Source organism: Sorex araneus, chromosome 2 (genome assembly GCF_027595985.1).
Source record: "Sorex araneus isolate mSorAra2 chromosome 2, mSorAra2.pri, whole genome shotgun sequence".
Lineage (NCBI taxonomy): Eukaryota > Metazoa > Chordata > Mammalia > Eulipotyphla > Soricidae > Sorex > Sorex araneus.
In genome coordinates, this window is record NC_073303.1 from 358419349 (window position 1) to 358665683 (window position 246335).

General features: G+C 56.7%; 2 protein-coding genes, 1 long non-coding RNA gene and 2 other non-coding genes across 6 annotated transcripts; 3 read left to right on the forward strand and 2 right to left on the reverse strand.

Moving 5' to 3' along the window:
- Positions 1–920: 920 nt before the first annotated feature.
- ACAA2 (acetyl-CoA acyltransferase 2) lies at positions 921–31613 on the reverse strand. The gene is made up of 10 exons (XM_004616129.2): positions 31457–31613; positions 22983–23149; positions 15953–16081; positions 14085–14201; positions 11610–11757; positions 9704–9879; positions 8548–8677; positions 5723–5793; positions 2040–2194; positions 921–1311 (listed from the first exon to the last, which is right to left on the reverse strand). The coding sequence occupies exons 1-10, from the start codon at positions 31470–31472 to the stop codon at positions 1227–1229; spliced, it is 1194 nt and encodes a 397-aa protein (XP_004616186.1). The 5' UTR covers positions 31473–31613; the 3' UTR covers positions 921–1226.
- A 132-nt stretch (positions 31614–31745) lies between these two features.
- LOC129402013 (uncharacterized) lies at positions 31746–41039 on the forward strand. Its single transcript, XR_008628496.1, has 3 exons — positions 31746–31875; positions 34768–34913; positions 40929–41039. It is a non-coding gene; the product is annotated as an uncharacterized LOC129402013 (long non-coding RNA).
- On the forward strand, positions 32056–32188 carry LOC129403067 (small Cajal body-specific RNA 17). The gene has a single exon (XR_008629053.1). It is a non-coding gene; the product is annotated as a small Cajal body-specific RNA 17 (non-coding RNA).
- LOC129403008 (small Cajal body-specific RNA 18) lies at positions 32270–32353 on the forward strand. The gene has a single exon (XR_008629000.1). It is a non-coding gene; the product is annotated as a small Cajal body-specific RNA 18 (non-coding RNA).
- On the reverse strand, positions 40861–228298 carry MYO5B (myosin VB). 2 transcript variants are annotated; one of them, XM_055126081.1, is made up of 40 exons: positions 227927–228298; positions 144217–144327; positions 137224–137395; positions 134670–134814; positions 119953–120109; positions 113850–113993; positions 112905–112986; positions 110625–110732; positions 107060–107169; positions 102043–102308; positions 96774–96855; positions 95654–95794; positions 91472–91594; positions 90827–90910; positions 87524–87679; positions 86875–86972; positions 85202–85288; positions 79463–79574; positions 78019–78230; positions 76419–76575; positions 74670–74909; positions 71482–71715; positions 68389–68473; positions 67387–67535; positions 66095–66214; positions 65034–65174; positions 62351–62416; positions 61063–61299; positions 59850–59944; positions 55434–55511; positions 53282–53480; positions 52359–52452; positions 52118–52261; positions 50256–50407; positions 49681–49770; positions 48048–48198; positions 46838–47123; positions 45745–45919; positions 44358–44438; positions 40861–41176 (listed from the first exon to the last, which is right to left on the reverse strand). In XM_055126081.1, the coding sequence occupies exons 1-40, from the start codon at positions 227951–227953 to the stop codon at positions 41024–41026; spliced, it is 5544 nt and encodes a 1847-aa protein (XP_054982056.1). In that variant the 5' UTR covers positions 227954–228298; the 3' UTR covers positions 40861–41023. The 2 variants fall into 2 exon arrangements, with proteins under 2 accessions (XP_054982056.1, XP_054982057.1); XM_055126082.1 differs by lacking the exon at positions 55434–55511.
- Positions 228299–246335: the final 18037 nt, after the last annotated feature.

The following is a 246335-nucleotide window of genomic DNA, read 5'->3' on the forward strand; positions in this document are numbered from 1 at the left end:
CCCCTCGCCCCCCAGCCTTCAGGCAGTGATACACTACCCTTATCACGTGCCCATCGCAGCGTGACACGCTTGCTGAGGTGGACACCAGCCAGTGTCCACAGGCTGCAGGGACACGCAGAGTCAAGCTCAGGCCAGAGTAACGTCTAAGGCAGCCTAACAGAATCAGGGACTGCAGAGCCCAGTGAGGACATGGTGAGGGGCTGGGGGAGCCGGTCACAACAGGGCAAGTACCACGTGATCCCACTGGGGCGAGGGTCTGAGAGGGGTCAAATCTATAGAGATGGGAAGATGGAGTGTGTGTGTATGTGTTTGTGTGTGTTCCTGTGTGTGTGTGTGTGTGTGTGTGTGTGAGAGAGAGAGAGAGAGAGAGAGAGAGAAAGAGAGAGCGCTAGGGGGTATGGAGAACACGTGAAGGAGTTTCTGTTTTACGGGAAAAGTGTTTGGAGGTACACAGTGGAGGCAACACACTAAAGGAACTGTCAACTGTTTCTTTAAAAAGAGTTACGATGGGGGGTCAGGGTGGGGAGGCAGGAGGGAAACTTCGGACATTGGCAGTGGGAAATGTACACTGGTGTTGGAACATTGTATGACTGAAACCCAGTCATGAACAACCTTGTTACTGTGTATCTCACTGTGACTCAATTGAAAAAAAAAAAAGATGGTTATGACGCAGGCAATAAAGTAGGTCAGGGGCTCAACACGCTCGCCCCACACGCAGCCGGGCCTGGTTTCATCCCAGACACCACCTGTGATGCCTGAGCACTGCTGGGAGTGATCCCTGAGCACTGAACCAGGAGTCAGGCCTGAGTACCACTGGGCGTGGCCCTCCCTCCACCCCCCCCCCAAGAAAGGTTATGATGGCGATTTTATCCTGCATCTCTTCGGGACGGATGTGCAATCAAGCGACAGGACAGGGTCAGTCGAGTTAAGGCCTGTTTATTCCATTCCCTAAGGCATCAGCGGTGGCTGGAAGGCAGGAAACGCGCCCTCAGGCTTCCTCCCCTCGGGCACGCGCACGGTCCTCCCCTCGGGCGCCGACGGTGGAGCCCACACTGGCCAGGGCTGGTACCCGGGGATGCTGCTTCTCTGCCCCTCCCCCACTCCCCCCAAGCTCGGTGCCTGGAGGGGGCGGGGCGGGGTGGGGAGGGCTGGCCGGGCCGAGCTGCGCTGAAGGTGCCCAGTCTCCTGCGGGGACTCTGCGGCCACCCCGCCGCTGCTCGTGCCCCTCAGGCCGTGCGCTCGATGATGACCGCGATGCCCTGGCCGCCTCCGATGCAGGCTGACCCCACTGCGTACTTGCCGCCTCGGCGCCTGTGGGAGCAAGCAAGGGGACGTAGTGGGCGAGCCCGCCGCGGGGGAGGGGCCGCGTGGGGGAGGGGAGCCGGCGGTGGCTCATCCACTCCTCATCCACCTTTCTCCTCCAGCTCCTCTTCTCCGTCCACCCCCGACCCTCAACACTGCTCTCGAGGCACAGCAAAAGGGAAGATGGGGGGAAAGCTGGACCCTCTAACGGGAAACAAGCTGAGACCCAGGGCGGGGCAGCTTAGGGGGGAGCCAGGAGGGCGGGACACACGGGACCCTCCCATGCACGGTTCCACCAGCCCGAGACGGGTCCTGAGCACCTGGCCCGGAGGGTGTGTGGTCCAGGGCCCTGCGCGCTTGGTTCCACCTGCAGTTCCGGGGCAGGGCCAGGAGGAGGCGCTCTGCCGCCCACACGGGCGGTCAGCACCTGTGGAGACTCCCAGACCTGGGGCCCAGGCTGCAGGTCCGCACAGGGGCCTTCAGTGACAGCAGCTGGACCAGAAGCCTCTGGATATGTTTTCCTGAGAAAGGGACCCTCTCGGGCCCTTGGCAAAGGCGCAGCTGGGTGGCTGCCCTGGGCACTGTGAGTGCCGAGCCGAGTGCGGGCAGCGGTCAGAACCCGGCCACCAGCGAGGGCGGCTAGAAGGGGCGTCCTGGGAACCTGCCCACAGCCGGCTGCAGTGCGGGGCTGGCGCAAGGGCACCCTGGGAAACGCCATCCCGCGTGAGGGCGCGTACCTTAACTCGTGGACCAGGTGTGCCATGATTCTGGATCCGGAGCCTCCCAGGGGGTGGCCCAAGGCGATGGCGCCACCATTCACGTTGGTTTTACTGGGGTCAAGGCCCAGCGTCTTCTGAACCGCCAAGTACTGGGGAGCAAACGCTTCATTCACCTTAAAAACAGAAACAGGGACGGAGACCCTTTGTCACAAAGAACTGGGAGGCGTCCACCAGGGTTTACTGACAGCAAACTTTGCTGGGTTTGGGGGAGGGGTGTGTGTGTGTGTGTGTGTGTGTGTGTGTGTGTGTGTGTGTGTGTGTGTGTGTGTGTGCATGCGCGCGCGCGTGCCTAGGCACCTATTTAAATTACGTTGCAAGGTTGTTTTGTGTGCAATCCTTGTAAAAATTCAGCTTGGAAACAGGTATGCTTATTTATAGCTACTTTAGGCTGAATGCATCCCTTTGAGGGGAAGAAAAGCCCCAGTGTCACCGTGAGTGGACACCACGGAAGCTGAGGGGGAACGCAGAAAGGCCAGGGCCTTGCAGCTGGATGGCTAGCCCAAGTCCTGGCTAACTCTGCTCCCTCTGTGTTCTCAGGGATACAGATTTTGTTTGTTGGGGGGGCCACTCCCAGCAGTGCTGAGGGCTTACTCTTGGCTCTGTGCTCAGGGCTCTCTCCTGGCAAGGCTAAGGGGACCGTACAGAGTCCAGGGGACTGAATCCAGGTTGGCTACGTGCAAGGCTAGTGCCCAACATGCTGGACCATCACTTTTGCCCCTTGATGCGAGAATGTGACTGTGACATCCTTGTAAGGGCTGTCAAGGTGAGATGAACATCACGGGGATCGACACTCGGCACACAGTAGGTATAAAGAGTTGCTGTGACTGCCACCTCCGTCTCTGCTATTATTGTGGGCCACAGTCCTAAAAGGAATCCTAATGACAGAAAACCAAGCAGCTGTCCTGAGACCGGGGATACTGTCCGGAAACAGATGCTGAAATGCAGCCTCGCTAAAGCTCCACTGCTGCGTTGAGGGGCCGAGGCTGGCTCCTGAGCCTTTCACATCCTCTCAGCCAGGGCATTTTACAGAGAAAGCCTGTGGGAAGAGCGTGAACCTTTTCAGAGCCGGGTCAACACCCTGCCTGCTGCCCTTCCCGGCTGCAGTTTGGGATCTCCCGAGAGGGTCCTTCTTTGTCCTCAGAATCTCTCCTGTTACGTCTGCTCCAGAAGGTACTAAAACATCTAGGATATGGTAGGAATTGGGTTTTTGAACCCTGGGGGAAAAAAACAAACAAAAAAAAAATCTACCTTGTGATGGTCAAAATATCCCAAAGCAGTGGAGAGCTTTGCCCTTAAGTATGTAAGGGATTACGAAGAGCTTTGCAGAGCTGACGTATTGCAGCTGTGTGAAAGGTGCAAGCTCGAGCCGGACGCTTAGTGGAGCCTGCTGGGTAATGCATTGATGGACTTGCAGTCCGGGGTGCTTCCTTCGAAGGAGGGACGGAGAGGCCAAGGGGAAGCACCAGGTGCTCACCTGGTTGGGAAGGTACCTGCCGGGCTCCCGCCCGTGCAGTGAAAAGACGCCTTTCCAGTCACTGCGTCTATGGCCCAGTTGCAGCCGTGATTCCCACTGTCACGCAGCATGTGCAGAATTACCGAAAATGTTCCAATCCTCCCCAAACTGAGGATGGTATATGGCACATCTTTATGTGACTTCACCTCCACCCCCCTCCTTTTTTTTTTTTCTTTTTGCTTTTGGGTCACACCTGGCAATGCACAGAATTTACTCCTGGCTCTGCACTCAGGAATTACTCCTGGCAGTGCTCGGGCAACCATATGGGATGCTGGGAATCAAACCCGGGTCGGCCGTGTGCACGGCAAACGCCCTCCCCGCTGTGCCATCGCTCCAGCCCCAACCACCCCTTCTTTTAATTGTGCAAAATACTTAAGATGGCTCTGGGTTTTTTGTTTACTTGTTTTTGTTTGCCTTTTTGATTTCTGGGTCATACCCAGTGATGCTCAGGGGTTACTCCTGGCTCTGCACTCAGGAACGACTCCTGGCGGTCCTCGGGGCACCTCATGGAAAGCCGGGGACTGAACCGGGCCAGCTATGTGCAAGGCAAACGCCCTCCCCGCTGCACGATTGCTCTGGCCACCCAAGACCATTTTGTTTTAAACATAAAAAAAAAAATTGCTCAGACCAGAGGAGGAATTAAGGTGCTTACCTGGTCCAAAGCTGACCCAGATTCAAACCCCAGCACCACCCAGAGTTCCCTGTGCCAGGGGAGATCCCTGAGCACTGCTGGAAGCTCCCCCCCCAAACAAAGCCCCCCAAACCCTCTACCAACATATTTAAGAATCCAATGCCAAAAATCATGGGTGCACCCCAAATCAAACTGTGCCAACAGAATAAAAGCCAAAAGTAAAACATTTGGAGGTGGCTTTGCAGAGGGGTGTCTCAACTTGGTTTGTTTGGTTCTTTTTTTTTTTTCTTTTTTTTGCTTTTTGGGTCACACCCGGGAATGCACAGGGGTTACTCCTGGCTCTGCACTCAGGAATTATTCTTGGCAGTGCTCAGGGGACCATATGGGATGCTAGGAATCGAACCCAGGTCGGCTGCGTGCGAGGCAAACGCCCTACCCGCTGTGCTATTGCTCCAGCCCCTAGGGGTGTCTCAATTTGGGACAAAGGCAAGAAACTCTTAGATTTGGTGCCAGACATTGTTTTCTATTACTCAAATTATTTTTGTTTTGGTGGGGGGGCATGCCCATCGATGCTCAGGGCTTACTGCACTCAGGAATTACTGCTGGCGGTGCAGCGGGAACCGTATGGGATACCGGGGATCAAATCCAGGTTGGCTGCTTACAAGGCAAGTGCTTTGCCTGCTGTACTATCTCTCCAGCTCCCATTATGAAAATGTTCAAGTCTGCTTTTACTTCATTAAAAAAAAAGTTACTTTCCCCATTTTATATAGTGTTCAACAAGCACAATTAGTAGTTAGAAATATAATAAGTCCTAAGATGCTCTTAAGGATTTTTTTTTTTTTTTTTTGCTTTTTGGGTCACCCGGCAACGCATAGGGGTTATTCCTGGCTCTGCACTCAGGAATTACCCCTGGCGGTGCTCAGGGGACCATATGGGATGCTGGGAATCGAACCTGGGTTGGCCGCGTGCAAGGCAAATGCCCTACCCGCTGTGCTATTGTCTCAACCCCTCTTAAGGATTTCTAAACCCATACTTTAGTAGAAGTGAGGATGCTTTAGCTATTTAAACCTAAAGCATTTTAATCAGGTAAGAGCAAGCAACAACACAAGAGATGAGAGTAATGGTGACGACGGTGCCACTGCTTAGAAAGGTCACTGTCACTGTCATCCCATTGCTTATCGATTTGCTCGAGCGGGCACCAGTAACGTCTCCATTGTGAGACTTGTTGTTACTGTTTTTGGCATATCCAATACGCCACGGGTAGCTTTTCAGGCTCTGCCGTGTGGGCGGGATATTCTCGGTAGCTTGCCGGGCTCTCCGAGAGGGAGGGAGGAATCGAACCAGGGTCAGCCGAGTGCAAGGCAAACGCCCTACCCCGCTGCGCTATCGCTCCAGCCCGCTCAGAAAGGCGAGTCGTGCAAGCACAGGGCAGCAGAGCCGAGCTGCGTGTGCGTCGGCACCGGCAGTCTTCCGCACCGGGCAGCCGGGCGCTCTTACCTCCACCAAGTCCATGTCCTTGAGGCTCAGCCCTGCCTTCTTCAAGGCGCCAGTGATAGCGGAGACAGGCCCTAAACAGGAACACACACACACAAAATCGTCTTTTATGTTTAAGTTTCTCTTCCGGGGTGGGTGGCCTCCCAAACGCCGCTGAGGGGGCCCAGTGGCCTTACCCAGCAGGACTCGGCCCGCTGGGCACCGGGGCCGGGCACTGCGGGGCGAGCAAAGGGGCTAGCACATGCTGCTGCTTCCTGGACGCGGAGCTAGCTCTCGGGCCCCAGCTCCTCCTCCTCGGGGGCCACACCCCGTGGTCCTGAGGGGCCCGTGCGGGGCAGGGGCTCAGTCCCGGGGGCTCTGATGTGGGAAGCGTGTTCTCTCTAAGCCGTGTCTCCACGCTCCAAATTTCTCCTCCTTCACGAGGCAGCCTAAGGATTGCTCTCCACAATCACTGCACGACCGAGGGGCGGCTTCTGGGAGCCTGGACCCACGTACGCACGAGCCTGTGCTGCCTCTTTGCTGGAGGGTAACCTCCTACTGTAAGGACCAGCCGCCAGGGCCAAGGAGACGCCTGCCCCTGGGGACACTCGGTGCCTGCAAGGTAGTTCGGCCGACACCAGCGGAGACACATTGCACAGCGCCAGTGTCCGAGCCCTGGGCACTTTACAAGCCCTGCGTGTGCGGGGAGATGTCAGTCGCTCACTGCACTGTTGCGCTTTTTGTCCGCGTGAGCCCCCCTCACCCTGCCCGTGTCTCGGAAGCTACTCAGAGAGGAGAAACGGAAGAAACACCGAAACGTGATTCCCTCCGACAAACCAGACTGCTCGTCAGAACTCAGCGAGAACACGGAAAGATGCCACACTCCCAGGCCCTGCGCGGAAGCCACGGACACGAAGTCTTGTAAGGGAACTGTTGGCCCACAGGCGAGGTCAGCTGCTCGTGTGGGGCTTGGAGCCTCTCTGCGGACGGCAGAATGAGCAGGGCCCTAACAGTGCACAGCCGCGTCACCTCCTCCACGACATGCCCACCTCCGGCACTGCAGGCACGTGTTGCTGCAAGAACAGCTGCCTGAGAGCAGACAGGAAGGAATCTGCGTAAAATGGCATAATCTGCAGCAGAGAGGGGAAAGGCTCCCTCAGCACCCCTACGGATGGGGCATCTGTCGGTGGGCCACACCCCTGGCTGCACCTGTGCCAGGGCATTCGGCGAGGGGTCCTGTGAGCAGCACCCAGACATTGAAGCCCTCCTAGCAAAAAGAAAAACAAACAAACAAACAAAAAAACGGGGCCGGAGCGATAGCACAGCGGGTAGGGCGTTTGCCTTGCACGCAGCCGACCCGGGTTCAATCCCCGGCATCCCATATGGTCCCCCAAGCACCGCCAGGAGTAATTCCTGAGTGCAAAGCCAGGAGTAACCCCTGAGCATCGCTGGGTGTGACCCAAAAAGCAAAAAGAAAAACAAACAAACAGACATTGAAGCCCTCCAGAGGCGGCCACTCAGCGGCGGCTCACCCACCCCTTGCTCTCTCGCCACTGTCTGCACAAAGGGCCTCTCGAAGCTCACAGGAAATCCCCAGCCCCCTCCCGTCTGGATCTATATCCAGGACAGGTTTTTCCCTTGGCTGCTGTGGGGGTACAGGCGGCATCAATCAGAGCCTCTGGGTACGAGTTTCGTGTCGGTAAGGTATCGAATTGGCTCCCCTGCAAAGAGGGAGAGGAACCATGAAGATTCAGCGGCTCCCGTGGTTCCCGGGAGCACCTCCAGCTAAAAAGCATCTGTGGTTTCCTCCACGTCCACGTATCCCGAGTCAAGGCGACCCCCGTCTGCAGGAAGTGCTGGGGGCGGTCGGTCAGCCCTGTGTCCGCTGAGACGCGCTATTTGCTTGGTTTTCCCGATAGGCTCCCCTCCCCCCGCCCCTTCCCACAGGGGAGCCCGAGAGCATGCGCCGCCGGACAAGAGCGGCGGCCGGGAATCAGGCTCCCACTCGGAAGTCTCGGCCACGGCCTCCCTCCACCAGTTTTCTCATTCACAAGCGAGGCCCCTTCCCTCACTTCGGGGGGAGGGGGCGTGAAATGAGACATGTGGCAGACCGGTAGGAATATTCACCTTCCACCCCCACTCCCACACCCTCCCATTTCCATTGAGGAAAAAAAAAAAATCTTGGGTCTCCGCAATTATTTTCTGCCAGCTAATTGGAGCTGTCTCAAATGGGCCCTCGGGAATTTACAGCGTGGCTTTCCTGCGGTGCTTAGCATGGTCTGGCTGTTTATCACGCTGACACTGTCTGCAGTTTGTGTCCATTTAGCTACGTGCAAGTGTGAGCCATGGGTGGTCTGTGCCAGACTGAGGTGCAGCTGGTTATAGTCACAGTAGTCAGTGGCTATTGCAGCCACAGTTACCAGTGGCTGACTGCAGTCACAGGAATTAGTGGCTATTGCAGTCACAGGAACCAGTGGCTATTGCAGTCACAGTTATCAGTGGCTATTGCAGTTACAGTTACTAGTGGCTGATTGCAGTCACAGGAACCACTGACTATTGTAGACACAGGACTCAGTGGTTGATTGCAGTCACAGTTATCAGTGGCTGATTGCAGTCACAGGAACCACTGACTATTGTAGACACAGGACTCAGCGGTTGGCTGCAGTCACAGTTATCAGTGGCTATTGCAGTCACAGTTATCAGTGGCCGATTGCAGTCAGTTATCAGTAGCTGACTGCATCTCCCTTTCTCCAAGAGCGGCCTCGAGGGGCCTGACGTTTCAGAGACCCGAGTGCCCAGACTTTCCTCCAGAACCGGGCCATAAGTAGCTTATGTCACTGCGAACTCACCGATACCCATGATGGAGGGGTCGCAGCCGGACACGAAGTGGCCCACCACGCGGGCCAGCGGGGTGAAGTTGTGCTTCTTCACAGCGTCTTCGCTGGCGATGATGACGGCTCCGGCACCATCTGACACCCCCTGGAACAAAACCGGACAATTCCCCGGGGCTGAGGGGCTCTGCTTGCCTGAACCAACCCAGCGGGTCTCATGGGGTACCGCGACACGGGGTGGCCTGCTTCTGGGAGAGCGGGCGGCCGCGCTGGCACCACACGCGCCACCAGTGGTGCTCTGGTAACTTACGGGGAGTTTGGGGGTTTGTTGTTTTGGGGGCCACACTCCGTGGTGCTCAGGGCTCACTCCTGCAGGGCTCAGGGGGACCATGTGGGATGTCAGGAATTCAATCTGGGTCTACCCAGGCTCTACCCAGTGCTCTACCCTCGGTATTGTCTCTCCGCCCCGAAGGAGATTTTGTCTGTTTGTTCTGATTTGGGGGGGAGGCACATCGAGCTGTGCTCAGGGCTTAACTGAGCTCTGTTCTTAAGGTTCACTCCTGGTGGGCTTGGGGAATCATACAGGATGCTGGGGATTGAACCTGGGTTGGCCACATGCAATGCAAGTCCCCTGCCCTCTGTCCTGTCTCTCTGGCCATGAAGGAGATTTTTTTTGTTTGTTTGGGGGCCACCCCCAGCCGTGCTCAGGGGCTACTCCATCTCTGCACTCAGAAGTATGGGATGCTGGGGATTGAGCCTAAGTCAGCTGCATGCACGGCAAAGTCCTATCTGCTGTATTATTGCTCCTAATGTTTGTAATATCACTGTCACTGTCACTGTCATCCCGTTGCTCATCGATTTGTTCGAGCGGGCACCAGTAACGTCTCTCATTGAGAAACTTATTGTTACTGTTTTTGGCATATCCAATACGCACGGGTAGCTTGCCAGGCTCTGCCGGTTTGTAATATATCTTTTTCAAAATGCATTGAGCCATAAAATAAGGAAGGCAGAATCTGAGGCGTGAGGAAGAAACGGAAGATGAAGGAAGGAAGCGGAGAGTTTGCCCTCTGAAGTCCGGGAAAGACTAAGCAACGGGCAGCGTGTCCTCGAAGGGCTAAAACGTTTTGTTGCGAGTTGAGGGGCGGGGAATTAGCACCTGCGTGGTGCCACCTACCGAGGCGTTGCCCGCCGTGACCGTCCCGTCCTTCTTGAAAACAGGAGGGAGTTTGTTGAGCTGCTCCAGGGTGGTCTGGGGCCTCGCGTGCTCGTCCACTTGCATGGTCTGTTTTCCCTTCCTCGTCTTCACCTCGATGGGCGCCATCTCCTCGTTAAAGTAGCCGGCATCGTTAGCTGAGGAGGAAGAGCAGTGTAAGACCAGGCAGGGGAGAAACTAGGAACAAAATCCAACATGCCCCCTTTGGCTGAATTTCTTTTTTCTTTTAAATGTAGGAGTACTGCTATTTATTCAGCCATTGATTAAGCTGATTGAATGGGGCATGAACTCCACATTACTTTTATTTTTTTTAAAATTGAATCACCGTGAGATACAGTTACAAAGCTTTCATGTTCGAGATTCAGCCATATAATGATCGAACACCCATCCCTCCACCAGTGCACATTCTCCACCACCAGTGTCCCCAGTATGACACCCCCCCACCCTGCCTCCATGGCAGCCCATTTCCCTAATACTCTCTCTCTCTCTCTCTCTCACTTGGGGCATTATGTTTTGCTCGAATTTTCCCACCAAGCCTGCTAGAGCCTGCTAGAGCATTTATTGTCTATTGCTCATTTTGAATGGGTGCTTCAGCTGAGCTTCTGTTCGGACCTTTCCTTGGGATCAACTTCCGTACGAGCCGCTGGTACCGACAGCATCCACTTTGCCTGGTGGAGGCGTTCAAGTAGGCACCCATCTGTGCAGATGCGTGCAGCACCCTTACAGACACATTTCTTTAACCATGATTTTTTTCTCTCTCTTTTTTGGTTTTTGGACCCTGCCTGGTGTTGCTCAGGGCTTACTCCTGACTCTGGACCCGGGGTTTACTATTGACGGGCTTGGGGGACCACCTGGGGTGCCAGGGATGGAGCCTGGGTCAGCTAGGTGCCAGGCAAAATGTCCTACCAGCTGTACCGCTGTCCAGCCTCTCCCTCTGGGTCTTTCCCGAAGTCCACCTCTTTCCCGGGACTATGCCCAGTCTCAGGGGCAGCCCCCAGAGAGCCAGCTGTCCTGGAGGGAGTGTTCCAAAGCCTCAGTGGGTTCCACTGACCACAGGCCCCATTTGGGATACATTCCAAGTGTCCAGATGGGGTCCATTAAAAAAAAAACACCCTGGGGCCGGAGAGATAGTACACCGGGTAGGGCATTTGCCTTACACATAGCTGACCCAGGTCCAACTCCCAGCATCCCATATGGTCCCCAAAGTACCGTCAGGAGTAATTCCTGAGTGCAGAGCCAGGAGTAACCCCTGAGCATCGATGGGTGTGGCCTCCCCCCAAAAAAACCCCACCCTTTAGAAGTGGCACTGATTAATATAATTTCAAAAGAGAATTCCCAAATAACTTTTCAATCTGATCATCTAAAAACAAAAGAATAAAAAAGATGCAGTTTTCAAAATGTAGAATTAAAAAATATGTAATTTTGGGGCTGGAGTGATAGCACAGTGGGTAGGGCATTTGCCTTGCACGCGGCCGACCCAGATTCAACTCCCAGCATCCCATATGGTCCCCCGAGCACCGCCAGGAGTAATTCCTGAGTGCAGAGCCAGGAGTAACCCCTGTGCATTGCTGGGTATGACCCAAAAAGCAAAAAAAAAAAAAAGTAATTTTATGCATTATAAAAATATGTCAGGGACCCGAGAAGGGCCCCTGCCTTGCACACGGCTGACCTGGGTTCAACCCCCGGCATCCCCTCTGGTCCCCTGAGCACTGCCAGCAGTGATCCCTGAGCACTGCTGGTTGTGGCTCCCCTCCAAAAGCCTAAACGAAACCCCCCAAACCCAGAGGCCTGTTCCGATGGCTGCGCGGTCACCGCCATCTGAGGTGGTGAGGCTTCCCGTGGCCCCGGTGCGCCTGGTGTCACCGACCTGCTTTCCAGCGCTGCTGCGACTGCAGGGCGTACTTGTCGCAGTCCTCCCGGCTGATCTTGTGCTGCGCGGCCAGGTTCTCGGCGGTGATGCCCATGGGCAGCTTGACGTGCCGGTCCGTGAGGCCGGCCCACAGGGTGTCCTCCAGCTGCAGGGGACAGCCAAGAGTGACTGGGAGAGTCGGGCGCGATCACTTCCTCCCGTGGCCCAACCCCAGCTTCAGTGGAGCAAAGTAAGACGGGGTTTTCTCAGTGGCACTGACAGGCTGGCGACGGTGCCTAGGTGGCCTGTTTCGTTTTATTTTTTTACTTTTTTTTTTTTTTAATTGTATAACCGTGTGAGATAGAGTTCCAAAGCTTTCATGTCTGGGATTCAGCCACACAACGATGGAACCCCCATCCCTCCACCACTGCACATTCTCCACCCCACATCCCAGTCCTCACCCTGCCTCTCTGGCAGACAGTTTCCCCAGTACTCTCGCTCTAATTTTGGGCATTATGTTTTGCTCGAAACTTCTCACCACCATTCAAGCCTACCTGCCAGGGGCAGACGCTGGATAATTTATTTTCCATTGCTCATTTTGAGTATCATGCGAGCTTGCACGGCCGCGATTGTAAATATGAATGTCTAGACTGTAAGTGGTTGGTTCCAGGGGCATCTCTGTAGGGCACTAATCCATTTTGGGGTTCAACTGGGAGTCTCTGGGTCAGGGAAGTTGGTGTGCTAGGATGGAGCCCAGAGGCAAATTGTGGACGTGACAGCCGGTCTGCTGGGCGGGCGGGGACCCGGGGAGGGGCAGCCTAGGTCCTCTGCCACCCTGCGGCCTGGAGATTTAGTTGTGGCCTATTATTATTTTTTTTGTGTGTGTGTGGGGGTCACACCTGGCGATGCACAGGGGTTACTCCTGGCTCACACACTCAGGAATTACTCCTGGCGGTGCTCAGGGGACCATATGGAATGCTGGGAATCGAACCTGGGTCGGCCACGTGCAAGACAAATGCCCTACCCGCTGTGCTATCGCTCCAGCCCCAAGTTGTGGCCTACTTTTATTTATTTATTTTATTTTATTTTATTTTATTTTTGCTTTTTGGGTCACACCTGGCGATGCACAGGGGTTACTCCTGGTTCTACACTCAGGAATTACTCCTGGTGGTGCTCAGGGGACCATATGGGATGCTGGGATTCGAACCCAGGTCGGCCGCGTGCAAGGCAAACGCCCTACCCGCTGTGCTATCGCTCCAGCCCCTGTGGCCTACTTTTAAAAGCATCCGACACAGCAATCCAAGGTGAACTCGCTTCCCTCTCAGTGGGCGTGGGGGGGTTCTTAGGAGACCCAGTGGGGTTCAGTGCACAGGTGACAACGCAGATGTGAACCCTCGATAACTAATGGAGACCCCCCACCGCAGGTGACATCCTGTGCAGAGCCCTCAGGCGGCGTCTGTCGGGGCTGCTCTGTGGATAAGGCTGCAGCTCTGCGGCTCTCACGCCTGGGCGCTGGGGACGTGGGGGCAGCTGGTCCTGTCGGCTACAGTGAGGCTGCAAGAACCCGGCCAGGCTCTCTGAGCAGCAGAAGCTCTGTACTGTCCAGCTCACCTGTGCAGACCACTCGGTCAGCCTCTGGGTCAGTGCCCCGTTTCTCCAAAGGCGCGCACAAAATACACGGGCGCCTAAAGTTCCTTCCCGTGTTTCCTAGATCTCATCCTTCTCGGTATTGAACATGGCGGTCAGGTGAGCTCCTGGGGGAGCGTGTAAAACTAGGCCCTGCGCGTGGGAAACGCCGTGCTCACAACACGCCTCGCGCCCTTTGCTCTGAGAAGCTTGTGGGCGTTCTCAGAGGGGTGCGGGCGGTTTTCCGGCTGACGGGCAGGTAGCCTATCCTCTACGTGCAGAGAGAATGTTTCCTGCGACAGACCTAGTCAATGGTAATAGGAATAAAACTCAGCTATGGAGCCAGAGCCAGAGTACAGCGGGTAAAGTGCTTGCCTTGCCTGCGGCCAGTGTGGGTTCACTCCCCGGCATCCCTGAAGGATGCTGGAGCACCCTCAGGACTAATTCCTGAGTGCAGAGTCAGGAGTAAACCACGAGCATGACTGGGTGTGCCAAACAACAACAACAAAAACAACCTCATTTAAATCACTGTACTGATCAAATCATCCAGCTTACCAGCAATTCCACAGAAACTAACTTAACCCTTGCCTAACTTCCTGACCCACTGCTTCCCTTACACCATCCCCCGAAGTCTTCACTACACACACCAGGCATGTGCTGAGATAGTCTGATTTTATGTGGATTAAAATGCCTGAAGTAGCGAGCACAGAAAGAGTTCTGGAATAGTGTATACGCTTCTCAAATCTTGCCACTCTCGCATGAACAAAACTGGTTTCAAAAGCAGTGGCCCCTCTCCGAAGTGGGATTACGACCGGGAGTATAGAGTAGCACGAGAAGTGATTTTTTCCAAGCTTGAGGGGTTCCAACCTGGAGATCCGATCCGAACTTGGTTCCGAAACGCACGTTTCTGACGCAGTAGGGGGCCTGGCTCATGCTTTCCGTCCCGCCACACAGCACGACCTCTGCGTCTTTGACACAGATTTCCTATGCGAAAGAAAACAACAGCAAAAACAAGATCCTTTCGAGGTGTCTGGAAGCATCTGATTAAAAGGGTGTAGGAAGCAGTAAACTGACATGAACCCACGGCAGCTCACAGCGCCTGGAAAGCAACGATAGCTAAAGTAGATCGAGTGCTGATATAAAAGTCATCCCCAGGGGAAAAACTAACAAACCTCAAACGCTGCCAATCCTACCTTCCTTTTGGCCAGGGGTTGTTAATTCCCGATTCGGTACAAATCTTGAAAAACAGGAAATATGTAAATATCTGGCAGTAATGTACAGATTGAGCTGGAGATACGGTACAGCAACTAGAATGATTGCCTTGCACGCAACAGACCTAGGTTTGACCTTCGGGACCGCAAAGGGTTCCCTGAGCACAGAGGCGGGGGCAAGCCTTGAGCACTGCCGGGCATGACCACAAAGTAACGCACCCAAAGGAGAGACTGCAAGGGCTGGGGAGGTGACTCGGCAGGAGAGCAAAGGCCTTAAGGGCACAAGCCCCGAGATTGATCCCCAGCACTGCCTGGCTTCCCCCACTTGGCTGGATGCTGGGTCCAACCCAGGACCAACAGGTTGGCCCTGTCTCAGGTCCCCGTATCACTGAGCACTGCTGGGGGCTCTCCACTCTGAAAACAGGCAAAAACTGTCATCTGGATGGACCCATCTGATGGAGGTCCCATTGGCAAGAACTGGGTTAACCCAGAGGGTCCATCAAAACAATCCATTCCATTTTTTCCAGGTTTTTCAACTGTTGACACTCCTCAGAAAATGACCGCTAAGAAAATCAGGGTCAGGACCAGAGGGGACGACGTTTGCCTTGTATGCAGTCGACTTGGGTTCGATCCCCAGCATCCCATATGGTCCCCCGAGCACCGCCAGGAGTAATTCCTGAGTGCAGAGCCAGGAGTAACCCCTGAGCATCGTCAGGTATGGCCCAAAAAGCAAAACTAACTAAATAAAACTGTGTACATAAAAAGAAAAAGAAAAGAAAAAATCAGGGCCAGTATTTAAGACACGCCACGACCCAAAATGACGTGAAGGCAGCGCAGGATGCATTCTAGTGTGTCTTTGTCTTTCACACGGTGAGTAAAGGAAGATGCTGACAAAAATGAATTTCATAGTCTTCCTGTGAGTTCTTGGGAGTTACCGCAAGCACAGAACTCAAGCATCTGATTGTGGCCCCAAAATGAAAAATAAATTGTGACAAAATGTGACCTAGAATGAGCCACTTTAACCAAGTTCTCTTATATCACTGTATAAGGTACCATCACTCAGATCCAGAAGTCTTTATCTTCCTGAACCGAACCTTAAGCCCCCTGAAAAGTGATCCCCTCCCCCAATTCTCTCCCATCCCACCCGGCAACCCTCATTCTGCTTTCTATGTAATTGATGACTTAAACCAGCTGCATCTGTCTTACTGTAAGAGGATGAATCATTAACTAAAATTTCTTTAAGGCCCACTAATGACTTCAAGAAGTTTTTCTGGGCTGTTGCAACAATCCAAGGGTCAACCTTTGTTTTTCACATGGTCAACCCAGTTTTGATCTCCAGTGCCACCTATGGTTCCTCGAGTACTGTTGGCTGTGGCCCATACAAAACCAAATCTTCTTGTTAATGTTTTTCCAAGAAAAACCTCTCCGAATAAATATTACCTATTTTTAGAAGCCACAGTATTGTTTAAGAGGCTGTTTATGTCGTATTTTCAGAGGTGAAGAGACGAGAGGGAAGGTCCTTACCTGGCACCCGCTCACGATGGACTGGAAGCCCGAGCCACAGAGCCGATTGAGGGTGAGAGCGGGGGTCTCTGTGGGGACCCCCACGCGCAGCCCGACATGCCTGGCCAGGTAGGCAGCATCTGAAGAGCTCTGGAACAGAAGGAAAAGGAAAGACGTTCCCCTATAAACCCAGGAATTAAGAAAGGACGGGAATGTTGGCATTCTGGACAAACCAATCAACTGGATGGGTCCCGGGCAAAACTCTCCACATGTGCTTAGGCTCTGCCCAGGGCTGGAGGACAGCAGGTAGGGAGTGTGTCTTGCACGTGGCTGGCTGAGGTTCAGTCCCTGGGACCACTTATGGTCTCCCAGCACTGCCAGGAGTGATCCCCGAGCACAGAGGCAGGAGTAAGCCTTGAGCACTGCCGGGTACTGGCCCCCAAACAAAAACAAACAAACAAACAAACAAAAAATTAGGTCAAACTACAACAATGTCAATCAATTTTTAAATTACATGTGAGGAATTCTTATGATTCAACTTTTTAAATAATCAGAGTCAATTTTTAAATGGAACAGGTTAGAGAAGCCAGAGAGATAGTAGAGTGGTCAAGGCACTTGCCTTGCATGCAGACAAACCCAGCTGGGTCTAAAGCACCACCTGAGACCCCCAAGCACTGCCTGAAGTGACCCCTGAGCACAGCTGGTGTCCCCTTCCCCCTCCCCGCCCATGGGAATGGGTCATCTCAGAGAGTCCTCAACAGAGGAACTAGCCGAGGCTGTGACTGGGGGAGCAGGACACTTTCCAGCCCAGTTCCCAACCCAACCACCCAGACCAGGAAGGCTGGGGGTGGGGGGCCTGGGGACACGGCACCCAGAGCGTCTTCTACAAGCACCGTGGTCATACAACAGAGCTGAGACCAAGACCCACTAACAGGGGAGGGGAGAAATAAACATCGGGGCAGGATGAGATCAAACCCAACACATCCTGTGAAAATACAGACTCTCAACGGCGGGTCTAGGACTGGCTCAGATTCTGCATCTCAGCCCATTTCCCTGGTGAGACAAATGCTGGTCCAGGAGAGATGAAAGCTGGTTTTGTTTCTTTGTTTGTTTTAAAGAGTCATAACAGCTCTTATTAGACAGCTAACCCAAATTTTGTAAAATGCAAAAAACTGGTTGCTCAAGGTAAAACCTTTTGAGAGTTTTCACTGTACTACTTTGAACTCTTGTATAGATTCAGCAATTTTCAAATTAAATTCCAACAAATTCAGCACCTCCCTAGGTCAGGAGTTTGGAGATAGAGGGGAGGAACTCAGCATTACAGCAATCCTTTGGGTGTTCTATTTATTGACTGGGATAAAAATTATTAATGCATCACAAAGGTCTTTGGTCTTTGGTAATTCTTTTGGCACGATTTTCTGTTTTGGAGTCACTTTCTTTAATAGTGTCTAGTTAGGTAAAAGACGTATTTTCTTAAATGAAACAATGATTTGAGGCGATCTAAGACTATGAAGCTTAGAGTTAGGAGGTTTGTGTGTGTGTGTGTGTGTGTGTGTGTGTGTTTCAGGTATTCAGTGTTCCAACACCAGTCCCACCACTGGTGAGATCTTTTCTCCACCAATGTTCCCAGTTCCCACCCCCCCCCCCAAGCCTACTCCCTTAGCAGGCACAAGATCATTTACTTTATATTTATTTTATATTGCTTGTTATAACACATATCTCTCACCAGTGTTACTAAAGTTATTATCTGAGGATTTACGGAGCTGCTTTGTGCTGGTTGAGCCTTCTGTGCTATTGTTTTTGCTCATTGGGTTTAGTGGGCTTCTATGCTTCTTTCCCCATCTAATTTGCTGTGCTCCTACTGGGCTGTCCGAACTGTGAAAGTTGGAGGTGTTGTGTGGCTACATATGCGGCCATGTGCTACAGGAACCGGGAAACTGGGACAATTCTGCAGCCTGGTGTCTCTTAGAGATCAGTCGTGGAGTTGGGAGGCTGGACTGTTTACATGCTGGGTGGGGGATGTCAGTGTGGGTGTGGCAGGGCGGGACTCTGCCGGCCCATCCCCAGAAGGCTCCAGAGATCTCAGGCCGGAGACTGGCCTTCCAGGACCACTCAGCGGCAGTGAGGTTAGTGGTGGCCTGAGTTTTTTGGTTTGGTGTTTTTTTTTTTTTTTTTGGTTTTTTGGGTCACACCCGGCGATGCATAGGGGTTACTCCTGGCACTGTACTCAGGAATTACTCCTGGTGGTGCTTGGGGGACCATATGATATGGGATGCTGGGGATCAAACCTGGGTCGGCCGCGTGCAAGGCAAATGCCCTACCCACTGTGCTATTGCTCTGGCCCGGTGTGGCTGAGTTTATTGGAGTTAGGAGATATGGATTGCAACCTCGCCGGCAACCATGTGTGGAGCCTTCAAAGTCTCAGGTTCCTCACTTGGATTTGCAAGTGCCTCATTTCTAAGTAAGGGCTTATAACTAAATGGCACAATTTTGAGTGAGTTGGCAAATCCTCGTCTTCTTTATTCGATCATTTCTGGAAATCACTTTTATGTACATTCTGAATGTGGTCTTACCTGATATAATAAAACTTCTTTCTGTTTTCTACAAAGTAACTGCTTTCTTCCTTCTTTTTGGTTAAAATTTCTCTAAGTACTTCTGTTACAAAGGGACAGAGTGCAGTTAAATATGAAAAATCTGTGGGGAGAATGTAGCGGAGGAAGACGGTTTGCTGGGCAGTCAGCTCACAGGGCTGGCTCAGGCTTTGCCGGCAGGGGGCCTGGGCTTGAGCCCTGGCATAGCACAGTTCCCAGAGCACTGCTGGAAGTGGCTCTTGACCACAAAGCCAGGTCATAGTCCCTGGGCATTTCTAGGTATTTCAACCCCTGCCCGCTCCGCTCCACAACCAGGAAATCTGTACTGAGCCCAACAGTTCCAGATCATTGGGTCTAACTGGGTAATTCCTTCACGCTTCTGGGGAGCGGCTGGAATGATGGTACAGCAGGCAGGGGGTTTGCCTTAAGGCGTCTGACCTGGACCTGGGTTCCATCCTCAGCACCCACATATTCCATGCCTCTGCCTAGGAGAGGTCCTTGAGTGCAGAGCCAGGAGGAAGCCCTGAACACAGCCGGGTGTGACCCCCAAACAAGAGCAAATAAGACCATCAAACAAATGAAAACAAAAACCTGGAAGCGTTCTCATGTGTTGAAAGAGGCTTAAAGCTCATAAACCCTCTAAGGTTTCTCTTTGGGGTCTCTTTGGGGACCCGCACGTGTGCCCCGGTGTGCCTGGCCAAGTTGGCAGCGTCTGAAATGTTCTGGGACAGAAGGGAAAGGAAAGACGCTCCCTTCTGCCGCTCTAACATTCATAAATTCTACCCAGAATTTTCCTCTGCAAAGTTCCTAATTATATTACTCCCTATTATAAAGCTATCTTCCGATATTAGGATTTTCTATAAAGGAAAACATGAAGCATCTTTAAAAGCAAGAACTTTGTGGGCAGCAGGACATGAACTTAGGTGGGAATTTGTGTTTCTCTAACTGAAAATCCCAAGGACGGGATATGCCCCCGGGTAAGATAATTTAGGTATTAGAGTGCAAAGGTTTGGCAAATATACACCCAGGAAGGAATAATCTAACAGGAAAGAATAGACTGAGATGGAGGGACAATATAGGCAAAAACAAAACGGGAAACTGTCCCACTTGTAAGGGTGCCCGCTGATTAACTTAGAAACACCCAGCCTTGGCTCTTCCGTGCCTGCTGTATGCTAGTGTCTCTGCCAACTTAAACAGTGGGCAATGTGGTGCTGAACAAATTGTCTGCCTGTGCTGTAGGGAGCCATTTTACCTTACTGATCTTATCCTGTCACTATTTGTTTAATCACTAGCTAACCCCATGCCACACCTAGCAAAGGTTGCCACTCCTAATCTTACTGATTTTATCCTATCAGTATTTGTTTATTACTAGCTAAATCCCGTGCCACACCCTGCATTTCTGTTGGGGGTCCTGGCACCACCTCCTCCCAACAGGGAGGTATAAATACTGTAACTGCCATAGAATAAATGCCTTTTCTCCCTCCTCCGGGCTCTGCGTCTGTTCTTTCGGCTGCGCCCTATGAAGAGTTCTCCCTGCTGAACAGAACGAGACCTCCACATCGACTTCCACACTGTGCATCACCAAAGCCTGGACAGTCCCCGGGTATTTGTCTGTCGCCTGTGTTTATCTGTCTTGTTCTCTGTGACCGACGCCTGTTGGCTGGCGGTGAAGGTACCAATCCCGCTGGCTTCAGACAAACCTGGAAGTTCAAAATACAGGTGACCTTGGGTGCTGGAGTGATATGACAGCGGGTAGGGCATTTGCCTTGCACGTGGCCAACCCAGGTTCGATTCCCAGCATCCCATATGGTCCCCTCAGCACCGCCAGGAGTAATTCCTGAGTGCATGAGCCAGGAGTAACCCCTGTGTATCACCAGGTGTGACCCAAAAAGCAGAAAAAAAAAAGTACAGGTGATCCTGGTTACTTGCAGATTCCACATCTACACGTTTACTTCCTTGGGGAAATGTATTTGCGATCCCAAAGCCAGTACATGCTGAGCCGCTGTGCTTACTCGCAGACATTCGGAGTACAGGAAATTCTAGTTGCCCTTGGACTTTCAACAAGCATCCTTGTAGTCTATTTAGGGTTGCATGAATATATATATATTTTTTACATTTTTGTGCTTTTCCTGTTTAAAACGTTCCCAAGCATGATGCTAAATATTTTTTTATTGTCCCCGAATAGGAAGAGAGCTGTCCTGTGGCTCATGGAGAAGATGTGTGAGATACATTTCACCAGGCATTAGAGTGAGGTGCTGTGAGTTTAATGTTAATAATATAAAATGTCCTTAGATAAACAGATATACTGGGGCCGGAGCAACAGTACAGTGGCGAGGGCATTTGCCTAGCATGCGGCTGACCCGGGTTCAATCCCCAGCATCCCCTAAGGTCCCCCAAGCACTGCCAGGAGTAATTCCTGAGTGCAGAGCCAGGAGTAACCCCTGAGTATCACTGGGTGTGACCAAAACAGAGGGAAAAAATAAAAGATATCAAATAAACAGATATACTAAAAAGGTGATACACTGACCAGTTTAACCAAAATTTGTTCCAAGAGCCTTATAGGAACCTTACCTGTACTTCCCCACAGAACAAAGGCTCGAGAGTCGCTAATTCAGGGTTCACGGTGACTCTCTGAAACAAAACCGCCTCAAAAAGAAGCTGTCCTGGGAATAGTTGTGTGCCAACACAGTAACCTAGATGACAGGGACACCTAAAACTGACTCAAGAAGAAGTAAAAAAGACTCGAATCTACCTATAACAAGGAAGGAGACAGAATCAGTAATTTAAGAAGCAACCCATTACCAAAAAACCTCCACAAACCAAGCTACCGTGTGTAGAGAAATAGCACAAGGGTGCTTGCCTTGCATGTGGCTGACCCTGGTTCAATCCCTGGTACTGCGTATGATTCCCTGAGCACCACCACGAGTGATCCCTGGGCACAGAACCAGGAGTCTGAGTAGCCCTGGACCACGGCACCAAATCCAAAATCTAAAACTAAAACCCCAAAACAGCTCAGACTGGCAGCACCATGGAATTTATATTCACTATTTACAAATTTCCCTTAAAAACAGAAGAGGAAGTTCAATTCTCAACTCATTTTATCCAGTCATTATATCAAAACATCATAAGAAAACTACAGACCACTATATCTTGTGACTATGGTTGCAAAATCTTCAACAATATCCTGATAGTCCGAATCCAGCAAGGCTTAAAGAGAGTTATACACAAAAAACCAAGTGGGATTTATTTATCCTACAAATGTGAGGTTGTTTCACCATCTGGAAATCAATCTATTACATCATATCAATAGAACAAAGACTAACATCCTGGCTGATCTGGGTTCAATCCCCGGCATCACATACGGTCCCCGCCAAGCTCCACCAAAAGTGATACCCGAGCACGAAGTCAGGAGTAATCCCTGAGCACCTCTGATAGGGCCCAAAAGATAAACAAATAGCAACAAACAACACAAAAAAACAATAAGAAACATACAAAATTGGAAGACAATTTTTAAATCTTTTATAAAAACATCAACAGATTTGGAAAGGACGCCCCCCACTCCCGAGAACTCAACATGATAAAGGGGCATTTTACAAACCCCCAATTGACAATTTCACATATGGCGAAAGTCTGGGCACTTACCGTATAGTTTCAGGAACGTGACAAGAATATCTACTTTTTGCCACTTTTATTAAATATCAGGGGGTTGGCCCTGGGCAATTAGGAAAGAAAAAGAAATAATAGAGTCTAGATGGGAGAGGATGCTAAGCCCTCCCAGATGACATGACGTTACTACAAACACCGTCAGGAAACCAGTAAGACTATCAGGATGACGGACCCTAACAAGGTTTCAGACACAACATGACATATAAAAATCATGTTCCTGTTCACTTGCAATTAACATTTAATAAGTGAAAGAAGCAAGCTATTCCATTCCCAATAACTTCAGAAAAGATGAGAACTGTAATAAGTTTAGCAAAAAGAATTAAAAAAAAAAACTCACATTCTGAAAGCTATAAAAGACTGCTAGGGAAAAAAATGTAAGAATCAGGGTCTGAGCTAGAGCTCGAAGGGCAGAGTTCATGCTTCGCGCGCATGCGCACTGGCCCCACAGGGTTTCCTGGGAGTGACCCCTCACCCCAATCAAACAAAACAAAGAGTCAGACAAATGGAGAAGCATTCCACAGTTCAGACGAAATGCCCCTCCTAGAGCAGCACAGTAGGAGCTCAAACACGGCAAGGACCCTGAAAGTCTGTCAGCCGGAAAAGGGAAAACACGGTACATCCACACTACGGATTATTCTGTCCCCGACACGAGCCACTCATCCATATTGCAAACACAGTGAGCCCCTGTCCCCCCGTGTAAATGCCTTTGGCAGCCCCTCACCACCAGACTCGCTGGGGCAAGTCCTGTTAGGGATGAAATGCAAGGGCCCCCGCCTCCCCTCTGCCCCACTGACCTGCATGACATTGCCAACGATGACGCTGTCGATGGTTTCTGGCGAGACTTTGCCAGCGGACAGGGCAGCCTTGGCAGCGAATTCAGTCAAGTCCGTCGCCGTGAAGTCCTTCAGGAGACCTCCATAAGCTCCAAAGGGCGTCCGCTTGGCGGCCACGATGAACACACCTATTGCAGGGAGGGTTGAGAGCCGTTACCGACGAGGCTGCACCCCCAAGCAGCTCTCAGCAATTCCAGGGTGAACCCTCAGCGTCAGGGACAATTTTCACTTAGGGAAACTTAAATTTTTTTTTCTGTGGCATATACCTGGAATAGGGTACATGCACAAAGGAGTCTCAGGAATTCTCCGTTTGCTCAATGACTGCATGTATGTACACCACCAGGTATGTTCCTTTAGCGAGACAGATTCTTGGACTGGAGTGATAGCACAGTGGGTATGGCGTCTGCCTTGCATGTGGCTGACCTGGGTTCGATTCCTCCATCCCTTTCGGAGAACCCGGCAAGCTACTGAGAGTATCCCACCCGGATGGCAGAGCCTGACAAGCTACCTGTGGCATATTTGATATGCCAAAAGCAGTAACAAGTCTCACAATGGAGACACTACTGGTGCCTCCTTGAGCAAATCGATGAACAACAGGACGACAGTGCTACAGTGCAGAAAGATTCTTGCCTGGAGACTTCAATGCGAGCAGCATTGATGTGCAGTGGAAACACAGTGTATGAGTGTGTCAGGCACATACACCGTGCCTAGTTGTAGATTTCTTCCTCTTGTCTGAGACCAGGCACTCACTCTAGAACAACTCCCTAATCTCCACGGGGAAATGTGCAGTTTTCCACAGGAACCAAAAGCAGGCTCAAACAACAAACTGCAAACAACTTGAGCTCTAGTGAAATGCACAGGATGGGCCACTGGGAGTCCCTCTAGTATCTGGAGCCAGTTAACTTGTAAAATCACTCACATTTAGTGGCTTTTCCCCCAGCCAAATACAAAGCATCTTTTCAATAGTTTTTGACCTGATAGTAATTCGGCTCGTGTTCTCTATATCTGCTAATATGCTATTATAAGGTGTCACTGAGGATATACTGATTTTCTGCATTTGACCTATTACTAAGGATCCAGGGGATTAGCTGTTAGCTTCCTAATACAAAGTCAGATAGTTGAACTAACATTATTAGTTCAACTGGTGATCTTGCACAAGTCAAAAAAAAAAATGATTCCTTTCAAAGGCATTCTCCTGCCACCAGGTCCTCAACTGTTACTATTCAAACATTCAACCTCCACGGGCAAGTGGCACCCACTGATTTTGCCAGGCAAAACGAGCACAGGTGTGAGCTGCATGCAGTGGCAAAGTCTGATCACACTAACGTTAGGCACTACTACGTGCTTGGCATTTGATCACTTCCCAGGAATCTACTCTCCCCGGTGACTCTTCCAGGTGAATACTGCCATCACATACAGGGACACTGAGTCAAGACTTCACAGGCCGCACTGTGGATATACCTGAACAATCTCAGCACCTATTTCCACATCTTCTCAAGAAACCATGAGAACTGGGGCCGGAGAGATAGTAAAGCCAGTAAGGTACTTGCCTTGCATGCAGCCAACCTGGGTTCGACACAGGGCACCTTATAGTCCCTTGAGCATTTCTAGGAGTGATCTGTAGGAGCCAGGAGTAAGCCCCAAGCACAGATGGATGTAGCCAACATCCTTCCCCCTCCTCAAAAAAGGAAAACCAAACCCAAACCAAAAACAATGGGACTTAATTTTAACAGTGGGTTTGTACCAAGGCACTGAACTGAAATGGAGACGAACCAATCACCGCACTTTGTCCTTCCCTTCGTGCTTACCCATCTCTTCACTGGGGCACAAACTAAACCCATCGAAGGAACATCTCAGCCTCTCTTTTTGTTCCCACTTAAATAGTGTCTCGGCACATGGCTTTCATCTGACAAGACGGGTTATCTGTGCCAAGATGCCCCCCCCTTGCGAATGCCCTCTAGATGTTCTTGTTGAACAGTCTCTGCCCGTTTTTACAGAGCTGACTTCTTTCATTTCTCTTCCTCTCGGCCATGCTCTTTTCCTAAGCAGAAGCCCAGCTAGCCTAGCATGTTCCCATCTACCTCTCCAGCCCAGAGCGATGGCATTATAAAGAATGACGGCCGGAGTGCCTCGGAGAACGAAGCCAGGCAGATACGAGCGAAGAGAAGAACATGTGCGTGCGTGCCCGACTTATTTATAGCCCCTAGCTCGAAGGCCAGCTGCCCACACTGCACGGGAGAGGCCAGGACTCGGGAGTTCAGCCCCACTGGCTTGGAGACTCCAAGGATAGAGTTCTAGGCAACCAGCGAATGGAAGGAGAAGCAGAAAGTAGGAGAGCAGAGCGCCACAGGGCGGGAGGCTGCATCCCACACATCAACTCTCAGTATCCACCCGGCGCCCTACCTGGGCACACGCAGAGCTGGCAACAAGATCTCAGTGAAGGCTCAGGTAAGGCTGAGATTGAATTCAGAGTCGGGGGGCCGGAGAGGCAGCCCGGGAGTGAAGGCGTCTGCCTTCCAGCTGGCTGGCTCTAGTTTGATATCTGGCACCACATGAGCAGCTCCGGGCACAGCCTTCAAGCACTGCCGGAATATTCTGCAATCCTTGGTGCCTCAGGGCCTCAGAGGCACAATGTCCTCAAGCAATCACAGTGAGCCTCTGGCCCGGCTGGTGGAGAGTCAGCAGGGCACCCCTCACCCCTCCTTCCAGGCCTCCTTGGGAGGCCCTCCCAATCACTTCCCACCCCACCTCTCACCCCCGCTCACGGGGTGGGGGTGGGGAATAAAAGAAAAAAATTAAGGCTTGAGGGATATAAGATTTAAGCTCCTAATACCCAATGACAGCAGAAACAAGGGCCAGGAGGGAAGGTTCACGGTTGGAAGGTTGGAAGGTTGCCACAAGTGGCGGTGGAGAGACGGCAGCGAGGATAGAGAAGGGACCACTGTGATGATGATAGTTGGCAATGGTCACTCTGGACAAGAACTGCGTTCTCTGGACAAGAACAAACAGGACCACATTTCAGCACCGGCATTGCGAACTCTAATGCCCAATAGGAAAGAGGGAGAGCTCGAGAAAGACAAGTGCCTGCCACAGAAGCAGGCTAGGGGTAGGTGGGTGGGAGGGAAACTGGGGACATTGGTGGTGGGAAATTTACACTGATGATGGGATGGATCATGAGAGCCTGTATGACTGAAACCCAATCTGGAAAACTTTTTAACTGTGTATTTCATGTTGGTTCAGTTAAAAAAAAATCATTAGGGGCTGGAGCGATAGCACAGCGGGTAGGGCGTTTGCCTTGCACGCGGCCAACCCGAGTTCAAATCCCAGCATCCCATATGGTACTCTGAGAACTGCCAGGAGTAATTCCTGAGTGCAGAGCCAGGAATAACCCCTGTGCATCACCAGGTGTGACCCAAAAACTTAAAAAAAAAAATCATTACACGTCACTGTATCACTGTCATCCCGTAGCTCATCGATTTGTTCGAGCGGGCACCAGTAACATCTCCATTGTGAGATTTGTTGTTACTGTTTTTGGCATATCGAATATGCCATGGGGAGCTTGCCAGGCTCTGCCATGCATGCGAGATACTCAGTAGCTTGCCGGGCTCTCCGAGAGGGGCGGAGGAATCGAACCTGGGTTAGCCTCGTGCAAGGCAAACGTCCTACCTGCTGTGCTATTGCTCCAGCCCATCATTACAGATAGTAAAAACTAAAATAAATTAATTACATTTAAAAAATAAATTAAAAAAAAGATTTGAGCTCTGACTCTTTGTTACAGAGACAGTCTTAAGTTCAAAGTCAAATTAACTGCAAAGATAAAATAGGCTCCAATTTTTTTGATCCATAACATAATCTGGTATCTACAATGTGTCACCTGAAATATCTCTGACCTAATCCTTAATGAATCCAGGATGATATCCAGGAATATATGACTTATTCTCAAGAGAAAAGATACCAGCGCCAACCCCAAGATGATGGTGAAGTTAAAGTCAGCAGACAAGTGTTTTAAAGCCACTAGCTACTCCAATGATGTGCAGACATAAAAGGGAAAATATGCTCAGAGTTAGAGACGAGGCAGGTGAGCAAAGAAATAGAACCAGTTTTTTAAAAAGAAAATATTGACGCTGAAAATTATAGAAAATAAAAAATTTAATGAGTGGAAATGAAAGGAAAGAAAATCTAGTGCCTCTGAAGACAAAATTAGCCAATAACAAAATTATTCAATCTGAAGAGCAATGAATAAAGAGAGAAAAAATAAACAGGGCAAGACCTCATGTCTGGCAATGATACAAAGGTGATTCTCTTCCACATAAGGTTCTGGAACAACTAGGAAAGACTCGAGACACAGATCTTGACACCCTTTCATACAAGCTAACTCAAACTAGACCATAAGTGTTAATGTACAGTGCAGAATTATCAAACTTCTAGAAAAACCCGTAGGATAAAATCTAGGTGAACTTAGGCCTTGTGATAAGTTTTCATATATAATATTAAAGCACGATCTACAAAATAAAAAACTGACAAGGGGAACTTCTTTAAAATTAAGAATTCTGGCTTTGCAAAAGACATTATGAAAATAATGAAAAGCCACTCACTGGTTGGGAGAAAGTATTTTTAAAATAATAACCTATCCTAAATATACAACAAATTTTAAAACTCAAATTTAAAACAAGGTTTAAAAAATGGGCAAAAGGAAATCTGAACAAATGGAGAGGTAGGATTGGGTTAAGTTGCTGGCCTGGCACAAAGCAATCATTGGTTGATCCCCTGCATCACATTTGGTCCCCTGAGTCCTTCCTGCCAGGAGTGACCCCTTAAGCACAGAGCCAGGAATAAGCCCTAAGCACCACTACATATGGCCAAAGTCTGAACAGATACGTCCTAAGAGATGACACACAGATGTCAAATAGTTATATGAAAGGATGTTCGGGGGCCTGAGAGAAAGCTCAGTGGCTAGAGTACATGCTTTGCACCAACGAGACCTCGATTCAGTTCTCAGCACCATATGCTTCTCCCACCACGCCCCCAGGACCACTTCTAAGACCTACCCCTCAGGACCTGGAGAGACAGCACCGAGTGTGGGCATTTGTCTAGAATCCAGCTGATGCCCGTTCAATCCCTAGCAACCTATCTGGTCACCCAAGCCACCAGGAATGATCCCTGAGTGCAGGGACAAGAGTAATCCCTGAGCACTGCTGGGTGTGGTCCCCAAAACCAAATAACCAGAACCAGATCTACCCTTCAGCAAGGGCTGGAAATAGTCCATGAGCACTGCTAGGTGTGGTCCCCAAACTAAAAGCAGACCTCCCCCAGTGCTCTCAGATAGCATTAGGAACTGCAAATTCAGATATCAATCAGATGATGCTACCCAACTATTAGGATGGTTAAATCACAGAACTCAGGGGCTGGCCATACAGTGGGTAAGGCATTTGCCTTGCATGTGGTGGTAGACCTGGGTTTGATCCCCGCTATCCTATATGGTCCCCTGAGCACTGGTCTCAGGAGTGATTCCTGAGTGCAGAGTCAGGAGCAACCCCTGAGCACTGGCCAGGTATGTCCCAAACACCAAAACTAACCCCCAAGCCCCAAAACTCAGATACCACCAAGTATTGGTGAGGTTATAACGCAACAAAAATAGGGGCAGGAATAAAAAAATGCCACAGTCACACTGAAAACCATTTTTTTTTAGTGTCTTACAAAATGAAAATGCAACATATGATTCAGCAACCCCCTCCCTTTACATTCAGCCATAGCTGAAAACTTATGTCCACACAAAAACCTGTATGTGCTGGGGCTGGACCAATAGCACAGCGGGTAGGGCATTTTCCTCGCACGCAGCCGACCCGGGTTCGATTCCCAGCATCCCATATGGTCCCCTGAGCACCGCCAGGGGTGATTCCTGAGTGCAGAGCCAGAAGTGACCCCTGTGCATCACCGGGTGTGACCCAAAAAGCAAAGAAAAAAAAAACAAAAACAAACAAAAAACCTATACGTGCATGTTTACTACTTCCAAGGATGCTGGGATGGGAGGTAAACACCACTTTACATTTCAAAACCTGACGACAGTAGGATAATATCAGTTAGTAACTGTCACCGTGTCCCACAGCAATTGTGACAGATGTATCATGCTAGTGCACATTACTAACAGTGGTGGTCTTTTGGGGGGATGAGATGAGGGGTACATATGGGAACGCTTTCTGCTTTCTCCCCATCCCACTCCACACTTCTTCTGGCTTGGGAATGCTGTCTGCTGAGTCTTTCTATAAACCTAAAGCTACTTAAAAATTTATCATTATCATTATTATTATTATTATAATTTTGCTTTTTGGGTCACACCCAGCGATGCTCAGGGGTTACTCCTGGTTTTGCACTCAGGAATTACTCCTGGCAGTGCTTGGGGGACCATATGGGATGCCGGGGATCGAACCCGGGTCAGCCGCATGCAAGGCAAACGCCCTACCCGCTGTGCTATCACTTCGGCCCCTCATTATTATTTTTAAAATTATTTTTGTGAAGCAAGATAGTCTTTATGAAAGCTTATTTCGAAAGATGTGAGGGGAGAGAAAGAGAGACGTAAATGTTCAAGAGAGAACGCAGGCTTCTACCAGAGTGGAAATAAGTAAATAAAGAAACATAGAAAAAAGCAAGTGAGAGCAGAGCTTGAAGAGCAAGCCAACCTGAAACTTAAAAAAAAAAAAAAAGAAAATGAGGGGGCCGGAGAGATAGTACAGTGGGTAGGACCACCCAGGGGAGCCCCCGTGAGCACTGCCAGGAGTGATCCTTGAGTACAGAGCTAAGAATAAGCCCTGAGCACCACTGGGTGTGGCTCAAGAGCCAAAATACATAAACAAATAAATAGGGACAAAACTTCAAGGACTGAAACATAATTGAGAAGATTGTGTAGAGGAAAATTTGAATGGCCGAAACATTTTCCAGATCTGATCGAGAGATTTAATCAGAACAAGCACACCATTTAGCAAATTAAACATAAAGCAAATATCTTCAAGGGAAAAAATACAAACTGCATACTTGACTGGAAATGATTCAGATGGCCAATGGCTTATCAAAAGCTGGCTAACTTCATGTCTCTCCAGAAATTTTCTTTTATGAGTTTCTCTTCTGTTATTTCAACAGTATAAAAGGGTGTATTTTCTATTTAACTGAGCAATACCAGTGGTGAGCCATGAGAATTTGGTGACAGTGTATTAGTGTGAGAACAAAAGCAAGAATTCTTCCATTCCTTCACCTTTGGCCTACTTGGAGCTCCCACACCAAACGGCCGGAGCAAAGCTAACAAAACCATGATTCTGAATAGGAGAAATGCCACCACACAGAAGTTTTTTAAAAGGATCTGGATGTACAGATAAAAATACTTAAAAATACTATAGACAAGGCTCCCCACCGCACTACTACACACCATGCCATGTCAATAATTATTTGATCCGATGTTATTAGTTGAAGGCTTAGAAACCAAGCACGTTCTTAAAGACCAACCAAAAGCGTGCGTATTTCAAAAGGCCACAAATTCAGAAACTAAAGATGTCCCAAGACCGAAAGTAGCGAAAAGGCAAGAGAGAACTCGATGGCCCAAACATGCCAAAAGGCTGATAAGGCTTTTAACTAGAAAAGCAAATAGCAGAAAGGAAACAGCAATCGCGCTGTCTCTTCCGCACTGTCGTTTTCGATGAACTAAATACTCATTTAATTAGCAGCTGCCACTGCAGAAGAACTCCAGGCAGGCGAGAAAAGAAAATCTGCAGCTACTCCACCGCAGTTCCAGGAGCCAAGTCACTCGCAACCCGGCAGCGCCGAGCAGTGCGCGCTGGGCGCAGCCCTCCCAGCTCCTTTATCAGCGTGGGGGGTGGCTGGTGGGTCTTGGCCCTTAAAAATGAAAATCCCACCGGCCTGGGGGCCTGGATGAGCGACTCGGAGCTAACCCTCGTCAAACTCATGGACGTGGAGACTGCGCCTTCCGGGAGCCACTGCGGCCACGCAGGAACGGGAGGGCCAGAAGGCGCGAGGCTGGGCTTCCGAGCGCCCGCCACGGGGCACCCTGCAGGAGCGGGCCGTGCGGGCAGCAATGCCCAGGCGACCCCAGGACAGACCAGCAGTCCGCTCCCTGCAAGCCGGAACCCGCCGGGAGGCCAGTCCGGGGCAGCGGGGCGCGCGGCGGGGCTGCACCCCCCACCCCCGTCCGGCCGCTGTCCAGCTGCACTAGTGTGGGGAGAGGGTCAGTCCTGCGCGCGGGGCAATGCCCTTCAAGGTCAACAGCGGGTGGATCGCGGTCCCGAGCGCAGCCAAAGCACGGCGACCCGAGGCTGCCGGCTGGGGCTCCGCTCGGGCCCCTCTCGCGGCCGCGGGCCCCCGGGCGCGGCCTGGCCAGCCGCAGGAGGGCCGAGGGGGCCGGGGGTAAGCAGAGAGGCTGCGGCGCTCACCTCGGAGCAGGGCCATGGCGGGGCAGCTCGACGCGCAAGCTCGGCCTTCCTCCCGCGTCCGTCAAGGGGCCGCCGGCCCACACGGGACCTTAAAAGTGGGGTGGGCGGCGCCCCGGACGCCACACCCCTGCACTTTCACCCAGATCCGCGCAGGCCGGCGCGGCCCGTTCTGCAGGATGCTGCGCCCTCCGTGCCCTATCCGTGCCCTATCGGCGGGGGGCACCCGGGGGGCCGGAGCTTCCCGGGCACACGGACCCTGCGCCCGAGAGAGCCATTTCCCCAGACTCTCCTGGGTCTCCCCAGATCTAACACCCCCACCCCGTGCCCCGATCAGCGCGTAGCTGGCCCCGCAGAAGGATCTGTCGGAGACTTTGCCCGGGAGCCAAGAGGCGAACAAGAGGGGGCGCGGCTCTTCGCAGGTGGGCGGGGCCTGAAGGAGGGGCGGGGTCTGTTTGTGGGCGGGACAGGAAGTTGGGTGCGCGGGCGGGGCGCAGGCGGATTGGCTAAAGCGCCCGCTCAGGACGGCGCGCCTGCGCAGACCAACGGTCGGGCCTGGCGGCGGGCGGTAGTGATGGGCTAGGGGTGGCAGCGTAGGGACCCACCCGGGCCCCCTCTGCAGCCCCCTACGTGAGCCCGCAGTATTTTCCTTATATGATCAGGTCCCCTTGTAGGTCAGGGGCCTGAGAGGATTATGAAAATGAGTCTGGCCAAGTGGGGCGCGGGGTCCGGGGGGGGGGCGGGAGGGTAGTCTGGGGGGCGGAGGGCAGGGGGCAGGGGTCAAGGGTCGGGTCCTGCCGCCGTGTCTGCGAGCCCTGGTCGATGATGACGAGACCACTGCGCAATCTGAGTTCCTGGGAACCAGGTGATGGAGCGTGTTCTGAGAACCGACTGAGACCGGGCGAGCTGGCGACGGCCCCGGGGCGGGGGTCGCAGCGAGGGGACCCCCCCTCCTGGGACAGGAGCAGGAACTGTCAGAATCCTGCTTTCCGAAGGGGTAGGATGAGTGTTTCACTCCTCAGGCTGGGCTGGGGTGCTCCTCCCACCCTGAGTGTTATTTTTTAATCGAATCACCGCCAGATACAGTTACAAACCTTTCCTGATTGAGTTCCAATCATTGAGTTTCCGTTTCAGTGATTGAACACAATGGCATACTGTGAGGCCGTTAGAAAAGAAGCACTGCACTGTAGCACTGTCGTCGGATTCATCAATTTGCCCGAGTGGGCACCAGTAACGTCTCTATTGTGACACTTGCTGTTACTGTTTTTGGCATATCGAATACACCACGGGCAGCTTGCCAGGCTCTGCCATTGTTTGCCGGGTTCTCCGAAAGGGATGGAGGAATCGAACCCGGGCCAGCCGGTGCCAGGCAAATGCCCTACCCGCTGTGCTATTGCTCCAGTCCATAGAAAAGATGAAGTCATGAAATTTGCTTATAAATGGATGGATGTGGAGAGTATCATGCTATGTGAAATGAATCAGGAAGAGAGGGACAGATATAGAATGCCTGCACCTATTTGTGGAACATAAAATAACCTGGTACTAACACCCAAGGACAATAGAGACAAGGGCCAGGAGGATCGTTCAGTGGTTTGGAAACCTGCCTCATGTCCAAAAGGCAGTTGGGATGGAGAAGGGACCACCCTGTTTTTAAAAAGGCGAAAGATTTATGCAATCTGAAGAGAAACCAGAGTATAAGGGACCACTCTATTTTTAGAACTCTCTTTTTCTCTCTGGCTCTGCCCCTGCTTTATAAACAATGCCTGTACTGATAAAGCCGGCTGTCTTGTGGACCCTGTGCCTAGCCCTTGTACTAGGAATGACACACACACACACACACACACACACACACACACACACACACACCGGAATTTGTTTTGAACTCTGTAAATAATGTCAGTGTGTGGGAAACAAAGCAAAACAAAGCATTAGCTGCAGGCACTAGAGGCCATAGGGGTAATGTAGGCGTCATTGGGTCATTGGAATATGGATGAGACCTGGCTGGAGTGACAGTACAGCAGGAAGGGCGCTTGCCTTACATGTGACCTTCCTGGGTTGTATCCCAGCACCCTACATGGTCCCCTGGAGCCCAACCAGGAGTGATCCCAGAGTGTCGAGTCAGGATTAATCAGCCCTGAGCACTGTAGGGTGTGTCCCCTCCACCCCCAAATAAAAAGAAGAAAAAAATACTATGCACAGAAAAATAATTTGGCACTTAGGTTGTATGTTTATAGTAGATTATAATTTTATGAAATTTTGTACTGTTAATCTTATTGTACCTAATTTACAATAAAACTTTATCATAGGAATGCAACATGGATAGGTTTGGTACTATCTGTGGTTGTAAGCATCCACTAAGGGTTTTGAAATATATCCACTGCAGATCCGGGTGAGAATTGTATGTACTCAACTGTTAATGGAGCCCTTTCAGTGATAACCTCAATTTTTGTTCATCGAAAAGGCAGTTTACTCTCCTGGGTATGCTTTGGTCCTTACAACACCTTTTCCCAAAGCTCAAGTTATCAAGCAGATCAGAGAGGAAACCTAAACAGAAAAATCCGGACTGATTTGCTGACCTTCTTGCTTGAAATTGACCCTAAATCTTGCCTTGTTTCCAACAGCCTTAAGGCACTTGGCAAACCACAGTGAAGGATATTGTAGTCTTTCTTCTCTCCCTTCTTGAAGGTTACGTGCATGAGTTCATCGTACCCCATGTGGGAATTTCATTCGTAGTTTAACCATTGGCCTCTTTCCCTTTACTCTGAAATGCTACCATTGGTGGTGGAAGCTTCCGCCAGCTAGCCCTGGACCACACCTGTGTTTGAACAAATTGCTTTTGAAGCTTACTGCACAGAGTTCACACACCAGGACCCCCACCTTGACGAGCTTGGGGTACTCCCTTGTAAGCACGTTAGGAGTTGAGTGTGTTTTTGTCAGGTCAGGGAGGGTTCGGTGATTGATTCACTCTTGGGCGGTGTCCGGAAGGAGGGGCCAGTGCATGCGTGAGTGGGTATTTTACTGTAATCCTACCTAGGAGGGCTGACTATCGAATTTCACTGAATAATCACTGCACGTTATTTTTAAGTAGTATAGGCACAGGTTTAAAGATTGACACAATGAGCGCACCCCACTTTTATTTTTTATTTTTTGCAAGAAAAGAAGGCATAGAATCCGAAGTGATCATGCAGTGGAACGCAGGAAGGCCAGACTGAAGCTGACTGAGGCTGGGTGAAAGAGCGTCCGGACCTGTGGCTCGCACAGGCTCTCTGTGCGTCCACAAAGCTGTGGTCTCATGTTGTCTCACTTCCTCACAGAGTGACCTTGTCTGGCATTCGAGTCTTCAGACTGCATGCCAGCGACGGCCATGGCCAAGCTGGGGCCACCATGTCCCCTGGCGCCAAGTGTTGGACCAGATCCCAGATACACGGCACCTGCTTCCTTCTCAGCTGGCGCTGTACAGGTGAGCCCTTGATGGATGACACGTGGCTCTTTGCAGACCTGGTCTCCACAGAGGCCCTGGAGGAAGCCCATGTCACTGAATAGAAGGTCACTCTTCTGAAGAGCGAGGTTCTTTTTCCACCAGCCATGCAGAAAAGGGATCGGTTCATCCATAGATTCAGAGTTGGGTCCAAGTGGTAACTTCCCTCTGGCCAGTGAATAACGAATGTTGTTCTGTCTTTTGAAAGTTTCCATAGTAACGGTGTCTAGGACATCATCTTAGGAGATGTCTTATTGTCTGTATTTGGGTGGGGCTAGTTATTCGATAGTACAGTGGGTAGGGCACTTGCAAGGCAAACGCCCTACCCGCTGTGCTATCGCTCCAGCCCTGAGAGTTACTTTTTTTAAACCTTTGGGCCTTTGCCCTGTTATATGAATTTTGGAAATAACTTGTCAGTCTTCACAAAAAACTGTGTTGAAAATTCTATATATAGATATCAACTTGGAGACCACTTTCTGGGGGTGGGGGTGGGGGTGGGGATATGGGATCATTTCTCTTCTATGTCTTCATTCATTTTTTCACTTGTTATGTAAATTTCTTCTTCGAGATACTGTAACTATGTTCTCCCTGATTTTTCATTTCATCTTTACCATTTATAAAATTATAAATGTGATTGAGACTGCTTTTTATTCTATTATCGTTGATCTACTAGTCTTTTCCTACACTGACTTGTTTTTTTTGACATTTTTAGCTTTAAATTCAGGAGATAGGGAGATGGCTCAGGCCCAGTGTAGGGTGACTGGACTCAGTTCTTGGCATTACAGGGTCCCAAGCACTGCCCAGGTGACCCCTGAGCACTGGAAAAGGAGTAACCTCTGAACTCCATTGATTATGTGTGACCCAAAACCAAAAAGAAACTAATTGGGTGGGAGATGGGGGAGGATGAGATTGGAGTGGTGGGAGGGATACTGGGTTCATTGGTGGTGGAGAATGGACACTGGTGGAGGGATGGGCTCTCAAACATTGCATGAGGGAAAAACAAGCACGAAAATGTGTGAATCTGTAACTGTACCCTCACTGTGACTCACTAAAAAAAATAAATTTTAGGGGCTGGAGCAATAGCATAGCGGGTAGGGCGTTTGCCTTGCAAAGCGGCCCAACCCGGGTTCGATTCCCAGCATCGAATATGGTCCCCTGAGCACCGCCAGGGGTAATTCCTGAGTGCAGAGCCAGGAGTGACCCCTGTGCATCGCCAGGTGTGACCAAAAAAGCAAAAATAAATAAATAAATAAATAAATAAATAAATAAATAAATAAATAAAATAAAAATAAATAAATTTAAAAAAAAAACTAATTGTTCTTGGGCTGGAGAGATGGCTCAGCAGGCGAGCAGGCAGGAGGCCCAGGTTTGATCCCTGGCTCCGCCTGTTCCCTTGAGCACTGCCAGGAGCAACCCCAGAGCCTCAGGCTGGAAATAGCTCCCTGAGCACTGCAGGGTGTGGCCCAAGGCAAAAATAAATATTTGCTCAGTGAGTGCTATTACCCCATACAGACTCTTTCCAGTTTCCCAGCCCCTGGCTTTCGTGATCATTTTGTGTATTTGAATCTAGATCCCAGAATGAAGTTTTTTAAGAAAATATTACACTTTTTTACTGTGTAGCTGCAGTTTTAAATTTCATTTAGATTTGGCACATTAGTTTATTCCAAAGTATTTATTTCCACAAATTTTTATCCATAGCTGAATATTATTATAGTGGCTATTACAAGCATTTCTCTATAAACAAAGCTAGTTTACAGATTTGTTCAAAATGGAAAAATATTTTTATCAGTCATATTTCTTGTACAATGTTGGATTTACCCTTGAATAATGACATGAACCCACTCAGGTAATCAGCTAAACATCAGTTGGTGGCATACTGTTACATCCGAATTTGGATGGTTTGGGATACAATATCAATTTTTAGAAAGTAGCTAAAACTTATTTCTGATTGACCTTTACTACAATGAGAACTTTTAGGAAAAAACAGTATCTAGTGACCTTTAATGAGAAAAAAAATATATCCTTTATCAGCATTGGCATCAACCTTTAATTATGGCACCAGTGTGTACAAAAAAAAAACCCTCAAATTATGACTGACTCATGCAACAAGTGAATTTGGGAAACTGCCTGTAGAGAAATAGTCCATGAGAAAGAACTACTGGGTCCTCCCCTCACACCCTCGTTAGCAGGGGCTTGGACACAGCCCTGGGAGGTGCCGCCACTAATGACACTCGCGGTGGCAGGAGCAGGTCGGAAGGCTGAGAACACCAACTCTGTGCCAGACAAATGGATTCTAAACTATTCCACCTGGACTCTCAGTGCCAAATACTCCACCTGGAGGCTCCAAGTAAGTATTTGATGAAACACTGGTGTTCATCTTTTACCCCCTAAATTTTTCCAACACCTGATTTTGTCTTTTGTCTTTATGGAAGTCTTAAAATTCAGAATAGAACTGGAAGGGAAGAAGTGCCTAGCCACATGCTTTATGACTCGAAGGAAAACAGGGTTCCCCCCCGGGTCTCATCTGCGGGCCGGGTGCAGCCCCGGGCTCTGGGGTTGATGGGCTCTGAGGGTCCCGGGCGGCCAGTGGGCATCCCACACTCACTGCAGTGCAGGCGGCCCTGGGCAAGCGCCAGTAAATGGAAGAATTCTCAAGTCTTCAAAATGCCTAACCCCGCTCGGTGTTGGGTCAAACATTACAATTCTTCCCACAGCAACACTTATTTCCATGAATGAGTCAGTTAACCTTAGCAACTGCTAGAGGCACAGCCCGTTTCAAATATGAAGAAAGAAAGACCCAGTTTAGAGCTCAGACCTTTGTTATTTAAGTCATGACTGACTCCATGAAGCTGGAAATAATTGAGTTGAAATGATGTTTTTAAAATGCTCACAAGACTATTTGTTTCCCGAAAGATGCTTCTTCAGTCTCCAGGTGTTATTAGAGATCTAAACATGAAGCAGTGATTACCATGTTTATTATTCGTGGTCTATAAAAGCCTGTTCTTTTTTTCTTTTAAAAAATATATATAAATTAAGTAGTCTTACTCATAGACCTTTATCTTTGGGAAGCAAACGAAACTTTGCATTTCTTAAGAAAAGTGAAGACTAGGGGCCGGAGCGATAGCACAGCGGGTAGGGCGTTTGCCTTGCATGCGGCCGACCCGGGTTCGATCCTCGGCATCCCATATGGTCCCCCAAGCACTGCCAGGAGTAATTCCTGAGTGCAAAGCCAGGAGTAACCCCTGAGAATTGCTGGGTGTGACCCAAAAAGCAAAAAAAAAAAAATAAAAAAAAAAAAAAGAAAAGTGAAGACTATTCTTAAGGTCCCTCCCCATTCTTTGTTCTTTTTTGGGTGGGGAGGTTGGGTTTTGGGGCCACACCTAGTGGTGCTCAAGGCTTACTCCTGGCTCTGTGCTCGGGGGTCACTCCTGGCGGGGTTCGGGGGACCATGTGGGATGACAGCTTGGAGGACCATATTGAACCCGTGTCGGCTGCATGCAAGGTAAGTGCCCTTCCTGCATTACCGTTGTTCTGCCCTCCACTTTGTTCTAATCAAGTTTTTATTGAGTGAGTCCTTGGCACTGAGTGACTAACCCAGGACGGTGAGGAGTTGGTGAACCAAAGAGATGGAGGGATAAAGTGTCAGTCAGGCGTGAGGAAGGAGGGCCGGCCATCTCCGGAATCCCTGCTTCTCCACGAACACTCCAGCGAGGATTCCCTGGACTCCCGAGGATCCAAGACAACCCTTCCACCAGAGATTCAGTTTTAAAGTGCAGCAAGAAGTGATTCAGACTTGATAAACGCCTTTGAGAAGAGGTGGCCGCAGACCCAGCGGGCTCCAGGCTGGCCTTTCCGGGCAGGCCGGGCAGGGCAGACACCTGTGGGCCCGGGCATGTCACGGGAGCTTGAGGGCGCGATGCAGGAAAGGCGATTTGGACACAGTAGTCTACAGCCTCCGCCCAGCGGCCGTGTTTAGTGCTGCCCGGGGGAGCACGGAGCCCTCGGGACTGGCCTGGGCAGTGCTCCCAGGAGCCCTTGCAGCAGCGCTGGCCGAGTATTGGGAGGTGGGTGGATGTTCCAATCCACAGAGAAGCCCGTCAGACAGAGGCTGCGTTATAATGGTTTGCAAACATCTGCCCTCCTGGGAACTGTTTTCTTCCAGCAATGAGGAAAATAAGGTGAAAGAATATACAGGGCTTTCTCATGAAACGCTTAGTTGGGAAGAGGCTTACGTTTTTTCTTTTTAATTAATTAAAAGCAAATATAAAATTTGTAGGGGCTGGAGTGATAGCATAGCGGGTAGGGCGTTTGCCTTGCACGAGGCCGACCCGGGTTCAAATCCCAGCATCCTATATGGTCCCCTGAGCACCGCCAGGAGTAATTCCTGAGTGCAGAGCCAGGAGTAACCCCTGTGCATCGCCAGGTGTGACCCAAAAACCAAAAAAAAAAAAAAAAAGCAAATATAAAATTTGTGATGATCGGGCTGGATCGATAGTACAGCAGGTAGGGTGTTTGCCTTGCATGCGGCCAACCCGGGTTCGATTCCCAACATCCCATATGGCTCCTCAAGCACTGCCAGGAGTAATCCCTGTGTATCACCGGGTGTGACCCAAAAAGTAAATAACAACAACAAAAAGAAAACAACTTGTAATGATCACCGAAGTCTCCCTTTAATTCTTATTCCACAGTAGCACTGTAGCGCTGTCTTCCCACTGTTCATTGATTGGTTTGAGCGGGCACCAGTAGCGTCTCCATTGTGAGACTTGTTGTTACTGTTTTTGGCACATCGAATACGCCACAGGTAGCTTGCCAGGCTCTGCCATGCGGGTGGGATACTCTCGGTAGCTTGCCGGGCACTCCGAGAGGGACGGAAGAATTGAACCCGGGTTGGCTGCATGATACTCGCTGTGCTATCGCTCCAGCCCTTTATTGCACAGTAGATATACTTAGGATTTTTACGTGGTAAAATAAGAAAGTATTGAAAATCCAAAAAGGGAAAGTTAGTATAAGCTACCTTGTTTCTAAAAAATCACACACTTGTAAAACAAACACAAAAAAAGTCCCACAAATTTTAATAATAACTTAGTATTCCCTGATTATTTAAAAAAATTTCAAATCATCTTTTGCTCAAGATGACGCCCGTTTCCCTCTATTCTTCTGGCTTTAATGTACTCACAGCTCCTGGTGCATGACTTATTCTTATCAATGGCATTAAGGGCATAAGGACTTTTCCAAGTACCCTTGGTTTTTTTTTTTTTTTATTGTAAGTAAAACTAGTATTTTTGCTTTCTGATGTTGAGCTTAGACAAATTTTGCCGGAAGTCTTGCTGGCTCCATAAGGGCCAGCAAGAACGAAGCTGGAATGAAGCAAAGGGCATCTCGCTACCTTGCTCGCCTTTGAAATTTGGAACAATGGTGTGTTTTCAGCAGAAGCCCAACAGTACGAAAGGGTCGGAGTACATGAGGGATGGGGTCTTCCCATTTTGCCTCAGAGGCCAATCTTCAGAACCTGAAGATAGCTCAGGGTGCTGGCACTGACCATGGGAAAGGCCCACATTTAATCCCTGATGTCCAAGCATGCTGGTGTAACGCTCCCCCACCCCCACCCCGAAGTTGTCTCTGCGTCAGCAGGGCATGTGTTTTTGTTGTTAAAACACCTTCTCACAAACTCATCCACACCATGGTTTGTCGGCGGGAGATGCTCCTTCTTAAGTGACAGTGTTATGGTTATTAGTACCATTATTTGTTAGAAGCCCTCTGAAAGCAATCTCTGTGATTGACATTTTTAGTATTTTACCCAGGACATTCTCAAGTTCTCTGCAGAAATCAGACCTCGGCAGTTTCCATTTTGTAGCCTGGTGCCTCCGACTGCCGGGCTGGGGCGGGTGGTGGTGTGTGTGGACTGGAGTCACCCTTTAAGAAAATCTCCCATAGTTCAAGTGCTTTTATTCTGAGTTTTAGGTACAAAAAATATCACAGAGGTGTCTTATCTTGTAGCATTCCGCCCTCTGTCTGACGGGGCCGTCGTCACTGTCTCTAGTTCCTTCTTCGCCCTCCCGGGGAACCGAAACCCACGTGGACGCGTGGCGTGCTCAGACCTCGCTGAGGAACTCCAGGTTGAGACTCGCTGGGATGTGGATGGAGTCCATGGTCAGAGAAGAAGGGTTGAATGGGAACACAACCGGGAACATGTGCTTGAAGTCGAGCAGCAGCTGTGGAGGGTCATTCCGCTCTTGGAGCTGAGCCTGTGGGGAGGAGACGAGCCTGTGAAATACCGTGCCAGGGGCAGGCGGGCAGTGCTGAGGGGCCAGGGAAGGGCCCTCGGGCAGGCTGGCAGCGCTGAGGTGAGGTGCCAGGGCAGGCTGGCGGTGGTGAGGTGGTGTGTAGCAGCAAGCGTTTCCTGTTTTGGAGGTGGGAGTCTGGACCACCCCTGGCAGTGGTCAGGCCTATTCTTGGTTCTGTGTTCTCGAGTGGCCCTTGGGGATACTTGAGGGGTCAGATACGGTGGGTCTGAAGCACGAGGAGATGAAAGGGACTTGAGCCCTGTACCAAGCCTCTGGCCCCATGAGCTTTTCCATTGTCCTTTCTGATTTTGGGGCCACAGCCAGTGGTGCTCAGGGGATCAGACCTGAGTGGGCTATGAGCAAGGCCGGCTGCTCTCCCATCTCTGCTAGCCTATCTGGTTCAGAGGCTGAACTCTGGTGCGATGTAGCCTCCTTTCTCCCAGGGGCTGACAGCAGCGAGACCCTCGGCTGCTGGAGATTTACCCATCCTGACTTTTCTCTTTTCACACAGGTGCTTGGAATCTCCAGGCTCTCACGAAGTGGGGAATGGGTGACCCCTCCCCCATCTCCCTGTTCTTCTGGGAGCCTGGCAATCACACCCATGAACTGCCTCTGGCTCCGTGAATATATCATGGTCTTTCACGGCCATGACCCAGATGGCTGTGACCCAGACCCCCAATAACTCTTAGAAGAGCCACAAGCTGCAGAGATGCCTCCAGACCCCAAAGCCACCATCCAGTTAAAATTTTAACTCCAGCTCTGTCACCCTATTTAAAATTTTAGAATTCTCTTAGCCACTGATGTACCAGGAGTAGCACACCACATCTGACAGGCTGTAAAGTAGAAGGCAACCCATCTCAATAAAAAAAAAAAAAAAGCACACAAGGCTCAACCCTTAAACAGCAAGTTAGTAATCTCTTATACAAGAGCATAGTGTCTCCCCGGTGAGACACAACAGTGCTCACACTTTTCTCTAAGGAAACTTGGAATCATTTTTAGTGGATTATTCATAACAAGCAATACAAAATAAATTATTTAGGATCTGCCTTTGGGGCAGGCTTGGGTTGTGGTGGGGAAATTCGAAACAATGGTGGTGGGCTTGGTGTTGGAATATTGAATGTAATCAATTATTGTGATCAACTGTAAAAATAAAAATTAAAAAACAAGGGGGCTGGAGTGATAGCACAGCAGGTAGGGCATTTGCCTTGCAAGTGGCTGACCCAGGTTCAATTCCCAGCATCCCATAGGGTCCCCCGAGCACCTCCAGGAGTAATTCCTGAGTGCAGAGCCAGGAGTAACCCCTGTGCATCGCCGGGTGTGACCCAAAAAGAAAAAAAAAATTAAAAAACAAATATAAAAAGCACGTGCTGCAGTTTGTACGAACAGCCCCTTCCCGCGTGAGCCACTGGTGATGCGTGCTGGCATCAGTGTCTTAAGAACATACTCCGGGCTCAGATCAGGCGGGGAGAGGCAGCGGGGAAGTGGTCAGGGCGCCGGAGGTCAGCCCCAGCGGGACCACCCTGGGAAAGTTCCTGAAATGCCGCCGTCTCCTCATCTGTAAGGGCTGCCACGCTGCCCGGGCACGGTGGGATCCCTGTGCCTGCCCTGCCGTGGTCTTTCATGGCCATGTGCCGGGAGCCCCTGGTGTGGAGCGGAGGCGGTGTGTATGCACTCCAGGCCGGCCGACTGCTCTGCTAGCGAAAGGATCCAGGGAATGAGAAATGGGACTGGAGAGGGGTGGGGGGTGGGGTGGCACGGGTTCAAGTCCCCGGCAGTGCTTGGGACTTTCTCCTGGCGGGGCTCGGGGGTGCTGGGGACAGCAGCCAGGCCGGCCGTGTGCAGGGTAAGCGCTGCCTGCTCTGTCCGACTCTCCCGCTCTGAGCCTCCAGTGGCACAGACACGGGAAGTTCACACAGGGGCACGGTGCCCCTGAGCCCCCTCAAATGCCCGCTTTTCACGTCTTTTGTTCGTGGTCATTCTCAGGGGCGTGTGCAGTGCCCGACCCCCAACTCCCCCGCTCGGGGCGAGCATTTCACACGCAGATGGTCTGAACCACGACCTGCGTTTCTCTCATGCCAGGGAAGTCCGGGGCCAGGAGCTCGGCGGGGCCTTCTCTGCCGTCCCTGAGTTCTGTCCAGAGAGAGACTGACCCGCAGAGCCTGAGCTGGCCAGCAGAGGTCGTAGGGCGGGACAGGCGTTTGCCTTGCAAGGGGGCTGAGGTCCGCACCCCAGAGAGTCCCTGAGCCCCGCGAGGTGTGGAACCCCCACCCCAATTTTAAAACAAAACCAAACAGAAGCCAGAGCTGGCCAGGGAACAGCTGGTGTGTGTGGGGGGCGGAGCCACCAGGCTTGGGACCAAGTGCTGGCCGGACGGGGCCTGCCTGGCGCAGCCCGGACATCTGACTTGGCAGGTGCCCTCTGTGACCTTTGGTCTTGGTTCCCCGTCACTGCGGGGGAGCGAGGCGGGATTCCTGAGCTTGCACTCTGCCCCAGACAGCGTTGGTCACGGAGCTCGTGGGTGCTGCTCTGCCTTAGGTGAGGCCCGGCCCTGCCCTCCTGGCAGCAGCTCTGCCCGCTGGGCTCCCCAGGGGCGAGGGTGCCAGCCTGCTCCCAGCCCACTTTGCCGCAGCCCTTCTGGAGGGTAACTTGTGCCCGACCTGGCAGCCCTCCTGTGACCTTCGGCCTCCATTCTCTACTCCTCAGCCTGAGCCCCAGGAGTCTGGCAAAGGCCCCCTGCTTCTCAAACAGACCTGCTGAGGCTGCTTTCGGCTGCCCCTCACCCTGAAAACTCCCCCTCCAATTGGTTTGGGTGCCACACCTGGTGGAGCTCAGGGGACCGTCGGGGATGCTGGGGACCGAGCCCCGGTCAGCTATGGACTAGGCAGGCGCCCGGCCTGGCTGACTCTCTCCAGCCCCCAGGTGCTTTGTAAGAGACCTCATTTCTCTTAGCAAGCAGGGCTGGCGCTGCCTCCTTGTACTGAGCTGTTGAGGGTGGCAACATGCCAGAGTCAAGTGAAATAGTTTGTCTACAATCTGAGAGGCGGGGTGACGTTCCAGGATGTAGCCGGTGTTTTATGAATAAAATACAAGGTTAAAGTCCAAACCTTCAATTTTCCTTTTCTCACACTGCTTAAAAACTCACCTGGATCGTTCGTATAAAGCCCACTGTCACCCTTTCTTCAAACTCATTCAGGGGCGTATAAAGGTTCAAAATTTTGACAATCTGTTGGAGGAAAGACGAAGATGCAATAAGTCAACAATTTCACTTATGGGATTATGCAACATCCGGGCAGTGCCTAACTGCCTCTGCTCATACCCTGCGGCTTAAAAATGGGTGTTTAGAAAATGAGACCCAGTGAAATTTATCAGTTACAAGGCGGGGGGCGGGGGGGCGGGGGTGGGCCGGATGGGCGGTGTACTGTGTTTTTTTTTTTTTGTCTTCGGTGGTGGGATATGGGCACTGGTGAAGGGATGGTTGTTTCACCATTGTATGACTAAGACTTAAGCCTGAAAGCATTGTAACTTTCCACATGGTGATTCAATAAAGTAAAATTTAAAAAAAAAGAAAGAAAATGAGCACCCAGAGTCTCGGCCTCTGCTCCGAGGGAAGGAGAGACCTGGGGACTCTCACCTCCGACAGCAGATGACTTGCGTGAGAGCCCCTTCCTGGGTCCCCCCACGCCCCAAAGAGAGACAGATTCTGTCTCCCCTGTTGAGCCAGAGGGAACCTCCGGGTGGCTGCCCTACGGTTCGGTGGACAGACCCTGCCCAAAGGCAGAGTGGTGCAACTGCACTCTAAAAGAACACGCATGAAAGCAAAACCAGCAGGCAGGGGCAACTTCCACACCCCCCCAGGAGTGGGCACACCGTCCTGAGTCTGGGGCGCAGGGTGCTGGCCTCCGTCGGGGAACCGTTTCTGAACAGCCCCCTGCAGACGGAGGGCAGGGCTGCAGGAGACAGGGGCGTGAGAACGCTCCAGTGAGTCCGGTTAGGAAATATGATTTGCGGAGGAGAAAGGAGGAACTTTTTTTTTTTTTTTTTTTTGGTTTTTGGGTCACACCTCGCAATGCACAGGGGTTACTCCTGGCTTTGCACTCAGGAATTACCCCTGGTCATGCTCAGGGGACCATATGGGACACTGGGATTTGAACCCGGGTCGGCCGCGTGCAAGGCAAACGCCCTACCCACTGTGCTATCTCTCCAGCCCCCAAGAAAGGAGGAACGTTTAAAGGCCTCTGGCCTCCTGCCTTTGAGAACAATGCACGCGGTTCTAAGGGAAGACACATCACACCACAAGGGCAGAGACATCCACGCCACGCCCAGTGCTGCCAGTTTCTGAAAAGATTCACATTTCCCGGCCAGAACACTCCAGAATTCCTTCTGCATGTTTCGGAGCTGGGCCTGGTCGGGGGTGCGGGCGTGTGGCTTCCCTCGGTGAGCGGGGCGGGGGGGGGGACTCAGAGGCCTGCAGGGAGCCAGTGATGGGGGCGGCCGTGCCCCAGATGCAGGGTTCCCAGGTGCCGGCCTACCTGCTGGGTGCTGAGGGCCGTGCACAGGGAGCAGATGGCCTCAGCGTCCTCGGGGGTCTTCTTCTTCAGCTGCAGGAGCTGTGCGGCCTGGATGAGGGGCTCCAGGGTCTGGGCCGCCCCGCTCTGCTGCAGGTTCCTGCCCCGCAGCCACTCCTCCAGCTGGCTGATGTTGTACCTGGGAGGCCAGCACAGCGCGTTGGTGAGGCCCAGGCAAGTTCTGCAGCACCCGGGCACCCAGGCTTCTTCCCCTTCTCCTCCCCCTCCTCTTCCTCCTCCCTCGCCTTCACAGGCTCACGTGGGCCCGAGCGGGGAAAGGGCCCGGCCAGCACTCATGAGTGGAGGAACCAGGGTGGGAGTCGGGGGGCTTGGACCAAGCAAGGGGGAGTCCCTCTGCTGTCCTGGAGTCAAGCGGTGGGAGAGAGGCGTCCAGGAGGGACAGCTGAGGCTCGGGTCCACACACGCCCACACGTGCACACCCCCGCCCGCCTCCTTGGACACAGCCACACAGCACGGGCAGTGGAAAGAGCAGGGAGAGCACAGCCGGGAGCATGCACCTGACCCGGGGCCACCAAGGTCCCGAGAACCACGGGGCTGGCACCGTTGGGCCCCTGCACGGAACCAGGGGCCCAATTGGTTGGGAATCAGCAGGTGGGCCCCCTCAGACCTCCTGAGCAGAAAAAAAAAAGTCCAAATCTTCAGTGTGTGCAAAAAACTCTGTAAGGGCTGGACCTGAAGACTCTTCCTGACAAAGCACAAGGCTCCTAACCGAGTCGAGTACCGAGAGAAGGCAGGCTCTGGGCTTGGGTTCCAGTCTCAGGGAAGATGCTGTGTGCGGGGACACCCCAGCGGGGGCCAGAGTGAGGTGCCCCTGCCTGACCCCTGAGGCAGAGATATGGGTGGAAGGGGCCCCAGCAGACTCCCGAGGCAGAGACGCGGGTGGAAGGGGCCCCAGCAGACTCCCGAGGCAGAGATATGGGTGGAAGGGGCCCCAGCAGACCCCCGAGGCAGAGACGCGGGTGGAAGGGGCCCCAGCAGACCCCGAGGCAGAGACGCGGGGCGGGCCCGCCTGGCCCCTTGCAGCGACGCGGCCCACCTGAGCTGCATGCCCGTGCTCCACGAGCAGACGTCCTTCCTCAGCAGGAGGTTGTTGAGGGTGACCGCGTTGATCATGTAGAAGAGCTGCCTGAACACCTGCAGGATGATCTCGGGGTCCAGGCCCTGGTCGCCCATGACCGTGTGGAAGGTGGTCATCTGGCGCGTAACGGCCTCCAGGCAGTAGGAGTTCTCGCCGTCCACCATGCTGGACGAGCGCTTCCGGTAGCCCATGGGCTTCATGCCCGACAGGCCCTGGATGCTCTCGTTCTCCAGCATCGCCGACACTGCAGGAGACGCGCGTGAGGGGACGCCGTGCCCCCGGGACCTGCCTCGGGCCACGCCGCCCAGGGCAGAGCCGCACCACACCGTGTCCCACGACGGCGTGCTCGGGGACTCACAGCGTGCGGTGTGGAACTTTACTTTTTCTTTCCTTTTTTTTTTTCTGGGTCACACCCAGCGATGCTCAGGGGTTACTCCTGGCTCTGCACTCAGGAATTACCCCTGGTGGTGCTCGGGGGACCATATGGGATTCTGGGAATCGAACCTGGGTCGGCTACACGCAAGGCAAATGCCCTACCCACTGTGCTATTGCTCTAGCCCCAGAACTTTATTTTTTCTTGTTTTCTGTTTTTTATTTTGCCACACCTGGAGGTGGTGAGGGCTGACTCCTGACTGCTCAGGACTCAGTGCTCAGGGAGCCATATGGGATGACTCAGAGTCAACTGCACAGGGCAAGTGCCCAGTCTGCTATATCCGTGGAATTTTTTTTTTCATTTCTGATTTTTGGGTCACATGCGGGAATACTGTGCCTCACACATGGCCTGCCTGGGCTGGACCCCCGAGCACTGCTAGGACTACGCACCACTGGGTGTGCCCCTCCCCCACGCACACAGGGATGGGCGTGGCCTCCCAGAGCTCACAGCGGGCCCACAGGGACGCACACGTGCCTCCTCTCATGAACGCAGTGAGGCTGCAGTACCCCCACTGACACAGAGGTGCACCCTCTGAGCTGCACTGATCACCCACGAAAAGCCGTGCACGCGGGTGGGGGAAGCTGGGCTGCCCCAGAGGACAGGGAAAGCCTCTTCCGCAGTGCCCTGGCACGCACGCTGCCTCCGGGTGAGGGGCACCCAGCTCCCTGCCCCTCGCCTGCCTCCCCAGCACTGCCCGGCTCCCCGGAGGCTCTGGCTGTGTGCGGGGGGCCTCACCAATCATGGGCTGCAGGACGCCCTCCGCCACCCTGATGAGCTGCTGGTAGATGTGGATGGACAAGTCACTCAGCACCTGGCGGTACTCGGTGAGGTCGAAGTTCTTCAGACAGTGCTCGTTCTGCTTGGCCGTGTTCTGTGTCATGAAGCCCTGTGGGAAGGGGGAGTCCCCACACTGTGGGCTGCATCGGGGGTCCGGGCTGGGTGGGCGCGGGGGAGGCCTCACCAGGGTCACCGCTGCAGGCAGAGATTGTTCTCCCTGGGTCCACCTGGTGGTGGGGGGAAGTCTGGGCCCCACCTGGCTGTGCTCGAGGTTTCTGGGGGACCCTCTGGGGTGCCGGGATCAAAGCCAGGTCATCTGCATGCAAGACCAGCCCCCCCCGCCCCCCCGGCTGCACTGTCTCCCGGAAGCTTCACTGTCCACAGCTCTGGGCTTGCAGGCGGGGCGGGGGTCTCCTCTGGGGAGCCCGGCAGGCCCCAGGCAAGACGGAGCCGCACGCTGTGGTCTCTTCCCGGCACGCAGGGGCACAAGGACGCTTTCCCGGGACGGCCGGGATGGAGCAGGGCTGGGGCCAGGATGCCCGGGCTCAGAGTGAGAGTTCCACAGGGGGCCGAGCTCCGGGCTCGGAGTTCAAGGGTGCGCCAAAGTGAGGCCACAAGTCCCCACGCTCACGGGGGGAATAACATGGAATCACAGACCCTGCCGCCGGTGGCGGGATTCCTGTGGCCAGCGTCCTCTGGCCCAGAAGGAACCTGGCAGAGCCGGAGAGCCCGGCGCTCCCCCGGGAGGGGAGGGCGCAGGTGAGTGCCCGCGCACCAGGGCCGACCGAGGCCTGCTCCTGCTCCTGAGCCCATCAGCGCCCGGCGCAGGTTCCCCTGCAGCTTTTCCACTCTCTGACTTTGCTTTGTGCGGGAGCCACGCCCGGCAGGGCCCCAGCTTACTCCCTGCTCTCCACTCAGGAGTCAGGGCACATCACACCCAGACTGGCCGTGTGCCAGGGAAACGCCCTCCCGGCTGCCCGTCGCCCCGGCCCCTCTCTGCACTCTCAGCCTTGCGCTCCTCCTTCCTGCCACGCTTCAGGGAAACCCCACGCACGGCAGCTCGCAGCTCCGGGTTCCCCGTTCCCCGGGACGGAGGGAGGGCCGTGCCCGGAGGGGGCCCGGGGAAAAACCCCCTTTCTAAAGGTGCAGTAACCCTGGCCTTCAGGGAGCTCTGGGTGCAGCCCTGGAGCTGAGGCTTGGGTCGGAGGCAGAGGGAGGAAGAGGATCTGCCGACCCGCAGGACAGAGCCCCGTGAGCTGCTCCCTGGGGGGAGGGGACAGGGAAGGGGCAGCGGAGACCCTCGGGCGACGGGGCTTCTCCCCACCACACGGGAACCTGGACCTGCTGGCACGGGGCCCTGGAGGGGGCTGCAGGGCAGCCTTGGCTCTGGGTCCTGCGGGAGTCCGTCCTGCTGCTGCTGCTCCCCTGCCTAGTCCCGGTGAGGCGGAGCCTGCCCAGGGGACCCCAGAGGACGACCCCACGGCCCCCCACCCCGAGGGAGGGAAGCAGAGCCTTGGCCACGGACCAGCGTTCCAACACGCAGCCACGCCCGAGGGCCCCGTCTGGCCCGTGGCCCCCCGGCGGCACCCACCTCGTCCCCGCTGTACTGCTTCAGGCAGTGCAGGAGCCGGCAGCTGTTGGCCAGCCAGAAGGACGTCACCTCAAAGTCCTCGCTGTGCTTCTGCGGGGAGACGTGCGGCTCAGGGGGGACCAGAGGCGGCCCTGCCTGGTGGCCGGGGCAGGGGGCCCCAGGCGGACCCTCGCAGGCCCGGAGCGGCGAGTCCCCGGCAGCCCTGGCCCGGCCCCTTCCCAGCCAGACCTGACCTGAGCCCGGCCGCTGCCCCCCAGCCCCCCCCCCCCTGCTCCCTGAGCAGACCCTGCGGGGATCACAGGGCCGGGACGGCCGGCCTGGCGGGCAGCCCGAGTCTCCGGGACAAAGCGAAGTCGGTCCCCGCTGTGCTCAGGAGAGGGGCCACGTGGGCGGGGCCAGCGCTGTCCTCACTCGGGCACTGAGCGAGCGGGAGCACGGCCCACGGGGAAGGGTGCCCCCGGCCGGCTGCCGCCCTGACCCGGAGGAGGGGGGCAAGCCCACCCCCACTCAGCCCCTCCGCCCGGCGGGAGGCACCGCCCCCTCCCCCCCTCTGCCGGGCAGCACGCCCCGCCCACCTTGATGACCCGCTTGATGCCGTTGATGGTGGCCGTGAGCAGGGAGTGCAGCTTGGCGTCGTCGTTGGTATAGTCGGCGTGCCGCACGCACATGTACAGGATGTAGGCGGGCAGGCAGGGCACCGCGCCCACCAGCGCCTGCGGCCTCAGCTCTGCGGCACAGGGGCAGGGGGCTCAGGGGGCTCAGGGGGGCTCAGGGAGGCTCAGGGGGGCTTGGGAGCGCTGAGCCACCCACTCCCCCCCCCGCCACGGCAGGGGCCCGCAGGAGCCCGGCTGCTCTAAAGAGGCCCGAGACGGGCCCGCCCCACACAGCCCCACACAGAACGTGAGCGCCAACTGGGCGCCTCCGCGGAGAGGAGACTTTCACCTCAGGCGAACCAGCTGGGAAGCGGGCAGCGTGTGTGTGTGTGTGTGTGTGTGTGTGTGTGTAGCACACGTGGGCGCCTGTCTTGTACATGTGTGTATGAGTGACATGTGTATGTGTGTACACACATGTGTATGTTAGTGTGTGAGTGTATATTAGTGTATGTATTTGTGTGCGATATGTGTGTGATGTGTGTATGTGTGTGTTGTGTGTATATATGTATATGTATGTATGTGTGTGATATGTGTAAATGTGTGTGTGCATTTATATGTGTAGGTGTATATGTTAATGTGTATGTGCATGTGAGTGTGAATGTGTGTGTATGTGTATGTGTGTCTGAATGTTAGTGTGTATGTGTATGTATGTGTGCGTGTGTGTATGTATGTGTATGTGTGAGTGTATATGTGCGTATTTTAGTGTATGTGTGTATGTGTGTGGGGTGTATATGTTACTGTGTGTATATATATATGTGTGTGTATATAAATGTGTGTGGGTGTATATGTGTATGTATGTGAAAATGTGAATGTGTATGTGTGCACATGTGTTTGTTAGTGTGTATGTCTGTATATGTGTGTGTGTATGTGTGTATATGTGTGGGTGTGTATGTTAGTGCATGTATGTATGTGTATGTGTGTGTGTGTGTGTGGCGGGGTGCGGTCAGCGGGGAGAAACTGGCCCAGGCGAGTCCCTGCAGCCTGGACACCACAGCAGCCTGAGAACCCGCTGACCCTGAGCCCGGCTGCCCCGACTCCAGCAGGCCCCGCTCGCTCACAGCTGCTCCTTGGTCCCGGCGCTCCAGCAGCAAGAGCAGGAGGCTGCCCGGAGGAGGTGGCAGCGGGCGGGGCTGAGGGCGGGCAACCACCTCTCACCCATTTGGCTGCCGGCCGTGCATGCCTGCCAGCCTGAGCCACTGGCCACGCGCTCCTCCCTGGGGCCGCCAACCTCTCTCGGCCCCGCCTCTCTCCCGTTCACACCGCCCAGCGGCACCTCGCACCCACGCCCGGCCTCTCTCTGGGCTCCTCCCTCGAGGCCGGGGCGGGCAGCGCTTGGCGTCTCTCCCTCCCGCTCCCCGGCACCGGGGCTCACACGGCAGCCGGCGCCCGCAGGGGCGGCGAGGATGCAGGGGCACAGGAGCGTCCTCCCGTGCATGGGGGGCCGCCAGGCTGCCATGGCATCCAGCGGGCGGCCGAGTGCCGTCCCCTCCTCCGAGCCTAGGGCGTGACGACGGCCAGGCCCCTCTGGGGACACGCACAGCCTCTCCAGGCCAGCGGGGACACACTCAGCCTCGGCACCTGAACGTTCTGGAAGGTTCCGTGCCAAGTGCTGCTCGGTGCCAGCCCCTCGAGGGCGGGGCCAGCCCGCCCCAGGCTCAGGCCTCTGTGCCGGGCGCGTCCGTGCTGGGGGGCGGCGACCAGGCCGCCTGCCGCCCTGGCCTGGTGGTGGTGGCGGGACCCTGTGCGTCACCCCGGACAGGGCAGGGGGCGGGGCGGGGGCCCACCTGTGACCAGGCTGCGCACCAGCAGGGCCTCGTCATCGCGGTGGTACTCCAGCATGCCCTGGAAGTCCTTCTCCTTCCGCTGCACCGTCACCTGCCGGTGCAGCTCCTGCCGGCCCCGGCCGCTCTGGGCCAGCGCCTGGGTCGCTGCGGGCCAGGGGACAGGGCCTGGGTGAGCGGGGGTGGGGGGCCCCGGCTGGCCGCCCCGCCCGGCCGTCCCGCTGGGCCCGCCCGCGGCCCCTACCCTCCAGGTCCTGCACGCGCTTCATGGAGGCCTTCAGCTGCTTCCTGAGCTTGCGCTCGCTCTTCTCCAGCTTCTCCACTGCCTCCTTGAGGTCCTGGATGCGGGCGGGGGAGGAGCCTGAGCAGGGCGGCCCTGCCCTGTGGCAGGGCGAAGGGCGGTGACCCTGGGCGCGGGGGAGATCTCTGCCCCCTGGGTCAGAGTCCGGTGAGCCGGGGCAGCGAGCACTGAGCCCCGAGGTTGGCCTCCAGGCAGCCCCCCGTGGAGACACTCAGCCTGGGCACCCAAGGCAGGGCCCACCCGGGGAAGGGAAGGGAGCAGGGGTGAAGGGGGCAGAGCCACGCCCCTGCCGTGGGGCCCGCTGATGGTCCTGTGGGGGGGCCGGAAGTGGACGGGCTGGGGGCAGAGCTCGAAGCCCGGAGTCCAGGCAGGTGCTCAGAGCGGCCCTGACGGGGTGCCAGGCCAGGGGCTTGGGTGGCCGGAGGTCAGCTCTCAGGGGGCTCCAGCAGGGCCCGAGCCGGGGTTCCTGGGAGTGCACCCTCTCTCTGGCGCCCCTGCTCCACGCTCGGCCCCTCTCGGGCTCCCTCCTGCCGCTGGACTCGGCCGGTGAAGCCCGGGCCACACGGAGTGAGGAGACGCAGGCCGGTGTGTGTGTGGGGGGGGTAGCGGGACCCCCACCCCGGCCCAGCCAGACTTGGAGTTCTGTTGTTTGTTTTGGGGGCCACCCGGTGGTGCTCAGGGATCGCTCCTAGGGCGCCCGGGGCCCGGCTGGTGCCTGCTGGGAGCGAGCTCGGGAGGGTCAGCTGCTTGGGGACCTGTCCCACGGGCCCTCGCGGCCCCCCACGCTCCTGGGTGCTGCCCCTGCTGCGGGGCCCAGTCCCCCCGGCCCCACTGTCTCCGGAGCAGGACCCCGGGTGGCCCCTCACCAGGTTCTCGCTGGTCAGCCGCGAGATCTCCTGCTGGACGCCAAACTCCACCTGGGCCTCGGGCGCGAGCAGCAGCGTCTGGCAGAAGGTCTGCTGCTGCCCGTCCAGCTCCTCCCGCAGCGCCTCCGCCTGCGCCCGCAGCGCCTCCACCTCCCGCGCGTGCTCGCGGCTCTGCTCCTGCAGCTGCGCCTCCAGCAGCCTGCCGGGAGGGGGCGTCAGCGGGGGGCCGGGCGGCCGGACAGACGGGCAGTGCGCGTGCGGGGCAGCCAAGCAGAGGGACAGGGGGCAGCTGCACGGGCCCTCGGCGGGTGGGGGGACAGGGGGCAGCTGCACGGGCCCTCGGCGGGTGGGGGGGCAGGGGCCAGCTGCACGGGCCCTCGGCGGGTGGGGGGACAGGGGGCAGCTGCACGGGGCCCTTGGCGGGTGGGGGGCAGGGGGCAGCTGCACGGGGCTCTTGGCGGGTGGGGGGGGCAGGGGGCAGCTGCACGGGGCCCTCAGCGGGTGCAGGTGGCACTGCTGGGCGGACCCCCGAGCACCCCCCCCTCCGCCCCCACTCCTTCGCTCCTCGGTTCCTGCTGATCTCCAGGCCGGACGCTAGTGTCGAAGGGTCAGATGCCAACAGCAGGAGGAGACTCCTTCCGGCACCGTGGGAGTAAAAGCACCCCCAGTCCCGGCAAGCTCGGGAAAATCTGGGGCCACACGTGTGTTTCCCTGCAGGGGGTTCTCTGCACGGTTTAGGAGGGCGAAGCGTGAGGCCCCTTCTCTGCCACGGACTGTAAGTCGCTCTCTCTGTATGTCACAGAGACCTCAAACACATGTATGCATGCATACATATACATACATGATACCTGTATGCGCATCACATAGACACACACGCATGTACATGGTCGAGACAGACATAAGGACACACACAGAGACTTTCCTCCCCGACAGCACATCTCTCCCGGTGCCCACAGGGCCTTGCCCTGTGCCCGGGGCACTGAGCTGCAGCTGGGCAGCGCCCGGGTCCCAGAAAGCCCCGTTGGCCCCCCGGAAGTGGCACAGTGCCCGAGGCCTGCAGAGCTCGCGGGGCCACAGCTCAGGCCGGCTGCTCCTGGTGGCACCACGCGACTGTTTTCCGGGGTCCAGTCCCCGTCAGGTGTGCGCGGAGCAGGAGGGAGGGCGCGCTCAGCTCCCGACCCTGGCAGCGCGGGAAGGGTGGGGAGTCGCTGCACCCCAGCTGGCCGGGGCTCTCACCCGTCTGTGCAAAGCAATGGGCACGTGGACGCTGCCCCGGGGCTGCCAGCGTGGGCCGAGTGAGCTGTGGCTGGCTGGCCTGCGCCCACCACTGAACCCCAGTTCCACTCCTGGCCTCAACGTGGCCCCAACGTGGCCCCTGGGAGCCACAGCCCTGGGCACGGCAGTGGGAGCTCGAGTGCATGCGCTGTCCCTGCACGCCCGCCCCGCTGGCCCCCGGGGTCCAGTTCAGACTGTGGCGTCAGACGGAACCAGGTTCCAGCCTAAGATCTCCAGGCTGCAAACCCGCACAGCCCGTGTCCCCACCGGAGAGGCGCCATCAAACCGCCCCCCCCCCCAACCCTGCACAGCCCAGAGAGACAGACAGGGGCCAGAGGAGCCGCGAGCAGGCGGGGCAAAGTGGACACCCGGGAGGCGAGGCAGGACGGCAGACATGGGAGAAGCAAGGCAGGGCAGAGTGGACAGGGAGAGCAAGGCAGGGCAGAGTGGACATGGAGAGCAAGGCAGGGCAGAGTGGACAGGGAGAGGTGAGCAGGGCAGAGTGGACAGGGAGAGATGAGCAGGGCAGAGTGGACACGGAGAGGTGAGGCAGGGCAGAGTGGACAGGGAGAGATGAGCAGGGCAGAGTGGACACGGAGAGGCGAGGCAGGGCAGGGTGGACACGGAGAGCAAGGCAGGGCAGAGTGGACACGGAGAGGCGAGGCAGGGCAGACTGGACACAGAGAGCAAGGCAGGGCAGAGTGGACAGGGAGAGAAAGGCAGGGCAGAGTGGACATGAAGAGGTGAGGCAGGGCAGAGTGGACAGGGAGAGGTGAGCAGGGCAGAGTGGACACAGAGAGAGGCGAGGCAGGGCAGAGTGGACAGGGAGAGGTAAGCAGGGCAGAGTGGACACGGAGAAGAAAAGCAGCAGCTGGACCTGGCGACTTGCTTTAGGCCTTGGTAGGCCAGGCCGAGTTCTCCATCTTCATTCAGATAGCCCCAGTCCTCTGTCTTTCTAGAAATAAAGGACAGGAGAAGAAAGAGTGGGAGGCGGGGAAGGAAGGAAGGAAGGAAGGAAGGAAGGAAGGAAGGAAGGAAGGAAGGAAGGAAGGAAGGAAGGAAGGAAGGAAGGAAAAAAGGAGAGGGAGGGAGGGAGGAAGGAAGGATGGACGGAAGGAGGGAAGGAAGGAAGGAAGGAAGGAAGGAAGGAAGGAAGGAAGGAAGGAAGGAAGGAAGGAAGGAAGGAAGGAAGGAAGGAAGGAAGGAGGGAGAGAGGGGGAGGGAAGGGCGTGCAGGCGAGGGGGCAGAGGGCCCACGGGAAGAGGAGGGGAGGCCGGAGCCCCAGTTTGGCGCCTACGGACCTCTCCCACCCAGACTCCGGGTTCCAGCTCGCTGGGAAGTGGGTCCCTGTGGCCCCAAGTGGGCAGGGGGCTGATCTCCCCTTCCTGGGGAGCCCCGGGAGGCGGAAACGGAGAGGAGGGCGGGGCGGGCACTGTGGACCTGGGCCTCAGCGAGGCTGAGGGGAGGACACGGTCTCTCTGACACCGCTGGTGCTTCCTGGGGCAGCGCAGTGACGGGGAGCCCCACAGGCTGGGGGTGCCCGGCCCCACGCGCACCCCCCTCCCCCGACCCTCGGCCCAAGACTCGGCTGTTCCAGGCTTCGCTCCCCCTTGCCTCTATGGGCCCAGGGCGCCCTGCTGAGGACCCCACCAGAGAAGCTTGGGGCCACGTGGGCAGGGCTGAGCCTGTCCCTCGGCCTGCACGGAGGATGGCCACAGGGACTCCGAGGCGCCGCAGTCAGCCTCCAGCAGGGGGCGCGCGTGAGCTGCTGTGCCACACAGGGAGGAAGGGAGCCCCGGGGGAGATGCACAGAATTGTGAAAACTCCGCCAGGCATTGAGGGTGAGGACAAAAGCAGCCCAGTGTCCCCGGGCTCAGGAGTCCAGGCACACGGGGAATTAAAAATAGAAATGCTTGGGGCTGGAGTGACACACAGCGGGTAGGGCGTTTGCCTTGCACACGGCCAACCCGGGTTTGATTCCCAGCATCCCATATGGCCCCCTGAGCACTGCCAGGGGTAGTTCCTGAGTGCAGAGCCAGGAGTGACCCCTGTGCATCGCCGGGTGTGACCGCCCCCCTAATAAAAAGCAAAAAAAAGAAATAGAAATGCTTCCAGGTGAAAGGACCAAATCACACCTGGATCCCTGGAAGGCAGGGCCGGGAGGCAGTGACACCTGGTGGTGAGAGAGGGAACAGCCCCACTGACTCGGCTGTGCCACCTGGTGGTAAGAGAGAACAGACCTGACGACTCGGCAGTGCCCCCTGATGGTGAGAGAGGGAACAGCCCTGCCGACTCGGCAGTGCACCCTAGTGGTGAGACAGGGAACAGTCCAGCCAACTCCAGGGGTCCTTTGCTCCTCAATAAACCCACCTATTCCCTCCTGCGGGACATCCCTGGGCTGGGACTGAGAGAGGCCACTATGGTGGAGGGTGCTACAGGATTTCACGTGTGAAGCCTGACCAGTGACAGCATTGTAAACTGCGGTGCCTAGAATCAAAGTTTTCAGGGAGTAAGAGAAAGGGCCGGGACCTGAGCCGAGGGAGGCAGCTCCAGGGCTGCCTGTGTTCAGCGGGAGGGACTACCTGGGTGGTCTCTCCTGGACCTTCCACGGAACAGCCCAGAATGTAAAGTCATGTTCCTGAGAAGACGGAGGGTGGTGCAGGTGTCCCCTGCCCCACTGTCAGGAAACCATGGCTCGGGGCATTTCTGTGATTGAAAAGGAGTGCGGTGAAGGACCCCTGCTTTTATACGGGGAAGCCTGAGCCCCGCACCTCATAACCTAGACCCCACCGAGGAGCACCTCTAATGTGGCGGGCATCACTCGTCAAGCCAGTGCCACGGGAAGGGGGCACTCTGCCAGGCTGTCGCGGCCCCTGGTCTCACTGAACGCGAAGGGCCTGCCCACATTTCTCTGGGTCAGCCAGAACAGGGTCTCCTGTGGGCCTTGCGAAGGGAAGCGGGGCACCTTGAGCCTTCCCAGGGTGGGGGCGCCCGGAGGTGTGTGCTGCCCCTGGTGCTTATGACCCCGGGGTCCGCCTCCTCTGGGCACCGACAGGGTCCAGCATCAGGGGTCCCCACTCCTGGGTCGGCCTGCCTCGTGCTCTGCGGGTGGCCTGGCCCTCGAGCCTGCACCTGGACCTTCCCTGGGAAGTGAGAGCTGGGGGTGCAGAGGGCGATGAGTATCTACAGGCATGCCATGAACCAGGGTGCGAGGGGGCTGTCAGACGGCGGGGCTGCAGGTGGGCACACACATCCGTTTCCTCTTCCTCTGGCCCTTCCCACTCCCACCATGCTGGGATGCCCGGGTCCGGGGGATGGTCGCGGGGCCCAGTGCATGCCAGGCCTCCTGCTGCAGGCCGAGTGCTTCCAGACGGTCAGCACTGAGGGCTGGTGAGTGGGGCGTGTTCTGGGCGCCCTAACCTGGGGGCTGTGATTTCCGGCACCAAGTGCTGCCCCAGGCATGCCGGATGTGGCTTGGGTGAGTCGTGTGGGGACAGGGAGACCCTCCAGAGTCCCACCGAGGAGGTCCCCCGTACCCCATGGATGAGCAGAGCAGAGCAGAGCCCGCCCCTTGACCCCTGTCCCCTCACAGACACCCCACAGCAGCTGAGGATGCTTCTTCCCCCACCCCTGCCCTGGGCGGCCATCAGGGTGCTAGGGCACGGTCATCCCCGTTTCCTTCCCGCCCAGCAGCCACTCTCTGTGCCCAGGGGGTCCTGATCCGGGACCTGATGGGAGGGGAGGGGCTGTAAGGGTTTGCTGGGGTGGTCTCCAGACTCAGTAAAATTGGGGCAGGGGATGGGGGGCAAAGGTGCATGTCCCCGGTCACCCCTGGGACTTGGATCTCCCTCCTGAGTGCCCAGTGGGAGACTCTCTTCTCTCACCCCCTCTCCCCTCCCCACAGCTCCAAACCGGCTCCCCGGGCTAGGCCCGCCCCGGGCAGGGCTGGCACGGCTGGAGGAGATTCGAGTGGGTTCTGGAATGGGGGAGAAGGGGCCGGCACCCTACACACGCCCCCCTCTTTCCTTTCTCTCCTCTTCCTTTCTATTCTTTTAACGCCAACCGGGCTCTTTTTCTTGCCAGTCTCATGCCTTATCTTCCCTCTAGATAACGGAAACCGACAGAATCGTAACTCCACTCCCAGTGCTGAAAGATCGCCCTTCACTTCCTTCTCTCCCTCCTTTTGGGAGAGAAACTTTATGTCTCTTGAAATAAACGGTGTTTCCTCTTGGGGACCCACTAACACACAGTATCCATTGAGTCACCCAGGCAGGAGGCCAGAGGCAGCCCGGTGCAGGAGTGGGGCCTCCTGGACTCTCCCCTGACAGGTGCAGACCAGCTGCACGCCCACCTGCTCTGCCCAACCCCACCAGGGGCAAGTGCTGGAAGGCTGGAGACCAGAGCGCCCTCTGCAGGCAACGGCGCGGCTGCCCCAGCGCCACCTGCTGGCATGTCCTGGAACTGCACACTCTTTTCAGCCACTGAAGGCTGCAGGGAAGAGGTGGGTCCTGATGCTGCATGGTGTCAGTGTCCAGCCCTGACTCTCCCCCAATGTCCAGCCCTAGCTCTCCCCCAGAGTCCAGTGTCCAGCCCTGACTCTCCCCCAGAGTCCAGTGTCCAGCCCTGACTCTCCCCCAGAGCCCAGTGTCCAGCCCTGACTCTACCCCAGAGTCCAGTGTCCAGCCCTGACTCTACCCCAGAGTCCAGTGTCCAGCCCTGACTCTCCCCCAGAGTCCAGTGTCCAGCCCTGACTCTCCCCCAGAGTCCAGTGTCCAGCCCTAACTCTCCCCCAGAGTCCAATGTCCAGCTCTGACTTTCCCCTGTGCCCAGAGTCCGGCCCTGACTCCCCCGTTTCCAGCGTCCAGTCCTGACTCTCCCCATGTCCAGCCCTGACTCTCCCCTGTGCCCAGCGTCCAGCCCTGGCTCTCTGGGTGTGGCCCCCTGCCCCTGCGGGAGTCCCTGCCTCGCACCTGCACATCCCCTAGCCCAGCCCTGGTGCCGTTTCCTCTCAACACTGGGGAACAGAGCCGTCGGCTGTGAGGGTCTCTGGAGGGCGGGAGGGAGGGATCACAGCCAATGTGAGGCCCACCTCCCTCGGTCGGCCAGGCCCCTGAGGGTCGGCTTCCCAGCAGCCCGTGCCCGTCTCGGCTCCCCCTGCTGGGTGCAGGGCTGCCGGCTCCCCACGCCGAGGGGCTGCTGCCCTGGCCCTGGGCAGTGGGGCCTGGTGGCCTTCCTGAGAGGACCGCTCGGCTGGCGGCCCCTCCAAGGCGGGGTCCTGCAGCGTCGGGGTTACCTGTTGGTCTGGCAGACCCCGTGATAGGCCTCGATGGCGTCCTCCTGGTCCACGTGCTTCTCGCTGTTGGGCCAGCTCGTCCTGGCATTGATGTCCTGGGAGGGTGGGCGGGAAGAACAGCCCATGTCACGCATGAGGCCGCCGCAGTGGCCGCGTGGACGCCAGGGTGGGGATGCCCTGGACGCGAGTGTTCAAATCCGAGCAGGAAGGGGACTGCGGCGGCCACAGTGAGGCCAGAGAGACAGTGCATCAGGGAGGGTGCCTGCCCCGCATGTGGCTGACCCAGATTGGATCCCCAATATCCCAGATGGTCTCCCAAGCACCCCCAGGAGTGGCCCCCGAGCACAGGGCCAGGAGTAAGCCCTGAGCACGGCCAGGTGTGGCCCCCAAACCCCCACTCCCAAAAAACAGATGGGAAGGATCCAGAATGATGAGGCGTCGAGCCTGGAGTGTCTGGGGGACAGGGCAGGGACAGAGCCCAGGGACCAGGGGACATCCCACTTGCTGAGGACATGGTGAAAACTGGATAAATATATATATATATATATATATATATATATATATGTATATATAGCTTTTGGAGGTCACACCTGGTGATGCTCAGAGGTTACTCCTGGCTCATGCACTCAGGAATTACTCCCGGCAGTGCTCAGGGGACTGTATAGTTGCTGGGGATCAAACTCGGGTCATCCGCGTGCAAGGCAAATGCCCTCCCCGCTGTGCTATTGCTGCAGCCCCCCAAACTGGCCATCTCTGGACTCCTCCACCCTCATCCCTGTCCCCCACCCCTCATGCCACCTGCGGGCAGTGCCCTGGGCGAGGCCAGAGTGAGCCTCTGCTTCACAACCTCGGAAGGGAAAACATCAGGACAGGCGTCAGGCCGGACCTGCCCCCGGGACGCGGGGAGAGGCTTCTCCGCCTCGGGGACAGTGAATAACAGGGCAAGCATGAGGTTAAGAGGGAAGTTAAGGGAGGCCCAGCGGGCCGTGACCCTGTTTGGTCCTGTCCCTTTTGGACGAGAACCATTGGAGTAACCTTGGAAGGTTCTAGAAATTTCTGGCAAAGTCTTTCGTGGTCATGCTGAGTTGGGGGGGGGGGGGGGCGGCAGCCACTGCTCTGCTCTAGTTCCGAGGAGGCGAGAGGCAAAGATTCCCCTGTGGTGTGAGACCCGCGTGAGGAGGCCCTCGGGCCCCGCGCTGGCCCCGGCCCTCACCGTGCCCTTGCCGGCCAGCCGGCGCTGGTCGGCGCTGACGATCTGGGTCCTCAGGATGAGCACCTCCTCCTTGCGCACCTCCAGCTCCTCGTGCGCCAGCCTGAGCTGGCTGAGCAGCAGGCTGTAGCCGTCGGGGGAGCCGGGCGGGGGGCTGCCCTGCGCGTGGTCGGCCAGCGCCTTCCTCAGCTCGTTCAGGTCGTTCTTCAGCTTCTTGTTCTCCGACTCCAGCTCCTGCCTCTGGAGGGGGGAGCCCAAGCGTTGCGCCCGTTACCCCCGGCCCTCGGGAGGAGCCCCGGCGCCTCCCCTGATGGCAGCAGGGGACAAGGCCCCGCAGCCTGACCCGGGCGCTGGACAGGAGTCCTCAGGGTGGGGCGGGAAACGGTGCCCGGTGTCCCTCCCTGCAGACGCAGAAGCACGTGAGGAGACGACCGTCCTGCAGAAACAGACGGCCTGGCGGGGGTCAGGAGGGTGCCCAGGCCGCAGGGAGTGTCCGAGGGAGCGGAGGGCCTGTATGCTGCCTCGTGAGTGACCTGGCCAGTGTCCCCTGTCGGGGAGCGTGCCACACTCCGGAGGGCAGCACTGGGCAGGGGCTGGCCCCCTCCCCCCTGAGCCTGAGGTATTTCAGGGGCGGCTCCCGTCTGCTGAGGGCCGAGAGCTGCAGCCCAGGGCGGGAGCCAGTTCTAAGGAGCCCGCGGGGGGCAGCCCTGGGGCTGGTGCATGCGGGCGGCTCCTCCGGGCACCACGTGCTGCTGGACACAAGCAGGACCGAGCCCCTTGCAGAGGCGAGAAGGACCAGCTGGGGGACCAGTGCTCAGGGAGTCATTCCTCGGCGAGGCCTGGGCTGGAGCTTCCGCCCACCCTGCGCTCTGGGGCGCCCGGGCCCGGCCTCTCCCCGGCTGGGGCCCGTCTGCGTCCTTCCTGATGGGCCGGCAGCGAGCCAAGGGCGGGACCTGCGCTCACGACTGAGCGGGCCCCGAAAGGGAACTCCCTCGTGTGCGACTGAGGGTGACCCCCAAGAGGGTGACCCCGAGACTCCCGGAGCACCAGGCTCCGGGTCTGGCCTGTGAGGTGGGGGTGAGCCCCAGCTGGGGTGGACAAGGGGCTCAACCGTGGGGCTCTGGCCCCGTCTGCAGAGACGGGCAGGGCTGGGTGTGGGGGACCCCTGGGCCTCATGTCCAGCGCTGGGGGCTCAGCTCTCATCAGCGCGCGCCCGGCTGTGCGCCCACACCCGCCTCTCCCCCGAGGGCGCAGGGCCCCCGCCTCCCGAGAGCAGGCAGCACGCCCTCACCTTCAGACTGTTGTAGGCCAGATCCTCGTCCTGGGCCAAGTCCGCCTCGTTCTTGGCTGGTTCCACCTGCGCGGAGACGCGGGGGAAGGTGAGCGGGCTACGGGGACCTGCCCCACAGACGGTGCTCCGAGACACCGCCAGAAGCCTGTACCCGCACTGCCTCCACACACATACACCCCCGCACACCTGGCCAGAGACACACCCCCCACACTCCTTACCAGAGGTACATCCCACACACACCTGACCAGAAACACACACACCACACACACACACACCCCCCCCCGACACCTGACCAGAGACACACACCCTCACACTCCCTACCAGAGGTACATCCCACACACACCTGACCAGAAACACACACACCACATACACACATACACCCCCCGCACACCTGGCCAGAGACACACACACCCACACTCCTTACCAGAGAGGTACACCCCACACACACCTGACCAGAAACACACATACCACATACACACATACACCCCCGCACACCTGGCCAGAGACACACACCCCCACACTCCTTACCAAAGGTACATCCCACATACACACATACACCCCCGCACACCTGGCCAGAAACACACACACCACATACACACATACACCCCCCGCACACCTGGCCAGAGACACACACACCCACACTCCTTACCAGAGAGGTACACCCCACACACACCTGACCAGAAACACACATACCACATACACACATACACCCCCGCACACCTGGCCAGAGACACACACCCCCACACTCCTTACCAAAGGTACATCCCACATACACACATACACCCCCGCACACCTGGCCAGAAACACACACACCACATACACACATACACCCCCCGCACACCTGGCCAGAGACACACACACCCACACTCCTTACCAGAGGTACACCCCACACACACCTGACCAGAAACACACACACCACATACACCCCACATACACACACCTGACCAGAGACACAGACCCCCACACTCCTTACCAGAGAGGTATACCCCACATACACACATACACCCCCTGACACACACACCTGACCAGAGACACACACCCCACATGCACACATACACCCCCCGCACACCTGACCAGACACCCCCCCACTCCTTACCAGAGGTACACCCACATACACACATACACCCCCCCCACACACCTGACCAGAGACACACACCCCACATACACCCCACATACACACACCTGACCAGAAACACACCCCACATACACCCATACACCCCACACACACCTGACCGTAAACACACATCCCACATACACACATACACCCCACATACACATACCTGACCATAAACACACATCCCACATACACACATACACCCCACATACACATACCTGACCATAAACACACATCCCACATACACATATACACCCCCTTCCACACACAAGCACCTGACCAGAGACATACGCCCCACATATACACATGCATACACACACACACACACACACACACACACCCTGACCAGAGATACCACATACACATATACCTCACATACCCACTCCTGACCAGTGACACACACACGCACACATACACACATGCAGACACACACACGTACACATGCAGACACACACATATGTACACACCCCTGACGAGACACACAAGCACACACATACACCTGACCAGAAACATACAAATATGCACACATACACGTACACACATACATACATCCCTGACTAAACACATACATACCCCCCGAGCAGAGACACACATGGGTACATCCACCCCGTCCGAAGGCCAGAGCCACCTTCTATTGCAGCCTGCAGCTCTGGTCCCACACAGCAATCATCACTGACCCTGCCCGCCTCAGCCCTGCATACTGCCAGTCACACGGGTCCCACCAACATCCACATGTGTGTGGGTGTTAGAGTGACACCCCAAAGAGATACATGCCGGCCCCAAACGCCAGTCCCTGCAAATGGCACTTCTCAGTGGAAATGGTTAGTCTGGTCAGTGCGACCCAGGGGTGAGGCGGGCAGAGAGAGGGGCCGGGGAGGGCCGGGGACAGGGAGGGGACACACCCCGCATGGGGCAGCTCAGGCCCCAGACAGGATCCACGCTCTGGCCCGTGTCCTGAGCAGCCTGGACTCTGCTGGAGGGGCCGTGCGCCCCCTGCAGCCACGGGGGCACACGCCCGGCTGCATCCCGGGGGCTTGTCCCTGCAGGCACTCTCTGCCCCCAGCAGTGCTCTCGGGACGGACACTGCATCCCTGCAACGCCCGGCACCAGCGGGGGGTGGGGGGTGGAGCAGAGTGCCCACCGGGTCCCTGAGATGAGGCGATGTGTGCGGGACACCTGCGGGGTCCTTTCCAGACCTGGGGGCAGACACACACGGGGCGGGGGGGGCGGATTGTATCACACTGGGGGGAAACAGACTCAACTGAGGCCAGATGCAGGTTCTGGAAGTGCGGCCATGGGAGCCTGCCTTGCACTAGCTGGCCTGTGGCTCCCCACACGGCCCCCTGAGGAGACCCTCAGCGCTGCCGGTGTGGCCCCCAGACCAAACCAAACTCAGGGGCGGCCCAGCTCCCTCTTGCTGCCCGCTGCCGTTTCACTCAACCCCAGTGGAGACCCTCCGCCCAATCAGGGGGGGGCCCTGCTCTGCACAGCGCGGGGAGGGGCCCTGTGGCGTGAGCCCCGGTGGGGGGGGGGGCTGTCCCTGAAGCCCACCCCGATCCCAGCCCGCACCTGGGCCTTCTGGCTGTCCTGCTGCTCTCGCTTCTCCAGCTGCGCCTGCAGCTTCTTCCGCTCCTGCTCCAGCTCCCGCACCCTCTTCTGCAGCTTCAGGAAGACGGTCAGGTCCATGGCCGCCTTCTCCAGGCCGGCCTCCTGCAGAGCAGGGCAGCGGGTCAGGCACCAGTCGCCCGGGGGACACCCAGGTGGCCCTGTCCCAAGGAACCCGCTTCTCTCCCGTCTACAGCACAGCTCACTTTGCATTTTTTCTGCTTCCTTTCTCTTTGCCTTTCCACCAACAACCATTTCTCATCTCAAAGGTCGTGGGTCAGGCTTACTTTACCTCACACCATGTAAACATAAAGCCCAAATGAACACACATCTCATGCGGTACTGTGGTCCAAGTGAACACATGATCCACATGATCTTGTGGTCCAAATGAACATGCAGCCCATGCAAACACAGTGCATGTGATCCTTTGGTCCACATGAACACAGTTCACATGATCCCATGTTCCATGTGAATACACAGTCCATATAGACACAGTCCACATGACCCTGTGGTGTACGTAAACAGAGTCCACGTGATCCTGTGGGGCCATGTGAATACACAGTCCATGGGATCCTGTGGTCCAAGTAAACACACAGTACAGGTAGTCCTGTCGCCAATGAGACAATGCGGTTCATGTGAATACTGTGCATGTGTGGCTGTAGCCCATGTAAACGTGCAGTTCATGTGAACACACGGTCCACGAGATCCTCTGGTCCAAGTGAACACACAGTCCACGTGATCTTGTGGCTCAGGTGAACATACAGTCCACGTGATCCTGCAGTCCATATGAACATGCAGTCCCTGTGAATGAATACACAGCCCACATGATCCCGTGGTCCAGGTGCTCACACAGTCCATGAGAAGCAGCTCACATGAGCAAACAGTCCGTGTGATCCGGGGCCCTGGGGAAAATTCGCTCCATACAAACATGCAGTTCACGGGCTCAGCATGCTCCGCTCCCCACCCCCAGCGGCGGGTCGGCCTTGGCAGGGAGCAGCCCCCGGCCACGCGCCTGCCGTCCTCACCTCCACCTGCTGGAGGGCGTCCTCCGTGTCTCCGACCTCGGACGTGGAGATGGACGGGTTGTTGGAGTCGGATTCCAAGCTGCTTTGGTTGGACGGGTTCCGCCGATGGCCTGGGGTTTGCTGTCGAGGGGGAAGCGGAAAACGTCACGAATATCTGAGTGCCAGAACAACCCCTCTCCGGGCCAGCAGCCGGCTTCGGTGTCATCTCCCACACAGGAGTCACTTGCCGAGTGGCCGAGCCCCTGCGTGGGCAAGCTCACCGGCAGCGAGCTCTGACCTCAGCCTTCTCCTCGGGGAGACGGGGAGGGTCTTCCCGCGGAGGGAGGGTCCTGGCCCCGCCCCGCAGAGCATCCTGCCGGAACGTTCCTGTCTCCCTGTGCCCCGAGGCCAGTGTGCACGCCACAGACGTTTACAGAAACAACACATGGGAAATGGGCCCCGCGCACACCTCTGTCCCCAGGAGTGTGAAACCACCCCCGAGTGGGGACACACTGTCTGGTCACTGAGAGCAGAGGCCGGGGGCACTGAGGGGCGCCTCTCCTGGAAGGGGCCTTAGCCCAAGCCCGTTTGGGAGCCTATGCTTATACTGTTCATTTAAAAACACCTCCCCCTTCTGGAGGGACAGTCCAGCGGGGAGGGCGTCTACCAGGCACGCGGCTGACCCGGGTTTGATCCCCGGCATCCCTCGTGGCTCCCAGAGCCCGCCAGGAGTAATTCCTGAGTGCAGAGCCAGGAGGAACCCCTGAGCACTGCTGTGGTGTGACCCCTCCCAAGCCACCTCCCTGCCTCCTTGCATCTGATTTGGATTTGAGATTGGAAACTGAATCTTGGGAGAAATTTTTCAAGTTCCGCCTCTGCTCTAATCCGGCCCTCTCTTCCTGGTTTCTCTGCACAGAGGCCTGTCTGCGTGTGCATTTCTGGAGGCACCTGCTGAGACGGGGTACGAAAAGCACTTCCTATGCGTACCGCCTTTGATCTAAGAGCAGGAGAACGGGCCAGGCCCCCCGCACCCACACTGCCCGCCCCCTCTCGCCCCCACCCTCCAGAGGCCCCTTCTCCCGCAAGCACTAACATCAAAGCCGGGATTCGAACTCCCATACCTCTGTATCATCTCCACCCGGGTCTTTCCCAGGAGGGGAAACCAGAGACAAGGCTTAGGCTCGGGCTGTACCTCCCACTAACTCCTCAGCCGCCTTAGAAGACCCCGGGAGGGAGACGCGCTGCTGAGAACGAATCAGCACCCAACAACTCCCCACCAGGGCGATGGAGGGACAGGCGGGTCCGCTCCTTGCCTTGATGATGGTCATCTCGTCCCGCAGGCTGTCGTATCTTTGCTCCAGCCGCGAGTACTCCTTCACGAGGTTCTGGTAGCGGGCTCGCTCCTCCTCCAGCTCCTTGGCCGCCAGGGCCTCTCCCCGGGCGGAGTCACGGGCAGCCTGGTCTGGAGGGCGGGCGAGAGCAGGGCGCTGGGCCAGGCGTGGCGGGCTCGGGCTCCCGCGGGGCGTGGGTGGGGGAGACGGAGCCGAACTGCTCTCTAGGGCCCACAGGGCGACAGGCCGCCCAGAGCCCGGGCCCACCTGGCCACAGGGGCATCCCGGGCTGCGCCCGGCCTGTGCCACTGTCTCTCCCGTCCCAGCCACATCTCTTGGGGCGTGCGGGGAGGGCAGATGGAAGGAGACCACCCGAGCGGGGACAGTCAGGCTGGTCGGGGTGAGGGTCCGGGGCACCAAGCGCCTCTCCCACCTCCACCGGGCGCAGAGCAATGGGAAAGGGCCCTGCAAGGGGCCAGTTTTGGGCCCCCCAAAGCCCAGACCTCGAGCTGGTGGGCTCGGGGTGGGGAAGTGGGGAGGGGGCAGGCAGCCAGGTGAGGAGAAGGGGTGAGGGTGCCTGGGAGACGGGGGCGGGGAGCTGACTCCAGAGCAAAGCTTCACGGGGACGGGGTGGCCCTCAGGGGCCTGGGCGGCCGCACCCAGCCAGGGCCACCACCCTGAAGTGCCCCGCCAGGCGCTCCCGGGGGTGCCGGAGCCCTCACTGCTGCCCGGAGGAGGGGGCCGGCCTGCCCGTTGGCAGGACGGATGAAGAACGGGAGGGGGGAGGCTGATGGTGGGGTGGGGAGCTCCCGAGTCCAAGCCCCCCACGGCCCTCTGACCCCAAGTCCAGCACCCGGCACTGCCCCTCCGGCGGGGACGGTGAGTCTGGGCAGGGCCCCTCATGGCCCGGGGCCCAGCAGCTCGGCCCGGTGGGGGTCACCCCACTCTCGGCGCGGGCGGGCGGGACGTTTAGGTCGGGCTCACCTGTGGACTGGTGACGGATCTGGAGGTTGAGCTGCTCCTTCTCGTCCTTCAGGAGCGCGTTCTCCTGCTCCAGCTCGGCCACGCGCTAGGGGGGGAGGGCAGCAGACACGGGTCTCTTCCGAGGGCCCGAGGCTCCCCCCAAGGCCCGGCCCCCCTCCCCGTGACGCACACACGGTCTTTGCGTTCAAGATGGAATGGGCGCAAGCTGCTGTCACGTCCAGGGGGACGGGGTGGGTGGAAGGGAAACGCCCCACGAGTGAGACCGAGGGGTCCGGGTGCCCCGGGCATCTTCCCCCCCAATCCCCAGGCTCTCGCTCCTCACGCCCAGCCCCGCCGACTGAGAGCTTCACGGCTGGGGCCACCCACGGGAAACCCTGGGTTGTCAGGGGTCTGACATGACTTCCACAAAAGAAGCGGAGTGGGGGTAGGGGAGAGGTGGGGCGGGCCGAAGAGGCAAGGTAATTAAAAAAAACAAAAGAGGAGGGGGCTGGAGCAGTAGCACAGCTGGTAAGGTGTTTGCCTTGCAAGCAGCCAACCCGGGTTCGATTCCCAGCATCCCATATGGTCCCCTGAGCACCGCCAGGGGTAATTCCTGAGTGCATGAGCCAGGAATGAGACCCCTGTGCATCGCCAGGTATGACCCAAAAAGCAAAAAAAAAAAAAAAAAAAAAAAAAAAAAGAGGAGAAAGGAAACAGAAATTTGGGAAGAAGGCCTGGTCAAAGGAGAATTATAACAGAGCGAGGGGGTGTCTATTTTCAAAATCGTGATTTTCCGGGGCTGGAGCAGGGAGGCATGTCTGCTCTGCACGGCACCCCAGAGGGTCCCCCAGCCCTGCCGGGAGTGACCCCTGAGCACTGCTGAACACAGCTGCACAGAGTTTAGAAAGAAATGACCCAGACGTGGTTGAGAGGTTGCAGAGGACTGGCCACCCTGCAGGGGGACGGGAACCGGGTCTACTCTCCGACAGAGGCAACCGCAATGGCCCCGCTGTGCTTCCTGGCAGCCCCCGAGCCCCCCCCCCGCCCCCCGCCCTGTGCTGCCCAGAGCCAGGGTGAGCTGCGCCGTGCCCCCACCCCGCACTGGATGGCAAGGTGAAGGCTCGAGTGGCCCCCACTCAGCGCCGGCCCGAACACGGGTCTGTTACTCTCCCCCGAGCCCCTGCAGCTCCCCGAAGAGGAGGGACGCCCGGTGCTCCCCTCTCTGAGGCGGCCCCAGTGGGGCACAGAGGAGACGCAGGTGCTGAGGGTGGGAATTGGGGGTTCGATGCAAAGGAGGCTCAGGGCGGGGTGCGGGAGCACGGGACAGCACCAAGCCGGGGTCTCCGCCTTGCCACTGTCGCAGCCTCCTGGGCGGTGGTCTGGGAGGTGCGGCGGGCGGGTGCTGGGGCCCTCACAGGGAAGGGCGCGCTCTATGGCCCCGCCCCTCCCGCTCCCTGGAGGAAGCCCCCCCACCATACAGGTCAGCTGATGTGACACGGGCACCAGGGAAGGACGGGAGAGTGACCCAAGGCCCGTCGCTCCCGGGACGTCTGCAGGTGGACCCGGATCTGCAGACAGCGGCAGAGAAAGCAAGGAGGGGTCCCTTGCAGACCCCCTCCACCTCCCCGCCGTGTACCATGGATCCCGAAGCCGCCGAGAGCACATCCCCGAGTCTCTGCCCCTCACCCTTGCCCCGGGAGGAGACACCCCACACCTCTGCACAGCGGCACGGTACCAGGCTTACACATGCCCCGGTCCAACCAGCCCGCCTGGGGCTGCCCGCCACCCTCCCGGGCTGATTCTGCACGCAGAACTGCCGCCTCTGGGCCCCGGGGGGCCTCCACGCCCTGTCGCCGGGAGCCCTAACGGGCCGGCCTGCACTGGGACAGCTGACAGCTTCCCCGGGGAACCCAGCGCCCGCAGGCCCCGTGCCAGGGCAGGGGGCGGGAGGGGGCGTGTGGGCGGCTGGGGCCGGGCTGCCCGCCGCAGAAGGCCATCGGCTCCATGCCATGCTGGGGACACTGGCCCCTGGGCCCAGACGGGACTTGCTGGCCCCCAGGGAAGCTGCCCCTTGCAGCCCTTGAGGCAGGGGTGCCCCTGGGCCCCCCCGAACACTCTCTTCCTGAGTGGGGGCCCTCTGGGTGTTCCCGGACGCCAGTGCCAGGATGGGCAAACCCGTTCCTGCCGCACCAGCCCGGGAGGAGGCGCCCGTCTGGCGCTCAGCGTGGGGGAGGCCAGAGGCTGCCGCGGCTCTGAGGAGCGCCCAGCCCTGCCCGCACCCGAGAGGCAGCAGGAGGGCTGGGCAGAGGGGTGGCAGGTCAAGGCCGGGGGAAAGCCAGCGGCCCTGTGCGTCCCCTCACCCACAGTGCCGGGCGGCGGACACAGGCTGGACACGAGGCCTGCGAGCTCAGCCAAGGCAAGTCCTGGTGAGATGCACAGGGTGACCGGCAAAGCGTGCGGGGTGGCCCGAGCAGGGCTCTGCAGACGGTTCCCCTGCTGGCCCCATTTGCAGCACGGCCTGGCGCTGCCAGAAACGCCTCCGGTTTGTGACTCTGAATTGTGAAATCTATTTTAAAATTTCTGGCCATTGCGTGTTCGCCAACCTCCCCCAGGTTCAGTCACCAGTAACTCAGGTGAGACGGTGCCAAGTCCTCCCCGGTTCCCGACCCCCAAGTTTAAGAAGCCAGACCCTAAGGTGGGGCCACCGTAATGTGCATCTGCCAATGCGGGACCCTGGGGGACAAGCAAGTCCCAGTGAAGCCCACGGCAGCGGCACTGCTGGGGGAACACGCGCATAGGGGCTGCGCTGCTGGCCCGGCCCCCACCGTGGGCCCGCCCTCCGGCCTCTCCTACCTTTCTCAGCCCCCGGCCCTCCTCCCCAGCCCCCTGTCCCAGCTCCCCGCCCTCCTACCCAACCTCCTGTCCAAGCCCCCAACCCCTCCTACCCGCCCCCTGTCCAAGCCCCCCGCCCCTCCTACCCGCCCCCCTGTCCAATCCCCCAGCCCCTCCTACCAGCCCCCCCTGTCCAAGCCCCCAGCCCCTCCTACCCGCCCCCCTGTCCAATCCCCCAGCCCCTCCTACCCACCCCCTCTCCAAGCCCCCCGCCCCTCCTACCTTTCTCAGCTCACTGTTCTCCCTGGCGTGTGCGTCCTCCAGGACCTTGCGCTCCGAGTGGGCCCTCTGCAGCTCCTCCCGCAGGCTCTCCAGCTCGCTCTGCAGCCGGGGGCTGCTGTCCTGCTCGCGGCTCCGCTGGTACTGGGCCAGCTCCTTCTTCAGCCTGGCCACCTCCATGGAGTGCGTGGACGTGGCCGCCGACAGCTGCTCCGACAGCGTCTTGTACTCCTTGTTCTTGGAGGGCATCGGCCGGCCGGGAAGGGGAGAGATGCGGAGAGCGGGGTCAGGTGGGTGGCGGGGACGCCGGGTCAAGGAGGCCCGTGGTCAGTGCGAGCCTGCATGCGTGCTTTCCCCGCAGCTCCCGGCCATAGCAGATGCGGAGAGAGACGGGGGTGCGGGGCAGCTGTTCCTGGTCTTTCCAGGGACCCCCCTGCCCCTGGACTCGCAGGCACGGAGAGCTGAGACCTAACTGGGCTCCAGGTCAGAGGCCCCATGAGCACCCACACTTTTTCCGAGGGGGCCTGCCATGGGCCCGGGGACCCCCAACACCTGCCGGCTTACCCGGCAGAACTGACTCTGTCCACTGTGCCCCTCAATCCACAGAGGCCCGCACAGGTGGCAGGGAAGGGAGAGCCCGGCCCCCACATGCCGGGCAAAGGTACAGCAGGGACAGGCCAAGGCCAGCAGCTGACTTCATAGGTGTGTGCATGCACACGTGTGTGCAAGTGTGCATGCATGCGTGTTTGCGCGTATCGGGACTCCAGAGAGTATCAACAAAACAGCCAGCATGGGGTGTGGGGGGAGGAGCAGGTGCAGGTCCTGAATAGTCAAGCCTGCAGCAAACGGTGACCGGTGATTGGCCATCGCTGCCTCTGCAGGAGCCCCGGATTAAATATAGTCATTGGCAGGACCACGAGGCAGCCCGGCATCAGCCTCACAGCGGAGAGGAGTCAGGCGCAGGAGGCCATGGACAGTGCTCTCCCCACGTCTGCACACGCTCCTGCGAGTCACAAAACATCCGTGCACGGGTAGAGCACCCACAGTGTGGTGGGACCCAGGGGCCTTCAACAGGCTGCTGACCGGGTCCGACGCTGGTGCCGTACTTTCCCAGATGAGACAGACTTAGTGACCTCGTCCTTGGAGAGGTCTAAGCGCCTTTCCCCTTACAGAGTTCGGCCGGCCTCAGCTCTGTACGTGATGACCTTGAGTCCAGCTGGCCGGGTCAAACGCACGCACAGGTTTTGGCTGAAACCGGTGACATCTGGGTGACATTTCACCTCTCAGGCCTGCTCTGGGGGTCCCAGGAGGAGTGGCCCTGGGCACGGCCACTGTGTTCATGGCTGAGGGACACTGGACGATGAGGCCCACTAGAGCCAGGAGCGGATCAGAACCAGGGCCAGCGCCACCCGAGGCACAGGACCAGCCCAGCACCAGGGACAGCACCTTCCGGCCCCCACTGCCCTTCTCCCCCACTTGAGACCCCCAGGCCTTCCGCTTGGAAATGACTTTGCTTCTCATGCCCCGGCTGGGTGAGCTCTGCCCACCACCCTTGGCTGGTTCCACCCCCAATCTCCCCCTCTGCTGACTTCTCGATCCAGGTTTCTGATGTCTGTTTTTGCGGCCACATCTGTCTGCCTGTGCCCAGGGATCACTCCAGGTGGTGCTTAGGTCACCTCAGTGATGACGGGGTTGGATGTGGGTTGGGCGCGTGCAAGGTGCCACGACTATGAGTGTAGCCGAGCGGAGCAGTGCCCGTGACGGCGAGTTCACCGAGACGAGCAGTGTCCAGTGGCCCCTGGCAGCGGCCCTGGGACATGCATCTCCCTCGCCTCTGGCCGCAGAACCCCGTGGGTTAGTGGAGCCGCCTCCGAGGAAAAGCAGCCAGAGCTGTGGGGACGGGGATTACTCTGGCTTAGCTGCTTATGCACTGCAGAGGCCATTCAGTGACTCGGGGCCCCGCACCCCTGCAAAAGGCCAGAAGTGTACCCCCAAACAGGTAAGGCTTCTCATGCTCCCCCACGCCCTCGTGGGCAGGAAGACTCCGGAGCCAGGCTCGAGATTCAGCCGGTCTCCTTGCTGTGTGACCTTGGGCAGGCCAGGACCCCCCCTCTGTGTCCCCGTGCAAAATGGGAATAATGTTATCTCATGAGTTTGCAGCAAGGATTCCCCGAGGGAGTGCACGTGTCGAGCGCCTGGCACACAGCACCAGGCAACCTGGGGAGCGATGCCAGGAAGACAGCCCTAAACCTAGGCCCCCACTCCCACCCCCCTTCTGGTCGTCCCCAGCAGGCAGGGCACCGGCCAGGGGGGCTGCCACCTGCCACCTCTCACAGACACTTGCCAGGCAGGAAGCTTCAAGCAAAAGAAAGTGTTTTTAAAAATAGGCCATTCAAGCCCGCTTCTCTTTGGATGTTCAAGCACATGGATTATAAAACGGCCATTTATTTTTAACCTCCCGGATCAGCTCTGGGAATGAGCAATGCTCCCGGGAGGGAACAGCTTCCCCATGAGGGCGTGGGGGAGCATGAGAAGGCCTCCATCCAAAGGAAGCCTTACCTACGTGGGGGTACACTGCTGGCCTTTTGCAGGGTCTGGGGCCCCGAGTCACTGAATGGCCTCCGAAGTGCATAAGCAGCTAAGTCAGAGTCTTCTGGCCCCTGAGCTCCTCCTCCACCCAGGAGCCCAGGGGGCAGTGGCAACGCCCCCCTCACACACTCTCCATCGGGCGCCTCGAGGCCCAGCTCCAGGGAGCAGCCCTCCTCCCCACCTCCTGGAACCCGCGTCTCTGCAGGCTGGCTGAGGCCAGGCCCCCAGGGCCGGCCATGGCAAACACCCGCCACTCCCACCCGGTCAGCTGCTTCATGTCCCAATCAGAGTCCAGATGAGTCTCAGAGGGGCCCACAGGCCCCCGCTCCCTCTGGACACCCGGCGAGCAGACTCCCTCTGGATCCCTTCCCCCATCTCTGCTGGCCGTGCTCTTCCCCGCAACCTCCCAGTGCCTGCACCTGGGGCTGCTCCTCGGAACCTCCTGCTCCGGGTGGAAGATGCTCCAGTTGCTCAGTTACCCCAGCTCAGCTCCTTCCGCCTCACCTCTGCAGAGTGCCCGTGCCGCCAGGTACACGCAGTCCCCAAAGGCAGCAGGGCTGTCTCTCCCTGATACACCCAGGGCGGCCGCACCCAGCACCCACCTGGTCATCGATCTTGCGCTGCAGCTGGACCACCTTGTTCTCCATGCCCACATTGAGGCGTTTCAGGTGCTCGGCCGAGCGGGCCTCGATCTTGAGGGACTTCAGAGTGCGCCTGGCCTTGAGCATCCGGTAAGCGCCCTGGATCACCACGGCGGCACCCCGGAGCCGCTGGAAGCGCCTGCGCGCCATCCAGCCACGCACGTGCTTCTGGATGACGGTGGCCTTGTGCTCCGTGAGGACCTGTGGGGACAAGTGCCGGCGGGTGGGCGTGCGGGCAGCTCCGGAGCCGGCCCGGGGCTGGCAGGGGTCAGGAGGGTGGGCAGAGCAGCGGGCGTGGGCGCTGGTGCTGTGGCCCGGCTCTCGCTGGGCTCTGCAGGTGGCCCCTGCGTGGGAGGTCCGCTGCCCCCAAGTTTTTTTTTTTAACTTTTGCTTCACCAGTTAGGAAGCCGCAGTGTGAACATCTCCATGTTGGAGGTGCCTCCAGATGGGTCCAGGGACATTCCGGCCGAGGTACTCAGGAGGAGGTCTGGGGCGTCCCAGGGAGAGGGAGCAGAGAAGGGGGTGCGAGTCTGCCCCGGGCACCCACGGCAGCTCAGGGCTGGGAGCGCCACACCTGAACCACAACTGAGTGTCTCGGTTTCTGGCGGTTGCGTGAATACATCCTACTATTTTTTTTGGGGGGGGGTCACACCCGGCGGTGCACAGGGGTTACTCCTGGCTTTGCACTCAGGAATTACTCCTGGCGGTGCTCAGGGGACCATATGGGATGCTGGGATTCAAACCTGGGTCGGCCGCGTGCAAGGCAAACGCCCTACCCGCTGTGCTATCACTCCAGCCCACCATCCTACTATTTTTTAAATTAAATCTTTAAATCAAATTTCTGATTTAATAAGTCTCAATAAGTTAACATTATTTTTTTCAACTATATGGCACTGTTTTTTTTGTTTACCAAACCATATTATTTTATTAGTTTTGGCTTTTGGGGTCACACCTGGTGATGCTCATGGGTCGCTCCTGGCTCTGCATTGAGGAATTACTCCTGGAGGTGCTCGGGGGACCATATGGGATGCCGGGGATTGAATCTGGGTTGGCTGCGTGCAAAGCAAATGCCCTGCCTGCTGTACTTATCACTCTGGCCCCAAACCATAAAAAAAAAAAAAGCATCTTATTTTTGTTTTGCTTGTTTTCATTTTTTAATTTTGAAGCCATACCTGGCAAAGCTCAGAGGTGACTTCTAGCTCTGAGCTCAGGAATTACTCCTAGTGGTGGTCAGAGGACCCTATGGAATGCCGGGGATGGACCAGGTCGGCTGTGTACAAGGCAAGTGCCCCACCTGCTGTACTATTTCACTATCTCCTGTATCAAAACAACTTAATGCACTAGGGTACACCTTTGATGATACAGTATGAGCTACTGGTGGTACACGCCAGTGTCAGAGTTTTACCACCACTCACCTGCATGCACGACAAACACACTAGCTGCTGTACTATGACTCGGCCCTTAAATGAGAAGACTCTACATGGTCACACCTACACACACACTGTACATGCGTGTCCCCCGCTGTTTCTGCTGCTCCCAAGAGCCCTGCCAGGACAAGCCCCGTGGGGCTATGGGAAGGAGTCAGCAAGAGTGGAAGTGAGATTTCTCAGAGGTCGGGTACCCGACCCAGCGTGTGTGGGTGACAGTCATCTGCAGCCGTGCCAGCTCCGAGGCTGCAGCCTTGCGCCCCTTTGGTGGGAGACCACGCACCTGGAGGTAGGTCCTCCGCACGAACATGCCCCGAGCAAAGGCCTGGATGACCACGATGGCGTCACGCACACGTCGGTAGGACTTGCGGGCCCTGTGCATACGGTACTGCTTCTGGAGCACCACGGCTGCCCGGGTCCTGCGCAGATGCTCGGCCAGCCTACAAGGGGACAGCAGGGTTACAGGGCACTCTGAGACCCTCAGGAACACAAGCTCCGTTCTGCGGGCCACACCCGCCCCGCCCACTTGTCACAGACCCCGCCCACTTGCAAAGCCCCAGCCACCTCAAGGCCCCACCCACTAATCCACAAAGCCCCGCCCACTCTCCATCCAGACCCCCATCTCTTCATGCCCCTCCCATTCTCCATAACCCCTTCCCCACAAAGCCCCGCCCACTCACAGCCAGGCCCCGCCTCTCCACATCCACACTCCGCCCACTTACCCACAAAGCCCCGCCCACTCTCAGCCAGGCCCCGCTTCTCCACACCCACACCCCGCCCACTTACCCACAAAGCCCCGCCCACTCTCAACCAGGCCCCGCCTCTCCACACCCACACCCCGCCCACTTACCCACAAAGCCACGCCCATTCTCAGCCAGGCCCCACCTCTCTCTGCACCTGGCCCTGCCAACTCTCCACACCCAGAGAGAGCAAGGCCCCTGGGACACAGGTAGCTCAGGTGCAGGACCAACCTTCTCCCCCACCAGAGCCTTCTCCAAGCTTATTTAAAAGTGTGTTTTCTCCCCTTTCTTTTTCTCCTGTGCCACACCTACTGGTGTTGCGGACCACCCCCCGCGCCTGTGCTGGGGCCACTCTGGGCAGTGCTCAGGGGCCCTTGTGTTGCTTGGAGAACTGAACCTGGGCCACCCACATGTAAAGCACATGTGCCGCCATGGAGTGCTCGCTATGGAGTGCTCGCTCGCTGTGGCCCGCTGAGAGTGCGTCTGGAGTGTGCTCACTGGCCTGAGCTTACACAGCCACCCGCCCCCTGTTGCTGCCCGCGAGGCGTGGCACAGCAGGCACGGAACAGTCGGACCATCCCAGGACCTGTGCCCCGGCGTCTCCTTTGTCCTCTTCCAGCCCTCGTGGACCCGGGGTGACCTCACGACAGTGGGGAGGTAACTGGGGGCATCTGTCGTGTTGGGTCCTGTCCCTGGGGCCATGAGAGTGAGTGGACCCGACTGCTCTCCCGGGCCCAGCCTGAGGACTGCGGGACGGTCCCCACAACAGCGCTGGCCTCACGTGACCCCGTGCACCCGCTGTGAAGAGGGGACCCTGCCAGCACGCGTGGGCAAAGGTTTGCCCTGGGTGCTGGTGGGCACAGCCCTTATCCAGGGGGCTGCCAGGAGACGCTGGGCCCGCGGGACCTGGAAAGGTCTAACTGTGCCACACTGGTCTCTCCAGATGATTTGACTTCGGCAGGTAAGAGAAGGGATCGTGGTGGTCCCAGGCCGGGGTGGCGAAATACAGGCAACCACCCCCCCGGAAGACGGGGTCAAAGAGGCCCAGGTGTGAGGGGACATGGGCGCAGCCAGAGCCCAGCAGGAGCCCCTCAGGACAGGGCCCGGGGCCCGGCCTGCCCCCCGTGTCTCGGCTCGGCTTACCTGCGGGCCAGGTGTCCCCGGCAGTAGCGCTGCAGCGTCAGGGTGGCCCCCCGCAGCCGGCGGTACCGCACCCTCTGCAGCCAGCCCCGCACGGTCTTCTGGATCATGATGGTGGCCGTCCGGAACCTGTTGGCCCGCAGCTTCTCCAGGTGGGCCACCTGGCCCGCCCGGAAGAAGATCTTGGTTCGGCCGAACTGGAACTTGTCAGGGTCCTTCGCAAGGGGAGAGGGTGGAGGATGTCCCGTGAGCATCGGGCCGACGGCCACCGAGCCGGACAGCAGAGAGGCCTGCACTCCCGGGGCAGCCGCGTCCATGACCAGCCCCGGGCCCTCGCAGGTCCTCCTCCTCCCGTGACCCTCCAGAGGAGTGACTTCCCGGCAGGTGGCAGCTTTGGAGCCAATGCCATGACCTCCTGGGGAAGGCTTCCCACACAGTGGACTCTGGGGACACGGCCCCCCACCCCACCATGACCCCTGTGGGCCCAGAGCTGCCCCCACCCTGCCAGGGCCTGTCTTTGGGGCTCCCCGGTCTGGGGCGCTGGTGTGAGCTCAAGCTGCTCGGAGGAAGACCACAGCATCAGGGGGAGGCCTGTGGCCGCAGGCACTGGCCCCCTCCCCTGCATCCCTGTCAGAGGCAGGGCAGGGGGCGGTCAGCAACCAGCCGCCTCACCAGGGGCTGTGCAAAGGATCTCGCCTTCCACATGTGCCGACGTGTGGAAAAGCCGCTGCTCTCCACATGGAAGGGAGATTGACTCATGGGCGCCGATGCGGCCCAACGGATGGGGATTTCTCAGAGGGTTCCCAGGAGAAGCAGGAGGGCCCCCAAAGGGAGGCTCAGAGTCCCTCCCCAATTCCCAGGGTGTGTGTGTGGGAGTGGAGTGAGTGTGTGGGTGCGCACGAGTATGAGTGCGTGAGGGTGAGTGCATGTGTGTATGGGTGTGAGAGCATGTATGTGTGAATGTTGGGTGAGTGTGTGTGATTGTGTGACTGTGAGTGCATGTGTGTATGTGAGTGTGACTGCATATGTGTGTGGGGGTGAGGGTGTGTGTGAGTACATGTGTATGATTGTGTGACTGTGAGCGCATATGTGTTTGGGAATGAGTGCATGTGTGTGCATGAGAGCATGTGTGTGTGTGTGTGTGTATGACTGCATGTATGTGTGACTGTGGAGTGAGGGTGTGTGTGAGTGCATGTGTGTGTGACTGTGTGACTGTGAGTGCATATGTGTTGGGAATGAGTGCATGTGTGTGCATGAGAGCATGTGTGTGTGGATGAGTCTGTGTGTATGAGTGCATGTATGTGTGACTGTGGAGTGAGGGTGTGTGTGAGTGCATGTGTGTGTGTGTGATTGTGTGACTGAGAGCATATGTGAGTGTGACTGTGAGTCCATGTGTAGGCGTGACTGTGAGTGCACATGTGTGCGTGAGTGTGCGTGTCTGGCTCACCTTGAGGAGGCTCTCCAGGACCGACCTGCAGACGGCCTTCTTGTCCGTGTTGGCCAGCTCTCTCTTCCTCACCAGCACCCGGTAGCGGTTGAAGAAGTCGTGGTAGGTCCACCTGCAGGGAGCCGGCCGGTCACAGAGGGCCCCGTGCTCTCCTGCCCTAGTGCCCAGCCTTCCCCGCCTCATCCCAGGGCGGCCCGTGCCCCCCGATGCCCTCTGAGAACCACAGCACGTGGCTGAGAGGAGAGGCGGGTTGGGGGTGCTGACTCGCGGACACCCTCACAGACGCTGGTGCTCTGTGGGATGTCCGGTGCCTGCATGCCGGCCCCCTCCCTGCCACCCCGCACGGCTCGCCCCGGCCTGTTTGTCTAGCGCAGAAACCAGGCCCTGCGTCCTCGCCCTCCCACAATACCGCTCACGACGCCCGGTGGGGCCGGGGGACCTTCCCCCCTACCCCCTGCCCCATATCGTCAGCTTCACAGCGTGTCCCTGACCACGCGGGCAGTACAGGCCCGAGTCAAACCCAAGTACACGGGATAGACGCGCGCAGGAAGCTGCAGCCTGTTCCCGGCGCTGAGGTGGCCTCCGCCATCTGACTCCCCCGAGCTGACGCGGTCTCCACACAGAGGCGCACGAGCTCTGAGCGGGCGCCCCCTTTCTCAAGCCCCTCATCAGCGGGCACCATGGGGGAACAGGAGCACACGGCCCCACACAACCCGAGATGGACAACACGAGGGAACGAAAACACACGTCCCCTCACGGCCTCCACGGTGACACCCCCAGTGCCGGGCCCTGGGGAGGAAAGAGGACAGCCCGGAGGAGGCGGTGGGGGGTGAGGGGAAACGGGGTGCGTCCAGCACGGATGAACTCTGCCTGAGGGCATCTCCCTGCCCGCTCTGCGCCACACGCAGGGCAGGGGGGGGTCTCTGGAACTCCAGAGCAGGTGAGGGCTGGCCTGGCGCTGGGCGGAGGCGAGGGAGCCGGGCACGAGCACATCTGGAATCAGCGCCTCTCAAACGGTCTCATCTGCACGTGCTTTCGCCCAAGAAGCGGCTTACACAGCCCGGGCAAGGGGCTCTGGGAGCACGGGCCGGCCACACCCGGGCTCTGTCGCCTGTTTTCTAGCCTCGAACCCGTCCCAGTCTGGCCTCTAGGAGTCTTCTCCGTAGGGAGTGGGGGACAGGGAAAGGAGGTTCTTCTCAGGAAGCACCACCAAGGTTTGGGGGGGGCGCAGATGAGACGGAAGCCACGCAGGAGAGTGGGCGGCCAGGGAAGATGCGCCCCCTTCAGACTCACTGCGGCGGCCAGGGCCCCCCGGGACCCTCCCTGCCCCCCCCCCCCCCCCCGTCGCTGGTGAAGTGGCACGTTCATGGCTTAATTCCCGAGGGACACAGAGCTGCTCTGAAGCAGCGACAGGAGGCAGAGGACTCTGAGTGGGGGGGAGCGGGTGACGGGCGGCGGTGCCTCTGTCCCGGACACAGCATCCATCACGGTGCTTCACAGCGGGCGAAGGCGCCCATTCCTCAGCCCCGGCAGCGCACTTCATGCCGAATGATGCATTGTCGTCTTAAATCAGATGACTCACGGAGAGCCACAGTTCTTAGGAGGCTATAAATAGACAGGTGTCCTGAAGCCGGGGCGGGTGCCAGGGAATTGGGGGGAGGGTGCACTCAGCATCCGCCCCCTGGCAAGGCAGGGTGTGTGCTGGTGAGGAGGGGTCAGGCGGGTACAGGACCGTGCCCTGCGGGACAGGCTGACCACCGCTGGGACTCGTGGGCTGTGGTCTTCAGCCATCCCTGTGGACTGGGGCTGGTGTGGGGGCGCAGAAAGGCTGGAAGCCACTGGCCTAACCAGCACCCTGGTCACCACTGCCCGGTCCCTGGGTGGCATGTGGGCAGGTGCTGGTCTGCAGCTGTGAGAGGTTGAAGCCCACCGGCTGGCGGGCAGGGACGGGCCACAGGCGTGGATGGCCGGAGAACGCTGCTCCCTGGAACGAGCCTCCGGACCCAGCTCCACAGGCACCCTCCCTGGGGCTGGGGCGACAGCACAGAGGGCAGGGCGTTTGCCTTGCACGTGGCAGACCCGGGTTCAATTCCCAGCACCCCCGAGCACTGCCAGGAGTAATTCCTGAGTGCAAAGCCAGGAGTAACCACCGTGCCTCGCTGGGTGTGACCCAAAAAGAAAAAAAAAACAACAACACAGGCGCCCTCCCTTCTCACATTCCTCTCGGGAACGTCCTAGGCGCTTCCTGGCCACATGCAGGAGAGACGGCATGGACGGCAGCTCCCTGCCCGGGGGGCCCCTGTGAAAGTTGTGAGCAGTGCGGCCTTCCGACAGCCAAGAATGTGGTGACCCCCAGTCTCCTCACCTCTCTCTGTCCCTGCTCCCCGCCCCGAGTCTCTTGGTCAGACCATCAGAATGACCAAACGGTCCTCAGAGGGCACACACATGACACACGTGTGTTCCCTCCCACGGTGGCCGGCTGTACCAGCGCAGGAGGACCACGCCGGCCCAGGGCGTGCAGGCCAGAGGTGCCCCTTCACCAGGGGCCGGTGCAGGGCGCGGGGAGCATGTGGAGTGAGGAGGTTCTGGTGTGCTGGCCACAGCTTCTCCTCCATGGAACCGCCCCCGGGGGTGTGGTTGGGCCTCCCGGGACCCCCCTCGGAGCCGAATAACGAAAGGGGAGGGAAACCTGGTCTCCATGCGGATGGCGGGGTCTCCCTCCGAGCTTCTGCAGTCTGGGCGGCTGGGGGGTGGGAACGCTCCCTCCCGCCCTTCCTCAACCCCTGCTCGGAGAGGACCTGTGGAAGGTGGTGCTCTGGAGCCACGCCGAGCTCGAGCTGCCGTGGCAGCAGCGGTGGCCTGTCCCCCCCCCCCAGGGAGCAGCTTTCCTGCCCCCCTTGTCCTGCCCACCCCAGCTGCATTCACGAAAGTGAAAGGTTCGGGGGTCCCACCGTAACTCACAGCAAGGCCGCCCGAGGCTTTCGGGGGGCATGGACAGTCACTCAGGGGGTCCAGGAGCACCCGTGAAAGGGCCGGGGAGCACGGAGGGTGGGCAAAGTTATTTCTACATGGCTGAGATGGGGCGGGGGTGAGGGGGGCCCACAGCCAGGACACCGAGCAGGAGGTGGGGGGCAGAGAAGCCGAGTCCTCGTCCAGCTGGCCGGGTCCCAGGACCCCACGTGGCTGCTCGCACTCCCCCAGACCGACCCCTCAACCACCCCCCTCACTCCTCCCTGGCCCACCCACCCTGGGTTCCTTGGGTTTTGGGGTGCACGACCTGCCCCAGAGGGGGCGCCCCTGGCCAGCAGAGCCCACGGCTGGTGCCTTTCTGTCCTCTGAGAGCTCTCGGCGCATGGCCAGCTGCTCCTCACAGCACGAGGCCCAGAGGAGGGGGACCGAGCAGGGGACACGGCCACCGTGGGGGCCGGAAGCCCGCCACCCCCAGGCTCCTGCTGGCAGGCGCCCTCTCCCCTCCCGCCCTGCGCACAACCAGCTCCACGCGGACCCAGAGCAAGAGTGGGGCCAGGGCCCGCGGCCACTGACTGCACGTGGGGACGCGGGCTGGCGAGGGGCCTTCTCCACCTTGAGCGACTGCGTCGGGCCGGGCACCCCAGGAGCCCACACCCTCTGCCGTGTCTGACGGCCGAACGATTCTCTCTGGCAGGGAGCTCCGGCCACGCAGCGGCCTCCTCCCTCAGACACGGCTCCCCGGGGACGTGCTGCTCATTTGCACACGGCCCCTTGCTGGCAGGCACAGCCCCGTGCCGGGCCTCCCAGCGCCCCTCCCCCCACGTTCATACCAACGGCGCATCAGCCACAGAGACCAGCTCGGCGGTGTGGCACGCTGCTCCCCGGGGGGCCTCTGCACCCCGCAGGCGGGGCCATGGGGCTCGGCGCACCCCACAGCTCTCGGTCTGGCCCGTGGGGCCTGGGGCAGCTCAGCGCGGCTGCTCCGATGGACTCCAGGTAACCCGGAGCGTGACCGCTCCAAGCGCGTGGGCGTCCCGGGAGCTGCAGGACGCTCGCTGGGAGCGGGCAGACACATCGGGGTTCCGCAGAAACAAGACTGGGGGTTTCTCTACCCGGGACGCGGCGACACGGCTCACAGGCAGCGATGGGAAGGGCCGGGAGCGCCAAGGCTATTTTGGAAAAGTGTCTGCACCCGTCCCCATGGCAGCGCCCACAGGCAGTCACCACGGATGACCAAGTTAGCTGAGGTGTGTCCCCCCCCAGGGACCCGTGTGCTGCACTCACAACACCGAAATTGGACCCTCTGGGACTCGGGAAGGCTCCGGAGGTCAGGTGCGGATAGGCACGGGGATGAAGGACAACTGGGATGGCTTTGTTCCCATGGGGAGTAATTACGGCAAATGAAGTGACGGGAAACCACAGGACCGACTCCGAGACACTGTGAAAACTCTGGTGGTGACCAGGGGCGGGGGGCGGGGCAGGAGGAAAGAGCCAAGGGGTGTTTCTGGTGACAGACTGACTGGAGACAGTCACGCACACAGAGACGTGTGAGTGGAACCCCAGCGATGTCATCACACTGCACGCCAGTGAGCAGCCGAGAGGTGACAGTCCCGCCGGGGAATCTCTGGCACGCAGACGTAACCCAGCTGACAGCACCCGCGGGCTGCCGCGGCCCGCTCAGGTCAGGATCAGAGTGAGCGTCCTGCACAGTGCCCGTGTCCGCCCCACGGCATGGAGGACTTTGGACCCCTCGGGTCATTCATCACACCCATCCAAGACGTGAGTGCGACTATTCTGCCAAGCGAAAGGGGTTCTGGCCCGGGAGACCCGTCTACTTGCTCCTTGGGCCGAGGGACAGGCTGGGGGCCACTCCCCGGCCCTGCGGGGCTCCAGCTGGCCAGAGTGTGCCCTGTGCTACACCGGCCCCGCGACCACCTCACAGATCCACCCGGCTTCCAGGTAAGGCCCACGGGGGACCCATCGTCCGGGCATGACTGCATGGGGCGGCCCCATGAAAATTGATCACCACTGGGGTGTTTCTGTTTTGTTTTTAACTCAGATTATATCCGATTATATCCCCCATCTCAGACTTGCTATTAAAGGGCTCCGCTGACAGACGAGAGGGACGCTGTGTTGTGGGTGAGCCCTGAGGACAGGGTGCCTCAGGAGCTGGTGACGAGGCTCATGGGGGGTCACCCCACTGCCATGCAGGGCTGTGACCTCAGGGAGAAGAGCAGGAGGTGGGGACTGCAGCGGGGGCACCCGCAGAGCTCACGTGTGTCAGCAGTGCCAGATGCAGGGGCTATTCAAGCCGCCGAGTCGTCCCGGTGGTGGGTACGAGGCTGGCCCTCCCCACCGTGAAAGGGGATGAAGGGGACGAGTAAAGGGATATTCTCGTGTGACTCTCCTGAACCTCGCCCTCATCAGCCCTGACTGGGGCCTGGAAACACCGTTTACAGGGGTCTCTGCCAACTCCCGTGTCCAAAATAAATTTTTTTTGTGGAATTGGCGGGGAGCGTGGAGTAAGGGTTTGGGTCACACCTAGCAGTACTCCGGGTTCACTCCTGGGGACCATCTGGGGTGCCAGGAACCAAGCCCGGGACAGCCATGTGCAAGGCGAGTGTCCTACCACCCCAGCCCTTTCCAACAAATCCCGCCTGCATCCGCGCTGGGCCTGCAGCACAGGGACAGTTCGGGGGAGCAGGTTCTGGCTGGCGGGGTGAGGGGGCGCCCGTGGCAGCCCCAGGAGGGTGGCGCGGCGCTCGTTACCTGGACGGGTAGCCGGCCGCGCTGATCCGGATGGTCTCGAGCACGCCGCACGCTCGGAGCTGCTGCACTGCCCTCCTGGGGTCGAAGCTGCGCACAGACAAACGGGCAGTGAGAGGCCGAGTCGGGCGGGGGGCAGGGGCGGGGGCAGCCGGGACCCTGGGACGGGAAGGCGCAGCCCGGCCAGTCCCGCACACAATGCCCTGCGCTCCGAAGGGCGTCTGGCCACATCTGAGACGAGTTCAGCTGTCACGACTGTGCCAGGCTCAGATCTCCGGCCGTGAGAGGCTGCTCTGCTCCCTACAGTGCCCGGAGAGCAAGGCCAGGGGGCACGGGCCAAGGGCACTGGGCTCGGGAGGTGCAGGAGGGGGAGACGGGTGTGTTCTGTCATTCATACAGGCGCGTCATTTCCTCAGAGTTGACCCAATATATATATACATATATGTATGTATATGTGTGTGTGTATATATATATATATATGCGCTATATATACATATAGTTTATCTCTCTATAGAGAAACATACATATAGTTTCTCCCAGAATTTTCATCAGAATAATCCCCTCCCCCTCTCCTGGGTCTCCCCAAAGAGCTCAGGAGTCCAGGGCTGTGGCCAGTGGCTCTCTGCTAGACCCTGCCCTGCAGTGGGGCTGGGAGGAGCCGGGAGTGAACCTGGGCCTCCACGTACCCGGCATGTGCTCCAGCCCCCTGAGCTGCGCCCCCAATTCAGTCTCATCATTTTACTGACTGGGGGCAGGGGCTGTGAAGCTGCTCTCAGGAGGCCCAGGGCCAGGCCAGTGGGTCTCGGTCACCCGGGGCCCAAGGACGCAAAGTCGCTCAGGCGCACAGGTCCGTCTGAGATCACCTGGGCTGCCGGGTGGGTACTGGAGTCCATCCAGGGGTGCGTCTGGCAATGATCAGGGAGCCTCCTGGTGCCAAGGACAGAACCGGGCAGGCGACCCTGACCACTGCCCTACTGCCCCGCCCCAGAGAATGATCTTTCTACCACCAGGGAAGAAACCAAAGACGGACTGGTCTGTAATCAAGCCACTGGGAGCGGACTTGGTTGGGCTTTTTCTAAAAGTGCTGTTGGCGGTGCCGGATGAGCCCGGGCCCCACCCACTCACGGCCAGGGTTGTACCACTGAGCCACGTCCCGCCGATGCCCTGTTTACAGAAGCCCTGGCTCTGAGTGAATGGGTCCCGGGACAGGACAGTCGCTCTCAAAGTCCCCGGCTGGTTCCCCTGCAGGAGCCGTCCAGGGTCACGGCTGACAGCAGCAGAGCTGGAACCCAGCCTGGCCCGCCCTTCCCTGGCCCGCCCTTCCTGGGCCCACGGCGGCTCTGCCCTTCACACCTCACCCGTCTTCCTCGCAGCGGCTCTGCCGACAAGCCCCTTTCTGCTGGAAGCAGCTGATGTACAGATGCCGCCCCGTGAGGGACCCGCCAAGCATGGCCAGGGGAATTTGGGGCAGGGGAGGCCTGGCCTCCACCCGGCAGCCTGGCCTCTGCAGGAAGTGAACGCTCGAGGCCCAGAGGGGCCTGGGGCGCTGCCCCTTCTCTCCCCCCAGGAACCCAGCCGGCAGAGCCTGGGCAGCGCCTGGCGCCTCATCGCTGAGTGCGGCTGCTGGCTCAGGCCCCGGGGGGGTGCGCAGGGCAGGGGCTGGGGGCGGCACGTACTGGAACGGGAGCTTCTCGTCATTGGGCTTGATGCAGCGGACATAGTGCGGCGTCGTGGCGTTCAGCGTCTCCATGAGCAGGTGCAGGGAGGTGCGGAACTGGGGGTGAGAGGGAGGCGGGTGACCCCCAGGCCCGCGGGTGGGGGATGGGGGGCAGACACCGCCCGCCCACGCTGCTGGCGTCCTTGCTGGCCCCCGTCAAGGCCCTCTAGTCCTCTGGTGCTGGGGGGCTCCTTGCACCAGCGGGGAGAAGCCCTGCGTGTCCAGCCCAGGTCACATGTGCAGGCCCGAGGGGGCTGTCCGTTACTCCTACAGTGGAGTAACAGCAGAGGGCCTGGAACTGGGACGGGCACGGCATGAGCAGCCCAGAGCAAGCCTGGCACCAGTCAAGGACAGGCCAGGCACCCAGGGGCTGCCACGGGGTGGATCAAACCACACCCGCAAACACCCGCACAGGGTCTGCGGGCCGTCCCCCCCCCCGGCCCTCTGTGGGGATGCACGGTGGGTTCTGGGGCTCCCGGCCCCCTTTTCCTTCGCTCCTATCGGTCCCCCCGCCCCTTCCCAGAAGAGATGGGAGGACACAGAGCTGGACACTGTCCATCCCGGCCACCCCCTCCTCCGTCCTCCGCCCGCCGTAGCCCTCGGCTGACCTGGTGGCCCACGGTTTTCTTGTGCTCCTTGTTGGAGGCCTTCAGCGGGGGTCTGGCCGAGCGGATGTTGATCTTCGAGGACGAGCCCTTGCTGGCAGGGATGGCGGCAGGGGCGGGGTCTTTGTCATCGTGGAACAGGTTGGCCACGAGCGGGAACTAGAGAGGAACACGGAGAACAGACAGTGCAGCAAGACCTCCCGAGCTCTGGGCCGTGGGAGTCCCTCCGGGAGCTGCCCAGCAGACGGCCCCAAGAGGCAGCCCCGTGCCGCAGAGACAAGGGCACTCAGAGATTCCCAGGGAGGCCCCACGCCAGCATCCATGAACAGAGCGGGGTCCGGCCAGGCCAGGGGGATTCTCCCACACGGCACAGACGCACGGGCCCCAACCTGCTACACAGGTGAGCCCCAAAGGCACTCGAAGGAAAGATACCCCTGGGGTGTGATTCCATGCATGTGGAATATCCAGGGAGCAGGAAGTAGTGTCATGTTGAACAGGAAGTAGGTTTGTGGTGAACAGCAAAGTAGTTCAGTGGTGAATAGGAAGTAGGTTTGTGATGAATAGAACACAGCTTAGGGGTGACTAGGAAGTAGGTTTGTGGTGAAGACGATATAGTTTAATGGTAAATAGGAAGTAGGTTTGTAGTGAACAGGAAGTAGTTTAGTGGCAACTAGGAAGTAGGGTTGTGGTGAACAGGAAGTAATTTAGTGGTGAATAGGAAGTAGAGTTGTAGTGAACTGAAGTAATTCAGTGGTGAATGGGAAGTAGAGTTGTAGTGAACAGGAAGTAATTTAGTGGTGAATGGGAAGTAGGGCTGTGGTGAACAGGAAGCAGCTTGGTGGATGAGACTGGGGTGGGGATGGTCTGTTTAATGAGTAACGTGGAGACAGTTCCTTCTTGAAAGCAATGAAGACATTCTTGGAATACAGAGTGCCAATACTTGCACAGCTGACAAATATCCTGCTGAATTTTATAGCATACAAAGGATGAGTCTGGGGCTGGAGAGACAGTACGGCAGGCAGGGCGCTTGCCTTGCGCGTGACTGACATCAGTTCAAGCCCTGGCACCATGTCTGATCCCCTGAGCACTGAGCCAGGAGTAATCTCTGGCAACCACTAGGTGTGGCCCCCAAAACAAGTAAAATAAAAAACGGGATTTAATTCAAAAGGGAAGGAAAGGGACTTTCCAGGACCACCTGAGGCTTTACCTCCTGAGACGGGCAGTGCCTCCGCGTGGATGGGGAGGAGGGGGCTCTGCTGGAGCAGAACTTGGACAGAATTTCTCCCGACCTTCACTGGGTCTTGTGAGTTAGGGAGCTTCCCCGGGCCCCCTCCAAGCCGGGGGGCTGCGGCGTGAGGAGACGCCCTGGGAGGGGCCCTGTGTTCAGTTCCTGAAGGTTCCGCCTCTGCAGCAGCCCCTGTCCTTCCAGAGAGCAGCCTGGGACCAGACCCAGATGGGCGAGTGGGCGGCCCACCCCCACACAGGGGACACACGGTGCCCTATGCAGAACCTGAGCAGGGGTGCTGGAGCGCCAGCGCCTGGGGGGGTGCTCTGAGCCTTTTCCTGTCCCCGATCCTAACGCCCCCTACAGGGGAGTGCTCCCACCCCCACCCCCTGCCGCCACGCCTGAGGCCCCTTCCCGGGGCTTTACATTCTGACCAAACTCCCCCTGCTCAGACCTTTCCTGTCCCTGACGAACCACGATCCCACCCCCGGCCTGGCTCCAGGTCACCTTCTCCTCACCTCAGCCCTCCCTCAGCCCGAGCAGCCCGTGACCCTGCGCCACAGGGAAGGAAAGCTGCAACTGTGGGGGGACGAGTGGGTGGGAGAGAGATGGGAGTCGTCACCTTCGAGGAGTACATTGGAGAGAATGACACTCCGACTTACAAGTGTCTGTAAATGCTCGATTTCTGGTTTTTTTTTTGGGGGGGGGGTCACACCTGGCGATGCACAGGGGTTACTCCTGGCTCTGCACTCAGGAATTACTCCTGGCGGTGCTCAGGGGACCATATGGGATGCTGGCATTTGAACCCGGGTCGGCCGCGTGCAAGGCAAACGCCCTCTCCGCTGTGCTATCACTCCAGCCCCAATGCTCGATTTCTGAACTCTCTTTCCGAACCAACAGCTTTCCCGGACAGGCACGGGGACCCTCTCCCCGCCCCAGAGTCTGTGTGTAAAGGGAAGGCCCTCGACTCCCTTCAGGGCTCCTCATTCGTGCCCGAAAGGAGGAACAGGGACGGGACAACAGTATCTCTCACTTTCAAGCAAACAGAGTGTTCCCGACCTCTCAGCTCCCGTGGGATGGACGCGGGTGGGAGGGCAGGGGGAGGGCACATCCCGGAGTTTGGAAGGCGGAGCCATGGACCTCTATTCCCTCTCCCTGCCCCTTCCTGGCAGAGAACGGGGACAGTCACCCGTCAACACGCACCCGAGGGCCAGAAGCCAGGCAGGCCGAGAGGCGGATGTGGCGCTGAGCTCCGACTCGTGTTCACACTGACCCAAGGCAAATCCGTCTCGGAGAAGACTGATTCCCTGCTCCTCCCGGCAGCCACAGACCCCGCACCCCCGCCTGGGCTCAAATCCTCTGGGAACAGCTTGCCTGGGGCTGGGGGGTCTGAAGGCGGTTTAGGCCTCTAGGTCCTTGGGCCCCTGGGGCCACTCGCCCCTTAATTACAGCGTCACCCGCCTATGTGGTGTGCGGAGGGGGGGGGGCTCCTCAGCCCTGCAAAGCCCGTCCCCTAGCAGCGTCTGCCTCTGCACAGGACTTCTCCAGGCCGTGGGGCCCTCTCCTCATGCCTGCCCTCCTTCCAGGCTCTGCAGGGGGGGGGGCACTGCAGGGGAGAGCCTGTCCTGCCCGTCTCTGCCGGGACTGTCAGGCGACGGGTCCTCCAGGGAGGACGGGCAGATGCTCTGGTGCCCCTGAGAAGGAGAAGGACCCTGGTCCCAGGGCTCCGAGAAAGCTGCCTTCCTCGCGCCCGGACAGACTGGTCCTTGGCTCTAACGGCCACTCCAGTACCATAAGCTCTGGCCTCCAGGGAGGGTCCGGAGTGGCACCAATACTCGGCTGTGAAGAGGACCGTCACCTGCACAGACGGGGGAGGCCGGGCCCCGTGGCCCCCGCAAACAGGCTGCCGGCCCGCCCCTGCTGGCCTCTTTCCCAGCCCCCTCCGTGCCACTGTGCCGGGAGCATCTCAGGCAGGAACAGCTGCCCAGTCCCTCCCCTCGCCCCGCCTGCCACCCGGCAGCCAGGGGTGGGGCAGGGGGCAGCGGCTACCGCGCTCTGCCGCCCGGCTGCTCACGCCTCACCTTGCTGGCCTTCAGGATGTTGATCTGCTCCTCGTACACCGTGTCCCGGTTCTTCTCCAGGAAGCCGTCGGCGAGGTACTCCACCTGCGCGCAGGGCGGGAAGCGGGCAGCCTCGTGAGAACGCACGGGTCTCCGCCCCCCACCCAGGCAGGGGCTGGTGGATGCGCCTGTCTAAGGGGCAGCCTGGGACTGGCCCCGAGGACGGGCCTCCTGCTGGCGGAACCCCGTCTTGCGGCAGGGAGCTCTGTGCGGTGCACCCCAAGAGGCTTCCTCGTGCCAAAGGCCCATCCCTGCGGTGGCAGGAGGAACCCAGGAAAGGTCCCAGGCACGCCCCAGTGCCGGGAAAGGCCCCCCTCCCCCTCCCCTGCTCCCCGAGTTCCTTCTCTCCGGCTCCCTGTCCCGCTGCTGTGTTCCCAGGACAGAAACCCTCCCCGTGGGATGTGTGAAGAGTTTGGCTGGGAAGTGGTGACTCTACGGGGTCCTGCCAGGTGGGGAGCGTGCAGGGGTGCCCCGGTGACAGCAGGAAGAGAGGGTGAGGGGGGAGGGGGACTCCGCTGAGCTGACGTCAGGCCAGTTGCAAGTGACACGGATGGACGACGGCACCCTGAGCCCCGCGCCCCGCCCGCACCCCCGACGGCGGCCCACCTTGTCGGCGAAGTGGATGACGATGAAGGAGGTGTTGGACATGCGAGGCTTCTGGAAGTGCTGGCTGGCCGAGTGCCGGTCGTACAGCTTCTGAGCCCAGTTCTGGTCGGTCCCTTTGGGCACCTGTGGGAGCACGGAAATGGATGTCATGGCCGAGGACACCAACCCACCAGGCAGGCGGACTCCAGAGGCTGGAGTCTGCCCTCTGGCATGACCCTGACTGGCAGCAGGAGGCCACACGAAAGCGTGGGTACAGGAGCCAGCGAGGCAGCCGGGGTGGGCGGGGGCTGGAAGGGTGGCGGGGAGCAGGGGCGCACGGCTGGAACACAAGGTCACACCAGCAGAGCAGAAAGAGCGGGGAGAGGTTCGCTGCTCTGGGCCGGCCCGGGCCCAGTGGTGCATGCATGTCATGTCCACCTCCTCTGCCAGCTCCTGGCACGCACTCATTCCAGTCCCCGCCCGGGTCATTTACACCCCACGAGCGACCACCCCACGCCAGCTGCCCCGTCCTTCAGCCCTGCCCTGCCCACCAGAGCTCGCTGGGGAATTCCGTGCCAGGGAACCTTCACCCCGGGTCTCCAGCTCCACCCGATAACGCCGCTGTTGGCTTCAAGGAGTTGGTCTTGATGTTTCTGGGCCACCCGTCCCCCCACAAGCTGGGAATTCGGTTCTGGCCACTCACTGGCTACTAAGCCATAGATGCACCAGCTACAACTGGGGCCCAAGGCACGACCCCGGGTCTCCCTGCCCCAGCCCAGAGTAGTCTTTGACGGAGGTCACACTTCTTAAAGAGTTCTGCAGGGGGCCCTGCCAGTGTCCCTGCTGACAGCTTCAAATGTCTCAAAACAAGGAATAAGAGAGCTTCTGTAGGACCCAGGGATTCTACTCCTTGCATCTCTCCCAAGAACACAAAACACAACAGTTAAAAAAGATGCATCTCCACCTGTGATCACTGCAGGGCTCAGTACAATAGCCAGGATACACAAGCAACCGAAATGCCCAATGACAGGCGCATTGACAATGAAGTAGAGATACACATTGCAATGGAATACTACACAGCTGTGAGAAAAGATGAAGCCATGCACCTGGCTGCAACTTGGGCGGGACAGGAAGGCATCGTGTTTCACGAAATATGTCAAAGGGAGGGCAAACGTGGATGATCTCAGTTGTCTGCGGCATAGAGAGAAACAAAACGAGGGACTGGAAGGGATTGAAGGATGGTGGGTCCTTGGTCTGGGACCACAGCACTGAGACGAGCAGCCAGTGGGAGCGGAGGGCCGGGGGAGGAAGCTGGGACTCAAGGGACATATGAGCAATTTCTGACAAGGGCTGTGGGAATGTTGATGATGCATTAACTATACATCAAAACCATAAATTGTGTTTTTTTTCTTGCCTTTTCAAGTTATTATTTCTATACTTTTTTTTTGGTATTAAAACAAAAAGGGTGATAGCACAGTGTGTAGAGTGTTTGCCTTGCAAACATGGGTTCAATCCCCGGCATCCCATATAGTCCACGAGTACACTGCCAGGAGTAATTCCTGATGCTACTCCTGTCAGCCAGGAGTAACCCCTGTGCATCACTAGGTGTCACCCAAAAAGTCAAAAAAGAAAAAGCATAATTACCACAGGGCTAAAGCAGAACTAAGATAACAGATGAATTACTTCAGCCTGGAAAGCAGATCATCAATTACATAAATTTTATAATGTTATAATACGTGCTCATTTAGATATTTCGCTTTTTTTTTGTCCCTTTGAGCAGGATATCCCAGCACGAAAAGGTAAATGTTCTTCTATGAGGGACACTCCCTAAAAGTCCATAATCATTAACACTATAGTAAAGGTGTCACCTAAATGACAGTAAAGACAGAAATTAAAAGAGAAAAGTGGAGAGTGGCTCCCTAAGCTCGCTGCAGACAGAACAGAGCAATGAGTCACTGCGAGGGCCGCTCCAGAGGTCATGGACACGAGGCCCCCCTCCGGGGGAAGACGCTACCCCCACCATCCTGGGGCCACACCTGTCAGTGTTCAGAGGCCACTCCTGGCTGGCACTCAGTAATCACTCCTGGCAGTGCTCAGGGAACCACAATGGGTGCTAAGGATCGAACCCAGGTCGGCTGTGTGCAAGGCAAGCGCCCTCCTCACTGTACTATCGCTCTCGCCTTCCCCCCTCGCCCCTCCATCACCCTGAACCCTCCTCAGTCACGGCGAAGACCGCAGGGCCTTAACTGTCCCCTCTGCAGCCGGCACCAGCCCTGCCTGAAGGTGACCCCTGCACCAGGCCTCACTTTTCCGCTGGCCTCATTGGTAAAGGAATAGAATCAGCGGCACGAGGAAACCGCTAACTCCCTCGGAAGGAACTTCTCAGGGGCCCCGAAGGCGCGCGGCTTTCTCGAGATCCCTTTGGTGTGACCGCCACCAAGCATCCGGTGCTAAATGCCAGAGGAAAGCCAAGAAAATAAAAAATTTTCTCTAAGGGCAGCAATTAATTGTGTTGGGCAGACGAAATAAAAAAAATATTAAATTCAGCATCTTTGAAAGAGATTCTACCTCAAATTCGTCTCCAAGCCTCCTATGTTTAGAAACAGCAGGGGTGGGGAGGAATGGGGAGAGGGGTGGGGGAGAAGGGGTGGGGAATGAGCCAAGAGGCAGAGCGAGGGTTTGGGGCACACGGGATCAGGCACGGCAGAACCAGGGCAGAGCAAGACGAGGGGCCAAGGCGAGAAGGTGCACGCAAGCTGACACGTGTGTTTGTCACCTTAACGTGGCAGAGCCCGATACCCTCATCTGTGGCATAAGAAGGGATCAGAGAGCTAGCACAGGAGTCATGGTGCATGCGTGCACACAAGAGACACAGGTTAGATTCTGGACACCACATGTGGTTCCCTGAGCCCCACCGGGAGTGATCCCTGAGCACAGAGCCAGGAGTTAAGACCTGAGCACTGCTGGCTATGGGCAGCCCCACAATAAAATATAAATATAGTAAGGGGCTAAGAAAGGGCCAAAAGCAACAGCACCTGAGATCTGGTCTAGGAACCCAGCCTACGAGGGTGGCAGGCAGAGGGCGGACGGGAGGGGTGGACACTGAAGGGACGTGGACCCCACCTGGTGGAGGGTGTGGTTCTGGAATAGAGCATGAGTGAGACCCCATCGTGAACAGCCCTGTACATCACAGTGTCTCAAACTAATGGAAAAAAAACAACAAAAAAACTGGGGGGCCAGTGTAACAATACAGCAGCTGAGGCACCTCCTTGCATGCAGCCAAAGCCAGGTTCCAATCCTCACACCCCAGATGGGCCCCCCAGCCCGCCAGGAGTGACCCCTGAGTGCAGAGCCAGGAGTAAGTCCAGAGCACGACTGGGCACGGCCCACTCCACCCCACCCCGACTCCTAAAAAGAAAAGAAAAATACTGAATGAAAAAAAAAAACTGCTCAGAATTGAACAGATTGAAAATATAGTAGAAGAGAAAGAAACTTCCCAGCCAGGGAGGAACTTAACATAGGACTAGGTTAAGTATAGCTTGTTTCTGTAGGGTTTTTATAAGAAAATTGGGCCTTTGTGTTTCTTGCCAAATGGACTCTCCGAGGACTCCCCTCTGCTTCCCAGAGATGCCTTGTGAATTTAGGGCCCGACTGTGCTGCTGAGGTAAGACTAGCATCTCTCATTCCCGCTTAGGCTGGTGAGGGCTGTCCATTTACTTAAGACCTTTTAGGTCCTAGATCTGACTAGGAGCCCACATCCTGCCCTGTTTTCTCTCAGTCTTCTGTCAGCCCAAGGTGCTCAGGGCTTAATTCCGGCTCTGAGCTCAGGGATCACTCCTGGCCAGCTCAGGGGACCATACGTGGTGCTGGGGATGGAACCTGGGTCGGCCGCAAGCAAGGCAAGTGCCCTACCTGCTGTCCTGTGCCCTGTGCCCTGGCCCCTACTGGGCACTTTCACTCTTGAACACAGCGAGGAACCCGGGAACCGTGGACGAACAGAGACCCACGGCCTCTCTCCTGCATCACCTTCACCCGTATCGGGAAGGCGAACACCAGCAGAGCCACGGCGTCTGAGCGGCGGGACCCTTCCCCGCGCAGGCCAGCGGCAAAGCTTCTCCCGTGCACTAGAGGCAGGAGGTGGCGGGTGACACTCGTGCCCCCCGAGCAGCTGTGTGTCTCCGGCCCTGGCGCCCAGCAGCTCACCTTGCACTCTTCATCCAGCAGGTCCAAGATGCCCAGCTTGGCCTCGATGAGGTCGATGCAGGGCTGGTTGTCGTAGAAGTCGATCAGGGTCCAAGGGATCTGCTCCTTCATGTACTCTTCCTGCTCCAGTTTGAAGACGTGCTGGGGGAAGACGCCAGAGGCTGGGGCTCGTGCCCTGCAGTCACGCCCCCACCTCCACCTCCCCGGCCCGTTGGCCCCAGGAGGTCCACGTCCTGGAGGGTGAGAAGTGCCCCCACCAGAAAAGGTTCGGACACCAACGCCACAGTCAGGACAGCACATTGGCGTGTTGGCGCGGATTGCGGGTACCACACTCACATGTGGCTTAGCTGACGCAAGCTGGGCAGAAGACAACTGAGCTGACTCCTGCAGGGAGTGAGTGCGTGCCCCCCCCCCACTGACCTAGGCAGCCTCCGCCTACCCAGGGCCCCAGCTGGCCAGACCCACACCACCAGCCCCGACCCGCCCAGACGCTGACCCCCAGGCCCCCGACCCGCCCAGATGCAGACCCCCAGGCCCCGACCCACCCAGATGCAGACCCCTAGGCCCCAACCCACCCAGATACAGACCCTCCCAGGCCCCAACCTGCCCAGATGCAGACCCCCAGGCCCCGACCCACCCAGATGCAGACCCCCAGGCCCCGACCCACCCAGATGCAGACCCCCAGGCCCCGACCCACCCAGATGCAAACCCCCAGGCCCTGACGCGCCCAGATGTAGACCACCCAGGTCCCACCGGCCCAAACACAGACCCCCCAGGCCCCCCCACCCGCCCAGACGCAGACCCCCAGGCCCAACCCACCCAGATGCAGACCCCCAGGCCCCAACCTGCCCAGATGCAGACCCTCCCAGGCCCAAATCTGCCCAGACACAGAACCCCAGGCCCCCACCCACCCAGATGCAGACCCTCCCAGGCCCCAACCTGCCCAGACAGAGAACCCCAGGCCCCCACCCGCCCAGATGCAGACCCCCAGGCCCCGACCCGCCCAGATGTAAACCACCCAGGCCCCCACCCGCCCAGATGCAGACCACCAGGCCCTGACCCACCCAGATGCAGACCCCCAGGCACCCCCCCCCCGCCCAGATGCAGACCCCCAGCTTACCGAGTTGAACTGCTGCTGGAGCTTCTCGTTGGCATAGTTGATGCAGAACTGCTCAAAGCTGTTGACCTCAAAGGTCTCGAACCTGCAGAATGGAAGAGAAGACCCAGTAAGAGCCAGCTTGGTAGAAGACCCAAGGGGCTGCTGAGACTCGGCCAGGGACTGCCCCCCAGATTCTGTGTGTGGGACCCCAGGACTACCACAGCCGGCATCCGCCAGGCGACCCAGCTGAATGGGAGGAGCGAGACGGTCACTCTAGCCTCCAACGTAGAAGACATCTCAGGAAGAGTGGGTATAGACATGAGTGCCCGCAATTCTCTCCTCTCCCGCCTCTTGCCACCCTGTCTCACTACAGGGGGAGGGGGCTTCTTTCAGCGGTCTACACCGCAGAAGCCCTCGGGACAAGCTGGGGAACATGCCTCAGGTTGGCACTTCCAGTCTGGCAGCCCTCACTTTTAAGGGTCCGTGGGCTGCTCTGACCCGCCCCGCAGCATCTCTCCCTGGGCTCGTTCTTGTGTGTCTGTCGTGTCACGCCCAGAGATGCTCGGGGCTGACCTCTAGTTCCGAGCTCACGGATCACTCCCGGCAGGGCTTGCAGCGGGATGCCAGGGATGGCACCTGGGCAAGCACCCTACCCTCTGTACCATCTCTCTGGCCCCTGAGATCACACTCTCGACCACAGAGTATAAATGAGACTCGCAACCGTGAGAAACAACTCTGAAAGGCTGCGGGCCAGCGGGCAGCCTTCCTGGGAGAGATGGTGTCTGAGCACGAGGAGAAAGGAAGGTGGGAGAATTGTGGGGGGCTTAGAAGGAAGCCTCCCTTCCCCCCAACAACTACCTCCCCCCCTACACCCCCAGCCACTGAGCACCCCCAGCCTTGCCTCGAGAAACACAACATCCCTCCTTTCACACAGACCACACCCCCACCACCACCGCCACTGGCCTCAGCGGAAATACCGGAGCATGGCCCGGTGGGGCTGGGCTGAGGGTCAGGCACACATCAGCAGAGCCCGGGCCAGGCTGGCTCAGCAGTGCTCGAAAGGAAGCGCCTGCCTCCTGCACAAGGAGACGGGAAGCAGGGAAGCCCAGGGAAGCCAGGAGCCAGCCACCTCCCCACCTGGCGGTGAGGGAACGGCCTTGAACACGCTGTTCCTACAACACCCCACTGGAGGACGAGCTCTGGGTACATAAACCAAGATCCAAGAGGCCCAGTCGGAGTTGCAGCCCAGTCCCGCAGGACAAGGCCTGTACCCGCTGGTCACTCTGCCCCATGGGTGCCCTCCAGGCCGGGGCACGGGGGCATCCAGTGTACCCAGTCCTGCCCTGCAGCACCCCCTTCCTCTCCCTCCCCCACTGCACCCAGGGTGGGTTGCCGACAGAGGAAATGTCATCCACCAGACTTAGAAGGCGGATGAAAGAGGCAGCCTCGCCCTTGGCCGCGGCCTGGGAAGTGGACGTGTTCGCAGAGCTCGTGCTGAGTCCCACAGAGGAAGGATTTCAGGATCTCCCACTCGTCATTTTTTGAAGGTTTACAATGCCAGCACTCTACAAAGAACATTCTCATTAATTTGAGATGGTCTGAAATTAGCTCATAATTTCCTTATTCCTAAGATATTATCTGGGAACAATTCCTCTGCCGGCCAAGGGTAATTACCGCCATGCCGGAGGGCCAGAGATGAATGAGGGGCTGGGGAGGCATGGGGGATGTCGAGGGGGCGCAGAGCCAGGAAGAGAGGGCGCCCTCTCCGCTCCAGGCCCCCTGCGTGCATGGTGATTCTTCCCATCCGCTGAGATAACTTTTAAAAATAAACACAATGGATCTGTTTAGCGTTCGTGGCATTAAAATGTCATCAAAGGAATTTATATACACAAGGAATTGGATTCCTCCGGTAAAATCAATGCTGAGTGTTATAGACCTTGGGCGGGAGGAAGGTCAAACCGCAGAAGCAGCCTTGGGTCAGGGATATAACTCACACAAGTAGGATGCAGGCTTGGTGTCTCTGAGGCTCCGGGCTCCATCCCCCGCAGCCCCCCAGCCCCCCCCAACCCTGTGTGCTGCCCCTCCCCACCAGAAATCAACAACAGAGTCGATTTCATGCTGAAACCTGAGATGTGTATTTGCAGGGAGGACAATTTTCACCCCTACTTTGATTTCCTTTGATCTTCACAATGAAACGGCACATTATTTCCTCCCACCTTAATCTCTGGGTATGGTCACGGCCAGAACGGGCCTTGAAAAACAACGGGTGCTGTTGGCAAGTGATGCTGCAACCCCAAGCAGCCCCTAGTCACTGCACGCTAATCGCTAAGGCCCGGCACTCTGTCCCGAGCAGGGCTGCTAGGGGCGGGGATGCTCGCAAGGCGAGAAAGCTAGAAAGTTCCTCCCCCGGGGCCCGGAGGGACGGACGGGGCTCTTGGAGCTCAGTGCTGTCTGCGCACGGAGCTGGGGGGCCCCTCCGCCTCTGCACAGAGGGTGGAGTGGACAGACACAGGGCAGGGCGCAGCTGGAGAGCAGGGCTTCCGCGGGACACAGGGTGGCCACCAGGCTAGTCCTGTCTGAGTCTCCGTCCCCAGGCTCCTGCAACCTCACACAGGCACCCATGAACTGTCAGAGACGTCACCCCCTTGGCCCTGGACTCAGCCACGTGGGATGTGGCTGCGTCCGACAGGCCAGACTCTGGTTCCGCCCCGATGCTTCTCTGGATGCAGCCTGTGCCCCGGCCAGGAAGGGTCATCTCTGCGGCTCTCGCTCCTGTCCCAGGGAGCCTGGGGGAACCCCGCCTCTTGGAAATGGGTGGAGGTGGGGGGCTGCTCGTGGCAGTGCCCCCTAGTCCACCAGCTGCTGCCCTGAAGTGCGGGAGGGTGGCAGGGGAGCCTGGCATAGTTGGACCCCAGCATGGTGCCCTGAGCACTGCCCAGTGTGGCATGGGCGGTCTCCAGCTCTGCCAGGTCTGAGCACTGGACAGCTGGGCCCACACAGCTGGGCTGAGTCGAGCTGGGAGTGACCCTCGGGCTCCTGGAAGCACCATCCCCTGCTCCTGCCAGCTCCAACCAGTGAAGGTTTGTGCGGGAAGGTCCGGGCAGACGCCAGAACCACCCGGGGGAGGTGGCATGAGAGCCCCGGACTGGCCCGATCCTGTGCCTGACCCGTCGCCTTGAACATTGCCTACAGGACAGTGTGGGCGTCCCCCTGAATGCAGGGCGAGGAACGTCGCACCCGGTCTCCTCTCTGCGGGTGGAGACAGAGACACTTTCTCAGTGGGGACAGGCTGGGTCGTGGCTGGAGATGGTGAGTGCACGCCTGACCGGGGACAGCACACATAAAGGACATGTGGCCTGGAGCAAGGCAGATGGGAGTACAACACCCCCCCCCCCACACACACACACACACATGCTCCTTCGTGGCCCCGAGAGGGGCTCAGGGTTCTTTGAGGACTCAGGCCTCGGCAGGTGGAGGGCGACATCAGGTCAGCCCCGGGAGGAGGGGGTCCTGCGGATCTGTGGACAAGGGCGCCGCTCATACGTGGACAGGCCAACTCGGACATCATCATGGGGTGGCAGAGGCCTCGGGAAAATCCACTCAACTGATGCCGGGACAGAGAAGATGCAACATGCCAGCAGGCCCAAGGATGGCTTCGACTCGGCTGCCTTGGCCCTGCCTGAGGCCCCCTCCCGTGAGCCAAGCGTGCCCGTGTACCTGAGCAGTGCGCAGCGCCTTGGTGACAGGGGCAGGCCACGTGCACGCCTGAAATAGTCGTCCTATTTCAACATGCTGAGTAAGAGCGACCCCGAGCCCGCAGGCCCCCTCCCCGCCCCCCTGGGGACGCTCGGAAGCTGACTGCCCCTTCTCGGGGTGGCTGAAGGGAGCTGGGCCAGGGGTGGCAGAAAGCTGGCGTTTATCCAGGTCTTCTCTAAGAAGGTGATGGGGAGGGCAGTACTCCGGGAAACTCGATTCCCTGGAGATATTCACGGCCCGGGGAAGACTGGGCGCCAGGTAACTGCCGTGAGCTGGGCTGTTCACCCCAGGACAGACTGCTCCAGGCTCAGAGCCCAGCGGGAGCCCAGTGTAGAGCACGTGCGGCCAGGACGAAGGGGCACCCCCCCCCCCCAGCAACACTCACCTCCCAGGAGTCCTTACACCCTAGGGTGCTTCCCCTGTGTCTCAGACGCCCTTTTCCTGGCTGTGCCTCCGGGCCCCCGCCTGCCCCCAGCCCAGCCAGCACCGAGTCCACCCCCCGAGCTCCCGAGCGCTCTCTGCGGGCCCTTCGGTGCCAGGTCTGATGACCCCCTCCGGTCCGGTCACCTCCCCCTCCCAGTCAGTCCAGTGGAGGCCCAGGGGCGCCAGGCAGTGGGGCTGGGACCAGCAGTCGCCACTGTTTGTGTTGTCACCCCTGGCCCGTCGCCGGCTGCCCCCCATCTACCTCCCTGTTCCTCCCCAACCCCGTGCAGACAGAAGCTGTGGCACTGAAAACACAACCCGGGCATCACAGAGCGGGGGGAGGTGGTGAGTGAGGTGGCACACACATAGGGACCGGAGACGGCTCCACAGTTGGAGGCCCTGAGGTTGCACCCTGGTGCCACACAGGCCCCAGGACCGTGGGACCCGACCACTGAACTCTCCTGCCTGACTCGCCCAGGACGGCAAGGGTGCTTGGGAGCAGCCCTTAAAATAATGAACATAAGGGGCTGGAGCAATAGCACAGTGGGAAGGGTCTTTGCCTTGCACGCTGCCGACCCGGGTTCGATTCCCAGCATCCCATATGGTCCCCTGAGCACCACCAGGGGTAATTCCTGAGTGCAGAGCCAGGAGTAATCCCCGAGCATTGCCCGGTGTGACCCAAAAAGCAAAAAAAAAAAAAAAAATGACCATAAAATGGATTAATGAAATACTGAAATAAAATGCCACTGAAGTACAAAACCCGAGTCTGTTCTAGTCTGATAAGACTTTCTAGGTCTTTTTTTTTTTTATGTGTTTTGCTTTTTGGGTCACACCCGGCGATGCTCAAGGGTTATTCCTGGCTCTGCACTCAGGAATTACTCCTGGTGGTGCCTGGGGGACCATATGGGATGCTGGGAATCGAACCCGGGTCGGCAGCGTGCAAGGCAAACGCCCTCCCCGCCATACTATATATACACTCCGGCCCAAGGCTTTCTTGTGGAGGGAGACATTTTCCTCTCTGAGCCTCAGTTTCCCAGCTAGGAGCGGGAGGAAGACTCAGCGGGGGGCCACCGGTGTTCTGGCGGGGCGCGCGTGCCCCTCCCGCGCCTACCCGTAGATGTCCAGGACCCCGATGAAGGCGTGCTGCTTGAGGGAGCTGCGCAGGGCCTCGTTCACCTGCTCCACGATCCAGCCGAACAGCTGCGCGTACAGGTGCTTGGCCAGGGCGTCGCGCGCGTTGACCACCTGCTGCAGGGACATGGTCTTCACGTAGGTCTCCGCAGCGGTGACCAGCTTGCGGTGGCACAGCCAGTGCTGCATCTGATCCTGCTCCACGCCCAGCAGGCGGCAGAAGGTGTCCAGGTGCTCATCCTGGGGCTGCAGGAGACACGGGGGTCAGGAGAGGGCGGGAGGGCCCCACCCCTGCTCCGGCCCCTCCCCTGCGGCCATCGGGGACGACGGGTCCTCCGGCCCCCCCATCTCCGAAGCAACAACCCCTCCTGCCCCGCACGCACACGCTCACCCTGCTGAGTGGACAGGGCAGTGGCGGGGCCAGAGAGAGAGCACAGTGGGCAGGGCGCTTGCCTCACACGGAGCAACTGAGCCCTGCCAGGCCCCTGAGCACAGAGCCCAGAGAAAGCCCGGAGCACCTCTGGGTGTGCCCTCCAAACCAATAAAATAAAGCGCTTCTCAAACGGACCCTGTCACCTGCCAATGTGGTGAATTCTCGGGGCTTCCTAGAAACACTCTCCAGTCCTCCGCCCGCCTGCTCCAAGGCGGGTGAGCTGCAGAGCACTGGCAGGGGAGGACCCGGAGAGGGATCTGGTGCTCGGGAGACACCATGAAGAGAAAGGAGCCAGAGGCGGGAGCACCTTCCTGAAGCCCCCTACTCTGAGTGACCTCTGACCTGCGGCCCTCCAGCTAGCTGCCTGCTCAGAAGCACCCTGGGGTTCCCCTGGCCAGAATGGACCGCAACAGACAGGCGGGCCAGGTAAGTGGAGTGGGGGACGGTGCTGTCTGGAAGCTTCCAGGCTTCGAGATGCAGGGCCCGCCCAAGGAGCCCATCCCCCCGACACTCCGGGGCCACTTGCATCCTCCTACAGACATTTAAAACCCACCTGCTCCCCCAGCCAGTGTTGGGGACTGTTTAGGACCCTGAACAAAAGGGAGCCCCTCAACCTTTTACTCTGTACAAACCGGAAAATTCCATTACCAGCGTTTGCATAACCTGAGGCACAGGTGCCCTTGTGACAAAGGAAATAGCTAAACTCAAGAAGTAAAAGTAGCCCAGGACAATTAACCACGAGACCCTCAGGGCCCGTAGAGTAGAATACCTTACTTAAAAGCCATACCCTAGCTTACAAAACCTCCTGACAGATGTTCCTGCCAGATAAACCCTTGTCTACGTGACCACTCGTGCCCCTCCCCACTATTTCTCAACCGACTCTTAGAGAATATTGTAGCCCACCAAAGAACACCCCTAACTTTTCCTTATTTGGTCTGAGAAGACACTTCCCTGATGATTGACAACTCATGTACCAACCCCCTGCTAAGAAAGGTATAAAACCAGCATGACTGATAATAAAGATGCTCTTGATCAGCAAATGTTGTCTTGAGCCTCCTTCTTTCTAACCTCACCAGTTTTATTCTCAGGTTGGGACCGCTCACGAAACCCACTCAATTAGGAGCGCTTTCCACTGTTGTCTCTCCGCGGGCCGGAGAGATTTCGGGGAAACGTGCAAGCCAGAGCAAGTACAGGACCATCAGGCCCCGGAGCAGGAAGACAGCCCCGCCCCGCCCCGCCCTCTCTGTCCCGAGGCCAGAGTTCCTCCAGAGCTTGGCGTGTGGAGAGGAGGCGCTGGACAGAGCGAAGGGCAGGGACAGCTGCGGCCCCACTGACCCCGGCGAGTATTGAGGGAGAGAAATCTGAGGGGGCCTTTGGGGGATTTAGCTGACCAAAGAGCCAGGATCTGAAGACACGTCACTGGTCACGATTCCCAGAAGAGCTGCCCCGGAACTCGCCTTGGCATCGTGTCCTCTCACCAGTGGACGTGGTGAGCCAGGCTCCCTGACCCGGGCCTGGACCTCCAGCCAGGGCACCTGGGACCCAGCTGGCTTTGCTCCACGGAGAAGGAGCCGCAGCCGCCCCGCCAGACCAGGCGGCCGCGGCGGCCTCAGGGCAGAGCAGCAAAGGTCCCCCCGATCATCTGGCCCGTCCTCCCAGTCTGTGACAGCTGGCACTGGGGTTCCCGTGTGCAGTGGCCTGTGGGCAGTGCCCCGTCCTTCTACACAGCGTCCCGTTCCTCCCGGGTCCCAGCCCTCCTGGGCACTGCCACATCACCACAGGGAGACAGTCCAGGAGCTGCGGGTCCGCTGGTGACCGCCGGCACGGGTGTCCCTCTGCATGCCGTGTGGCCGGCTCCTGCCTGCTGATTCTAAACTGGCTACACACCCCGCCGTCACACTCACGTTCAAATCCACCCAAATCGGGCAGCGCCGGGGAACAGTTTGTGGGTCCGAGCCGCCTGGAGAGGGAACAACCTGCCTCTGGTGTCCCAACCGTTCCTGGCCACCGTGTCCCCGTGGGCACCCGGGCAGGTAGGCCAAGGACACGCTTCCTGCTTGAATCGAGGCTGAGGTGCTACAGAACATAGACGTGCTATGGGGGGAGGCGGCCGGCCAGCAGGAGGCCGCCTGTGGACCAGAACCTGAAGCCAACCCAGGAGAGGTGGGCGGGGGACAGTTCCCCGGCGTCTGTGTGTCCTGCAGTCTGGGCCCCCGCTGGCGGGGAGTGTGGGTCTGTGGGTTTGCCATCTCGACTGTGACCCGGTGGGGTTTCGAGCTGTGCCCAGCGGGCAGGAGTGGACGCTGCTGCCCAGAGGCCCACTAGTGGATGGACTTCCCTCAGGCCTCAGTCTTCCAGCCCCACATTTCCTGCCACCTCTCAGAGGGGCGGGGCCAGGGCTGGGGCTCCGGTGGGAGGCGGGAGGGAGGCCCATATTCTAGGTGCACCCAGGACCAGTGGGTGCAATCCCTAAAGCCTCAGAACATGAAACGGAGGGGCCATGGTGCTACGGGGTACCTGAGCCCTGGACCAGCAGGGGCTGCCCTGTCCCTCTCCCCAGTGTCCCCCGTCACGCCCTGTCCCAACTGCCCACAGCCACAAGCCAACCCCCAGGGAGCTGGGCGAGGGACACACCTGTGCAGAGAATCACATCTCTGACCTCCTGCGTCTCTCCTCTGCCCTACTTCCTTCTCACCTTGACCTCCTACTTCCTTCTCACCTTGACCTCCTACTTCCTCCTCACCTCTGACCTCCTACTTCCTTCTCACCTTGACCTCCTACTTCCTTCTCACCTTGACCTCCTATTTCCTTCTCTCCTCTGACCTCCTACTTCCTCCTCACCTCTGACCTCCTACTTCCTTCTCACCTTGACCTCCTATTTCCTTCTCTCCTCTGACCCCCTACTTCCTCCTCACCTCAATGTCCCGAGAAGCTGGTACGGAGGAGCAGCCCAGCTCAGGGGAGCACTGTCGGCCTCCTCCACAGAACAGGCACCCGGGACCCCACTGGGCCCAGGCCTGCCCCTCTCCCAGGTCTCACATCTGCACTGGGCCCAGAGAGCTCAGTCCTTCTCCGGCCACCGACAGCCAGGGTGCTGGCCGGTCAGCAGAGTCCCTGGAGACCTGGGTGGCCAAGGCGACAGAGGACCAGTCGGCGTAGGACCAGCCGTAAGTTTGACCCTGCGGCACCACAGCTGCTCCTCGCCTCAGGGCCGACCCCGGCAGGAGCGCTGCCCTCACAGACAGGCGGTGTGGGGGGTGGCCGCGCAGACGGGAGGCCCCGGCCCTTAGGACCCGTCTCAGATGAGACTCGGGTGAAGCGAGTCAAGTATGGCCCTGCCTGCCCCCTCGGCACCCCACTCTCCGAGCCCCCTCATGTCAAACCCATCGCCCGACCCCGCAACACCCCCCTGCAACACACCCCAACATCAGTGTCCAGGGCCACCCAACATCCCAGGCCCACCATGCTCTTCTCCTACACAGGATCCAGGTGGGGAAACCCCATGAGGCTACAGGGGCTCCCTAAATCCCAGGCCGCTTCTCTCCCAGGGAAAGAAGCATGCTGTGCTGGTGTCCACCCTGCCCTCATCTTCCTCTGCCCAAAGGCCGGTCCAGTCTGGGCTCAGTCTGGGCCAATAGTGAGAGGGTGATTCCTGCTTGCTCCAGCGGTGCAAAGGCCCTGTGGCTGGGAGGGCGCCTACCTCGCAGGGACAAGGCCCGTCCTCATGGGCTGTGCCCCTGGCAGCCAACACAGCATCGCCTCACTGTGTCAGGGGGTGAGGACACACATTCTCAGGGTTCAGCGTCTGTGCCATGCAGCCTTCCCCACCCCCCTCCCCACCCCCCAGCTTCTGGTCAGTTCGATGCAAAGTTGGTGGAGCGAAACTCAACCTTTGTACCTTCCCAAGCCTCTGCCACCAGGGTGACTAAGGGGGGGTGTAATAAAGCAGATTCCCCTATTCGAGGCTGGAATAACATGTCCAGCCCAGCTGGACCCTACCACATTGCAGGTGATGGTCTATACAGCCGCCCCAGTGCTGACCCCGGCATCTGCCCACTGGACGCTGCTGTCCGGCGCGTGTCTCAGTCAGGGAGCAGAATCCAGCACTGACCATGTGTAAATCACGAGCACAGAGGCTTAGTCAAGCCCTGCCGGGTCCTGCGCTAGCATGATTGCCGCCACGTCCTGTCCACCCAACGGGGCTGCAGCTGACCCTGTCTGCAACTGGCCACCTGCAGCTGGGACCTCATCACGGAGCTCAGCGAGGGCTCGGCCACTGGTCATCCTCTGCAGAAGTCCATGGACCTCACTGGTTTTCTCAATCCATCGAAAAGAATGTCTTGAACAGCCACTAAATTCCCTGCCTCGCAAGACAGAAATTGGATGGCAGCAGATTTGAAAAAGAGGATGAACGCATTCTTAAAAAAAAAAAATTATCAGCAAGGAAACAGGAGCCATAACTGTGAAGAATAAATAACCCACGAGTGTCCTCCAAGGGCACAGGCCCATTTGTCGCACGGAACCGGACGGGCGGTGTAAGCGGCCCTTTCATCTGGGGCCTTACCGAGATGCTGCAGGACTCGCCATCTCGCTCCGCCTGGATCCCCACGTTTCCGAGGTGCAGGATAGAAGCAATTATCTTAAAAATGCTTATCTGATGGGACTCTCGCACTCCTGCGGGGAGAAAGGGATGAACGACACTCAGTATCCATGACCAGAGAGAAAGGACATTTCACCCTCCTTTAAAGGACTTTAAAAAAAAAAAAAGGTTTGATTATTTTTTTTTTTCCTTTTCTGGATCAGTAACTCCTAAAATGATCCAGGCTCCTCACCAAGTAATTGCCACTCACAGCGACAGCTCTGAGGGCAAAGGGGCTTCCTGCACCAGACAGGGAATCTCCTGGCTGGAATTGTCTTGATCAAACCAGATGGGTCACACTGCTGTCCCTCCTAACTCTTCCCACGGCAGAGAGGCCGTAATCACAGTCTCGAGCTGGACTTGCAGCTCCATGCTCTGACCGCGTTCTCGCCTCTCCCGTTTATAGAGACCGGTCATTTATCTGCTGTCACGCCCTGCCCCACCCATCCGTACCTACAAACATCTGCGCCACCAATGCAAAGTGCCCGCAGGGGATCGGAAGCAGACACACCCCCTCGGGGCACTCTCAGGGGCAGGAGAGCCAAATGATGCCTGGCTGTTCCCGTCCTGCTTCACGACCCTTCAGTAAGGGACGGATGCGCCCACCTGGAACCATGGGGCACCCACTGTGCTGGGAGCAAAGTCCTGAAGATCCAAGACTTGGGTGCCCTCCTAGAGTCAAATTTTGCTTTAAGGGGGTATTAGTTTTCTTTTTTTATTTTTTTTCATTATAAAACAATTCATTTAGGGTTATATTTGAATTTTTTTATTTTCTTTTTGGGTCACACCCGGCAATGCTCAGAGGTTACTACTAGTGGTGCTCAGGGGACCATATGGGATGCTGGGAATTGAACCCAAGTCAACCGCGTGCAAGGCAAATGTCCTACCCGCTGTGCTATACGCTGGACGACAGCACGGTAGTAGGGCGTTTGCCTTGCACGCGGCCGACCCGGGTTCGATTCCTCTGCCCCTCTCAGAAAGCCCGGCAAGCTACCGAGAGTATCTTGCCTGCATGGCAGAGCCTGGCAAGCTACCCGTGGTGTATTCGATATGCCAAAAACAGTAACAACAAGTCTCACAATGGAGATGTTACTGGTGCCCGCTCGAGCACATTGATGAGCAATGGGATGACAGTGACAGTAAAAACATTTCATGCTTAAAAACAGGTCACAGAATAGAGAGTTACCATTGGCCTCAGGGAATTACAACTGTCCTTCTTATTCCCCAAGGGTACTTCTGGGTTGGGGCACACACCTGGTGATGCTCAGGGATCATGTGGCGTGCCAGGGATCTAACCTGGGTCAGTGTGTGCAAGCCCAGGGCTTGACCCCTGTACTGTCACTTATTTGTAAGTAATTCTTTACGCACTGAACACAAAGGTAGTGACACCGCATACAGGGGTTACCAGTGTTGTTCAGATCAATCCATCAGATGAGTCACCCAAGTGTCCTGGACAAGATGAAGGCAGACTTTATAAGCGCTGGGTAAGTCTGATCATCTAAGGCCCTGGGGCTGGGGATTTGCTTTTTAAATTATGTAAAAAATTTCAAAAAAAAATACAAAATTTTACAAAGCAATTCATGCTCTTGCTTCCTCGCTGCTTGGTACACAAACTCAAATATTCCTATAGAAATGCACAATTATTCTACAGAAACATATTACTTTTATTTTTTAAAAAAAGCCAATAGCAGTCAGAGTTTGAGTCCTATAGGCCTATGTTCTGTTTTGGGGTAACGGAATTGTTACATGAAAGAAAGCAGGCTAGAGCCGCAGACTTATAAGACAGGAGGTTGAAGGATCATCCCCTGACAGGGAGTAAAGCACGGAGCTTGTGATCATCATCAGGTGTATGATAATCATTATCGTTATCAGACCACAGCCTGCAGCTCTCAGGGGCTACTCCTGGCTCTGTGCTCAGGGAGCCACGCAATGCCAGAGGTGGAACTGGGGTCAGCCATATGCAGGGCCAGTCCGCACCCCAGCACGATCTCCCTGGGCCTTTTCTGAAGTCGGCAAAGTCCCTTTAGCAGGACGAGCCGGGCAGTGGGTACTGGGACCTTGATAAGATGACAAGGAGTTCAATCCCTGCACACACACACACACACACACACACACACACACACACACACACACACACACACACACACACACACACACACAGTCTTTAACAAAGTAAAAGAAAAAGGAAATGAATCAGCCCTGTGGTGCTGGGATGGGGTGGGGAGCGGTCAGCTGAGATCTGCCCTCTCCCTCCAGCCTTGCTCCGGGGCTGGACAGCACGCCTGGTCAGCAGAGGGCACTGTGGCAACCACGCTGGCAGCAGGAAGCAGCTTCGCCGCTGCTGCTCGGACAGACGATGTCCACACCCGCAGCCAGGGCGTCCCCACCACGGGAACAGCTTCCGGATCCTATGGCAGGCCCGGTCTGAGGTGGGGCGCGGGGTAGGGGAGAGACAGGCAGGACTGCCCTGCAGGGCCTGGGGACGCAGCTGTCCCTCGTGCCTGTCCTCTCACGGACCAGGACACCCCAGAAGACGCCGTTCTTGTGAACACTGATTTCATTTTTCTCTGCTGGGCTGGTGGGCTCTGGGACTTGGTCTCCCCCGTCTGGGAGAGGGGGCTGTCCCGCGGGGGGTGGCGGGAGAGGTCTGAGTCAGGGCCCTGGACACAACTCTTCAGCAGAGCATCCCAGAATGGCCCCTCGGATGCGGACGATGCCCAGTGTGGGTCCCTGATCGGGGAGGATGGACACTCGGGTCCCTTCCCAGAGAGCAAGCAGACTCCCCGCCCTGGACTCCCCGCCCTGGCTTCTGCTGTAGGTCCCAGAACTTTGCACTGCTGGGGACAGCCCAAAGGGCTGAGAGCAGGCTTGGCATGTGGGAGCCCGGGGCGTGGTCCCTGGCACCACGTGCTCCCGAGTCATGGGGGTGTGCCCCCCTAAAAACCAAAACACCTGCCTCCTATCTTTCCACTAGATGCTTCTCCCTGCCCCAAACAGCAAGGCGGGGTGCGTCTCCCTGCTCCAGGACCCCCTGTGCCCGGATGGACAGGGCTCTTGGTTTTGGATCTTTTGGGGGCTCAGTTAGGGAGCTGGGAGGGTCGGGCTGTACCAGGACACATCAGCTGCAGTTCCATCCTGCCCGAACCTGAGTTTGGGGTGCGCAGGGCCACAGGCCTGGGACTTTCCTGTAGAATACGCTGTGCTAAACCTGGACCTGGGTCCCCAAAAGACTCGCCCTCCCCTTGGTCCCGAGGGTGACATCTGCAGGGACAGCTGCAGAGAAACGGTCAGACCAGATCTTCGAGAAAGGTCACCCAGGTTCCAGCTGCGATGTTCCGGGGCCCGAGGGTGAGCAGATGAGGGCAGGGGGCACTGCTCTGTGCATATGGGGGCCAGGTCCCCACCGCCCTGGCCCGGGCTGGCATGTCCCCCCACTGCAGGGAGGCGGCCCTCAGGGCCTGCGCCCCCCCCACACAAGCCCCGTACATACCAAGGAGGGTGAAGGCCTGGCATGTTTTCTCAAAGTCCTTCGCATCGTCCACACCCTCGATAGACGTGTCCCCTCCCTGCGACGTGTAGAAGAAGTCCTCTGCACAGGCTGTGGGGGGAGAAGGGGGAGGCGTCAGCACCCAGGGAAGCTCCGCCCTGTGAGGCGGGATGAGAGCGAGACCCCCGGGGGTTCCTCCTCGAGAGCAGACTCGACTCCCAGCGAGCAGAGGAGGCCTTCCTCGGATGGGCCTCAGGGCTGGGTCGAGCGAGGGCGCATGAAAGGGCTGGCGCAGAGGCTTGACCCGCAGGAGGCCCGCGTTCCTTCACGGGCACCGCGTGGGACCCAGGGAGGGCGCCCACAAAGCAAGACTCTCCTTATCGACTGTGGTCACCGGGAGAGAGAACAGAAATCAGGCAGAGACGGAACCCGCACACAGGCATTGCTAAAGCGCTCAGACTGGAATAAAAGTCAGGAGAGGTTCAGCGGATGGAAGGCTTTGCCCATTAATATTTCTGTTTATTTATTTTTTGCTTTGGGAGGGCCACACCAGTGATGCTCGATCTCACTCCTGGCTCTGCACGCAGGAATCACTCCTGGCGGTGCTCGGGCGGCCCTGAGGGACACTGGGGATCGAACCCGGCTTGGCCGCGCCCAGGGCAAACACTCCACCCGCTCTGCCTCCACTCTGGCCCCTGTTGATTTATTTCTGTCCCCTCCTCCCTTTCATCATTTATGCTTTTGTGGGCGCAGGTCCCGCAGAAACAGCCCCGCTCATGGGCTCAGGGCAGGGCTCGGGGGGAGGGGAGCGAGGGAGGAAGGCGGGTTTTCCTCGGAGCTGCCGCCAGGCCCTTGGTCAGGCTCCTCGTGATCAGCAGGTCCGGAACCAAGCAGGGCCCACGGCCAACCCATCCACGAGGCCGGACACAGCCGCGCCCAGAGCACAAGAGGGTGCCAAGGGCTCTCGAGGGAGCGCGTGCTCCTCCCGAGGGCGCAGGCCGCTGAGGGAGGGCCGGAGAAGTGAGGTCTCACTCGCATGCAGGGGTGCCCACACACACCCACCGGGCGGCAGGGAGCAGAGAGGCGGACAGCAGCCACACCAGGCGGCCTGCCCCGCGGACGAGGTGACCCCATCAGTGCCCAAGCGCCTGCTCAGGGCTGCGCTCCGTCAAGGCTGGGGCAGCTGCCTGGCGTGTTGCATGGGCTCCGGGAGCCCAGAGGTGGACCGTGCGGGGGTCCTGGCTGGATTCTGGGGTAGCAGAGTCAGCGGGGGGGTCGATTCTTCTCCCACAGCTGCCCAAAGACCCCCGCCCCAGCCTGTCTGGCCATGCCCCTCGCAGACCCTGTGCAGGTACCTGACGTCCCCCGGGCCCCCAGTACAGGCGGCAGATGGGGTCAGCTCGGCACCCAGGGTGCCCACTGTGGCATCCGGCACAGAGTGGGAAGGGCCACCTGGCAGGGGCCCAGCGGAGTCCAGAAAGGCTGCACGGGGCAGAGGCGGCCCAGGCGGGCACCCTGGGCACTGCCTCCCGGTCTCCGGGGCTTGGGCAGGAGTGCCGGGCACCGGGCTGAGAGAGCTGCCATGTCTCTGTCCTTAGGAGCGCCCGGGCCTCCTCTTACCTGTGGTGCGACGCCCCTGCACCCCTCCGACCCCTTTGACCCCTGCTCTCCTCGCTCTTTCCTTCCGTTTGTCTCACCCAACGGGCTGACCCGGGACCCGGGCTGTGGCTCAGCCATAGAGGACAGGCCTTCGGTGTGGGAGGTCTGCCTGGCCCCAGCTCGGGCCCCCTCCCCGGGCCCCACCCGGGCTCCATCCCCGACCCCTCCCTGGGCTCCTGGGCTCCATCCTGGGCTCCAACCCTGGCCCCCAACCACCACCCCCACCACACTGTCTGGCCGTGACTGGGCGATGGGCATAAGCCCATGTCCAGCCCCTGCCCTGGGGGACGCGTTCCCGGTTTCCTGGAGGTCAGGCGGAGTGGCGGGGGTGGCACTCAGTACTGGGCCTGGCTCCACCCCTGCTGGCCCTCCAGTGGAAACCGTTTTCGGAGGAACAGTGCGTGAGAACTTGCCTCTCGCCACTGCAAACTACCTTCCCCACCGCCTGCCCTCGCCCGTCCAACAACTCCTGATGGGCAGCCCGGCTCAGCGCACACCAGCTACCAGGCGGGGGCGCTCCAGAGGGAGAGTTAGGGGGAGGCTTTGACTCACATTAGAGATAAGGCTGAGCCCCGTGGCAGCCACCCGTGCCCCTGCCCTGAGCACCAGCCCCCGAGTACTCACTGAGCGCCAGTTCTTTGAACTCGGGGAGGCTGGCCACCGCGCACAGCTGGTAGAAGATGTGGTAGTTCCTCTCGTCGGCGGCCTGCAGCGGAGGAAGGAGGCCGGCAGCTTCAGGCCAGTGGGCCCCAACACGGGGCCCTGCCCTGAGCATCCCGGGTGTGGCCCTCACCACCCCCTCCCCCAAAAGAGATGAAGAGAAAACTGAAAGAACACGTTTGTGTAACCCTGGCTCAAAGGATGATCAGGCTAGAGCCATAGTACAGCAGGGAGGGGGCTTGTCTTACATGCAGCCAACCCGCATTCGAGCCCCAGCACCCCACAGGGTCCCCCAAGTCCCACTAGGAGTGACCCCTGTGTGCAGCGCTAGGAGTAAACCCTGAGCACTGCTAGGTGCGGCCCCAAACTATAAACAAAAAGATGAGCCTCTCAGGCACAAGGAGTCAGCGGGAAACAGTGAGAAGCCCAGGGACAGACAGGAAGTCCCTCGCCTGGCGGGAACACTGACAGGAAGTCCCTCACCTGGAGGGGACACTGACAGGAAGTCCCTCACCTGGCAGGGACACTGACAGGAAGTCCCTCACCTGGCAGGGACACTGACAGGAAGTCCTTTAACTGGCAGTATACAGACAGGAAGTCCCTCACCTGGCGGGGACACTGACGGGAAGTCCCTCACCTGGCGGGGACACTGACAGGAAGTCCCTCGCCTGGCAGTATACAGACAGGAAGTCCCTCACCTGGCAGTATACAGACAGGAAGTCCCTCACCTGGCAGTATACAGACAGGAAGTCCCTCACCTGGCAGGGACACAGGAAGTCCCTCACCTGGCAGTATACAGACAGGAAGTCCCTCACCTGGCGGGGACACAGACGGGAAGTCCCTCACCTGGTGGGGACACTGACAGGAAGTCCCTCGCCTGGCGGGGCCACTGACAGGAATCCCCCTCACCTGGAAGACCACTCTGGACTTCTCCAGCAAGTAGGTCCTCATGTTGGCCCCGATGATGTGGTACCTCTTGTCGAAGCCGATCTGAATGTACTTCCCAAAGCGGCTGCTGTTGTCATTGCGTGTGGTTTTGGCATTGCCGATGGCCTGCATGGAACAAACGCAGAATGTGCTTTCTGGGCTCGGGGACCGAGAGTGACAGCACCTCTGTCAGCTGCCCTCCACCCTCACAGAACCCTGTTCTCACGGGGGCAACGGGCCAGGCAGAAATAAGGCCACCCCTCACTGCCCTCCAAAGGATGACTGAGGAAAGGGATGAGCGTGGCTGCTGGGCATTTCAGAGGGGACTGACTGGCCACGAGTGTCCCCAGGCCCTTCCTTTCTCTCGCCTCATGCGATGGCAGCAGCAGCCACCTTGGGGTCATGAGGAAACCACAAGAGCAGATGTTTCCAGCCAGTGTCGGAGACTCGTGTCAGAGACCACTGCTCCGACAGCCAGGAGCCACCACCCCAACGCCAGTGCCCACCCAACCGCCCTAGGAGGTTTCTGAGACATCACACCCTCCCGGGCTTCGTCTACATGGGTCAGGCTCACGACGAAGCAGCCAGTGGCACGCTCAACCGGAATGCAGCACTTAGGAGAAGGAGGGCAAAGATGCGCCCCCACCTGCACTGTCCCCCTCCCCATCACACGCAGTGTCACCCTCACTCTCACCCGCACCTCACCCTTACGGTCACTAGCACCATCACCCTCACCACCAGGACAGTGCGGGAAGCCCGGCCTGGCATGTGGGGTCTGCGGAACAGGTCCCAGTTTGGACATGACCACGGGACACACTTCAAAACCCCGGACGATCACCTCTACGGTAAGAGGCCAAGTGACAGGTACAGCTGCCTGAACCATCACCTGCTATAAAGCATCCCCTCGCCAGTGAGCTGCTAGTGAGTCCTCCATGCGTGCATGGAGTCCTCACTTAGCCCAACTTCTGGGGACACCAAGGGACCCAACAAATGAAAGAAGTCCGTTGGCGAAGAAAGCATTTTTTTCAGTGGTGCTGATCCCTTTTTATAGGTTTACACTGGGTGGCGGACACAACCTGGCCATGCTCAGGGCTTACTCCTGGGTCAGTGCTCAGGGATCACTCCCAGCACTGCTCGGGGTTGGGGGGGGGACCCTATGTGGTACTGGGGATTAAGTACCCCATAGCTGCAGGCAGGACAAGCGCCTTACCTGCTGCACTGTCTCTCTGACTCTGAGAGGTTCACATTTTCAGCTAGCTAAAGACACTGTTTTAAAAGCCGTCACCATTTTTCAATGGTTTCGGAAATCTTAGGGACGAAGAGAGAACGTCCCGAATCCCAGTTCCAGACTTGGTTTGCACGTGCATGACAGTGTGTGTCCTGGAGCCCAGGGCCGTGGCTCGGTGGCAGAGCACACGCCTAGCATCTTCGAGGCTCAGAGTCCCAACCCCGGCCCCCAACCTGAGCCCCGGAACTCCAGCATCTAACCGCACCCCTGCCGGCCGACTAGGAGGCCCAAATTCCACCCTCGGACACCCAACCCTTCCGACCCTCACAGGCGCCCACTGAGGGCAAGGCCGACAGGACGGAGGCCGAGACGCTGCCCTAAGGCTGCCACTCCAGGAAACATGGGGCCCTGACAAGGAGCACAGTCCCCAGGCCCCTTCTGGGCCGAGTCAGTGAGGCCCCGAGTCTCATAACGGCTCCTTCCTGCACAGAGAAGCCATGAGCTCAGGAGGGAAGACCAGGCGGGCCCCTCCCCGTCTAGCTGCTGCGTTGGCCGGCGCTGTGGTGGGCAACCGAGTATTTCAAAGCATGGAGCAGTAGTCACAAAGGCAAGAGGCTGGTTTGCACCATGCTCGAACCCAAGAATCATCAACCTGAGTATGTATGTGTGTGCGTGCACACGCACTCGCACGTGTGTGTGTGTGTGTGTGTGTGTGTGTGTGTGTGTGTGTGTGTGTATCTAAGAGCTGAAAGCAGTTCTTGATCTTTAAAACCCTTACTAGACTTTCCTGATTTAGGACACTTTTTTTGTTTTGCTTTGGGGCCACACCCAGTGATGCTCAGAGGTTCCTGGTTCTGTGCTCAGGGGTCACTGCTGGTGGTGCTTGGAGGACCATATGAGATGCCGAGGATTGAACCTGGGTTGGCCGCATGCAAGGCAAGCGCCCCACCCACTGCAATATGACTCTGGTCCTTTTTTTTTTCTTCACATATAGGGGTGACTCTTGCCGTGTCTCTCCTGGCAGTGCTGGGGGACACCGGGGACAAACGTAGCAGTAGTAGGGGAGGTAGGGGTGAAGTCTCGAGGATCCCGGGATGAACTCAGAGCCTGGAAGATGCTGGGCATGTGCTCTAGTACTGAGCCACACCCCTGGCCTTCAGGACACACATTTTAACGCACGAGGAAACCAAGTCCAGTTGTGACAGAGGAAGACATCCTGTCGTGTCCACAGCCCAGGAAAAGGCCGGTCTCAGGAGTCCCAGTCTGGTGACGGGGCGGGAAGCTCGCAAAGCCAAGGCTGAGCACCAGCAAGCCTCAGTGGCCAGCCTCACGTAATCGGAAACGCAGACCCCAGCGACAGTCGGGGACAGCAACTGCTAAGCGGCTCGGAAAGGGGACAAGGGAGAGGAGAAAGGAGTCTCCACACTCTGCCCGAGGCTCCAGATACGAACAGAACAATTGGGCACACTTAGCACACTGAGCGTCTGAACAGCCCGTAACTCGGCCTCGAGCACTTCCGCTGAGAACGTTCTGGCCGGTGCAGGGGTGGGCAGGCTGCTCAGGGCTCACTGCACAGTCGGTGACGTTCCTGTCACAGAACAGCTGTCCCGCCTTTCTGTGACCGCTCCAGAGCAGAAGCCATCGGCCCTCCACCTGGCAGAGAGCTGCTTATGGCCTAGTGCGAGGCTGAGAGCCCACACGCAGCTCCAGGCAATTTCTGAAACAGACACATCTGCCTTTCTGGGGTTCCAGACAAAGGCCTGGAATAGGTTTTCCAAATTGTCTATTTTTGGGGGGAAAGCGTTACAAAATTATACACTGAGTTTACAGTTGTCATCATCAATTCTACTACTAAACCTCAGTTCACTGTCTCATCTCACTTGCTACTTCTTTATTTTATTTTATTTTTTTTCTTTTTGGGTCACACCCGGCACTGCACAGGGGTTACCTCCTGGCTTTGCACTCAGGAATTACTCCTGGTGGTGCTCAGGGGACCATATGGGATGCTGGGAATAGAACGGGGGTCGGCCGCGTGCAAGGCAAACGCCCTACCCGTTGTGCTATCGCTCCAGCCCCTCACTTGCTACTTCTTTAGACACTTGTGCAATGCTGAGACTTCATGTTTCTCTAAAATGAATCTTCCATGGTGCCTGAGACAGCTGAAGGAGTTCCTGGGGATTTTCCTTTCCTGTGTCATCACACTATACCCCCATTTATCTTCACCTGAGATGGCAGAAGAGATTTAAAAATTACTCTGGGGGGGCCAGAGAGATAGTACAGTGGGTGAGGTGCAGAGCCAGAAGATAGCCCCGAGCATCACTGGGTGCGGACCAAAAATAAAATTAAAATGAAAATTACTCTGACTTTAAAACAACTTCCAGCTTACTATGCAAAATGAATTCACCCTTTGTTAATCTTTATGATGAATAAACATTTGTGATACCTTTGAACAATCTTTTTCACTTTATTTCTCTGAGGTTGTTCATTAATCATTTTATGCTGACCATTGCTTTGTTCAGTCTACCTGCACTGTTAGAAGCTAGAGGAATTTGTAAGAGGAAATCATCATGGTCATTACTCGGGGTGAAATATATTCCATTATCCATTAGGAGACTCATTGCTTTCATTTCTAAACTATTATAAGAATGTTTTGTTTTCATTTTCTTTACATGTTGGGTAGCAGTATGAAGTATTAACGTTATCTTGGGGTAGGTTTGTGTGTAATTTTATAATGTATAAAATTACATAATATAATCTTATAGCACATTTAAAAAAATAACGTAGGAGTACTGATACTTCTTCAGCCATCAATTAAACATTTTAACATATTTAAGATACTTACAAAGTACTCTTATAGTCAGAAAAAAGATTGCTTTGATTTTAATAAAAAAATTATACTTCAAAGCTAAAACAAAACAAAAACACTTAGCTTCATTTACCAGAGACACGCAAGGTGAGAGACACATAAGCGGTGCTTTCTCTACACCGCGGGCTGCCAAGCACCGCTGAAGAAAACCAGAGCACAATTTCACGGACCAGTTTCAAATGAAAATGTTCCACGACAGGAGTGAGCCCCGAGCACAGAGCTGGGAGCAGGCCTGAGCATCCAGGTGCGGCTCCAAAAGGAAACAGTTTGCAAACCCCGCGAGACGCAGGTGGCGGAGCTGCTGAGCTGTGCTGGGCCCTAGCGTGAGCACAGGTGCGTGCCCAGAGTGGGCGGGAAGACGCACGCCAGCACGCCCACCTCCGGGGACTGCGGGGTGGCCCGGAGGGAGCCCCTGTGAGCCTCAGTCGGGTGGCGGGGTGGGGGGCCTGGCCAGTGGGAAGGAGGAGGGGCGCCAGTTGCGAAGTCAGGTGGGGACGGGACAGGCCTGTGGGGTGTTGAAGCAGGAGAGTGAACACGGGCTGACGAGGGGTGAGTGGGGGTGGGGGCTCACCCTAGAGGGGGGTGAGTGTGGGGGGCCCACCCTAGAGGGGGGTGTGTATGTGGGGCTCATCCTGGTGGGGGTAGGGGTGAGTGGGGGGTGAGGGAGGGGGTGAGTGTGTGGGGCTTACCCTAGGGAGCGGTGAGTGGGTGGGGTGCACAGCCTAGCGAGGTACGCCGTGGGTGTATATCCTTATCTGGGGGGGCTGTGGGGTCACCCCCTAATCTGGTGTGGGGCTCACCTAGTGTGGGGTGAGTGTGTGGGGCGCACGTCCTGATGTGGGGCGAGCTTGGGGCGCACGTCCTGATGTGGGGCGAGCTTGGGGCGCACGTCCCGGCATGGGCAGGGCCTTCGGTGCAGCACAGGGCCCAGGGAGCCCCGGGTCAAGCCCACGGCCACCTCCTGTCAGGAATCACGCCGGACCCCACCCGGGGCTTGAACCCAAACTGAGCAAACAGGCTGCAGACTAAGTGGCCGAGGGGGTCACGCGTGTGACATGTTTGTGTCCGGCCGGTAAGGCAGGTGTGGAGAGCGCGGCGGGACGAGACAGGGGTTGCCCTCAGCTGCAGCGAGGCGCGGGGGCCGTGTGCCAGAGAGCTGCTGCTGGGAAGCGGGGCTGTCTCCTCCCCCCACGTGGCCCACACAGCCCTTCCCGTCACGGGAGGACGATGGTCCCACAGTGCGGCCCCCAGGGGAGGCGGTGCGAGCCGCCCTGCTGGGCCCTGGCCCTGCTGCCCCGGAAGCCCTGGCCGGCCCGTGTCAGGCTGCGCTGTGCCCCGCAGGCGGCTCTGGGCTGGTCTGGAGCCGCTGGAAGGACAGAGCTTCCCTGCCCGCCAGGGGGTCATGGGGCTGGGCCGGCAGGGGGGCCAGGCGGCTGCTCTGCCTCGGGAAAGACCGAGAGCCTCCGCAGCACCCCCAGACCAACAGGTGATGTCGGGGTGCATCCCGCCCGACTGTGACCCGGACCACACTGAGACACTCCGGCTTCCTGGGCAGGAGCTTAGCGCTGGCCAGTCACTTGGTTCCAACCCATCAGAGGGACAGAGGGGAGGAGACAGCCCTGGCCGGACAGGGACTCAGCAGGAGCAGGCCAGGGTTAAGGGGCAGGCTAGAGCCATGCCAGCCCTCACAGCTGTGGGGTCCCCACCCCGGCTTCCCGAGGACTCACAGATGCTCGGTCAGCGCAAAATCTTTGGGTTAATCCTACCTCCGGGGGAGGGGCAGGAGTGGAGGAGGGGACAGGCTGGAGGAGGGGCAGGGCAGGGCAGGGCAGGGGCCGGGCAGGGGCACTGGAGGCCTTCTGCAGGGTCCCGAGACCCGGATACCGCCAGGTTGGGTTACTCCCGCCTCCGGGTCAGCAGGCACCGTCGTGACCTCCCTCCACAGAGGACAGGGGGGTCCTGGGCAGGGCTGAGGCCCCCGGCCGGCTCACCTCCATGATGGGGCTGGACGCCAGCACCTTCTCTTCGATGTTGGTGTCGCTGGCCGAGCCTCCCACCGTGGCGAAGTAGCGCATGGCGTACTTGGCCGACACGGTCTTGCCGGCCCCCGACTCGCCGCTGACGATGATGGACTGGTTCTTCTCGTCTCTGCAAGGCAACAGCGCCCGTCAGCGAGGGCGGGAGCCGCTGGCCGCCCTCCCCACCAACCCAGCTGAGTGGGCCAGATCCTCCACCAGGAACATGTCCCCCTCAGAGAGGGACACGTGAGGGACACCAGGAAGACAGCCTGCCCCCCCCCCCCCACAGGTCTCCACGGCGTCTCACAGGGGCCGGCGGTAAGACCCACACTCCTGACCCAAGGGTGGGGGGTGAAGCCCAACCATCACTCCCCAAAGTTCTCTGTTTGAGGGGGATGTGGGCAATGATCAGGGCTTACTCCTGGCTGAGTGCCCAAGAATACTCCTGGTGGATGGGCTGGAGCGACAATACAGCGGGGAGGGCGTTTGCTTTGCACGCGGCTGACCCAGGTTCAATCCCCGGCATCCCATATGGTCCCCCATGCACTGCCAGGAGTAACTCCTGAGTGCAGAGCCAGGAGTAAGCCCTGAGCATCGCTGGTGTTACACAAAAAGAAAAAAAAAAGAATACTCCTGATGGTGCTGGAGGGGGGGGCATATGGGATGCCTGGGATAGAACTTGGGTCAGTGCGTGCAAGGCAAATGCCCTACCCACTGTGCTATCTCTCTGGCCCCTCTCCAAAGCTCTCTGTAGACATAGCACCCTGACTTGTTCCTATTTACACACACATACACACACAGACCCACGCATGTAAACACACACATGTAGACACACAACCAAATATGTATCATACATGCCACACATGCATCGAGAGTCACGCAGGTACATGTGCATGCATATGAATGCACATTCACGTACATGTATGAGAGGACACACACGTACATGTATGAGAGGAGGTATGTCTCCTCTGAGATCTTTCAAACACTGGCAAGGCGACAGTCTCACCGTTGCTTCTTTTCTACGTTGGTCTCGTGCCACTTGGCTCCTAAACAAGCATTTACCCCAGGGACGGGGGTTTCAGGTGAACGGACACTGGCCTGTTTCTGCCTTTCCTGCAGAGCCTGGAGCGGGAGGGCAGTCAAGGGGTGGCGGGGCAGCGTCTCAGGTCTTGGGAGCAAGGGCATCTCGGCACAGAGGGTGGGGGTTGGAGGCGCGGACTGGGGAACTGAGGTCGGGGCCCACCATGACTGTCTGCAGCCCTGGTTCCCCCGTTCTAGCAGCTGTTCTGCCCTCGTGCTCGGTTCAGACCTACCACCTGACCAGCACAAGTATCTGCATCCGCCGGGCCTGCCCAGACTCAGCCTCCCTCCCCACGCCCCTGCAGGCCGGGGTACCAGCCCTCTCTCACAGATGCCAGCCAGACACCAGGCACTGCTCGTCTCTCCCCAGCCCTCTGGCCCCAGAGCAACTGTCCCCTGCCCCCGTGCCCCCACACCAGCAGCTCTGCACCTCCACTCTCGGCCACCCGTGGTCTGACCTGATGCCCACGTGCACGCATGGTGGCCCCGTCTCTCCCGTGTCCCCAGGGAGACCCTCACCTCCTCTGCGGCCCGGCCCACCAGGAGCAGCACCTCTCTTCCCCGCTTCAGGGAATGAGCAAACTCGGGGGGGCTGACGCTGCCCCAGCCACACGCTGCTTCCGTCCAACACTCCAGGTGCCCGCGGCTGCCCCCACTCCAGCCCTCTCCCCTCCTCTCCTCTCACAGTGCTCCCAGACTGGCACTGCCTCTGGCGCCTGTGCCTCAGCCCTTGGCAGTGCAATGGACCAACCAGCTCTTGGCTGCATGCTTGAATGGCCGATGGAACACTGACCATGTCCCCTGGGCTCAGGGGTCACGGGGGTCAGTCCTTCACTGTGTAAATACCAGACTCGGGCTATCACCGGGTCCCACGGGGCCAGACTCAACACGGGCATCTGCCTCTCCACACCGCTTTCTGCTGGTCGGGGCTGTGCCCTGCTATGACCCCTCCCCCTCTCGGGTGAGGGTCTCACGGGGAGAGTCTGCACATGCCCAGGCAGCCTCCGCAGCTAGAACACCACCTTCGCCAGGCCCTCCCTGACACGCCCGCCTCAGAGCACTCACTTCTACCCTCCCCAAGCCCTGCCCTGCTCGGACTGACTAGGTCCCCTAACAGACAACCTCCGGAGTTAGCACCCACACCCTGCCCAGCCGTCATGTGTAATGGACCGTCCAGGTGAGCCCGGGCCTGCTGCCTCCTCCAGGAGGGCTGGGCTGGGGGGATTTCCTGCACATGCTCTCATCCTGTGCTTATACACTGGGAGGGACTTGAGCCTCAGACAGGTTCAGCTCTACTTTCCTGATGGTGGAGAGACAGCAGGTGTGCCCTCCTCCCCCCCGCACACAGCTGGAGCAAGGGAGGGTGGGGCAGCAGGGAGAGGGGAAGGCAGTCTCGGGACACCTCATTAAGCCCCCCTCCGCCTCTCCACAGTGACAAGCCATCTGAGGTGCTCGGTGCGTCAGGAGAGTATATTCTGTTCTCTAATGGGCTCATCAATCTCCTCTCTCCGGCCTGTCTGCGTCGGTCTAGTCTCTAATTGTATTTGCAATGCCATCGTCCCCACAGAAATCACTGGGTGGAACACAACAAGCCTGTGTCGGAGCAAGCGGGGACCGAGAGTTTGTAGATGAAGAACTCCCGGGATACGGGGATGGAGGGCTGCTCGGCTCAGCACCACGGACAGAGCCGGGGGTCCAGGTGAGGAGGCGGCGGCTGGATGAGTTGAGGAAAGGTGGGAGTGGGCATCACAGGACACACAGTGGACTGGACACACACACAGCATCCCTGCAGAAGGCACTGGGACCTGCAGAGCGAGCAGCCGGGCCACAGGTGGGGGTGTGACAGGGGGAGGGGAGGACCGAGGGGCTGGGAAGCCGGGGTGCATCCCTTTGTCCACCTGAACCATCAGGCACAGCCCAAGGCACTGCTCAGATTCCTCCTCCAGCCCTTACCCGCCCCTGCCCTATCCCACCTCCTTCCTTGGGTCCTGCTCCAGTACTGGTCCGTCTGCACCCGTCTGCCCCCCATCTCCTCACTGCTGCTGCTTCCCAAACCCTCACCTGCTCCACCTAGGCCCTGCCCAGACCCCTGCCCACAGCAATGTGGCCCTGAGGGACCCGTGTGGCCTCCAAGGGCCTGTTCCCAGCAGAAGTGGGGACAAGGACGGGCAGCCTCCAGGGAGCGGGAGTTCCAGGACACTCAGAAGTGGGTGCTACGCCTTCTCCAGATGGAGCCACGGCGACACTGAGCTTCTACTAACACGGCTCCGGTATGTGGGACTGGGACATTTCCAAACCGTGTGGCCATGTAGGAATGGCTCCACCACCCCTGAGCGTCCATTATCCCAGAGGCACAGAAACCAATCTCAAAAGAAACGCAGCGGCTGCTGGCAGATATACTCCTGGACTCTGAATTAAGCTATAGCCCCGTGCAGCCCCAGGAGGGGAAGGGTTTCTGTCCCTTGGCCTTTCCCCCCTGGACAGCATGGTGACCGCCACCATTCAGAACCAATTGGACAGAGAGGTAGGAGTTTGCAGTAATGGGACGCGATGCATGGGGAATCTCGCAATGGGGGAGCAGAACCGGCCCTGCCTCCTGCCCAAATGAGACCCCGAGTGGTCACCCATGAACAGCTCCTCCGCTCCCGAACAGCCATGATCCCAGCGCCACAGAAACCAATCTCGGAATGCAGCGGCTGCTGGCAGAAATACCTCTGGACCTGATGCCAGAATTCCAAATCAGGGCAGCCGCTTTCACGACCGTGCAACATCCTATGCTCTTTGTTACCAACAACAGAAAACATACAATCTAATGATGCCATTCTGACAGGTCTGACTGTTGGGGGGAAAACTCCAAATAATGATAGTGAGTTTCCTGTCAAAAACTGAATGTAATCAAAGTAAGGAAAGAGTAAAGTGAAAATCATCTGCCACACAGGCAGAGGGGGAGCGGGAGGGGGGGTATGCTGGGGTTATTGGTGGTGGAACATGTGCACTGGTGAAGGGATGGGTGTTTGAGCATAGTATGACTGAGACTCGATCCTAAAAGCCCTGCAACTGTTCTCACGGTGACTCAATTAAAAAATAAAAATAAATAAATAAAAAAGAAGTGGGTGCTAGCCACAGTGGCCACTGAGGGCCCTGGCGGAGACTGTGCTGCCAACACCTCACTAGGCCTGAGAATCCCAGCAGGGCCTCAGAGAGGTGGAGCCCAGAGCATCGGGTTTTATTTTTACTCCTAATTCCACAGAATCTGATCCTTAGCTCTCCATCCCTCTGTGAGCACCACTGGGCCACCAACACAGCTGGGGAGGACTCCCACCCAGACGACGAAGAGATTCCCAGCTGTAGACTTACCAGTCTAATGAAACGTTTAGGCCCCGGTACAAAATAGGTCCAGGTACGCACGGACACTCACACACCTGCAACCTATTCCTGGTCAGTAGCTGCCAAAGACAATGCGACACTGGGCTGGGAACAACGGCGAGCTCTCAGCAGCTCCACGGAGCACCCCCATCGTGGGGTAATTAACCCCTCTTCCGGGCTGCAGACAACTGGAACCTTTAAACTCAGTTCCGGCTAGTTCCAGCTGGCGGAAATTTAAGCCATGCAGCCTGGTGAGCCAAGCTCACGTGGGCGCCACCCAGGCAGCAGAAGGGAAAGCGGCTGGCAGCAGGCGTCAGGGCACTCATGCCCGGAAGAGACCCCTGCCAGCCCCCACAGCTGGGAAACCAGGCTGCCCCAGCTCGGACTGCAGGGGCCTCAGCCTGGGGCCCCCAAACCCCCAGCAGTCCGCAGAATTCAGGGACTTGAGAATTAGCAGAATGGACAGTCCACCCGTGAAGTCAGGTGGGCTGAGAAGCACATCTTTAGCTTTCCTAAAATTCTAGCAACTAAATATTTCCTTCTGTCAAAAATGTCTGCACGAGCTGAGGAGAGAGTTCAAAGGGATGGGGCACAAGCCTGGCAGTCTCAGGGCCTGGAGTTTGATCCCCAGCCCCCCACAGCTCGGGAGGGAGGTGACCCAAACTTCAAGCAGGCCTGTACCAATGCGGGCCCCTGAGCACTGCTGGGGAAAGCACCCACCATGCTATGCATACGTGTACTCACACACATGTGACTGAAGCACAGAATTAGTAAAAGCTGTGCTTTTTACCACCTATTAGTTGCTGTACATACATTAAATATATGTGCTCAGACCTGATCTAAAACACTGGCTATTACAGGGCCAGAGAGATGGTATTAGAGGCAAGGAGTGTACCTTGCACACCACGGAGCCTGGTTTGATCTCTGGCACCACATGGCACCCCAAGCACCACCAGCAATCACTCCTGAGCACAGAGCCAGGAGTAGCCCCTGAGCAACAATGCGGTTATTAGATCTGCCACTGAGGCATTAATAAACAATGCCTTATATGGAGTAAACGTACAAATGCCTAAATGATCTTGATAACTTTCAATAGCATCTATCTTTGCAACTGCATAGATTATATTGGATGCACCTGAGTGTGTTAAGTAGTGGGGGGGAGGGGAGTGAAGAAACCCCAAATGTCTTCTGAGAAAATCTCTTTGGCCATGGGACCACCTCCTCCAGGGTCGGGGCGAGGTCTCTGGATGAGACTGTGCTCACATTCCCTCAGTGCTTCTGCGTTTCCCAAGGACCTACTGGAACAGCCATGAGCTGTGTTGGTGGAGGTGGGGCAGCTGCAGAAACCCCTGAGGTATGGGGGGGAGGGTTCTCCACAATGGACTATGTGGCAGCTCAGAGCATAAAACGAGTAAAGGGACATTCTAGCTGGGGATTTGTGGCAGACCAGCGGGCTACATTTCAGTGCCAGCCAAGATGGTCCCTGGGGAATGCTAAGACTTTCCCAGCAAGAGCCTGGGCCAGGCTGCTGCTGGCCTAGGTGCCTTGAGAGCTAGCAGAGTGGACAGTCCACCCGCCCATTCTAGCGGGAAGCATCACAATTTTCTCCCGTGGCTGTGAAATCACGTTATATGATTTGAGACCCGGGTCTGGGGCTGAATGTGCCCTGGTTATCTTGGGGGACTTGCTCAGGAGGCCAGGGGCGGCTGTGAGAGAGTTGCAGACACACCCCTCCTGTCTCCACGAGGCTCCCACTCTTCTGCACCCTGGGACGCATGCCAGGTAAGCTTGCCCCACGCCTTTCCACCCTCGGAGCCCTCCACCTCCTGGCCCTGCTATCCAGCTTCCCTGCCTTCAAGCCACTGAGCCTGAGACTCGGGACAGGGCAAGGCTGAGAGAGATGACCTGAGCTGAGTCAGCGGGTACCAAGGTCAAGCAGGCACGTGGGGCCTGAGGTCCTGGACAGGCACTGCCTGAACGAGCGGCTGCCAGCAGGACACGAGGACTCAGGTTCTGACGGTGGCTCAGGAAAAGGTGCTGCTCCTGGCACTCACGTGTGCCGCTGGTTAATAAGTTGCCCGCGTGATCGTGTAGCACAATGATTACGAATCTCATTAGCCATGTGAGACCAATTCTGCTGCAGGCTTTATTCAGTCACAAAAATAAATGTGCAGTTGCAGTGTTTTGCCTACACAGCTTTAAAAAAATCAGAATACCACTGGCAGGCATAAGTCCGCTGCCCGAGAACAGCAGACAGCCCACTGCCCTGGGAATCCAGCTCCGCACCCAGAGACCGAGGCCACGAGCCCAGGGGTCCCGAGGCAGGGAGAGGAAGGGGAAAAAGCAGGTGTGGGTCTGACTGCAAGGTGTTGGTTAGGCTGTAAAGTTTTTAAGATGTGATATGAAAACCATGGAAACAAAGAAAAAAGCAAATATCTGCAATCTGGTTTTTTGGTTCTCCATAAGAATGAACCAGAGGCTCACCCAGACTAAGAAATGGGGAGTGGGGCTGAGAGGTAGAGAGTACAGTGCACGCAGAGATTGTACACTGCACGTTGGCGTTGCAGCCGGGTTCGATCCCCAGCAGCCCATATGGTCCTCCAAGTCTGCCAAGAGTGATCCCTGAGTGCAGAACCAAAGTAAGCCCTGAGCATCACCAGGTGTGGCCCCAAAGCAAAGCAAAAAGGAGAAAGTGGGGACTAAGGTCCCACGGATACTGGATGGGGACTGATGGGGTTAGAGTCCTGTCACGGTTCCCTCAGGAGAAAGCTGTACCGCAGGCCTGTTCTGACAGCAGGGCCGGAGGGGAAGCCAACAGGGACCCGCCGCAGATGTGGGCATCTGCCTGGGTTCTTCAAGAACGACAGTGACTGGGACAGGTGGGGCTGGCCTACCTACTCTCCCCTGGGCCTCACACAGCCTGGAGCACAGGAGGGAAGGAGGGAAGGAGGGAAGTGGGGGCAGAGAGCGAGAGACGCCAAGCCAAGGAGTGAGGAACGCTCAGCCACCACCTCCAGAAGGAGTTCTAGATTCTTCTCTACTTCCTGGGCTTTCAGTCCCATCCCTCTCCCCATCCTGTCCCCCCATATGCATGTGCACACACACAAAGACATAAACAGACACAGAGACAAGACACATGTACATACCTAGACATGCATGTGCACACACACAAAGACATAAACAGACACAGAGACAAGACACATGTACACACCTAGACATGCAGACGCAGACACACACCCTGGAGGACACGCAACTGGAAATGGGCAGAGTGGGACCCAGGCAAGGGCCATCCCCACACAGGGGGCCCAGCGGCAGGTCTGGAGTGGATACCAGCGGACCCCCAGGGACACCGTGTGCAGGGCATGCGCAGAGGCAGGCACTGTCTGAGCACAGAGCGTGGCCGGCGGGCACTGGGAGTCGGGGCTTCAGCACCAAGGTGAAGGGCAGAGGAGTCAGCCCGGCCCCTTGAGCCCCTCAATCCACCCAGGTAGAGCCACTGCCGGTAACCCCAAAGTCAGTCTGCTCGACTCTCCCCACACGGAGGCAGCCTCCCGGTGAACTGCACCGATGTCCAGTCCTCGGCTGCCTTTCACAGAATTCTCTCTACCTCACCCTCCCTCGGCCTCGCTGGCGAATCCCACGTACACCTACATCCAGCCCACATTGCAGGTCTTTTTACTTTTCTAGGAAACCTGAAAGTCCAGCTGGAATTAGGTGCCCCGTTTTCTTTTCTACTAAAAGGAAGCAGCAGGAGGGCTGACTGGAAGCCCCTGGGAACAAGAGTCCCCCTGCCTGTCGGGTCCTGCCTCCTTTCCTTCTGCCACCCCCAGGCCCTCAACTCAGTGCTCCTTCAGCCGTGCATGGGACAGCTGTGTGCAGCCACTGCTGCAGAGGGCACCTGTGCTCTGCGGATGCCGCCAACCCCCAAACACAGCTCAGACTTACTACGACGGGCTGCCAAAGACCCAATAACGAAAAACCAATCCATCATTCATTAGGATGCTGAGGAGGACTTGCTCAGAAACATCTCACCCAGAACGGAGACTGAGGGCTCCCCCGTCCCTTGTCCCCGCCTACAGAACTACACCGCCGCCTTCTCTTCACTGAGCTTGCCAAGGCGTCTCCCCTACCTGCACCCGCTGCTAGAGGTGCTAAGACAGCACGTGAGATCATTTCCGTGCATGAACAGACAATACTGCTGTGGAACCCTGAGCCTTAAAGAGAGCAGCCGCAGGCAAGGCACCCCTACTCTGCTGAAGGATTCACAGACTTCTTCAATTCCTGGAACTGGGCGAGAGAGAACCGAGATCTTAGTTCTCACCATTTCTAGTGATTCTTCCACACCCGTTCTCTCTCAAATCCTTTAAAATGGGGCCCAGGGCCAGAGAGATAGTAGAGTGGGTACAGTGGGTAGGGTGCCACTTGCCTTGCACGCGGCAGAGCTGGGTTCAACCCTCGGCACACACAGGGTGGTCCACAGAGCCTGCCAGGAGTGATCCCTGAGCAACACCAAGTGTGGCCCCCCCAAAATTTTTTTAATAAAAAAAAAATATAACCGAGCCCACAGAAAAGTGGCTGAGAGTGAAGAATCAGATATGGGATGCAGGGAACGGGCAGTCATCCAAATGCACACTAGCCCGTAGGACTCCATCCCACTCCACTATCATAGCCAACGCTTCAGTTTACTCTTCCACTGACAGCGTGAGGTAACTGAAGTGTCCCCTTACAGGCACAGGAGACCAACAGAGGCCTGTGTGGTCAAGGCAAACCCCACACTGCCTAGGAGAGTCCCGTCCACTCCATGTCCCCCGGCGTCAAAACCAGAGGAGGGCATAGTGCCAGGGATGTGGGCAGGGTCTCTCACGGAGGACCCTTTGACCATGGCAGCTGAGAAACCAAGGGAAGGACAAAGAGAAGCTGAGGTGGCCCCAACAGGCATGTCTTCAAGCCCTAGGGCCTACACCCAGGGCAGCGTGTGGAAAGCTGTCCTGAGCGGAGGTCTAGAAGCCCTGTCCTAGAAGAGAGGGCCGCATAATGCCCTCACCCAAGTGACCATGTGTGTTTCAGGAGTCGTGTCAGGGGCTCTCCATGGAGGGAGCAACAGGAATCAGACTGTAGGAAGGACAAGTGCACATGAAAGGGAGGGAAGACCTGCACTGGGCTGTGAGCCAGAGATGCTCACGAGGAAGAGGACGATCAGAGACCCCGCGGGGACGGAGAACCAGGCAGCAGGAGTGTAGATGACTCACTGAAGACCCACTGACAACCTGCTGAAGACCCGCTCATGACTCACTGAAGACCCTCTAAAGACTTGATGAAGACCCACTGAAGACCCACTGAAGATCCACTGAAGACCCACTGAAGATCCACTGAAGACTTGATGAAGACTCACTGAAGATCCACTGAAGACCCACAGAAGACCCACAGAAGATCCACTGAAGACCCACTGAAGATCCACTGAAGAGCCACTGAAGATCCACTGATGGCCCACTAAAGGCCCACTGAAGATCCACTGAAGACCCACTGATGATCAACTGAAGGCCCACTGAAGATCCACTGAAGACCCACTGAAGACCCACTGATGATCCACTGAAGACCCACTGAAAACCCACTGAAGATCCACTGAAGGCCCACTGAAGGCCCACTGAAGGCCACATTGCACAGGTCCAGTTGGTGCACACGCCCATGCCATGTGTCCCTGGTAGCCCCCGCCAACCCCCACTGAGGGCAAAGCTATTCCGAGCCAGCCTTGGTCCCCAGCACAGCAGTGTCTGGGGGTGAGGACTCCCCACGCATTTTCCCTTGCCACACCAACTAGGAGGCACCTTCAAAGAGAGACATTCACAGCGCTTAAGTCCAAGTGCTCTCAGCACCTGCTCATCCGAAGACAGTCCATCCCCCTTTCAGCTGATGGGCAGATTTCTGGAGGTGGGCCAGGGATTGTGAGGCTTTGCCCTCCCTAGTCTGGGCATAAGGGAAGCAAATTCATTCCCATCTCTTTCAGCTGCGGGCGTCCCACCTCTGCAGCTCAGGCTAGGACGGTGGCCGCTGAGAGCTCTTTGAAGTCTCCAACCGTGTTCCTCAAGGACACCAGGTGCTTTCTCCCTCGCTCTCTGTGGGGCTCTGCTCTGGACAAAGAGCTGAGGGGCTCTGGGGGAGTCCCTGGGTTACACAGGTGGCTTCTACCCTGCCTGCCACCAGCACCGCTGACACCGACTCCAGGACCCTGCGGGCTGGGGAGGTGTGACACGAGCAGTTTGAAACCTTCCAGAGTCTCGGTGCAGCTGGAGCAGGCTGAGCCGAGTCAGCGTGGGGGGCGCCTCACCACGGGGCAAGCAGGCTCCCGATCCCACCACCTCCCCGCTCCCAGGCCCACTCGCAGCCCTCGCTTGGACTTCGGTGTCAGAGCGCCTGTTCCGCATGTCCAGGTGTGTTGGTATGATGGTGAACAACAAACCCCCTTCTCGAGAAGAAACCCATGCCCTCGAGGCAGGCTGGCATCCCCGAGGAGCATCTACAAAGCCAGTTGCAAACACAAATGTAGTTTTGAAAAAGGTCCAAGAGAAACCCATGGGTGACATCAAAACGGCCCTTACACTGCTCACCTGGCCCCCAATGGCTGTAGGGCTTCCTGGTGGTCTTGAACTAAAGTCCAAGTCCGCTTTTTTTTTTAATTGTAAACGCCACATCTGGAGGTGTTCAGAAGATGCTTCCTGCGGTGCCCGAAGGAGCCAGCGGTTCCAGGGAGCTGAGCTGGGCCTCACATGTGTATGGGGCACGTACACTTGCCCTCCGATCTAGCTCTGAATTCTCCTTCCGGACAGTGGGGGATGCCCACTCAGGGTCTCAGGGAGCCTCCCGCAGTACCGTCACGGCTGCCATCCCACACCCTCCCCAGGCCTTTTTAGTGGCCAACTCCTTTCAACGAACCAGCTTATGCCCCGGACCTTGTCTTTTACCCCTGCTAGCAAGAGGCGGGTCCCGGTGCCAGGGGAGGCTCTGTCAACTCAAACCTGCCCCAGGTCACACAGCGGGGACATGCTGAGAACGCTGGGTGGCCCAGGTCACACCCTGGGCCCTGCCCTGGGAAACCTCACCCCTAATTACCAACCCCCGCCCCCATATCTGTACACATGACAGGACGTGATTCCGCCTCCGTCTGCCAGGACGTCAGCGTGGAGACAGGCTGTTCGAACAGAAGGGGAGAGGGTGGCTAACACGGCGTGAAAGGCATCAGCGCCCTGGCCGGCGGCACAGTCGTCTCCTCCTGCTCGGCTTCGCGGCGTATTAGCGTTTCTCACTGCAAAGCGTTTCAGACACCTCAGGAAGGAGATCTCAGCCCCGTGTCACCACCACCGAGTTCCCAGGGGAGCCCGTGGGGAGGGCGACTCTGACTGCTGGAAAGCTCCGGGGGCCACGCCGCCCACACGCTGCTCCCCAGCTGGCCCGGGGTGTGCCGGGCGCACCCTCTGAACAGTGTCCCTTTCACAGCGTCCAGCGAGGGGCAGGCCCAGGCAGCCTCCTGTGTCCCTGGAGGCAGGGAAGCGGGCAGGGAGCCAGAGGTCTGGGGCACCCGCCCCTCCGCCGTGGGACTCCAGGTTGCAGCTGCGGCTCCTTGCGTCCGTCTCCTGACTGGCGGCCGAGGGGAGGCTGTCCAGCCACCCAGGGAGGCTGTGTGGGTCAGCACTCCCGCTGACACAGCTGGGCCAGCACAGCCACTGGGAAACCCAGGCTTCCCTCGGAGCCCCTGGCCGAGATCACGGGCAGTCCGAGCACAGCAGGAGCCCGTCCTGCACCCCCTGCAGCCCAGTCACGCAGGCGCAGCTGCAGAGTTAGTAGCCACGGAGACAGAGCTCGCACCCTGGGCCCTTGAGGAGGGCGGGCGGGGGCCGGATTTCAAAGGTACAAGAGGGCACTTCTGGGAGCGCATGCGCCTTCTCACCCTGGACACTCGCTTCCCAGCGGCGCCCCCAGAGGGCCTTCCGATTCTCCACACTCTTCATGCTTGTGGGGACCCCAACCAAGCACACCCCCCCTCTGGAGACCCCCCCTGGGTGATGTGCGTCAGAGCCCCCTCAGCTGCAGCCGCAGACCCCGAGTCTCCCCCATCACTCGCACCAGTGAGGGTGGTGCCAGCGCCCACCCACCCTGGCTCTGCGCTGCAGGACGACCCCCCACGGCTCCCCGGGACCCTGGGGGAGCAGCTCTCCCCAGCAGAGCCAGATGGGATATGTGTGTGCTCCGTGACCGTGGCGACCTGAGCAAAGAAACGCGCTTGGCAGCATCTCTCACCCCCAGCGAAAGGACACAAAGCCACGGCGCGGGGAGGCGGCCCAGCGAGACGGCGGCCCCCGCCAGCCCGGTGCAAACGCTGCGAGGCCTACGGGCGATGCTGAGTCTCTGCACATACATGGGAAGGGCCATGGCGAACCCGCTGGCTCTCGTGACACCCCGGGCCAGGGTCCATGGCAGCCCCGAGGGAGGGAGCATGGGGAATGCGGGGGCCAGGGGGGGCAAACAGGCGGGGTGCCCCCGTGGGGAGTGTCTGGGCAGAGCTGCAAGCGTCATTGCTCTGTGCCAAGTCTTACAGATGATCTTGGAGAACTGTTTTGTGTCTAAATAACGCTGGGTGAACTGAGTCAGAGTCTCGAAAGGCTTAAGTCATTCACTGGATTCCTGGAACCCGCTGCTTCCTCCAGCTGTTTAAGGCTCACATTAAGGCCGACGGTGCCAGGCTGTGCCTATCTGATCCACATCATTCATTCCACCATGGGTGAGTCAACATGGGTGATGTCTTCCAGCTTTCCAAGTTGCCAGGGAGGAAGGCCTGGGCTAGAAGCACAGGCCCGCCTCTTCCCTGCACCTGCACCACCCAGATTCTGCTGGGGCATCTGATGCGGGGCTCGGAGCTCATAACAGAGACCTCAACTGCTGACAACAGAAGCGATTCAGAAATAGCGCTCCCCTGGGGCCAAGTGAGCCGGCCCCGTACTGCTCGTGTGAGTTTGTGAGCTAAAAGCTGCCTGGGAATTTCAGCAAAATTCTTTGGCCCCCACCCCGGGACTCAGCAGGGAAAATGAACACAAACCTTTAAAACCTTCAATAAAACTCTCAGGGAAGCGATTCCTGGTCCAACTTTCACAAGCAAACCTCTTTGGAGTCCAAACGCGTGACCCGAAGCAAAACCCTAGTGCCAGTACCCTGGACTCCTACAGGCCACCCCCCAGAGGGGCAGGAATGAGGCCCAGGAAAGTGAAATGACCCGAGGGCGGAACAACCAGGGGCTAAAAACTTCAGGCGTGGACCAACAGAGGCAGCAATGAATGAGTCTGTGAGCTTTAGGGAGCTTGAGGGACAGGCAGCCAGTAGTGGGTGAAGCCAGGGGCTAGGAGGTTCCCACACCTATCACGGAAGCTTAAAAAGTCTTTAATGATGAAGGCAAGAGAAAGGAAAAGAAGCCTTTGGTGAAACACTGCAATCGCGAAGAGAGGACTGGGGTGAAACCCAACCAAGGATCAATCCCCCTGAAGTGGGGTCGCCCACCTTGGTTTCGGGCTGACAGGAACACTCCCCTGGGTAGGACGGGGGGGCCCTCTACTGAATGTAGGACACTCACATTCAGTCCTGCTCTCTCTCTCTCTCTCTCTCTCACACACACACACACACACACACACACACACACACACACACACACACGCACACATCCACATGCGCACACACCCTCGAGCCCAATTCTACGTGATTCCACACGACACGGACCCATCTTTCAGAACGAGAACAAGAACAAGAAAGGAGTCCCACGCTAAGTGTCTCAGCAGGAACTCACTTCCAGATCACACACGGCCACCAGGTTCGCCTCTCGCCTGACACTTCCAGCTCTGCCCAGACACTCATCCCCCCCAACCCAGCCAGGTGTTACGGAGTCTTGGTCACTCTTAGGGCGAATCTCTCAGTTGAGAGCCCTGAAACTAACAGACGGGGGATGTCAGATGAATCCACTGCCCTGGTGGGGAGGAAGGAGGGTCAGAGTGGGGGAGGGGCTGGTGACCCAGAGGGAGCAATGTGTAGAGAGCCTTCAGCAGGTACCCAGAACAGAGGGAGGCCGGGGGCACTGTGCAGAGACCGAGCGCAGGGCCCGCCTATCTCCAGGACACTCCTCAATTCCAGCATCTCCGCCAGAAGGCGGGAGCTCCTCTGAGCCCCCCGACAACCGTGAAGAAATCGGGGGCCAAGGTCACTCTTACCTGGCCATCTGCTTATAGGCCTCTTCCGCCACGGCGAAGATGTGGGGGTCCATATCCCCCATGTTCTGGCCGCTGTACGCGTAGATGACATCTTGTCCGTAGATTGGCAACTGTTCATAAGGATTGATGGCAACAAGCACGATACCTGCGGGAAGGCGAGGCCGTCAGGCAGAGCAGCGCACACCGGCCTCTGTCTTAGCTCAGGCACTACTTCCACAGGTGCTCAGGAGCTGCTCCCCGTTCAGTGCTCCAGAGCTGCTCATGGCAAAGCTCAGGGACCTTCAGGACTCTTACCCAGGCCTCCCGCAGACAAAGCGTGGCTCTGCCGTGGGAGTGCCCTCTCTGATCTGGCCATCAATTTGTTAAGGTTGTATCAAATCTCAAGATAGAGAGCGAGAGGATGAGTCTGAGCCAACACTCAACAAAACCAAACGGTTATGTTAGTGTGACACCAGAGCGGGGCCCTGGCGGAGAATAGCAGGGCAGGGTTGGGAACCAGAACCCAGGACGCTGGAGCCCGAGGTGGAGTGCAGCCCCGGGCAGACCTTCGAGAGGATTTCCGCTGAAGGAAGGGCTATATTTATATTTTTATTTATGTTCAACTAAACCCATGTATATACTTATGCTTAACTAAATCTGTTTACATTTATATTTTACCAACCCCTTCAGCTATGGAAAAGTCTAATCCAACCAAAGAATGTTTACCGTTCTCCTGATATTTCTTGGTTCTAATCAATAAATACTGCAAGCTGAGGCCAACTGGGGCTCTCGGTCCTGGAGGCTGCGAGCCCCGTGACCCCCGGCTTTTTACTCTTTTCTGTCGCTTTCCTTAATCCTCACAGTGCCCCTGCTTCGGGCCTGTTCACCGGGCTGGTCCCTGGCGGGGCGGATGTCCAAATATTCTAGAGCAGTGTTAAAGCAGTGTCCCTCAAGTCAGCCAGATGGCCCCCGATGGCCCCAGGATCGTCCAAGGGGGCCACAGGTGAAAACTGCAATAAGTGGGGAGGGGGGCAGTGGAGGAGACTGGGGGGCCAACCAGTGGGACTTGGGGGGGGCGGGGGACACAGGAAACAAGGTCAGAAGAGGTCAGAGTTGGGGAAAGGCTGAGAACGGAATGAATGTGAACGCAAACACACACACACACACACACACACACACACACACACACCAAGCTGGACTCAACAGAGCAGTGTGAAGCCCAGCGGGATTGGAGATGCCAGGCCGGGGCGCCATGGGAGACATCACCTTGCACGCTTCAGACCCGGGGCTCAAACCCCGACACTGTGGGAAGTTGTTTACCGTTTTCCTGGTATCAGACCCTGAACTCCCCTGTTGCCCTAATGGGCTGGGCTCTTGTGGAAGAGAGAGCAAGCCTGTGAATTCTGGCCTTAGCAGCTGGCCAGCACGGTGGGAGGCCAGCGGGGCATCCCCAAGGAAGCCCTGCAGATGCTCCCTTGAAGGAAAAGTGTCTTTGACAGCCAAGCGGGAGCCACTCAATCCTCTCTCCGCGAAAGGGAGTAGAGTCTGTTTCATCTTATACAAAACTTCTGCTCTCGATGGAGGCCCTGGTGGCTTTATTCCTCCGGGCAGAGGCTGTCTGGGGATTGCCCTCTCCAGCTGGACGCTGGCATGCTAAATCGGCAGGTCTGGCCGAAACGCTCACCTCCGCTGAGCTCTCCGGGAGAGGCTTCCAAACCCGAGATGAGCATCGAAAGCTTCTGACCGCATGGGCCCTTCCCCCCGCCCAGAGCTGCCTGCGTAATCCCAGACGAGACCCGCAATCTGAAGAAACTCAGCAAAAATTGCAATGTGGGCAATTAAGATGAAAAAAATTTAAAGCAAAAGAGTGAATTTCAGGAATTCATGTTTAAATCACTGCCTATGAATACAACAGATTCACTTTGGGGTGTGGGGGCACCTCCCGAGCAGTAATCAGGAGGCCCGAAGATGCCATCAGTGATTCTCAGCCAACCAGAGGCCCGAGTGCCTGGTGTGGCTCGGGCTCGGTGGTCCAGGGGATTCCCCTGGCATCTGGGCAGGGCTGGTACCCCCAGGGCTATACCCAACAATGCTTGAGGACACGAAGTGCTGGAACCGAACTCAGGTTGGAGACACGGCAGACATTCACCCTAACTGCCATAATATCTCCCGGTCCCGAATTCAAAGATACTCATCCAGCACCAGCTTGGCGGGGCGGGGAATGGGAGGGCTGGCAGGAAAGGCAGCTGTTTCTCAAGCAGGAAATAGAGCAGGGGTGTGTTCACAGGAGTGTCTGGGTGGGGACTCAGCCACCAGGGCAAGGGCCCCCAGGAAAGGCCAACTCCTACCACTGCAAGGCCATGCCCGAGTCTGGGGCATGGCCCCCTCAGCCCCGGGAGCTGTGAGCGCCCCCACCAGGCCACAGGGTGGGCCAGAGCTGCCTAACAAAGCCACACTCACTGACGGCAAACCTGTCCAGGGTCTGCTGAGCCACGAAAGTGAACTGAGCCTACAGACAGAAGCAGCTTCAAGCATGTGCAGCCGGAACGTGCCCCCCACCCCGACCCCCACTTACCGCAGTACGTGTAGATGTGGTTCGACTCCAGGAACCGGACCTTCAAATTATGCAGAACTGCCGGCTCGTGCAGATAGCTCAGGGCAGTGAGGTCGTTCTCACCCACCAAGATATCTGGGTTCCGCAAGAAGGGCAGCTGGTTGCTCTGGACATCGATGGGGATTTCCTGAACCTGAAGAAAAGTGGACGTCACACGCAACGGCAGTTACAAACCGGCAGTCAACATCCAGTCTCGTTGGCTTGGGTCACGGTCCTCACTTGTCCGTAAGTGATGAAAACCACGTTTCAAAGAAAGGAAAACAGAACGAAACACACATCCAGTTTGAAGAGCCCAACCCAAGCAGAAAGTGTGCTGCTGGAGAGATAGTCCATGGGGCACGTGCTTGCCTTGCTATACCGCTGAGCCTGGGCACCACAAACGGGGGCCACGCACGGCCAGGGCCACCCCTGAGCACAGAGCCAGGAACAGCTCCTGCAGTCACCTGCTGTGGCCCAACGGTCCCCCACCAAATGACAGATGAGCCACTAACCACATCCCCGTGGCCCTCGAGTGTGGGGTCGCAGTCTGATTTAGTGCATACTTCTCTACATCAGTGTGGGCAGCGTCAGTGGGTCTCTGCTTCCAGGGGCATCAGTGGGGCTCTACCTACCCCCCTGCCAGGAACCTCCTTCGGTTGGCCCCACTTAGTGTGGGTGATTCCCCACTCACTTTCCCGTCCACCAACACACGCTTGCTTTATTTGGATGATTTCAGAACTGATGAACTACTCTGCATAAGAGTCTTCAAGCTGCCCATACATCCCCGACAGGCTACCTCTATGTAAGCTATTCTGGGGAAAGCATTTTACCTTGACCTGGCTACAATAGGAGACTGGAGGATGAGTGTGAGTGTGTGTGTGTGTGTGTGTGTTCAAGAAATATAATTATACATCTCCAGGGAAAATCTCAAATGCAAGGTGTTATCTTCTGTTCTTAACACAGCGCTGAGACTATGCAACTACTCAAAAATGCTTATTGGCAGGATTCATTTATAATTCTGCCTACTCTTCGACTCACACGCATCAGCTTAATTAATAAGATGATGGTGGTAGTGTTTAACATTTAAGCAAGAAACATGGCGGCTCTCTTTCCACATTTAACCTGCATTATTTCTTGCAGATTTCTTAATTATCTGAGAGCTACTAAAAATTTTCCAAACACAGCTCATGTTTTAGGAGCTCGGGGGAGGGGCCTGGGAGTCTCAATTTCCTAAAAGAAGTTGCCCAAGTAGTTTGATAATAATAAGTATGGATCCTATTTTGAGAACACTATTTGATACAAATCTTTCAGGATATTTTATGGACAAAGCCTCAATTTGCTGAGATATTAGTTTTTAAGAGAATATAAATATCAGTGCCCTCTCCTGTTCCAATTTTCTTTTATTCTTTTTAAAATTTATCTTTACTGTCATCTAGGTAATATAGTTACAAATAGTGCTAACACCGGGGTTGGAGAGAGAGCACAGGGGGTAAGGTGCCTGCATTGCAGTTGACCCTGCTTCAACCTCCAGCATCACAATATGGTCCTCTGAGCACCATCAGGAGTGAACCCTGAGGCACGGAGCCAGGAGTAAGCTCTGAGCACCACTGGCTGTAACCCCAAATCCCAGGATTAAAATAAACAAATAAAATAATAGTGTTAGCATTTAGATGTAGAGTTACAACATCCACCACTACTAGTACCCAAGACCCTTTACCACCTGTTCTTAGGTCACCTCTAGTCCAAATCCTCCTCCCCCCACCCCGACCCCCTCATCCCATTGTTTGGTATTTTTCAGACAAAGGCGAAGGGATTGTCATCACACTATCCCTATTTTCAAGGGGCTTGTGCTACCAGATCTGAAGGTATGTAACAAATGGCCTCAATGAAAGCATGACAGTTGTGAATCTAACACGGGAAGACAGGGCGGAGAGATGGGCAGTGGGCTGGGCGCAGGCTCCACACGCAGGAAGCCCACGTTCAAGCCCCGACACCTCACGGTGCCCCAGCACGACTGCAGGAGCAACCCAAAGGGACCTGCCAGGGTAGCCCCGAGCACCACTAGGTATGACCCCCCACCAAAAAAAAAAAAACAAATAAATAACAACAAAAATCTAGGAAGACTATCGGCAGGGAATGGTAGCTCCAGAAACACAAGGAAACACATGTGGGGACATTTGTGAGAACATTAAAATAGCAATGGAATGATTAAAGGGAATCTTTCATATAATAGTAACAGATAAACTAGCGGCCATCGGAGCGGGGTGGGGGATCAAAGCAGTGTTCTACCCTCACGTCTCACACCAAGACCAAATTTAGACAGAAGAAATGTGAAACAGCCATTCGTAACTTGTGGGCAGACACTGGCTTTCATTCTGGAAGGATGTCCTTTCAAGGCGACGATGCTGGCGGATGCCACCGGGGATTCGGCTGAAAGTGGTTTAGTGAACACCAAGTGCAATGGTGTCGGTGCACTAAGGCCTGACGAGAAAGCCGGAGGAGAGAAACACACCCCTATGTTTATCACTAGACGAAGCGCTACAGAGTGCAGGGATGAGGACGGGGAGTCTCCACACACACAAGGACAATCTTTACATCACGGGCACTGCACCAAGTCGCCGGGTGTAACACAGTAATTAACAGGAAGTAAGGGGACAATTCTCCCACTTGGTCTGGTTTTTTTTTACTCAATCTTCTTGGTTTTTCTTTTTTTAATTCCCTTCTCCCTGCCTCTTTTGCTCCTGTTGTGAAGACCAGAGTGTACACACACTTGGGGTCTGTCCACGCGCTCGTGCTGCCCTGTCCACACTGTCCACGTGTTCCTGCTGCCCTGTCCACACTGTCCACGTGCTCCTGCTGCCCTGTCCACTGTCCACGCACTCCTGCTGCCCTGTCCACACTGTCCACGCGCTCCTGCTGCCCTGTCCACTGTCCACGCGCTCCTGCTGCCCTGTCCACTGTCCACGCGCTCCTGCTGCCCTGTCCACACTGTCCACGTGCTCCTGCTGCCCTGTCCAAGCGCTCCTGCTGCCCTGTCCACTGTCCACGCACTCCTGCTGCCCTGTCCACACTGTCCACATGCTCCTGCTGCCCTGTCCACACTGTCCACGCGCTCCTGCTGCCCTGTCCACACTGTCCACGTGCTCCTGCTGCCCTGTCCACACTGTCCACGTGCTCCTGCTGCCCTGTCCACACTGTCCACGTGCTCCTGCTGCCCTGTCCACACTGTCCACGCGCTCCTGCTGCCCTGTCCACACTGTCCACGCGCTCCTGCTGCCCTGTCCACTGTCCATGCACTCCTGCTGCCCTGTCCACACTGTCCACACGCTCCTGCTGCCCTGTCCACACTGTCCACGTGCTCCTGCTGCCCTGTCCACACTGTCCACGCGCTCCTGCTGCCCTGTCCACACTGTCCACGCACTCCTGCTGCCCTGTCCACACTGTCCACGCGCTCCTGCTGCCCTGTCCACACTGTCCATGTGCTCCTGCTGCCCTGTCCATACACGCCTGGCTGCAGGTACTGGAAACGGCACCCTGGCATCTCAAGCAGCAGAGCGAACAGGACTATGCTTGGCGCATGTGGGCAGTGCTGGGACCTGAACTCACAGCCCCATGCAACGAGCAGCCACTTTGCCACGAAGCCCCCCCCCCCCCCTCCGAGCCTCTCAACTCGGCCTTCACTCAGGAGGCGCAGAGAGAGGAGAAGCTCACGGTGTCGCCATCAGTGCGTGCAGGAGCCATGAGGAGGGGAACCCGTGTTCCCTGCAGAGGCTCCACCCCGCCTGTGTGTGGCGGAACCATGTGGGGGCAGCAGGAGACTCCCTGGGGGCCACTTTCTGCTCGTTCACTAAAAGAAGGCAGATACCCAGGAGACACCGAGTGGTTTTTCCTTTTCCCGAAAATGGAGAGGCAGGTGAGGGAAAATTGGGCACCTCTGCTCTGGGCCACCAGGCCCGCTGCCCTGGGCTGCCAGGACAGAGTTTCTCTGGAGGGAAGACCCTGAGCCGCAGCAGAGAACCTGACAGGCCAGCAAAGACATCGACTCGAAGCTATAAATAGCTTCGACGAACCATGACAGAGGCCTTGTATGTACAGTCAGGGAGGGACGCCCAGCTTCCTGCTGAGTTTCTAAAAACCAGAATAAAACCTCCAAGAGGACTCCACTTCTATAAAGCCGTCACGGAAGCTGTCCGGAAGGGCGCAGCCCCAGACAGGCCCTCCCCAGGCTGCTCGCCTGCCTACCCCACAGACCCCAGGGCTGCGCCTTTCTCGTTTCTTTTTCTATATTCACAAAGGCTCTTTCTGTGAAAAGCTCTTTTTTTTTTTAATCAAACATTCTCCATAGAGACCAAATAACACAAGTCTTATGTAGATGCAGGTAAAATGTCCAAAAGGAGAGGCGTGAGGGGGACATGAGGGAAACTTAAATTCTAGAGGGGATGGGTCATCTCTGGAACTCTAACCAGATCGCCCACAGAGTCTCCCCAAAACCCCCCAGTCCGGGTCATGGAACCCAGTGCCGCCTCTCCGGAGCCCTCGGCCCCATGCAGATGGGCAGCTGCAGGATACAGCATTCAGCTGGCCCGGCCCTTCTTATTTTTTGTTATTTGAGGGCCACACACACCGGCAGTGCTCAGGTGCTTGAGGGGCTCAGGGGACTACATATGGCTCAGGGGATCACATATGGCTCAGGGATTAAACTGATGTTGGCCACGTGCAAGGCAGGAACCCTTCCCACTTGATTTTACCTCCCCAGACCCCTCATTTCTCTGATCAGAGAGCCAGGACCTGAGCAGGAAGTGCTCAAACCAGGCAGAGATTCCATCTAAGAGCAAGAGCATCCTCCTCCCCCACCCTCTGGCTTCAGCAGGGAAAGACATACGCAATTTAGGGAAAACATGGGTCTACCAATAAGCGAGTGGTATTGGTCACAGTCAAATTGATAAAGGGCAAAAAACGCCCAGAGCAGCAGAAAAGACGTAGGAGCTGCAAGCTCAGCATTCAAAACTACAGATTTCCTGTTGCGGGTACCTCCAAGGAGCGCGGGGAGGGGAACTTTAGAACTGGATGTTATTCACAGCGATTCGATAAAAACAAAAATGAAAGGAAAAAAAATTTTTAAGAAAAGAAAAAAAATTTTTTTGCCTTCCCAGGAATTTGATTGTCACGCTGCGGCTGTGTCAAACATTTGCAGGGTACGTGGTTGTTTCTGAAACAGGGTGAGAAATCCAAGTGCTCGTGTCCGCTAAGGCTCACCAAGGCCAGGGGGAGGGGACCTGGCAGCAGAACCCTGGCATGAAAGGAGTAGCCCCGGTACACCCGTGTTTGGGATTGTCCCTCCCGTCACTGCTGCTCTAGCTGTGACAGGCAGGGCCTGCTTGCTTGGCTGGGGGTCTAAGAAGCCTTGGAACATCATGGAACACTAAGTCCCAGTGGGGTCGAAAGTCCGACTCCTCCTGCCTGCGAGTGTTCTCACTGTGGCTCCAGAACTGCTCACTAGTTACACTGTACCTGCAACCACTGGGACAGAGGGGACACTTTGCAATACCACTCCCACCGAGAGGGAAGAATGAGAACGCAAGGGACGTAAAGCCAGAAAGCCATTCTTTTTTTTTTTTTTTAAACCTTTTTGGGTCACACCTGGTGATGCACAGGGGTTACTCCTGGCTCTGTACTCAGGAATTACTCCTGGCGGTGCTCAGGGGACCATATGGGATGCTGGGAATCGAACCCGGGTCGGCCGCGTGCAAGGCAAAGGCCCTACCCGCTGTGCTGTTGCTCCAGCCCCCAGCTCCCAGAAAGCCATTCTCTACACCCGCTGCTAGAAGGAGGCTGTGGAGCGGTGCAAAGTTCAGACATGTTAAAAAGAGTAAATGTTCTCATTTTTAAAGATTAGCAGGGTCAAATTCACTTAAGTAAAAAGTAATTTTTATTTTTTGGGGGGGCCACGTCTGGTGGCTCAAGGCTTCCTTACTCCTGGTCTCTGTGCCGGGATCACTCCTAGTGGTGCTCAGTGGACCATATTCGGTGCTGCATGTGGAACTGGACTTGGCTGCGTGCCAGGAAAGCGCCTTAGCCCCTGCACTTTCTGTCTGACCACCTTTATTTTTTTTGACAGCACAGGATACCGTATGTCTTATTCTCGCTGGAGGCTGCCCCCAGCAGTGCGGGTCCTGCTGAAAGTTAGGGGTTCAGAGCATCGTGCGGTTCTAGAGATTTGTTGGTTCTTTTCTTCATCACTACAGCAGCAGCTACACTCCTGGTCCTCAGGGACAGGTGCAGGGGTGCAGGGGGAGGAGAGAGCATACAGAGCCGGGTCACCAGCCAACCTGGCTGGCTTCAAGCACAGATTCTGCTTCGGAGAAGATCCCTGCAGCCTCCGAGCTGGCCGCCTGGACCTGCTGGTGCACGGCAGGGCTGAGCTGGGGCCGACAGGGGTTCGGAGCTGGCTGTGGAGGAAGCCCAGCCCGTGTGCAATCTGACAGACACAGATCAGCCTGCTGGCACTCGAGGGGGCAGGGGAGGGGTCCAGACAGCAGCCAGCATGCACCACATGGGCACAATCCATTTCCAGCACGTGCCCAGCGGGAGCAAAGCCACAGCTCCCCCCGACTCCGGCCACCAGCTCAGGAGACACCATCCCAGAGGGGGCATGGCGGGGTCAACTCTGCACATGGGAGCCCGAGAGGCGGGGGGTGGTGCTCCTCACTCGGAACCCGGAGGCAGCTGGCAGTGCCCACCTGGGGAGCAGGGGAGGGCTGGGGCAGACACAATGCAGGGAAGCCATCTCCCGATTACTCTGACTTCAGGCTCCAGACAAGGACCCAAAGCAGCTGGGCACCCCCTCTTCCTGCTAAGTCACCTTCAACCCCCAGCCCCCGCCACATTCCAGGAGCCAGGCTGACCCCCGGGAGGCCGAGGGCAGCCCAGCCCCAGCGCCAGGTCCCAGGGCTCATGCCCGGCGGCTGCACTCACCGTCCCATCTTCCAGTCTCAGCTGCAGGCTCCTGTCCCCGTCCTGGTAGTCCTTGGTCAGCTCGGCCGAGCGCCACACCTCCTCGGGGTCAGGGATCCAGACCTTGGTGTACTGTGGGACGAAAGCAGGAGAGGCTGAGACCCGGGGCACTGGGCTTGTCCGCTCCTGACCGCGACATTCCCTGCGGAACTCGCAGGTGACCGCACTGGGGTCATCTCGGGTCCCTCCCCTCCTCTTGGCTCAAGCCACCGTCTCATCTCGGACAGAGAACTCAAGGACAGGCAGTGGAGGGGATTTCCGGACCCCAAGAGATGGACGGGACAGGGATTCCTCCAGGGAACCAGCAGAGTACAGGCCAGGTCCTGCACCCCCCCACCCCCCACCCCCCGCCTGGCCCACAGGCAGGGATGAACAGGGATGCCCAGTGGGCTCCACATGCACGTGGGTATCAGCAGATCTGCAAGCCTGGGAGTCTCCGTAGGATGCGGTGCCGGGTGGGGGGGGAGGGGAGGGGAGCACAGTGAAGAAATACAACTCATGTACCTCTTTCTTCAGTGACCTGCAACCTCTCTTGATTGGGACGTTCTTTAAGCCATAAACACGCACCTGCAAAATCTCACTCAACCTCCCCCGAGGCTTGCCGGTGCACGTGGCCCCCCAAAGTTGGCCAAAGTCCTGGCAGTAAGAACCCCGCAGCCTGCATGACCCAATCTCCTGGAAACCTCGAGCACACCAAGTGTGCACCCACTTCGGACGGCTCAGTGAGAGGCAGCAAGGACATGACCGATACCCCAAGCCACAGAACCCGCCCTTCCGGCCAATTCCCCAAGCACCAAACCCTCCCGGCTATCAAGTTCTCCCTTCCACAGGGTGGGATGTGCATGAGAATAAGCTGCGTGGGAATGAGCTGGACCTTCCCGTCCACCCTGCGCGGCTGCTTCCAAATGTGAGTGTGTGCACCTGGGAGAGACCCGGCAGCCAGAGAGCCCGAAACGGTTCCTGATGCGACAGGGAGCTGCCGTCGAGGCCTGCCCCCTGAAGCCCTTTCCTCACCTATCCACGTGGCACACCCAAGTTCTGACACCATCTTGCCAGGACACTTCCTGTCCTGGGCCCATGCTCCGAGCTCCTGCGTAAATGAGCCTGGCAGTGCCGAGGCTGTTCCCCTCCTGCCAGCCTCACCTCCTCTCTCAAGAGCTCTCGACACCTGGCTGGGCACCGCTGCTCCCCGCAGCAGGTCTCGCTCAGTAAGTGCTGGGCCCAGAATGAGAAAAGACAACGCGCTTTCATGGGGCACCGGCCATGCAGATGAGACACAAGGATTGGCACCTGGTACTCAGGTACGAGCGGCAAGATGGAGACCCAGCTCCTGACCTGAGGAAATTTTCATCTCCCTGGGTAAGACTCTCACCAAAATGCTCCCGGGGTGGTGTAAGTGTTTCCTAAGAGAAACAGCCATTTGCTGGGGACAGGCAGGCAAGAGAAGGGAGGCAGACAGGCCCATGCTGATGAGGCAGGTGGCAACGTCCCTTCTTGACTTTCAAGGGGTATGGACAACACCTGACTGAGAGAGAGCCTGACAGCGATCCAGCAGCCACCTGGGCCCGGAGCCTGCGCCGGGCTGTGCAGCACTGCACACCTGGGCCGAGAGTGTCTGTCCGTGCAGCACTGCACACCTGGGCCGAGAGTGTCTGTCCGTGCAGCACTGCACACCTGGGCCGAGAGTGTCTGTCCGTGCAGCACTGCACACCTGGGCCGAGAGTGTCTGTCCGTGCAGCACTGCACGCCCGGGCCGAGGGTGTCTGTCCGTGCGGCACTGCACACCCGGGCCAAGAGTGTCTGTCCGTGCAGCACTGCACGCCCGGGCCGAGGGTGTCTGTCCGTGCAGCACTGCACGCCCGGGCCGAGGGTGTCTGTCCGTGCAGCACTGCACGCCTGGGCCGAGGGTGTCTGTCCGTGCAGCACTGCACACCTGGGCCGAGAGGCCGAGAGTGTCTGTCCATGCAGCACTGCACATCTGGGCCGAGGGTGTCTGTCCGTGCAGCACTGCACATCTGGGCCGAGAGGCCGAGTGTGTCTGTCCGTGCAGCACTGCACGCCCGGGCCGAGAGTGTCTGTCCGTGCAGCACTGCACACCTGGCCAAGAGTGTCTGTCCGTGCAGCACTGCACGCCCGGACCGAGAGTGTCTGTCCATGCAGCACTGCACGCCTGGGCCGAGGGTGTCTGTCCATGCAGCACTGCACGCCTGGGCTGAGGGTGCCTGACTGTATCACTGCAGACCCGGGCTGTGAGTGACTGTGTATCACTACATACCTGGGCCATGAGTCCCTGAACACTTGTTCAAGCCCCTTATAAAATAAATGCAGAGCCACGGCTGAGTTCTCCAGTGAGGTCAGAACACAAACCGTGTCCAAGACGCGTGTCCGAGACAATGATGGTCTCAGTGTATGAGCCCTCCCTGAAGAGACTGTCAAAGCCATTGCTCGCGGAGGGCTCCAGGAAAGCCGTGCACAGGAAGCTCGTAGTTTCATGGTCACACATGTCCCTGTCGGGTGTGGCCCTAGCAGGGCCTGCTGTAGAAATAGGGCTGGCCACTCACCCAATACTGGCCCAGCCTTGCAGCCCGCTGTCTGACTAAGCTGAAGTCAGGCCACCAAGGCGGGGCTTCCCACCCCAACCGAGCAGAACCGCCCCTCCCCCACTACCACCACAGTCCACTTGAGCTCAGATACCAACCACACTCCGCGTCCAGGGGTGGGGATTCATCCTCCACAGTTAGGGAGGCCGGAGGTGCAGACCCAGGTCGGGGGACAGGCTGCACCTGCCCTCACAGGCACTGGGCTGTAAGGTGGGGGATGGTATCAGCGCTTGGGTCTGGTCACTGTTGGAAGTGACAGGATAATCAGACCCAGCACAGCCTCTGGCACTTAGCAGGGGCTCCGGACTTACTCCCACGTGGCAGTGATCTGGGGCCCAGGAGTGAATGATATGGAGAAATCCCTCCAAGAGAGCACAGACACAATGAGTCGATCCCAGCAGACCGTGTGTGACCGAGCACCATGGGAAAGCAGGGACTCACACCCTCCACTCACCCCTGCGCTCAGTAACGCCTCCCTGGCATCTAGTCGGGCTTCCTGCTCCCTCCCTCCTGCATCACCCCCACTGTGTTTCCACTAAAGGCTTCCTGGGCCCGTGATGACCTTCCCTTTCCCCCAAAATGCTCTTTTTATAACTGAGTGCCAGAGGGAATCACACAGAATTATCCAGTTTTCCAGGACGGCGAACAATGCTCTCCGGCGTTACCCAGTGAATCTGCCACAGCAGCGACAACTGTACCTAGGAGGAGCCCTCGAGCGGTCTGGGTCTGTGGGGAAAAGATTCCTGAAAAAACTGAAGCCCAGCAGAGAGCTCGATGAACAAGAAGGGCCAGGGGCCAAGCCAGGGGGACACCAGAGGGATGCTGGGGAAATTCAGGTGGCTCTCAAGAGCAACATCACAGCCCCCGGCCAGGGGGAACTTGCACCTCGACCGTAAGCACAGAGAGGCCTGGGCAACGCTGTAAGTCAAGTCCTACTCTCAGACTGACGCCTGCAGAAGAGGCCCGTGTGCGTGTGTGCTCCTCCAGAGAAGACGCTTCTCTCCCTCGGTCCCTGGGAGAAGCCAAAACCCAAGAAGGAGGCTGCTGGCCTTGCTCCTGGCTTTAAAATCTCACCCCCAAAGATTTCTGTGACCCCCCTACTGGCACCCTGTCGTTGCAGACAGCTGGCCTGTCACTGCCGTTCTTTCCTGTGATCGCTTTTCATTGGTCAATTTTATTTCATCATCAGCCAGTTCAGTTCCCCCAGCTCTCCCCGTGTGTCTAGGGGACACCTGCTGTGTCTTGGGGCCTGCTGGAGGTGGACGCAGGCTCTCACATACACTGAGCACGCCCGCTCGCTACCTCGGCACTGCTTCCGACCCCTCCCCCACGTCTTAGTTAAGGCGGAGCTTAGGAAAAGGTGCAGAGAGGGAGCCGCAGGGGCTCAGGCAGGACTGGAGAGGGACGATGCTCCATCTGGGTCAGAAGCACACGGCACCGCTCATGGCCCCCACAGTCTGGGCCCCGGGGGGGAAAGCGTTCCCAAACCAACACTCACATCCACTACAGGGCCGTGTGGAACAGGGCTCGGACTTGAGAACTAGGAGGCCAAAGGGTGCCGGGTGCAGAAACCGCCATGAGCCAGAGGCCTCAACGTCTCTGAGTCCCTCCTGGAGGCAAGGACGAGGGATGGCTGGGAAGGAGACGGCTCCTCGGGGGTCCCGCCCTGTGCTCACAGCAAGCAAACAAACGTGCTGTCGGGGAGGGCCGGGGTCCGCTGGGGGGATGGAAGCAAACCCCTCTCCTCGCCGGGGCCTGTGGCATCCGTCCGTGTCCCAGCTCAGGGCTGTGTCACCCGCCCAGCGCACGGCTTAGGGCCCCATGAGGGAGGGCGTCGAGGGAGCAGCGGACGGGGCTGACACTGTCCTCCTGACCAGGCCGTTAGCAGAGTCGGCTCTGCGGCACCTCTCTCTTCCCCTCCGCTGGTCACTGAGGGGCAGGGGTGCTAGGGACGGAACTCGCAGCCTCACCCGGGCTCCGAGGCAGGCACTCAGCCCCTGAGCCCCGGCCCCAGCCCCCTCCCCTCCAGGCTGAAGAATTTATCCATCCTTATTGGTTTTGTGAAAGGTTTGTGGGGTCCCGTGCACGCGGTGGTGCCTGGGGGCCACACAGTGCCGGGGGCCAACCCCAGGGCCTTGAGAAGCACGTGGCCTGTGTCCTGACCCAAAACTGGAAATAGACACAGTGAATCCTGGGGGCGGGGCTGGGGGGTGCTCAGAGACTTTGGGAAAACATAAGTCAATAAACTAGTTCACAAAATTGCCCCATATAAATGCACCTGACACAACCCCAACGTCTTAACCTGATGCCGTGGCAGCAGATGGGGCCACATCACTGGAACTAAAGAGCATGGAAAACCCTTAAGATTTCTTTCAGAGGAACAGAGGGGGGGGGAATTTTTAATTTTTAATTTTATTTTTGGGAAGAAAGTTCACACTGGAGGCGGGATTGGTGCTGGAACACTGAATGCCTGAAACAACTCTATTATGAACAAAATTGTAAATTATGTTGTTGCCATTTTTTAAAAAATGGCAAAAAGGCAAACTGATTAATTCTATTTTATTAAAGCACTGAGGTTTACAAAGTTACTCATAGTTGAGTTTTAGACAATGTTCCAGCACCAATCCCACCAAAGGGGAAAAAAACACAATTAGCAGACCAGGAGTTGGTCTGGTCTCACCTCTCTCCCGCTCCCTGGCTCTGCCTCCCAGAACTCTCTGGCCTCTGGCGCTTCCCGGCACCTGCCCCTTCCTCTCCCTCCAAGAAAGCACCTGCTCTGCCCGGCTGCTCTGGCTCGACCTCTGCTAATCCACCTCCAGAGTGTTTCAGAAAGACGAGCGTCAGATCAGATCATCCCCGAGCTTCAAACCGTCCTGCGTCAAGAATCCAGTCAGGACTTATCCGAGCTGACAGCCCGTGCCTGCCCGCCCTCGCCACACACACACACACACACACACACACAGAGGCACGTGCCTCTCTGGCATGCAGCCGCCCTTTCCCTCGCGGATGCTGCATGGCCTCCGGCACCCAGGACTATGCCTGGACCTAAGTCCAGCTCCACCTCCACCCAGACGCTGAAATCTGCCTTCCTGGCTCCGACCAGAGAGCACAGGTGCCCGGCCTCTCCCCTTCTCACAGCAGGATCCAGAGGGGCTGGCTGTTCTGAGGACCCCCGGCAGTGCCGCCATTGTCACTCACTGTCCCCGGCCCCCGTGGGCACACTGCACCCCAGCAATCAGTTTGGGGGTGGGGGCAGCCAGTGCCAGGGGTGTGTGGCCTGGTAGCACAGGCCACACCCCCTCCCGGGGATGAGGCTCCCCTGTCCCCCCCCACCGCCACTGTCACCCCGAGACAGAGCCAGAACCCCAGGCGCAGAGTGGAGAGAGGAGCCCAGGACAGGAAGCCACGTCCCTCCCTCCAGGCTGACCCTCCACTGGGATGGAGGACGGCCAGGCCTTTGTCCCCGAGGCCTGAACTCCTGGCCCCAGCACGCCCTCCCGCAGCCGCCTGCTGCCCCCAAGATAAAGATCAGTGGCAAAGGGAAGTGCTGCTGGTAAATGTCCAGCAGGCGGGGCAGAATGATCGGGAGGGCTGGGCTCTGCACAGGCGGGACGGCAGGAAGGCCTTGGGACACCCCTGTTAACCGGCACCCGTGCTCCAGGGACAATCTCACTACCCCAAAGGGTCAGAGTGCAAACACAACCACAAGAGCAACAGCCGAGGGTGGGAAGGTGGTTCCTTCCTCTGTAAAATGCAAAGGCGAGACTTGGGCCATCTTCCCCGGCCCAGGGCTCCCGTCCACTCAAGGAACCGAGGGTGGGAGGTGGGGGCGGGAAGCAAATGGGAAGCAGCCAATCAGGGGTCCAGACCATCTTTGGACTGGTCCCCCCACACCCCCCGAGCGTGGGGCTGGGGCTGCTGGATAACTAGGGGTGGCCTTAGTGAGATGGGGGCAGGCGGTGTGGACAGGGGCCAGGGAGAGGACTCACAGGCTCAGGCACACGCTTTGCATGGAAGAGGCCAGGGTTTGACCCCTGGGTACCACATGGCCCCTGCTGAATGTGACCCCAAGTTTTCTTAAAAGGGAGAGGAGAGGAAAGGAAAAACAAACTAAGACGAATGAAAAAGGAAGTGAGGGAGAAGTCCAGGACCTTCAAACACAGCGTTCATGCAGAGAGCGACTTTCCACCCCACTCTGGGCGCTGCGGGCCCGGGTTCCAGTGAGAGAGTGCAGGGAGCCGTGACCTCAGCTACCAGACACCTGCACACGAGGAAAAGGTCTAGGGGCTCACCCTGCACCCGCTGGTTCCACGGGTGTCCCTGTGGGGTCTCTGTGTCCCTCCCTCTGGGGCCTTGTCACTTGATCCATGCGATGCTAATGCCTCCAAGTTACGAGCCTTCCCCCTGGCCCCTCCGAGAAGATGGGAGGGAGAATTCCACCTCCAGCACCTGCCTGGCGTGTGTGGGCCTGGGTTCCACTGCTGACACCGCCCAAACAAAACAAAACGTATGGTACTTTCAGTAAAACCAGGGCAGGGAGGGTGCAGCCTCAGCAAGTTCCAACGACTCTGCTTGGTGTCCCAGTGAAACTGCGGAATCGAGACAGCACCCAGGCCTGCAGACCCCACGCTGGGCTCAGGGCTCATCTCCACTCCACTCACGAGTGGGGCCGGCAAGAGGACTTGAAGGGCTGGATCACAGGAGACCCAGGTATGATTCCAGGCAGCGCATGGGACCCTCCACCCCGCCAAAACCAACATCAATGGTTCCCCGGCCTTTGCACTTGACACCAAGATAACTCACTGTGAATAGCAGGGTGTTTTCAACCTACTGCAGCCGACTCAGGCAGCCCGGAGCACCAAGCAAAGGCACTCGCACACCAGATTCCCTGGGGCTTCTTGAGTTGAACTCGAGTTCGTGCCCTCCAGAGTGCGATGCACTCATCGGTAGCCCCGTTTCCACTCCTAGGCTAAGTGACAACTATCTTACCGGTTTTCCCCAAAGGACTTCCCTCTGATCAGCACCTTCTAGTCACTGGGCTCACGGGCTCGGCGAGAAATAACCTGGATGGTGATGCTGTGAGGGAAAACTGATGCCATGACAAGCTACAGCCAACATTAAATCTCAACCAGGCCTCAGTTTCTGTTTCCCCAAAGCAGGACTTGCAGTTTCTGGTAAACTCCCAGTTGAGTAATTTGCCAAGATAAGGAATTGGGCAGTTGGGTATGGGCAGTCGTGAGGGGTCACTGCACCCTCCTTAGAAACTGTAACTGACCATTGTCTAACTGCTGACCAGCACTGTAATAGGGCCAATGCTAAAAATAGGCCAGTATATAAATTGCTCCTTAAGAGAGAGCGCAGGTGAACTCTGAACCCTATATAAGCTGCTTGTGATGTGGAGTCGGGTCCTTGTCAAGACCCCGCTGTGTCGGATGAGACTTGGACCCTAGCTCGGGCTAGCGCTGGCTCGGGCGAGTAATAAAGTTCCTGTGCTTTTTTGCATTATCGTGTGTGGAACTGGGTCTCTCCGAAATGGGGGATCTGAAATTCGGGCCCAACAAAGCCACCAGCACACAAAGTTCACGGGTGTGGTCAAGCCACGACGGTGGGGCAGGCGTGGCCGGTCCTGGGAGGGAAGAACACACCTGTGGCCGGCGCCGTGAGGAGCTGTGTCCACTACCGGGCCTTGGTAGAGCAGCAGCTGACACAGCGAGGGCAAAGGGCAGAGGGACCAGCTGGGACCTATGCCAGGGCCTCGTGCGCGGAGGGCAGGCACTCTACCCCGGGGCCACATCCGAGGGGCCCCCGCACCCTGCCCTGAACCGAGACAGGTCCGTGCTCCTTGCAGACATCTTCAGGCCGGGAAGCTCAGTGAGCACTTTTACCTGCTGGGGGGTGGGGGGCAGCACAGGGCCTTGGAGACCCCTGCCTTGGGTAAACCCAGGACGCAGTCGGCGCGAGTCCGAGAGCTGAGCTTCCCTCACGGGAACTGCACAGCGGCTCCCAAAATCCCCTTCGGGGAGGGGGGAAGCAGGGGGAGTTCTAGCCTCATGCTCGGTCTAGTCGATCACCTGTAACTCTCATCGGCTGCTGTTTAACAAGGCCGCATGAATAAAGCATGCTCGGAGCCACTTGTTCAAATAAATGTTTAAGCAGCAGGTGGCAGGTGCCAGGGTGGACACAGGGACAAATGCAGTCCCGGGGCTCACAGACACTGGGACAAGCCGGCCACCGTGTGCCCACCTCGAGGGAAGACCCGAGTCCCAGCACCCACGTGTGGAGACTTTATCTAGACACTAACGGCTCCAACAGGATCAACGCAGGATAGCATGTGAGGGAGACTTCTGCAGGTTAAAAATCTGCTGGAAATTTTACGTGGAAGAGTTCATTATCTGGGTAATGTGACTTGTGTCCAAATGATACAAATGGACCATTTGTCAGGGTTTTTTTTAATGGCAAAAAAATTATTTTCCCTGAAAGCTTAATTATGTGAGAAATTCTACTGCCGAGGAATTGAAGCCATTTGGGTGTCCTGAATGTGTAAACATGTTACCCTGAGAGCCGTAGTACTAAGAGGTACATTCAACCCCCCTCTCAACTTCCCTCTCCCGAACAGGGTCACCTCGCTCCCTCCTCCCTCCAGAGAGTGAGCCAACACTAGACGTGCACCCCCCACCTGATGCGGGGACCCACATCCCAACACCACGTGTGGCAGGTGATCAACCTTCTCCTGGGGCTCCTGGCGTTAGCGGGTTCTCCCAAATGTGTCGGATGTCCCGTGTGACTGTGGACCAGAAAGGTGCGGCACGCACTCCAGGTAAACAGCTCGTTCACTCCTGTGTCCACCTGACTTCTTCCCTCCCCAGTGACACTTCTCTCTGGTGCAGCTGGACTTTGGGTGGCTGACACCTTCAGCATTCCTCTGTGCTTGTACCGTTACTCATCCACACTCTCACCTGAACAAAAGTGCTCTTGGAGTTCTGAAGGCCACTGTTACTCAGACTCTACTAGGAAAGCCAGACACCGCCAGCACCAGCCACCTGGCGGGAAGTGATACAATTCTCACACGGGGCCACGGCCTAAGAGCCTCCCACCCCACTGAGCGGGCCAGGAGTCAGTTGGGATAGTATGCCCAGCGCTCACGAAGGGAGCAAAGGTGCAGGAAATGCGCCAAGGCCTCCTGGTTACAGACTGGGTTAGAGCCACCAGAGCGGACAGACTGGCCAAGGGAACCAGAGTGTCGTGAATGTCAAGCCACGGAAGCATGACCTGGAAATACCAGTTTTTTGTTTAGCGCTATTAAATGCAGAGGTGGCTTGCACACAGCAGCAGAATGAGGAGGTCACTCTCCCCACGTCTGCAAATCACACGGCCAGGAGGGGCAGGTCTCTGCCATCGATGGAGCGGGACACCCACACAAGCCACAACCCCGTGTCAGATGGTGGCAAACCAGACAGCCTCCGGGCACAAAAGTGGCAAACTGTTTTCTTTCTTTCCCTCCCTCCCTCTCTCTCTCTCTCTCTCTCTCTCTCTCTCTCTCTCTCTCTCTCTCTCTCTTCCCTCTCTCTCCCTCTCTCTTTCCCTCTCTCTCCCTCTCTCTTTCCCTCTCTCTCTCCCTCTCTTTCTCTCCCTCCCTCTCTCTCCCTCCCCCTCCCTCTCTTTCTCTCTCTCTCACTCTTTCTCTCCCTCCCTCTCTCCCCCTCTCCCCACTCTCTTCTCTCTCTCTCTCTCCCTCTCCCTCTCTCTCTCTCTCTCTCTCTCTCTCTCTCTCTCTCTCTCTCTCTCTCTCTCACACACACACACACACACACACGCACCCCTACCTCCATGGCCCTGTGAACTGCCTTGGATATGCTCCCTCTTGGTGAGTGTTCAAAGCAGAATGTTCCAAGCATCCCCGGGTGCTTGTCTACATGAGGCCATGACTATGGAACCCTCAGCGAAGCCCCCCAAGGAGCAGGGGCGCACCGGTGGCACGAGGAGGCCCTTCCCATGGAGAAGGTAGTCCAGTGTCAGGCAGTGGCCACCTGAGAGGTAGCATGGGGGACACGGGCGCAGGACAAGTGGTCCTGACTCCAGGAAAAGGCCCCCATAGGGCTGAGCCTGCAGAGAGCACAGGCCCTGGGCCCCTGCTGTGGCACGAGGCCTCCAGAGAACTGCGGGGGGGCGGGGGGCTGCCCCAGGGAAACAAACTAGAGATCCACATGAAGTCCCGGGACAGGGGAGCAGCCAGGCTCGGGGCAGGCGGGAGGGACAGGGATTGAGAAGGCCTGGTGGAAGGGGTACAGGCAGACTTGACAGGCAGAGAGGTGTGCCTGGAGAGACCCCCATGGCAGACAGGGACCACGGGGGTCGGGGTGGGGTGCCAGAAGAGGACTCCGGATGGGGGCTACAGAGGAAGGTGAGAAAGTCAGGACTGAAGAGGCCCTCCCTACTCCACGCTAAGGACACAGGACTCAGCGCCCCGGGAAGCCACTGCCCAGGAAGAGCATGTGAAGTGTGAGTGGGCGGCAGGACCTTCACGGGGCAGGAGACCCCTGTGCCGCCACCAGGCGTGCCCGCACAGAGGCACGTGGCCATCAGGCTGGGGAGGAGGGCCAGGGTGGGCCTCAAAGCACTGGGCCCAGTACTGCAGCCCTGGAACCACGTCATCCACCCCCGGCCCCGCTCTGAGCACTGCTGAGCCCAGCCAGCCTCAAGTCACCAAGCCCTGGCATCACGCTGAGTATCCCCAGGAGTGGCCCATGGCCCCCTGAGCACTGCTCGGGAGTGCCCTCCTACCCGCCCCCCACCAGCCGTGTGTGTGTGTGTGTGTGTGTGTGTGTGTGTGTGTGTGTGTGTGTATAGCAACTAGTTAAATCACAAAGCAACTGTTTTTGTTTTTGGTTTTTTTTCCTTTTTGGGTCACACCCAGCGATGCACAAGGGTTACTCCTGGCTCATGCACTCAGGAATTATTCCTGGCGGTGCACAGGGGACCATATGAGATGCTGGGAATCAAACCTGGGTTGGCCGCGTGCAAGGCAAACGCCCCCCCCACCCCACTGTGCTATCATTCTAGCCCCAAGGCAACATATTTAAGCATAAGGACTGAAAATAAAAATAGCTGTCCTGCATCTCATGGGGATTCATTAAAAAATAAATAAAAATTTAAAACTAAATAAATACATTTTTAAAAAGAAAAAAATAGCCCTGCTCTTCTCCTCCTCCAGGGGCACAGCTGAGGAGCAAAGCAAACGGTGCGACTTTAGGGGAGAGTAGGGGAGAGGCGCTTCCCCGCCATGCCAGGGGTCCAGGTGTCACTCCCCACAGCAGCCAGGGCCCAGGCCCGGCCCTGCAGTGCTGCCAGGTGGCGCGTGGGAGCCGCCGAGCTCTGCCGGTCCTGGGAGTGGGGTGCAGAGCACACAGTGCCAGGGACTGAACGAGGAGCCTCGGGGGCTCGCGAGAAGCGCCCCCAAGCTATCTCCCTGCATCTCCCCACCTACTTTCTCAAACTTACAGCTGAAACATCGTCTTGCACCACCTCCTTCGGCTGGAGCCTGCACAGTGGAAGTGACCGAGTTCTCTGGTCCTCTGGACAGCGCACTTGTATGCTTTTTAAAATGCATGCATGCTGGGGGAAAGGCAGCTGGGATAGAGAAGGGACCACTGGGTGAACGATGCTTGGAGGGCTGGCTCGGCATGGGAGATGCGTGCTGAAAGCAGACTACATGCGTGCTGAAAGTTTACCAAACATGATGGCCACTTAATACCTGCAGGTATTAAGTGCAATGCTTAATAAGAGAGAGAGAGTATATCCAAAAGGATAGAGAGAGTATAAGGGGATGTGCCTGCCACAGACACTGGTGGGCGGGGGGGAGGGGGGTTGGGGGGGTGGCAGGAGAGATACTAGGAACACTGGTGGTGAAGAATGGGCATCGGTGGAGGGATGGGTACTCGATTACTGTATAACTGAAACGTAATCAAGTTGGTAACTGTATCTCCCAGTGATTCATTAAAAATAAAAATTTTAAAAATAAAAAATAATAACAAAATGCATGCATTCAGGGATGCACACTTTATACCCATCACCTTCCAAAAATTATTTGCATCAAAAATGATTCACTTCATAATGTCTTTCCCATCAGTATTTTGTATATCTCTTGTATCTGGCCTCTCCATTATCAGACTTCTTTTGAAGGGCTGACTACAGAGCAAGCCTGGTTCCGTCTAAATCCCGGTCCAGCCAAAGGTGCACAGCAATGCCGCCCAGGCCTCTGATGGATTCCTACCGCTCCCCCTACTGATCAATCACTTGGGGACGGAGACTCTCGAATGCGTGTTACTTCTGGGCAGTAGCTGGCAAAAGCAGCCTCCAGAAAGCAAGCCTGTTCCCCTTCATGGTCTAAATTCGGTCTGGAGGCCAAGAAATCGGAATCCTTGTAGAACTGAGAACAGGAAAAGCAAACCCTTGGAACCCCACTTCCCGCTGATGGGAATATGAAATGGAACTATTCTTTTTCCATGGAAGCTAATCACAAGGTTAAATACACTTCATTCCTAGGAGTCCAGCACTGAGGAGAAATGAAACAAATGTACCCATTCAGGAATATAATGGCCATTGCCCTCCCGCCAGGCGCTGGAAGAGCTCTCCTCAAGGTCTCTATCTCCTGGGCATCTCTGACTATCACTTTCCTCAGCTTACCTGCATACCCAACCCACTACTCTCGGTAACTGGAAATCCACGTATTACCTGCTCCCATTAGCATTCACAGATGGTGTTTTCTAATACCAGACGGAACTCCCTGCCCTAATCACTGAGGAGGCTCACTCGGGGAAGTTAAGGGATGTAACTGAATACGGAACAACTGCGGGGCTGCTTCTGCTCTGCTGTCTTTCCACCCCTCAGGCTGCCGGCCTGCAGAGTGAGGCTCTGGCCTACACAGAAGCGATTTGTTTATCAAATGAGCCACCAGCTTTTCACCACACCCTGGTGACATGGCTGAGAGCCAGTGTCGGCCTCAGCCTCTGCAGATTTGGACTCTTCTGTGCATACAATAGTTCTCCAAAAAAAAAAAATTCTTTTGGCCTTTTTGGGTCACACCCGGCGATGCATAGGGGTTATTCCTGGTTCACGCACTCAGGAATTACTCCTGGTGGTGCTCGGGGGACCATATGGGAAGCTGGGAATCGAACCCAGATCGGCCGCATGCAAGGCAAACACCCTGCCTGCTGTGCTATTGCTCCAGCCCCTCAAAACTTTTGATATGAGCAAAATGAGAGGAAAACAAAGGGCAGAAGAGATTACCTGGTGGGCTGTGTGCATGGTTTGATTCCCACACCTTATAGCCCCAACAATATGCTTAAGTGTGGCCCAAGACAAAAAAAGAAAAAAAGGAAACAGCCTAGAAAAGGCCAAGGTGCGGTCACTGAAACCATCCTTCAAAATCTGAGAAACTGGGGGCCAATACCAAGACCTTTTCAGGGCACCCCATTGGGGGCTGCTGCCACTGGAATTATAGCCAAACCCTCAGCCGTCAACTTGGACTATTTTGGGCCCATTATGTCATGAGATTCTTGAATCTGCTAGGCTTCTGCAGGTTTCTAATTTCAGCTGCAAGGACAGAGCCCAGGAAATGAGGCAGACACATCTCAGGGCCTGCAGGAACGAAGAGAAAGAGCCGAGTGGGTAACTGCGAGCCTGGGAGGGGTCTCACATAAGAGACTCTCGAGATGAAAAGGACAGATTAGAAACGGAACGTGAGGGGCCAGAACACCATGGTAGCAGGCACTGCCCAAAGCTCAAAGTCAGAGTCATCATCAAGACAGTGCAGGGAGAGGCAGTAAAAGGGACGGCGGGACCCGCATCAATGGGAACAGGGAGTGAGAACTGAGGCTGGCAAGATGAAAGGACCAAGCCAACGTCACCCCACTGCATGCGGAAGGGAGAAGAGTGTTCAGAACCGCACAGTGGCACCGCTCGAACACTCCAAACTACGGCAGACTGGGCTGGGCACCCACAGCCCACAGTCCTGGTCTGCTCAGAGCAGTGAAAGGGTCCCAAAGGGGCCACAGGGATCTTGAAAGAAGATGCTCAGCATCTCGCCAGTACACAGCTTGCACGCTTTCCAGGGTGATCTTTATTTTCCTAAAACGCCACCATCATAAATGAATGCCAGGGACCTTGGCATGCTGGAGTCCAGGCTGGAACTGAAGGGGAGAGCAAACGGTACTGCACTGTGAGGGCAGAACTCGGCGAGGAACTGCACCAGGATTAGCTGACTGAATCACTGGGTGACTGTCAAACTGTCCGGCCCTAAATTACTTTCTTTTCAAGAATCTCAAAGCCGACACAGGGCATATAACTCATAACCTATCAAGATAAGACTGGCATATTTGACAGTATTTCTTATTTCAAAGATTCTCCGTGAACAAATTTTAAAATGAATGGCTCGAGATGAGAAGAACTTTTCACAAGTGCAGAGAAAGATTTAATATCTATTGCCTTTGAAAAGCTATAAACTAGGAAGGAAATAGGAAGGATCAACCCAGCAATTCAGTGCAGAGATACAAAAGGCCAATAAACATATGACGATACCGGACCATATGCATGATTCCAGGAAGGACATTTAACTATAAACTTTGACCACTTTTTAATCTATCAACTTAACAAAAAAAAAATCAACACTGGAAATACTGAGAGATGAGAAACCTGGCACACTGACAGAAAGGTACAAGGGGTTAAATCTGGAGGGCCACTTAACCCAGGAAAGCCCAGGCTGCCCTTCCAGAGCGCCGGCCCGAGGGGACAGAGTGGTAGGACAGCAGGTGTTTGCCTGGCACGTGGCTGACCCAGGTTCAATCCCCGGGTATCCCATATGATTCCCCGAGTCCCTCTAGGGGTGATCTCGGGGTGCAGAGCAAGGAGGAAGCCCTGAGCACCGTCGGGTGTGGCCCAAAAGACAAAGGCACCAGTCTGAGAACCAAGTAACGACACAGGGCCGATATACGGGCAGCAGAGTTTATAGCTGCAGCACTTCAGAACTAGCCACTGTCCCCCGGGGACGGGGAGGTAACACAGCGGTGCTGGGGGTCACAAGCACATCTTCGTAGGCTGACACTGTGGGTTTGGAAAGACAGTAGAGGCTCATTAACTGAGACACATAAGTAATGAAACAGTATGAAGAGTTTGACCCTTGTTTTGGGGGGGGCCTCTTTTTGGTGGTGTTGCTTTTGTTCTGTTTTGTTTTTTGTTTTTTTAAAATCCACATGCCTATGGACACACAGGTGTGACTGGAAGGCCTATTCTGGAAGCTTATACCAAGACAAACAGTGGATGTGAGGAGCTGGGATTAGAATCAGAGAAGAAAAAAAATTTGTCCAGAAAGAACAGTAAGAGGATAAACAATTGTTATTTTCTCTATTGTTTTCTGCATCTTCCCAATTTCCTGTGATTCTCACGAGTTCTTTTGCAGTCAGAACAGACTCAGTTAGAATAGTAAGTTTTCAGGGGCTGAGGATATGGCTCAGTGGAACATAGTCTGTGTGCCCTGTGCGAGTCCCAGGACTTGATCCCACAAAACACACACTTTTGATCCCGAAACATGCACACACTAACCTCAGGATGAAACACCCGAGAAAAGAGAGACTCTTGGAAGGGAAGGGATAAACCACCGGGAGACCATCCTGGCCCTACACTCCAGCTCCAGACCGATCAAAACCCAGGCAGGAAGAGACTAGACAGGACTCGGGGGTAGCCCAGGGGCGGGCCTGAGGCCTGAGCTGGTTTCCCGGTGGTGCCACCCAAGGTTGCTGCTCCAGGGGATTCTGGTACTAAGTTCAGTTCCGGCAGCGCTGCCATCTGGAATCCCCGATGCCACAACAGGGTGTGGGATGCACAGCATCCAGCCAGGTCTGGGTGTGTACACAACTGTGGCGTGTGACCCCTGGGAAGCACAAATGACGCCGTCTAAGCACAGTGGCCAGGAGGGCAGCCGTGAGCCAGCACTGGATCATGGGCCACCACCGTGCTTGCAGGCCGATCCCGGGGGAGCTCAGAGAGAACCCGGGCGTCCGCAGGTGAAGCCTCCTACGGGCGCTCTCGCTCTCTCTCTCTCTCTCTCTCTCTCTCTCTCTCTCTCTCTCACTCTCTCTCTCTCTCTCTCGCTCTCTCTCTCTCTCTCTCTGGTGGAGCTCAGAGAGAACCCGGGCGTCCGCAGGTGAAGCCTCCTATGGGCTCTCTCTCTCTCTCTCTCTCTCTCTCTCTCTCTCTCTGCCCCCTCTCTCGCTCTCCCTCTCTCTCTCTCTCTCTCTCTCTCTCTCTCTCTCTCTCTGGTGGAGCTCAGAGAGAACCCAGGCGTCCACAGGTGAAGCCTCCTACGGGCTCTCTCTCTCTCTCTCTCTCTCTCTCTCTCTCTCTCTCTCTCTCTCTCTCTGCCCCCTCTCTCACTCTCCCTGTCTCTTTCTCTCTCTCTCTCTGCCCCCTCTCTCGCTCTCCCTGTCTCTCTCTCTCTCTCTCTCTCTCTCTCTCTCTCTCTCTCTCTCTCTCTCTCTCTCTCTGCCTCCAGACAAAATACTTCAAAAGTAATTTTAGCTCAGGGAACAGACACTTGGCAAGATGGTGTGATTTGTTTATCTTTGCGGGGTTGTCTTTCTTCGGGAAGAATAACGTTCAGATAGTCAGGGGGAAAGTTCTGGGGCTTCCCACAAGAGCAAAACCAGTTCCTCGCTAATCATGAGTGACACCCTTCCTGAACTGTAGAGCACGTTCCCAAGCTGCTGCGGTAACGGGCCAGTGTGGAGGGAGGCGCAAACCATTGTCCTGCACCACCCGAATGCGGGTGTCTCGGAAACACCAACACCTGCGCCTGCGAGCTCTGCACCCGCACCCAGAGCCAAGAGCCCTGGGGGAACTCGGCGTCCCAGCGCAGACTCAGCCCAGGGGACTCCACTTAGGGGTCATTTTCAGCAGCCTGTACACACTGCGCAGGGCTAGAGTGACGGGGAAACTGCTCTGCGGTCCCCGGGCTAGACCATCTGTTTTTCAATGAGTGCTGGTTCGTCGTGCGTGTTTTCCTGGGAAGGTTTCATCCAATTTCAAACTGTTAGTGTAGCGGAACCCACCAGGAAGTCTTGGGAAACCTCTGCCTTAGCCTAGAGCAAGCACATGCCCTTACTGAGTCCGGAGTGCGGACAGGGATGGGGCAGGGCTGGGCGGGGCGTGGGGCCGAGCACAGGACAGAGCTGAGTGGGACGCAGGGTCGGGCATGGAACAGAGCTGACTCAGGTGTGGAGTCCAGCACAGAGCCGCGGTCACTTTCATGTCTCCCACCGGCTGCTCCTGGGGACTCTGGCAGGAAGGACGCTCCCCTGGCTGTCCGAAAGCCATTCTCCTCCGTCAGACCCTCATGCTCTGTCTCATGCCGCCAACCTCTCCAGCTACTTCACCCACTGCCGGTGCTGCCCTTCTCCAGGCCCCTCCCCGGAATTATTCCTCTGGCCCTTGGCACGCCTGCCTTCCAAGCAGATGGTCCTGAGTTTGAATCCCAGCACCCCACGGGCCAGGGGCTGGAGCCTGGTGGCTCTGCCTACTGCCACTATATGGTCAGGTACCCCCACACCCAGTGCTCGGATGAAGCCAGTGTCAGCTGCATGCAAGATTGGCACCTTAACCCCTAAGCTCCCCCTCTGGCCTGCCACGGGCATTTCTGACAGCTCCCGATCCGTGCCCAGCAGCACGCCCCTCACCCTGAGACCCGCCTCGTTCTAAGGAGGCCCGCAGCCTGGCCCCCTCGCTCCCTCCCGAGGTCTCCCTGGGGCGGAGGGAGATAGTCCTTCAACTGGCCTATAGGGCGAGGGCATCCTGATGTACAGGCAGACGACTACATGTCACATTTTCTGCCAAAGGACAGGGCCATGTGAAGATCGAAGAGCAGAGTCACAGCTCCTGGCCGGGTCCCGAGCCCCGCTCTGGTGAGGCTGAACGATTCGGGTCAGCAACCTGCGACTTCCTGTCCTCTCAGTCTGAAGACCAGGCAGGCTGCGTGATCCTCGGGCTCGGAGAGGAAGCTGCCTTCGCTTCTGAGCGTGAAAGCACATCCCCCCCGAGCCCAGCATCTGGGCGCCCACCGGGAGACTGAAGTCCCCCCAGGAAGGGAGTCCGGGCTGCCCAAGGCCCCCCCGCCCTTTCCCCTCCCGCCCTGGGTTTCACCTTCATCCCCGGTGCCAGCAACTCAGGCAGCTGCCCTTATCTCCCCGGCATCGCAAATGCTATTTTAGCTTAAAGTGCATGGGAGTTAAGCTTTTGTCTGAAGCGCAGAGAGCAGTCGCACCGGTGGAGGGGGAAAAGAGAACATACAATTAACTCATTTCATCGATTTCCCAAGTCCTGAGACTGAACAAATGGGATCCGATTGCAAAAGATTAAACTTCCATCTCCTGCCCCATTTATAGCATTCAAATCTATCTGCCACCCGAGCCTGCCCGCACAGCCTGGGCCCCTCCTTCCGGCACTCCCCACACCACGCTGCCACTTCATGTGGCCTGACGCCGGCCCTGTGCAGCAAGCGCTGGCAGCGGGCAGTTAGTACCACTCCAGAGCTGAGGAAATCGAGGCACCCGGAAGACAGGTCACAGTAGCAGAACTGCAGTCTTTTGAGAAACATGTCTGGGGGCCGGGAAGGTCTCAGCAGCTGCAATAAAGGCTTTGCTCGCGGGAGCCCAGGTTTGACCATCAGTAGAGCATGTTTCTCTGAGCACCAGCAGGAGTGACCCCAGAGCACAGACATGGGAGTAGCCCCTGAGCACTGTCAAGTGGGCCCAAAAGCCCAAGTAAAAAAATGCTTTAAAAAAACTGAGTGTTGAAAGCAGGTAAAGGGATATACATGATAAGCTTTCAGCACCTGTATTGCAAACCATAATGCCCAAGTGTGTGTGTGTATGTGTGTGTGTGTGTGTCTGTGTCTGTGTCTGTGTGAGAGAGAGGCAGGGGAGGGAGGGAGGGAGAGGGAGGGGAGAAGCACCTACCATAGAGGCAGCTGGGGTAGTGGGGAGTTGAGGGGGTAGGAAAGAAACTGGGGACACTGGTGGTGGGAAATTACACTGGTGGAGGGATGGGAGTTGGAACACGGTATGACTGAAACCCAATCATGAACAGCTTTGCAATGCTCTATCTCATGATGAGTCAATAAAAAAATAAAATTAAAATAAAAGAACGCTTTAATGTTTTATCGCTCCAGCAACATGAGCTGGAGTGATAGTTACACAGTAGGGCACTTGCCTTGCATGTGCCAACCCAGATTCGATCAGGATCCCATCCAGTCCCTGAGCGCAACCAAGAGTAATTCCTGACTGCAGAGCCAGGAGTAACCCCTGAGCATGGCCGGGTGTGACTCTAAAAAACAAAATACACTTGCAGCTAAGTGGGAACACATATCCTGGCATGCGAGACTCTGCCTTGGGTCCCAGACACAGGATGGTCCCCAGAGCACCACCAGCCATGGTCATCTTGACCCCTGAGCAGGAGACCTTCAGGCCGGCACTGCCAGGAGTGACCCCCATGTCTGTAAGGAGTGCTCTGACACTCACTTCCTGCCAGCACGGACACTGCACAGAAAGTCATAGCCAGGTCTCAAGTCAGGTGCACGGCCCAGCTAATGGGCACACTTTCTGGGTGAGCTGCGGAGCCCGGATTCCGCATCTATGCACCAGGCACCACAAGCCTCAGCCACTGGCCTCCCAGGGTGACGGTTCGGGGCAAAGACGTGTACCACCCTTGAATCAGCGCTGCCCGGAGGGGCTCACGGACTGTGTGGGAACGAACTCTCATTCCTCAGGCCAGCCAGGGCTGCAGATGACCAGGGCCATCTCGGACTCTCCGCGCTCTGTCCAAGCCCAGGCTACCTACCACAGAGCCACGGTCACACCAAGGTCACCTGCCGGTGCCTTCCCTCCCCGGGGCCCCTTTCAGATTCCGGGGGGGGGGGGCTCGTCTGGGCTTCTGCTCTGCAAAGCCCCCCTGTGCAGAGAGATCTGCCCTCCTGGGCTCTTCCTGACCCCATCCTGTCTCAGTACCCCCATGACCTGAGCCCATAGACCTAGGTGGTCCTCATTTACAGTGTGCACGCCTACCCCCCTTCTAGCTTCCTAAACGTCCCGAGGCCTTTCTTATTTCTCCGTCCCCAGTGGCTTAGCTGATGTGTCAGAAGACATGAGCTGCTCTCTCTCCTGTGTGAGACAACTGAGTCATTACACTGGGGCCCTTTCGAAGTCAGTTTCCAGTGCTGAGGCATCACCACACTGAACCCACTGACTAGGGGAAGATCAGATCTGCCGAAGAGACACATCCAGGACCAGAGAGACAAATAGTTAAATCACTAGACTTGGTGCTGCCGATCAGCGTTCAATCCCTGGTACCTAGCATGGCCCCTCAGGCCCCAGCAGGAGTGATCCCTGAACACCACTAGGGGTAGCCCAACTTCTCCCCCAGACGCATCCACAGGACTCTCTGTGCATGACAGGGCTCATACCAAGGGTCTGCTTCAGGTACCCATGCACTAAAAATAGAGCTTGGGCTGATATTTTCTTCCTCAGGAACTTGCATTCACCCAACGTTTGCTGGGTGCCATCAGCAGGAGGAAGGGGTGCTCGGGACCTCCCCCTAGCTGGGGCTCCCCGTCCTCACCAGCCAGTGCCACCACAGTCCCTTCTCCAGAAGCCATGGGGACAGGAAGGAGAGCTTGCCACCCTCCCTACACTTCCCTGAGCTGCGTGCCGAGGGACTGGCCAGCATGCCGAGGCCTGCAATCACAGATGTCTCAGCAGGGGCCCCCGCCAGTACCACTGCCCACTCCCCCCACCCCCGCCCAGCCCCATCACCGTCTGCAGACGAGGGAGCGTGCACAGAGTACCCTGCCCGATGTGAGGAAACCTAAGCGAGATGGGCTCTCCGCCTCTGTGCTCACAGCATAGAGCTGCTAACTCATAGCTCTGGGGTTCAATTCGAAGCAGCTCATCTGACTGCAAAAGCTCCAAAGGCTAAGTTAAAATATATATATATATATATATATATATATATATATATATCAGAAGCAAAAAAAGAACCCAAAGATGATGTCCTCATTGAATGTTTTAGTAAGACGTCAAGGCTTTGCAGACGGACTCTGCTTACACCAGACAGCGGCCATCGAGGCTAGGAGGACGGAGAAAGGACACGGACTCCCGTGCAGACGCCTGGAAACCAGACCCAGGCAGCAGCTGCACTCCGCTGTGAAGGCGCTAAATGCCCCTGATTGGTTCCAGCTGAAACCCTTGACTGTGCAGCCGTCTCTGCAGAAGCAGCAGGCGGAGGAGAGCGCTCAGAGGACAGGAACGCGCCCCCTGCATGCAGAGGCCCCGAGTTCCATCCCAGCACCACCAAGTGCACAGAGAGGTCCGTGCTGAAATGTCAGGTCTACACTGCTGGAAGGGACCCCCTCAAGGAAAGAAGGAAACCACCATGTCACTATTCAGTCACTCCTCCTTACCTAGCCCAGGCCTGCTCCTGCCCTCCTGGCCCTGGGCACCATCTGGATGAAATCAGGCATGTGCACCTATGGCACATCCGTGCACACAGGCCTACGCTGCTCACAGATCACGTGGTTGTCCCCCTCTCAAAACTGTCATCTGGGGGACTGGAGTGATAGCACAGCGGGTAGGGCGTTTGCCTTGCACATGGCCAACCCAGGTTCGATTCCCAGCATCCCATATGGTCCCCTGAGCACCGCCAGGAGTAATTCCTGAGAGCAGAGCCAGGAGTAACCCCTGTGCATCACCGGGTGTGACACAAAGAAGAAAAAAAAAACCAAACCTGTGGTCTGAGTAGGGCTAACGGGCCCAGAACTGTACATGTATATCACTTCCTGTACATAAACCAATGTTATCCTACATATATGTCTCTTCCAGTCGAGCAGACATACAGGAGCATGCTCCTGGCACATCTGCTCTGCTGTGTAAATCTGAATCACCACCAGAACTTCAGCCAACACCACAGCCTGGCCCATTACTAGCACACACTTGCACTCTGCGTGCAAACAGAGCCACGCTCAGCAACGCTCCTGCTGCAACTGGTTCCGGGGAGGAAGAGTCTCGGGGCCTCTGGAGCCGAGCAGCCCAGGGGATGACCCGCCCCCTCGTGCCTCCAGACAGACACACGTCCCCTCCACGCCGTCCGTGTGCTTCATTACAAGGCTTAGAGGTGTCGGTATCTCCCTACCTCACCTGGGTTTTCAAGTGGACACTGAAGAGAACAGGAACACCGGGAACTAGAAAACGCTTTGCACCCAGAGGGTATGTGCGTGCACGGCGGGGGAGTCCCGATGCCAATCTCAGGCCTTGGAGGCGAATCCTCTGAGCAGGGAGCCCACCCTTGACTGTGGCCATATCGCTCCTGGCCGTGGGCCCATCTCTCCTGCTGCACAGTAATTTTTAGCAATACATTTTTCCCCCAAAAAGGTAAACTTCCACAGAAAGTATTTCAAGAATGTCACAGTGCCCTTCTCAGTGAACGACAGGCATCCAAATAAGAAGGGGGAAACCCTGCTTTGATTTCCCCATGGGGGAAGGGACACGGGGAAGCTTACAGAGATCAATAGAGATCGAAGCTCGGGAAAGCAAGGACAGGACAGGAGCAGGTGAAGTGGAAGCCTTCAGAAACCAAGGTTGGACACACACACACACACACACACACACACACACACACACGTTCCTGGCGGCTCCCAGACCACTGCTCCAGAGTTGGGGGCTCTGCCAAAGTCGTGTCCCTTTTGGAATATGCAGCAGGGATGATGTCATTTGTATAACAGGGGGTAGGGGCACACCGCTGTCCTTACAGCTCCTCTTTCTCAGAAAGCACAAGCCATGTGCCTATTTGGGTGAGAAAATGGTGTTTGTCTAAACATCAGGGCGGTGGAGAACAGCTGGTGAAGGAATGCCAACAGTCTGCAAATGCTCCGGTCTCGGCTGTAAGATCCTGACGAAAAGGCCCTTACCCTGGCATTTTTATTTTATTTTTGCTTGGGGCCACATTAGCACCGCAGGAGCATAGATTACTCCTGGCTCTGTGCTCAGGATCACTCCTGCAGGGCTCAGGAGACTATATAGGGGAATATAACCTGGGTCAGCCATGCGCAAGGCAAGCACCCTGCCCACTGTATTATCACTCTAGCCCAAGCCCCGCACTTTTAATCTTCCTCCCCTGATTTAGAAACTGGCCAAATTCAGACTTCATCATGCTAAAACCTAGTACTACCTTTTATTTAACAAATATTTATATGTCAGAAATGGTTTTACAAGTATTGGACCATTTAATCTTCTAAAGAACCCTATGACGTTCCAGCATCTAAGAAAATATCCAAAACAATGCAAAGGACGGGTTCAACATGTATCTGCACACCACCATTCACTGTTACATGTTCACAGTAGCCAAAAGGTGGTATTGATCCACATACCCACTGACAGATGAAAGGATAAACAGCTAACGGGTGACACACACGACAGGCATTGCTCAAACACCAGAAGGGAGGAGATCTGACGGGTGCTACAGATGGATGGACCTCAGTGATATTTGCTAAGTGAAACAGGCCAACGGCAAGTGTCTATGGTCCCTTTATGAGGAACCTAGAACAGGAAAACAGAGTTTCCACAAAGTTAGCGGACCATCGCTGCTACCTTCAGCACCTCATTCCATCCTCGTTAGACCCAAGGCTGTAAATCTCCCCTTGACAAACAGACAACTATGGTCAAGAAAGAGCAAATTGCTCAAGGTTACATAACTAAGTTGGACTCCCCAGTGGTCCCCCGGACACCACTGCATTTACAACCACCCAAAGGCACCCACTGAAAATGGGAAGCCTCGTGGCATTTAGGCACCCACTATGCACCAAATTCTGGCAACCCTTTTCTCTGGGTAGCAAGATCCCAAATTCTCCAGTGCCACCACTGATGGCCACATTCAGTCTCCCTCTCTCTCTCTCACTCCACCCAGTGGGACCTGGAGCTGACAAGCTTCTGTCAGACCGACTCCGCCCAAGGAGGGGACTGACGCAGGAGAAATAACAGCATTTCCCACCAAGCCTGGCAGGACACAAAAGGTACTTGGCAGAAATAACTCAAGAAAGGTGGAAGGCAGGGGTCCCACAGAATTCTGGGGGTCGAGCCGAGTCAGAAGAATTAACATAGGGTGAGAGTCACGTGTCCCTGGATGTAGTCAGAAAAACACATCATGGAGCAGATGGGATTCAGGTAGGGCTTTATGGAGTGATTCTTACGACAGTTCAGTTCATGTGTCAAGGTGTCTAGACCAGAGGGTGCCTAGATATCTGATCAAACACTGTGTGTGTGTGTGTGTGTGTGTGTGTGTGTGTGTGTGTGTGTGTGTGTGTGTGTGTGTGTGTGTAAGGAGATGTCGGGGTTAGGTGGACCACCTGCCCTAGAATGGATGAGTCTCTTGAAGGCTTGGCCCAGACAAAAGTCTCAGAGAATTCTTGTGCCTGGCTGCTTTCAGGCTGACACATCAGTTTTCCCTGACTTCCCATCCACATGGAAACATCAGCTCTTCCCGCGTGCGCCTGCTGACTTGGAGGCTGGAATTCACACTATCAGCTCTGCCGCGCAGAGGCCTTTGTGCTCAGACAGGCACTGCCCCAGACATCTGGGTCTCGGGACTGCTGGGCCTCTATAATCACGGGAGCCAGTCACACCCACTGATACAATGCCATTAACTAGGCAAAGCGGGGGAGGAAAGCACCCCCAAGACTAAGAAGCAGAAAAGCTGCCGGAAGTGGACAGTAAAAACGCCAACAATGACAGTCCTGGGCACGTGGCTTTGAAGCGGGAGACGAGGGCAGACTGGGAAAGGGCTGTGAGGGGCGGGTCAGCCGAGGGCAGCTGGTGGATTCTGAATGCGGCTCTCAGGGGGACAGACGGAGCCGGTCACCTTGTGAATTCCACAAAAGCAGGTTTTTTAGGAAGATGAATTCCATATGTGGAAAAGGCCAGAGTAAGGCGGCAACTGCATTTGTCCTGGCAGGAGACAGTGTGTGTGTGCGCGCGCGCATCTGTGTGTGTATGTGCATATCCCTCTGTGTGTCTGTGTATCTGTATATATGTGTGCATCTGTGTGTCTGTATGCATGTACATCTGTGTGTGTGTTTGCATATGTGTGTCTGTGCATGAGCATCTGTGTGTCTGTGTGTATCAGTATGTGTGTGTTCATCTATGTGTGTCTATGTGGTGGATATCTGTGTGTGCGTGTTTGCATGGGTGTGTCTGTAATATGCATCTGTGTCTCCTCTGTGTATCATATGTGTGTGCATCTGTGTGTCTGTATGCATGTATATCTGCCTGTGCATGTGCATCTGGGTGTCTGTGTGTATCTGTGTGTCTGTATGTGTGGATATCTGTGTGTGCATGTTTGCATGTGTGTGTCTGTGATGTGCATCTGTGTCTCTGTGCATGTGTCTATGTGTGTCTGTGTGTGTGCATGTGTGTATCTGTGTGTGTATGTGCCTGTACCTCTGGGCACATGTGCACCTCTGCTGGGCAGTCATGCATCTGCGGTCTCTGAATGCCCGTGTGTGTGACAGCGGGGGGCATGTGACAGAAGTCTCTTGCTCCTTCAGGACACAAAGTCCCTGTGATTAATCAACATCTTGGGGAGCGCTCAGACCCGCCCCAGCACAAAGGCCAAAGAGCTCTGGAGGGGAGATGCTCGACTTGCAGGCAGCCAGCCAGGACTCAGTCCCTAGCACTATGCACGGCCTCCCCAGCACCACCAGGCTCACTCCTGAGCCAAATACAGCCCCTGAGCACTGCCAGGTACCCGTCTCCATCAAGACCAAGCAGCTCAGCGAGAGGCCCCCTAGCACAGTCTACGAATCTGCAACCACATAATTCCTCAGAGCCTCACCTCACCTCCCTGGGCCTCAGTTTCCCCGCCTGTGAAGCACAGAGAGCCATGCTATCTGCTACTGAGGACCATGCGCATGACCAACACACTGCCAGGCCAGCCCCCCGCCCAGGCAAGGCTGTGGGGTACGGTCACCAGGCCCGCCCTGGGGTGCAGACGGAGGGGCTCTGAGTGGGGCTCTAATATGTCATGTCTTGCTCCAAGCCCACAGACACGGCCATCCCTGTGCATGCTGACCCTCACCACAAGCCCCGGCCTCCAGGAACTGAGGGGGCCGGGTCCCGCCACAGAGGCCATTCACAACCACAACACTCTGGCACCACAATGCTCCGGCCCATAGGGAAGAGCGCCTGCGCCAAGAAAGCAGCCCAGAACCCCCAGAGCTGCACCACTGAGCTCCCTGTGGCGGCAGACCGTGACACACAACCCACAGCCGGGACTGCTGGGGCGGGGAGGGCAGCAGCGACCCTCCCAGAGCGCGTGGCGGGCGCTTTTCCTGGCCATGAAGTTTCTATCCTCACAGCCCCGGGAGACGGTACATCTCTGTTCGTGTGTTCATCCACATACAGCATGCATATATGCCTGTGAGGACCCGGCAGAATGAGCAGGGGAAGAAAGCTGCCCGGGGTCACAGACAGCGTCAGAGCTGGGACTCGGACCCGGGCAAGCGTCGGGCCTGTGCTGCCGAACACCCACACTGACTCCCGGCTCGGAAGGCCAGTCAGGAGGCTGCTCTGCATTCCTGCCTTCTCCATTTTTCCAATGTGGGGGGTGCTTGGTGGGGAGCTGGGATCAGTGTACCATGCTCCTTCGAGGAGGAAATCCAAACCTGACCGGTGTCCAGCAACGACGCCCACTCACCCCACCGCTAGCTTCAAACCCCTCCCAGGGACCTCGGCGAGATACGTTCTGATGTTCCCCGCCCTGAACACGCTGCGGCCACGGAACCCAGACCCGGAGAAGAGAGAACCGCAGAGGCAGAGGAGGCTGACAGGAGGCCGGGCAGAGATGCTCTGTCAAGCTTCCGAGTATCCCAGGCAGAAACGCTGGCTGATGCCGGGAGCACAATTAAAAATATATCAGTCCATCTGGAATTTGAAGATCCCTCTTCTGTGACTTTCAAAAGTGACTTTCTGTGACTTAATCCACAAAGCAAAGAAAGCTTTGCGGGTTAACAGCCGGCAGAAACCTCTCGGCCGGGACTGGCACTCGCTGGCGGCCCCGCGGACTTGGATGGAGAGGGGCTCACAGCACCCAGCTTCCAGCTGGTGGCCGGACAAGCATCTGGACCGCTGAGTTGCCCCAGGTCGCTGTGACTGCCCATGGCTGATGGCCAGGAGGAGGCAAGAATACAAACTTGCACCCAAGTGTTGGAGCCCAGGGTCACTGGTACAGAAATCAGCCAACACGTCCGGCCTCCAGAGGCTGGTTTTAAATGACAGCTGAGTAACGTGGTCACCACAGTGTTAATGTTTGGGATTTGGGTTGCAGGACACTGTACCTCCACCAAGGTCCTTGGGTCACTTCTTGTCTTCCTCCTCCTCCCAACCTCTCCCCCACTACTTGGGAATCTGTTTCACAATAAAAAGCCAATTTGAGACTGTCTATTCCACAGATGAGTGAGGTCGTCCTGAATTTATCCTTCTCCCCCTGACTTCACTAAAAATGACAAAATTTCATTCCCAACCCCCACCCTTGTAACTGCATGGCATTCCAGTGCACAGATATACCACAACTTCTTTATCCATGCCTCTGTGGCTGGTCCTCTGGGCTGCTTCCATATCCCAATGTTGTACGGGGTGCTGCAGTGCACACAGGCGTGCGTACCCCTCTTCAAGTTAACACTATGCTCTGGGGTAGATGCCAAGAGGTGGACTCATTGGTCAGATGGAAACTCTACTTAATTTTTTTGAGAAGCACAGATTGGTGATTTTTTTTTTTTTGAAGTGAGAGGCCACACTCAGCTGTGCTCTGAGCCCAGGGGTCACTCCTGGCAGGGGCCAGGGGACAATAAGTGGTGCCAGAGATTGAACCTGGATCAGCTGTGTGCCAGGCAAGTGCCTCACCTGCTCTACTGTTCCACCATCCCATAATGGCTTCTAATCAACACCCTGGCAGGTGTGCTGCCCTCGGGGGGCACGTGCGTTTCCCTCCCTTATGTTCTAGCTAGGGGACACATCGTAAGCCCACATAAGAGCGTGGCAGAGGGACCAACAGCACCGCCTCTCCAGAAGTCCCAGCCCTTTCCCGGGCAGCTGTCACCTGCTCAGGCCTCTCAGGGCTGAGCTGCATGAAGGGCCGGCTGCTTGGCCAGCAGGAACCGTCCTGGGAATCAGAGGGAATTCATCTCCAGGAGGGCTAAGTGCCGCCAGCCGAGAGCTTCGTGTCCTTCTGCCTCTGCACTGTTTCCCGCCCTCTAAGATCTGCTGCCACAGAGAGTCCTGCGTGGTGCAGACTCAGCACAGCTGACTTGTATGGCCCCGAGTCGGCCTCGGGAGGTGGACTCCCACTTCTCTGAAGCAGGGCTTTGCTGCTATTCCTCTAGGATGGCACAGAGGCTCCCAGCAGGGCTGTGGCCGTCCCTAGCTACCCGCACTCCTGCTGCTTCTCACTGGAGCTCACGGCTCGTGAGGGTGAGTCTGAGACAGCCACAGAAAAGCATGCACTCGCTCCGCTGACGTCACCCGGAGGAAGCCCACCTGCAGTGGGCAGGGGCTGGGGCTGCAGCCCACAGGGGAGCACGTGCCCTGCAGGCAGGGGAACCCCAGCATCACAGGTGTGGCCCCACCGTCAGGAATCATCACCTCTCAGTACTGACAACTGGACATTTTCAAAGTCCCATCATCCGAGTCCCTGCCTTCTCGCTCACGTCCAGCCTCCAGATCCCCTTCGAAGACAACCCACGCCTTGAGTCTGGGGGCAGGTCAGCCAGGGTCCGACCAGCAAAGGGCTCCAACTCCATCCCAAAGCAAAGCCAATTCCACATTAATAGCTGAGCCCACTGTCCCCCCCCTCACCTGGCACCCCCTTCTGCGGGCCCGGCAAACAAGCCCCCCTCTCTGACACTGGCCCCAGCATGTCCGTTCATCCTGACAGGAAGGACGGCCTCTGCACTCCGTGGAGCTGAAGCAGCACCCTTGTGAGTACTCTTCTTTGATCGCAGCGTAGGCTGAGCTGGGAACAGCATCTGTAGCTAGGAAGCCTGGGGGACCCGTTTTTAAGAGCCTTTAGCTGGAAACTAAGATCATTACAAAAGCCTCTTTGTCACGGTGACAGGAGGTGACAATGTGACATTTTGCAAGTTTCAAAACAGCAGGGGAAAACAGCCTCCCCTTCTATTATTTGTCGCCAGGCTGGCCTCCTAAACACTGCTCTGCGTGGATATGAAATCACACTAATTATTCAGCAGTCTGACTGCAAACCAACCACCGTCCTCAGCTCTGTGCAGAACCCTTTCCACCGAAGAACATTTCTCGTGTTGGTACCTGGGGTTGGTCGCACCAGCCCCGTTGTCCCAGCAAGGGACCAACTGCGGCATTTATTGAAAGGGCTGCCTTGTTCCCACACGGGCCCGGCTGCACAAACATTCCCCGTTTCTCCCCTGCTAGCACATGCAAGAGTCAAATCAGCGACTCAATGTTACCCCCACAAAAACCAAGGACAGAAAATGACGCCCCAAGCCACCGCCTGCTCGCTGTGCTTCACACCAGTGTCCCCAGCGGAGGCCTTCTGAGGATCCTGTGGAAATGTAAGAACAGAGAGAGGCCAAACGCGGTAGATGGGAGAGCAGAATCTGGTGGCTATATGCTAGAAGTTCAAATCTGGGCCTGTCACCTCCTCTTAACATCTCTGGCCTCAAGTACAACAGAGATATCAGACACTGTCCCACCCCCCATCTTGTAGGGTCTGAAGATGATAGAAACAAACAAATAGCCAGACGCTGTGAGAGGATTCACAAGAAAACAGTTCAGTTTCAATGAAGAAGTAATGATGGCAGCACTCTGTTTGCTTGGGGACCATTCCTGGCGATGCTCAGGGCCTACCCCTGCTCTGTGCTCAGACCTCACTCCTGGTGGTGCTCAAGAATCAAACCTGGTGAGTCACATGCGAGGCAAGCCCCCTGCCCACTCTACTGTCTCCAACCCACCTGAGAGCTCTCTGAAGGACTGACCAGCCAGCCAATAGCCACCTGCCACTCTCCAGGAAAGAGAACAAGTCCTAGAAACACTCTTTCCCCGAGGGCGGGCGAGCAGCGGCTCCTATCCAGGTTTGCTCAGATTCTTGTGACAGATCATGGGAGCTGTCACCAAGTGAACAGCACGAGGAGCCAGGCACTGGCTAAAGTTGCGATGTCTAAAGACAGTTACCCGGGGGACCAGAGCGACGAGACAGGGGGTAAGGCGCTGGCCTTGATCACAACCACCGGCCCAGGAGTCTCCTGAGCACAGAGCCAGGAGTAATCCCTGAGCAGCGCTGGGAGTGGCCAAAACACACACACACACACACACACACACACACACACACATACACACACACACACACACACTTTTAAAAACAAGAATCAGACGACAGTGGGCGTGAAACTCAGGCCTTCACACTCCTTCCGTGAGGCGCACGGCTCAGACCCAGGGTTCGGCCTCCAAGACGCAAAACTGTATTCAGTTTCTAGCGCCACATGACCCCTGAGCCTCCTGAAATGATACCAACCGGACAAGTACCCCTGTTAAAACTTGCAAGCCGAGGGGCTGGAGCAATAGCACAGCGGGCAGGGCGTTTGCCTTGCATGCGGCCAACCCGGGTTCGATTCCCAGCATCCCATATGGTCCCCTGAGCACTGCCAGGAGTAACTCCTGAGTGCAAAGCCAGGAGGTTACCCCTGTGCATTGCCGGGTGTGACCCAAAAACCAAAAAAAAAAAAAAAAAAAAAAACCTTGCAAGGAGGATAGACTCTCTACAGACACACCTCTTAAGCCTGGGAAATCACTCACGCAATCTTCCCTCCACCTGATTCTCATAGCACCGGCTACGACCCCGGCCTCAGGTCCACCTACTCGCCTGCCTTTCAAAGTCTTCACTGCCCAAGTCAGTGAGAGAGAGAAAGTCCCCCTGCTCCCCCGTGATGTAAAGAGACCCACATTCATTATCTTTGGAGAAGCCTCAAAGACGACTCTTCCAGCCCAGCCTACGCTGCCGAGAAGAGAATGGACGCAGAGTCTGATGTTCCCAGCCATCCTCTGCCACGCTCGGCAGACGCACGCGGATGGGTGGGGGAGGGGACTGCCCACCCTCTGCCACGCTCGGCAGACGCACGCGGATGGGTGGGGGAGGGGACTACCCCACTGCCCATCTCCTCCCTGCAGGACTCTCTGGGCTGAAACCAGAAGACTGCAGGGCCACTGGGAGACGGGCCACCAGCACGCGGGCTGCTGCGAATGAGGCTAACGGGGCCTCCTAATTCTGTCCCCAGGTACTGCAAACAGCTGCAAGGGAACAGAGCTCCTCAACACATCTGAGACACCTGTGTCAGCAGCTGGCCACAGCAACAGGGGGACCCGGCAGGGGGAAGGCGCCTGCCTCCTACCATCCCAGCCTGGACCCTGGCACCACACACAGTCATCTGATTTTTTGTTTGTTTGTTTTGGCGTGGCACACACACACACACACACACACACACACAAAAGCAACCCAGAAACCCCCACCCTTATTCTTCATCTCATCTCATCTTCACCCTTCTATTGTCCTTTATAAAGAACTCCCAGTACCTGTCTCTCAGAGACTCTTTCTCTGAATCTCAGGGATTCCTTCAGTGAAAAATGAAACTCCAGGACCGGAGCAGGGAGGGGCTATTCAAAGGGGGAAGCCTGGGTTCCATCCCTGTCACGGCATACCCCACGGAGCACCACGCTGCGAGTAGCCCCTCCAGACAGTGATAACCCAAACGGAAACTCCCTAAGGCCAAGATGACTCTGAGGTGCTCTCTAGACCCCAAAGGGAGACAACCGAAAAAGCAGCAGCCCTCCCTCACGCACGGTGCTCCACAGTGGGGCCCCGAACACGCTGACCCCCAGGCACTGGAGGAATCAGTGTGAGAGTCGGGAATCCCTTCCCGGAACCTGGAGAGGGTCCTCCGAAAGACCAAACGCTCACCCGCAGTAAGCCCAAGCACTGGGCCCAGCGCGGCTTCCTGCTGAATATTCATCTTCCTCTTCCTCCTTTCACACCCCTGTCACTCCCTCTGGGCACGGCCCTGGGAAGGGGGTGGACGACTTCAGGCTCTGCTGGAAAGATGGCTGGGAAGCAGGCCCAGGAGAGAGGGGCCGAGGGCCTCAGGTCAAGGCTCGTGTGGGGGCCTCGGCAGCACAGCTGGAAGATCGTGGCAGGTGCAAAGCCAGCTGTGCTCGCCACAGACACGACTGCCCCAGCTGCACGCCCAGCTGGGCGGGAAGGCCCTGCCCATCGCTGCCCGGCCCGCCAGCCTTCAGCTCCAGAAACAAGGCAAGCGCCTCCCCCGCCGTTCTATCGCTGCAGCCCTTCTGTTTCCATACACCCAGTTACAAGCCACCTACAGAAAGGTCCGTTTCAGTCCTAAAGACACAGAGATGCACAGGGGGGTAAACAAAAAGCACATTCCACGGAAGTGGAAATGACAGAGCAGGGTGACTTAGGTAAAATTAACTCGAAAGCTGTACAAGAGGTCAAGAGCATCATAACATACTAAAGGCATCAACCCAAATGGATATGTCCTAAACACAGGAACCAGAACACCCAAATATGAAGCCTGTGCTGACAGATCTGAAGTGAGGGAAAGAGAGTAACGTGGTAGGTGATTTGACTATCCTCTCCACCACCTTCCCTCAACAAGGCCAGATCATCCACAGAGAGAAACAGTCAGGAGATGTTGGCCTTCAGGAGTATTACAGGCCCTGTGGACCAAAGAGAGATGCACAGACACTCAACCCAACAAAAGCGGAACAGGCCAAAGAAGCAGCTCAGCAGTAGAGCACCTGCTTGGCATGCATGTGGCCCTGAGTCCATAGCTCTCCGCTTCCCATGCACACCCCCCCCTCACATTGGCATGGAAGGGACAGAGCTGAACAGACGAGAATAAACATGACAAACCCACAGCTAATACCCTCAGCAGTGAGAACTCAAAGCCCTAGTTAGCTCAGGCAAGAGGCCAGGGCGCCGGCTCTCACTGGCCCTGTCCACAGCACCGGCACCTTCAGCGAGTGCAACACAAGAAGGAAAGGACAGGAAATGGGCTGGAGGTCAGGTGGCGACGTCCAGCACTGCATGTCCCTGAAGCAGAACTAGGAGTGACCCTGAGTACCACTAGATGTGGCCCCCCGAAACATATAATAACTATAATAAAAGAATAACTATAATAAAAAGCATCCAGATCAGTAAGGAAAAGGAGAAGTATTTTTTAAGATGATGTATGTATTTTTAGGGACTGCACACAGCAGGGCTCAGCAGGACCCAAGGCCAGTCCTGGCGATGACCAGTCAAACAGTACAGTACCTGGGAGCCGCAAGGCCACACCCAGTGGTGTCTGAGGGTTCATACAGTGTGGAAGATCAAATGCAGAACTGCCACTAAAGCTATATCCCCAACGCTACACACATACACACACACACACACACACACACACATGCGCTCGCGCTCTTATATTTAGAAAACCCTAGAGACTACAAAAAGCTGTTAGAACTAACCAATGATTTTAGTAACATCGCAGGATAAAAATAAAAGTGCAGAAATCAATTGTGTTACTATAAAATCAATTGTTTCTATACACTAACAGCAGTATCTGAAGAAATGAAAATGTTCATTCATAACATCAGAAGCAATAAAATATTTATGAATGAAATTGATCTAGGAAACCCCATACACTGAAAGTTTAAAACGCTGATGAAAAGGACAAATAATGGTAGGTATCCTTTGCCCTTGTGGGGAAAAGAAAGTACTGTTGGCATGTCCTTAGTACCACAGCAATACACAGACTCAATTCAATCCCTATCAAAATTTCACTAACATTTTTCACAGAAACAGAAAAACAATCCTAAAACTTAGAAGGACCAACAGAGGCTCAACTAGCCAAAGCATTAGGAAAAGAAATAAAAACAAAGCTGGAAGCATCGGACACTTGATGCCAAGCAACATCATAGTGATACAGTGAAACACGTACCAAAACAGAATGGTATTGGCATAAAAACATACAAAGCCAGAAGGACCATGTAAATGAGACTGATCATAGGGGAAAGAGAATATATAATGATCCCCCACCCAGGTGAGATATCACAAACCAAAGCAAGGAAAGAGAATCAAAGGCAGAGATACCCTCTGACTTTGACCAGAGCTTGAGGGAGTGGAGAGGATTGAAAGTGTGAGATTTTACTGGTACCTTGCGGGTGGTAATGTACATTTGAAGGGGTGTGAAACTGTGTATACCTGAAACAGAGACTTTCAACCAACATCACACACACACCAAAAAAATCTTTCACTGTAACAGCTCAGAAGAACCCAGAAATAAGCCTGTACATAAACGCCATTAGTATTTGCTAGAGGATTCCATCAGAAAGGCAGCTGGGTTCAACAGTGCTGAGAAAACTGGGTAACAGTTAAAGAATAAAACTGAGCCCCTCTGGAGGCCAGAGAGATTTATTTTAGCAGATGTTTGCAGTATAGGGTGTTTGCCTTACAATTGGCAGACCCAGGTTTGATCCCCAGGTGCTTCAATCCAGCACTGGCAGGAGTAATTCCTAAATACAGAGCCAGAAGTAACTCCTAAGTATTGCCAAGTGTGGTCCAAAAATCAAATACAAAAAACAGAATGGGTCACTATTGTACACTGTTCACTAAAATCAATTTGAGATGGATCACAACTTAGGCATTAAGACCTGAAACAATAAAACCCCAAGAAGAAAACCTCTATGTCACTGATGTTGGCAACAATTTTCTTGTATATGGCATCAAAAGCATAAACAAAAGCAAAAATAAACCTACATCAAACTATAAAGCTTCTGAGTAGTATATGAAACAATCAACAAAATGAAAAAAGTGATCTATGGAATGGAAGAAAATATTTGCAAACCAATCTCCGATAAGGAGTTATGACCCAAAATGTCTAACAGACTCATATAACTCACAAGCAATTAAAAAATAGGCAGAGAGCCTGAACATTCTCCCAAACACACCATGCAAATAAATACCCAATACTATTCCTCATCGGGGACAGGCAAATCAAGACCCAAGTGATACATCGCTTCACACCTGTTAGAAGGGCTATCACCAAAAATACAAGAGTTACATGTTGGCGAGGATGTTGGAAGAAAGGAACCTATTCACACTGCTGAGAGAATGTAAACTGGTTCTACACAAAGAAACAGCATGGTTGTTTCTGGAAAAAACTTAAAAACACCTTTACCATAGTTCCAGCGGACCCACTTCTGGGTCTACATCCCAAAGAAAGAAAACAGGATCTAAGAGATGTCCACTCTTACTTTGAGGGCAGCGTGACTCACAATCACCAGGTCCTGCAAAACACCTAAATGTGTGTGTGTGTGTGTGTGTGTGTGGAAGGGGGGAGAGAGGGAGAGAGAGAGAGAGAGAGAGAGTGTCAAGGAATGCAGAATATAGATACCTAGCAGCCATGAGAACAAGGGGGACCCTGCCACTTGCTACAACACAGGTGGCCTGGAGGGTCTTATTCTTAATGAAGTCAAAGGCAAATCCCGACCATATATGAAATCTAAAAATGCCATTTTTCTTAGTTTGGGGGCCAGAGAGATAGCATGGCAGGTAGTGTGCACTTGCCTTGCATGTGGCAGACCCAAGTTCAATCCCATCTGCCCTCCACCCCCCCCGCCCCCGCCCCCACCGGAAACACCACCAGGAGTGATTCCTGAGTGCAGAGCCAGGAATACTCCCTGAGTACCACTGGGTCTGGAACAAAATAATTCATCACCATCATCATAATGCTGCTGATGATGTCAAACTCGGGGCCAGAGAGAAAGTACAGTGGGTAAGGTCCCTGCCTTACACGTGGATGACCTGGATTCAAACCCTGGCACCCCATATGGTCCCCTGAGCAGAGTGCTCTTTGAACAGAGTCAGGAGTAAGCCCTGTGTACTGCCAGGTGCCAATCCAAAAAGATCAGACTCACAGCAGCGGCGCACAGAGCAGAGGGCACCAGGTGTGGCGAGTCAAAGGGCACAAGCTCGCAGTGCAGATGCGGACGCTGGGGATCTGCACGCAGCGTGGCCACAACTTATGCGCCATACACTGAAGAGCTGTGAGGAGGGTGAGTCGTAAGCGCCCTCATTACAATGAGGAAATGGTAACTGTGTGAGATGGCTGGGCTCTTATCTGCGGTAATCATCTCAAAACTCGCAACTATTAAATCATCACCTTGTACACCATAAAATCACACAGTGTCATTTGACAATTGCTGCTTCACCATAAACTTGGGAGGGGACATCAGGGGAAAATAAAGGGATCAGGAAAGGGAGGGAGACGAGCGATCATAAACATGCTGTGTCCGTGCCCATCAGTTACTGCGTGTAAAACGTATCTGGATTGTAAGTGACTACTTGTTATCTTTGCATGCAATATCTCAAACGATTGACAAGAAGTGGGGAGCACTGGTTGCTTGCAGAGGAAAGAAAATGCCTGATTGGGGACAAAGGTCCAAGGACAACTTCTCACTACATCACCTTAAATCTCTTTCAAATTCGGAACTGTATCAATCCATGACCTCATACATCTTATGTAGCGCAAACGTTAAAGATTTGGACTGAGAAGACGAGAGACAAAAGTAAAAAAGGATCCGAGAGCTGGAGAGACAGCTCAATGGGGTAGCAGGAGCACAGGGCTCGAGCCCCCAGCATCCTTTGGGTGGGGCCCTCCAATAAAACAAAAGCAGCGCCTCCCCCTAAAACATTAGCAGCTCTAAGAGCTGGCACTGCAGGCTCTCGTACCAGCATACGTAGCCTTGCCGTGGGCTCAGGCTGCTCCTTTCTGCTGTCTGGGCTGTCACCTGGGTTCCTACGTCAAGGTAGGGACAGTCCAACTTCCTGCCCAGGGCAACAATGCCCGGGTGCAGCTCCCAGGGACCCTGGCATGTCTGGAAGGTCAAGACTTGACCAGAGGGACAGTCAAGTCTTTGCAAGAGGAACGTTCTCCAATGGCTTTAACATCCCTCGATGCCCCGGGTCAACGGGCCAGTGCCTGGAGCTGCTTACTCAGAGATCCTTTTGCTGAGATAAACTCACGGACGGACTCTGAGCTTTGGAACTGAGACCCCAGGGAGCTGTTCCGGGCACAGACTGCTCAGCACAGCTCAGCCTGATGACAGGATGAATGCTCCTGAAGGAACACTGCCCTTCCCCTTCTCCTCCTGAAACTCACACACTGACCTGAAGAGGCACGGGGGCCCTCACGCCCAAGTTTCCACCAAACTCTGGCCACCTGGTGGCATGCGGCCTCACCGTCCTGACACCGTCTCCCTTGCTCAGTTCCCGCGCGCCTTGGACAAGCCAGGGGCATTTCCTTCCGGTTCTCCTCCTCCCTTTGACAAAGTCGGCTTCAGCGTTTTTCCGAGGCACACACAGAAGAGGTAGGTTGTGAAGACTGAGCACAAAACACTGGAGCAGCCCGAAGATCTCTCCGACGTGGCACCAGAAGGAAGAGAGACGGCCCTCTGGCCAGGAGTCACCCATCCCATCTCTGCCCCAGCCCAGAGCCTCTTCCTGCTTTTGCAAACTCACCAGAACTCCTAGGGACAGGGCAGGGGTTCCGGGCTGCCCCACAGCCACCTTGACAGTACGACTAATTCTGCCCCACCCTGATATGCCCGGGTAGTAGAGAACGCACGGCTGGACTCCACGGCTGAGCGGTGTAATTTTCTGTCTCTTCCCACAGAAAGTGGGGCTGTACGACAGGCCCGAGACCCCTTGTGCACCACCCACCTTCACTCAGGAAGGGCAGCAATGGGGCTGGCACTAATCAGCTGCCGTGACATGGCCTGGCAGCCACGATCACAGGCTTGGGGGCTGGGGGTGGGGCCGGATGCCTGAGTTCAGCCTGCCCTAGACACACTCCTGCAGGAGAGTGGCGGCCCCCAGGGCCACGGGGTCACCAGGGTCACCTTTCCACAGAGATGCCTTCCCGGGCCTGTGCCACTTCACTGGAGGAACTACTGGGACTGTGACACCTGGACCTGGGCAAGGAAGCCCGACTCTGCTTATCTCCTTATCCTCCCGCCTTCCCACCCCCCAAACACTGCCCTGGCTGATTATGGAGAAGTTCAGTATCGCGCAAATAGCTCCAAATGAGCTGTTGTTACGTGTAGCATCACCGGGGTTGATACAAGAGGACCAGGGCCGAACAGAAAGTCTCTAGGTGTTCAAACACCTGCTCGGATGGCCCTGTCTGTTACTCGCAGCTGATTCCCACCTAAATCTTGCTCCAGGGTGGTGCACACGCGTGCACGGGTGCGTGTGCAGCCAGAGGCAGGCGTGAGGACAGTGAGAGAGACAGCAGGGTTCAAGTCCCATCTTGGGACCTTGTAGCGTTTGGGGAAAGTTGCGTCCTCTGACTTCCATTCTCTGAAATGTTAGTAAGGGGGCAACTTCCTAGCTCAGAGACCACAGCAGAGATCAAGGGAGATGGTTCACGTGGACACCAGTTCATAGTCTAGCGCGGCGGTGTTCAATCAGTCAGTTCCCCCGGGATCCAGAAATCACCCCAAATTTCCCCCTCTCTGCTGCCATCACTCCACACTTAACCACCAAGATATTTAGATTTTACAGGCCTTGTTGCTGGTGCTCATGTGTTATAGCAGCATTGACCATTTACCTTCCCAAACAGACAGGGAGAGAAGACCGAGTCTTGCCTTTAGATCTTTGTGCCTCTACAAAGATACCGCTTACAACAGAGGTCCTGATATCAGACGACAGGCTCGACTGAGGAGAAACAAGTTTCCAGCAAATGCAAAAGAAAATTAAAAAAAAAATTAACAGGTGGCCAGAGGGCAGTTGCCTGAACAGTCAAAGGTCCAGCAGCTACAGGATGTCATGGATTCCGGTTCCCGGAGGTGACCCCAGTCCTCTCTACCAGTACAGAAAATCTCACCCCAACTCCGTGCTGCAAAGCCCACCGTATGCTCCCGCTGCCCGAGGTCCTGGACGTCCAGGAGAGGCAGACACGGACCCGCCTCCCCAGCCCTGGCCGAACAGAGCGGCGTCCACCCAAAGCAGCCTGGGAACGACCCCACTCCGCCTGCTCCAGCCAGCGTCAGTGCTCCCAGCTCAGAAGAAGCCGGACCAATTATCTCCCAGTTCCACTGCCGTTCTCTCCAGCAGTCTATTAATAAAATGCCTCTGGAGACATGTGTTAAAAATATAAATGTGCTTCTAAATGTAACTTAGTAATCCATGAGCGTGAAAGTAATGTTTTCCTTAATGAAGCGGACTGACTGTCACTTCCATTCCCACAACAAAAAGAACACAGCACTCAGCATTCCTTTCTGCCATCTTTCCCACACAGGAAGCAAATTATTTATGGGCAGGGGAGAGAGGAGCACGTCGAGTGTGCCCAGCGGGAGGGGGAGAGGGGACCGGGCCTCCTGACACAGGCAAGCAATGGGCATCCGAGAAGAGAACACCAAGACGGGCATAATGTTCCGTTACTCGGGCCCACGTGAAGGGAGAGAGGCCCGGCTGGCCTCTGTGCTCATGCTAGCCCACACGAAGGGTGGATATTTGCCCCTTCGGTGACTCCCAACTCATCAACAGCGTAAAATAAAATCATGCTCAGAAGTCTCCACTGCGGGGTGGAGAGATAGATGGTACAGTGGGTAGGGCACTTGCCTTGCCCACTTGCCTTGCAAGTGGCTGACCCAGGTTCAATCCCCCGTAACCAATATGGTCCCCGGAACCTTGTCAGAAGTGATCTCCGAGCACAGAGTCAGGAATAACCCCTGAGCAGCACCAGGTATGGTCCAAAAACCCGAAAAAGGTCTCCATTTGACAGAGCGCCCAAACACACACACACACACACACACACACACACACACACACACACACAAATGTCTGAAGTGCTCGAGGGCTTCAGCAATTCATCCCTTAGCTACCCACAAAACCAAGAGCCGAGACCCTATTTCCCGGTACTTCAGAGGAAAGCTTTCCCTGTGCTTTCAAAATCTGTACGGTTTGTGAGATACCCAAACTCAGCCTTCTCCCGCAGAGATCAACACTCCAGTTCAGCGCTTAGGGGGGAGATCCGGGGCCTCATGGGCAGGGGCCATCAGTCCCATAGCGATGGGAGCCCAGGGATGTACCTGTCAGTTTTACCCCCACAGTGACTTACTTCCAGAACCCAGGACCCTGCTAGGCTAAGGCAATAAATTCCCTGTTATGGTTCCAAGCAACCCTTATACTACTCTGAAAATGGCTAAAGTAAAGAAATATACATGATAACCTTTCAGTATCTGTACTGCAGACCACAATGCCCAAAGCGGGGAGGGGAGGGGAGGAGGAGGAGAGAGAGAGAGAGAGAGAGAGAGAGAGAGAGAGAGAGAGAGAGAGAGAGAGAGAGAGAGAGAGAGAGAGAGAGAGAGAAGTACCTGCCATAGAGGCAGGATGGGGTTGGGGTTGGGAGAGATGGGGGGGAAACTGGGGACACTGGTGACGGGAAGTGTGCACTGGTGGAGGGACGGGTGTCAGAATGCTGTATGACTGAAACCTAATCATGAACAGCTTTGTAAGGATATACCTCACAGTGATTCAATAAAAAAAAAATTCTTAGGGGAAAAAACATGGCCAAAGGCCAGGATGCGGCTCAGAGTTCAGTCCCTGGAGCAGGGAGGAAACTAAATGAGCAAGAGGTAGGAGGCGACCAATTTGCAGGATTTTCAGCAGCACTCGGGGCGGGCCAAGGGACAGGAAGTGTCAGGTGCGGGGGTCTGCTTTGGAAAGCCAGGTCTCAGACTCTGATTCTTCCCGGGAGCACTCCCTCCTGGAGAGCGAGCGGGAGGGTGCCAGACCCGAGGGGGCACGGTGCAGGAGGATCCAATTTTAGCTGAGCCCCTCCCGCTCTGTGAAAAAATGCACTCAGACAACTCAACCCTATTAGAAAGATCCTCATTTTGGGACCAGGAAAAGATTAAGTCCCTTCATCTGAACTGTGGCCCGTCCTAGGCTCTTTCCCTCCGTTTCTGACAAATAACCACGCACATGGTAACATCAACTGTTTGACCTCCAACTTCCATTCCAACGAGGAATTCTTTAACCCTCAAGCGAGCACCTTGGCCTCTGAGTCACTGGCTTGTTGAGAACGGATTTCCACAGCCAGCCAACGGGAGAAGGGCAGGAGAGGAAAAGCAGCTCCTTCCAAACAGGGGTGCCACGGGGCCAGAGTGATCGCACAGTGGGGAGGGAGTTTGCCTTGCATGAGGCCCACCCAGGTTTGATCTCCAGCACCCGACGTGGTCCCCTAAGCCCTGCCAGGAATGGCCCCTGAGCAAAGTAAGCCCTGAGCATCACTTGGTGTGGACCATTAAAACTTAATAAAACAGGTGCCAGTATCTCCCCAAACTACATGCCTGGCAAGTGGTTCCATAGGAGCACCTAGAACAAGGGGCCCCGAGGTCTGGAGGGTCCACCCCAGCCCCATCCTGCAGGTGCCCCCCCCAGCCCTGGCAGCAGCCACAGTGCCCCAACTCTTCTGTTCCCTCTCACCCCGACCTGCAACTCACCCATTCTCGTCCCAGTTCCTCAACCCACCAGAACACTCGGTGCCCTTCACCCACGAGCACTGTCACCAGGGTTATTTCTGCAGGTAAATTCTGCGTCTTGTCAGAAACACAGCTCACAAAGCTTTTCCTCTGACAGTCCCTCCCCTTTAGGACAGCTATACATTTCCAGAGGATTTCACGGGACGCTGGCACGGCGCTCAGTGGCAAAGCACATGCCTGGCAGGCCCCGGGCCCAGCCCCGAAATCCATCTGTGAGGCTGAACTCCCGGGAACCTGGCATCCACGGAGCCTTCTGGGAGTGCTTATCCGGGATTTGCAATGGGACCTTCGAGGTCACGTGTGGGACTCAGTGAAACTGCAACGAATCGGTCTTGCATGCTTGGTTCCAGCTCACAATGAAAATGACGGCTGCACGCTCCGGGCCAGCGGTATCAGCTGACATTCTGCAGAAATGAGGGGCTGCTGTCTGCCAGAGGCCAAGGAGAGCCGCACCGATCTCCCCTCTCGTACCCTTGCCAAGCATAGACTTCGGCAGGAAAAACAACAACAAAACTGAAATGATGTGACATGCTCTGGAATTGCCAGTTGACAGGGGAGAGTTTCCAGGGATGGGGTCTCTGAGTGGGTACAGAGATGAATGACGATGGTCAGTGGGCCTCTCTCTGCCCCCACTGCAGAAGGGAAAGCCCCCGGGTCCCGGGAGGTGTCCAGTGCGTCCCTTATGAGATGGGCCAGCTCTGTCCTTCGGCATAGCTGCACAGTGAGGAGGGTGCCGGAGGGAGGGCCGTGGGCAGCGGGGTCCACAGTGAACCCTCAGGCGGCACGACCCTCTCACTGGACTCTAGGAAGCCTCCATCCGCACTGCTGCGGTGTACTCCGCAGCAAGGACACAGGTCAGAACCAGTCAAAGGCAGAGACACCAACGACCAAGCTCATTCCCAGCACTGGTGAGTGGCAGTGCTCCCGGGCCCCAGAGCCCGTCTGCTGGCGCCCACGAGGAAGGGGTGACCGGCTCCTGCGAGGCAAAGACAGACTGTTCCTGCACCCAGTTCCCACTACTGAGTGGCCGCTGCTCCCAAATCCTTTGTATGTCCACAGGAGACTCTCAACAGTGCTCCCTAAACCCTTGGGACTTTCCCGGGCCACAGGAAGACCTTGGGGTCTACTGAGGTGAATCTTGAGGAGCTCCTGCGTAGGGGACCATGAAAAAGATCAAGTCATAGGAGAAGTCTGGCGGGCCCTGAGAGACAGTACGACACCTCCAGGATTTGCCTCACAAGTGGCTGAGAAAGACTCAATCTCCAGAGAGTCCCCCTCGCCCCAGCAGGAGTGCTCCCCGAGGTATGCTTCCTCCCCCCAAAAAATCCAAAAGCGAATAAAGCGATGAAGACTGTGATGACACACACACACACACACACACACACACACACACACACAAGCAAGGGTGCAGACTTTGCAGGAGCCCCGGTGCCTCTCACCTCTACTGGGAGTGGCCCCTGAGCATCACGCGGGGAGCAGCCACTAAGCCACTACCTATATCCACAGTGCAACTAGAGCAGAGGTGCTGGCCCGTGCGTCCACCTGTGCGCTGCCCCCTGAGCGTCCCCTTCGCTCACCCCGGCCAGGCCGGCATCAGGCAGCACAATGGCCAGAGCTGCACCAAAAGCAGAAAGGGTAACCTGAGGGTCACAATCTGTGTCCTACTGAACCTGCAGGCACGAGCATGACGACACTTCCTGGGACGTCGGGGGTCCTGGCGTCAGAAGCCACGGGGAAGACAGCGCCAGGAGACACGGCGGGGAAATGTCCCCTCTCCATGACCGTGGGCCAGGGGACAGCAGCACCGGTGGTCAGGCAGCCACACAGGCTGTGACCCGGGGTGGAATCCGTCACACCACTTGTGGTCCCCTGAGCACTGCCAGGGGTCACTCCTGAGCACAGAGCCAGAAACAGACCTTGTGTGTCCCCTCCCCAAAACACACACACACACACACACACACACACACACATGTCAAACCTTCCTGGAGACCCGAGGGCTCAGAGAAGAGAGGGAAGGAGTTCAATCCAGGCTTTAGGGGCTGGTTCGGTGGCTAGGGGGGCCTAACCTGGGTGAATCCCAGCACCACATGGGCCCCTGAGCACCTATGGGTGCGGCCCTGGAGGTCTGAGCACACCGCGGTGGCGAGGTCAGCCCGGCACACATGGCAAGAGCAGCATCTACCGCATCTCAGGCTCCGGTCCACACACCACACACATGAAGACCATAAAAATAAGAACGGGCGGGGCTGGAGCAAGAGCACAGCGGGTAGGACGTTTGCCTTGCACGCGGCCAACCCGGGTTCGATTCCCAGCATCCCATAGGGTCCCCTGAGCACCGCCAGGGGTAATTCCTGGGTGCAGAGACAGGAGTAACCCCTGTGCATCGCCAGGTGTGACCCAAAAAGCAAAAAAAAGAAAAAGAATGGGTTGCCAGCGCCCGTGACCTCCATGCTGTTGTCCCAGGAGCAGATCATGTTGGCCTCACGGGTCTGCTCTTCTGCAGAAGGTTAACGCGATGTCCTTCCTTCATGCCATGAAAGACACAAGGCTCAAAAATAGTAATTTGTTACCTTTTCTTCGCACTACTCTTTATTTTCTGATTTAGTCTATTTTTTCCTACCACCTCTATAGGCAAAGTACAAAGAAAATCTGCACTGTCATAAAGAACCATGGGCTCTGGTCCCTTGCAAAACTGGGAGGGCGTCCAGAACATTCTCATGCAAATTAAGGAAGACCGTGGAGGGAAAAAAAAAAAAAAACTAATTCTAGTAGAAATTGGTGGTGTATGCCCTCATTTTTCTTCTCTGAAAATCTTGCCCAAAAGGTTCACCAGAGCGAGGACGGGACTGCGGAGGAGCGGCGGAGAACTGCCCAAAGCCTCTGGAAAACCATCATTTGTTATTTTTTAGGGACCCGAAGGGAATCTGTTCTCTGACGGGTCCCTAACACGGGGGCTATCGAGCCAGTTCCCTTGGGGAAGGGAGTAACCTGAATCCTCAGCCCCGGGGATGTGCAAAACCAGCCAGCAGAAGTGCCCGCGCCTCAGCCCCCACCGGCCTCTCCTGATGAACCATGCAGATGCCGAGCCATGAAGGGGACATGCTCCCAGACCTCAGTCCCACAGCCCAGGCCCGGCCCACTGGGCAGCTGTCCAGAAGGCCGTGTCTCCCGTGCCCTAAGCATGCACACCCTCCCCCCCGCCCTACCCGTTTCCCATGTGACAGGTCATTAGTTCAAGGTCCCGAGACAGCTTCACCCATCTCTGGGCTTCCTGGGCTATTTAAGGACTGGGCCGGCAGCCAGGGCAGCCCCAGAGGAATCTGGCGGAAGATTCAGGGTGGTACGTTTGGGTGAAGACACTAAGGCTCGGGGGCTGGAGAGACAGTGCAGGGGGAGCTCGCCTTGCCCGCGCTGAGCCGGGTGCCATCCCCACCACCCCATCTCGTCCCCCAGGTTCCACCCAGAGTAAGTCCTGAATGCAGAGCCAGGAACAATTCCTGAACATTGCAGGTTGTGCCCCCCCCCACACACACACACACAAACACAAATAAAAGCACTAAAGGCGCTGCCCACCTGCCCCCTACAAGGAGCAGAGGGAAGGTGACAGGCTTGTCCTAACCAGCACGGAAACAACGCCACAGGTCTGGTTCTGGAGAACAACTTCCTGGGTGACTTGAAGAACTGTCTAGAACATTTCAGCACTGGAACCAGAGAGGCGTGTCCACACATGCACACAACAACACAAGCTAACCGCCTCCCCGAAGGAAAGCACCCCAAGAGCCCAAGCTGTTAGCAAAAGCCACCAAATGCCCGGGGAAGCCTGGGGGAAGGGCTTCGCTGACGGGTGGACACTTGGATTCTCCCCTCCCTTGGTGTGGCCCTCGCTGTGGCAGTGTCCAGCACCACTCTCGACGGTGAAGTCGTCACACACTCGTCTGCAGTTGGACCAGATCACAACAGCAATGCCACCAGGATCAAACTGGTGGGACACTGGGGGACACTGGGGTCAAACTCAGGCCTCAGGCCTGCAAGGCAGGAGGTGAGCCAAGGAGCTACCTCCCAGTGTTTTCGCTTTTTACAGGGCCACGCCCAGCAGCGCTGGGGTCAGAGGGGTGGTCCTGGGACCCCGCCCAGCTCTGTGGTCTGATTGGGTGATTAGAGGCTCCTGAGCAACTCCCAGCAGTGCTGGGGGATCAAACTCGGGGGCTCATATATACAGATATGCACTCTTACCACCTGAACTATCTCCCTGACCCAATATTCTGATTTTTTTTTTTTAACTCAAGGACACAAAACTCATCCCAAATAGGAATCAGCATCCTTGAGTAGTAACTCGCGCGTTGTTGGATGTTGGTGGATTGTGGAGGCCACCCTTGGTCTGTCCCTCCCGCTGCTGGCGGGCAGTGAGCAGTCAGTGGCCGCTGCATGGGTGAGACCCTTCCCAAGTCAAGGCTAGAGCTCCCTAGGCTGAGGTCTCCTCACAGCACCCTTCGCGCTTCCCCAGAGCTAGAACCCTGCCCAGACAGGTGTGAGGGACGCAGGCGCACTTACAAGAAGGCTCCTGCTGGCTACACCCAGCTGGGCTCCACATCCTTGGGGGTCCACATTCACCAGAGTGGCTTGAATCCAACGATGTGGAATCCATCTACAGGGAATGTCCTGAGACCACCCACTGTCCCCCCAGAGGATCCCAAGAGATATCTGCAGTCACACTCGGGGGTGATCAAAGATTTTAAGGGGTGGAATAGTGGCCCTAACCCAGTTTTCCAGTCTTCCAAGTTGCTCCAGGATCACCTTTGTATGTAAGCACTGGCTACCAAAAAAGGAAAAGAAAGAAAGAAAGAGAGAAAGAAAGAAAGAAAGAAAGAAAGAAAGAAAGAAAGAAAGAAAGAAAGAAAGAAAGAAAGAAAGAAAGAAAGAAAGAAAGAAAGAAAGAAAGAAAAGAGAGAGAGAAAGGAAGGAAGGAAGGAAGGAAGGAAGGAAGGAAGGAAGGAAGGAAGGAAGGAAGGAAGGAGGAAGGAAGGAAGGAAGGAAGGAAGGAAGGAAGGAAGGAAGGAAGGAAGGAAGGAAGGAAGGAAGGAAGGAAGGAAGAGGCCAAAGAGATGGTAGGGAGTGCTAGCCTTGCACGTGGCTGATCCCCGGCGTCCCATATGGTCCTGAGCCCAGCCAACAGTGACCCCTGCACCCAGAGCCAGGAGCGATCCCTGAGCATAGCTGGGTATGGCCAAAAAATGAAACAAAAAGAAGAGCACGAGGAGAAGGGTGAGACAACGGGAAGTTCCCTTCTAATTCTAGAGACTCTGTGCTGCTCACGTAGCAAGAAGGCACCAGTGATGGGAGCGTTTTTGAAGTCTCACAAAGAGCTGACCAGAGGAAGGAAGTGCCGATCCCTGGGCACAGGCTCTGAGCGTGCTGCCGGCCCGGCTCCTTCATCCCGGGGCTCCCGCAGGCCTTCCGAGGGAGCTGGCAGTGGGGAGAGGCCGGCAGGCGGGCGGGGTGACGGCAAGGTGGAGCTGCCGAGCCAGGGCCCTGTTTCCAGTTTTCCAGTCGACACAAGCACCCGCCTGAGCTCACTCACAGTTGCTACCTGGTATCTGGAAGTGCCATGAGGTCATTAGCACAATATGCTGAGCCAGCAAAACTGCAGGTGAATAAGCCACCAGCTTGCCCAACAAGCACTTCTAACCGGGACGGGCCCGCGCTGAGGCAGGAACGGCTGTGGTCAGTCAGAGGAAGCCCTTCCCGACCCCAGGCTGGGGGAAACCCCGTACGGTCCTGCTGACCCACCTGCCGTGGCCGTTGCTGGAGCCTCGAGTGCTCCGGTGTCTATGCTTTCCAGGTCGCCTAATACAGTAACGATGTGGGGGACAGAGAAGGGCTGCTTGGAGACGGGGACCCCTTACTGCAAGCTCTCTTTATAGACTGTCACTGTCATCCCGTTGCTCATCGATTTGCTCGGGCGGGCACCAGTAACGTCTCTCATTGAGAGACTTATTGTTACTGTTTTTGGCATATCCAATACGCATGGGGAGCTTGCCAGGCTCTGCCGCGAGGGCTGGATACTCTCGGTAGCTTGCCGGGCTCTCCGAGAGGGGTGGAGGAATCGAACACGGGTTGGCCGCATGAAAGGCGAAAGCCCAACCGCTGAAAAGTGCAGTTACAAAGAACAGTCCTCTTTCCAAACACAAACGGATCAGAGTCTGTAGGTCAAGGGCCGGAGCCATAGGACAGAGGGCAGGGCGTTTGCTTTGCAAGCAGCCGACCTGGGTTCAATTCACATTTGATCCCTAGCACCCCAAATGGAGCCCCAAGCCTGCCAGGTGTAAGCCCTGAGCACAGAGCCAGGAGTAAGCCCTGAGTGCAATAAGGTGTGGCCCCAAATCCAACAACAACAGCAACAACTAATAATAAGAAGAAATAAAGTCTGTGGGTCAAGTCTCTGATATAGGAACCTGTCCCACAAACTAGTACTGCCGTCACTTCCGGTAGAGAACAGCCAGAGTACAACTACACCTCACCCCGTGTAAGTTCTGAGACGTGAGTTTCCCTTTCCACTCGATTAGGCCTTTAAAACAAAGCACTGCCTTACAGAGCACAGTATAATTGGAAGCAGTACTCTCCCACTGCCTTTGAAAAAAAGAAAACACCCACTTAGGGCAAGATGCGGAATGAAAAGGTATTTACGTCCAACTAGGCGCATCTGGTCAGCCTGGATGAAAGATTTCTGTTACCGCCTCTGAACACTTGGTGTAAAACTCTTCCTCGTGTGTGCGGGCTCCTCCCTGCTGCTGACCACGCCCGGCAGCTTCCCTCCGTTCCCGAGGGACACACCTGAGCAATCCCAGAGTGAGCCAACGCTCTTCTGGCTCTGCCCAGCACGCCCAGTTCTTTGCTCTGTTTCCGCTACCAGAGCACTGGCAAAGGGAGGAGGAAAAGGCTGAGTTTACATTAGACAAGGCAGAGGAAGGTTCTAAATGCTTCAAGGTTAAGGTGGCTCTGGGTGCAGCCGAGTAGAACACTAGCCTTGCTAATGTAGGGCCCTGGGTTCAATTCCTGACTCCATTAAAAAAAAAGAAAAGAAAAATGAAGATTATCATGATACTAAAGATGCCTCCACTACTTTTGTTTTGTTTTGTTTTTAGATAAAGTGAGGTATTCAGAGGAGGTGGAAGAAATCTTTTACTCAAGGTCAACACCCAGGGTTCTCAGGGGTTACTCCCAGCTGAAGACCTGCAGGTCACTCCCAGGGGTGCTTGGGAAACCTTAGGGTGTGGAGGGGGGACCAAGCCGGGTCTCCCGCACGCAAAGCCCACACCCCATCTCAGTGATCTCGCTCTCTGACTTTTACTGCATTTTAACATTAACTTCAAGTTCTTTAACATTAACAGGTCAAGAGAATGAACTCAAGAGCTCCCAGCTGCTTCTCCTCTTAGGCTCATGGGGGAAATGGCAGCTGGTCCCAGTGAGGTTCTGTGCATTCTCCAGCCCCACAGTCTACAATACAGCCAGATCATCCCAAATTCAATCTCACCTAGAACCCAACAACTTAGAGTCGATCTGTGGGACTTGTGGGGAAATGCAGGTTAAGACGTTCATTTCTACAGTCTCGACTTCTAAGGCACCTCTAATGTCAAGGCCGTGCTCCAAAGTGGGCCGGAGAGAGAGTACTGCGTGTAGGGTGATTGCCTTGCACATGCCCACGCCAGGTTTCACCCCCAGCATCCCATGTGGTCCCCCAGGTACCACCAGGAGTTAATTCCTCAGTGCAGGAGGAACCCTGAGAAATGCCAGATGTTTCCCAAAAACTAAGAAAGAAAAAGAGAAGAAAAGAAAAAGGAAAAAGAAAAGAGCAGGCAATTAATTACAACTGATAAGCCTGCACTGACACATTGCCAAAGTCCACAGTCTACATGTGGGTCCATCCCTGGGGAGCTCACGGGCTGAATGGTGATGTGTGCTCACCACGTGAGCATCCCCGCCGCTCTAAAGCACACGAGCCCCTGTTCATCCAGCCGCCTCACCTGACGCCACCAGCCCAGCCAGCTCCTCTTAGTCTTTTACTGTCTCCATGGCTCTGACCGCCCCAAACACCACAGAACCACACCGGACGTAACACTCACACAGGCTGCTTTCACTCCACGATAAATAAACACTGAAGGCCCTTCCGTGCCTTTTCACACTGTGAAAGAGCACTTTTTTCCGAGTGGCAGCCCACGGTCTGGATGAGCCATGGCAAACTTCTCCCTCCACCCACGGAAGGACATCATGGTCGTGCCCGGGTGTAGACGCCTGTGAATCAGGCTGCAAGTCACACACCAGAGGTTCTGCGGGGCCCTGCGTTTTCAGGCCCTTTGGGAGGCGGCATCAGTTATCACGCAGTAGGCCTGCCGGTTCCCACAGTGAGAGCACGTTTAGTTTTACAGACACACTGCCAAGCTCGTGCATTTTAATCTACAGGGCTAGGTAGAATTTGCTGCTTCGTGACGCAAAATGCATGGAGCAAAAGTCACGCCTCTGTCGCTACCTGCGTGGGTGTGAAAGTGCAGAAGAGGCTCGGCACATGCTCAGAGAGCTCCCCAGCTCAGTGGACACACGTCCGTCATGTCAAGACAGCCCCAAGCTAGCTGGCCACCTGGCACCTCTCACCCAGTCTCTCTTCCGCCCAGGACACCAAGTCCTGCCAGGTGGAGTCTGTGCTGACGGGTGAGAGGAACCTCCACGGCTCACCGTGACATTCCCCGTGAAACAAAGTGGTGCCTGACCTCTCTCATCTGCCCTTCGGGAGGTGGCCAGCCCTGTCCCCCCCGCGCCTGTCCTGCAGGAAGACGGAGCTCCCTCTCTCCCCGCAATGCGGCTCCACAGCAGCGCACTTGCCTTGCACGGGTGAGACCCTGGGTCCATCCCTGCACGCACCCTGGGAGCCCCCTCCAAGCCCTGAGTCCGGCCTGGCCGAGGCGAGGACCCATCTAGTTATGCGGGTCAGCTCTGCACACGAGCGGCCTCCCGGGACACGTGTCTCTCTGGCTTGTCACTAGGTCTCTCTGCCTTTCCTCTCTGGAGAAGCCCCTGCTCTCTGTTGAACACACACTTCCTGGTTTCCTCTCCCTCCCATCCAAGTTTAAATAAATGCTATCTTGCTTCACTTAAAAACAAACAAACAAAAAAAACCGTTGAGACTGCAGAGCCCTCAGGCAGTTCTACTGCTGCCTGCTACAGCCCTGCTGCCTCAGTTTCCCTCAGGGACCTACAAGCCGCCCCTACCACCCTATTCCACCTGGGTCCAGCCATGGAGCCAGTAAGACCACGGGGTCCTGATGGCGGTCCAGCAGCGCCGGGGCCAGCCCGCCCACGGCCAGACGCCCAGCAGAGGGCCAGCCTGCTCGAGCCAACACCACGCTGTGTTCGTGTCTCCAGGGCTCGGCGATGGCCCCAGATTCAGGCAGCCCCGAGCTGAGGAACGCAGCCAAGGCTGGGCCACCAGTTTTTCTGCCAAACTGGTTTGTCATCTTTTTCATTTTGGTCCGCAGACAGGGCCATGCACACTGGTCTCTCTTGGCCGCCTGCCCCAGCACGCCGGGCTTCCCCAAGGCAGGAAGTGGCCCTTTCTCAAACTGTTCTTTCGGCCCTGAACCCTTCTCTGAATCAGCTCCTGCCACGTCTGCCTATTAACCTCCTTCCAACGCAACAGACAGCAGCGTGAGAACAGCCGTCAGAGCAACCCCCCTACCCCGCACCCACCCAACGCAGGGAACACTGCCAGACACTAGGCTACTGTGCAAATGCCACTGCCCCGAGAACAGGAAGCCGGGTGCCCGGGTTTGGACGCCGTGAGCTAGGGAGAGCATAAGTGTGGCCATTCTGCGGGAAACAATTCAGACAGGCCTCATGTGCATGGGGACCAGTCCATCGAGAAATGAGCCAGGCCTTATTGGTGGAATAGAAAGTAACAGAATGGGAGACTAACACCCAAGGATAGTAGAGAGAAGCACCAGGAGGATGGCTCCACGGCTTGGAAGTCGGTCTCACGTGCTGGGGGAAAAGGCAGCTCAGATAGAGAAGGGACCACCAGGTAAAGGATGCTTGGAAGACCCGCTCGGGATGGGAGATGCGTGCTGAAAATAGACTATAGACTGTACATGATGGCCACTTAATCCATCCGTGGGAAAGTTTCTGTATTGCAGACCACAGCACCCTAAAGGAGAGAGAGAGAGCAAAAAGGACTGCCCTGCCACAGAGGCAGGGGGTATGGGGTGGTGGCAGGAGGGATCCTGGGACCATTGGAGGTGGAGGATGGGCACTGGTGGAGGGATGGGTACTCGATCATTTATGACTGAAACATAAGCACAAACGTTTATGAGTCTGTAACTGTACCTCATGGTGATTCATTAAAAATAAAATTTAGGGGGCCGGAGCGATAGCACAGCGGGTAGGGCGTTTGCCTTGCATGAGGCCGACCCGGGTTTGATCCCCGGCATCCCATATGGTCCCCCAAGCATCGCCAGGAGTAATTCCTGAGTGCAAAGCCAGGAGTAACCCCTGAGCATCACTGGGTGTGACCCAAAAAGCAAAATAAATAAATAAATAAATAAATAAATAAATAAAATAAAATTTAGAAAAAAAGAAATTAAAAGAAAGAAAAAAAGAAACAAGGCCGGCCTGGAGGGGTCCGTTCCCCTCAGAGCCCCCCACTGCTCAGTCACGGCCTGCGGAGGCTGGGGGAGGGGCAGCACCCCGGGGGCTCAGGACACCTGGAGCAGGGTCCAGAGGCCACACTGACTGCCCCGCCCGAACCCCTTCAAGAAGCCTCCCCCTGGGGGATATGCCCAAGGCCCCCGACACTGACCAGGGGACGCCCACCTCCCGCTCGGAGAGACGCGTCCGTCCGTCAGCAGAGCGGAGGCCCGTGGCGAGCTGGCAGAGGCGGCTGCCGGTCACGTTTCAGTGGGGTTTTTGTCTGGTGTTTGTGCCACTGCGGCCAATAACAAACATGACTTCACGGAAGTCAGGGCGGCCAGCGTCCTGGAAACCAACCGCGACTGTTGCCACGGGCTCACCAGGACAGGCTGATGGCAGACCCTGGGAAAAGGACTCCACGGGAATGGGGGGGCCAGAGCAAGCCCACCTGGGCTGACGCCTTCCCCTCGGTGCCTCGAGAGGGAGCGCCCAAGAATGCTCCCTGCTGGAGGGAAACCTTCCGGGGCAGGGTTGCAGCGGCCTGGGGGTCCCTTCGGCCCCCAGGAGCCAGCGCACAGGGGGCCCGTTCACGTCTGCTCTCCCCCGAGGCCCGCTGAGCTCGTTGGTCTCTCGCTGCTGTGGGAGCGGGGGAAGCCCGAGAGGCCCCCCGGGGCAGGCCACCGGTCTTGTCTCTGCTAGAATTTCACTCCAGGTGCCCAGACCGTGGGAAAGTTCCTGCCGGGCTCTGACGGGCCCTGAGCAGCCTCCCTCAGAGACCCAGTCAGGCTGGCAGCCTCGCCCTCCGCGGGAAGCTGGGCAGAGAGAGCGCTGACTCAGGGGGCGCTCGGGCACGGGGCCCCCCTCCTCCCGCCCATGGCAGCAGCCAGGCACCACCTGCTCCCCCCACCCCAGCCCCCCGCAGTGTGGCTCTCCTGGCACTGCATATTTGCTCCAAGACCCCAAAGACACGTGCGCGGGGGCTGAAGTGATAGTACAGCGGGTAGGGCGTTTGCCTTGCACGCGGCCGACCCGGGTTCGATTCCCAGCATCCCTGAGCACTGCCAGGAGTGGTTCCTGAGTGCAGAGCCAGGAGTAACCCCTGTGCATCGCCGGGTGTGACCCAAAAAGCAAAGACAGGTGCGCTGCCCTCAAACGTCCTTTTCCTGCCGTGAGTCTACAAATGTACTTTATTGCAGCTGTGTAGGCGGCGCTAACAGAAACAGCATCACAAAAGAGCTCAACTCCATGCAGGTGTGACACGCCAGGCAAAGAAAATTTTCAAGGAAATGAAGTTGTCTCTCCTGCCGAAAGCCGTGAGACAGTGTGGAGGTGACGGCTTCAGGGTTTAGGCAAAGTCGCCAACAGACCCTCACCCAGGACTCCAAAGACACGGAAAGGGGGGGAGGAGAAGATACCTCGGGGGTCAGGGGCGTGTGCTTTGCATGGACAAGGTCCTGAGTTCGATCCCAGGCACTCTGTGGTCCCCCGAGCAGCAGCTGGGTATAGGCCAAAAGGCCCCTGAGCAGCGCCGGGCTGAGCATTGCAGCACCAGGTCCCTGCACTGAACTATCCAGCCCAGAGGGCTGAGTGTCACTGGGCAAGGCCCCGGGGCCCAGAAGTGCTTAACACACTGACCCCAGCATGTCCCAGCCGTGGCTCCACTGCAAATGTGGTTTAATGAACACCCACTGAGAGCTGGTGTCATCATGTTAAGAGGGCCATCAAAAAAAAAAAAAAAAGGCACAGAAGTAAGCCAGCCCGATCTTGGTGTCCAGGTGGGAATAGCCTCACCGCTTCGCGGGCACGGTGATACTCCTTCCGGAACACCGGCTCCAGGTACTGCACTGTGCTACAGAAAAAAATAAAGAGAAATGGGGTCGGAGCGATAGTACAGTGGGGAGGGCGTTTGCCTTGCACGCAGCCAACACGGGTTCGACCCCTGGTGTCCTATATGGTCCCCCAAGCACCACTAGAAATAGCTCCTGAGTGCAGAGCCAGGAGTAACCCCTAAGCATCGCCAGGTGTTGCCATGTCCCCACCAGAGAGTGGGGCGTGGAAGTCGATGCTCAGTGAAACCTGCCCCGCCCCCTCCCAGCTGCGACAGTGAGCACTCAGTTGGGAGTCAGCTCCTGGGAGCCTGGGAGCTGCTTGCGTCCAATATTTGCAGCAATATGTGTGACTTAAAGGTCCCAGCCTCCGACGCAACAGGACAGGCCCGCGGAAGCAGCCACCACCAGGAGAGGCGTCCGAGCTGCCCGACGAGGCCCCGGCTGCCCCCGGCACGTGCGGTGTGGGCTAAGCCAAGAGCGCGGGAGAGAAACGCAGCATTAGGGGAGCTGTGGGACCTCACCCGGCGGGTGCACGCTCGGCAGCATTTATCGTGCTCTGACATGACGGCCCACAGGGGGCCTGGGCTGGCTTCCCGTTCTTCCTGAATTATTCACGCCGCGCTGATGGATGGCGAATCACAGCCCTGCCTTTCCCAGCCCTCCCCGCCCCCCAGAGGCACAGCGCTCTCGGGCCTGCCGCCCTGACCCAGCCTAGGAAGCCTGGGGCCGGGCCCGTCCTGAGGAGGTCTCCAGTCCCTGGAGGTTCCAAAGACGCTGGTCACTGTGCTAGTTTTTAAGTTTATTTATTCATTTATTTAGTTTGATTTTATGGGGGGGGGGTCACACCCGGCAATGTTCAGGGATTATGCCTCGCTCTGCACTCATACTCAGGAATTACTCCTGGTGGTACTCTGACCCTATGGGATGCCGGGGATCGAACCTGGGTCAGCCGAGTACGAGTCGAACACCCTCCCCACTGTGCCATCACTCTGGCCCCACGCTGGGCTCCTTTTTTTTTTTTTTTTTTTTTTTTTTTTTGCTTTTTGGGTCACACCCGGCAATGCACAGGGGTTACTCCTGGCTCTGCACTCAGGAATTACTCCTGGCGGTGCTCGGGGGACCCTATGGGATGCTGGGAATCGAACCCGGGTTGGCCGTGTGCAAGGCAAACGCCCTACCCGCTGTGCTAGTGCTCCAGCCCCCTGGTCGATAATGAACTCATTCAGGGTTCGGGCCCTTACACAGCAGCTCTGGCGGGAAGCGTGCAGTGCTGGGGGTCAAACTGGCCTCCCAAGCCAAGGCCTGTGCTTCCCCCGCAGCCAACCTGGCACTCCCCAGCACAAGCTCCTTCTCCTCGGGTCTGCCTCTGTCGCATTTATTTCCTGGTGGAGAGGAACAACTGCCCACCAGAGGTCTTTCTAGCAGCTTCCTCTGCAGCCCACGTGCTGCTTCTCGGTTGTACCCGTAGAACTGGGACAGGAGAAGGCAGCAGGGCGGTGGGCAGGGCGGGGAGTGGGGGCGCTATAGTGGCGTACTTGTTAGGAAAACGTGTCAGGGAGTCAAAGGGAAAACAGAGAGAGGGCATCTGAGAACCTGACGGACACCTCGGCAATGTTTCTGTAGACCCAAAACTGTCCTAAAATTTAAAGCTTATTCTTAAAAAACAATCAAGACAACAGCACATGCTGAGGAGGAGGCGGAGAAACAAGTGCATCACACACACGCTTGGCAGTTTCTGGAAAAACTCGGTCTGAATGATCACATAAGCCAGAGACAGCACTTCCGGCGCTTACACCAGAGAAACAAAAGCCGATGCTTATATGAAATGTATACGCTCGTCTTTACAGATGCGAACGGCCACAAACCAAAAAATACGCCAGCTGTCCCTGAGTGGGGAGGCCACCATTCAAACCACAAAATAACGCTCATCAATAATCAAGTGAAGCAGCACGATGCACAACCACCAAAACAAAATCTCTGAGAATTATGTTGAGCAGGGAAGGAAGGGGGCCCGGGGGAGGGGGGTCCAAAAGTTGACATGGTATTTTCATTCCATATATATATATATAAAACATTGTGACAAAATCAGAGAACTGATGCCGGATCTGAGGTCAGAGAGGAAAAAGAGGGTCTCAAGGGACCAGAAGGCTCCCGGTGCTGGAAGGACCTTGATGATCAATATCAATCTCCCTGTATTATAGTTTTGTCGATTATTACCATCCAGCACCTGAAGCGACAGCACAGTGGGTAGGACATCTGCCTTGCATGTGGCCGACCTGGGTTCCATCCCGAGCCCCCGAGCACCACCAGGAGTAACTCCTGAGTGCAGAGCCAGGAGTAACTCCTGATCATCGCTGGGTGTGACCTCCCCCCAAATAAATAAACATATTTAATTTTTAATTTTTAATAAATATATTTTTAAAAAAATATTACCAGTCCTTGGGAGTAAAAGAATCTCACCCATTATTAGCTACACCTGTGTGTGACTCCACACTCATCTTGAGATCACGGAGAGTTACTACTTAAGTCAGGTGGTCTGTACGGAGAGTTACTACTTGTCAGGTGGTCTGTACGGAGAGTTACTACTTAAGTCAGGTGGTCTGTATGGAGAGTTACTACTCAGGTCAGGTGGTCTGTACGGAGAGTTACTACTTAAGTCAGGTGGTCTGTACGGAGAGTTACTACTTAAGTCAGGTGGTCTGTAGGGGTGCGGAGGCCCTGGCAGGCACCTGGAGACAGCGTCCAGGCATAGGGGGGAGGCTCTGGAGAGCGGAGAAGCAGCACGGATGGAGGAGACCGGCCTGAGCTTAGCCGGAGTAAAACCCTACGTGTGGGGCCGGGGCAAGCGGCTGGCGCACAGGGTTGGCAGACGGGGGGCCAGCTTCACGCCTCGGCACCCCTGAGCCCCAGGAAGCGAGCCCAGAGCAGGCTGGGGGCAGCCTCCAGGCCAACGCCCCAGCCCAGTGTGTGCGGGAGTCTAGGTACAGCCACACGCCCGCCCACTCCGAGGGCCGAGGGCACTCCCGAGGGAGCACTTCCAGAAACCGGATTCTAAGGCTCCAGAGAGAAACGGTTCATGCTGGGTCAGGGCGCGAGCCTCGCTGGACTGTGGCGGGTGAGACGTGTGGACACATCAGCTCAGAGGGCGCCCACCGGCTGGGGTTTGGATACTGCCTGCAATGGACTATCGGGAACTACTTTATGAAAATAAAATATATAAAAATTGCAAAATTAGAAATAACACAACCTTGGAATATTCATTTTTATGTTTGATTTTCTTTTTATTATTACTCACTCTATTTCACAAATGATTTACTTATTCTGCAAGAATTTTCAGGACAAAATGTAGGAGTTATATTCAGTATGTATTATCAAATGATGTATAATTTTAGAACTTTTCTGTTTCACATGAACTAAGAAAAATAAATAAAAAATAAACTTAAAAAAAAGGGCGCCCACCAACCTGATCTGGGACCAAAAAATTAAAAAAAAAAAAAAAAAGACAGCCACCGACAAAGACACGCTGAATAAAGCAGAAACGCGTAAGCTTGAGAGGCAATGGCCAGACAGACGGACAGATGGACGGACAGAGAGGGGGAGGAGAGACAGCGCTTACACACGAGCCGACCAGGAGGCAGAGGGGGGACAATGGTAATGACACATTCCCATGTGGGAATCACCCTATTAAAAATAAATGCAGGGCAGCCCCACCACGGGATCCTAAATTAGCAGATCAAAGTCCCGGGAGAGCAGTTCGCCCTCTCCAAGTATCGTCTATAAAACGGCGGTTTCCAAGGGCAGAGAAAAGGCCACTTTCCTGCCAGAGAAGAAGGACAGATGCCCCTGAAACAGGGTGCAAAGGGTTCGTCTCCAGAACAGACCAAATGCGAGGAGCCGTCCACCAGGCTACTCAAGACTGCATGCTGGGGCTGGAGCGGTAGCACAGCGGGGAGGGCGTTTGCCTGGCACGAGGCCAACCCGGGTTCGATCTCCGGCATTCCATATGGTCCCCCGAGCACTGCCAGGAGTAATTCCTGAGTGCAGAGCCAGGAGTGACCCCTGTGCATCACCAGGTGTGACCCCCAAAGAAATGAAAACAAAACTGCAGGCCCCTAGTGGACAGCCCCTCTGCAGAGCTGCCGAGACACTGACCCCGGCAGCCCCTCGCCCGGGAGGAGGGGCTCTGGCAACATAGGCTTCTGCGATGCTCCCCAGGGACATTCCATGGGGGCGACGGCTAAGCCGCCCACCTGTGAGGGCAGCCCTGGTCTGTCGAGGGGGAAACTTCTGGGCCCACCTGTCTCATCTATGACTCACCCTCACTCTTGGGCATCACTTATCTCCCAATTCCCAGTACAACCTTTTTCTCTTTTTTTGCCCTCAGCATAACTTTTTATGTTTAGGGGCCACTCCCCACTCGGGCCTGAGTGCCAACTGAGGCCGCCCTCCGTGGAGGTGTTAGGGGATGAAGCCGTGGCATCAGGAAGACAAGGCACATGCTCGACCACGGGCTTATCTCGGCCTCTGCGGTCACCAAGTATCAGTACTTTGGAAATTTCATCTGGTAACGTTTTCTGGTAATGCTGGGCCCGAATCCCTTGCTTGCCTCCAAGGCTACTCCCAGCTCTGTGCTCAGTGGTTGCTCCTGACGGTGCTGGGGAAACCAGGTGTGGTGCCAGCGGTCACACTCGGGCCTCTGCAATGGGTCTAGCCCACTCGGCTGTTGGTGTTTTGTTTTGTTTTTATGTCATTCTCACTCTCAACAGAACCGTAAAGTAAATCCATGAGTTCCCTTTAGTAAGAAGAAAACAAAGCCGAGGGTGCCGAGGAATAGCTCAAGGCGGAGCACAGCTGCCCCGAAACTGTGGAGGTCCCGGGTTCAACCCCCGGGGCTGCCTCACGCACCACACACGAGGCTCAAAACTCTGCTGCGGCCCTTGGCAAGTTCCACAAGTGACAAGAAGTGCTGTGAGAGACACAGACGGGGAGTGTCCGCCCCGTGTGAGTGTGTGCGAGCACCCTAGGGAGGGAGAGCGGTAAGCACGCAACCTGACGTGCCGCCACAGCGTGCGAGCCACAGTCCCTGCCTGGTGCACAACCCCTGGTCACCGCAATGATGACAAAGGGAGGGGAGAAGGAAAGGGAGGGAGGGAGGGAGGGAGGGAGGGAGGGAGGGAGGGAGGGAGGGAGGAAGAGAAGGAGGGAGGAAACAAGAAAGTGAAACAAGAGGAAACAAGAAAGTGAAGGAGGAACAGAGGGAGGGAAGGAGGGAGGGAGGGACAGACAGCAGAAGGGAGGGAGAATGAAAAGAAGGGAGGGAGGAAGGGAGGGAGGAAGGAAGAGAGAGAGGAAGGGTGGGAGGAAGGGAGGGAGGGAGGGACAGATAGATGGAGAAAGGGAGGAGAGGAGGATGGGAAGAAAGGGTGAAGGAAGGAAGAAAGGAAGGGAAGGAGGGAGGGAGGAAGGAAGGAAGGAAGGAAGGAAGGAAGGAAGGAAGGAAGGAAGGAAGGAAGGAAGGAAGGAAGGAAGGAAGGGAGGGAGGAAGGAAGGGAGGGAGGGAGGAAGGAAGGGAGGGAGGAAGGAAGGGAGGGAGGGAGGGAGGGAGGGAGGGAGGGAGGGAAGGAGGAGAGAAAAAGTTGAGAGGGATGGAGCTCCTTGTCCAAGCTCTCTCCACCAGGAACTGCCTGAGCAGAACGAGAATTCCCAGCCGTGACACATCCCCGTGCTGACCTGCGCGAACAGTACTCAGGACACTGTCCAGCCTTGGCCGTGCCTCTCCCGCTTTAAGACAGGACGACTATTAAAAATGACCGGAACACCGGCAGAAACCCTAAGCTCGGAAGAATGTGCAGGACACTCAGCACTCCCGTCTCTCCCGGCTTGCCGGTTTGTCTCGGAAACGAAGAGTTGCAAAATGCCCTTCCTGGGAGCGAGCCTGCACCTGCGTCCCCAGGCCCCCTCCGCGGGCTCCTCTCGGCTCTCGCTTCCCGGGCCAGACTGCAGACGCTCGGCCCCGCGTCCCCACACAGCCCCGGCATGCACATCAGCAAGTCCTGCAAGCCCGCTCGGGAGAACTGTGCTTGGCACAGCTGCTGACGGCAACTAGCAGTCGGGGAGATAAAACAGGTATGTGAAAAATTAAGCAATCACCCAAGAAACAGCAGAGCAGACGTGACAAGGAGCCGAGGCTAAAGCAGCCAACAGATGCCAAAACAGACATTACTTAGGCCCTTCCTCAGAGCCAGAGGAAAGACCTGAAGTTATGCAAGAGCTCGTGGAAAGAGCCAGAACTTCACTTCCGTCTTGAGAGGAGGAACCTAGGACCAGGGCAGACACAAGCCTCTGCCAGGCCCAGAGGGGGCACGTTTATCAACACCGACCTCCAGGTCAGCCAGCCCTGGTGAGCATGCCAGCAGAGGCTCCGGGCACGAGCGGGCTGCACACAAACCGCACACACTGTGAGGTGCCAAGTCCGGGGTCCGGCCCGTTGCAGAGCCGTTCACCCCAAGAAACGCAGCCACAGGTCAGAGCCTCCATCGAGGCTAAACTCGCATCCGGAGCCCAGACAGCAGGGGCAAGGCTGGGAACTGCCACTCGCCCCTCCTTGTACTCCTGACAAAGGGAGCGCTGGCCCCGACCAGCTTCACCGCCTCTGTGCCCAGCGGGCGCGGGCATCGCCCTGTTTCTAACGCTGCTGAGTCCGTGTGACCGGGCCAGTGAGCCTGTGACGCCATGTGCAAGCGGGAAAGGTGTTCCTGAGCACCTCCCGGTGCTGCCAGGCCGGGCCGGGGATCTCAGCACCCCACGAGCCAGCCACTGCTCCCACACACCTGAGAATGGGCGGCAAGACAGGTGCCAGGAGCGGGCAAGCTGGGGGGTGGAAAGGCAAACAAGACGACAAGTCCCCAGGGGTCGGAGCCATGGCACAGCGGGGAGGGCATTGGCCTTGCATGCGGCCGACCCGGGTTTGAGCCCCAGCATCCCACATGGTCCCCCAAGTACTGCCAGGAGTTGATTCCTGAGTGCAGAGCCAGGAGTAACCCCTGAGCACTGCTGGGTGTGACCCCCCCACAAAAAAAAAGCCAAAATTAATTTTAACAAGTGATTCTGGGTTCCAGTATGGACAAGACCTGCCCAGGAGGAGGGGACGCAGCAGCCCAGGCGAGCCTCTGAGTGGAGTCCAGGGAAAGGGCCCGTGGTCCTATTGCTTTTCTTTGCTTTCCTCTTTTTCTTTACTTTTCTTTTTTTTCTCCCTTTTACTTTATATTATTATTACTATTATTGTTATTGTTATTATTATCATTAGGTTGTTGTTGGTTTACTTGGGAGCCATACCCAGTGGTACTGAGGGCTTGATCCTTCTGCACTCAGGGATCATTCGAGGGCTCCGGGGACCAGATAGGGTGCTGGGGATCGAACCCAGGTCAGCCACGGGCAAGTGCCTTGTCTGCTGGAGTTACCTCTCCAGCCAGGAGCGCAGTGCTCCTCGCCTCAGACCCGGCCCCTCCCTGCATGCGTCAGCACGCCGGCAGCTGTGCCCACGCTCACGACTTCTCCTGCACCAGGTGACGCATCAGGCCTGGGGTCGGCCAGCCAGCCCGGGGAGGGGCAACATCACACCCAGCTCCGTCGGCTCCGCATGGTGGGTCTCTGGGAGAACACCCAGGGGCCGGGGGGCCCCCTCCTGCCCACCCCCGGCACCAGCCACTGCCCTGCACTATGCGCAGATGCTGGGCCCAGGGGCCAGAGTGTGCTGACCGGTGGCTGCCTCGCAGGCCTGCCCGGCACAGTTCCACGTGGCCATGTCACCAACCGGCCCAGGAACCTCCAAGGGTTCCCGTGGACAAGACGAAGGCAGGGGATGGGAGAGAACGCAGGGCTCTGGCACGTGCCGTGCAAGCACCGGACCTGTGCTTGAACCCCCCTCCCCACCTCACCAGGTCCAAGGACTGAACCATCAGCCCTCTTGGCCGAGCACTGCCAAGGGTGGCCCCAGGCCCTAAGCACACCCTCCACCCCCTGAAAAAAGAAAGCCAGTGAGAGCACCACCTGAGAAGCTTCACCCGTTCGGAGGAAACTGCTGCTCAGACCCTCGGCCAGAGACGGCCCACGGAGAGGCAGTGCGGGCTCCTCAAACCAGACTCAGGCTCCATCCCTGGCACTGTGGGAGGCCTGAGCCCCCCCCCCTTCCCCCGGGCTGCACCGGGAACGATCCAGGAGCACTGAGCCAGCGGCAGCAGCTCCGAAAACCCAAGAAAGAAAAAACAAAATGACAGAGCTGGTCATGTGTGAAGGGTGAGACGAAGGCCACCACAGCGGGAACGCTCCCGGCCCACCCTCCATCCCCTTTGTGGCCACAGTGCAGTGCCCCCAGGGGAGGGGGAGAGGGGCTGGGGAGTGGTCGGACACCCCGGAAGCGCAGGTCCCTTCCTGCCTCTGATCAGACAGAGCCTGACACGGGGTACCAGGACCGGGGTCCCGATTCCCCATCAGGAGGTCCCTGAACTCAGACATCAGACCTGTTCCTGGAAGGTCACACTCTTTTGAGGGTCACCATGGGCTGACGGGCTGTGTGACAGCCAGAGGAGCGAGGAGGCTGCAGCCACGCAGGACGCGGGCCTCTCGGGACTATCCAGATCTAAGATCCTCGGTTCTGTCATGGGGAACTGACACCTGGGAAGAGGCAAACGGGGTTTCACAGCCTCTCGGGAGGGGGGAGGGGTTCCGTCCCACTTGGCTAAGGCAGCCTTTCCTCCAAGGCCCCTGCAGGGGGCGCCCCTCAGCGCCAGGCCTCGGCCCTCCCCTTCCCTGCCGCCCGCTGGCCAGCCACTCCCAGGGCGGAGAGGCGGGTCCCCTCTCCTGCTCGCCCCACCTCCCACCATGGAAGCCCCCAGCCTAGACGGGGACCTGGGGCCCCTGGGGGACAACTTTATCCTGAGTGAATAAAGCGCTGCCATTCCCATCCCGAGAACCATCCCAGGGAGGACGGGAACCCATTTCTCTAAGAGAAACAAAACCATAAATCAGACTTCTCTTGGTCTGCTTTCAGAGCCAAGTAGAATCTCAAGAACAACATGATTTATTCCTTCCTTCTCTTACGGCTTATTACGAATCATTCCTTCCCACCTTTGTGTTTTTTCTGGTCTTCCTTCTCGGCAAGGAGGCTTTCCTCTCGGGCAGACCAGGCGCTCCAAAACCACAGGGAGAAGTCGCGCTGTTCCCCGCCCAGCCTGCCGGGGGGGGGGGGGGGGGGGGCCATCTCGCCCCTAAGTCTAAGCCCTTCCCTCCGCCACCCACGGTGGAGCCGCACCCCTGCACGACACCACGTACCTCCCAAGGCAGCCCTGGAGCAGGAAACCCCGGGGGAGGGGCAGGGAGCAATCCCTCAGGCACCCCCACAGCGCCCCCTCAGCCCCCTCAGCCGGGGTCCCTCAGCCCCTCCTGGAAAGGCAGTTCCTGGGCTCTTCCTTCAGTCAGAGGCATCCTGCCCTGAACAGCGTCGACCTCGGGCAGAGCCAACGGAGTCGGAGCACAGGGAGAGGCCCAGCCGCAGTTCAACCCGGCAAAGGAGGAAGTTCTTTCTGTCCCTCCTGGGGAGAAACGCTCCTCCAAGAGGCTCAGCGTCTGGAAGGAAACTCAGCCCTCCTCTCCCCTCACCCGCGCACGGTGGACCAAAGGGTTTCGGCTGGTTGTCTTGCGCACACAGCCGCATCTTCCTGGCACTTCCGAGGGCCACACCACGGGGTTCTCTCTGAAGGCCACCTGCCTCCCCAGGACAGCACTTCACAAAAGCCAACAGAAGCAGCCCACCCCGGAGCTCACCCGAAGAATGTTCCACAACTTCCATTTCGAAGTCTCCCGCTGACAAATCCTGGCCGTGCTAAGAGAGGACAGAAGGGGTCACTGTGACAACTGTGATAACAATCTCCCCGTGAGACCTCAAGACAGCAACTAGTCCGGCAACGCCGCCCTTCCATGTGTTTACCGACTGCCGACGGCAGTAACTGTGCATGTAGTTATTTCTGCTTCCAGATTGGGGTGGGGGGAATCACAGACCACGGCTTCCTGCCTGTATTTCTGATGACACTGAAAGTCCTCCTAAAGGATTGCTCCACGGCTTGGAAGCCGGCCTCACATGCAGGAGGAAAAGGGCAGCTCAGATAGAGAAGGGACCAAGGAAAGGATGCTTGGAGGGCCCGCTCGGGATGGGAGATGCGTGCTGAAAGTAGACTATAGACCGAACATGATGGCCACTTAGTACCTACATCGCAAACCACAACACCCTACAGGAGAGTAAAAAAGGAAATGTGCCTGCCACAGAGGCGGGCGGGGGGAGGAGGGGAGCCGGTGGAGTATGGGTGGGGGTGGTGGGAGGGATACTGGGAACACTGGTGGTGGAGAACGGGCACTGGTAAAGGGATGGGTACTCGATCATTGTGTGACTGAAACATAAGCACGAAAGTTTGCAAGTCTGTAACTGTACCTCACGGTGAGTCATTAAAAAATTTAAAAAATTTTAAAAACAGATAAAGTTTACTCTGACCTTTAGGAAAAAAAAAAAAAGTCCTCCTGAGTCATATTAGTAAGCCATGGCTAGACAACTAGGATTAACATATTCATCGAGAACAAAAAGAACAAAAAGTGCTATCTTGGGAGGAAGAAGATGATCACCAGAAAGGTTACGTGGGGCCAGAGACACAGTGCAGGAGCGAAGGCACCGGCCTTGAATGTGGTCACCCTGAGCTGGATCAGCGGCCGTACACATGGTCCCACCAGGAGTGATCCCTGAGCACTGCCAGGTGTGGCCCCAAACTCTCTGAAGAACTCTGTTCTCCAGAGCAACTTTCGCCAAGCACCAAACGCTGCCACAGCGAGAAGAACCGTCGGCTTGGTGTGCGGGAGGCAGCCTGTCCTCGCTGCTGAAGACTCGCGCGAATGCACTCGGGCAGACCCTGGACAGCCGTATTTTGTGCTCTGGCTTTCCACGGTGGGTAGAGAAGACGGGCTCCCAGCCACCTGCAGACACTGGTCGGGATCTTCGTGTCCTCCCCTCTTTGCTTTCCATGACCAGCGGTGCTTTCACTAGGCCAAGGGCGCTGCTGTGCCCCCGCCCCGCCCTGCCTGCCCATCCACCCAGGCTGGCACGCCGCCGCCTGCTTTTGGGAGCCACAAACGGGGGTCCCGTAAGAGGGAGGAGCTCTGCGGAGCTGCCCTGAGGCCGCCGGCCCCCGAGCTGAAACTCACGGCCATCGCGTCTGCAGTGTGGCTGTAGATGGGACCTCGACACTGGGGAGGACAGAGAAGGGCATGCAGGGGGCCTGGCAGGAGCCATGGGGAACCGGCCCCCAGACCACCATCAGTCAAGCCTGGCCCGTCAGTCAAGGCACCCTGATGGCATCTTCCTGCTGAAGAGTGGGGGCCGCCCCCCGCCACCACTCGTTCCCTCCACAGAATGCCTCCTCCACACACTGTACTATCTCGCCAGCCCCGGGGCAGTGCAGGGGACAGTTACAGGCCAGGACACGCAGTTCTCTGCGGCCAGCTCTTGGCTGTTCCTGGCTTCGGAGAAGCTTCGTGTTGTGGCTTCAGCACATTACAGGTCAGAGTCAGCCCCATTCAGATGGACCCAATCCCCGGCCGAGTGCCACCTGCAGTCAGGGGCCTGGTATCCCGAGTCCAGGGGGCCAACCTCAGGGATGGGCCACAGAAGCTAAGGGATGGAAGGCAAGGGAGGAAAGGGGAGGGGATATAGAGAAAGGAAGGAGGGCACAAACACCAGGGCCGGAGACGAACCAAACCCACCATGGGAAGCTGCAAAGCCCCGTGTCCCTGGACTCCGTGGGACAGCACAAGTGCAGCCAGGGCCCGGCACTGCCTTGAGGTCTTCAAACTCCGCCAGGCGAGAAACCTCACCAGAATCCACGCTGGGACTGTCAGAAAGCAGAGCAGAGGCGTGGGCAGAGGACGCACGGCCCGGACAGCGCACGCACGGCAAGCAGCCAGGCCCTCCCGCACCCCCCAGGGCGACTGCAGGGGTGAGATGCAGCCGAGAGTCGCACTGGCTCTGGGTCACTGATGAACCTCCGAGAGGGAAAAGCACGGCACTAGTGCCTGATCAACCCTCACCTCCAGGGAGCGCACACGTGGTCCCGGCCGCTGAGGGAAGCTCCCTGGGACGAGATGGCCCAAGTCACCTGTGCAATGTGGCCCCGCCCAGGAGCAGCCTAGAAAGAAGCTCTGGTCACTAAGTGACCAAGGACAAAGATGGGTGGCGTCCACTGAACAGGAGATGGGGGTCAGAGGTGTCACCCCAGCAGAAGTGAGAAGGCTGGAAGACACAGCCCAGGGGGACCAAGGCCACAGCTGCCCCGGCAAGGAAGGAACGTGCCTGCCTACCCGAGCCAGCAGCGCCCGGCCCCGAGCCCGGCCACCCACACATCTTCCTGCCCGTCTCCCACTAGGCCAGCCAGCCTGCGCGATGGGTGGACCAGCTCTGCCTGGCTCTGAGGAGTCCTCAGGCGAGCCTACACGACTTGCTCTGTTTCTGCAGCTGTCCCTGCTGGAGCCCTGGCACAAGACACCGTACTTCCTCCCAACGCCAGGACAGACAGACGGATGAAGGAGTGAGAAGTGGGCCTGGTGGCATCCTGGCACCTCCAGCCAGACCTCCGCCCCCAGGTGGGGCGTGCAGGCCTTGTCCGAGTGGGTAACGGACCCTCAGCTTCCTGTTTGTTTCCTGTCACCTGGCAATTAAGGCCCTGCCACCTGGGAATTAAGAGCTACTGCATGGTTGCCTAGCTGAGAGAACCAGGTACTAACGCCTCTCAAGATCGGGCCGGGAGTACATCCTGTTCTACTAAAGATGATCTACAGGAAAATCATGCCAAAGCCTCACGGTGTTCCGAGGCACTGGCGTATGCCTCGTGCCCGTGTGTTTTATGAGTGTCCTCAACACACAGTGGGACACGTGACAGAGGAAGCAACCCCCGGCTGACGGGAGACGTGACCTTCCACGCACTCACAACTGACCGAAGTCGCCACCATCCCAAAGACCCAAACCTGATCAGAAACGCCACATCCCACACACGCCCTGTGCCGTGGGCATCGTGGGTTCTCCCTCCTGGAGGCCGACTAACATCTCACTGCCTGCCTTTCGCAAAGGCAGGAGGTCAGAGCCTCCCTCTGCACTGTGCCATTCAGATCTACTGCCCTGGCACTTGTGAGGACAGTGCGGCAGTTGCAGGCCTGTGATTAAGTCAATTACATTAACATGCATATTAATCAGTGGGGCCATATAGATCAGAGCAACTACGAAGTTCTGTGAACCTTTTAAAAAATTGGGGGGAGGGGCCTCCCAGTGATTCTTGCCCCCAGGGCTGCTCAGGAGCCCCTCCCAGGGATTCTTTTTTCCTTTTTTCTTTTTTTTTTTAATTTATTTTTTTTTCTTTTTGTGTCACACCCGGCGATGCACAGGGGTTACTCCTGGCTCTGCACTCAGGAATTACTCCTGGCGGTGCTCAGGGGACCATATGGGATGCTGGGAATTGAACCCAGGTCGGCTGCATGCAAGGCAAACGCCCTACCCGCTGTGCTATTGCTCCAGCCCCCTCTTTTTTTCTTTTTTATTGAATATCCGTGAGATAAGACTATTACAAAGCTGCTTCTGGTTGGGTTTTAGTCATACAATAATCCAATACCCATTTAAGTCTTGGTCATACCATCCCGTCCCTTCACAGTGCACATTTCCCACCACCAAAAACCCCAGTCTACCCCCGTCCCACACCCTCCCCCTACCTGCGTGGCAGATGATTTCCACATTACTCTCTCTCTACTTTGATTACAATTACATTACATTACATATTACATTCAATATTTGGACACCAGACCCACCACTTTTTTTTTTTTAATTTTATTGAATCACCATGTGGAGGGTTACATAGTTCTCAGGATTATGTCAGTTATACAATACTCAAACACCCTTCCCTTCACCAGTGCCCATCTTCCATCACCAACCCCCCCAGTATACCTGCCGCCCCCTCCCACCTCCCCAGTCCCCACCCTTGTAAGTGATAAGTTTCACTTCATTTACGCCTTATCTCGATTACATTCCATGTTTCAACACACAACTCACTACCGTTGTTGGGGTTTCCCCCAAAAAAGAAAAAGACAGTCTTATTGCCAAGGAGGCATTTGATAGTTCTCCACTGCTAAGAATATAGAGATATTAAGTCCCACTGTTTGTTACATAACTTTTCTTTTTCCCCCTTGCCCCGCGCCACCGAGTTCACGCCTATTTAGTAATCGCCACGCTGCCTGACAAGGGAAAAAAAACCGAAAACCGAAAAGGATGGTTATTTCCTGTCATCAGCAAGCGTGGGGCTCTGGCTTAGTTGATAGACTAGTAGAGTGTCTGCAAGCAGTTTCTGGAACCGAAGGTCTTGCGCTGGTATCGGCTCCGGCTCGAGATTCCACCAGCGTCCCACTGTTCCATGTACATAGTTTTTCCCCTTATATCCCATTCCCACGCCACCAGGTCTGTTTGCTTAATGGACATCACACTATAGTTGACGCCATGCCGCGTTTCTTCCCGAGAAAGAAGAAAATTTCTTCTCCACCGGCGTGGGGATATAGCTTAGTTCAGTCTAGAGAGATGGCTACCACTTTGATTGCCTTCAATATTTCAGCAACAGACTTACTATTCTTGTTAGGATCTCCCACAAAAGTCCGACCCATTAAAATGGAACCATTACATATTGCTGATGCTAAGATGACATTAGGTCGCGCAGCCGCTACCTAATGTTTGGGTTTCTGTATAAAGTCCAGGGAAAGTACAACCAGAAATAACATCACTACAAACTTTTACCCTTTTATGGTGCTCATAAGATGGAGAAACCTAGAGAGAGGCTCGGCGTCTCCATTTTGCGCTCAGAAAGCCGCGGCCCCTGTGCTGTGCTCGGGAGGAAGGAGTTGAGAGAGAGAGGTTAAAAGAATTGGGGGATGCCCGGTTCCCACTGTTTCAGCCCGACGTGGGGTCTCCGATCGCGTGCCGGAATTAGTTCAGTGGGCTGCTTGGAGTCCAAGGGCGCTTCCTTGGGCTCTTCCATCATGCTCGCTCCGCAGCAGGCAGACCCACCACTTTTATTTGGGATTTTACCCCAATACTAAGATCTGCCCAAAGGGCAACATTAGACAATTTGTTTTCTATTGCTGATAACGAACAGCATATGATGTCCTGGCCGCCAGATTTGGAATTCTGAAATTTTAATAATTAAATCGGGAGGGATTTCTGTCAAAAGTTGCTGGGTTCTGAGATTTGTTTCTGAGTCTCTGGGATCATGATCGTTAAGCAGCCTGATCAGGAGCCAGAGGGGTCGTTCGTGGGCAGCGACTTGGGGTCTCATTGGGGCGGGGGAGGAGAGGGGCGGCTCCATCTTCACCCCTCGAAGCCCCACGTGTCTCATCACTGTTGGCCCCTACCTGACTGTCTGTTGGCCTCTGGAAGATGCGGCCATTGAGCCGCCAGGGGGAACAGGGAAGGCACCTTTTCCCACCTGACCCCCCAGGAATTCTTGATCGACTGGGCCAGTGGTACTCAGGGGACCGTGTGGTACCAGGAACTGAACCAGAATTAGCCATGTGCAAGGCATGTACCTTGGGCCGGGCACCACCTCTCAGCCCTGAGTCCTCACATTCTAACACAGCAGGTCAGCACTGGTGCAGGAGAACAGGTAAGACCCCGGGCCCCCGGGAGAGTCTCTTCTGACCACAGAGAACAACCCCTGAGAGCTGACAAATTCTGCAGATGGCAGCTGATGTGACCACACAAAACCGGCATCTGTGGCTGCAGAGAGGTGCGGCTTGCAAACACGGAAGTGAGCAAGGCCTGCCTTTCTGAAGCAAGTAGCCCTGTACCCCCAGAGCACCAAGCCCACCTCCCAGACACGAAGGTCACGTGTCACCAATGGAGACCGAAGAGAACTTTAGAGCACCATCAGCGCTAAAGGCAATTCCTCCTGCGCCCTCCCCCCCTCCGCCAGAGAGGCCGTCCCCCAGGAAACAGCTCTCCTCCACCGCCCGCCCCCAAATCAATCCCAGTTTAAGGGCGCTCTCAGCAGCTGCGTGCGCACGGCTCCTGCACGTACCCGGAGTCCAATTAAATGAGCAGGCAGCTTGATAAGTCAAGAAACAGTAGTTTCTGGCTGAGAAGACATTCATTTTCCTTATTCTACAAATAAACATTAGCCCTCGTTAGCGAGCGCTGGCAAATTCAAAATGTGATTACAGCTGCTGACGAGCTGGAGCCATTCATCTCCCGCTCAACAGACCAGCATCTCCCTAATGCTCATGCCGGTCACAGACGAGCCACGGCACTGGAAGGCGCCAAGGTCACAAGGCTAGGCTGCGGGACCGGGCTCTGCCTCTCGTGGGGTCTGGGACGGGCCTCCTGGCGGGTTGCTCTGGACCAGCACGCGGTGCTGACCGGCAGGAGTCGGACTGCCCAGAGAACTACAGGAGCACAGGGTTGCCCTTCCTGAGAGAGATGACCAACCCCCTCCTTTCGTTCCCGACTCCTGGCCTCTTCTCGAAGACTCCTGCTCTGCTCAACTACACGCGAAGGAGGGCGAGCCCCCTCCACCCCCAATATACACCTAGTCAGGCACACTTCGTGAGTCCTGAAGACATCATGAAAAATTCTAAGTTAGGGGCCAGAGACGGAGTACAGCGGGTACGATGCTTGCCTTGCACACGCCCAAGCTGAGTTTGATTCTGATATCCCATATGGTCCCCCTGAGCCTAGAGCCAGAAGTAACCCCTGAGCATCGCCCAAAAACAAAAACAAAAAAAGCAAAAACAAAATTGTTAATTAGGAAGAAACTAAAAATGAATGTTTCTGTATAAATGACAACCTGGGGGAAGGTAAGATGAAAACTGTGGGCTAAACCACATATAATATATGTGATTAGCATTTGGATATTTTTTTAAAGGCATTTTTATTTGCTTTTGCATCCCCAAATCGCTGCTACTCCTCCCATATCTTATGCTAGGCCTTTGGGCGTGGTAATAAAAAGGAAAAATAACAGTTGATTATCTCCTGACGGCGCTCCACAATCAGAGTTTGGGACAAGTGCCAGAGAAGCAGATGTGCCTGCCATTGGGTGCTCCAGCCCGTGGCGCCCCAGAACAGCACAGGGGCTGTTCGTCCAGGGCCGAGGCGACACACCACCGGGGACGGTGGCTCTGACACCTACCAGCCCACAGCAGGTGAGGCTGCAGTGTGGGAACCATGAGGGACATAAAAGCAAGGCTCAGGGGCTGGAGTGATAGCACAGCGGGTAGGGCGTTTGCCTTGCACGCGGCCAACCCGGGTTCGAATCCCAGCATCCCATATGGTCCCCTGAGCACTGCCAGGGGTAATTCCTGAGTGCAGAGCCAGGAGTAACCCCTGTGCATCGCCAGGTGTGACCCAAAAAAAAGCAAAAAAAAAAAAAAGCAAGGCTCAGCCACATGCCGATGAGGGCGATTCTGAAAATGTCCGTGCTCAACCTTCAGCCCTGAGAGAGAGAACTGAAAAGCCACAGCAGTTCCCTCACTCTCAGAGCTCGTTAAAATCGGGCTCTGTAGCCAGTGCCACTTTCAGCAAGAATTACTTTCTTGGCCCGGAGCTGATGAAGCACAGTAATAGCCCGGGCACCTGTGACCTCACCGGGCACGCAGCAGACAAGCAACAACACGGCTGCCTCCTCCTCCTCCGCTCCTGCTCCTCTTGTCCTGCTCTCGTCTCGGGTTCCTCACGCGTGTAGACCCTCTCATTTTACTTATACTGGAAACCCAGCCACGGCCACTGTTCCCTAGTCACTTTCTCCAGCGCAGCTTAAACGATGCCCGAGCAGGTGTCCTGCTCTCTGCGTGCATCCTGTCACTGGCAGGGCGGGCGGGGGATGAGCAAGAGGAAGCTCGACCAGAGTCCAGGCAAGCCGCCAGCTCTTGGGGATGTGGCTGGGGGGGCAGTGCCCATGCTGTGGACGTCTGGCCAGGGCTCACGCCAGGGTGAACGTGTCTGCTTTACCAGTTCCAAGGCACTTGTCCGTTCTGTGCTAAAGAGAATTCCTCAGGGGCTGGAGAGATAGTGCAGAGGGTAGGGTGCAGCCAACCTGGGTTCGATCCCCAGCACCCTATATGGTCCCTGGAGAACCACCGGAAATAATTCTTGAGTGCAGAGCCAGGAGTGAGCCCTGAGCTTCGCCAGACGTGACCCAGAAGTCGGAGATACTCCGCCAGGTCCTAGCACCAAGGGAAACTGAGGTCCTGGCGCCCAGCGTCTTCCCTAAGCAGGAGTCTGCAGTGCCCTGTGCCCGAGAGGTTACGAGCCCGTCCCTGAGTGCCAGGCAGAGGCATCCGAAAGTGCCTGTTCCCTCGAGGGCTTCATGTCAGAACGCGTTTTGAGTTTTATGGTCAAACTTCTCTGGGGAAATCCTGAAGTAACTTTTCAGGATGGACCTTCTCGTTCCTCCCCCGAACTTTCACCACTGAGGAGGAAAAAGCCTGCAGGCCCTGAGTCACCAGCAGAGCCATCAGGGAGGGAGGCATGTCGCAGCCCTTGCTCATGTGTTCCGAGGAAGGTGGCGCGGTCTGGAGCACAGTGGGTCCGGGGCTCACCTTGCACGCGGCCCACCCTAGTTCACTCCCCAGCACCACATACGGTGCCCTGAGCCCTGCCAGGGGTGATCCCTGGGCACAGAACCAGGAGGAAGTCCTGAGCACCGCTGGGCGTGGGCCACCCCACTAAAAAAATTAAGAAAGTGGGGCTGGAGCGATAGCACAGCGGGTAGAGAGCACTTGCCTTGCACGCGGCTGACCCAGGTTTGGTTCCCAGCATCCCATATGGTCCCCTGAGCACCACCAGGAGTAATTCCTGAGTGCATGAGCCAGGAGTAACCCTGTGCACCGCCAGGTGTGACTCAAAAACAAAACAAAACAAAACAAAATTAAGAAAGAAAGAGAGGAGCACTGTGAGTCAGAGCTTGGGCTCCCAGCTACACTTGCTCCTCTCTCGACAAGTCAGCAAGCCAGCTCCCGCAGTGCTCTGATGACACCCAGATGAGCACCCCATTCTACGGGGGTACACCAGACCCCAGACAGGGGTGTACTTGTCCCCCCAAGCAAGCGGACATCGTGAGTGGGCAGTGGGCACATGTGGATGCCTCTGGCAGGCACAGAAGCCCCCAGCCCTGGGGCCTGGCAGGCTCCCTTGGGACGGGGAGGGGCTGTCGGGAGACGAAGCAGAGCAGGTGCCACCTGACGGGCAGCATCTGTCCCGATGGAGAGAGGGGACGGACGGGTCAGGCTGAGAATCCTGCAGCTCGAGTGCTCACACAGCTGTGCACATGGAGTCCTTCCTGGAGATGCGGGTTCCGGGGGTGGGGGGCAGAGGGGAACCCAGGGCCAGCACACCGGCCCAAGGTCCCAAAGCAAAGAGCTGCAGACTTGGCTCCTGCCCTTCCCGGTGCCCTTGCAGGCCGTGCCACTGCCCTCCTGCGCCTCTGAATCCTCTAGGCTACCAGCCAGGGGCAGGAGACAGCTCCCCCAGAGAGTCTCTGCTGCAAAAAGGGTCCTGCTGACAAACCCAGCCCCAGTGAGGCAGAAGCTCCCGGACAGTGGGGGAGGGGAGGGCCAGGGAGGGTCCTCCCAGATGCCTGGGGCTTGCTCTGAGCAACTGAGTGCGCCTGGGTCTGTGGTTTGGGAACGGAGACAGCAGCATGTACGCCTCTTGGGACCACTGCTTGGTGAGTCAGTGCAGCCCTGGGAGACGCCGGGCTCGACTGCAGTCCCTAAGCCGAGCGCAGACACATCCCGCCTCTGAACACAGGAGGCGCCTGGGGCAGAACAGGCCCTGCTTTAACCCGAAGACATCACTTCCCATGACTGCCCAGCAACAGAGAGACCACGGAGTAAGCAAACTCTTGGCTGTGAATGTCTCAATGCGGGAAACGCAAGGAAAACTACAAATGATACAAGAGGCCTGTGAAGGATGCTCCAGTCCTAACCAACCCAAGGCCTGTGAAGGATGCTCCAGTCCTAACCAACCCGACAACAGAAATGAAAGGCTGGGGTTAAGGTGAGAAAGAGGAACTAGCAGAGCCGGGAGCAAAGAGGGGCCAACAGCTCTCCTTAGAGTCACCGGCCATCAGGACAGGCTAACTGTGCCCACAGTTCCACCCTGGGGGGTGGGGGAGGGTCTATCCAAGAAAATCATTGAAGAAGGTTCTAAGAATGCTCTATAACATTTTCACAATATCAAAAACAAAACAAAACTGCAATAGAGTTAAGCATTATGCCATGTCCATGTAATACCCTACTGTGTAGACATTAAAACATTACCTTTGGGGGACCAGAGAGACAATACAGCGGGGAAGATACTTACCTTGACATTAACATGGCTGGCCAGGGTTCGATTATTGGGACCCAATAGGGTCCCTCAGCCCCACCAGAAGTGATTCCTAAGCACAGAACCAGAAGCCCTGATGTCACACTTAGATTATCTTTTTATGGTACTGGGAAAAAATAAGAAGCTAAGATTACAGTGCCTCATAGGCCATCATCATTTGTTTAAATGTGTTTTATTACGCCTAAGTCAACAGTAGTCATGCCCAGTATAAATACAAGAAAAATTACTGAAAGAATATTTATATTTCCAGTAGTCACTTTAAAATCAAGCAAGTCTGGGGTAGGAGAGACGGTACAGTGAGTAGGGCGTGTGCCTTGAACACGGCTGATCCAGGCCCAATCCCTGGCATCCCATATGGTCCCCCCAAGCACTGTCAGGAGTAGTTCCTGAGTGCAGAGCCAGGAGTAATCCCTGAGCATCACTGTGTGTGACCCAAAGACTGAAAAATTAAAAAGCAAGTCAATGGCAGAAGTGACAGTACAGTGAGTAGGCACCTGCCTTGCATGTGGCCAGCCTGGTCCAATCCCTGGCACCCCTTAAGGCCCCCAAGCCTTACAGGAGCGATCCCCGAATGCAGAGCCAGAAGTAAGCCCTGAGCACAAATGGGTATGGCAGAAACAAGCAGGGTCTGGGTGCGAGCCCAGGTGCGTGCCTAGCTCAGGCAGGCCCTCAGTGCCTTCCCCCAGCACACCTGGGCATGGTCCCTCGTTTCAGAAACAAAGCAGGTGAACTGAAATATTTCACACAGTACGCCAATGTTTTTATATTCAGTGTAAGATGTCCAATGAGTCTGACCCCTGAACTCGTGAAAAATAAAGCATGAATGTGCCGCTGCATTCAGTGTTTCACACCAAGTCCTGGCAATCATGTGTGTGCCTGACATCTCCGTCCGCCTCCGTTCCAGCCAGCCTCGTTCCAGGGGCTCCAGAGCCAGTGCGACAGCCTCCTGGACAATGCAGGGAGTGCCCACGTGTCCGGTGGAGACTATTTCCTGGGAGGGGCCCTCGAGGTCTGCGCCTTTCCTGCGCTATATGAACTGTTTCAATAACCGTTTGTATTAACAGGGAAAAAGGGCATTATGAAAAACATTTTTTAATTCTCTCTGAAGGCTCTAATAGGAGACTAGAAAGCAGAGATTAAATTTTAAACTTGAAACTGCTCTTGGTGCTTTCCTGGGAGACTGGATCTGGGGGTGGGTAAGGAGAGGCAGGGGGTGGGTGGGGCTTCTAATCGCCGTGCCCCGTGATCCACTATAACCTATGATAACAACTCCCTTCTCTCTCTCCCCAAGCCCCCTTATGAGTGGAACCTCTGCAGGCTATCAGAGGAAGGACTAAGAGAAAAGACTCACCCCCATGAGACTGGGGCGCACCAAACTCCACATTGCAGCTCGCTCCCCGCAGCCCCCCTCCCAGTTTCTCAGGTGAGAAAGTTAAGGGCTGGGGGCCAGGGAGATGACTCAATGGCTAGGCTGCACACTCTGCATGCAAACAGCCACCCAGGGTCCGAGCCCCAGTACCACAGGATCCCAGAGCACACAGCTGGGAGCAACCTCCAGCAGCAAGCCCTGAACTCTGCCAGGTGTGGTCCAAAAGCAAGACCAAAAACTCAAGATGAGTCAGGATAAGATCATAACCACAGAGACCAGGACTGCCCACACCAAGTTATGGTTTGCTCCGTATTAAGCTCGTGCCAGAAGACAATCATTTTCTCTTAAAGGAAAACCAAAGCCAGGCACCTTCTACTTGCAAGAAGCTCAGATCCTGACATTTCTCCTCTAACCTCATTCTTACACATCCATATGTAATTCCACTGAGACAAACCCCAAACTCAACACAAGTCCAAATACTGACCCTGTCTTCCTGCTGTCTTCTGACTGCCTTCAAGCTGGAAGCTTCCAGATCTTGCCTCCCTCCCCTCCTCACATAACCCAAACATTCTTGAGTTCTGGGTTCAGCAATAATCCTTAATCGCACCCAGATCTACTTTCCACCTAAATCTTAATTTCCAAATTGTCTGCATTGATTTAATAGTCCCACCATTGTTCAATGATCCAGAAACCATCACCTTAGCCAAAGGATCAAAGTGACGCTGCCAGGAGTAAGACACTCAGCGTACGTTTCTCCTGACATGGCACGGGTATGGTCTTTGAATCCTGAGGTGGCACAGGCAGGGTCTGTGTCTCCTGAGGTGGCACAGGCAGGGTCTGTGTCTCCTGAGGTGGCACAGGCAGGGTCTGTGTCTCCTGAGGTGGCACAGGCAGGGTCTGTGTCTCCTGAGGTGGCACAGGCAGGGTCTGTGTCTCCTGAGGTAGCACAGGTCCTCCTCCCTGAGGTGGCACAGGCAAAGTCTATGTCTCCTGAGGTAGCACAGGCCCTGCTCCCTGAGGTGGCACAGGCAAAGTCTATGTCTCCTGAGGTAGCACAGGCCCTGCTCCCTGAGGTGGCACAGGCAGGTACATGTCTCCTGAGGTGGCACAGGCAGATATGCGCCTCCTGAGGTAGCTCTGGCAGGGTCTGTCTCCTGACGTGGCACAGGCAGCGCCCTTGTCTTCTGAGGTGGCACACCTGAGAACAGCTCATCACCTCTACTCCCACCACAGCGCTCAGGGGGACACACAGTGTCAGGGCCGAAGCCCAGAACTTCCACATGCAAAGCGAGTGCTGCCACTCTTTAAGCCACGCCCCATTACCTGAAAACAGCTGCATTACAAAATACACACACCCCCCCTTGCAGAATCTGAGGGCACATTTCGTCTACATCGGATGTGTGCTGGCCCGCCAGCAGTGCGAGAACGCCCCCTCGATCGAACAAATCAAGGTCAATAATAAGCTTAACCGCAGCCACGTGCGCAAGCCCGCACTTCGCAACACCCACAACAGCAGCAAGGAAAAAAGGGGGAATAAACACCGCAACAGTCACTAACATGCTTAGGCGCCACCCAAACCTGAAAAGAGACAAAAAGCCTCTCTGAGTGCACTACCTGAGCACAGGACCCCGAGGAAACTGGAGAAACCAGCAGTCAGGCGGGAGCGTTCCCGAGAGGCCCGCGTGCAGAGAGCGCGCCTGTCAGCCCGGGGTTTCCAGACCTGGGGCGCGGATATGCCATGACAGGTATGCGCAAAGCACTTGTTGACACGCTAGAGACACGCAAAATGTTCTGTGTTCCAGGGTCACTTGCACTGGGGAGCTACGTCCTAACACCAGGCTAGTGGGATGTCAGGGGGCAGGGAAGGAAAAGCCAAGGCAGACAGTGAGAGGGTATGCACGGCCGCACGCTCGTGAACTACAGGATAAGGGTTTCTGCACAGCCGCCTGAAGATCGGGAGAGCTCAGCAGAACAGCAGGGGGAAACAAGCAGCAGGAGAGGAGGTGGGCAGGGCGGTGGGGCCGGAAGGTGGGCAGGACGCAGCTGCTCAGAGCCCCGCCCCCTCCCACTCCACCAGCCACGAGGGGGCTGGCCCCATGAGCAATGCGGGGCCTGGTCAAGGCCCGGTGGCCTGTGCACCCCGGAAAGGGGAGGGAGGCTGACAGGAAGGGAAGGAGGCTAGTATTCAGGAAGTCCCCCGAACTCTGCAGGCAGTGAGGGCTCACACCTTACGGCTCACCCTCGAGCAAGGAGGGGGAACAAGAGGCCCAAGCTGCCCTTCTTCACTGGCCAAAGCTCCGTCACGGAGGGACCGGCAGGTCTCAGGCTCCAGGACCTTGGGCAGAGCCACCGCGGAGGGGGAAAGGGGCGACAGAGCGAGTGGCTCCGAGCAGAGTGCCCGATACCCGCACCCGGCAGCCAACGCCAGCTCCTACAGCACCTGGACTTTCTGCCCCATCACCCGGAGGCGGCAGGAGTGGTGGCTGGTGGGTCCCTCCAGAGGGCAGGGGGCCGTGGCTGTGAAGCCTGTCTGCCCGGCGCTCAGCGAGGGAGAGGACACGGCTCCGAGCTCCAGGGTTCTAGCTTCCCGATGACTTCTGGGATGCTTACCGGGGAGCCTCCTCCCAGCAGCCCACACTCCACCGCTCCAATCACCCAGCCACGAAAACCTGAGCCAGAACAGGGCCGCATGGAAGCACCAGCTGCAGTCGGGATCATCCCTGTCACTCTGCAGGCTAAGGGCAGCGCAGGACTCGGGAAATCTCCTTCTCTGAAACAGCAACCCCTAAGCTTTCCACCCAGAATCTCCCTTCTGTGGAGGAACTGCGTTATTCCATGTAGATAAGACCTTGGGCATTTGACACTGTGCAAACCAGGCTATGTACAGCAGCTGCTGTGGTCAAACAGAACTCGTCACCCAGGCCCACGTTACTGTACCAACCAAACCAGCCCCTGATGGCAGGGGCCCAGCTCACAGCGCTTTGCATGCAGGCGGGATGCCCGGCACCACAGGTTCGCCAGTCACTGCAGTGAGCGACCAACCCCCATGCCACCAGCCAACAATAACTGTCACACACACACACACACACACACACACACACACACACAGTTAACCTCTATGGCTTTTGCTATGGGTTGGAAGCAAACCATCAGCATTTGCCACACGCAGAACCAGCAGTTCCATCTAGGTCTGGGACCGCAAAAGCAACACCCTCAAAAAGCTGGCATTTTCTCCTTTTTTTCCCCCCTCACCATTTTTTTTTCTTTTTGGGTCACACCCGGCGATGCACAGGTGTTACTCCTGGTTCTACACTCAGGAATTACTCCTGGCGGTGCTCAGAGGACCATATGAGATGCTGGGATTCGAACCCGGGTCGGCCGCGTGCAAGGCAACTGCCCTACCCGCTGTGCTATCGCTCCAGCCCCACCATTTTTTTTTAAAAAAGGCAATTTCTCAAAGATGAGGAATTGGGTCTTCTGTAACAGGAGTTTCTTTCTTTCTTTCTTTCTTTCTTTCTTTCTTTCTTTCTTTCTTTCTTTTTTGCTTTTTAGGTCACACCTGGCGATGCACAGGGGTCACTCCTGGCTCTGCACTCAGGAATTACCCCTGGCTGTGCTCATGGGACCATATGGGATGCTGGGAATTAAACCCGGGTTGGCCGAGTGCAAGGCAAACGCCCTACCCGCTGTGCTATCACTCCAGCCCCAAGTTCTAAGTGGAAAGAGCTCATCTTTGACTAAAATCAACTCCAAAAATAATACACACATCACCACCACCACCACCACCACCACCACCACCACCACCACCCCCAGAGAAAGTGGATAAATCACAGGTCACGAACATTATAATCTAAAGGGAAAGAGGGAAGGCTATTACTCGGATAAGTAGAATACAGAAATAAATTAATTTGGGTTCTTACCTGAAATGCTTAGAGCTAATTTATACACTTAAATCTCTTCACAGTCCAATAATACCTTCCAGTTCTGTCACCCAAGCAACAAGTAGGACCAATACTAGCACTGTAGCACTGTTGTCCCATTGTTCATCGATTTGCTCGAGCGGGCATCAGTAACGTTTCCACTGTGAGACTTGTTACTGTTTTTGGCATATCGAATACACCATGGGGAGCTTGCCAGGCTCTGCCATGTGGGCGGGATATTCTCGGCAGCTTGCCGGGCTCTCCGAGAGGGATGGAAGAATCGAACCCGGGTCGGCTGTGTGCAAGGCAAATGCCCTACCCGCTGTGCTATTGCTCCAGGACCAATATAGGACTTTAAAATTTCCAGGATGAAAGAAAGGACTGCTCAGTGCAAAGCAGCCTGCAGAGGTGAGACAGTGAGTTCAACCCTTTGTGACCCCGGCACCCCCTCTAATACCCCCCTCCCACACACACAGAGAAATGCAGAGCATAACAGGGACCCAAGAGATAGTACAGCAGGTAGGGCATTTGCCTAGCACACAGCTGACCTGGCTTCAATCCCCAATACTCCGTGCGGTCCCCTGAGCCCACCAGGAGTGACGTCTAAGCACCTCTAAAAAAAAAACAACAGCACAATAAATGTATTATCTGTAATCTCCAGCATTCCAACAAGCAAATGTGTGTAAGTACCACAGCCAAGCATGCAACACTTGCTCATTGCAGCAATAATTAAGAAAAAGGGGGATTTAAAAAAAAAAATCCCATCCTACTTATACATGCTGCAGGCATATGGGTAATTATTTCCAACGGCATAAAACATGAATGTACGTGCCAGGGTGCAGCGTTGTCCGCACTAGGGAAGCCCACCAGCACGTTAGGAATAAAAGGGAACACTGACTGTTTGCACAACACACCAAAACGAGGAACGCATCTCCAAGAAACAGGGTGAGTCTCCGTAGCAGGCCCTGCTCCCCTGTGTAATCTATGATTCATGTGTGGACTGACATTCCAGCTTAGCCAGTGGGGTGACAATGGTTAGGAAACACAACTGCTTCTCACAGTAAGTGCAAACACTAAAGTCTTCCAGAAAGAACAACAAATGCTCCAAACACGAATCGCAAAGCTACTGCGTCAGCCGCAGAATTTAAGTTTTAAAATCCTCAGAAATGTCCAACAACTAACTAGAAACTTATTAACAGGGCAAGGCACAAGCCAGGCGCCCCAGGGAGGAACCCTGATGAATACCTTCGGGATTAGTTATGCCAAACCCTCACACCCACAAGGCTCCCTTTTTTGAAGAAGGGGAAAAAAAAAGAAATATTATCGGTCCCAGATCTTTCCCTGCAGAAACAGTTTTGTGCAGAAAAACCACGCGCTGGCACTGTTAGCTGGAGTCCCAGGAACGGCCTCGCCCCCAGTAACTGGCGTGCAACCCTATCAAGCCTAGCTCCAACTCGGGTTGCGTGTCTCCACGACCCCAGAATACTCTGACTTTAAAACTGATGTTCAGATTCAGGGTTCCCGAAAATTAAGGGCTTGCTCGACTGTCCACTCATTTCCTATAATACAGCAGTTAATGATTGTCCGATGAAGGACTTTGGTACGGTGCTGGTATCGGGGGAGAGGTGTATTCGGCGGTGTCGCTGGATGACACCGCGCACTCACTCCGTGCGGCCAGGCTCCAAGTGCAGCCAGGCTCGGGCTTCCTAAGGGCGGCTCAGGTTTTCCCCCAGCACAAGTTCCTGGTAACCGGCTTCAGAGAAAGCCCGGGAAGGTGGAGCCGCGCCGGCTCCTCCCAGGACTCCCGCGGCTGGACGCGGGTGGGGAGCTTTCCGCGACCCGCGAAGGTCGCCCCCTCACCCTCCAGCTCACCCCTCAGGCTGATCCCTGCGCCCACCCAGGGGAAGTGACCGCCGGCCGGGCCCTGCGCGGTGGGCGCGGGGCAGGTGGCCCCGGAGCAGCTGCATCTCGCCCCCAGCCAGGTTAGCGCCTTCCGCAGCCCCCGCATCCGTCCCCTGGGCCAGGCCTGGGCGCCCCTCCGGGGAGAGGAGCAGCCGGACTAGAAAATTCCTCCCGGAACGGGGGTGGTGCGGCGCCCCGGGCTCTCCCACCCGCACTCCGACGCCAGGTGCGGGTGGGGATGCGGAAGTGACTCTTCCCCGGCCGCCCAGACCTGTTGGCCCGGCAGGTGTCGGGTGTGGGGGGGACTCTCACGCCCACCCCGGGCGGTCTCTGCGCCGAGCCACGCGCCACGCTCGGGTGCTGCGGGCCACGGGGAGACGCACCCGAGCCACCGTCCAGAGCAGAGGGTGGGGTGCAGAGGGGCCGAGGTCTCAAGGCCCCTGCACGCCCCTGCCCCTGTGCAAGTTGAAACCCGAGGGCGGGGAACAGGACGGCCGCAGCACGGCCGGCCGAACTCTAACTTGAACCCTGGAGCGGGGCGTCTCTGCGCCGCCGCACCTGTTCCCGGCTCCCAGGACCAGGGCGCCCCGCACATCCCTTCTGACCTTGAGGGCACCCTGAAAATACGCGTTCCCGGGTCCCCGGCGCCCCCAAGGCCCCCTCCGCGCAGTCACTGAAGCCCACCCAGTAATGCCCCCCTCGCAAGTGACCAGACCCCGGCCAGTGTAAGAGCGCGCTCCCCTGCGGGATACCCAGATGCGCCCCCAGCATCTCCCCGGCGTCGCCCTCGGCCCCCGCGCGCCTCATGCCAGGGCGGGTCCCCCTCGTCCGCACCCCCAAGTTCAGGGCTCCCGTTCTTGTGCCCACGGGCGCTCGCGCTGCAGAACCTCCCGCGGGGATGGGGGGGGGGTGCCTGCAGCGCGCCGGGCGACCCCCCCAGTGTCCCCACGGGACCGTCCCCATGCACCGGGCCCCGCGCTCCCGGCTCTACTGCTCCTGGGGAGCGGCGGCAGGTCCCGCGGGGCAGAGCCGGGACCCGGTGAGCAAGGGGGAGGGGCGCGGGGGGGCGCGGCGCTGAACGATCTCGGCCCCCAGCCCACCCAGGAAGACGCAGCGGGGCGCTCCCCGCAACCAGCCAAACTTTCTCGGCCGCCGAAGTTCGGGGCGCGGGGCACGGCCCCCCGCGCGGGCCCCACCTGGCGCGGCCGCACTCACCTGGCTGTAGAGTTCGCTGACCGACATGACCCCGCGGGCCGGGCCCGAGGCCGGGGCGTCGCGCCTGGCGGGCGGCGGGGGGGGGGCGCGGGGCGCGCTGGACCGGGGCGCGGAGGGGCGCAGGGGCGGGGGTGGGGGTGCGCGGGGCTCAGCGCGCGGCCGGTGCCCCTGGCGCCATCTTCCCGCTCCCACACTTTCCCGGGGCGCCCGGCTCGGCACCCGCTTCCTGGACGGACGCGGCGGCCGCTCGCTCGGGCCCGGCGCGACCTTTAGTCCGGCCGCGGCGGCCGGGAGTGGCGGGCGGGGGAGGCGGCGCCGCGCCCCGCGCAGGTATGGGAGGAGCGGCGCGGCGCGGACCGCGGCCGGGCCCGAGCGCCGCCGCCGCCGCCTGGGAGCCCTGCCCCGCAGCGCCCGCCGCGCCCGCCGCGCCCCCGCCGCCCCCGCCGCCAACGCCGCCAACGCCGCCCCCGCCGCGGGCTTCCCCGGGCCGGGGGCGGGGCCGGCCGAGCTGCGCGCGCGCCCCCTGCCGGCCGCCGCGCGCCCGCGCACAGGTGCGCGCCAGGTGTGAGCACCTGCCGGCGCGGCTCGCGGGGGGAGGCTGGGCCGGGGCGCGGCTCGGGGAAGGTTGGAGCGGGGAGCGGTCTTCGGGAGCGCCCCACCTCCCCCGCCTCAGCGCTGAACGGGGAGGAGCCCCGAAGCCCCGCGGGTGTGGCCCCCCAGACGGAAGGAGGCGTGTCTGTGGCTGACCCGCCCCCGCGCACTGGCTACTTTTCAACTTTTTGGGGGATTGGGGTGTGGGGAGGGGAGAGGGAGGGCTGGGAGGGTGGGAGGCGACCAGGATCCAAAGCGAGGGCCGCATGCACGGAAATTGCTGGGCCCCTGAGATGCAGCCCCCCAGTGTCCAACCCTCGAGGTTTTTCTTTGCTTTTTTTTTTTTTTTGCTTTTTGGGTCACACCCGGCGATGCACAGGGGTTACTCCTGGTTCTACACTCAGGAATTACTCCTGGCAGTGCTCAGAGGACCATATGGGATGCTAGGATTCGAACCCGGGTCGGTCGCGTGCAAGGCAAACGCCCTACCCGCTGTGCTATCGCTCCAGCCCCATCGAGATTTTTCATTATTTAAATTCAGGTACTGGAGCCAAAGCCGAGGTGGTTCCAAGGGCTGGAGCCCTGAGTTCCATCCCCTGCGGCACCGCCTGGTCCGCCAGCTCTGGGCATCGCATGGTTGGGCCGCAAAAGAAAAATTACAGTCAGTTCCGACGTCGTCGCTGTGGTTAAGGTGGTTTGAGTCGTCCCGTGCATGAGATGCTCGTCAGAGAAGCGGGTCCTGGCTCTCTCCCTGTGTGTGCCCGGTTCACTACCGCTGCCCTAATGAGGACCGCTGGCTTTTCTGGGTGTCTCACCTGCTTGCACACACCGCCCCCAACAGTCCATCGGCTGCCCCCTACCGCGTTCCTTCTTTGGCCCCTCTGCCTGCCACGGGCACTTGGCTGCCTACAGCATCGTTGGTCCCACTTTCAGTAAAGAGCGAAGATTTCAGCTGAAAAGGAAAAACTGGCCAGAGTTGTGAGCGAGGTACAAAGTGACTTTTGTGCCTGAACGAGGGCTGGTTTGAAGCCAGAGGGTGGTGGCTTCAGGGGCTGAGCTGCCTCGCGTGTCTCTGGCCAGCAGTTCTTAGACACTCTCTACTTGCACTGCAGCCGCCTACGGCGGCACCTGGCCTGGCCCTCGCTCCTGTGCTTCCTGCCTGGGCACTCGCTGGGGAGCTCTAACGGTTCGATCCCTCGGGAACTCGGGGCCCTTGGGGAAGGTGGGACTGCATATCTGCATCAAGTTCCTCCAGTTCCTCCAAAGGCTGGTGGTGTGGGGTGGACAATGCAGTGAGCCAAGTGCAGACCCGATGGGGCTCTCGCCCTCCCTAACCTGGTGAGAAAGGAAAGGCCCCAGCACCCCCCGCTGTCAGCTGCCTCTGCGGTCTGTTCACCTGTGTCCCAGAAGTTCCTGAAATGTGTTCCCTCCAGCAGCAGCCCTGGGAGACATACGAGAAACACAGATCCTGCCGCCTCTGCTCAGACCCGCAGAATCAGAACGGCCAGGGCGTACCAGCACCCATTGTGAGCAGAGGTTCCCAGTCTTATTAGCCCTTCCACCCCTTCCCAGAAAAAAAAATTTTTTGTTTGGTGGCATGCACTTGGAAATCTACCTTCTTAAAGTGAACCAAGAGCGGGGCTGGAGCGATAGCACGGTGAGTAGGGCGCTTGCCTTGCACATGGCCAACCTGGGTTCAATTCCCAGCACCGCATATGGTCCCCTGAGCACTACCAGGAGTAATTCCTGAGTGCAGAGCCAGGAGTAACCCCTGTGCATCACTGGTGTGACACAAAAAGCAAAAAAAAAGTGAACCAAGAGAAAGCATCCCCCACAATGGCACCTGAAGCCATTGCCATCACCTTCACAGCGTTCCAGTGTCCCCTGGGCGGGCAGTTTCACTGACTCTGGAGAACACTGGGAGTCTCCCCTGGGAATGCCAGCCCCCCCATGCTGTGACTCGACCCCCCCACACACACCTCTGTTCCACTCCCTTCCCTCTCACCCTGTGCCATCAGGCAGCCCTGCTCCTCACTGGACTCTTGACTTTCTCTCGAGGTGGTGGCCGGGGCTGCTGGCGGCCCTGCCCTCTCCGTCCCTCTGTAAACCACTTGCTGCGTGCTGGAATCACCCTCCTAACAACACGCCTGACCGTCAGCCCCAGAAAGTCTGATGAACTCACCCAGCGTGCTGCCTGGGCAGAGGGACCCTGAAGAGCACCTGGGGGGGGGGTCCCAGAATACTGCGGCTCTCACACCTCCACGCCATCTACCCGCTTCTCCCTCTACAGCACTCAGTGGCCATCGACCCCACAGTGACCACAGGAGTCACCTCCCTGGGCATCTGCCGCCTGCCTCCTCTTTTCCTGCAGCCACACCTGCTTCTGTCCTTCTCTGCACCAACTCCCCGTCCTGGTCCCTACATAAAAGTGTGGCCCATTCCTCAGACCTTACCTTTCTTCTCCTCCACACCCCCATTTCCTCTCAAACCGCCTCAGCAATGCACACATTACACTCTGACTTGAACTGAGACTCATCTTCCCACCTTCCAGAAAGGCAAGGCAAGACCTCCTGGGCCAAGCAGGAACGGCTTGTTTCCACCCCTGCACCCCACCCTGATCTGCTTCCAAGAGTTTGGCTCCGGCTCCTCTCACACCTGGCCCCAACCAATTAAAAGCTCACCTTTGCCTCCTGGACTGAATCTCATCCCTAGAGAGGAAACTGCTCCTAGCCACAGGGCTGCAATGTCCAATCCCCCCACCAGACGTGGACTCCCCTACTTTGGTTAATCATAATAGAGCCACAGAAAACTTGGTGCCAGGAAACATGCCACATGCTCTACTTCTACACTCTTGCTTGAGCAACAGAGCAACCCAGTAAAGGAGGTTTGAATAATAATCCCATTTCACAGATGGGTCAAGAGAGGCTAGGGAAAGCATTCTGTATCAGGGAAAGCACAGGGCTGTGTGTCGGGGTGAAGAGGAGTTAATACAGCAGGTCCACAAGTGATCCCCAAGCTGCCATGTCTCGAATGTACCCCTGGTGGTGTCAGGAGACCCTATTAAGAAATTGTTCTCTCCAGGTACGTGGAACCCATGACTGAGATCTCCAAGCCCACTTGGATAGGGACTGGATCTCCTCCCGCACAGTTCCCCAGTTTTCCAGAAGCTTGGCAGTCACAGCCACAAACCGCCCCTGGAACCATGTAATCTCATCAATCAATGGCCAAGACCCAGAGACTATAAACTAAAGCTCCCAGAATAGAGCACCTCAGAATTTCCTGGACATTATGTTCTATCCATAACAAACAATACAAAACGAATTGTCTAGCATTGCCTTTTCAGCAAGTTTGAGTGGTGGTGAGACTGGTGTAGAAATATCAAATGTAACCAAAGGAGAGAGTGTGGGGGAAATTATCTGCCACACAGGCAGGGGAAGGGTTGGAACGGGGGTGAGAGAGGGGGAGTACTGAGGATTTTGGTGGTGGAAAAGGTGCACCTGTGAAGGGATGGGTGTTTGATGATTGTATGACCGAAACTCAAACATGAAAGCTGTGTAACTGGGGCTGGAGCAATAGCACAGCGGGTAGGGCGTTTGCCTTGCACGCAGCCAACTCAGGTTCGATTCCCAGCATCCCATATGGTCCCCTGAGCACCACCAGGAATAATTCCTGAGTGCAGAGCCAGGAGTTACCCCTGTGCATTGCCGGGTGTGACCCAAAAAGAAAATAAAAAAAGCTGTGTAACTGTTTCTCATGGTGAATCAAAAAAAGGGGTAGGGGGAAATAATAAAATAAAATTAAAATTCTGAATAAAAGGAAAAGTAATGTGGAGTTTATGCCCAATTCAATCAGCTTAATCAATGGCTGAATAAATAGCAGTACTCCTACATTTAAAAAAAAAATTTTTTTAAAAAAAGAAAAGGAAATTGTTCTCTGCGCTCTCATTTCTGAGACTGCAGCGATTGGCTGGCCGGTCGCCTGCCTGCCTGGCAGCCCTCCAGTTACTTAGGAAGAACCTTGCGTTTATAGAACCATCATGTGCCCCTTTTCTCAGGAGGTGCTTTCACCGTTCCCTGGATTAAATGATCTAGTCCTCTTCTCTCATACCCAAGGACCTTGAGGGCAGGAAGCCCCCCTGCCCCAGGCTGCTGCCTCTGCCCTTCCCCGCACAAGGTCCGAGCATCACAGATCTCTAGAGACCACGAGGGCAGGTGCCTGCGCTGAAACTTGGGGCAAACTATACCCAGCAGATACGGTGGGCTGCCTCTCCCCTGATGGACACACAAGCAAGGAGAGAAGGGAACCCCAGCCCCACCCCACAGATAAGGATGTGTGTTTGGAAGCAGAGTCCATGCCACGGGATGCCCACAGCCCCGGCAGATGCTGGCTACACCCGGAAGCCGTGAGCCACAAAAGCTGCGTCCAACAGAAATGGCAAGACGAGTCCGAGCCCCAAGGAAGCTGGGACAACAATTGCGTGCTGGGTGAGGTGGCTGTGAGGCATGAGCGGTGGCACAGACCATCTCCTGGAGGGTTCCGGGGGTCACCTGCCCTGACCCTCCCCCACTTCCTAAGGCCTCCTAAAATGCACCTTTGAACCGAATCTCCCAAGACTTGAATCAGGAAGCCGGTTTCCAGATTGCAATTCTCCACATCACTTCCCCACCTAAATCTCAACACGTCTCTTCCCCCACGCCTGGCTGTCTTCACTGGGGCCCCTCGGAGGGGGCAGGCTGAGTTTCCCTCCCTGCCCTGAGCAGAGCCCCGGCAGTTGAAGACCTCCAGAACCCAGCCACAGCCATGCTCAAGGCCCCTCTCCACACGTTCAAATGAGCCTCACGCATGAAGGAACTGGCAGAGGAACCCAGGTGTGCGGGACCCGGGGCCGAGATCTCCAAGGCTGCTTGGATCAGGACTGGGCCTCTTCCACCCAGATCCCCCATTTTCCAGTAGCTAGGCAGTCACACCCAGAAAGTGTCCCTGACACGTCATGTAATCCCATCAATGGCCAACATCCAGAGACTATAAAACCAAGCTCCCGGAAGCATAGTGGCCCCTCAACACCTGATAGCCCAGTGCTCCCTCTTGGAGAACCTGGCAAGCCACCGAGAGTTTACTACCCACACGGAGAGCCTGGCAAGCTCCCCGTGGCATATTCATATGCCAAATACAGTAACAATGATGGGTCTCATTCCCCTGATCCTGAAGAGCCTCTAATGCAGCACTGTTGGGAAGGACCAGTAGAGAGGCTGCTAAACTCTCAGGGCTAGGATGAATGGAGATGTTACTGGGTCCGCTCGAGCAAATCATTGATCAATGGGATGACAGTATATACATATCTCTCAGAGAGCCCGGCAAGCTACTGAGAGTATCCCGCCCACATGGGCAGAGCCTGGCAAGCTACCCGTGGTGTATTCGATATGCCAAAAACAGTAACAATAGGTCTCATTCCCCTGACCCTGAAAGAGCCTCCAATCATTAGGAAAGACAAGTAAGGAGGGGCTGCTAAAATCTCAGGGCTGAGAGGAACAGAGATGTTACTGGTGCCCGCTTGAGTAAATTGACAATGGGATGACAGTGATACAGTGATATAAATAAATGAAATATGAAGAAAAGAAGAAACAGATGAGCAGATTATTCTCATGCTCATTCTCAGACCCACCTTCCCTCTTCTCCCGTCCAGCCAAAGACACCTTTCTGCACCAGAGAGATGGTACAGGCCCTAGGAATTACTCCCGAGCACAGAGCCAGGAATAGCACCACCCAGCATGGCAGAAGAGAAAGGAGGAAGGGGGGGGCGAAAGAAGAAGAGGAGGGGGAGACACTTTCTTCAGTCCTCCTGCATGTGGGGAAGGAACCTCCTGAACCCCAAACCAAATGACACTGGAAACGGGACTTGAGCAAGCGAGTGGCTGTGACGAAGAGGCCCGAGGTCGCGTGCTGAGGTGGTTTCCCTTCCCCCAGCAGCTCCAGGAGCGCTGATCAGCCTCAGCTGATGGATTATTAGCAATAATCCTCTGATGGCTCACTCTGAGACTTTGTGGCAACTCGGAAAGAATGCAGAGACTGTGGGACATTCTTCCAACAGTTTCCTCTCCCCTTTCTTATGTCAACAAACACACAGCCCTGTGTCTTACGACAACAGGAGGAATTGGCTTTGCAAGGTGTGCAATGGTCGCATTCGTGATAATAATTTGATTCGTGATCATTCGAATGCTTGATTAACCCATGGAAAGTCTTAAGCCTATTCATTTGTGCATGTACTGTGGTTATAGTAACTACTGTAAGGTAGTTATTAAGAGAATCTCTGTAGCACTGTAGTACTATCATCCCATCATTCATCAACTTGCTTGAGCGGACACCAGTAACGTCTCCATGTGAGACTTGTTGTTACTGTTTTTGGCATATCAAATACACCACGGGTAGCTTGCCAGGCTCTGCCCATGCAGGCGGGATACTCTCAGTAGCTTGCTGGGCTCTCCGAGAGGGATGGAGGAATCAAACCCAGGTCGGCCGTGTGCAAAGCAAATGCCCTACCTGCTGAATCTCTAGCACTAAAAATGTACATTATGAGGGCCAGAGAGATACTACAGTGGTAGTAAAATATGGGTGCTCGCCTTACATTCCACTCATCTAGGTTCAATCCCTGGCATCACTTCGGGTCCCCTGAGCAATGCCAGGTGTGGTCCAGAAATCAAAAATAAAATCAATTAAATTAAAATATACATTGTGGGTTGGGAAAAGTGACTCAAAGGATTGGAGCACAGACGTTGCATGTGGGAGATACAGGTCCCAGCCCTGACACCACGTGGTCCCCCAAGCACTGAGTGGGAAGTTGTCCCTAGCAGTGCCAGGTGTGTCCCAAATAATAACAATAATAATAATAATAATAATAATCATTTGTCACTTGTATCACTTGTCATCCGTTGCTTATCGATTCACTCAAGCAGGCATCAGTAATGTCTCCATTTGTCCCTGTTGCATGCTAGTGTAGCCCAATGGCGTCTGCTCGCTCCAGGAACATGAAGAGCCTCAAACCATTTGTTCAGCGTCATTTGTTCAGCGTCTTGACAAAGAAGTCTGACCATTGGGGCTGGAGCAATAGTACAGCGGGTAGGGCGTTTGCCTTGCACTCGGCCAACCCGGGTTTGATTCCCAGCATCCCATATGGTCCCCTGAGCACCGCCAGGGGTAGTTCCTGAGTGCAGAGCCAGGAGTAAGCCCTGTGAATTGCCGGGTGTGACCCAAAAAGAAAAAAAAAAAAAGAAGTCTGACCATCTTGTAGGTAGGCAGCCAGGTGTTCTTTTGAAGTCCCGTGGAATCCAGTTGGTAACGGCTCTAGTCCAGTGGTCATCTCCACTGGACTAGCCAGTTCCGGGCACATCTTTTCAACTCCACCATTCTTCCTGCACTAACACATGGGCCTGGGTTCTACAAAAACAGAATGAGACCGCTATGCTTGGAGTATCACGTTTCACTCAAGTGAGAGAAGAAATCCGGAGTTCCGACCTCCGATGATCAAGGATCAGGGATGATGCCTCGTTTGGCACAGCATCGAAAATCAGATAGGCTAGACATGTAATAATAATAATAATAATAATAATAATAATAATAATAGTAATAATAATAATAAAAGGTGAGAGGTTAAAATATGCATGGAAAGTGGAATGGGATTTCAAGTTCAAGGAACAAAAACGAGGGCTGGAGAGAGTAGAGTGGGAATGGCGCTTGCCTTGCTGTGGTCAGCTCCAGTTCAACGCCCTGTGCTCCCTCTGGTGCTCAAAGCACTGCCAGGAGTGACCCCTGAGCAGAGAGCTAGGAGAAAGCCCTGAGCACCACCAAGTGTGCCCCCCAAATTAAAACACAAAAAGATCATGTGGAGCTCACAATTTCCACAATGGGCCAGAAATAAAAAGTTGAGTTTTATAAAATCTGAACCTGTCGGAGGATTTGGGCTGAGAAACCCAACAAGGAAGATGAGGACCTGACTGTCTTTCTTTAGGTGCTTGAAAATCTGCCACATGAACGAGAGATTAGGCTGAGCCTGCTTCACGGGGGCCATCCCCAGACAGCCCGCAGGGTTGGCATTGTCTCACCATGTGAGGCAGGACAACTTTTGGTTTGGCTTAGGGGCTGCTCCCTAAGCCAGAATGGGGGACCGTGTGGTGACAGGGGTTAAACTGAAAGCTTCCACCTGCAAAGCTCAGACCTTTGCCACCTGCAGAGGAATTCCAGCTACGTTGGACCATGCCAGGTTCTGGTTGGGCCGCAGAACGGGCAGTGGTCACGCCCCCGTGTCTGGCACACCGGGCCCTGCCGTATGGATGATGTCCAGGGATGCAGACCCCCACCTCCAGGCTGGCCTCCGGAGGGCGGCCCTTCTGAGGTCAGCGTGCAAGTCCCGGCTTTCATTTAGGAGACCCGCAACGCTGAGCTGTGAGTGGGATGATGGGCACTACTGCCCGCTAGCAGCCTCCTGCTGCCCCAAGGGTGAGAGTCTCATCGCGGGGAGAGAGGCAGAGTAAGCTGGTGTTTTAGCTCTCGGAGGCGCTCCAAAAATCTCTGCTCATGGAAACTTCCCACGAGGTCAGGGGCTGCCTGGAGGGAGCGGCAAGAGGAGAGGACCAAAGCGGTGTGCCTCTGAGTGAATGCGCCCACGGCAGCTGCCTGCAGACGCTCACCCCTACGTGCCCGCCAGAACAGCCACTGGCTCCAGACCCCCTGCAGGCGCTCAGGCCCCACCACCCACCACATCCGGCACCCTCCTCGAGTCACGGCCCCAACAGCGGGTCTTACACTCCCCTTTCCTCATTCCCGGACCTTTCTGAACCATAACCTGGAGAGTCTGGAAGGGCCCCCAGCATGGGCCCTGGGCCCCTGGACCCCAAGAGTACAGCAGAGCTTGAAGGGGCGGGCAGGTGTTGGACACCAACTCATGCACAACTTTGCAACTGTATCTTACGTTGATTCAATAACAAAATAAAAGATTTTAAAATGAAATAAAAAAGAACAAAGCGGAGCAAGGGGATCTGGAGGGGAGATACAGGCAGGTGGCAGGAAGAATTTGCTCCTCACCGGGACAAAGCCATGAGGTTCTGGGCATGGTCCATGAGCCACGCACCTGCTCTGCAGGTGGGAACCCAGACTCCACACCCCGGCCAGGCCCCGGGAGCAAGCCCTGACCACTGGGCTATAACCCACCCCAAGTTCTGCTGCGTCTCACAGCAGAAAGGGATGTGGTTTGCCTTTCAGGTGGGATCAGCGACCACGGAGAGGACGGAGGTGGCCAAGGGCAAGTCTTGTCCCTAGGAAGCGAAGAGCTGACATGGGGCGGGGAGAGCTGGGGGCAGCAGGACAGGAGAGACTGAGCTACTGCCCTCAGAGCTGGCTTAGGGCTGGAGGGCGGGGCAGTGCAGCAAGGCTGAGCTGGCCAGGAGGACTGGTCCGTGAATGGAAGCTTGCCACCAGTGCGGGGGAGGGGCGGGTTGGAAAGAGAAGGGGCCACTGTGACAATGATATCTGAGAATGATCACTCTGGACAAGAACTGAGTGCTGAGAGGAGGTGAAGGAACAAACATGATAACCTTCAGTACCCGCATTGCCAACCAAAATGCCCACAAGGGGGGCCGGAGCAACAGCACAGCGGGTAGGGCGTTTACCTTGCACGCAGCCGACCTGGGTTTGATTCCCAACATCTCATATGGTCCCCCAAACACCGCCAGGAGTAATTCCTGAGTGCAGAGCCAGGAGTAAGCCCTGAGCATCGCTATGTGTGACCCAAAAAGGAAAAAAAATGCCAAAAAGGAAGGAGAGAAAGACAGACAGACAGAAAAAAAGACAGAAAAAGAGTGTTGAAACATTGTATGACTGAAACCCAACCGTGAACAACTTTGTAACTGTGTATCTCAGGGTGATTCAATAAATAAGTTAAAAAAAAACCTGAGCTGGCCATCTCCTGACTTTGGGGACCCACACCCACAGCAGCTCAGTCTGGCCTGGGGGTGGTGCTGGGGTCTTGGGAACAAGTACTAGGGGTCAGGTGGCACCTTCCGGCCCACGGGTGGGATAAACTTGCAGACTGACTTGACTGGGGCCGAAAGACAGCTCAGGCAACAGACAAATTTATGGAATGACACCTGTCGGACTCGAAGTCGCCTGCAAGCCTTAGGCTAATGCATAGAAATGATCTCGTCAATAATATGCTGCCCCACGCTCCAAAGCTGCCAAGGCTGGGGCACAACATTGACGGGAGAGGCCAGCTGGTGTCAGAAAGAGCTGGCGCTTCAGGAAGAGGCTGCTGTGGGGGAGGGGCGTAAGGGGGGGCGACTCTAGGAGCCCAGCTTGCCCCTGCACCATCCCCTGCTTTTCCTCCCAGGCCAAGGACTCCTAGAGGCTGGGCCTTTTTCATCTGCGGTATCTGCAGGTGCCCAACTCTGGAAATGTTTGTGTAATAAACGGACAGGACACAGGAGCCCCCATCCGGGGCAGGAAGGGACAGAGCTGCCCACAGGGAACAAGACCAGTCTGAGACTGTGTTAGGGTTTGGATGGGCTCCACATCCCCACAGTCCTAGCAGGGGCTGAAATCCTCATTCTTCCCAGGGGTGGCAACTTGGAAGCAGGTTTGTAGCCATGGGTTCTGTTCCTCCTGCACTGGGGGCCAGTCCCCTGGGAGACACGCGATGGGGAAGAAGGAACTTTCTTAGTGACACACTGGCAGGTTGAAAGTCGCTGTGACATTGTGCCCTAGAACAGATGACTGGTTAAAGAAACTTTGGTACATCTACACAATGGAATACTATGCAGCTCTTAGGAGAGATGAAGTCACAAAATTTGCTTATAAAAGGATAGACATGGAGAGTATCATGCTAAGTGAAATGAGTCTGAAAGAGAGGGACAGACATAGAGGGACTGCACTCATTTGTAGAGTATAGAATAACATCACATGAGGCTGACACCCAAGGACAGTAGATACAAGGGCCAGGGGGATTGCCCCATAGCTGGAAGCCTGCTTCATGAGCAGAGGTAAGAAGGCAGCTGGAATAGAGAAGGGATCACTAAGAAAATGATGGCTGGAGGAACCAGTTGGGATGGGAGATGCATGCTGAAAGTAGATAATGGACCAAACACGATGACCTCTCAGTGTCTGTGTTGCAAGCCATGATGCCCAAAAGTAGAGAGAGAGTATGGGGAATATTGTCTGCCACGGAGGCAAGGGGAGGGTGGGAAAGGGGGAGTATACCCAGGATATTGGTGGTGGGGAATGTGCACTGGTGGAGGGATGAATGTTTGATCATTGTGTGACTGTAACCCAAACATGAAAGCTTGCAACTATCTTTCAGTGATTCAATAAAATTTTAAAAATTAAAAAAAAAGAGTCGCTGTGACCCCAATCCTTAAGTGCTGTCTTGTCTGCAACAGCTGAGGAAGAGTTAGGGAGCATGTTTTTAGGAAAAATGGGGGCCAGGGCAGTCACTTCCTTGGGCTGGTCCCCTGAGCCACACTCCCATAGATGGCTCTGGGTGGTTCCTCCCCTCTTGTCCTCTGGCATGATCAAGGGTGGCATTGCCAACATTGCCAACATTCCCAACCATCCCGGTCCTGCCAAGCGTTCTGGCTTTGCACGCTGAATCCAGGGCTGGAGGGAAGGTGCTTGCCCTGTACGTGGCCACCCTCAGCTCCATCCCTGGTCCAGTGGGAGCAGTTCCTGAGCACGGAGCTGGGGGCACCCCCTGAGAATTGACTGTAAGACCCTCCCTCTAAATGGCACCAATATCAAAGTTAATTCTTTTTTTTTCTTTTTGGATCACACCCAGTGATGCACAAGGGTTACTCCTGGCTCATATACTCAGGAATTACTTCTGGCAGTGCTCAGGGGACCATATGGGATGCTGGGAATCGAACCCGGGTCGGCCGCGTGCAAGGCAAACACCCTACCCACTGTGCTATCGCTCCAGCCTCTCAAATTCAATTCTTAATTTCTTTGGTCCGGTCTCAGGTTCATGGAAAAGGTCATCACATAAGAGTGGGTGGCCACAGTACCTCACACTCCATCTTCATCCAGAGACGGATGGAGTCAGGGGACGGGACACACACCGTGGTCTGGAGCCTTCCCGCTCAGGTCCCAGCTCGTTCCCCGTCTCAGCACTCACAGCTGCCACTGCCTCTTACCTGGCCTCTGAAGTCAGGGGGGCTGTGGAGGGCCCCCTCCACCCCTGCTTCTGCAGCACCATGCAGTCCAGGTGGACAGCACACTGGAGCGGACACTCTGACCGAGGCTAGCAAGTCAGACAGACCGGAGTTTCTGAGACACCAGCCAGGTGCTTCTGACCCACATCTCTGGGCTTTTGATCCACTGGCCTTAATCACAGGTTCCCACATGCTGAGTATTTGCTAGACTGACTCACAGAACAGAGGAGAACCGTTTACTCTCTAGATGAGCCTTTATCAACCTTTCCATCCCACGCTTTATCCATTTATTTGTATAGGCTTCATACTAAGCCCTTAGTTAACACATGCTCAACATCTTTTATATATATTATACATATTACATATATTTGTGTAGCACTGTATCACTGTAACACTATTATCCCGTTGTTCATCGATTTGCTCGAGTGGACACCAGTAACATCTCCATTGTGAGACTTGTTGTTACTGTTTTTGGCATATCGAATATGCCACGGGTAGCTTGCCAGGTTCTGCCATGTGGGAGGGATTCTCTCGGTAGCTTCCTGGGCTCTCCGAGAAGGACAGAGGAATCAACCCGGATCAGCCACATGCAAGGCAAATGCCCTACCTTCTGTGCTACCCGCAGTCCATATTATATGTAATACATAAAAAATATTATATATATAGTCTCTTATCTTGGGGGAGGGGTGTACCTGGAACACATCACACCTGGAAGTGCTCAGGAACTACTCCTGGTTCTGGTGATGCTCAGGAGACTGTGTGCCTTGCTTGGGAAGAGACCTGAGTCAGCGGCACCCAAGGCCAGAGCCTTGTCCCCTGTATCTCTTCAGCCCAGATCTTGAGGAGATAAGGCTGTGGTGGAGTCCCGGAGGGAAGAGATGTTCTCGATCTTGTGAAAGCTCCCCGGAGTCCAGCAGAAGCGGCTGGAACAGAGCGAGCCCGAGTCAGCTGCCGTGCTCTGGCAAATGGACCGTATTTCGTAAATGCAACAAATTCATTTCAGCCCTATCATTAGTAGGAGTAATGCTGATAATCATGAATGAATGATTGTTAGTGCTCTTATAATTGCATTTTTTTATGGATTTCTCTCGTTGTCAAGAGCAATTCATCAAAAGCCAGTTGGACTTTAAACTGCCCCACTGCTATTTTCCAAGAATATTGGACTTTTTCATGACCTCTTGAAGACTGGACTCAGCACATTTTGTCGGCTGAAGATGAAATAAAAGTGCTCAAAAATCACACCAATGTCAGTTGCACGTACGTGTTTTATCCCAATCACACATCTCCCCAGCTGAGAATTAAGTTATTCCCCATTCTGCTCAAATATCAGCTTATTAACTCATGGGATAATTAGTGTTTCCCATTGTCTACTCTGAGGGGACCGTTTGCACTTCACACTAAGCCCTTAGTTAACACAGCTCCATGTCCGTTATTCCAAACCCTTGGGACCAGATCAGTTTTAAATTCTGAAAAACATATTTTTTATCGTTGTCATTGGATTTTGGACCATGCCTGGCAGTGCTTGGGGGCTATTGTGCTTGGCCAGGGGTATGTGTTTGGGGTCAGGGGTTGGAGCACTCCCAGCAGTGCATGGTGGTTAGGTAATGCCAGGGATTGAGCCCCCCGGCTCCCACATGCAAAGCAAACACTCAGCTGCTTAACCCTTTGAGTGCTCTCCTGGGGCCAGAATTCTGAATTATTTTATTCAGCCTGACCTATGGGCTCTGGGGCTGGAGCTGGGGCAGTGCATAGTGGGGAGAGACATTCTAAGCTCCCCAGGAAAACCCAGACGCTCCCTGGGATACCTTGCCCCCACTCAGGTTGGTTTTGCTGCCCAGGGAGGACTCACTTGCCTCCACTCCAGGTTCTTGGCCTTTGGGACGTTGTGGCAGTAGCCGGAGGCTGGAGGGTCCATAAGGTCAGTCCATAAGGACTTGGCACACACAGAGCAGGGCTGACCCCTGGGTTTGTCCGAGGGTCTCTGCCCCCAGAAACTGCCAGCATCCCCACCCATTTGGTTTTCTGCTGGGGGAGGGATTGGCCACACCCCCTGGTGCTCGGGGCTTACTCCCTGCTCTGAGCACAGAGATGGCTCCTGGAGGGGCTCAGAGCCCATCTGCCATGGTGGCCGGCACGCTGACATGCTGTCCCACCCCTCCAGCCCACCTCCGCCCATCTGGAGGTCACCATTCAAGTCACAAATGTCTGAGCGGGCTTTGCAACGTGCCTGGCACATCCTTGAGGCGGAGGCAACGGGAGGGCATCAGGGCTGCAGACCAATCCCCAGGGCGCCCAAACAAGACCCCGCAGCCCCGGCAGTGGAGACCAGATGTTTCTTCTCTCGCTGGGGGCTGGGGGCTGGCCCGGGGAGCCTGTGGCGCGGGGTCTGGCGAGGCTCTCCCGGCAGGAAAAAGGTGCTTCTCTGTGATGGAAGAAAGGGCTTTCCTCGGGGCCCTCGTCCTCTTCCCGAAGGACAGCAGTCATGAGATTACGGCCCAGCCCGTGGTCCCCAGGTCCCTTCCACCAACATGGTCCCAGGCGAGGTGGCACCTCCGGAAGTTGAGCCTGGAAGATGTTTAGGTGACACTCGGGCACGCACCAGGGCAGGGTGGTGGGGACCTCAGCTCTGATTCTTGGGGCTCGGAGGGTGGACTTGAGCGACCCGAGCTAGCCACCCTGGACTCGGCTGCTTCTCTCTTCACTGAACTCAAAAGCCTCCCCCGGGGTTGGAGCGATAGCACAGTGGGTAGGGCATTTGCCTTCACGCGGCCGACCCGAGCTCGATTCCCAGCATCCCGTATGGTCCCCCAAGCAGCGCCAGGAGTAATTCCTGAGTGCAGAGCCAGGAGTAACCCCTGTGCATTGCCGGGTGTGACCCAAAGAGAAAAAAAAAAAAGCCTACCCTGCTCCCAGTAGTTCTGGGGCCCCTCCCAGCAGTGTTGGGGGGTACCAGGCCGGGGGGAGGGGCACTGTGCTAGGGAGCGAGCTCAAAGTTTCTCCAGTTTCCACTGCCCGAACCACATCCCCAAACTCAAGTGTTCACACACCCAGTTATTTGCGCAAATTGCTCAGACCCGAATGTTCCGTCCTTCCGCGCCAGACCGCGGGCCTGGCGGGCCCTGCAAAGCCTCAGCCCCGGGGACCCAGGGTCTCGTCTCCGTCTCCGGGGGTGTCGCCTGGGGCCTAAACCCTTCCTGGGTTCCAACCCTGGCATCCCATAGGGCTGCCACCCTTTCCCTTCTCCTCCCTTCACCCCCGTGAGCCCTGCTGAGGCTCCCAGGGGGACCGGGCTTGCCATCTCCCTTTCAGGAAAAAAGAAATCACTCGGTGGCCCCTGGGAAGCTCCCTACGTGGACCAAAGGCCGGCGCTCCTGGACGCTCCCGGGCTGCGGCTTTTGAGAACTGAGCCCCCCTCCCCCCACCCCACTCCACCCCCGCGGCCCGTGTGCGCTGCTGCCACCTGGTGGTCGAATGTTTCCCTCACTCGGCCCTGAGCGCCTTCACCCCTGGGGGCACTCAGGATGCAAGTCATCCCCCCCAACACACACCCCATCTATCAGAGCCTGGCTGCCTGGCCCAGCTCAGCCAGTGACTCTCCCCGCACCCTAGACCAGGGCCGTTGCCTGAGGCAAAGCCCAAGCGGTAGCAGGGTCCCAGCACCTAGTGAAGCAAGAAGTGAGTCTGTGGGGTGGGAACTTGGTGTGGCGGGGTGGGGGAGAGGCAACACCTGGCGATGCCCGGGGGACTCCTGCTTTTGCACTCAGGAATCACTCCTGATGGTGCTTGGGAGGACCCTATGGGACGCCAGGGATCGAACCCAGGTTGGCCACTGTGCTATAGCTCCAGCCCCAGTGAGTCTTTGAAAGCTCCCGCTCCCCAGTGGGAGAGACCCCACGCATGCGCTCTGCCTTCAGGCGCCCTGGGTCTGCTCTGTGCCCAGGTCTGCGGCCCCTGGAGATTGAAACTGTCATTTCCTGCACAGCTGGGAGCGGCAGAAATGCCCAGGTCATACCACCTGCTGGGCCCTGCCGACCCCCTCCCGCCCCCTCCCTCAGCTCAGGGCTGCGCCGGCCCAGTGCCAGCCTCCTGCTGCCATCTGAGGTGTCTCTGGGCCTGTCTCTCCCGCAGGCAGCCCATCTTGGCATCTGAGGGCTCCATGCTGAAGTGTCATAGCCGGTCCTGCAGTCACCCTTTGGCCGCTGGTTCTTCTTCCCTCGTTCCCCACAGAATGATGAGGAAAGGCCCTTCAGAGAACTTACATGGGACAAAGCCCTGTGCTGAAAGTGGCGCATTGTCAGAGTTGTCAAAGATTTGGATTTCTGCTCTAAGCAACCCAGCGTCGAACTGGAACACACACACACACACACACACACACACACACACACACACACACACACACACTGAGAGGTGTGCTTGAGGCCACATCCTCCCAAATATCTGGCCTTCCAGAGCCCTGCCTCACTGCAGCCCCAACCCTGGGTTCCTGCCATGAGGGTTCAGCCCAGCACATCCCCATAGCACTCAGCTTGACCCTGGGCCCTGTCCACAGCTTCCTTGGCCTCCCCTCTGGGTACCCCTGGGAACCCCTCAAACAAGGAGTGGGGTTACTCAAGGGTGAGCCAGCACTCTTAAGCAGCCATTCTCTGCAGTTTCTCAGACGGCTCCTGGGTGGCAAGAGCCGCCACTTCTAACAGCAGTGACCACCCTCGCCTGCTATGCTCCCCCACTGTGGCCCCCAACCCCAAACTTCTGCTCCCTGGGCTACCTACCAAAATCCTAAGTGAAGCCAGTTCCTTAGGGTGGGCCTTGCTGTGGTACAGCCAAACCCAAGAAACTGGAATCCATCAGGAAGCTGAAGAATTTGGACAAGAGGCTCTCTTAGCTTACTTCTGACTTTGGGGGTTAGGGGGTAAGGGATCTAGCCAGCAGTACTCAGGGGTTACTCCTGACTCTGCACTCAGGAATTATTCCTGGTGGTGCTTGGGGGACCATATGAGTTGCCCGGGATGGAACCTGGGTCAGCTGCGTGCAAGGTAAATGCTCTAATCACTGTACTATCGTTCCAGCCCATCCTTCCTGCTCTTGAAGTAACCCAGATTATCTTGAAGCAAACCCGCTTATAAATTTGGAAAATGAGTCCCAGGGGCTGGAGCAATAGCACAGCGGGTAGGGCGTTTGCCTTGCATGTGGCCAACCCGGGTTCAACACCCAGAATCCCACATGGTCCCCGAGCACTGCCAGGAGTAATTCTTGAGTGCACGAGCCAGAGTAACCCCTGTGCATCGCTGGGTGTGACCCTAAAAGCAAAAAAAAAAAAAAAAAAAGAGTGAGTCCCAGGAAGGCACCTTAAAGGTCATACAGTTGATCACTGTCAGTCACCTGAAGCTTTCTTTGTCAGTTTTCCCAGAATCATATCTACAAAGTCTTGTCAAATAAAAGTTCCACATCCCAATGCCCATAAACATAAATAACCTTCAGCTGAAACACATCTTAGAATTTTATAGCAAGAATCTGGAGACAGTTTAGGAATCTCAGAGCAATCTTTCAGTCAACAGCTCTAAAGAACACACAAACAAACTCCATCTTGTCATTGTACCTGCACTCAGGGTGATCAAATACCCTTTTCCAGT

Coding starts and splice junctions, on each gene's coding strand:
- ACAA2 (XM_004616129.2), bottom strand. Junction 16,082..22,982: donor TCGTTGGCAATGTCATGCAG/GTCAGTGGGGCA, acceptor CTTCTGTTCCAG/AGCTCTTCAGATGCTGCCTA. Junction 1,312..2,039: donor CACCTGGTCCACGAGTTAAG/GTACGCGCCCTC, acceptor TTGCTCCCACAG/GCGCCGAGGCGGCAAGTACG.
- MYO5B (XM_055126081.1), bottom strand. CDS start 227,953: ATGTCGGTCAGCGAACTCTACAGCCAG. Junction 52,262..52,358: donor GCGCGTGCAGGACCTGGAGG/GTAGGGGCCGCG, acceptor CCTGGCCCGCAG/CGACCCAGGCGCTGGCCCAG. Junction 41,177..44,357: donor GCTTTATACGAACGATCCAG/GTGAGTTTTTAA, acceptor TCCTCCCCACAG/GCTCAGCTCCAAGAGCGGAA.